The 284,867-nt window shown below is 43.1% G+C and overlaps 8 protein-coding genes and 1 long non-coding RNA gene across 30 annotated transcripts; 5 read left to right on the plus strand and 4 right to left on the minus strand.

Annotated features, from left to right (window-relative positions):
• The first annotated feature begins 1,850 nt into the window (after positions 1 to 1,850).
• Positions 1,851 to 33,488, plus strand: Shcbp1 (SHC binding and spindle associated 1). The gene is made up of 13 exons (XM_027387891.2): positions 1,851 to 2,005; positions 10,975 to 11,142; positions 11,259 to 11,374; positions 12,610 to 12,818; positions 16,745 to 16,837; positions 20,074 to 20,307; positions 20,409 to 20,577; positions 21,053 to 21,173; positions 24,726 to 24,857; positions 27,298 to 27,416; positions 30,406 to 30,492; positions 31,095 to 31,236; positions 33,054 to 33,488. Exons 1-13 carry the CDS (start codon positions 1,903 to 1,905, stop codon positions 33,365 to 33,367), a joined length of 2,007 nt encoding a protein of 668 aa, XP_027243692.1. The 5' UTR covers positions 1,851 to 1,902; the 3' UTR covers positions 33,368 to 33,488.
• A 6,047-nt stretch (positions 33,489 to 39,535) lies between these two features.
• Arsh (arylsulfatase family member H) lies at positions 39,536 to 48,746 on the minus strand. The gene is made up of 11 exons (XM_035453017.1): positions 48,672 to 48,746; positions 47,331 to 47,476; positions 43,819 to 43,968; positions 43,583 to 43,704; positions 43,097 to 43,222; positions 41,991 to 42,414; positions 41,780 to 41,916; positions 41,256 to 41,390; positions 40,890 to 41,052; positions 40,626 to 40,747; positions 39,536 to 39,888 (listed from the first exon to the last, which is right to left on the minus strand). Exons 1-11 carry the CDS (start codon positions 48,744 to 48,746, stop codon positions 39,536 to 39,538), a joined length of 1,953 nt encoding a protein of 650 aa, XP_035308908.1.
• A 190-nt stretch (positions 48,747 to 48,936) lies between these two features.
• On the plus strand, positions 48,937 to 54,403 carry Arsl (arylsulfatase L). The gene is made up of 9 exons (XM_035453018.1): positions 48,937 to 49,184; positions 49,381 to 49,502; positions 50,149 to 50,271; positions 50,452 to 50,878; positions 52,734 to 52,870; positions 52,979 to 53,113; positions 53,303 to 53,465; positions 53,776 to 53,897; positions 54,060 to 54,403. Exons 1-9 carry the CDS (start codon positions 48,937 to 48,939, stop codon positions 54,401 to 54,403), a joined length of 1,821 nt encoding a protein of 606 aa, XP_035308909.1.
• A 28,653-nt stretch (positions 54,404 to 83,056) lies between these two features.
• On the plus strand, positions 83,057 to 114,499 carry Rrn3 (RRN3 homolog, RNA polymerase I transcription factor). Its single transcript, XM_027387893.2, has 18 exons — positions 83,057 to 83,202; positions 84,401 to 84,506; positions 86,907 to 86,963; positions 91,409 to 91,498; positions 91,598 to 91,727; positions 92,237 to 92,296; positions 93,037 to 93,100; positions 94,190 to 94,259; positions 95,005 to 95,103; positions 96,841 to 96,930; positions 99,209 to 99,347; positions 101,065 to 101,195; positions 104,363 to 104,493; positions 105,723 to 105,907; positions 108,968 to 109,076; positions 110,354 to 110,506; positions 110,862 to 110,949; positions 112,983 to 114,499. Exons 1-18 carry the CDS (start codon positions 83,120 to 83,122, stop codon positions 113,163 to 113,165), a joined length of 1,968 nt encoding a protein of 655 aa, XP_027243694.1. The 5' UTR covers positions 83,057 to 83,119; the 3' UTR covers positions 113,166 to 114,499.
• A 4,394-nt stretch (positions 114,500 to 118,893) lies between these two features.
• Positions 118,894 to 123,345, minus strand: LOC118239654. Its single transcript, XR_004772384.1, has 2 exons — positions 121,232 to 123,345; positions 118,894 to 121,088 (listed from the first exon to the last, which is right to left on the minus strand). It is a non-coding gene; the product is annotated as an uncharacterized LOC118239654 (long non-coding RNA).
• On the plus strand, positions 120,272 to 135,343 carry Ntan1 (N-terminal asparagine amidase). 7 transcript variants are annotated; one of them, XM_027387904.2, is made up of 10 exons: positions 120,289 to 120,437; positions 126,275 to 126,377; positions 126,454 to 126,519; positions 126,766 to 126,874; positions 128,457 to 128,530; positions 130,981 to 131,034; positions 131,427 to 131,480; positions 132,221 to 132,318; positions 134,599 to 134,712; positions 135,035 to 135,343. In XM_027387904.2, exons 1-10 carry the CDS (start codon positions 120,357 to 120,359, stop codon positions 135,209 to 135,211), a joined length of 930 nt encoding a protein of 309 aa, XP_027243705.1. In that variant the 5' UTR covers positions 120,289 to 120,356; the 3' UTR covers positions 135,212 to 135,343. The 7 variants fall into 7 exon arrangements, with proteins under 7 accessions (XP_027243704.1, XP_027243706.1, XP_027243708.1 ...); XM_027387902.1 differs by lacking the exon at positions 120,289 to 120,437 and adding an exon at positions 120,487 to 120,505; XM_027387903.1 differs by lacking the exon at positions 134,599 to 134,712 and having other exon boundaries at positions 120,272 to 120,505.
• Positions 134,462 to 197,317, minus strand: Pdxdc1 (pyridoxal dependent decarboxylase domain containing 1). Of its 11 annotated transcripts, none has more exons than XM_027387898.2 (24): positions 197,159 to 197,249; positions 195,176 to 195,299; positions 184,991 to 185,064; positions 184,442 to 184,504; positions 182,182 to 182,262; positions 179,833 to 179,979; positions 178,536 to 178,725; positions 177,508 to 177,576; positions 175,180 to 175,258; positions 164,622 to 164,706; positions 163,590 to 163,638; positions 163,341 to 163,442; positions 161,655 to 161,780; positions 156,277 to 156,327; positions 152,432 to 152,495; positions 151,012 to 151,100; positions 145,504 to 145,609; positions 141,271 to 141,442; positions 140,413 to 140,531; positions 140,013 to 140,134; positions 139,150 to 139,242; positions 138,967 to 139,063; positions 137,917 to 138,021; positions 135,857 to 137,474 (listed from the first exon to the last, which is right to left on the minus strand). In XM_027387898.2, the coding sequence occupies exons 3-24, from the start codon at positions 185,038 to 185,040 to the stop codon at positions 137,218 to 137,220; spliced, it is 2,316 nt and encodes a 771-aa protein (XP_027243699.1). In that variant the 5' UTR covers positions 185,041 to 185,064; positions 195,176 to 195,299; positions 197,159 to 197,249; the 3' UTR covers positions 135,857 to 137,217. The 11 variants fall into 11 exon arrangements, with proteins under 11 accessions (XP_027243701.1, XP_027243699.1, XP_035308658.1 ...); XM_035452767.1 differs by having other exon boundaries at positions 184,442 to 184,507; XM_027387900.2 differs by lacking the exons at positions 135,857 to 137,474; positions 195,176 to 195,299 and adding an exon at positions 134,462 to 134,766 and having other exon boundaries at positions 184,442 to 184,507; positions 197,159 to 197,317.
• Positions 197,318 to 197,396: 79 nt separating this feature from the next.
• Positions 197,397 to 236,865, plus strand: Mpv17l (MPV17 mitochondrial inner membrane protein like). Of its 6 annotated transcripts, none has more exons than XM_035452770.1 (5): positions 225,078 to 225,195; positions 226,112 to 226,238; positions 231,749 to 231,819; positions 236,314 to 236,343; positions 236,511 to 236,865. In XM_035452770.1, exons 3-5 carry the CDS (start codon positions 231,751 to 231,753, stop codon positions 236,682 to 236,684), a joined length of 273 nt encoding a protein of 90 aa, XP_035308661.1. In that variant the 5' UTR covers positions 225,078 to 225,195; positions 226,112 to 226,238; positions 231,749 to 231,750; the 3' UTR covers positions 236,685 to 236,865. The 6 variants fall into 6 exon arrangements, with proteins under 6 accessions (XP_027243711.1, XP_027243714.1, XP_027243710.1 ...); XM_027387911.2 differs by having other exon boundaries at positions 225,146 to 225,195; positions 226,165 to 226,238; XM_027387910.2 differs by lacking the exons at positions 225,078 to 225,195; positions 226,112 to 226,238 and adding an exon at positions 197,397 to 197,698.
• Positions 230,023 to 231,246, minus strand: LOC103163745 (MARCKS-related protein-like; the record flags this gene model as incomplete). Its single annotated transcript, XM_027387742.2, is given in 2 exon segments — positions 230,023 to 230,817; positions 230,820 to 231,246. Coding segments are annotated over 2 exon segments (540 nt in total), but the record flags the coding sequence as incomplete, so codon positions are not given.
• Positions 236,866 to 284,867: the final 48,002 nt, after the last annotated feature.

The following is a 284,867-nucleotide window of genomic DNA, read 5'->3' on the forward strand; positions in this document are numbered from 1 at the left end:
TAATGGCTGAAACATGTATAAATATCACTTTTTTTTTTACTTTTTGTAATGATCCACTGAAGATAGTAATTGAAAACCACACTGATTAAGTCAATTAAAACTTTTAAGCCCTTTTGGAAATGCAAATCAAAATCACTCTGAGATACCACCTTGCACCTGTCAGAATGGCTAGAATAAAAAACACCAATGACAGCTTACACTGGAGAGGATATACAGAAAGGGGAACACTCCTCCATTGAGGATGGGAATGCAAACTTGTACAGCAACTGTGGAAATTAGTATGGAGATTTCTCAGAAAATTAGGGAACAACCTACCTCAATACCCTGCAATACCACTGTTGGGCATATACCCGAAGGAGGCACATTCATACCACAAGGACATTTTCTCAACTATGTTCATAGCAACATTATTTATAATAGCCAGATCTTGGGAACAGCCTAGATTCCCCTCAACTGAAGAATGGATAAAGAAAATGTGGCACATTTACACAAAGGAGTACTACTCAGCAGTAAGAAACAATGGCCTCCTAAAATTCTCAGGCAAATGGACAGAACTAGGAAAAAGCATCCTAAGTGAGGCAGCCCAAAACCAGAAAGACAAATATAGTATGTACTCACTCATAAGTGGATACCAGACATAAAGCAACAGATACCCAGCCTACAATCCATAACCCCAGAGAAGCTAGAACCCTCTTCCAGAAACAGATGGAAGCAGATGCAGAAATCCACAACTAACCGACGGGCCAAGCTCCTGGAGTACAATCGAAGTGAGGGGAGAGCAAAAAAATTAACAAAGGAGTCAAGATCATAATGGGGAAACCCACAGAATCAGCTGACCTGAGCTAGTGAGAGATCACTGACTCAGGTCTGACAAATGGGGAACCTGCATAAGACTGAACTAGACTCCCTTAATATAGGTGACAGTGGTGTTTCTTGGAATATGAGGCCACCAGCAGTGGGTCCAAGATCTAACACTAAAGCGCAAACTGACTTAGTGGAGCCCGTTCTATATGGAGAGATTTCTTGCCCAGCCTAGACACGGGGGTGTAGGGGTGGAGAGATGCTTTGGTCCTGCCTCAACTAGATGATACGGCAGACTTAGTAGACTTCCTAGGGGAGGCCTTACTTTCTCTATTGAGCAGAGGGGAGGGGGGGAGGGGAGGGGATGGGGATGAGGAGGGAGGGGGAACTGGGATTGGTATGTAAAAACTAAATTAATAAAAATAAAACAAACAAACAAAAGAAACCTTTTGAGCCCTTTTTAGTGAAGGCCAGAGCAAAAACAAGCTGGAGCCTCTGGAAAGACTCTTGGTGCCCAAGCTCAGAGATACATACATTTTGAAGACAAAAACCCACTAAGATACACCAAAGTTAGATGAGGGTTAGAGTGACCTTGGAGCATTCATTCTTGACAAAGAATAGTAGTTATTTTAGACATAACTTGCCAATGATTTCAGTTAATACATCTGGACGATGGTCAAGGCCATTGAAATCTTGTATGTATTTCCAAGGCTGCCTGGGCTGAGAACTCTCTAAGCAAACATAAAATGTAGTCAAAACAAGACGGCGTTATCTTCATCATTTCATTTTAATCATCTTTTCTGCTCTGCTCAACATCCGAGCTCCGCGCGCGCGTGCGTGTGTGCGCGCGCGTGCGTGCGTGCGTGCGTGTGTGTGTGTGTGCGTCTAGAGAAATCATTCAAGTTTATATCAACATTCAGCTTCCTTTTGTTTGTTGGATAACCCAGAGACCAGTCCAAGAACTTGGCCCAACACAGTCCGCCTATCCCCTAGGTGGCGCTGAGGCACTGTCAAGGGCGTCTCTGGAAGCCGAAGAGGCCCCTCTGTCCAACGATTGCGTCATCGCGTCTGGGGCCCGGCCGCCGCCCGCGTACTTTTGAAATGGCTGGAGAACTGCCGGGAAGTTCGCTTCTGGAGCCTGGAGTTATGGTTCCAGCGAGCGCCGCCTTGGCAGCCGAGGAGGACCCGGCGTCCCGGCAGGAAGGTGAGCGGCGTAGGAGGGCCGTGCGAGCTTGCACCCATCGCGACCGCCGGCTCGGGAGGGACTGTGGCCACCTTAGGCTCCCCGTCCTCCGGACTCAGCTTCCGGAGAGGAGATCTGGGGAGTTGGATCTGGCCCGGAACCCCGCAAATGGAAAGGACACAGGGAGCTTTGTACTCTTGTTTGTTTGTTGGTTGGTTTCTCGAGACAAAGTTTCTCTGTGTAGCTCTAGCTGTCCTGGAACTCGTTCTATAGACCAGGCTGGTCTCGAACTCACAGAGATCCCTCCTGCCTGCGCCACCAACGCCGGGCTCTTGGTAATCATTTATGTGTTGAGCCAAGATGTTTGTTTTGTTGCTGTTGTTGTTGTTTAACCTACGCCTAAGTGATCATGCGCTAGTTTTCCTTTTTTGGAAAACAAGCTTGAACTCTGACATAAATATCTGTCCCTAGCACTGAGGACAGATGACACGCCCACAGTCTGCAGGGTTCAGTTGGAGTAGAATCCAGTAATATTAGTAACCCAGTCTTTCCAACCCTCTAGTTCTTTGTATCTGGCATGGAAATTCTATTGCCGATTTAATTGTTATTTGCCAGTTTAGGTTCTTGCATGTGCTAGGGAAGTATTCTACATCCCCAATTCTTGTTATGTTGTTGTTGGTTTGTTTTGTTTTGAGGCAGGGTTTCTACATAGCCCTGGGTGACCTGAGACTCACTATGTAGACCAGGCCAGTCCCAAACTCAGACTGATACTTGCCTCTGCTTGCCAAGTACTGGGTGGGGTTAAAGGTCTGCAACACCATGCCCGGCCCTGTTAATTTCTCCCCCTCCCCGTTAATTTCTTAAAGCTAGTTTATATTAACATGTTCAGTTAGAATGTGTAGTGGAATCCATTCTGTTAAAGTGAGAAATCATAGGTGTGGCTTAATTCTGCTTTATGAACAGCCAGAGTTGTTTTTGTACAGTTTACCCCCTTAGAAAACGATCAGTAGTTCTGATGTGGAAAAAAATGCAATAATATGAAAGGGACAACTTTAAAGTGCTGTGAGGAACTAAATTTTTATGCTAACATATATGGAATATGAAAAAGTTGTACTTAGAAGCCATGGGTGGAACCTACCTATGATCCCAGTAACTGAGAGTTAGGAGTAGGAGTGACAGGGAAAAGGGTCATCCTTGAGAGATGTTTGCCAAAGGAGATGTAATGAACAGCACAAAGACCATTTAATGAAGCTATGTAAGGTAATGGAAATCAGCCTTCTTGTGGTAATCATTTCTTAATATATAAAAATAAACATGAATGTTTCCAGTAGATGAATTTATTGTATTTCTTGGAAAATTTTTAGATTATTACATCAAGGACAAATACTTGGCTGGTGTTTACATTTAAACTGTTCTTTCATGTCTGTCTCATAGGAGAAAAATATGAAAATGGTTTCTGTAGCAGTTTCTTTAGTAGTCACTCAGGCATTCCTGTAGTAGCAATTGGATCAGTTTAAATAGCGGCTTTGCTTCTAAAGCATGCAATTTAGATGTGTGTACAATGATGATGGACGTGTGAATGAGAACCCTGGAAAGAAGCTATGTGTGCAAAGGCATATTTAACTTGTATGTGTAAAAGTTTATTGAAGGCATGTGTACAAAAGCTGATTGACTTCAGTGATGTGGAGAAGTTGTGGGCCCTAATTATAGTTTATCTTGGGCTACTTTAAATAATCACTCCTTGCCCACCTCTGTGTCAGATCTAATATCCCATGATTAACAGATAAAGTTAGACCTAACATTCTATGACTAGCAGGTGTAGCAAACAGTATTTTGAATGCATTAACTTAACACACCCTAGTTTCTACCAATCAAAGGGCTAAGAATGCTGTCAGAATTTTTACAGCTGGGAGTTCTGTGCTTGCCTGTAACTTGTCTCTGGTTCCCACCAATGTCTTTGAAAAAGTCTTGATTTATGACTTCTTTTGTTGTTGTTGTTGTCGTCGTTGTTGTTGTTCTGTTACTATAAAAAAAAAAAAGTTAGCAAAAATGCCTCCACATTGGAACATAGAATTTGGGGTAACCTAAAATTGTTGTGGTCACTATGCTGACTAAATTTATGTCAACTTTACACAAGCTAGAATTATCTGAAAGGACTGAACCTCAATTGAGAAAATCCCCATATAAGATCCATCTGTACAACATTTTCTTAATTAGTGATTGATGGGGGAGAGCCCAGCCCATTGTGGATGGTGCTATCCCTGGGCTGGTGGTCCTGGGTTTTCTAAAAAAACAGGCCAAGCAAGTTATGATGATCAAGCCAGTAAGCAGTACCCCTCTATGGCCTCTGCATCAACTCCTGCCTCCAAGTTTCTGCCCTGCTTGAGTTCTTGCCCTCACTGCTTTTGATAATGAACTGTGAGTGAAATAAACCCTTTCCTCTCCAAGTTGCTTTTGGTCATACTGTTTCATCCTAGTGACAATAACCCTAACTAAGACAGTGCTCATATTTGCCTCCAGAACAAACTCTTATCCCTTCTCAATTGATGTTTCTGTGTTGATAGGATGGTTTGGGGTTTTGTTTTGTTTATTTAACCCCCTTTGGCTGTCAGATCACTGTTGGATAGTGTGCAAATTAATGGCATTTTCACAGGTAGGAAAATAATACTCTAATCTCATGTCTTTGAGGAAACAGTGTTTAGCTTCTTCTATGTGAGCTTTTAAATCTGTTTTTGGAGTTGAACTCAACATGACAGCCATAGTATCTGCATTTGGAGAACTTGTCTTTGAATGAAATGGGCCAATTTCACTTGCTAGTAGAAATTTAATTCAAGTTCTGACTTTATTTTGAGATTTACGTCATGTGCACATAAACGTTCCCAATAATTCATGTTTTCCATCTGGTTTTCATAAAATGCATAGCAAAGATAAGATATTCTTCCCATTAAGATCAGTCATTGCAGAGTTGGTCTAGCAGGCCCTGATAGTCTTTGGACTTGAACTTATTCCCATAACTTTGCAAATTCCAAATAGTTAATGACACAAAATTAGTCAAATTCTCTGTTTTTGGATTGATTTAGTGATGCTGTATTTTTATCTCAGGTGGTTTTTATCTTCTTACAGTTTAAACTGTAAATTGCCAAGTTTTTTTTCTGTAATGTATGTAGAAATTCATTGTTTACAGTTTCTGGAAAACCAAATGTTGAAAGCATGGCTATGTTTTAAAAGATAAAAATGCTTCTGAACAATTTTTCACTGCTTAAAATATACAAATGTTGTAGACATTGGTATCAAAATGTTCCAAAATTTCTTTCAGTATCTATTTCTAAAGCTCTTCTCTATTAATTGATTCTTCTTATGAAAACATCAAATAACACAGAATAGTTATCTTGTTCTTCAAATGGAGCTATGGCATTGATTCTTAACATATTACAAAAATTTGTGATGAGTAGGTTATTTCTCTTCAATATGAAATGTATCTTTAGAAATCTGCAATCACCAATGTTAGCTTTGCAGTCTTCAGCTCAATAATCACGTGCTTTAGAAATTTGTCTTGTTCAGTCATGGAAATGCTCTTCATAGAACATACAAGCTGTGAATGGAGAACCATCTAAAGTGGAAAATCAAGAGCAAGACATAGCTGCCCACTCTTTCCATTCTATTCAATATAGTACTTGAAGTTCAGCCAGAACAATAAGACAACTGAAGGAGAACAAGAGGATACAAATTGGAAAGGAAGAAACCGAAGTATTGCTATGTACAAATGATATGATGGTATATGTAAGCAAACCCAAATATCCTACCAGGCAATTCCTACAGCTAATAAACATCTCCAACAAAATGGTGGGATACAAAATTAACTCAAAGAAATCCAGGAAACAAAACTGTTCACAATAGCCACAAATATAAAATATCTTGAGATAACTCTAACCAAGCAAATGAAAGACTTGTATGGTAAAAACTTCAAATCTTTGAAGAAAGAAGTTGAAGAAGAAATCAGAAGATGGAAAGATCTCCCTTACTCATAAATTGGTAAGGTCAATATAGTAAAAATAGCCATCTTACCAAAAGCAATCTACAGATTCAATGCAGTCGCCATCAAAATTCCAACAGAATTCTTAACAGACCTTGGAAGAACAATTTACAACTTCAAATGAAAAAAATAAAAAATTTACGATAGCTAAAAACAATTTTGAATAATAAAAGAACTTCTGGAGGGATCATCACCCCTGATTTCAAGCTGTACTACAGAGCTACAGTAATAAAAGCACATGGTATTGGCATAAAAACAGGCATGTTGAGCAATGGAATCAAGTTGAAAATCCATACATAAATCCACACACCTGTGGACACCTGATTTTTTTTTTTTTATAAAGAAGACAGACACAATGAAAAAGAGAAAGCACCTTAAACAAATGATGCTAGTCTAATTGGATGTCTTCATATAGAATAATGCAAATAGGGGCTGGAGAGATGGCTCAGCAGTTAAGCTCTTCCAGAGGTCCTGATTTCAATTCCCGGCAACCACATGGTGGCTCATAGCCACCTTGAATGAGTCTGGTGCCCTCTGCTGGCATGCAGGCAGAAGACTGTATACATAATAAATAAAATCTTTTAAAAAGGAGGGGGAGGAGGAGGAGGAGGAGGAGGAGGAGGAGGAGGAGGAAGAAGAAGAAGAAGAAGAAGAAGAAGAAGAAGAAGAAGAAGAAGAAGAAGAAGAAGAAGAAGAAGAAGAGTCCCATACCACCCTGTAGAAAACTCAAGTCCAAGTGGATCAAAGACCTCAATATAATTCCACATACAGTGAACCTGACAGAAAAGAAAGTGGGGAATAGCCTTGAATGCTTCCGCACAGGAAGTAGTATAGGCACTAAGATCAACAATTAATAAATGAAACTGAAAAGCTTCTCTAAGGCAAAGGGCATGAACAATAGGACGAAATGGCAGCCTACATAATGAGGAAAGATTTCACCAACTCCACATCTGATAAAGGGCTAATATCCAAAATGTATATTGAACCAAAGAAACTAGACATCAACAAACCAAATGATCCAATTTAAAAATGCAATACAGATCTAAACAGAATTTTCAATATAGGAATCTCAAATGGCTAAGAGACACTTAAATAAATTTTCAATATCCTTAGCCATTAGGGAAATGCAAATTAAAACTACTTTGACATTCCATCTTACACCAGCCAGAATGACTTGGTAAGGATTAAGATACAGAGCAAGGGGAACAGTCCTCCCTGCTGGTGGGAGTGCACACTTATACAACCACTATGGGAATCAATATGGCTTTTCCTCAGAAATGAAATCAATCTGTTTCAAGATCCAAGTATACTATTCTTAAGCATATACCCAAAGGACATTCCCTCCTCCTCCAAAGTCACTTGCTCAACTGTGTTTGTAGTGATTTTTTTTCATAATAGCCAGATACTGGAAACAATCTACACGTCCCTCAACCAAAGAATGGATGAAGAAAATGTGGTACATTTACACAATGGAGTATTACTCAGTTGCTTAAAAATGACATCATGAAATTTGCAGGAAAATGGATGGAACTAGAAAAAAATCATCCTAAGTGAGGTAACTCAGACTCAGAAAGACAAACATGATATGTACTCACGTATAAGTATATAGTAGCTGTTAAATCATAAGTCATCATGATATAATCTACAGACCCATATAGGATAAGTAACAAGGAGGATTCTAAGGGGTGTGGGTGGATCTCCCTGGGAAGGGGAAAGAGTATAGATTTGCAGGTGGACCTGGGACATATGGGAATGGGAACAGGAGGGATCAGATGGTGGTCAGAGTGATAGAGGGAGAGAGTATGGGAAGAGGAGGGCATTTGGGGGGCAGGTATGGAAATCTAGTGCAGTAGAAACTCTCTGGGTTCTGTGATGGTGACCCCAGCAAGTACTCAGGAATGGAAGATACAGAGCCTGAACCCACCATCTTCTGTAACCAGGCAATTTCCATTGATGGGATTGGGATACCAACCCAGCCACAAAACCTTCAACCTACAATCTATCTTGCCTGCAAGATGTACAGAGGCAATGGAGACACAGAACTTGTGGGAATAGACAACCAATGGCTGGTCTAATTTGAGGTCCACAAAATGGAACGCTACCTGGATGACCAAGAACTGGAGGCTGGACAGCCTAGAGACCTAAGATACTGGAAAAAAAATCAATAAAATGATTCCTAATGATATTCTGCTATATTCAGATTTTGGTGCCTAGTCCAATCATCATTAGAGAGGCTTCCTCCAGTAGTTGATGGGAACATATGCAGAGACCCACAGCCAAACATTAGGCTGAGAGAGCCTAAACTGGAGATTTCTATCTGGTCCCTTCCCTTGGAGCTAGGGGAACCCCATGAAAGAAGGGGAAGAAGAATTGTAAAAGCCAGAATGGTTGGGAACACTAAGAGAATAGGCCTACAAAATCAGTAAGCAGGACTCAGGGGCTCACAGAGACTAAAGAGGCAATCATGGAGCCTGCGTGGATCTGCAGTGGGTCCCCTGCAAACATGTTATGGTTGTTAGCTTGGTGTTTTTGGTGGGACTCCTCACAGTGGGAGTGGGATTGTCTCTGTCTCTTTAGCCTATCCTTGGGACCCTTTTCCTCCTACTGGATTGCCTTGCCCAGTCTTGATATGAGGGTTTGTGCCTAGTCTTATTGTAACTTGTTACACTGTGTTTGGAGAAGGAGTGGATCAAGGTGGGGTGGGGGAGGGTGTCCTGGGAGGAATGGAGGGAGGAGAAACTGAGGTTGAGATGTATGAGAGAAGAATAGAGAGAGAGAGAGAGAGAGAGAGAGAGAGAGAGAGAGAGAGAGAGAGAGAGAGAGAGAATTTGTTTTTTTCAGCGATGGGAAAATATTCTTCACAGAAAATATAATCTGCAAGTAAAGAATAGTCTAAAGTAGAAGTGGCATCTAGACTTTCTGGCAGAAAAGGTACCTTCAAGACTGGAGCTGTATCTCAGTTTGATGTAGTACTTGCATAGCATTCATGAGGCCCTGCTTTCTGTCCCCGGTACCATATACAACTGAGCAGAGTGTTACACAGTCTCAGCACTCGGGAGGTAAAAGTAAGAGAGTTAGAGGTTCTAAGTTATCTTCAGTTATAAAGTGAGTCTGAACCCAGCCTGAGCCCCTGAGACCTTGTCTCAAGAGTGTTCCCCACCAACCACCCCCCCCAAAAAACGGGGGGGGGGTGATGGGGGACGTCCTTCTGTGTATGTTTATCTTAATTGGTTGTTAAATAAAGCACTGTTTGGCCAATGAGGCAGCAAGATAGGCGGGACTAGGAGTCTAGGAGGATTCTGGAAAATGTAAAGTCTTGTGATCCAGGCAGGAAGTGACATAGCAGGCAGACTCAGAATATAAGCAGGGACAAGCAGGAATTAATAAGCTATTTTTAAACAAGTATATATATTTCATTAGTGACACTATTGTGAGTTATTAAGAAATGCCCTATTTAATCCTAATTGTAGTAAGCATATTATTTCTATCTTCCCTTTATGGGGTAGGAAACTGATACCCTCTAAGGCTTGTATATTGTTGTTTTTAATTATCTTTGTCATGTTGCTATAAAGAGTCAACATGAAAAAGGCAGCTTTTAGAACGTACACAGTTTCAGATAGTTAGTCGGTGATATGGCAGGAAGCATGGCAGCAGGCAGGCATGGCACTGAGCTTGCTTTCGATCTTAGAGAGAGGAGAGAGAGAGAGAGAGAGAGAGAGAGAGAGAGAGAGAGAGAGAGCTCAAAACCTATCCCCAATGACATACTTCATGCAACAGTGCCACACCTCCTAATCCTTCCTAAATGGACCTCCAATTGGGAACCAAGCATCAGATATATGACTCTATGGGGACCATTCTCATTCAAACCATCCTGTGACCTTTGGGTATACTTTGGTCAATAATTCTGGTGACCTCACAGACAAGGAAATGGAAAGTAGAAAACAAAGGAAAGGGAAGAAAGCCTAGTAAAAATTTTGCATACCTTCCCTGAGACCTCAGGAAAGCACTCTGCCAAGTCTTAACAGCTACCGTAGGCATTATTTATTTAGTAATCACTTTGCCTACAAAAAAAATCTTATTACATAGAATTAGATACGATAGTGTCTAATCATAGTTTATGAAACCTAATTACACATAGCTTATGTCTAAGGTGGTTTGCATTTTCTACTTCTTGCCTTATACAGAGTTACTGAAATTAGAAATCTTATCTAGTTGTCTTAATCAAGTAAACCTTAAGAATTTCATTCTATTTTTTGAAGGACCACTAATAGACTCATAGTGTAGAAAATAAAAAGAGGTCTCAACACTCCTTTTGAGAAGGAGTATAGGAATGCAGTTCCTTTTCCATTACTATTTTTTAGGAATTAATGTAAAATATTCTCCTGGATGTATGTGTGCTTGTGTGGCTTCGTATGTACCGGGTACATGCAACAGCTTGCATAGGCCAGAAGAGGGCATTTGATTGCCTGTGAGCTGCCACATGCATGGGTGCTGGGGATTGAACTCTGGTCCTCTGCAAGAGCAGTGCATGTTTTTAACTGCTGAGCTTAGAGAGTACTGTTTTTGCAGTGAGTGACTTACAATTGCCTGTAACTCCAGGTGCACTCATGTATACATACCCTCACACAGGCTTACACTCATACAAGTACTTAAAAATGAAAATCTTTGAAAATCATAACTATTACCTTTGAAAGAGAACTTGTGTGGCTTCCAAAATCATCACAAATAGTAACAAAAATATCTGAAATTTTCTAAGTGGTTGTTGTTTGAAGTATAATTTAGATTTCAAGACGTCTAAGCTTCAATAACTAGTGACATTTTAGATCATGGGAAGTTAAATAGGGCATTCATCTCCAAAATTCTTATTTTTATTTTGTTTGGATTATCTAAATAGACTTACAATTAGGAAGACTATCTAATAACTAGATAGTTGAGTTTGTATGTTATATTGTTTTAGGTTTATTCCAGGATGCAGATCCATGCAGTGATCATAGTTGCCATACTGAGCCAGATGCTACTGAACAAACTCTTGTGCCAGAAGGAAAAATTATTTTTCCACAGATTATCCAAACAAATGAACTTTTGTTTTATGAAAGATTCAGAGCCTATCAAGATTACATTTTAGGTGAGTAAGTTCTTGTCTTTTTATAATTTTATTTTGTAAATAGATTGTCCTCAGGTTGTCATTTGTTCTGAGAAAATGGATTCAGATGAATGTATATTTCCGATTCTTATTTGCAGCTGACTGTAAGGCCTCTGAGGTAAAGGAATTCACAATCAGCTTCTTGGAAAAAGCCCTTGAGCCATCTGGATGGTGGGCAGTCTGGCACACTAACGTGTTTGAGGTGCTTGTTGAGGTAAGTTGAATTATCTTATGAAAACGTTTGCCAAGCTTTCCTCTATGTTTCTGATTTTGTCCTCCAGGTCCTGAATTGAATTAATGTATTTGTTCTTAATCCTTCTTGGAATCATTGGTCATTTTTAAGGTTATATATGATAGTTTTCATACTACATGGCATCCTCATACATGTGTGACATACTTTGTTCTCATGTGTTGTCCTCCCCACAAATCCCTTCCACATGGTTCCCTCCCTCCCCCAAGTTAGTTTCCAGCATCTGCTTTCTGATCATTGTGTTCCTTTATCCTCTCCATTTTATGCCCCATTAAGATCTTTTCCACCCTTTTCATGATCTCTTTTCTTGTTTCTTTTTTAAAAAATTCAAACTCACAGCTGGTTTTGAAGCTTGTGGAGGCTGTTGGCTTGTGAGGTGGTACTCTGTCTCATCCTCTTTCTAGTGTACACCTCGCTTTCCTTTTGGAGGAGGCTTCTGTTTCCCCTCTAGTTGCTGAAGAACTTGAGTCACCTATCTTTTTTTCAGTACTTTTCGGCTTTGCTTTTTTTTTTTTTTTTTTTTTTTGAGACAGGGTTTCTCCGTGTAGCTTTGGAGCCTATCCTGGCACTCGATCTGGAGACCAGGCTGGCCTCGAACTCACAGAGATCCACCTGCCTCTGCCTCTGCCTCCTGAGTGCTGGGATTAAAGGCATGTGCCACCAACGCCCGGCTTACTTTTTAGCTTTTCTATCGCTGCTTGTTTTAATTAATAGTGCTCTTTATCTTTGAGATATTCTGGTTTTTAAAATTCTGAGGCTTTTTTTCTTCACCGTGTCTCACAGACGCAATTTTTTTCTGCCATCCTACCCAGAAGGCCTCTTGTTTATTTTTCACCTTGATTTTAGGCTGAGAATAAGAGCCAGTTCTCTTTTCTTTTTCCTTAAAAGCCTTTCTAAACCATTTCATACTTTTTAAAAAAAAAAAAAAAGTAGGTTATAAATAGTATTTTATATATGTGTTTCAATTTTGATTCTGAGTATTTTTTTAAGATTTTATTTATTTATGTATACAGTCTTCTGCCTGCATGCCAGCAGAGGGCACCAGATCTCATTCAAGATGTTTATGAGCCAGCATGTGGTTTCTGGGAATTGAACTCAGGACCTCTGGAAGAGCAGTCAGTGCTCTTAACCGCTGAGCCATCTCTCCAGCCCCTTTGATTCTGGGTATTAAAATGAGTAACTGTTATTTTGAATTTCAGGTTACAAACGTGGACTTTTCAGCCCTGAAGGCAGTAGTGAGACTTGCAGAGCCATGCATCTATGAATCTAAGTTGAGCACTTTTACCTTGGCGAACGTGAAGGAGCTTTTGGACCTGAAGGAGTTTCAGCTGCCTCTGCAGGAGTTGTGGGTGGTGTCGGATGGCTCACATGAATCTCACCAGATGGCTCTTGCAATTGAGCATGTCAGGTAGAAAGGGGTGTTGTTAAACCTGACCCTGTGGTCAAAACTGTAAATTACATGAAATAATTCCAGTCCTTTTCTGTCATGATGCTTAGCCCTTAGTCCTTGTAATCCCTAGGAAATGTCTTTACCACTGAACCACACATCCACACCCTAGGAAAATCTTTAAAAATTAAAAACAAAAATCTTAATATCTTAAATTTTCATCTTGTCATCACTTCCAACCCATTGAAAAGAATATGGAATACTTCTTTATCATTCAGATTCTTCAAATGTTGACAAAATATGCAGGAGCCTTACTTTTGTTTTTATGAACTTAGAAACTTTTGTAGGGTGTATTTCTCTGTCCCACCAGCCAGCTTCCAAATAAACGACACTGAGACTTCTTATTAATTATGAAAGCTCTGCTGATAGCTTAAGCTTGTTTGTAACGAGCTCTTATAACTTAAATTTACCCATTTCTATTCATTTATATGCTGTCACGTGGCTCATGGCTTGTTATTTAATCTCCTACCCGTCCTGCTTTCTCTGCATCTGGCTAGCAACTGCCTTCTTCCCAGTGTTCTCTTTGCCCCAAAAATCCTGCCTAGTTGTTGGCCATCTAACTTTTTATTAAACCAAACAGTTATATATCTTCACACAGTGTAAAGAACTATTCCACAACAGTATTTCAGGTCATGAATGCTAAGGCTTGTGGTTGGTACATTTTGAACATAATAGGACAGAAAAAAGGGATAAATGGAAAGAAAATAGATATGGTATATTTCGGTATATGTGTTTTTACTAAAGAAAATTTGTTTTTAGGTGCTTAAAGTAGATATATATTATGAATATCTGTAATTGGACACTAAAATCTGAGTCTAAATTGCCGAGTAAAACAAAACAGTGTATTAGTAATACAAACATTTGTTTTCAAATTCTATACAGTCTATGCAGTCATGCTTGCTAGACTTCTTCTTAGCTTTGTATTTGCCTTTTTAAGGTGGAGAGTAAAAATACCACGTTCCTATGTCAATACAATAGGCCCTGGTTTATACACTAGTAAGCCTTGGTTGTTTAAATAAATTGATTTTCACAAATAAAATTCCAAAGAAGCATACATTTGAAAAGATACTAAGAATAATAAAATTAGGTGCATATCCTTCTAGGAACTGGAAGATTAGATGATGTGATATCAGCCATATTGTTCAATGTTTCAGTCTAAAATGTACTCTGTACTTTCTAAACCTTTATTGGGATAAACTGATTTTACTGAGTTCCCTAACACTCAGACTCACTATGAACAGATTGCCCTTATCAAAACAAGACCAAAAAAAAAAAAAAAAAAAGTAATAAGCACCTGTGTGTGTGTGTGTATATGTGTGTGTGTGTGTGTGTGTGTGTGTGTGTGTGTGTGTGTGTGACTGGAAATGCAGTGATTGCTAAATTAGAATTATGGTGTTCCATGGTTGTTTCTTGGAAAAGTGATATATGAACTTGAATCTGGAAGGTTAACTAGGCAAGGAAGACAGGTGCAGGATGTCAGTGGGATTGAGATATTGAAAGGCCAATACAATCAGAACACAGTCCTAGGAGATGCCAGAGTGGATGTTTTTGTAGAGGTCAGAACGTACAGAGCTTTATCAGTCAGTTAATTGATTCTATAAAAGAACAGTGGAGTGAGCACTGAAGAGTATTTACTATTTGGAAAATTTGATCAGCTTTGTGTTTTAAAAAAAGTTCATTTAGGCTTCTTTTTGTAAAACAAAAGCAGGGAGATGGAATAAGAAGGTTAGTGAAGAGGAGAGCCGAGCATGAGTGCTTGCACTAGAGTGGGGACATTAATAGGACAGGGTGGAAATGGAGAAGTAGAGTGGCTGGAACTTGAGCATCCAGGAAGGTGATGTTTGAGTCCTGTGGGAGGCCGAGGCTCCTAGGTTTCTGCTTTGAAAGAGCAAACTCTGTAAATTGGGAGCATTGTAAATTGGCAGGGGGAGGGATGGAAGGGGAGTGGGGGGAAATGTATAGCTCAATTAAAAAATGGCAAAAAGAAAGTAAACTTTGGAAGAGATGTATAGTGAGTCATACATAAGTATGTGGTACTATGTTGGTATAGATAATTGAGGAAGACATGAAGTTTATTTACCAGGTGGAGACAGTGGGAGGCATTTGACCAACATACTACAAGGGAATTGGAAAGAGTATTGGGAGTTTGCATGTAAGGTATTTAAAGTTTGCAGAAGTGCTTTAAAGATACATGCTAAATATGAGTGCATAGTATGTCTGAGATGTGTTTAAAAATAAATGAGTTGGGTAGAGATGGAAAAGAATTACCTGTGAATTGATAATTTTTGAAGCTGCTATTCATGTTGTCTGTGTTTTCTTTTATCATATATGTTTGAAATTTTTCCATAATATGTTAAAATGTCTGGGGAGTTTTAAAGAAAATATAGGTGTTTTTCTCCCCTCTGAGATTCTGATTTATTGATTTAGATTAAGTTTTGTTGTTGTTGTTTTGTTTTGTTTTTGAGATGGACTCACTATATAACCCTTGCTGACCTGGAACTTAATCTGTAGACCAGGCTGGCTTCAAAAAAGAGATCTACTTGCTTTTGCCTCCCAAGTACTGAGACTAAAGGTATACATCACCACACAACTAGGAAATATAAGTGTTGAAAGTGTACCAGGGGAGTCTCATGTGTAGCCATGGTTGGGATCTAATGCTCTATATAAGTCCCTGCATCATCTCATTCACTGCTTTAATAAACCAATAAATCTTACCAGTAAGTCCTAGATTTATATCTGTTGTTATATCTTATCCCTTGTCTCTGGGAGAAGAAAAAGCTACATTGATCTGCCCACTCATTTGGTTGCCAAATCAGCATCTCACCTGGAATACATTTAAAACAATTTTTATTTAAACCCCAATTTCTTTCTTTGCTACCTAAACAAATGACACTGCCATCTGTCTAGTTACTGATGGTCAATAGATAGTTGTGATGCAATGGAAGGCTTGCCAGGACTGCTGGTGACACACACCTGTAATCTCAGCACTCACAAGACAGGAGGATTAGGGGTTCAAAGCCAGCTTGGAATGCAGTATATAATTCTGTCTCAAAAAACTAAACAGACAAAAACTAGCCCCACTTAAAAAAACAAAAACAGGCTGGGCGTTGGTGGCACACGCCTTTAATCCCAGCACTCGGGAGACAGAGGCAGAGGCAGGCAGATTTCTGTGAGTTCGAGGCCAGCCTGGTCTCCAGATCCAGTGCCAGGATAGGCTCCAAAGCTACACAAAGAAACCCTATCTCAAAAAAAAAAAAAAAAAAAAGCAGTTCACCCTAACAACAGTATTACAGTATTGTAGATAACTTACTTCTTTGAGGGTCTTTATTTTATGGCTCATGAGTGTCAACTTTAGCAAATACCCAACATTGACATATCTTAGAAAATAACCTGTGCTTGATTTGTTGGTTGGTAGGACTGCTTTGATTTCCTCTTTATCTCTTACCTCTCCAGAATTCTGGCTGTAAAAACATAAAAACCTTTAAGATGTATAAAACTCAAATTTTATATCCTATTGTTATGATACAATACCCCAACAAAAGCAACAAAAGAAAGGGTTTCTTTTAGCTTACTGCTACAGGGAGGGATCTAGACCATCATAATAACAAAGGTGGCAGCAGTGTGATGCCATCCCCAAACCTTGTATAGGTAGAATGGAAGCAGAGAAATGTCTGTGAGTACAGCCATGTTAAAACCTTAAAGCCTCGTGCCCAGTGTTTATTTCAGCAAGAGTCCATCCCCTAAACATTTCTGAACTTTCCCAAACATTGCCACCTGCTGGAGACCAAGTGTTCACTCACATGAGCCTATGGGGGACATCTCATATTCAAACCACAACACCCACCTTTTGAGCCAGCAGTTGAATTTGATATTAAGCTTCTTTTCAGGTTTTTCTATAAAAACATTTGGAGGAGTTGGGATGAAGAAGAGGAGGATGAGTACGATTATTTTGTCAGATGTGTTGAACCTCGATTGAGATTGTAAGTATTTATTACTGATGTGGTAGATAAACACACAGGAGCTTCTGATGTACAGATAGTGCAGTCATGACAAGTTATTAAAGAAACCTTGTGGGGAGAAACAGAGAGAGAGAGAGAGAGAGAGAGAGAGAGAGAGAGAGAGAGAGAGAGAGAGAATGTGTGTGTGTGTGTGTGCTTGCGCACGCGCGCGCGCACACACACACACTTGTATTCTGTTTTGTTTTGAGATAGACTCTAGACCAGCTTGGCTTTGAATTTGTGATTGTCCTACCTCATTCTCACTAGTATTGTGATAATAGGCCTGTTCCACTATGCCTGGCTCTATTTATGAACTAAATTTAATTTAAAAGTAGAATTTTAAGAATATGTAGGTTAAAAGCTTGTGAATCTGAATTTTTGGGATCCAGGCCAATTCAAGGCTTCCTCGGATGTCCCAATGAAAAGAAAAAGGGAATAGGGAATACTAGTTCTTTGTCCTTACCCAGGGGTAAACTTGGCAAGATCCCAGTGTAGGGCTGATGCCAGGGCCTTGAAGGAGTTACAGTTTTGGCTCCTGGAAACCTGGCTTTCCCCTCTTAAGGGCTGTGGTTATCAGTCCTAAGGTCGTGTATGAGGATTTCTCTGTTTTCTTTGCCAACATCATCTGATTTAGCTCTCTGCTGACCTTGGCCATTTGGCCCTTCGTAAGCAGTATATAAGATGCTCTGCTTTTTAATAAACTTGCTTGGAATAAGTCATCAGCTTATGAAAGTCCTCCTGGTCCCAGCAGTCTGTCTTTTGTATTTCTCATTCCTCCCCCCTCGACACCTATACATTTGGGACCCTTATTCCTGTGTATTCAGTTCACTGAATAATATTCAACTGAGATAGTACGTTAAGAACCCTGAATATTGTTATGAGACTGAATATTTTCTAAGTTCTGGTTGCTCTTAAGCTGCAATGGTTAATTTTTAAAGATGTGAAGTTTAATTATAGGTAATATCATATGTATCTGGCATATTCGATCTTTACCTGGATAAAAAAATACATTCTGATTTGACAGTCTTGCATGTGCTAACAATGATTAGTTAATATGATATTGTATATTTCACTGGAAAATCTGAGACCTAATAGAGTTTTTTTTTTGTTATGGAGAAGGAACTGTGACACTTGATGGGAAAAGAATGGTATGTTGGAAATGTTAGCAGATGGTAGAGCTGTCAGCAGGCAACATTTAAAAATAATCAAACCACATTGCTTTGATTTTATACTATGTGTGTTTTTCCTTTCTAATTCAAAATAAACTATACCAAAATGTAGGGACCTGAAATATGACAGTTGGTGTATTATTTTCAAACTTTGAAGTATCAGTATAATAAAAAATGTGTAAATTAACATGTTTGCAGAAATGTTAAGAGACTTCTTTTAAAATTTGAACCTGGTCTTCATAGCTTAATCTGATACATTGGTCAGTGATGGTCCCTGGTTTTTTGTTTGGAAAGTGGATTTGCAGATTATCTTTAGATGCATATGGGTTAACTAAAGAATACCAAATCCACACTTTCTATTGTCTTCTAATATTTGTTGTGCTTCTCTTCTGTTTTTATTTAGCTTCATGAATATTTTATGTGTTTGACCCATTCAGTAATAAGTTGTTTAACTTCTATGATTTTATACACTTTCTAGAGTTTTATTTGTGACAATCTTATATTTAAATATTCAGATATGCAACATGGAATTTTAATTTTTCTGTATTTGTTAAGGTTTTTTATTTTGTATTTGAATTTTTGGCATTTTGAGTCAAGGAATGTTTTTTGTTTTGTTTTTTAATCATTCAACTATGTCAGAATTTTTTTTTTTCTGGGTACAATAGTCTGAGTTTGTAATTGTTCTTGGCTCTTCTGGCTTTCAGAGATTCCATTGAGAAATCAGCTGTTACTCTGGTGGGCTTTCATTTATATGTAACTTGTGTCTTCTTCCTTCTAGCTTTTAATATTTTTTTCTTTGTCCTGTATATGTTTTGGCTATGATATGATGTGAGTGTTTAACTTTACAGTTTTGAGTAATTGGTGTTCTTTGTGCTTTCTATCTATGAGTATGTCTTTCCTTAGCTTGGGGAACTTTTCTTCTATGATGTTGTTAAAGATCTGGTCCATGGCATTGCCTTTGAATTCTTCCCCCTACTTCAGTGCCTATAATTTCAAGATTTGATGGTATCTCACATTTCTGGGTATTTTTTTTTTTTAGCCTTTAACTAAAATAATAATTTCTTAGCTTTTTTTTCTTTTTTGTAGAACCTCTGCTGTATCTTAGAGACTTGATATTCTACCTTCTGCTTGATTCATTTTACTTGTGAGACTTTCCCGAGTTCTCCAATTGAAATCTGGAGTTTTTTCATTCCATCTTCATTTTGTCTTGTATTCTTTTAAGTGTTTCTTTTTATTGAATTAAGTGTTCAAATTTCAAATTATCTTTATTCAGCTGTGTATTTGAGTTTCTTGTGCATCACCCAAGTTTTTATTATTGTCCTCTCAGAGATCAATGAAGTGTTTATGTATTTAAAGTTTTTGATAAAGTTTTTGGTTCTTTTAAAGTCTGGGACCTGAGGTTCATCTAGGGTGTTCTCACAAGAGAACACTTCTATAGGACTAGTGGTTTGATAGGATTCATGCTATTTTGGCCTTTCATACTGTTTTTGTTTTTACAATTTGACCTGGGCATGTTGACTTGTTTCTTTGGTTTTATGACTGATGTGCAAATCTGGCCTTCTTTAGATTAGGCCAATGCAGGACATGTGTCCCTAGAACAAAGCCAGATGTAACAGGTAGCTGATCTGTTTAATTGAACCAGGGAAAGGTAGCTCCTAAACTGCAGGTCTATAGCTAGTCTAAGAAAGGAGGCTTACAAATGTTGAGGGTTCATGAACACAGGTCTATGATTAGGATTATGGATTTGCAGATGACGGTGGTGTAAAGGCTAATTAAAGGCCAGGGAAAGGAAATAGATTTACTCAGCAAAGGTGGCTCAATCACAGGCCAACAGATCAAGAACAAAGTTTGTATGTTTGCAGATCGCTGATGGGTAGTGGGAGAAACAGAAAGGTAAGAATTGACCCTGGAATGGTGGCTTGCAGACAAAGAGAGTGCTAAAAATAATGGTAAAATAATCTAAAGTCTTTGGGGACTAACTCAAATCTTAATGATAGGAAAATGTTCTAGAAAAGAAAATGGATTTTCAATTTACTTTTAAACTTTCAGGTATTACGATATACTTGAAGATCGAGTTCCCTCAGGACTTATTGTTGACTACCACAATCTGTTGTCTCAATGTGAAGAGAGTTACAGGAAATTTTTAAATCTGAGAAGTAGTTTGTCAGATTGTCATTCTGATTCTGAGCAAGAAAATATCTCCATGGTGGAAGGGTTAAATTTGTATTCAGAGATTGAACAGTTGAAACAGAAGCTAAAACTCATTGAGAATCCTTTGTTGAGGTATGTGTTCTTGTTGTTCTTAATTATTTAACATAGCTTACTAGCTATCTTAGTGAGAACTGATGGTTCTTAGTTTTTTTTGTTTACTTTCTTTTTTTAAGATATGTTTTTGGTTATCAGAAGAACTCTAATATCCAAGCCAAGGGCCCTCGTGAGAACAGCCAGAAGGTGACCCATGTAGTCTCCTCCACCATGAAGACAGGTCTACTTCGGTCTCTGTTTAGGGACAGGTTTTCTGAGGAGCCTTGCAAAGAAGAAACAGAAATTCAGGTAAAAGTAATTATTGCTCTAAGCGACTGCTTTTATTTTGTTTGTTTGTTTGCTTTGGCTTTTCAAGACAGGGTTTCTCTGTGACTTTGGAGGATGTCCTGGAACTCGCTCTTGTAGACCAGGCTAGCCTCAAACTCACAGAGATCCTCCTGCCTCTGCCTCCCAAGTGCTGGAATTAAAGGCGTGCACCACCACTGCCCAGCAAGGGAATGTGTTTGATTAACTCCAAATTGTCATCAATTCTACAATGTGTGTACAGGAGGTTTCTGGAGTTGGTTTTCTGTGAGGTCCAAATAGTAAGAGCACTGTTCTTTTTCAGTGAAAGCAATGCACAAGTTCATACTGGGCTAAATGCACTATTAAAAAGATGAATAAAAACGAAGCTTGGATTGATTTTCACATGATACATAAAGGTGATTGAAGTAATACCTAAGTGGCTTTGGGAGATGTATATTTATAATATGTTGCTTTCTAGTTCCATAGTGATCTGTTATCTGCTGTAAATGCCTGTCATGAGGGTGACACTGTCATTATTTGCCCTGGCCATTATGTGGTTCATGGTACCTGCTCCATAGCTGACTCCATTGAGTTGGAAGGTGAGTATGGAATATCATAACCAAACTTTGATTCATAATAAGTAAGCAATAAATTAATGATTTCATTAACTTCATGATTCAACCCATCTGATTTCAAGTGCATTGACACCTTAAGGATATTTACATTGTATAAGAAATTAACATTTTAAAAAAAGACTATTAGTGACAAGTATAGGTTCCAGAAGATTGTTAGTTTATAGAAAAGAAGTCTATTTCTAGAACAAAAAGTGTGTGTGTGTGTGTGTGTGTGTGTGTGTGTGTGTGTGTGTGTGAATTTATTTGTTACTTATCTTACAAAGTAGCAAGTTTCCTTATGACGTTTTCATATATGTTTAGTTTTAGTTTACCCACACTACAACCTCTGCCTGTCACTATCTCCTTGCTTCCCTGTCCCTGTTTTAACCTTTAGTCCCCAGTGTCCCCTTTTGCTTACATATCACATGTGTTTTATTATTTCTTGTACCCCTCCCTTCCTGACATATACATATATCACCTCTCATCTAAATACAAATACATAAAATTAGAAACTAAGATACACATATAAGAGAGAAAATGAGGTGTTTATCTTTCTGAATCTGGATTCCCTCATTTAATATTTCTGCTTCCATTTGCCTGTGAATTTCTTACCTTCTTTTTTAGAAATGATTTGTACATAAGTACCACAATATGTGTAATGTGTATGTGTACCACAATTTCATTATCCATTATCATTTGGTGGATAGCTAGTCTCTTTTTTATATATATATTATGAATGGAACAGCAGTAAATATGGATGAACAAGTGTCTCTTTAGTAGATTTAAAGAGTTCTTCGAGTGTATGTCCAGGAGAGGTATAGCAGGGTCATATGTAAGTTGTATTTTTAGCATCTTGAGAAACTTCCACACTGTTTTCCATAGTCCATATTATATTCCCACTAATAATGAATAAGAATTTCTCTTTCAGCCGGGCAGTGGTGGCACATGCCTTTAATCTCAGCACTGTGGAGGGGGGGATTTTCTCTTTTTCCACATCTTCACCAGCACTTGTCATTCATTTTCTTAATGATGGTTGTTCTGACTATGGTGAGATGAAATCTCAGGATTGTTTTAATTTGCATTTCCCTAATAGCTAAGAATGTGAAATACATTAAAGATATTTATTGGCCATTTTCACCTCTTCTTTGACCATTCTCTATTCAATTTCATGGCCTACTGTATCATTGGGTTGCTTGTTTTGTTTTAGTATTTTGAGTTTCTTTTTTAATATCCTATATATTAACCATCTTTTGAATGTATATCTGGGAAATATTTTCTCCCTTTTTAAAGGGTACATTTTCCCTCAATTAACCAGACCCTTTGCCGAGTAGAAGCTTTTTAATTTCATGAGGGCAAAGTTATTGTTTGTTGGTCTTATTTCCTTGAATACATGGAATCATTACCTATGCATAGTTCTTAAAGTATTCCCTGTTATTCCTTTAACACTTTCAGAGTTTTAGGCCTTATGTTTAGATCTTTAATCCATTTAGGATTTTTTTTTTCCAACCAGGATGAGGGGTAAGCGTCTAGTTTCATTCTTCAACATGCATATATGTTTTTCTAAGCACACTTTGTTACAAAAAAAAAAAAAAAAAAAACCTGTCTTTTCTACAATGAATATTTTTGGCATCCTTATCAAAAATCAAGTGGTTTTAGCTGCATGGGTTTTATCCACCAGTACCATACTGTTGTTGGTAAATGGTGATACTTTTTTGTTGTTGTTTTTAACTCATTGTTGCTTTAAGTTTATTAGAACTATTTTTAAAACTTAAAAAAAAATGTTGCTTATTTATTTTCCTTCTCATTTTACAATTTCATATAAATATACTCCATGCTATGATTTTATTCGCCCTCTCATTACCTTCTATCATCTCGCTTCTTTTCCATATGAACCACTCCTTTTTTTTAACGTAGTACCCTAAAGACTACACCATTACAGAAAATGATAACCCCTTCTCTCCAGCAACCATTACCAGTCACTAACTCCTCAGGAAGGAATGAGGTTTCATGAACACCTCATCTACCCTTGATGGAAAGCTGAAGAGCTCAGTCTTGTATAGAGATCCAAAAATGCTGTTTGTTCATGTCTGCAGAGACCATGCCATGTGTGGATGACAGCAGTTCATGACACTCTTTCCAATCTTCTGATTCTTCAATCATTTAATGCCCTGACGCGTGTGATGTTTCCTGAGCCTTGGATGGCAGCTGTTGCAGTGGAGGTTGATATGTCACTTTGCTGTCACGTGTTCTCAGCACTTTGACCAGATGTGTGTCTCCCTCTCTGTGAAGGGTAGCATCATGTTTAGAAAGCAGTTTGACAGCATGATCATTTATGGAGACAGGGGTGGTACGCTCTTCCTTTGGACTAGGTTTCTAGTACTAAGTATGTAATCTATCTGGCAGAGCAGGCCCCACAGTTAGCTGTTAGCAAAAGAGTCATGCTACCACTGTATCAGTGAGCATATTTTGTCTGGCAGGTATGTGTGTGTTATCACATTCGTGTCCTACAGTTGGGTGAGACAGTTGATAAGATTTTTCCCTTAGCACCCTGGATGGCTCTTTCTGGTACTGTGAACCCTGGCCAGCAGAGAGGGAGTCTCCTGCAGGGTTCCATCTCGTTTTCTGTGTATCCTATAACAAAAGTGTGTGACCCTCAAGTTCTGGTGGGTGACCAAGAGCAATGACAATAGCCTATGTTCTTTTTTTAGACTTCTGAGATGTTTCTGGCCAACAAGTCACAGGGCAGTATACCACATCTGGTATTGGACTCTTGTCTAAAATCTCATGACTTCTGTGGCATCATTATCCATACATGAGGGTACTTCCATTTCAAACTTTCTTTAATTTAAATTCTTTTTGGTTTGGGGCATTTAGGGGTTTTTGAGACAGGGTTTCTCTTTGTAGCAGCTCTGGCTGTCCTGGAACTCTCTTTGTAGACCAGGATGGCCTCCAGCTCACTGAGATCCTCCTGCATCTGCCTCCCAAGTGCTGGGATCAAAGGTGTGAGCCGCCACTACCTGGCTAATTTAAATTCTTTAAGTTTTTTTTTGTTTTTGTTTTTGTTTTACTTCATAATGTACTGTTTCTATATGGCTTTTTCATGCTTCCTTGGTTTTGTTGCCCTTTTTCCCATCTTCCCAGTACCCCCATATCTCTGACCAAACCTAGGTCCCTCACCTTCATGTTCCTGTTCACTACCTCCTTCCTTAGTGCTTCCTCTGCGCATGGCGTATTTCTTGCCTCTGTAAATAATTAAATTTTAATTTAAAAAAAAAATCTAAATTTTGAAACTATGCAAGAAAGAAAATATGGGTTTCTCTTTCTGGGCCTAGGTTACTCAGTTTAATACTTAACAGTTCCATTTATTTTCCTGAAAATGTCATCCATTCCTTTCTTATGGCGGTATGGAATTCCATTTACATAAGTGTTTGGTTCTCATTGTCCATTCATCGGCTCTTAGACATGTAGATCATCTTAATCTTTTTGTATGTAAACAGTGCTCTTCACTTTTCTCAAGTGTTTTACTCTCTTCCTTAGGATATGGTCTACCAGATGATATTGTCATAGAAAAGAAGGGCAAAGGAGATACTTTTGTGGATTGCACGGGTATGGATGTTAAAATCTCAAGCATAAAATTTATTCAGCATGATTCTGTAGAAGGAATCTTAAGTAAGTATCTGGATGTTGGGTGTATTATTTGTTTTGAGCTTTGAGAGATAAGTTGACTTTTCATGGAAGATAAAATTTCATGCCACTTGGATGTATAGAGGGCTGGTGAATACTTTATGTGCAACTCATTTACAAGCCCTCATAGTGAAAAATAGCTCAGCTTATTCTTGAAAACGTATTTGTTTCTTTTCTACTAGTGTTTTGTTGTGGTGGTTTGGTTTGGTTTTTGAGACAGACTATCACTCTGAACCTAGCCATCATGACAAAAGGCACCCCTGCCTCTGCCTGCTGAGCCCTAGGTTTGTAGGCATGTCTCACTCCACCTAAACTAGTGTAGCAGTGCTCAAGTGATGGAACCCTTTGGGCATTCTTCCTAGTAGTAAGTAATTAGATTCCTGGGCTCTGAACTCAGGAACGGAGCAGATCAGTTCCCCTGACAGTATGTTCTTATAAGAGTGAACATGCTGCCTCTGTACTCTTCCTTGCTAGTACATGTGCCCTTTCTACATGCAATTCCTTTTCCTTTATGCCTCTCTACATTGTAACATTTCTAAGGAGATTTTATCAGATACCATGCTTTTCTGAGTTTATAGATACTAGAGTTGTGTGTGAGAAAAGACCAAGATATTGGTGTAGTATTTGTTTTACAGGCTATGTATCCACTTGTTTTCAAGGTCCTTTTTTTTTTTCCCAAGGTACCCAGCAAAGCTGTTCATTGATACAATAATAATAAAAGACTATTATATACATTTTTGTAATGAATATGTACTTTTTTGTTTCTTAGTTTCAGTGTGTGTGTGTGTGTGTGTGTGTGTGTGTGTGTGTGTGTGTAGACACCTACCATTCTGTGGCTGGATAGGGGGGTGGGGCAACAGTCAGAAACCAACCTTGTGTGTCAGTCATCATTTTCCACCTTGTTAGAGGCAGGGTCTCTTTGTTGTTAACTGCTGTTTATGTCAGGGTAGCTGGCTTGGAATCTTCTGGGGATTCTCCTGCATCTACCTCTCATCTCATAGGATCACTGGGATTGCCTGTGTGCATTACTGTACCTGGCTAGGTCTTCATGCTGGGCAAGTGCTTTACCCACTGAGCCAGCTGTTTAGTATTATAAATATTGGCTTTAGTCTTTAGAAAATAACTCAAAGTAGGTACTGCTTCATAATTTGAATTTGTAACATTTGTAAGAAAACTTAAATGTTACTCTGAAAAATGTCCTATTATATGATTATGATCTAAACCCTCACAGTTTGTACAAACTTTCTCCCTTTCCATTCCATTTTGGACACATCAGCCATCTTAACCTTCATCATAAACTTTCTAGTTTTCCCCTGTGGGAACATCCAGTCGTGTTATCCTAATACTTATTGAATAAAAATCATGTCATCCTTACACCTATATGACCTCTTTCTGGTTTTCTTCTTGATCTCATGACACATGTGCTTGATTATTGAGAGTAGGCACTGGAAAAGCAAATCTTTATTATCAATGTGTAAAGGAATAATCTACATTAATTAATCTACATTAGCATTAACACGGTGATTTTGAGTTTACTCATCTCAGCAGGAAGCCTGTGGGCTCTAGGACAAGATGTGCACTAATTGTTGACATTTGGAACCACTAAGAGACCATAGTGTCCTTAGAACTTAAGCTTTGTTTCATCACTGCCTCTCGTTTGTAGTGTTTTCATTCACATGTTGTTTGGAAAACTTTAGGTGGATTTTGTTTTAAGGTTACTGTCAACTTGTTGGCTGCTTTCAGCCAAATATCACCTATAACATGTACATAAACACATACATTATGTGGTCAGAGACATGGAATAGTACATAACTTAAAGCTATACATTATCTCATGTTGTAAAAGCTGATTACATGAGAAGTTCAAGGCAAGTAAAGTTAATTACACTGTTATCTTAAAGGCCAGTGTGGTGATTTGAATGAGAATGGCCCCCATTGGCTGTTTGAATGCTTGGTTCCCAGTTGGTGGACTGTTGGGAAGGACTAGGAGGAGTGGTCTTACTGGAGAAGGTGTGTTATTGGCAGTGGACTTTAAGGTCCACATCAGGCTGAGTCTCACTCTTTGCCTGCCTTCTGCCTGATGATCAGGATTTAAAATTCTCTGTCGCCATGCTTCCCACATGATGATAGTGGACTAATCCTCTAAAACTGTTAAGCAAGCCCCCGATTAAATGATTTTCTCTTATTTCTCTAATTTCATGATACAGCAATAGCACAATGACTAAGAACAGCAGATTAACAGTATTGGTTAAGTACACAGTCTTAAATGATCGCAACACATTAACTTGGCTGCAAAGTGCAACAAAAGTCTTTTTTGTGTCAAGATATTTTTATAAATAGTTATCACAACATTAACATTAGCTGTAAACTGTTTCTGATATTGATGTATCACTTAAAGTAGTTGAATGAATATTTTTTGTTGACAGTCATTCACCATGGCAAGACCACACTGGAGAACTGTGTACTGCAATGTGAAACTACAGGCGTCACAGTGCGCACATCAGCAGAGCTTTTCATGAAGAACTCAGATGTCTACGGTGCCAAGGTATTGCTTTGTCTTTGGAAAGAAGTAGTTATTGTGTCTAAGTTTAAAATAACTCAAACAAGTAAGATACCAAGATGTAAGTCTGTTCTTTCTTCAAGGAACTTCAGACATTAATAATCTCCTAGTCATCTAAAATTCTGTTAGTCATTAATCATAAGACCTCTATAGCATTTTATAAACAAGGCACTGGGAGGGAAAATGATTGCCTAACTTTCCCTATGATAACCTTAAGAAGTATAGACCCTTAAGAATACACCCTGGTAGGACAGGAGAGGTGACTCAGTGGTTAAGAGCATATACTGCTCTTGGAGAGGACCCAGGTTCAGTTCCCAGCACCTATATCAGCAGACTAACAACCATTTGAAACTCCTACTCTAGAGGATCTGACACTCTTTTTGTGGACTCTGGTATTTGTACTCATATATGAACACATATATGAGTACACAGACCTACACATACACACGTAAATAATTTTAGAATTCTTTTGTTTTTGTTTTTTGAGACAGGATTTCTCTGTATAGCTTTGGAGCCTATCCTGGCACTCCAGCTCCTTAGACCAGGCTGGCCTTCAACTCACAGAGATCCACTTGAGTGCTGGGATTAAAGGCATGAGCCACCAATGCCTGGCTTAGAACTTTTTTTTTTTAGATTTTATTTATTTATTATGTATACAACATTCTGCTTCCATGTGTATCTGCACACCAGAAGAGGGCACCAGATCTCATAACGAATGGTTGTGAGCCACCATGTGGTTGCTGAGAATTGAACTCAGGACCTCTGGAAGAGCAGCCACTGCTCTTAACCTCTAAGCCATCTCTCCAGCCCCATGGCTTAGAATATTTTTAACAGATCATAACTTTATAAATAATTTTCTAACAATTGAAGCTGTTACTCTAAGTGCTTGAGAATTTCATGCATGAATACATGTGTGCACCTCCCTTACTCTCTAGTGCTTTCCCTCCCAGCCTTGTGTGCTCTTTTTCTAAAGCCTCTGTTCATTTATTGCTGCCTGTATGTGCATGGGCTAGTGATGGCTTCACTGAGAATAAGCCCCCTCCCCCAGGCTTGCCTATTTAAATGCTTGTCTCCAACTAATTATTGAAACAGTGATCGTTTTTGATACCTACATCTTTCAGCAAAATTGTTCAATAAATTTATTGACATAATCAGAAAATCAATTTGTTTAAAATGAAAATGTGTAATAAGCATTAAGTGTGGCATTCTTTACTCTTTGTAATGTACATCTTTATAAGTGAATATGTGTTTATGTGTGATTTTATGTGTATACTAGTGTTTGTCTCTGTAGTGTGTGTGGTGTGCATGTGAGTGTGTGTGTGTGTGTGTAAGGGTATATGTGCTCATGTACTCGTGCATTTTTAAGACAGAGGTTGACATTGAGTCTCTTTCTCAATCACTTTTAGATCATATTTTAAGTAAATTCTCTCACTTTATCTGGAGCTCAGTCTGGCTGGACAATAAAATCCAGTGATCCTCCTATCTGTCCTCCCAGCACTGGAGTTACAGGTTCACACTGTTGTGACTGGTTGTTTATGTGTAAGTTTGGGATCCAAACATTCCATGATTATGTTGCAGGCACTTTAGTAAAGGAACCATTTTTTCAGTTCGATGAATGTGATTTTTCAAAGTGATTAGTTATCAATAGTTCATCATTGAAATATTGCTTGGTGCCTCAATATTTCTTGGTGGCAGTATGGATTAGGAATGCCTAATAAAGGCCAGTAAAATGACTCCATGGTTTAGGTGCTTGTTGCTAAGCCTGAAAGCCTGAATTTGGGTCTGAGAACCAAAATGATAGAAGGGGAGAATTTCCACAAATACACCATGGCATGTACACAGACACGCACACACTAAAGAAATGTAAAAGAAAGAGCTAATAAAAGTTATCTTTAGAACAGTGTATTTTGGGTCAGGCAGTGGTGGCACACACCTTTGATCCCAGCACTTGGGAGGCAGAGGCAGGCGGATCTCTGTGAGTTTGAGGCTAGCCTGATCTAAAAAAAAACAGCAACAGGGGACTGGAGAGATGGCTCAGAGGTTAAGAGCATTGACTGCTCTTCCAGAGTTCCTGAGTTCAATTCTCAGCAACCACATGGTGGCTCACAACCATCTGTTATGAAATATGGTGTCCTCTTCTGGTGTGCCGGGTTATATGCAGGCAGAACACTGTATACATAATAAATAAATAAAAAAAAACCAGCAACAACAAAAAAATATATTTTGTATTTATCTCATCTGAAAGACTAAGAAATGATAGTAATAAACCTTTATAATCCTGTCTTTTTAAATATTTATTTTATTTTCATGTATGTGACTGTTTTGCCTTCTTGTATGTCTGCACCACATGTATTCCTGATGCTCATGGAGGCCAGAAGAAGGTGTCAGATTCCCTGGAACTGGACTTAAAGATGGTTATGAGCTGTGGTTATATATTATTTATGATTTAATAAAGCTTGCCTGAGGGTTTAGAATGCAAAGCTAGCCACAAGCCACTGAGGCTAGGCAGTGGTGGTACACACCTTTAATTCCAGTACTCTGGAGACAGATCTGCTCACACAAAGGTGATCTCAGCACCTGGGATGACACGCCTTTAATTCTAGCACTAGGAAGGTCGAGACAGAAGTGATATGGCTGGGTGGAGAGAGGTAGGTAAAAAAGAAGCAGAGTCAGTCTTAGGCAAATTTGTTTCCAGTCACATTGAAGAGGCAGGAGTCTAGGATTCTGAGGCTTGGTGGGGAGCGGTACAGTTTGGAGATGCAATCCGAGGATGCATTGGTAGAGGTGAGAGCCCTCTAGTGGCTGGCAGCTTTGCTACTCTGATCTTTCAGCTTGAACCCCAATATCTGTCTCTGGGTTTTTATTGTTCATGTTACATGAGCCATCATATGGGTGCTAAGAATTAAAACCTGGGTCCTCTGGAAGATAAGCCCCTACTCTTTACTTTTTAAAGCTGGTACTTCATATTTTATAGGGTGCTGGTATAGAAATATATCCTGGGAGTAAGTGTACCCTGACTGACAACGAGATCCATCACTGCAAGGAAGGGATCCTCATTAAGGTAGGTATTGGCCAAAACATTTTTTCTAAAACTTATAATAATTTCACCTAAAAAGTTATGTATATTTTTCATGTTGTGTTCTGTTATTTTGTTTGGTAAAGTATAAACATTACATAAATTTTGTTTGTTTGTTTCTTAGTGGTTTTGGAGGCTGTCCTGGAACTAGCTAGCCCTTATAGACCAGGCTGGTCTTGAACTCACAGAGATCCACCTGCATCTGCCTCCCCAGTGCTGGGATTAAAGGTGTGCACCACGGCCACATTACATAAATTTTAAGAACACTAATAGTGATTAAAAATCTTCTGATAGCTGGGTGGTTGTGGAGCACACCTTTAATCCAAGCACAAGGGAAGCAGAGGTAGATGGATCTCTGAGTTCCGAGCCAGCCTGCTCTACAGAGTGAGTTCCAGTATCTTCCAATAATCTTTTATCTTTAAATCTGCACAAATGACAGCAACACTTACTTTGAAGTCACTGCTATAACTTACTAACAAGCATAGATTTGTACTTCCATTTTTTTAAATAGTGTGGGGAAAGATAGAGAATTTATGAAACTTGTTTAATATGACAGTTCCTTAACACAATTGTTTTCAATGTCACAGGACTTCCTTGATGAGCATTATGATATTCCCAAAATTTCTATGATAAATAACATCATACATAACAACGAAGGTTATGGTGTTGTTTTGGTGAAGCCTACAATTTTCTGTGATCTACAGGAAAATGCCCAAGATGAAACTGCTGGTATGCTATATTTAGTAATTTAATTAAAATATTTAAATGTACTTATTAATTGAATATAAAATTAGAACTAATTTGCTGTATTTTAGCAATAAGTTCTGGTGACAACTTTAGTTTTTCTTCCTCCTTAAAAATTTTTGGCTGGGAGGCTGGAGAGATGTCTCAGAGGTTAAGAGCACTGGCTGTTCTTCCAGGGGTCCTGAGTTCAATTCCCAGCAACCACATGGTGGCTCACAACCATCTGTAATGAGATCTGGTGCCCTCTTCTAGCCTGCAGGCAAGACACTGTACATGATAGAATGATAGATAGATAGATAGATAGATAGATAGATAGATAGATAGATAGATAGATAGATAGATAGATCTTAAAAAAAAAATTTTTTTTTGGCCAGGCGTTGGTGGCGCACACCTTTAATCCCAGCACTCAGGAGGCAGAGGCAGGCAGATCTCTCAGATTTCTAGACCAGCCTGGTCTACAAGAGCTAGTTCCAGAACAGCCTCCAAAAAGCCATGGAGAAACCCTGCCTCAAAAAACAAAAGAAAAAAAATTTTTTTTCTGGAGGTCTGACAATATAGCTCAACTTGTAGAGTGCTTGTGTAACATACACAGAACTGTAGGTTCAACTTGGGAAGAAGGATCAAGCCTCAAGGTCATATTTAGCCACATGGAGTCAGAGATTACTTTTCAAAACAAAAACATTGAATGTGCTTGGTTATAGAGATATAGAAGCAGAGTCTAAACGTGAAAGAAACTTCCAGATTTGACTCTCTGATGTGTTCATTCAGAGCTCTGGTGTGGTGCAGGATTAGTCCCTTATTTTGTCACCTTGTAAGTGTATAAAGCACTGTGGCTTCTGCAGGTATTTGTGAGGGATGAAAGCTGGAAAAGATTTTATTGGAGTTTACCTTTACTTCTCATGGGTGAAAGTAACTGCCTCCCAGCCACCACCTTTCCTGGCAGTAAAGAAAGTTGAGCACACACAATGGAAATTTGTTTTTTAAATATCAGGCATAAAGAAGTATAAAACTTTGCTGTGGTGACGGAAATTCTGAGGCAGGTTAAAGACTAGGCCTTCTCGGCATCATTCAGGACCTATTCCACTCAGGACACAGCAAGGTAAAATTGAGATGTATGTTGAATAGAATCTTACCTTGAAAGCTCTGATGGAAGAATCTACTTCCTGTTTCTGAGTTCCTCTTCAGCAACCAGCTAGAAAAAAATTACATAGTCTTAATTGCATTGCTTAGTGATAATGCAAAATCTTTTTGTCGTTTAATAATCCTGAGAGTACCTTCTTGAGGATGGGAACAGTGAGGACAGTCCATTAACTGGTAGATTGGGAGTTATTTAAGAAAAGTAGCACTGTTATATTATTCTTTGCATGCTAGCTCCCAATGCAGAGCTTGGCAGATAGTACATGTACAGGAAAATGTCTGTCCAGTGACTGAGATTCCAGGATGAAGAAGGTAAATGAAGTTTAAAATCAGTGACCCTGTTAGTGTCATGAAACTTTGCAAGAAGATTCATTAAGATTCTTTATAGTAAACCCAGGCGTTAGTGGCACATGCCTTTAATCCTAGCACTTGGGAGGCAGAGGCAGGCGGATCTCTGTGAGTTCAAGACCAGCCTGGTCTACAAGAGCTAGTTCCAGGACAGGCTCCAAAACAATACAGAGAAACCCTGTCTCAAAAGATTCTTTATAGTAAAACCCTGTTATGAACTCTTGGCAGAAAATACTTGAGTCTAATAGATTGTGTTAGAAATACCCCTTTGTTGGTTTAGACTGTATATTGAACTTCGTTATAATTTATTTCCACAGGCAACACAACTCAGAAAAATAGAGAGGCGGGTGCCACTGAAGGATTAGATCTGGAAGAAATGCTTCAGTGTGTTGCCAACAAAATGGAGCTTTCTTCCACGGCTGACTTTTCTGAACAAGCTAAGGGGAATTGTGAAATTATAAATGAACTACTTGCTACTTCTATGCAAAAAGGCCGGATGAAGAAACGATTGAGTGAACTTGGAATCATACAAGCTGATGACAACATAATGTCACAGGAGATGTTTATTGAAATCATGGGAAACCAGTTTAAGTGGAATGGCAAAGGGAGTTTTGGCACATTTCTTTACTAGCTACAATGAAACCATAGCTCACAAAATACTGTATTTTGAACATGTCCTAAGAATCATGCTGCTTATGTAGTTTACTTTATTTGCTTCATGGTTGTATATTATATAATATGTGCTTGATTGAGCTTGTGTAAATTGTGTATTTACTTCTATTACATATATTAGATAGAAAGCATTACTTTGTATGAAAGCCACAAAAACATAACAGATGGCTGTAGATGTAACTCAGTAGTAGAGCATTAGTCCAGCATGCCCAATGCCCATACCCCTAGTTCAATACTCAGCATTCCTCCTCACCTCCCTCACAAAAAGAAAGGAAAATAGTGGGAGATTTCGTATCTAGAAAAGTGTGCTTTCTGAAATGCGCAGCTCTCCCATATAGTTTGTTAGTACTTTTTTCTTGTAAATACACTTTAGCATTGAAAGTGGAGGAGAAAGGAGACACAGAATGTGAGAGCAAGCATGCAGTAGATGTCATGTGTACAGTGTTCCTTTGCTTGTTTGAGATAGGATCCCTACCCAGCCATGTCTGTCCAGCAACTCATTGTATAGACCAGGCTGGCCTCGGGCTCTTAGTGATCCACCTGCTTCTGCCTCCTGAGTGCTGGAATTAAAACATGCCACCATACCTAGCTTGGATGGGATACATTTTTATATTGAAATGTCATCAAAACAACTAAATAACATGGTACAGGTATGAAACAAATTATTCAGAGCCAGTATGGAACATAAATGACTAATAAGAAAGCTTTTATTATTGTATTCTAATCATTCTCTTCCCCTCTTCAAACTTCCTGCCCCCTTCCACAACCTTTTCTATTAAGACAGTATCTTTTGTATCTCCGCTTGTTTAAAAACTGTGTAGTCAATAATGTCCATGAGCTTCTGATCCTCCCACCTTTACCTCCCAGATGCTAAGACCACTGACTTTGAATACTATTCCTTGTTTTATGCGATTCTGGAGATTAAACCAAGGGCTTTGTGTGTGCTGGGCAAGCACTCTACCAATCAAAATTCTCAGCCTTCTGGTTGTTTTTCTTAATCAAAATATCAGTAGATACTTATTTTTGTGTCTCATATAAGTTAAAAGGTTATATGTGTCATTAATTTTTGCTTGCTTTTCAAGGGGAGATGTGAACAAATCTCTACTACCCCCAGATAGGGCACTGACAATTGACCAAAGTCATGATTCCATGCAAGTAAGGAGCTAACAGTTGTGTAGGTGACCCAAAAGAGGTACATCACTGCACAGTCCCACCCCATCATGAACAGAAGCTATTTTATGGAGTTCCACCTGCAGTTAATCTACTTCCTGTATATTCTAGCAATACCCCTTTTGCAAAGATCTCTCAGAGCTGTAAGACAGGAGGAAAAGGTATGCAAAATCCTAGGTGAGGGTCAGTTGACTCCACCTCTTGTATTAAAAGAGTGTCAATAGCACCATTACCATTACCCTAGACTTAACATTGCCATAACTATGGAGCAAAAGTCATCTCTGTCTTCTGTTCCATGATTGCTGATCATCATGTCAGCCCTTTCCTTTGCACTCAGCATTTCTTCTTGTCCTTCAGTGTTGTCCCCTGAGCTTTAAAGGGGATGATGTGCTTATAATACTCTTTTGAGCATTGTGCCCCTTGTCATATTAACAATCACATATTGGCATTTAACTAGTTTTGAGTCTTCATATAGTTTTTCTCCATAACCAAAATTGATAGCAGCAGTAATAAGTACATGTTACGATAAATCTTTCTGCCAAAAGCCGCCAAGCCCCACCGCCACGTGTATGCTTTACGCCAGCCACCCACCTGAGTTAGGGCCCACATTAATACACAGAAACTTGTATTAGGTTCAAATGCTGCTTGGCCAATGACTAGGATTCTCATCTGTTAGCTCAGTCTTAATTATCATAAATCTATATATTTTATAAGACTTATAGAGGATGCCTTCTGCTGATGCCCTCTCTTGCCAGTGATTCACATTGCACCTCTGGAGGAGGTGCCAAGGGGGAAATGGACACTTCCTGTTTCTCCTTGCTTAAATATGAGTCTCCTTGCTATGTTACTTCCTGCCTGGATCACCACTTATCTACTACATTTCCCAGAATCCTCTTTGACTCCTAGTCCTGTCTAACTTGCTGTCTGTCTCATTGGCCAAACAGAACTTTAACAATCAATAAGATAAACATACACAGAAGTACTTTCCCCATCAAGTATGCTTAATACCAAATACTTAGAAGGCAGTTATATAGACACGTAACATGTATTAATAGCAGTTGCTGGTTTTTCTTGCCACTTTGCCACCACCGAAGGGAGGAAAAGGGAGTTGTTCTAATGGTCTACACTCATACACATACCATTAAACACATTCACTCACAAAGATACAGACACAGGCTTGACGTTCCAGTTTGAATATATATATATATATATATATATATATGATTTGTTCTTATTTTTTTGTGTGTTTGCCTGTATATACTTACATGCACCCACACATGTAGAACCATGTAGAGGCCAGAAGAGGATAGCAGAAACCCTGTAAAGAGTTATTTGCAGTGGTGACCCTCTATCTAGATGCTGGAAACCAAACTTGTTTTCTCTTCAAGAGTAGCAAGTGGTCTTAACCTCTGAGCCATCTCTAAAGCCCCAAAGTAGAGCCACTTTGAGGAGTCAGTTCCAGATACCAAGCCCAAAGCGAAGGGTGTGCCAGTCTGTAATCTCAGTGTCCTTCATGGTAGAGGGGCTTGAATAAAAATTGCTTCTCACTCCTCTCCTGGCACTGACATTCTGAGATACAGGATTTGAAATTGAGAGATGTAGGTAGGTTGGAGCCGGTAGTAGTCCGGTTTTTTGAGACTAAGTGAGGTAGCAGAATTGTTTGAGGCCAGAAATTCAGGGTCAACCTCAGCAATGTAGTAAGACTCAGGCTCAAGAGCTATATAGATAAACAAATGAAGGAATATGTAATCCCCACCCCTTAGGAGGCTGGGAAAGGAGGGTTATTAGTGGGAGGCTTGCATAGACTACAGTGAGTTGAGAACAATTTAGTCAGTCCCTGCCTCAAAACAAACAGGATTAAGGATGTATCTCAGAGGTGGAGTGCTGCCTAGCATGTGCAGTGCAAGGGCGTGGCTTCTATCCTACCACCATTTTTTCACATGCACACAAGTTTTCTCCTGAATGTTGCATGGCCCAGCATGTGGTCTATGTTAACAGCTAATGTAAACTGAGCTCCTGTGCAGGGTCCATTGTAGTTCGGAGCTATTCAGAGCAGGCAGAGCAATAGGTCTTGCAAAGGACACATCCAGCCTGGCTGTGGTAAGTAGCAGGAAGGAGAACAAGACCTTCCCTCCATGTCCACTCCCTGCAACTTCAGCTTCCTGAGAAAGCTGGGACACTGTGAGAGTCCAACAGCTGTGTGGTAGTTGGAATTTATTTGGCTTTGGTTCCCATAAACTCAGAAAGTGGCATGCTTAGGTGGTGTGGCCTTGCTGGAAGAAGTGTAGTCTTGTAGGAGACTGGATGACAAGTGCCTTTAATCCAGACCTCGAGGCTGGAGGGCACACCTCTAGTCTGGGCCACACCTTCTGTTGGAAGTGTGTCACTGTGGGGGCAGGCTTTGAGGTCTTTTTCTCAAGCTTCACTCGGTGTGATAGTCAAGTTATTGTTGCCTACAGGCGGTAGGACACGACTATTTCTCCAGTACTGGGGTTGGGGTTAGGGTTAGGGTTAGGGTCCCACCACTGAACCAGGACCAGGACAAATAACTGTGGGGCTACCCACGCTTCCCTGAGAGGATTACTTTTGTTTCTTGGTCACTGTGGTTGGAGGGAGGAGGGGTTCTTAAAGACCTGTCTTCCCAAGACCTCACTCCACCTCCAAAGTCAAAAGTGACAGGAGTTTGGTGGCAGGTTTGCACCTTTCCCCTCTGGAACACTGATGGATTGACAGAGGGCCTTCACTGCAGACAAGGCCTCAGCAGCTAGTGAGTGGTGGGCTGGAGTCTGCCACCTCTCTTGGGATGTGGGAAAGGCCTTGGCTTCACTCCTTTCCCCAGAGGCTGAGCAGCCAGGGTCCCTGTGGTCAGACAGAGACAGGAGCCAGCTTTTCTCCCTTGCCCTTCCTGGGATGGTGAATGCTCTGGGCTGAGGCAAGGTCACTTGTATTTTACCCTCAAATGTACCTGGAGGTAAAGGGATCACAGAGGTCCTCCCTCTACCCCCAGGGAGCTCTTGTTCCTCAAGGGCTCTACAGCACTTTTTTTCTTGAGATGAAGTTAGCTCTGCCAATCAACTCCTAACTGGTTGACTGTCATTCATAGTTGATATGTTGGACTAATATGTACTGATGCCCATTTGGGGATAATTTGTCTTATCCTAAACTCAATTTTCTGACCCACTGGGAACTGACACTGACTCTTCACACCTCCTCCTGCCTCCTCTCCTCCCCCTGAATCTTCCCTCACTCCCTTCCCCCATTTCTCAGTTTCTCTCCGCTTTCCTCCTAGCCTTTCCCTGGCTCTTCTCCCTCTGGCCCCTCACCCTCTGCCCACCGCCTCCTCTCCCGCCCCCTCGTGCCCTCCCCTTCCCAGTCCTCTGCTCCTGTGCATCTGATCTCAGAGCATGGAGCACGGAGTTGCAGGTGTGCCCCCTTCCCCAGACACGTGCATGCTAAAGCAACTGCAGTGACTGCACAGCTTGTTCCACCTGACACCCAGAGTGAAGTCCCTCTCAGGACTCCAGGAGGAGCTGGCCCTGCTCCCGAGCACTTTGTTTTTCCTCGGTTTCATTGTTTCATTTTTGTTCATACAACACTTGCCCGAGCAGTGAGGGAGGCAAACATCTAACTTGTGAGTATGTAACCTGAAGACCAAGCCGGCAGTGGATGGATGCCAGACAAGCAGGGTTCCCCCAACTCTTCCTCCTTAGAGACATCCTTGAAGGTCTCACCCTTGATGTAGAAACAGATGCCAAGTATGTGAGGACTTTGAGACTTTGAGAAGCAGAGGTAGAAACGGTAGATGTGGAGGGAAGGGGGTTATGGCAACTTCTTAGGTATAGGGGTTATGGTAGAGATAGGGTTTAAAAGGGTTATGACAGGGTCAGGGTAATAGGGGTGAGGGTGGAGGTGAGGGTCAGGGTCAGAAGTCAGGGTCAGGGTCTGAGAGTAGATGACTTCACAACACCTTTTTTTGGCTCAGTGTTGGAGGCGTGATGACATCATGATGTGGCTCCAAGTTTGTATCTCAACCAGTAATTCTCCTGCCTGGGTCAGAATGGAAGCTCGGGTGGTATTAATAACGTGACAATTCATTCTAATTTATGACGATGTACGTTAACTCACTGTGACGTGATCATTTATGCTAATTTATTATATTGACGCACAGATTCCTCAATCTCTGGGATCTCTTGTTTTCAGGGAAACAGAGGACCTGCTGGGGAAACTGAGGCACGGGCTTCCTGCGACTCCACAAGTAGAGTGGTAACCCACACATTTTGAGGGACGAATGATGGACAGGTAGCACCGCGGGAGGAGCACCCAGGAGGTCAGTGTAAGAGTCAGTGAGCACTCTACAGAGCACTGCAGCTATCAGGGAGAACTGTGTGAGGAGCATGGCCATCACTGGTGCAACATTCAGGGAACACTGCCTGTCGAGCACCCCTGTAGTCAGTGAGCACCCTCTGTGGAGCACAATACTCTCAGCGAGTACTGTGTGAGGACAATCCCTCCTGGAAAGCACTGTGTGGGGATCACCCGGTTGTTAGTGAGCATAGTGTGGGGTGCACGAATTCTCAGGGAGCACCATAGGGGGAGCATCAGGCCATCAGGGAGCATTGTGTGAGGAGCATCTCACCATCATAAGCACACATAGGGAACATCCTGTGGTCAGTGAGCAGTTTGAGGAGCATCCCATAGTCATAGAGCACCATGTGGGGAGCATCAGGCCATCAGTGAGCACCATCTGAGGAGCACTCTGCCATCATGGAGCACCTCATGGGGAGCATCCCATGGATCATTGCATGGGAAACCACTCCTTCATCAGGGAGCACCATGTGGGGAGTACACTACCCTCAGTGAGCACTGTGTGGCAAGCACATCACTGTCATGGAACTCCACATGGGGAGCACTTCACCATCAGGGAGTACTAAGTGGGGAGTGTCGGTGAGAACTACACTCACACATCCTCCCCTGAGCAGCCGCAGAGCGGAAAGGCAGCACCACAACAGGGCTGCAGCCAGGGTTTCCAGAGTGCGTTGAAGGTGGAGAGCTGGCGGGGCGTGGGGGTAATGGTGGCTCGATGCTCCCTCACGGCCGCTGCCATCTTGCCGAGCACCATATCGAACAGCACCTCATTGTCTGGGCTCAGCGGATGTGACTCCGAGGGGTCTCTTGAGATGTCAAAAAGCAGGGGCGGGTCATGGTGGGTGACGTGACCCGAGCAAGCACACACACCGCTACTGTGGCAGGCGTCCGGGCCTTCCCGGGAGACTTTGGGGGTGACGTAATGGGCCTTCCACACAGTGTTGCCTGCACAAGGGAGTAACCACATGACGAGACCCTCCCCCACCCCCATGGATTTCCTTCCATGTGACCCATGACCATCATGGAGGGGACCCAGGGGAACACGCTCAACAGTGGTGGCAGAGGGGCGAAACTAGATGACATGATTGTGACATGAGGATCATCGACTATCCAAAGGTCGAAGGATGGTTATCTCGAGATATTTTCAGAGGCTTCTTCCTCACCCACTTCCTCTCCCTCACTTCCTCATCCTCCTCATTTCTCCCCTCTTCCCCACAATTCAGCTTCCCCATCCCTTCTTCCATTTCCCTCCCTCTTCCTCCTAACTTCCTCTTCCACTTCCTCTCCTCACCACCTCTGCTACCCCTCTCTCTTCCCCTTCACAATTGCTTTCTCTTCCATTTCCCCTTCCTCTTCCATCCTCTTCCTCCCAACTTTCTCTTCCCCTTCCTCTCCTCGCCACTTCTCCTACCCCCCTCCTCTTACCCTTCCACACCTGCTTCCTCTGCCATTTCCACTTCCTATTCCTCTTCCCATTTCCTCCTCATTTCTGCTCCCACTTCCCCGCCTCCTCCTCCACTCCCTCTTCCTTTCCCATTTCCTTCCTCTTCCTACTTCCTGTTTCATCACCTCTGCCTCTCACTTCCTCTAACTCTTCCTCTTCCATTTCCACTTCTTTATTTCCCCTTCCTCTTCTGACTTCCGTTTCCTCTTCACTTCTGCCCAGCCCTATCCCCACTCACAGTCCTTCTGGTGCCACCGGACGCTGTGTAGGAAAACGCCACAGTAGTGGAACAGGAACTCATGGTCTGAGCGGGGCACACGGCCCTCCAGCAGCGGCATCAGATTCTGGCCATCAATCACTCTTCGTGCATGGAAGCAGAAGAGGAAGTTGGGGTGGGGGGTGGCAGGATTTCAGTACAAACCCACCACTTCAATCATTCCTAAGGACACGCCCACAGCCCTCCCTCAGGCTCTGCCCACAATCGGCCCCACCCCCTCAGCACCTGTCCTGGGGGAGGATCCCGCCGCCCACGTGACTTAGGGTGGGGAGCAGGTCCATGAGGCTGGTGGGCTCCTCGATGACCAGTCCTGCCTCCAGCACCGTGGGCCACCGGAAGATACCAGGCACGCGCACTCCACCCTCCCAGCCGCCAGTGCCGCTGCCTCCTGTCACATGACCAGCGTAGGGGTAGGTGAGAGGGCTGACTGCAGGCAGGGTGACTGCAGCCCAGCCCCGGGTCCCGGATTCAAATCTTGTGCCCTACCCCACGTGGAGGGGTGGGAGAGAGGAATACATTGCAGGTGGCCTTTGACTTCCGCACAGAGGCTGGGGTAGGGGACCACAGTGCATTTGGGGAGCCCTCACTCACCCCTGTAGACCCCATTCCAGCCGCCAGCACGGGCCCCATCCTCCTGGGCTTCCAGGCGGCCACCATTGTCCGATGTGAAATAAACCAGGGTCTGATTGGTCAGGCGCTCCCGGTCCAGGGCCGCGAGGACCTTCCCTGGGGGGATGATAGAAGACAGGGCCACGGGTGATGCAGGGGCGTGACCTAGCTTGTGACGGAGGCAAGGGGCGGGGCCTACAATGAGCAAGTGGGGCGGGGCGGGGCGGGGCGAGCCCTGCAGCAACTGCCCTTAGTGCCCACTTAGAGGTGAGAGCACTCTCCCTGTGGACGTTGCTGCGCTGCGGGTCCTGGGGACACGTGGGGTGACATCACATGTGATTGGAAACATCCTAGGGTTCACACATATGTCATTTCCGCCGACGTTAAATGACAATATGATGCCATCACTCAGATCGCGGGATGCGTCATTATTAAATCACACAGTGACGTCACCTGACGACGACGCAGTCATATTTACTTCCCATGCTCGGGCACGTGCTACTCACCCACCATCCAGTCCAGCTCCTCTACATTGTCCCCATATGGCCCGAACTTGCTGTGGCCCACGAAATGCCCGCGCGTAATCAGTGGCGTGTGCACGTGCAGGAAGGACAGGAACAGCAGGAATGGGCCACGCTTATGCCTGCAGGGGAATTCAGGGAGGGTCACATGACCCCTCAGGACACGCCCCCGACCTTCTGCTGGACATGATGTCACCTGTCAATGAAGGCCAGCGCCTCCCTCAGCATCAGCCCTGCTGCGCGGGTCTCCTCGGCGGGCTGTTGGATGACATCATGGTCACGCATGATGACGCAGTTCCACCTGCGCATGAAGCCATAGCTGCTGAACCAGGACAGGAAGAAGACCGCAGCCAGGAAGCCGCAAGCGGCCACGAGCGTCCAGGGGACAGGAAACCAGCGCGCCAGGCGGGGCACCAGCAGCAGGAAGGGTAGGGCGGCCAGCACTGCTGACGTCACCCACAGCTGGACGCGCAGCCAGCGGTGCACTTCCGGCCAGGTGCGGGCGCCGCAGTCCCCCAGCAGCCCCAGCGGCATCCCGTAGAAGAAGTCGAAGCCATGGTTGAGCGGGTGCGCGCAGTGGTCACCTCGGGACGCGCAGCTCATGCCCAGGTGCCATTTCCCTGAATGGGAGGGGCAGGGTGGGGCGGGGTGACGTCACTGGCACAGCATTGTGTTGACCCACACCACCACGCCCCTGCGTCACCCTAGGTGGGACTGTCCTGAGGGCCTTGTGGGCATGTCCCAGTAGGTGAGGGGCACCGGGGACACCGGAAGCCCGCTCCCTGCCGGGCCTCCAGCATGAGTCCACCACCCTGCAGTTGACCACACATGTCACGTGAGCAGCTAACTTCCACCCAGGAAGTGAGAACTAAATTACCCTTTCCCTCCAGGAGGCTTTGTCAGGTGTCAATCACAGGTGTCATCCTGGGCAGGAAGACCCGCCCCCTAAATCCTACCTGGCCACACACACATGATACTCCCCCCACCTATGACCCCTAACCCCTACCTCAACCCCTCTCAGCTATGACCTCTCCTAGCTGCCAACCTCTTCCCCCAGCTATACCCCATCCTGTTCGCTCTCCTCCCGTGACCTGTGACTCCTGACTCCTCACCTTCCCTCAGACCTCCCCTCTATGACTTATGACCCCCTGTCCTCCCCAACCTCTCATGTCTGTGACATGTGAACCCTGACCCCGTCCCTCTGCCCATGACCAGTGACCTCTGTCCCCTCACCTCTCACCCATGACTTCCTCCCCTCCCTAGCCCTCCTCCCCCTCCCTTCTCTGACCCCTGACCCCCGACCTATAAGTCCTGTGCGGTATCCCCGGTGCTGCAGCATCTTGGCGAACGTTGTCTCATTGCTTGGGAGTCCGCCCGATCCGCCCAACCACGTGATGTCACGGTACATGTTGTTGGGTGACGCCATGCCTAGGGTAGCAGAGGTCAGAGAGTCACAGGTTCTCCTGCCAGCAGCTCTCTTAGGACCCCATCATGACGTCGTCGGTACCCTTGGGAGGCTGTGGTGATGTCGGCGCCCCAAGGACAATGGACATTCTCACATCAGCTCCCCCAGGGTCTCCCACTCCGAGGAACTAACAGGGATCACGTGAGGACATGAAGTATATGCACATATATGTAAATTTATGCGCGAGCCAGTTAGCACGTATGACTGAGAAATCAGCCAAGGAGCACAGTCTCTGCAGAGAGAGCAGTTTGGGCAATGGCAGGCACACAGTGCGTGCTGGGTAGGGGGCTGCCCGCGATGACGTCAGATCACACGGTACGCACCTGAGCGCACGGGATAGCGCCCTGTGAGGAAGGCTGCGCGGCTGGGCGTGCACATGGACGCGGCTGCCAGGTGCTGCGTGAGCATCACGCCCTCTCTTGCAAGACGGTCGATGTTCGGGGTGCTGTGGGGTCACAGGGAGGTGGCAACTGCGGGGAGCCGAGTCACTGCCCACAGCACAGCTGCAGACTCGGACTTCTGCAAGATGGCCGCCACCGCTGCGGGTGACTCGGTTTACCTGATGGAGCTGTTCCCGTAGCAGCCTAGGTCCCCCACACCCAGGTCGTCGGCCATGAGCAGCACGATGTTGGGGCGGGAGTTCCGGGTCAGGAACTCGCCACGCGTGTCTGCGAAGGCGAAGCAGAGCGAAAGATACAGCCAGAGGGTCCTGGAGAAGTGGGGAAGGTCCTCAGTGTGGACCCCACCAGACACGCCCACAGCCCTTCCTAACCAATCATCCTTCAGTACACGCCCACAGCCCTCCCGTGTCAATCATCCTCCAGGACATGCCCACAGCCCTCCCAAGTCAATCATCTCCTAGGACACGCCCACATGCAGGTAATGGAGTATCCTCTCACCATGTGTCCTGCATCCTCTGTCCTGGGAAGAAAAACACAAAATCAAATAGAAAACATGTAACTTTGATCACATGTCACCTGCAAGTGACCTAGCAGTGTGGTCATGCTGACGTCACTCAGACTTAGATCAATCGAGGAAACATGGCTGCCCAGAGCGGGGCTTATTTCACACCAGGTGGGAAATATTTCTCAGGTTTACAGGAAATGACAAAACTTCCAATTGTGCCCAATGTGTGACCTGTTTCCCAGCAAGGAACACTAGTCAGAGGTGGGGCCACCTGTAAAGGGTGGAGCCGAGAGGGAGGAAGTTTTGTAATTGTGTGCATTTCCTTCAAAGAGACACAGGTAGTGGTTTCTTCTCTGTATCTACTTCCTGTCCACTGTGATGTCAGCAGCTGGCATCAGCAGTGCTCCCATGATGCCCTGCTCCATGATGGGCAATGTCCTTCTGTATATATGTTTTTCTTGCTAGTTGATGAAGAAAACACTGTTGGCCAGTAGCCAGGCAGAAAGTATAGGCGGGGCTACCTGTCAAGGAGAATTCTGGAGCAAGGACACAGAGAGGAGCTGTCAGGGAGACACCATGCAGCTACTGGGAAGGTAGGCTGCAGCCCAGGCGTTCTCTGGTAAGATAAGGCCATAGATACATAGCAGAGTAGTTATGGGTTAATAATTAAGAGAGAGCTAGCCAGTAAGAAGCCTGAGCCACCGGCCAAAGAGTTTATGATTAATATAAGTCTCCATGTGTTTATTTGGGGCTAAATGGCAGTGGGATCAGGCAGGAAAGAAACTCAGTCTCATGGGGACATGGGAAGAAGACCCTGTGCACACCTGGTGAAGGATGTGGGATAGTCTGGACTAAAACCATTATAACCACTGATTCCTCATTAACACCCACAATGCCACGCGTTCCGAGGCCCAGATGAGTGCATGCATCCTTGCATCAGTCCCTGCTGCTTTGATGGAGAGGACCCACGGCTTCACAAACTCTTCCGGAGGTGGGAGGGGCAGAGTTGTGGGCAGTAATTAATCCTCCTGCGTCTTTGATGTCCCAGGGTTACCCCAGGGTGACCCCCAATCACTTAGACGTGGCTATTATGTCGGACATGGTGAGGGGTCCAGAATCGGCAGGGATCAAGGATAAAGTTCAAAAGGGACTTAGGTGGGGTTAGACAGGGTCAAGCAGAAAACATGGGGTGTGCTGGGCGGGCCTGATGTCACATGAAAACCATGTGACCTTCCATGATCCCCCCACGTAGTCTTGGGAGAATGTGCAGACATATACACAGAAATTTGCGTATTCCTGTCAATCAATTCCACATCATTTCCAGTCATACCCAGATCCCAGCTACCCCTGTCAATCAAATACTCATTTCCCTCATGGCCCTGACCCAAATCACAGCTGTCAATCAAACATGTCCTTTTCCTTCCTGACCTAAACCCGGTCTCAGCTGTCAAACACATCATTTCCCACCACACCGTGGCCAGGACCCTGGTCACAGCTGTCAGTCAAAGGCAAATCATCTCCCATTATGACCAGGACCCCATCACCCCTGTCAGTCAAAGGCAAGTCATCTCCCATCAAGACAGACAGAGAGGGAGGGACAGACAGCTCCTGTCCCCAGTAGACAACACTGAAAACTCCCTCAACAGCACTCACGAGCTTTCCCCAATCCTGGGGTCACCCCTGCTAGGGTCAAGAGTCATAGAGAACCACCCAAGTCCTCTCCCCCTCCCCAGTGTGTGGCAATAAACTGAATAGTCAACCAACAGCACTCACCCTGAGCTCCTGTTGCTGCTCCTGCAAAGGGAAACAGTCCTTCCTGTCGGCAGGGACACTGGTCGGGCCTCATTAGCATATCCAGGGGATCCCTCCTGATTAGCATAATTAACTCTCCCACCGTCCTCATTAGCATAATTAAGTATTCCTTGGATCTCATTACTGGGATTACATATTAATTAGGGCGTCTGGCCTCCACTACCCTCCTTTCAGGGCCGTTTATAGAGTTTTAATGATAACTCAGAAGGAGTGAAGCTGGGGTTGTGCAGAGGTCAAACCACAGGTCTCACAAGGACTCAGAGGCCCACATGTCAATCACCGTCGCAGAGAATTTAGGGCGGGAATTAATGAAGAATAAATGGGAGGGACCTGTGTGTTATGGGAGGGGCCTTGTGCCTGATGGGAGGGGTCTGTGTATTATGGGAGGTGCCTGGTGCAGGCTGGGAGGGACCTGTGTGTTGTGGGAGGGGGCCTTGTATTATGGGAGGAGCCTTGTGTTATAGGAGGGGCCTGTGTGTTATGGGATGGGCCTGTGTGTTATGGGATGGACCTGTGTGTTATGGGAGGGGCCTGTGTGTTATGGGAGGAGCCTGTGTGTTATGGGAGGGGCCTGTGTGTTATGGGAGGGGGCCTTGTATTATGGGAGGGGCCTTGTGTTATGGGAGGGACCTGTGTGTTATGGGAGGGGCCTTGTGTTATGGGAGCGGGTCTTGTATTATGGGAGGAGCCTTGTATTATGGGAGGAGCCTTGTGTTATGGGAGGGGCCTTGTGTTATGGGAGGGGACTGTGTGTTATGGGAGGGGCCTGTGTGTTATGGGATGGGTTCTGTGTGTTATGGGATGGGTTCTGTGTGTTATGGATGGGCCTGTGTGTTATGGGAGGGGCCTGTGTGTTATGGGAGGGGTCTGTGTTATGGAAGGGGTCTGTGTGTTATAGGATGGACCTGTGTGTTATGTGAGGGGGTCTGTGTGTTATGAGATGGGTTCTGTGTGTTATGGGAGGGGTTCTGTGTGTTATGGGAGGGGTTCTGTGTGTTATGGGAGGGGTCTGTGTGTTATGGGAGGGGCCTGTGTGTTATGGGATGGGTTCTGTGTGTTATGGGAGGGGCCTGGTGCATGCTTGGCCATCCCCACACTGTGTGTGCCCACTTGGGCTCCCACACTTGCTGCTACTGTCACAGTGCCACCAAGCTAACTTGTACAGATCTCCTTAAGGAAGTCAGGTGGCCCTGCAGTTCCTGCTGGTCTAACCCCCTGCCCTGTGGTCTAACTCCACCCCTGTAGTTATTTTTGTAGAAACTTACAGCATCCAAAGTCTGAGCGGCCGGGAGGGGCGGAAATTCTCGAACTCAAATTGAATTAAACATGAACCCCTGCTGCCCAGGCACGTACAGGCAGCGGGAAACCGGTTCCAGCCGGATCCACGTCGACCCCGCCCGACGAGACAGACGAGTTACTCCTGGGTGGAGGTGGGGGGACACACGGAGGAGCTGACTAGGAGCAAGGTTATCGGCTGTAACCAGCTGGACGGTGAGTCCCTGTGGGAGGCGGAGGGGCAAGAGGAGGGGGGCTGCGCCTGCCCGCGATCAGGGACCGAGGACAGGCAGCCTGGTCATGGGGGGAAGGCGGGAGGAAGGAGAAAGTTCGCCCTCCCCCACCCTGGGGAAGAAAAGCAAATAAATCAAAGGATCTTTCTGTCCACATGGGAGGTCTGCGTTGGAAACCATCGGATGAAGAAATGTTGGTTGACAAAACATAAGTTATTTTTGCAGAAAAAGTTTGGAGGAGTTGGGAAAACTAAAATTGAATTAAGACGGATGAGAATCAAAAGCTGGATTAGGAAACGAAGTTGAATTAAGAATTTAAAAAATGGAAATGGCATTTTAAAAATAAAATTAAAGATTAAATTTAAAGATAAGAAATCCAAACAAATGAAATTTGGAAGCGCACTGAAACGAAAATTAAAACAGAAATAAAATTAAATTCAAAATTAAAAAATAAAACACTGCTTGTTGGCCGCTGTGTGTCATATATGAAAACGTAAGTCAATAAACAAAGAGCGAAACTTCGTCAAAATCATTATTTCTATAAAGTTTTGACAAAGCAAGACTCTCAAAAATTAAAGTTTTTTTAAGTTTTAGAATATTAAAGATTTTAAATGTTTTTTTAAAAATTAATACTTAATTTTTTCACGACTCCACCAATTTACCATTTATACCCTCAGCCCTGGAACAATTCCAACCTGATTGCAGGACGGAAAATTCTCAGGAATCAAAATATTTCCACATGGCATGTCCAGAGGGGTGGTAATTGGATGATGATATTTATTTTTAAATTCACAATTTCAACTGAAGTTAAAAATGTATGCCTAGCGGCCTTCTCCCATACTGCACAGGCCATTCCTCTCCTAGAATGCACAGACCCTTCCCAGCATGAACTAGGCCTCTCCCAGCATGCACATCTCCCTCCATATTACACAGGCCCCATTCATCACTCATCAGGGGTCCCCTCCCAGAATTCGCAGACCCTTCCTAGAATGCACCAGGCCCTCCGATAATATACACGCCTCTTCCAGCATGAACCAGGCCCATCCCCAAAATACATAGGCCCCTTCCAGCATGAACCAGGCCCCTCTATTTCTGGTGGGCTGTGGGCCTGACCTGAGGGATGACTGACAGGGGAGGGCTGTGGGCCTGTCCTGAGGGATGACTGACAGGGGAAGGCCATTCCCACTGTGGACTGCACTATCACCCAGGCAGGGAGGGGCAGGGACTGCGCGGGCGTCCTTCCTGTCACGTGGTCACTCATCTTGTGTTTACTTCTTGCAGAGATCCTCAGGCCAGAAGCATCATGCCACATTACCCACGTACCTGGTAAGAGAATCTCCTAGAAGTCCCTGTTGTGGAAACTTAATTGATTGACAATTTATAATTACCTGTGAATTAATGCTGCGCACACCCACGGTGGCCAGAATTCGCCACCGGATCCCTGGACCCGCATGTTGCTGCCCAACATGCACTGCAGTGATGACGTCAACGCTCTCTCCTTGGTGATGGGGACAGAAGCTGGAGAGATGACGTGTCACTCGTGTTCCAGGAGCTGCCTTGCCGCCTTACTGGGTGTCTTCCTGGGCCTGGAGCCGGTCCTAGGCCTGGACGCGCCACGGTCTCGGCCCAACTTTCTCCTGCTCCTGGCAGACGACCTGGGCATCGGGGACGTCGGCTGCTATGGCAACAGCACCATCAGGTGAGGAGGGGAAGGCCTGGGGTCCCCATAATGCTCCTTACCAGGATACCCATAATGCATCAGGATATGCAGGCACCCCAGGGAGCATCACCTAGAGGTCAGCTCAGGATTTCCCATGATGCCCAGTGAGACTGACGTCAGGGTTGCATGTGCATGCGTGGGCTCCCACTCCATGCTGCGCTCCCCTCCCCCACAGGACCCCAAACATCGACCGACTGGCAGAAGGTGGCGTGAGGCTCACACAGCACCTGGCAGCCGAGGCCGTGTGCACGCCCAGCAGGGCCGCCTTCCTCACCGGGAGGTACCCCATCCGCACAGGTGAGCAGCCCTGCGTGCCCTGACCGCCCACATCACTGCCCCACTCCACCCGACCTGCTGGTGACGTCACTTCCTCCCTTGGCCCTACCCCTTTGTACCCTCGATGGCTCATGACCTGACTTCCTCCACTAGGCATGAGGGGTAATACTCGGCCCCATCCCTAAGTCCCTCCCACTGACCTACGACTCCAGTCACGGATGAGCCCACCAATGATGTCACTCCCCCACTAGGACCCACCTATGACATCACTCCCCTACTAGGCCCACCTATGACATCACTCCCTCCCACTAGGCCCCACCGATGACGTCACTTTTCCCCCGGGTCTGACTCCTAAATACTTCTACTGACCTCTATGACTTCATCTATGGATGATCCTATTGGTGAGGTCACTTCCTCCCACTAGACCCCACTGTTGGCACCTTTCTGTTATTCCCCCACTGATGACGTCACTTTTTCCGATTATGCCCATCTGATGACATTGCTTCTTCCTTTTAGGCTGCACTCCTAAGTTCCTCTATGAGAGGCAGGGCCAGGGGCATCTGGGAGCTGTGGGAGGCAGGGCCAAATCCTGTGTCCACGTCCTACTGTGTGTTCAGATGCTACTATGTGCTCCATGTCTTCCTGACTCATCCTCCTTCCCGTGTAGGCATGACTTCCGGTAATGGCCACCGCGTCCTCCAGTGGGCAGCAGGTGCGGGCGGCCTTCCCCCCGAGGAGATCACGTTTGCAAAAATCCTGAAGGAGCAAGGCTATGTCACAGGCCTTGTCGGTGAGTTCTCTGGGGTGGGAGGTAGGGGTGACGTCACCTGACTGGGAGTGGGAGGGTGCGGTCATGTGATGTGCAGCGGGTGGTGACGTCACATGAGTTGGAGGGCCGTGGTGATGTCACCTGGCCACCAGCACCTGCCCTGGCCGTCACGCTTTGCGTTTCCTCTCCTTCCCCGCCCAGGGAAGTGGCACCTGGGTCTCAACTGTCACAACACCTCTGACCACTGCCACCACCCACTGAGTCACGGGTTCCAGCACTTCCTGGGGCTGCCACTGGGCATGATGGGGGACTGCGCGGGGGCAGAGCCCTCTGAGAAGCGCATGACACTGCAGTACCGCCTGCACCGGTGCAGCCAGGCGTCGGCGCTTGCGGCGCTCACCCTGGTTGCAGGGAAGCTCATCCGGCTCTTCCATGCGCCGCGGTGGGCGCTGGTCTTCACCCTGGCCGTCGTGGCCGCCGTGTTCGCCGCTGCAGCACGTCACGTGGGTGACTTCATCGTCTATGCCGACTGCTTCCTCATGAGGAACCACACCGTGACCCAGCAGCCCCTGCGCCTCGAGCGGGTCACGGGCCTCATGCTCAGGGAGGCGGAGAGCTTCCTGCAGAGGTGAGTGGTGCGGGGCATGGTGGAAGAGCCCTGACCCTGCCCCTCCCTCCCTCCCTCCCTCCTCTCTCGTTCCCATGGTGCCCTGTGAGGAGTCCAATGTCAAAGTCATATGCCAGGAGAGTGGGTGCCCAGAAGTGACAAGATAGACGTGTCACTCACGTGGACACGATAGACGTGTCACTCACGTGGACACTATAGACGTGTCATTACATGGACACGATAGACATGTCACTCACGTGAACACGATAGACGTGTCACTCACGTGGACACGATAGACTTGACACTACATGGACACGATAGACGTGTCACTACATGGACACGATAGACGTGTTACTCACGTGGACACGATAGACGTGTTACTCACATGGACACGATAGACGTGTCACTCACGTGAACACGATAGACGTGTCACTCACGTGGACACTATAGACGTGTCACTCATGTGGACACTATAGACGTGTCATTACATGGACACGATAGACATGTCACTCACGTGAACACGATAGACGTGTCACTCACGTGGACACGATAGACTTGTCACTACATGGACACGATAGATGTGTCACTACATGGACACGATAGACGTGTTACTCACGTGGACACGATAGACGTGTTACTCACGTGGACACGATAGACGTGTCACTTATGTGAACACGATAGACGTGTCACTCACGTGGACACTATAGACGTGTCACTCATGTGGACACTATAGACGTGTCATTACATGGACACGATAGACATGTCACTCACGTGAACACGATAGACGTGTCACTCACGTGGACACGATAGACTTGTCACTACATGGACACGATAGATGTGTCACTATATGGACACGATAGACGTGTTACTCACGTGGACACGATAGACGTGTCACTCACATGGACACGATAGACATGTCATTACATGGACATTATAGACGTGTCACTCATGTGGACACTATAGACGTGTCATTACATGGACACGATAGACATGTCACTCACGTGAACACAATAGACGCGTCACTCACGTGAACACGATAGACGTGTCACTCACGTGGACACGATAGACATGTCATTACATGGACACTATAGACGTGTCACTACATGGACACTATAGACATGTCATTCACATGGAACAGGCTTAGCTGCGCTGCATACTTGAGTCTGAAATAGACTTATGGGAACCAGATTGGGGGGGGGAGTCAATAACCTGCTTGGTGGAGTCTCCAACCTTCAGCAGCTGAAAAGTAGGCGGAGGCAGGGGCATGGTGGGTTTGAGGATATCCTGGACATAGAGCCATAGACACATAGCGGTATTGATTGGTTGGTAGATTGGCGGATGGAGACTCAGAGCAGAGATCAGCACGTGGATGATTGACGGGTGAGCCATGAGTGGGCAACAGGATGGATGTTGAGGGATTGACTAACAGTTGATATGGAACTGCAGTCACTAATAGATGATAGATCAATGCATACCTGAGATCTACAGGCATGTAAGGATGACTGATGGACGAAGACAGGTGCAGATTAATCGACAGTTACGTGATTGACAGGTGATAGGTACTGATTGATACGGGCATATGATTGACAAATAGATACAGGTGATGGCTGATTGAAAGAAGATCGACAGGTGTAAGTACAGATTCACAGAAACATGACTGACAGGTGACTGGTAGATGACAGACGTCTGATGGACGGACAGAAAGTCGGGACAGAAACCACTGCTGACGTCATCGGGCTCCATGTGGAAGTGACTGAGGCCGAGAGGCAGTGATGTCACTGAGAACAGGAGGGACTGGCAAGGAGCTTCGTGTTTCCCCGTGGGCTGTGACATCTGGGCTCTGCCCATGGTCGCTGATGTCACTGTACCCCCCCAGGAACAAGCATGGCCCCTTCATGCTGCTTGTATCCTTTCTGCACGTGCACACCCCCCTCGTGACTACCAAGGACTTCCAAGGGCGGAGCCAGCACGGGCCGTATGGGGACAATGTGGAGGAGATGGACTGGATGGTGGGTGAGTGGCGGGCACGGCCGCAGGGGACAGTGGGATGGCCCATGGAACCCCCACGTGCCGCTCTCCATGGGCCCACGTGTCCCTGGTCACAAGCGTCCGTCCTCGCAGGGCGGATCCTGGACACCCTGGACCAGGAAGGACTGACGAACAACACGCTCGTGTACTTTGCATCTGACCACGGAGGCTCCCTGGAGTCTCGTGCGGGTCACGTGCAGCTTGGGGGCTGGAACGGGGTGTACAGAGGTGAGCTCGGCACCCCACCCAGGCGCTTAATGCCAGCATTCTCTGCAAGCATCCCTTGGCTAGCGGCCCCATCCCTCCCTCCCAAGGCCCCTCCCTCTATCTCCTCCATTCTCTGCCTGCTTCCTTTTCCCTCCGTCCTTCTGGCTTGACGTCCACTTCCCAGCCTCACTCCCGGCCCATCCCTCACAGGTGGCAAAGGCATGGGTGGCTGGGAGGGCGGCATCCGCGTCCCTGCCATCTTTCGCTGGCCTGGCGTGCTGCCTGAGGGGCAGGTGGTGGATGAGCCCACGAGCATGATGGACGTGTTCCCCACTGTTGTCCTCCTGGGGGGCGGGGCCGAGCCGACCGACAGGTGAGTGATGACCTCACACAGGAAGTGGGCCTGGGTGACAGCTGCTGTCAGGTGAACACAAGGCCAAGCCTTAGGACCGGTGAGCGATGACATCAAACTGACAGCCGCTGTGATGTGGGTGTAGGGTGGGTGAGCAATGACGTCTAACCGGAAATAACCCTTGAGGGGCAGGTGGGGCCGTCACAGGGTGCACTGGCGGGAGACAAGGCTGCAGAGGACTGGAGTGACAGGTGTGAGAGGCTGTAAGGCCTCCATGTTGGCATTGTGGAGCACCTGTTTGATTGACAGCTGATGTGTCACCAACCCCTAGGGTGATTGACGGGAGGAACCTGCTGCCCTTGCTGCGAGGGGAGACCTCGTACTCGGACCACGAGTTCCTGTTGCACTACTGCGAGGTGTTCCTGCACGCTGCACGCTGGGTGCAACGTGACCGTGAGTGCACTCGTAACCCCTCTTCCTAGGCAGGGCGTGGCCCGGGTTAGGCTCCTCCCCATCTGTGTCAATGAAATCATTTTTAGGGGCTGCATGCTATTTACCCTTCCCCTGAATAGACATGCTGCTGCATGTCTCTTCATCACTGTGACTGCCCTGCAGGAGGAAAAGTCTGGAAGGTTCACTTCATGACCCCCAAATTCCACCCAGAAGGGGCAGGAGCCTGCTACGGCCGTGCCGTGTGCCCGTGCTTCGGGGACGTGACGGAACACGACCCGCCTCTGCTCTTTGACCTCTCTACGGACCCGGGTGAGGCCCACCCACTGAAGCCCGACTTGGAGCCCGAGTTCCACGCGGTGGTGGAGAAACTGAGGCAGGAAGCGGTGAAGCAGTGGAGTTCACTGAGCCAGATCTACCAGCAACTGGGCACCATCTACAACATATGGCGTCCGTGGCTGCAGCCAAGTTGTGGGGAGTTCCCGCGCTATGGGTGTGATCTCGAGTGAGTGCGGGGCTTCACATGTCCATCACCTTCAGGATCGGCCATCACGGCCATCACAAAGCGATGTGGATGCTGTTGTGTGGTGTTGCACTTGTGTGGGTGTGACTGTGAAGAGTGAAGGGTGGGGCCTCACCTGTCCACCATAGTCGGAACCGGACATTAAGTACATAACCATGCATTGCTGTTGGGAGTTCCTGTAGATTTCTGCCGGCGGTTTGGTCTGCCTTTTGTGATTGCTACCTTGTCTCTGGTGCCTTCTGTTTGAAGTCTTACTGAGGGTTTTCTAGGGAAGCATAGCCTGTGCAAAACTTGGTTGGGAAAAACCAGGCAAACTGTGGTATTCTTTGACGGAGAATTTGCATTTGTCATTGTCCCTTTGAGAAGCTTAGATGAGCTATTTGGGGATGGGAAATCAACTTGCTAAAGGTGTGTAATCTGGATAACAATAAAAAAGCCCTTCGATAAGGGAGAGGTCTCAGTCTTGAGATGCTGATTCCCCCAGCAGCTATAAGGGCTAAAATCATGCGTAAGGTGTCCCTGTGTCTTCTTTCCATGGACCTGTGTGAAACCACACCCAATCCATAACATTTGCACCCAACATGGCAAAAAGAACAGGGGATTCCGCACACTATTAAGGACTGGACGAAGTTCGCTCTCAGGGTAAGAGGACTCCAAGATTGGCAGGGTCATGGGTAATTTAAATTCCCCATCCCAGGAGCAGCAAAATGTACGGTTGCTAAAACAAGCACTCAGGAGGCAGAAACAGTCAGATTCTTTCTTTCTTCCTTTTTTTTTTTTTTTTTTTTTTTGGTTTTTCAAGACAGGGTTTGGAGGCTGTCCTGGAACTAGCTCTTGTAGACCAGTCTGGTCTTGAATTCACAGATGTCTGCCTGCCTCTGCCTCCCAAGTGCTGGGACTAAAGGTGTGCGCCACCACCTCCCGGCCAGTCAGATTTTCTGAGTGTGAGGCCAACCTGGTCTACAGAATGAGTTCTGAGGCTATACATATAAACCCTGTCTCATAAACACCAAAAAAAAAAAAAAAATCAAAGAAAGATCTACCTTTAATCTGGATCACACCTTTTAGTGAGTTGCCTACACATATAAAGGATATTGAAGAAGGAAGCTCTCTCTCTGCCTGCTTGCCCTAGCTCTGGCTAACAAGTTGATTCCTTTACCAACATTAGAGCCTGCTTCCTTGGAATTTTGGTGTATATGGAGGACCAGCTGAGGTATCTAGCCTCATGAACTGAATAACCAGTGGACTCCAGATTTCTATTGGTAGGCAGCCATTGTTGGACTCCCTGGACCACAGCTTGTAAAACATTCTAACAAATCCGTTTTCTATATATTTGAAGAGATTCATTCTATCAGTCCTGTCTATGTGAAGTAAAGGGTCCAGGAATATGGAAATACAAAAATGTAAGCCCAAACACATTTTGGGAAAAAAAAATACATAAAGTAGGCAGCCACTGCTACCCTTTAAGAATTGCTTTCTGCCTCAAGGACAGACATCTTGGCAGCCACTGTGTACTGAGGTAAACTTTTAACAATTGTCTGCTGCCTCTCTGCTGGGCAGGAACAGCAGATAATGGTAATCTCTAAACTTTGCCTCTATGGGATCCTCAGTGTTGTATCCCCTTAATATTGAACTGTCCTATGCAACTCTACTCTCTGCCTTGCATCCTTTCAGAGACAGCAAAAAAGTGGCTGCATGTAAGAGTAAACGGAGAGGCAGAAGCCTGGCTGGAAGGACATTAGGAAAGCGAACATAGACTGGGTCCTGACTACTAGAGATGAGAATGAAGGAGAGTGTACATGTATGGCCGAGTGTGGCAAGCCGAGAAGCCAGCCCACTAAGCTGAGAGCCACCCGATCCAGTACAAGACATCGAAGACCAGAGACCTCGGTGGACTCAATGCTTAAATCAGAAGGACCAAAAATTAAAATTAATAAAAGTTTAAAAACTTGGGCCCTAAATCTATGCAGAGAAAGGGAACTCCCAATGGTAAAGGGAAAATTTAACTCCTTAAATCAGGAGTGCCATGGCTGGTGCCTGAGCCCCTGCTCTCAGAGAAGGGGAGGTGACTGTCTGATGGGGGAAGTCCTTCTGTGTCTTATTGGTTGATAGATAAATTACTGTTGGCCAATAGGAAAACAAGATAGGTGGGTCTAGGAGTCAAGGAGGATTCTAGGAAAGGCAGATTCACCATGTGAGCCAGGAAGACAGGACGCTTCCGCTGGCGTCTGATAAGTCTTATAAAATATATAAATTTAATAAGACTGAGCTAGCAGATGAGAAATCCTAGTCATTGGCCAAGCAGCATTTGTACCTAATATAATTCTCTGTATGCTACCTGGGATCATAACATGGTGGCGGGTGGAACTTGGGTGACCTGGTGTTAAGTGCCCATGTGGCAGGAAGGCTCTGGCGGCTTGGCGTAAAGACTTATTGTTACAGAATGGTGTCAGAAGGTGACAGAGGAAGCAGAGAACCTGCCACCGCTGCAGCCTGCCCTATGCAGCCTATGGAGCAGCTACCATATGCTCATGCCATCCCATGCTCTTGGGGGTTGGACTCGGCACTCCTAAGACAGCCTGAAGCCAGCCCTCAAGAGTTCTAGAGTTAGGATTCTGGGCACTAATCACACGAGCCGCCTTCCCACGACTAGTCAAGCAGCGGCAGAACCCAGGCAGCTGGCAGTAATGTTACAAACGTCCAAGTAAAGTTCACAAAACTTAAAAAGGGTTTTATCAGCAAAAGAACACAGAAAAGCAAGACTTCTTGGTAGCAGCATTTTCTCGAGTGTTATCTGTTTTGCTAGAGACAAGCAGAGACTCGGTTCCTTTAAAAGAGGTTTTCTGACTCGGCATAAATGGCTTTTTAATTTTCTATTTCTTTTACTTCCTTTTGTTTCTTTTATCCTGAGACAGGATTTCTTTGTGGAAATCTGCCTGCCTCTGCTTTTGGAGTGCTGGGATTAAAGGCATGGGCCACCAACACCTGGCCTTGAAGTCTCAGAGATTCACAGGGATTCTTTAAGAGGCCAGACTAGCTCAGTCGGTAGAACATGAGACTTTTGATGTGGGTTCATGCTCCATGCAGCTGACAGTGGCAGTGACCACATCTCCAAGCCTGCAGCATGCTCCTTGGAAAACAGCAGCCACCACTTTAATTTTGGCGGTGTTGTTTAACAGTTAAAAGACTGGTGGCCAGAAAAAGGTAAAGATTTACAGTAAAGACAGATCCAGATAAAGAAAAAGCTCTAAAGGTTTTCAATGTACTTAAAAACATATGTAGGCTTGTGAGAGAAAAAGAGGAAGAAAAAAAATAGAGTAGCTGGGTGGTGGTGGCACACACCTTTAATCCCAGCACTCAGGAGCCAGGGGCCTATAGAGAGCACATTAACCAGTTTATTATAGGGTGGGAGAGAGACGGGGGGTTGGAGGGAGAAAAACAGAACAGGGCGGGGGGGGGGTAAGAGAGAAGACAGAGAAAGAGAGGTCAACTGCCAGAAAGAGAGAAAGCGGGCAGGGGTCTGTCTTTTAAAGGGGTCCTCTACACCTGAGTGCAGACTTAGTTCCCATGGAACCCTGGGCTGACCAGGGTACTGCCTGGGTGGATTCTGCCAGGTAATGAAAGGGGACCACCTCCCCTTTCGGTAGTCATAACAGCCGAACACGTGCTTGTCTGACCTTGTCCTAGACACTAGAAAGTCAGATGCCTGCCTCGTGACAAGGAACCAATCAGAAGTTAGCTGGTGGTGGTATGCTTTACGACCCTGGGTGTACTTTACGGACAAGCACACAGCAGTGACACACAGAGCATAGCAACCACCCTGGGAGGGCCTATGGGCCATAACAACCAGTTGGCCAATCAACATAGGGAAAGTCCTCCAAGCCTGGAGGCACACCAATCCTGAACATGTGCATACCCCTAGACACTCCCCTTATGCTGCCCTATAAAGATCTGTACGTAGCGGCTTCGAACTGTCTTTGCTAGCCATCCGCCATGGCGGGTGGGTGAAAGACCCGAGCTAACATGGGGTTAGCTCGTTAAAAAAACAATAAAGCCTCATGCAGTTTGCAGCAAGCTCTCGAATCTGCCTGGTGATTGGGGTGACCGCAGTCGTGGCCTGGGACCCCAGATACCTGAGTTTTCTGGGGGTCTAACAGTAACAGGGGCAAGTCAGCATAATGACTGAACCTTTAAATCCCACCTTTACTTATTATTTAAAATGTGGGGTGTTAGACATGGCAGATTAAGGAATAAGGGCCTTGAATTCTCAAGGCTGCTTCCTGATGACGTGGGAAGCATTGACCATCTTTGGGGGACCTGAGAAAGCTGGAATGCTGCCACATCCTAGGGTAGCCGGTTGCTCCATCAAAGCCTAGGATGTATGGAACTCTGGTGCCTCTTTGACCTGGCAAGATGGTGGCAGAGCAGTGGACAAGGTTAAGTTTAGGAAAATTTTTTTTCTTAGGTCCTGTCACTTGAGGGGAAGATTGTAAGATGAAGGAGGGGTTCCCGAGGGATCCCAATATGAGGGAAGGGAGTACTGGGACCAGGGAAAGATTGAATAATATCTGGAGTGAATCTGACCTGTCTGTTTGGATCCAATTCGGCTCCCTGGAACTTTCAAAAGTCCTTTGAGTTTGTGAAAACATAAATTTCAGACATATTAGCAGCATATCCATGTTAGAAGTGACTTGGATGAAAGCATTATGATTATGAACAGTAGCATGAGAAAGAGAGAAATCTGGAACATATTTTATTCTTTTGAATGTCTCAAATCACTTTATCATCTTTAAACCTTAAAATACCCAATCCTGAGATATGTTTTGCTTTAAGCTGGCAAGACTACCAGTCATCAAAAGCATCAGAGTTCTTGAGAGGGATAAAATTTTACCTGAATTAATGATTAAAGAATAACAGTGGCTTGCCAGCAGACTGCATCAACAGCCACCCCTAAGGTCCTTTATCCATGGTTGTGGGCTGTAGCTTAAAGGACACCTGCCTTCTTGCTGATAGCATGTGACCTGTGGAGTAGGGACTACAGGAAGTCTCACCTACCGTTGACCCAAGCAACATAGGGAAAGTTGATTCCATTGTACTCTTGTCCATGGTCCAAAGAGGCCTTTGTAGCAGTTGAGGTGAAGGGCAGGGTTGCTCAGTGGCCAGTGTTGCCATTTTCATGGCTGGAGTTACTTCAGTGCCCACCAGTCTTCTTGAAGGAAATGGGATGGGGCCAGCAGCTGGCCTATATCTCTGTCATAAAAAGCTTTTTTTAATTTTATTTTTTATTTAAGATTTTATTTATTTATTATGTATACAGTCTTCTGCCTGCATTCCAGCGAAGGTCACCAGATCTCATTACAGATGGTTGTGAGCCACCATGTGGTTGCCGGGAATTGAACTCAGGACCTCTGGAAGAACAGTCAGTGCTCTTAACCTCTGAGCCATCTCTCCAGCCCCATAATAAAACATTTTAAATGCCATGTTCTCTAGATCTCTGAGCATTTGAGAGCTGTCTGTTTAGTATCTCAGCAGTCAAAAAAATTTGCCTTTAGTTAGAGAAAAATCCCCTTTTGTAATAAAAAGCTGTACCTTTGTAAATGGCTTACAGGATGGACTGAGTGATATAAATATTTTGTTAATTTGAAATAGACCTTTATGATTTTAGATGTTCATCATCTTAAAGATACACCAGTTAAATTTAAGTTGTATAGAGTTAGCTTTTATTTATTTATTTTTTATTAGTTCTAGTTAGGAAACAAGCTTGTTTCACATGTAAGTCCCTTCTCCCTCTCCCTCCCCTCCCCCCAAACCCTTCCCCCACCCCCAGCCTACCCCCCACCCCATCCACCCACCACTCCCCAGGCAGGGTAGGGCCCTCAACAGGGGCTCTGCAAAGTCCACCAAATCTTCCTGTGCTGGTCCTGGGCCCTTCCCCATGTGTCCAGGGCCAGAGTGTATCCCTTCACGTGGGATGGGCTCTCAAAGTCCCTTCTTGCACCAGGGAAAAATACTAATCCACCACCAGAGGCTCCCTGGAGTGCAGAGGCCTCCTTATTGACATTCATGTTCAGGGGTCTGGATCAGTCTTGTACTGGCCTCCCAGAGGAATTAGCTTTTATTTTAAATATAAAGTTAAATTAGACCTTTATGACTTTAGATGTTTACCATCATTTAAGGATACATAGCAATTTAGAAATATGAGACTTAGCACAATTTAAGTTGCATATAGAATTAGCTAAGTATATAGTTAAATTCAAATCACATGTACAGAGAGGAGCAGAACTGGATAAGAATAAAAGGAGGAACCAGAATGCAATATCTGATCTGTACCTTGTAGCAAACAGACAGGAGATTTAAAGGGACAGAGTAGACTTAAAACAGAGGGGCCTGGAAAGGCACAGTATTCCATAAATGAGTCATGTTTAACAGGGCCAGTAAAAGAAGAAATTAGAGACAAAAAAAAAAAAAAAAGCAAAAAAGATCTGACAGCCAGGTTTGCCAGAGCAAACTGGCTGAAGTGGGCATGCCTACCGGTCACATGGTCAAGATGGTGGCCCCCAGGTTAGCCCACATGGCCAAGATGGTGGCCACCGTAAGCACGTTCTCGACACCCAGCAGAAGTGACTTTTTCTCCACGAGTGAGGCAGAAAGATGTGTCAAACCAACAGGACACCAGAGTCCAAGAAGCACAACATCCAAAAAGACCACCGTAGGTCTGGGAAACAAATGTACCAGTCCATGGACAGTGCTAAGGTACAAAACCCGAAAGACCCCTCGTGGAACCAAAAACCTCAAACCTCATTCGTGTGGAAAAATGAAAAGTAAACATGCTCTCATAGCATCTCAAGTAGACGCTGCCCCAGGCCAGGCCAACGAGAGCTGCTAGCATCTGAACCAAGAAGAAACACAGTAGAAGGGCATCAGAGAAAGAACAAACAGAAGAGTGAGGGACATTCCCAGGTGAAAGAATGTTCCCAGAGAGAGGTAGAAGAACTCCTCTCATTTACCTCTTTTCTGGAAGTAACCGGAAAGGTCCTATAAATGTATTTCCCATGGGTGAGGCCGAAAATGGCACAGATCATTCGTTCTGTCTGAGAGTGCACCTACCAGAAAGCCCGAAAGGGACTCAGCAGTCCAAAACTGAAAAATGGACCCAGTGGTCAAAAGGAGGCTAGCCGCCAAAGGCTGTAAGCCAAAATGCACCACCCTGGACCTGACCCATGGGGAATGTAGGGGTGTCTTACCGGATTGCAGCGAACTGGCAGACAAGTGAGTCTGGACACCTTAGTTTGAAAAGCAGTGAGTTGAAGTGCCACGGACCGCCTCTCGTGGAGACCACTGACCGAGGGAGAACAAGGGAGAAGGCTCAAGGAGAAATCAGGAATCGGCGAGGAGGAAATGACAGACAGACACACTCAATGTAGTTGAATATGCTGCTGCAACTTTACTTCATCTCAAGCAGTGCTTATATACTATTACAATCAGGGAACTTGGCAAGGGGGCTACATCACCAGATCATACAACAGAAAGAAAAAGAACAGCATAATTGTTTATAGATGATCTATTCTAAGCATCAGATTGTGGTCATTGCCCAAGGACATAATCTAAGAGTTCTCCAAAATCTGTCTCATACCATCAACCACGTCTCTACCCATTTCCTGATTCTCAGGACCTAGATATCTTTAGGTCCCAGGGTCTTAGTCTCCTGTAAAACAAGCCTCATAAAATTCTCCTACATCATGAAATCTATCAAATTCTTTCCATAAAGTCACCCAGTATTTTAATGCTGGCTTCATGTTTTCTAATACTTCTTTTCTCTCTTCTTTATTCAATATACACCAGGGCTTTCTAGATCTAGCTAATCTTTCCAGGAAAGGCAAGTCTTTCCAAAGCTGTCTTTTTCCCTCATGATTCACCCATCTATTCCCTAAACTAGCCACTTCAGCAAAGGCTTTGATAAACGGTGGGGCAGAGTTCAGCATGTTCTCAGATGTTCCTTTAACATCAGCGCAGTTTGCTGGCAAGATACAAGAAATACACAGAACAAAAAGACAAGGAAGAAGAGGCTGCAGTGGCACCAAGGACAGCGGCTTCGAGTTGGCTCATCAGGCATCATGATCGCAGCTGATTGCCAGGGAACCGCCTGGGGCTCATCTCCAGGGAGCGCAGACCCCAACCCATCGGCCTTAGCCCACCTTAGTGGCATCTTCTGCTACACCGGCGTGACCGCCGTGGGCGTAGCATTGAAGTTTACAGAGTTCCGGAATCTCAGGATGCCTCAGGCAGAAGGAAAGGTGTGTGTGTGGGGGGGGGGGCGAGAAATGAAAAGTGGATGGTTCGTTCGGATTCTAGGATGCCTGAAAGTTCCCCCACCCCTGGCAGGAGAGGTTCCAGGCAGAGCCTAAACAGAGTTGGGTGTCAAATGTTATTCTTTTGCTTAAATTAGAAAAAAAAAAAAAGGCACAAGATGAGACATGAGAACCAGAGATACATTAACCATAGTTTATCATAGGGTGGGAAAGCGAGAGGGAGAGAAATGGAAGAACAGAGCAGGACAGAGAGTAAGAGAGAAGACACACAGAGAGAGGTCAACCACCGGAAAGAAGAGAGAGAAAGTGGGCAGGGGTTTGTCTTTTAAAGGGGTCCTCTACACCTGCGTGCACACTCAGTTCCCATGGAACCCTGGGCTGACCAGGGTACTGCCTGAGTGGATTCTGCCAGGTAACAGGGCAGGTCAGCGTAATGCCTGAACCTTTCACAAGTGGCCAGACGCAGATTTCGGCATGTTCCTGCCTGGTCCCGCATGGTCCAGCATGGTCCTGCATGGTCTTTGCAATTTCCGGGCCAGCTACCTGCTAAGAGTGACTACTCTGCTGGCTGCATCTGTACAGAGTATTAGGAGCTGTACTGTGTTTTGAAATATCCTTGGGTTTTTTTTTGTTTTTTTATTGTTGTTGTTTTGGGGTTTTTTGTTTGTTTGTTTTTTGTTTTTCTAGACAGGATTTCTCTGTGTAGCTTTGACGCCTATCCTGGCACTCACTCTGGAGACCAGGCTGGCCTCAAACTCACAGAGATCTGCCTGTTTCTGCCTCCCAAGTGCTGGGGTTAAAGGCGTGTGCCACCAACGCCCGGCTTGAAATACCCTTGCAATTGACATCACTGTGAAATGCCAAGTGCCCCTAGTGCTTGTGTTGTCAAATTCAGAGAGCCCTGGTTCCTTTAGTGTCTTCAAGAAGTTCTGCACTTTGAACAGTTAACCTTTAGGTCTATGTATGGAGTTAATTCTGTGGAGCTTTTGAACAGTGTTTCCTGTGTAGAGTAGCATTCTACTACTAAACTGTGATGTAGAAGAGTAGTATTGATGGTATAATGACTTACCAGTTCTTAGGAGACAAAGTCACAAAGTATAACTTAGGGAAGGGAGGGCTGCCTCTCAAATACCCCAAAGATAAGTGGTATGCTAACCAAGACAGTTAGAGATTAGTATGATAAGATGCAAATGTTTATTCTCCAAGATTAACCAGCTTCATTCTCAAAGCAAAGGAGACAACCCTGATTTACAACCAGCAGAAATGCCCATCCATCCATTAAAAAACAGGCCTCCAAATGCTGCTCAAGGGACCATTACAGGGTCACAACTAACATTAAGTCCTGGTGTGCCATGAAGGTATATTAATTCTAGAACAGTGGTATCTCCAGCTTTTGAAAATCGATTTTGAGTCAAGGTCTCCTATGTTGATTGGGGTGGACTGTAGCCTGTCTGTAGCCCCATAAAGCATTGTCCTGACTCAACACCCTAAGCCTTTGATTGCACGTCTGCCATACCACACAGTTCTATTTTGGTTGTGAGCCTAGCCTTTAACGGCTGAGCCATCTCTCCAGCCCACCACACAGTTCTAAAGTGACCAGTTTGAGTCACATAGTGGACTGTCCATTGCAGAACAGGGGAAGGATTTGGGTGTGGAGTCAGACCAGAAGAGGAGAACGGTGTACTGTGTACACTACATGGGGAAACAGACTAGACAATTGCTAGGTCACGGACTGAAGTTGCAGGCAGTGAGCTTCAGGGGCCTCCTTTACAAAGATGGAGTGATGAGGCACGGTGAGTGACTTCCTCTGTAATTTCCCAGCTTGTGTTAATTCCTTCCATGGGAATGAAGAAAGACAGAATAGGTGGGGATGTGATTTAGGGAGGATAGCTTGAACTAAGTATTCAGTTTCCAATTAGGAATTCTCCTATGCAGATATGTACAGTCCTGATTGACACGGTTAAATCAACTGAGAGGTTTGAGAAACAGATGATTGGCTGTAACTCCATGTGTTTGCTTACATCACTCATGAGCTAACATTTTACATGGGACAAAGCCATACAGTCTCTCATTGATGTCATTCTCTCTATCAGGAAAGTGCTATTCCATTTCAAAGTCAGTATAGACAAGTGTTCTTCCAATTATTTTCACCATTTTAAAACATAAATTATTGTATCATTTTTAACACTAATTTTCTTCAAATGCATTACTGCTATTTTTTCTGTTTTTCGATGTTTACCGGTTTAAGAATTTCATTCCGTTTTTTTCTTAAGTGTTGTTAATTTCTATATTTATTTATATCAGTTTATAGCACTGGTTTTCAACCTGGCAGGGGTCACAGCTCCCTTTGGAGGAATCAAATGACCCTATTACATGACTGGCCTAAGACCATTGGAAAGCACAGACATTTATATTACAATTCATAACAGTAGCAAAAATATAGTTATGATATAGCAGAGAAAATAATTTTATAGTGGAGGGTGGGTCACCATATTATGAGGAACTGTATTAAAGGGTAACAGCATTAGAAAGATTGAGAACCACTTGTTTATATCAATGTCTGCTGTAGTTCAGGTTTACCTCACACAGTGTAATTGAGAATTGCTTTGCACACCTAATCCTGCCTCTGCTGCCCAGTGCTGGAAAGACAGTCCTGCAATTCCTTCCAGATGGGCCTGGAGTGGTCTGTGGGAAGGAAAAATACATCAGTGAATGAGTATCCTTCTCTAGATTTCATTGTGAATTTACAAGTGAAGTGGGGCCTGTGTAAGAATTGAGTTCACTGACCAACTTTAAAGCAGGTGCAGTCACAATGGAAAACAGGATGGGCAAAAAAGAGGGTGAAGGCTTTCCTGCTGTGACAGTAGTTGACATTAGCAAGAGTAGTGAGGTAATCGATTTCAGATGATCAATAAATATTCTGACTCACCATTTCTTGGGTCCATAGACCAGGCATTCAAGAATCTGTATAAAGAACTGAAGTTATCATTAAATCAAAGTACTGTAGTTACAGTAGTTCAAGCAAAATAGAAGATCTGGACAAGACTGTGTTTTTCGGGTTTAAGATGTATATCCCCAGAGAAATTATGTGAGTAGTACTTGGTGTGCTCTAATACTGAAGGGATCGACCCTCACCCAGCTCCCTGCTTCAGCAGCCATGACAGGCGGCAGAAAAGACCAAGCAAGATGTAGACTTCTGACTCAGCACATGTTGCTTAGTTTCTGGCCTTCTGACCTTCCAGGAGCTGCCTTAGTCACTAGGACGTCAGATACCCTCCACGGAGCAAGGAACCAATCAGAATTAGCTGGTGGGACTCTGGATGTGCTTTATAGCTCTAGACATGCCTTAGGGTAAAAGTGGTATAACAGTGGCATGCAGAGCACAGCAACCACCCTGGGAGGACCTATAGGCCATACCAACCAGTTGACCAATCAACACAGGACAGGTTGTAATGTGGGAAATTACCAACACGGATCCAGGTAGAAATACAAGGAAATTTAATAGGGAAAAGCCTTACTTACAGAGCAACCTAGCCAGCCAGCAGGGCAGCAGAAGTACAGCAAGCCGAAGATGAAAACGAAAGCGCGGCCGCCACGTAAGCGTCCCCACTCTTAAACTTTCCCTAAGTCACCCTTGCAGGCATGGTCAGGCACACCTGTAGCCAGTCCCTAAGCAGGCGTGGCTTCAACATACCCTACAAGGTTGCCCAAGCCCGGAAGCGCACCAATCCTGAGACTGTTGTAGACCCCTAGACACTGCCCTTGGACGCCCACATAAGTTCCCCACGTCACAGTTCCCCTGGGACCCTTCTCATTCCACCTGCAATGATGAATGGATGAAGGGCCCTGAGTTAAAACACTCAACTAGTTAAAATAAAAGACTCTCTGCTTTTGCATCAGAATAGGTCTCATGGTAATTTGGGGATTCAGAATTTGGGTACAATACAGATCCCTAGTCTCTGGAGCACATGGCCATAAAGCCTGCTTCAGCTTTTTAACTGAATTCCTTGGGATTATGATTATATTATTTCCACTATTTCTTTCCTGCCTCCAATCAACCTCCCCCATAGCCCCTTTCTTGTGTTCTAACGCATAACCTTTTGTTTGTTTGTTTGTTTAACAACAGTTACTGTTTGTGACCTGCGTTTGGTTTCAGGATCTCCCAGCTATGAAGTAAAGGGTTGGCTACATTGGACATTCAGTGTGTAATGGAATGTGTACACATAGGACCCTGTGATTTGGGAGAGGAACAGGAGTGGCTTTGTGAGAGTGGAAGATTTTACTAAACTACAAATTTCCCAGATTGGGGTCTTGTCTAACCATAGTGTGGAAGGGCAAACCAGAGAGGGTTTTTGATCTCTGAGTCATTTGATCCCTGCCCACCCATTAGGGTAACTGCTAATGTCCTGAAGCCCAGATGGTGGTCCTAGCTCATGAGGAAGTCAGGTAATGCTTGGCAATCAGGAGTACCGGTAGGAGGTAGTTCACCAGTCCTTTCCAGGATTCTCCTCTTATTCTGCTATAGAGGGCTATAAGGAGGACCACAGCCATGCCATAGGAAATGTGGGGGCCCCAGACCAGTAAGATCAGGTTGGCTGAGCTGTCAGAGATGCTTGGACTGGAATGGACCATGAGCCAGACTGAGTTTTTGTTGGTCCCTGTGGTGACTTGGGTAGTAGCCCTTGGCCTCTGAGCTTTGCTGCGTGTAGATTGGGGGAGGCTCTGCCATCCTGGCATGGGAGACAATAAGCTTGTAATACCACTGCTTCATACTTCAATTACTATGTAATTGAGGTTTACCTTATGCTGTGTAATTGAGAATTGCTTTGAATACTGAATCCTGCTTCTTTCTGAATGTGTATACTTTCTTTTATAACCAAATCCATTGGTTTACATTTGCAAGAAACTTGCTGTTGAATTTGGCACAGATCTTGGATAGGTCTGTGCTACAGGTGGTAGCCAGGGCTGGTAACCACTGTGCTGTGTCCTTTCAGCTCATGGGCTCCTGTCACTCAGGTCTCATTTAGCAAATCATGGCCTTGAACAAACCGGCCAGTCCGATGGGAGCATTTATTCCAGGAGCCAGGCTTTTGTCTCAGGTCCTCTGCTGAGGAACTCTAAGTTGGTTTGTATGTGCTTGGCTCTGGGCTCCATTGTGGCCTAGTAGAGCGTGGGAGAGCCTGGCTGCCAGGAGCCATGGCACAGGTAACCTTAGACCTACAAGGAGATTTGGGCTGCTTCAGAGATTCTCTTGTAAAAGATTGCCAGCATTTTAAGAACAGCCCATTGTGTTAAAAGAATAGCGGCTTCCAGTTTCAATCTACCCCTTCCTTCCCCCTTAGCTTCCTGATAAGAGAACCCAGGCTTGCACAAATAGAGGTTAGCAAACAAACTTACACAAATAGCTAGTTTATAACAGGCTTACTAAAGTAACTGTTAGCAAAGAGGCTCTTGGAAGATAGCTGATAGCAAAGAAGGTCAGGTTACTTTACAACTCTTTGTCCTGCGACCCCTTCATCCCGCTAACAACCTGCTTTATTTACACCTCTCCGCTTGCCCATCCTATTATCCTGTCTACCTTCAAGGATTCACATACCAAAGACCTCTGTCCCTGACTAACATACCAGGCAAATGACCCCTCCCCTGACAAACCCCCACCCTACCAAGATTTCCTGCTTTACTTGCTATTTAAATAAGGCCTTTGAGAAAAATAAAATTTTGCAGCTTGATCAGAAATCCTGTCTTGCTGTCATTTTCATGTCTCTTGTCCTTATTCATTTCAGGTCCTTTGAGGTTCGGGTTCACATTTCAGCCTTGCTGGCTCGGGCACCTGGCAGCCGCCCATGGTAAGTGAGGGACTGCTGTCTCCAGACAGGAAGAAGTGGCTAGCCATGGTGAGTATGATACAATTGAAGCAATTCCTATTCAGTGCTAAGCCATTTTGCTAGCCTGATTTTTAAGTTTTGTTGTTTTTATTTTTGCTTCTGAAGACAAGGTTTGTCTGACTATCCCTGGCTGTCCTAAAAGTTAGTTGCTTTGTAGAGCAAGTTGTCCTCAAACTTAGAGATTCACCTGACTCTTGCTCCAAATGCTGGGATTAAAGATGGGCCAACATTCCTATATCTATATCTATATCTATATCTATATCTATATCTATATCTATATCTATATCTATATCTATCTATATCTATATCTATATCTATATCTATATCTATATCTATCTATATCTATATCCTTATCTATGATGGGACTAGAATGTAGGGTTTTTTTTAAGATTTTATTTATTTATTATGTATACAACATGCTGCCTCCACATATGCCTGCATGCCAGAAGAGGGCACCAGATCTCATAATGGATGGTTGTGAGCCACCATGTAGTTGCTGGGAATTGAACTCAGGACTTCAGGACCTCTGGAAGAGCAGCCAGTGCTCTTAAGCTCTGAGCCATCTCTCCAGCCCCGAATGTAGGTTTTTGTACATGTCAAAAATATGTTGTTTATCTGTGATTTACCCCCAGCTTGAAATTCGAAATTTGGCAGAGGGTATCATTCTCTTTCCCAGAATGGCAGGATTCATGACATTAGTATTCCTGGGCCTTGTGAGTTATTGGATTACAGGTGTGTAACATTCTTCCTGCTTGTTGTATTTGTTTTTATTTTTTAAAATGAATATGATTCTTTTGCCTGTACACATGGATATGTACCACATGTGTGATGGGTCCTCACAGTAATGAAAAATGGACTTAGATTCCCTGAGCTTGGAAAAATGGATGGTTGTGATCCCCCATGTAAGTACTGGCAATTGAGCCCACCTATATATGCAAGACCATTGAGAGCTCTTAACCACTGAGCCCTTTCTCCTGCCTTGTGTTGATTATTTATGATCAACATTGACACTGCTCGTGTTTTCACCTATCAATTTAGAACTATTTAAACATGCTGTCCCTTTTAGTAAGATTTATTAAACTTACTAAATTTATTAAATTTACAATTTAAACTAGAGCCCTTCACATTTCTGGAAGATGAATACAGAACTGGAGTGAATTCATAAATCTTTGTAGAAACTTCATTTAAAAATCTGAGTTCTACCTATTTTTTTTTTGATCGCTATTTGCAGGGAAGATAGGTTCTTAATATCTACTACTTGCTGTCCTGGAACTGATTGCATAGACTAGACTAGCATTCAACTCAGAGGCAGATATACCTGCCTCTGCCTTCTGAGTGCTGGGATGAATGGCATTAGCCAATACACCCGACTTGCTCAAGACTTTTTGTAGTTAGTAATTGTTCATATAATTTCTCTGTTGTGTACTTGGTGCTGTTGATCTTTTTGCTTGTCTGTTAATAGGCATTTCTCTTGCAAGGTGATATCCCATTCAAAGTGTTCCGAAATGATAGACGTAAACCTCCTATTCAGTTTCCTTTCAAAGTGACTTGATGATTATGTTATAATGTCTGCTTCATAGGATAAGTGCAAGAAGCACTAGAATTATATGACTGTATTTCCAAAGAAGTATACATTTACACTGTTGTCAGTAACATGCTTTTTATTGTGTACATGTTTGCCATATTTTAGGATGCAGTGACCTATAATGATATGCATGTTAACTTCACTTGGGAAGAGTGCGCTTTGCTGGATTCTTCCCAGAAGAATCTCTACAAAGATGTGATGCTAGAGACCTAAAAGCATGTACCTCACTACTATAGGTAATACTGTGAATTTTCCTTCACCTTTTAAAATAAGGGGACAACTTATTGATGCTTCTGTAATTTTGATTGAGAATGAGGAAGAATGAGGTAAATAAATCAGGCATGGTTCTAAGGATCACAGAAGATAGTAACTTAAATTTTGCATAATTTCCAAAAATATATCATATTTTTCTGGTATGGTATGTAGCCTATACTTTAGGCTACAAATGGGGAGATCATAATACTGAAGAACCTTGTCAAAATTCTCAAAGACTTGGAAGGTAAGTTTCATGTGTATGCTGATACACATGTGCCTTTGAAGATACTTTATTGTTTATGGAAGTTTTAAAGAAAAACAACAGTATAAATAATCACAGCCTAAAAGTGCATTAATAATCATTAAATTTTCACAAAACCATATACCTCAATGTCAGGTAAGTGAATTGTTTTTGCAGGTCATTCTTTTAAGAAGTAAGACAACAAATCAATGCCTTAACAGATATCACCACTTGAATCATAGTTCCATCAGAGCTAAGCTGTAGAAGTGCCAATCCATTTAGTTTCATATCACTTATATTACAAAAGGTATACAGATTGAATAGGTGATAAGTGTATGTCTAAAACCTTCTAATAATCAAATAGTCCATACCAAAGCAGGTGTTACTCATATAGTTGTTCTGAATTTGCTAAGTTTAGTGAGATGGGTAGTTAGAGACAAGAGTCAGGGGGTTTCAGAGAAACTTTAATCCATGTACTATATGTCTATGAGGAAGAGAAAGTTAAATTTTGTAAATTCAATGTGGAAACCTTTTATTTGTTATTCTTCCATCATATGTCACCATGGATACAAGCCATATGAGCATAGGGATGTGGAAAGAAGCAATGTACCTTTCTACATCTCAATTAGAAGATATATAGTAGTCCCCATGTTAAGGAGAAATGTTGAATGTGATTCAAGTTTACAAGTAATTGGTTTTACAGCTTCATTGGGAATGCGTCAATAATCTTATACTGCAGAGAGTCCTTTGATTACTAGGACTGTGTAAACACTTCTGTTTGTCCTGGTTCATTCTGCAAATGTAGTATGACTCACAGTATAGAAAATTTATCAATGGAATAAATGAGGAAATGGTCTGAATTCTTCCAGTTCTTTTCAAATATGTGAAAAAATTAATAGAGAAAAAAAGATGCCATAAATGTGGGTCAGGCAATAAAGGCTTTTAACATCACAGGCTTCTTCAAATATTCAAAACAATTTTTAATGAAGGGGAATATGAGTGTAAACAAAGTGATAAAAGCTTAAGATCTGGTTACTCTTTACAATTAGACCAAATTGTAAAATTAATTCCTACTGATATAAAGATTCAACACTGGTATGAATGTCATAAAGCTTTTATGTGTGCTAATTATCCTTGCAGGCATGAAAGAAATCATCCTGGAGAGAAACCTTCTGAATATACACAATGTATTAAAGGCTTTGCAGATCACTTTCATCTTCAATAGCATAAAAGAATTCGTACTGGAGAGAAACCTTCTGACAGTATTCAATATGATGAAGCCTTTGCATGTCACAAGAATCCCCAAACTCATCAAAGAACACATACTAGAGAGAAACCCTATGTGGTAATCAATGTGGTAAAACCTTTGTATGTCAAAGTAGTCTCCATATACATAAAAGTATTTTCATGTATCAGTAATCTTTGAAAACATAAGAAAATACTGCAGAGAAACCCTCTAAATGTATAAAGATGATCAAAGTTTTGCAAATCATGGTAGTCTTTATACAAGAGTAAAACTTTTAGTGTGTAATTAGTACATTAAAGCCATTGTATGTAATAGACTTTGAAGATCCAATAAAACTCATACCAAAGAGTATCTGAATATAAATCATTTGATAAGATCTTTAGCTAATACACATTCAGTTACACAGGACTATTCTGTAGAAAAAATGACAAGTGTCAAAATCTGTTCTAGCATTTTTATGATTTCCCTGTTTATTTTGTTTACACCTGAAAACTCACATGGTCAGAAGGCCTATGAATTTAAATGATAAAGTAACCCTTTTAGATAATGAATCCAGATGTAAAACTTCATAGATGTGTATTGTGCCTTTTCTGTTGCTGTGATTCAACATCATATCTAAGTGAACTTATGAAAGCCATTGATTGCAGAGCAATTCAGGATTACCATGAATGTGGCATGGAATCAAGTGTTAGATAAGGCAACTAAAGTAGGAAGGTAAGAATTCACATTCTAAACCTCCAGCATGAAGCAGAAAGTGTAAAGTGGAAATGGTGTGCAGATATAAACTCTCAGGCCAACCCCTAGTGACATACTTCTTCCACCAGAGCAGCGCTTCCCAAATCTTCCCAAATGATACCACAGACAGAATGGTTGATTTCTCTGACTTCAAGAATACATGCTTGTTTTATTTCACATGAACCAATTCATGATGGAGAAAAACTCTGTAAGCCTTTCGATGCCTCAGCAACTGTGTTACAGGCGTTACAAGAGAAAATACTCATGAATGAACATTAGTTAGGATTTGTTTTAATTTTAAATATGTGATGTCAGTGTGTCCTTGTGTGGGTATGTGCTTGTGCATTCTGGTTCCTGTGAAGGTTAGACCCTTGGAGCTTCTTGTAGCAGGAATTGCTGGAAGTTGTCAGAAAGCTGACCTTAGTCCGGGGAATGAACTTCTATTAAGGGCTCAGTAAATATTTGAAAGATTTTTTCCTATCAGGAAATAGGAACTCATACAAGAGAAAAACCCTATTCATGTAAATGATTTGGTAAAGACTTTGAAAGACCCCAGAAGAGGTACTTTCGTAGAAGGAGACCCGCACCCAGGAATCAGCGAGACCACGAACTTGGATGCAAAAAAGCAAGAGGCTTTATTACACGGGTACCCGGGGCGGCTTAGCTTCTGTTAGGCCAAGCGCCCCGAGCCAAGGAAGAGGGGTCCTTATGTAGAAAAAAGCATAGTACAGAAGCAAAAAGCATAGTTACAGAGATTCTATTGGACAATTTAATGAGGTGCAAAGTTATTTCAAATCAGCACTTTCTCAAGGTCTAGTAGTCAGGCGAAACGGCCTTGGCTTTACTTATCTTTTTCCACGTCCAGATGGCTGACCTTGGGACGGAGCGTTCCCCATCAAGCGGGGGCGCGGGGAGGGGGGGGGAAGGGCGCCCTCTCGCCGCTGCAGGCTCCTCGCTCAGCCCCAGCCCCGGGGCGCGCTGCCAGGCAGGCGTGCCGGGGGCGCGAGCCCCGACAGGGTGAACCGGCTTGGGGGGAGTCGGCGGCCGGGCGCGCACGTACGGGAGTGTCACTGAGTGTGCAAGAGAGAGAGAGAAAGGGCTAAGTCGTTCTGCGCTCATGGGCTGCTGGCTGGTCCCGGCTCGCGTCCTGGGCCCGGCGGGGCCGGCCTCGCGCGGCGGCGGGGAAGTAGAGGCCGGCGGAGGTGGGGATCGGGGATCGGGAAGTGCAGGGGAGGATGCATCCACCGCGCGCCCTGCCAGCCGCCGACCGGAGGAGGAGGCAAACTTAAGAGAAAGAGCTAAGGGGCGGGGGTCTTTCATTCCCCCATTTCTCTTGTAACTGAATGGAATCTTTTATTCAGAGGTCTCTGGATATTCTGGGTCTATTAGAATGTAGGGACCAAATATAAGGATTAAAAATAGAATAACCAGGGGTCCCATGAGAGGGAATATAAGGGTAGTGAACCAGGGGGACTTAGCGAACCATCCTTCGAACCATCCCTGTTGAGACTCAAATAGTTGTTGCCTCTGGTTAAGTCTTTCTCTAAGTTTGGCCATGCTGTCTCTAACTATTCCTGTGTGGTCTGCATAAAAGCAGCATTTTTTCTTGAGGGCAGCACATAGTCCCCCTTCTTGTAGAAATAATAAATCTAGCCCTCGTCTGTTCTGCAGGACTACCTCAGAGAGTGATGTTAAGGATTTCTCGAGTGCACTGACTGACTCTTCTAGGACCTGGATATCTGTGTGCATGGCTTGTTGTAGAAGCTTAAAATGATTAATACCCTGTAAGGCGACTGTACCGGTCCCTATTCCGGCTGCTATGCCCCCCATTGTTACTCCTCCTAATAATAGGGCCACGGTTAAGGACATTGGCTCCCTCTGATGTCGGGTTGATTTCTTTAGTACGCTATAAACATACTCAGGTTGGTGATAGCTTTTACTTTGAGTCTAATTTTAAAGATGGCCCCCTGATCTGGTCCCGACAGGTACCAGCGAAGGCCCCAAGCATATCCCTTCTGCCATTCTGTTGCTTTCTTACCCTCATCCATAAAGGAAATAAGGAGAGGCATAGAGGTGGTACCGGTGGAGCCCTTTTGCCATCCTCTGGTTACCTGAATCTTGTCCCATGAGGATGAAGGCTTCCAGTGAGCATCCCCTGTCGTTTCGAATCCCCATGCAAGGGAGTTCCTTTTGACTTAGCATTTTAACCAGGGAAAATGGACGGCGAAATTTCTTTCCAAACTGCTTCCTGCTGACTTTGGGACGAAGTTAGGGACCCCAGAAGGTTGAAATGCTAGTCAAAAGCAAAAAGGAATTTAGGCAATGGGGAATCCATCAGGGGCTTCTGGTTAGCAGACACTGTTGCAGAGATAGGGGGTGTCCACATCAGCAGACTGGTTCACATCCATAGCAAGTCCAGGGCTCACAGTCTACTTAGAACAGCCTGTAGTCAGCAACTGATACTCAGATGTCTGCCAGAAGCAGAAACCTGTTTAAGACATATTTAAACTAGGAACAGAGGTTAAAACTTATTTACTGAAGCCCACAGTGCAGAAAAAGCAGATATCTGGATATCTGTTCAAACAGCAAGAACATATTTATAACTTTGAGTCTTAGCAAAAACTACAGATTTGGGCTATAAGCATGTACATTTCTCCTCTGTCCAGAGAGCCGGGTATGGATTGGACAGAGGTGCCTTTGGCCTGATGAAAAGCCCTTTAAGTTTGTACTTAGATGACAACCAAAATAAACTTAAAAATTTTGAGCTCATGCCTGAACAGTATATAGTCACTATTTTATCAGTTAACATACCGACTAGTCTATAGTGGATCTGATTGCCTGATGCTGTCAAGCTGACAACCAGTAATATTTCAGAGATCTGAGAAGGGTATATTTTATCCGAATCTACTGAAAAGTGACAGAAGCCAGTCTATATACAGTTAGCCATACCCAAGTTTCTCCATTACTGCTGGAGGCAGGTGTCTCAAAGACCAGTAATCTTCGCCAGGCCTATACTGTGAGAGGTTTTTTCCTCTCTGTGGAAGAGGGACATGGAAAAGACTGACCTTGTTTTGTCTAGGCAAAGGGGTACAATCAATTTTCCAGTGTCCAGCAGCTTTGTCCACAGTCTCGGCCAGGTTCTGGCAGGCGGCAGGTTTCACATCTGAGCATCTCGCTCACTGGTCCAGGTGCGGGAACTGAGGTGCCTCGTAATCTTCTTTGGAGACTTTGGGTCACTGTCAGGATCTGGCAGTCTGTCTGACATTATAAACTTTAAAGATAACAATTTAAATGCCATATTCTGAAGATCTCTGAAGCATTAGAGGTCTGTTTGTCTGTTTTAATTACTTGCCTTAAGCACACATTAAGTATACAGGTGGCTAGGTAAGGTCTTATTTCTGTAAATAATTTTTAGTCTGACTGTAACTGGTTTTAACTTAGTAAGATGTTTGAAACAGCACAGCTGAACTTAAAACTGCATAGAGCTACCTTATATTCCTTAAACAGTAGCTTAACTTCTTTCTTAGGCAGGGTTTTTCTGTGACTTTGGAGCCTGTCCTGGAATTCGATCTGCTGGACCAGGCAGGCCTTGAACTCATAAAGATCCATCTGTCTCTTACTCCCGAGTGCTGGGATTAAAGGCGTGTGTCACCAATGTTCTAAACTTAAGGCGTGTACTACCTACACCCTGAGCTTAAAGGTGTGTGTTACCAACATCCTAAACTTACTTCTAAAACATAAACTGTAATATCTTATAATAGATCAGCATCTTTCATAAAACAAAAACTTTACATTGTCAGGCTTTGCTCAAAAATAATTCTAAATTGAAGCTCTTTAAGTACAAACATTAATAAAAACAAACATTAAAAAAAACTGGTTTTAAAAAGAAATTTAAATTCCCTTAAGGTCTTTCTGTAATATATAGAAGCATTAACATTTTAAATCTTAATTGAAAAACTTGTTTCTAAGATGGTACCTCTAATTTCCATGTGGTCACCTTTAGTCAAGATGGCGGTTTAAGTATTCTTTTTTAACTTTAGCAAAATGGCGACCAGTCAAGTCATGTGACCATTTTGCCATGTGCTGGCTACCGGGAAACAGAACATTTTAAAACAAGTATATATAATTTACTTGAGAAATAAACAGGACTTTTAAAAACAGAATTAGCTTAATATGGTTAAAATTTTAGCTTATATTATTATTTTTTAAAAAATTTATTATTTGTAGACATGAGAAACCATAGCCCAGTTTATATTTTTCTTTGACTTATAACAACCTTTTTTTTTCTGACTTTTAACAACTTTCCTCTGACCTTTTACGACTTGCTTTAACCCTCTATAACTTTCTGTAACAATCTTCTCTGCTATGACTTGCTTTAACTTTCTATAACCTTTTAGTTCATTTCTCTGACTCTCTTAGACATTTTTAGACAAGTTTTCTTTTTTTTTTCCTTTCCCTCTTTATTATTTAAGTTTCTTATATTTTTTTTCATTTCTCAGTCAACATAAAAATTTTATTAAAGTCTTTTTATAGTTCTTAATAACTTTAAGGCCGTTTATATGTCCGGATCAGGCCAGATAAGTTTATACTCTCGAGCTCCATGTGCTCAAGGCAGAGAGACCTGGGGTAGGGGTGCTGCTGGTAACCCCAGACCCTTGGCCAATCCAGGGGTGAGAAAAAGACTCCTGTGGCCCCCCCTGCATACCATGTGTGTGGAGCACAGAAAGACGGGTAGCAGATGGTGGCCTTGTAGCCATATTCCCTACGACCTCTTAGTCGGTGAGCCATTGGTGAAGGGTCAGGTGGGGGAGCCAGGGCCGCCTCCGCCGAGGCGGCGGGGGCTCCTCAGTCAATTCTCCCGGGGGGAGTACCTCAGGTGTCTTCTTTTCTTTTACCTGAAATATAGTTTGGGGGTTAAAGGTACCATCCCTCGGCCAGCCCACGTCAAAGGCTGGCCATTCTGAGGAACAAAGAGTAATCCATTTGCGTTTATGCACATCAACTACAAAACAAAGACCAAACAACACAGAACAGGCTTTCGCAGCGCGGTTTCGACAGAGAGTCGAAAGTAAGATTTGAGAGGGGGTCGAAGAAGGGGGCCTTCCTTCTTCGTCCCCGGTAAGGATTGCAAATCCCTCAAGCCGAGGACCCTCTCCAAAGAGACTGGGAAGATGTCCAGTCATAGATCTCAGCTCAAAAACAAAAGTACAAAGGTGAGCTCTCAGCTCAAAAACAAAAGTACAAAGGTGAGCCCACTAAGGCCTCAATCGCTACCAGGACGTCTCCTGGAGCCGCGGTCGGGAGTCCGAACCCGTCAGTTCCTCCTCGGAGCCGCCAAATACAAATGTATGCAGCTGTGTACTACAAACGCAAGCGCAGTTCATAAGACGGATTCAGACAGACAGACAAGACGAGACAAGACAAGACAAGACAGCGGATCAGCACAACGCTTACCTCCCAAACGTGGGTCGGTGGTCCCTGGGCGGGTCTCGATCCCGGACCGAGCCCCCAAATGAAAGACCCCAGAAGAGGTACTTTCGTAGAAGGAGACCCGCACCCAGGAATCAGCGAGACCACGAACTTGGATGCAAAAAAGCAAGAGGCTTTATTACACGGGTACCCGGGGCGGCTTAGCTTCTGTTAGGCCAAGCGCCCCGAGCCAAGGAAGAGGGGTCCTTATATAGAAAAAAGCACAGTACAGAAGCAAAAAGCATAGTTACAGAGATTCTATTGGACAATTTAATGAGGTGCAAAGTTATTTCAAATCAGCACTTTCTCAAGGTCTAGTAGTCAGGCGAAACGGCCTTGGCTTTACTTATCTTTTTCCACATCCAGATGGCTGACCTTGGGACGGAGCGTTCCCCATCAAGCGGGGGCGCGGGGAGGGGGGTGGGAAGGGCGCCCTCTCGCCGCTGCAGGCTCCTCGCTCAGCCCCAGCCCCGGGGCGCGCTGCCAGGCAGGCGTGCCGGGGGCGCGAGCCCCGACAGGGTGAACCGGCTTGGGGGGAGTCGGCGGCCGGGCGCGCACGTACGGGAGTGTCACTGAGTGTGCAAGAGAGAGAGAGAAAGGGCTAAGTCGTTCTGCGCTCATGGGCTGCTGGCTGGTCCCGGCTCGCGTCCTGGGCCCGGCGGGGCCGGCCTCGCGCGGCGGCGGGGAAATAGAGGCCGGCGGAGGTGGGGATCGGGGATCGGGAAGTGCAGGGGAGGATGCATCCGCCGCGCGCCCCCGCCAGCCGCCGACGGGAGGAGGAGGCAAACTGAAGAGAAAGAGCTAAGGGGCGGGGGGTCTTTCAACTTTAGCCATCACAGTTGTCTTCATTTTCAAGGAAAACACTTGTTTCATCTCTCTTTCAATGTAGTCTTGAAATAAGTAAATTATGAACCAAGTTCACTAAAACATGGATGTGAAGATCACATTGTGGCTATTAGTATTCAGGCATCTGCACAGATCTGTCCTTGGGGTTCTGACAGGCTATGCCCTCAGCTGCAGCCACTAAGAGCATCACGTGTGCATATTCACTATGTTCCCTTTTAAAAGGGACCTGCCTACTTGCCATCCTTCTCTCTCACTCTTTGTGTCTCTCACTCCTCTCTCTCCCCCTCTTCTCTCTCATCTCTCCTTCTGCTCCTGTCTCTGGAGGCTGTTCTCCCCCATTCCTTTCCCCCCTTTTATGATCCCTTTCTCTTATTAAAAAAAAAAAAGCCTTCTGCTTGAACCCTACCAGTCTGTTATGTCTGGCCTGCTTAGCAGCTGCATGACATACTTAGTAAACAATTATAAGTAAAATATGGCTTATTCTCAAGTCAAATATTAGTGCAGGAGCCGGAGAGATGGCTCCATGGCTATGAGTACTTAACTCCTCCTGCAGAGAACCTGGATCCAAGTTCCAGCACCCACATGTTTTTGCATGGTTTCTTTCTCTTGAGATCCGAAGAGTGGCTTCTATCTTGCAACATTTAAGGTAGACTAAAGTGTGCTATATGTGTGGCAGGTCCATTTAGTGGACTTTATTTTGTGGTCCTTGTATTTCTTCCATTGCTTTTGTTCATCTCTTATTGTGCTTTCACTTAGTGAGAGGTATTTTTTTTGCTGCAATGTATAGAAAGTGAAGTTCATCATCTGAGTGGTCCATTTTTATTTAAATATCAGGCTGCAAGTGATCATACTTTTCAAGTAAGGATGTCTGTGAAAGGGTGGTGAAATGTTTGTTACCCAGCCTGGCTTGGATGTCAGTAATTGGTCAGAGGTGCATTTGAACTCATGATCCTCATGCGTCAGTCTTGGAAGTACAAGTCTAAGAGTAGATGATGTAATCCCTACATTTGCTGTTTTATCATCACATTTTGACAATGTTAATGTTAAAATATAGAGAATATATAAACATTTAATACCTCATGTGTGTGTGTGTGTGTGTGTGTGTGTGTGCCAGGAAACATATTCCTCTATATGGAAGAAATGTAATAAGGTAGAATAATAAGCATTCAGCTGTATATTCACCATATACCTTGATGTGTCATGAATATGTATATATTGTTTGAAGTGCCATGCATCTTCAGAACCTCATCAGTTATCTAATTGGCACATCATATTGAAGTATTGCCTTCTAAGGGAATTATCCAGAGATGCAGATAATGTAATGACATTTATTTAAAAAAATATTCTGAAGCTGGGCGGTGGTGGTGTACGCCTTTAATCCCAGCACTTGGGAGGCAGAGGCAGGCAGATCTCCATGAGTTCGAGACCAGCCTGGTCTACAAGAGCTAGTTCCAGGACAGCCTCCAAAGCCACAGAGAGAGACCCTGTCTCGGAAAAAAAATTCTGTTGTGTGTTTATGTAGCATGACTGTTTAAGCCATGATGGATATGTGGAGACTAGAAGACAACTTTGTGGTGTCTACTTTTGTCTTTTTTTTGTTGTTGGTTTTTTGTTTGGTTTGTTTGTTTGTTTGTTTGTTTTTTGAGACAGGGTTTCTCTGTGTGGTGACTCAAGATAAAACCATGTTGTCAGGCAATCCTGAGACAGAAGTCACTCTAAGGCTGGGGCAATCTGACATTTATAAAGAGCTGTAGAGTATGGAGGAATTGTTAAGGAGGGAGCTTTGGGTGTGAAAGTCCAGGGTCAAATGACCAGAAAGCAATGCTTGGGGTGTACCTGAGAACAAGATGGCTCACACTGTGCTCTCTGTATCCACTCACCTGGGGATCAGTGCCCTCCAGGTCTTCCACTCTTTTCTGGTTTTGGCTACTGCATGTAGCTGCCAGTGACAATTCCCTGTGGGCCCCCACTTGGGCCTTAAAGCTTTTCAGTCCTTACCCTGGCAATCCCTGTAACCTACCTTCTTAGTACAAATAAGGACAGTCCAAAGAGACTCTCTTTAGCCTACAACTAGTGAAACAGTAGACCTATAAAATTCTAATTTCCCTGGGAATATCATTGTGGGAAAAGACTTGAGTCTTCTAAATGAGAATGTCTCTATTGAAGAAACATTTACTTCTTATCTGACTACCTTACATGATAAACTCAAACTGAGAATGTTGGGGTGTTTTAGAGATGGGGAAATTGCATTATTTGGTTTCATTAGATTATTTAGTTTTGCATACATTTGTCTTCTATCTAAGCCTGTTAGGACCCCAGGGATGGATTATTTACTGTTTATTTTCTTTATTGTTCCAAATTAGTCAGACTGAATAAATATGTTTTAATTTTTTTTTTTTTTTGGTTTTTCGAGACAGGGTTTCTCTGTGTAGCTTTGGAGCCTATCCTGGCACTCGATCTGGAGACCAGGCTGGCCTTGAACACACAGAGATCTGCCTGCCTCTGCCTCCCGGGTGCTGGGATTAAAGGTGTGCACCACCAACACCTGGCATAGGCTAACAGAATGGATATGAAGACAGAATCCATCCTTCTGCTGTATACAAGAAACACATCTCAACTTCAAAGACAGGCATTACCTCAGAGTAAAGGGTTGGGAAAAGATTTTCCAATCAAACGGGCCCATGAAACAAGCTGGTGTAGCAATCCTAATATCTAACAAATTAGACTTTAAACTAAAAGCAATCAAAAGAGATGAAAAAGGGCATTTCATACTCATCACAGGAAAAGTCCATCAAGACTACCAAGGTTTGGTTCCCAGCATTCATTCAGGACAGATAGCTCACAATGGCTAGTTCCAGGAAATCCCTCTGCTCTGCAGGCATCTTCATGAACATGGTGCATACATACAGACAAGCAGGTACACACAGAAATAAATCTCTTTCTAGAAAAAAAATGGTCTGGGCCTATGGTGATGAACACCTTCAATTTCAGCATTTGGGAGGCAGAGGCAGCAGAATCTCTGTAAGGCTACCTAGGGAGACCCTGTCTCAAAAAAAAAAACAAACAAACAAACAAACAAAAAAACAAAAACCAAGCCAAACCAAAAACCAGAAGAAAAAAAAAAAAGAAAGAAAGCAATGGCTCAGTGGGTAAGAGTACCTGCTGCAGCCAGTTGGTGATGCCCTTTAATCCCAGCACTTGGGAGGCAGAGGCAGGAGGATCTCTGTGAGTTCAAGGCCAGCCAAGGCTGTTACAGAGAAACCCTGTCTAGAAACCCTCCCTGCTCCTGGAGAAAAATTAGCGTGTGTCTAAAATGACGTACAGATAATGCATTTTGTTCGGTCACATCTCTCCACAGTGCAGACTTTGTTTCTTCTGCATGATTGAGGCGTCTGTGTGTACGTGGTTGTTTGCGTGTTCGAGGAGGCCAGCGTGCAATGTGTCTGCCAGGAAGGCTGGGGTGGCTGGTGGGCAGGTGAGTCCCAGTGACCTTCCTTTCTGCATGGCTGGCAGGACTAACACGCTTCTTCCTGGCTAACCCGGTCCTAGCACTCTGATCCTCCCGCATCCACCTGCAGAGGTCAGGGTTCCAGGTGCACGCCCCCCTGCAGATGTCAGGGTTCCAGGTGCACGCTTCCCTGAAGATGTCAGGGTTCCAGGCACACGCCCCCCTGCAGAGGTCAGGGTTTCAGGTGGACGCCCCCCTGCAGAGGCCAGGGTTGTAGGTACACGCCCCCCTGCAGAGGCCAGGGTTGTAGGTGCACGCCCCCTTGCAGAGGTCAAGGTTTCAGGTGCACGCCCCCTGCAGAGGTCAGGGTTGCAGGTACACGCCCCCCTGCAGAGGCTGGAGTTGCAATTACATGCCCCCCTGCAGATGTCAGGGTTGCAGGTACACGGCCCCCTGGCAGGATCCTTTCTGAAGATGGTTCTGAGGACCCCAGCCACTGACTGACCTCGGCTCTCTGTCCCAGCTCGGCGCGGCAGGCGGCCCGCTGCTGACATAGCCGTGGGAGCCAACGTAGCCGTGGGAGCCGTGAAGTACTGCTCGCTGCCTCTCCAGCGCCACTTCCGGGGCGGGCTGTAGGCCGTGGCTTCCGGCGGCTGGCGCCGCGCTTCCGCTGCTCTGACCAGATGGCGGCTCCGCTGCTCCACACGCGCTTGCCGGGAGATGTGGCGGCTGCGGCCCCTGCCACGCTGAGCGCGCCGGGGACTGGGTAGGAACCACGCGGCCTTGTCCTGCGGGTCCCGGGCTCGGGGTGCTGAGGACCGGGTGCTGAGGACTGTGGGGTCGGGGCGTGCCTGCTCGGGCCTTGTGCATCGGAGCCGCGTTTTCCCTCAGCGAGGGCGAAGGCGCCGCACGCACTACCGAGTCTTGTCTGTTCCCTTGTCTTCCACTCACTCTTGGGGCGCCCTTGTGGGACTCTAGGCCTGTGGTCTGCGTCTGTCTTCTTTCCTCCCTTGGCCTAGATGTGGATCGCCTTCCCTGGGCTTTGGGTTTCCGAGTGAATGCTGTCAGTGGTGATAAACTGAATTCTAAAGTTTGTTTTACGTTTTTCTGCAGCAGTGAGCAGTAGACCCAGTTTTAAATGTCCAGCATTTAGTCAGTATAAATCAGTAAGATCAGTATAAAACATTTGGGGTTAACCTTTAGATTTTGAATGGGTCTCTGTTTAAGTGAAGGAAACCTTGTAAAGCACTTAGCATATTGACAGTTGTCTATGAAGTAAGTGTGTGCACTGGGGACAGTAGCTTATCCAGAGACTAACATTCTTGCACTCAGCAGAGTAGGACGGGAAGGGGATAGCAATAAGTGAGTAAGATGGGTTAGGTGTCAGCGCTATGGAGAGCAGCACTGCCGCAGTTCGTGTGGAGAAAGCCTTTGGTATTTGGGCTTCAACCTTGTATATATGTGGGAAGAGTGTTTCTAACAGAGTAACAAGTGAAATGGAACCAGCTTGACAGGTTTGAGGAAGAAAGGACACCGTGCTTTACCGTGAGATCAGAGAGTTAGGCAAGGGCCCCATTAAATGGGATCTTAGAGGATTAATGTGAAAATTTGGAGTCTCTTTCATTTCTCTTCCTTCCCTTTCTCTTTAAAAAATAAAAAATAAAATAAATTTTGAGATAAAATCTCACTATGTGCCTTAGGCTAGCTGGATTCTGCCTTGGCCTCCCAAAGTGTTGGTTTTTCAACATGTGTATTCCCCCATTAGGAATTTGAGTTTGGATTCTTACTCTAAGTGCCATGAGAATACAGTTTTACTGAGTGAAGAACGGATTGGTGGGGTTAACATTGGAAACAGGATGCCGTTTAAGGAACTTTAGCCTCAGCACACAAAATGATGTTGGTTCAGTAATGTCCACTGCTTTTCTCTGTCATGAATTTAATAACTGGTATTCCTGGTTCTTCAGGCTTTCAGATATGCTTGCATTAGAGAGTGATTTCTTCAATTCTTCCCCAAGAAAAACTGTTCGGTTTGGTGGAACTGTGACAGAAGTCTTATTGAAATACAAAAAGGTATGAGGAGATACTCTATGGGTTTTGACTTGGGTTAGTCAGGATACAGTAGATGTTACACTGAAGAGCAGATTACCAAGACCTTGGGCTCCTCCTGAGGTTCCCCCCCAAACAACCACAAACATAGTAAACATAGTAAATGAACTTTATCGACTATGTGTGTGCGTTTATTTAGGTTTCTCAGTGGTGGGGATTGTATCTGGGACCTTGTCCATACTTGGAAAACACTTCGAGTTGAGCTCCTTTAATAGCCTAAAAATAAATTTTACTCTGGGCTTGGTAAGTAGTTAGAGGCAGAGGCAAGTGGATATCTGTGAATTTGAGACCAGCCACGAAGGGATTGTGATCCATAGGTTGAGACCACTGGTCTAAAAAGATGAGAGAACGGAGGGAGGGAAATATTTTAGATACCATAATGAAATAGAATATTTAGTGATACCTATGATATTGTAAGTTTAAAAGTAGTCAAAACAAGATTGTTGAGGTTTTATGCCTTAAAGTGCTGTATATAGTAACTTTGAAAACTTTAGCAAGTGCTAAAATTAAAAATTAGAACAATTTTGTTCACTTATTTTTTAAAATAATTTATTTGTATTTTTTATACATTGGTGTTTTGCCTGCATTTATGTCTGTGTGAGGGTGTTGGATCCCCTGGAACAGGAGCAAACTGTAGACAGTTGTGAGCTGCCATGTAGATGCTGGGACTTGAACCCTGGTGCTAGGAATTGAACCTTGATCCTCTGGAAGAGCAGCCAGTGATTAACTGCTGAGCCACCTCTCCAGCTCCGACTGATTGATTAATTAATTAATTAATTAACTGGGGTTTTATTATTATTATTATGTTTTTGTCTTTTGTTTTTTCGAGATAGGGTTTCTTTGTATTGTTTTGGAGCCTGTCCTGGAACTAGCTCTGTAGACCAGGTTGTCCTCGAACTCATAGAGATCCGACTGCCTCTGCCTCCTGAGTTCTGGGATTAAAGGAGTGTGCCACCAATGCCCAGCTTTTGTTTTGTTTTGAGACAGGGTTTCTCTATGTAGCCTTGGCTTTTTCAAACTCACTCAGTAGACCAGTCTGACCTCAAACTCACAGAGATCCTCCTGCCTCTGCCTCCCAAGTGCTAGGATTAAAAGTGTGCACTACCACCACCTGACACTTATGAGAGGGTCTTGCTGTGTAGCCCTGGCTGATATGTAACTCCAGTCTTCTTGCTTCAAGCATGGAATTATATAATCCTATTAAATAATTTTTTATCTCTTTGAGACAGGTTCTTACTGTATAGCTGTGGCTGGCCCAGAACTGCTTTGTACACTAAGCTAGCCTTGAACTTACAGAGAGCCACCTGCGTTCTTACTGTGCACCCCCATGCCTGGCTCTTAAGGTAACTCTTAAGGAGTTACCTGAGCTTTACTTTAGAAGAATAAATGAGATCTTTGGTTTTGTGTTGGCCAAATGGTTTCCCTAGATCTTATCACTAAAGACAAAACATAAATGGTTGAGTCTTATTCCCATTTATACTATGAATAGATGCTGCTTCAATTCTTGCTGACACGTCATCCCAATGTTGTTATCTCATACTTAGAGAATTCTCATTTGTGTCTGCTGTAGTATTCAAGTGTTCACACTCTGATGTAGTTGAATACGAGTGACCGTTAACTCTTCCCTTGTCTTCTTAGACTTCTGATTCAACAAGTTCCTTGTTGTTAGTTATTTTTCTTTGCAGTATTAAGGATTGAACCTAGGATAAGCCTTCTACCACTGAGCTATAGTTGCAGCCTTTGTGTTTCTTACTTTTTATATTTATCATGGGGTTGCCCAGATGGGTGGCCTTGGATTTGCTTTCTGAATAGTTGGGATTATGGGCATATAAAATGACCATGATTGCCTTTTTTCCCTTCATTTCTTTTTTTTTTTTTTTTCTTTTTCTGTTTTTCTAATACAGGGTTTCTTTGAGTAGCCCTAGCTGTCCTGGAACTCCCTCTGTAGAACAGGCTGGAATTGAACTCAAAGAGATCTGCCTGCCTCTGCCTCCCAAGTGCTGGGATTAAAGGTGTGTGCCACCACCCGTCCCCAAATTGCCTAAATAAGAATTCTTAAAAGTTGTATAGTCCTTGCCAGGTGGTGGTGGCACACGCCTTTGATCCCAGCACTCTGGAGGCAGAGACAGGCGGATCTCTGTGAGTTCAAGGCCAGCCTGGTCTCCAGAGGGAGTTCCAGGACAGCCTCCAAAGCCACAGAGAAACTCTGTCAAAAAGTTGTATAGTCCTAACTTTATTATTGTGAGTGATGAGTAGAAGTTCCACAGGTCCTTTTGCAATTCCATGAGATATCAAGACATAATAAAAATTCTGTTGATATTTAAAGGAAACCATAGTAATTGCACTTTAATTTCTTCTCTTTAGGGTGAGACAAATGACTTAGAGTTGTTGAAGAACCAACTCTCAGACCCTGACATAAAGGTAACTTTAAAAATTGTCTTTATTTCATTTATCACTTTTAATTGTATATTTTTGCATGTGTGCACACCTGTGCATGCTACAGCAAGTGTGAAGGCCAGGGGACAATTTGTGGGAGTTAGCTCTGTCTTTCTACCATGTAGATCTCTAGGATTGACCCCAGGTTGCCATACTTGTACCAAGGGTCCTGGTCTCTTCTCTCAAGCTTGCTTTCTGTGATTCCATCTTACTTAACTCAGTGTTTCTCAGCCAGAAGCAGTTTCCCCTCTGGCAGACATTTAACAATGGCTGGCAACACTTGGTTGTCAGAAATGGGGGAACGGATACTTCCGGCATCTAGTGGTCGGATAACTGGGCTTCCACTGCCCTCTACATACCCTTGGTGACTTAAGGGGGCGGGCTAGAGCGATAGCTAGTGGTTGAGAGCGCTTGATTTTCTTTCAGAGGACTCAGATTCTGTCCCCAGCACCCACATGGCAGCTGACAACCATCTGTAGCTATTTCAGGGGATATGGTGCCCTCTTCTGGACTCTGTAGTCTCTCTTGCATACATGTGGTACATATACATACATGCAGACAAAGCACTCATAACCATAAAATAAAAATAAATCTTAAAAAAAGAGAGAATGAGGGCAGAACCAAGAAGACTCAATGAGTTGAAATCCAACCTGAAATAAGGACTTATTAGCTGTGATTGTTCCTCTTCATGGTCTGCACACCCCCATTCCTCCTGTCTTATTTACATTTAAAGTCAATTTATTACTGCTCAAATGACTTTGACAAAAGTTAACAGTGATCATGTTTTTACCCCCAGTCATTTTTTGTCTTGTTCTTTCTTGAGAGACCGTGTTTCTCTACATAGCCCTAGTTGTTCTGGAACTGACTATATAGACCAGGCTGGCCTCAAATGATGAGTTTCTTTTGTCTCAGCAAACTAAATGCTGGGATTAAAGGTGTGTGCCACCACTCCTGGCCTTCCAGTAATGTCTCACATGATCATCTCAGTGGCATTTGACAGCATACCATTCAGCAATCGACACTGTTGGTCATCCACTTAAAATTTTCATTTCTTTCTGTGTTCTCATTACTTTATTTTGTTCACTTTATTGGTAGGTTCTTTGTTTGTTTGGGTTTTTGATTTGTTTTTTGTTTTTTTTTGTTGTTTTTTTGAGGTAGCTTGTTTGCATGACAAACTCTATAGTCCTGGCTGTCCTGGATTTTGCTCTGTAGACCAGGCTGGCCTTGAACTTAGAGATCCACCTGTCTCTGCCTCCTGAGTACTGGCTACCACTGACCAACCTTTTGATCTGTTCTTAACATTGGTATTGGGTGGGTTTTTTGTTTTGTTTTGTGTGTATGAGTGTTTTTGCTTGCATGCATATGTGTGCATGCCTGGTATTTCTGGAGACCAGAAGCTGTGAGCAGCTGTGTGGGTGCTGGAACCTGAATCCAGGACTTTTGGAAGAGTACTAAGTACTTTTAAGCACTCAGCTACCTCTGCAGCCCAGCCCTCATTTTAGTCAGTAGAGTCTGTGTATGTGATTGCTGCAGGCTTTGCAAACTATCTGTGTCTCAGTAACTCCTAAATGCATGTGTTGTAGCTCCTGTGGACACCAGGCTTGCTTCCTACCTGTTTATTGTGTCTCCCTGTTCATTGTTAATATGCTCTAATATGGCCAGTCAGAGTGATCTCTTCCGCAAACCCCCTTCTCTGCAGCCTTCTATATGCTAAATTGGTTTATTGCTTACCCAATTCTTGATTTAGGGACCTTGTCAACTTTCTGGACTTTCTCACTCTCTGTATCTCTTCATTCATGTTGGAGCCAAACAAAAGAAAACAAAAACCAACTTTGATGTGGGACTTTGTTGGTGTTCGCAAGTGTGAATTCTTTTAGTGACTCTTTATTCTTTAGATCATGCTGAGTTCTGTCTTTTTTCCTATAGATGTTCTCTGGACAGTGGGATCTGACTCATCTTTCCACAGGACATACCTAGGCATGTCATCCCTTACTTAAAACCTTCATGCCTGTAGAAGAGTAGAGACTAACCTTTTGTAGAGCTGCTAACATTCTTTACTATGTTTAGTCTTAAGAGACACTTCATTCCCCGAGTTTGCCACCTGTATGCCTCTGAGTGTCTTTCCTTTAGGACTGGAGACCTTCTTAATACTGTTTGGACATTGGATCTGACAGTATTTATCTCTTCCTTCCCAAGGGTGAGCAAGTTTTTGCACTTACACTTTAGTGCCCTCATCTGTAAAATGGAGATCAGTGGTACCTGCTCTGTGGGGTGGTTGTAAGGAATAAATGAATTAACATATGCTATTGCTACTGCTGTAATAAATAAATAAACTGCTCATTCTCAGATCCTGATGAAAGGTCAGCTGCCTTGAGCTTTCTCTGGTGTTTCCTTCACTGGGCCCCTTTTCCAGATGTCAGCAGATCATCCTAATTATATATCCAGCATGCATGGCCTCTGTGACTCTTTTTTGCTCTCCAGAGTTATCTTCTGGCTGATATATATATATATATATATATATATATATATATATATATATATATATGAGCCATACTGATCCACTTTCAGTTTCTGAAATTGTGCTTCCTCTCTGCAAGAAATATTAATCTCCCTTTAAGAGCACCTGAAGTATTCAAGCTGTCTTGACCTTTACCTTCTTTATGGAGTCCAAAGGGCCAATTTGTGTTGTACTCTTATTTTATGTGAGCAGGTTCTCACACTAAACCTAATGCTGAGGCTAGAAGTCAGAGCTTGTACCTAGCCCTCAGCAGATCCTTTATTATCTTTAACTTGAAACAATGCATTTAGCTGGGCATGATATACGCAACACACCCTTAGTTCCAGTGCAGAGAGGCAAAGTCAGTTACAAGTAGATCTCTGTGAATTTGAGGCCAGCCTGATCTACATAAGGAGTTCCTGGACAGCCGGGCTATATACAGAGACCCAATCTCAAAGCAAACTAACAAAAAGTTGCATATTTGTGTGCTTACTCATGGGTGAGTGAGCGGGATGTCAGATCTTCTAGAGGTAGGATTTGGGGCAGTTGAGAGTTTGACGTAGATGCTGGAAACCTGGAAGTTGAACTTGGGTTCTCTGCTAGAACAGTATGAGCTCTTAACTTCTAAACCATCTCTGCAGCCTTAGCCCCAATTTTCTTTTTTTTAATCACATAATAGTTTTGTGATTTTTGTTGTGCTGGGGATTAAAAACAGGGCCATGTGCATTGCTAAACCAGCACTTGTTTGTTGATTTGCAGATTTTTGGCACAGTAAAGATGGTAGCAGTTGTGTCTGCTTTTTCAGAGTGCTGCGTGTAGTCTGTTTCTACTCAAGGCTCACCGCTGAATCAGCTGGCCCTGACTATGTTCTTGTAGTTGTTAATTTTTCAATGTTGGGGGTTGGGAACTAGGATGTAAGCATGCTGGGAAAGGGCTCTAGTCTAGTCTAGTCTTTGTTTTTTTGGAAATAATGTTTGCTATGCGGTATAGTCTTGTCTCAAACGTGTGATCTTCCTCCCTCTACTTCTGAATGTTGGAGATACAGACAGGTGCCACTGTGCCTAGCAGCTGATTTCCTTTTTTATTAAAAAGTTTCACTTTTAATTTATTATTTGTGTGTGGACACGCATGCAGCAGTGTGCATGTGGAAGTCGAGGACCACTTGTGGACTCACATTTTTAAAAAATTATTGTATGTGTATTTTCCCTAAGTGTGTATCTGGGCACAGTGTACATGCCTGGTACCTAAAGAAGCCAGGGGAAGCCTAGTAGTGGTGGCGTTTGGGAGGCAGAGACAGGCATATTTCTGTGAGCTCCAGGACAGCCTGGTCTGCAGAGGAGTTCCAGGACAGCCAGGGCTACATAGAGAAACCCTGAACTTGAAAAACCAAAAAAAGAAAAAAGGAGCGTGTTGGATCCCCTGGAACTGGAGTTACAGATGGTTGTGAATCACTGTGTAGATGGTGGGACTTGATCCTGTGTCCTCTGGAAAAACAGCCAGTGCTCTTGACTGCTGAGCCAGCTCTCTAGTCCCTGTCCTGGCTTCTTGCCTTCAGTATTCACATGGTTTCTGGTGATCAGACTTAAGTTACCTAGCTTGTTCAGGAAGTGCTAGGCGTCAAATCCAGTGTCTCCCAACACGGTAGGAAAGAACATTGTCACTGTCCTACACTTAGCCCTTTGTTTTAATATGTATATAAGCCAGATCTGTCTAGAACTCAGTACATAGCTCAGACCTTGAACTTACAGCCTCAGCTTCACACATGCTGAGATTACAGGAGTCACACCATGGCCAGCCTCTCTGGCATGTCTTAGCAAAGCATATTTGTTCTCCTGAGTTTAAATATGTTCCTGATAGATGGTTGGTACACAGTATATCCATTCCTTTCCTGTAACCTTAGACAGTTTTTGATTTTTCTTTGTTCTAACTTAAGGATGACCAGATCATTAACTGGCTGCTGGAATTTCGCTCCTCTGTCATGTACTTGACAAAAGACTTTGAGCAACTTATAAACATCATATTGGTAAGTTCACTTGATTTCACTGACTAGCAGACAGTTTAGTACTTTGAAAACAGTATATGTCTCTTACACTTCTGCATCATCTTCCTCTCCCATCTCTAGAGATTGCCTTGGTTGAAGAGAAGCCAGACAGTGGTGGAGGAGTACTTGGCTTTTCTTGGTAATCTTGTGTCAGCACAGACTGTCTTCCTTAGACCATGTCTCAGTATGATTGCTTCTCATTTTGTACCTCGTAAGTAGTAATTCTTTGCTTGTAAAAATGTATTTTCTTCTTCCTCTCCCCTCCCTTTTGCTTTCTCTGCTCTTACCTTCCTTATTCTAAAGACAATAGTTTGTTTGGCTCACAGTTGTGGTCTAAGGTCCTAATGCCATTTTTGCTTTGCCTAATGCCACTCTGCTTTGCCTGCAGAGCCTGTGACGGGATGGCACTGAGTATCATAGGCAGGAAGTATGTCTGTTGATGTGACTTACTTAATTTTAGTTTTTTGGTGTGTGTGCTTTTTCTGCATGTATGTATATGTGCCCTGTGTACAATGCCCAAAGAGGCTGAAGAGGGCGTCAGATCCCTTTGAACTAGAGTTCAAAGACATTTGTGAGCCATCATGTGGGTGTGGCAATCTGCTCCTTTGAAGCCAGTGCTCTTAATCACTAAGCTATCTTTCCAGCCACCCCTGCCTTTAAAATTTTCTATTCCTTGATTTTGCCCATGATAGAATAACAAATTTTCTTTTTCCTTCAAAGCCCGGGTTATCATTAAGGAAGGTGGCATAGATGTTTCAGATTCTGATGATGAAGACGATGGTAAGTGTAAAAAAAAAAAAAAAGCTTTGAAAATGTATCCTAAATGATGTCTCCCCACTCAGGAGACAACAAAATGGTAGCTTTTGGTTTTTTGAGACAGGGAGGGTCTCACTATGTAGCCTGGCTGTCTTGGAGCTCACTATGTAGACCAGGCTGACTTTGAACTCAAGAGAGATCCACTCACCTCTGCCTTTGTGTGCTGAGATTAAAGGCATGTATCACCCACCACACCTGGGTTTATAGTTTTTGGGTCCCCCCCCACACACACATTTATAGTGTGCAGTAACTAAAATAAAGTGTGTTACTAAAATAAATAGTAACCCTTTGTTGGAGACAGGGCCTTATGTATCCTTGAACTAGCCTCAAATTTATGTAGCTGAAAAGGACCTTAATTTGTGATCCTCTTGCCCCTTCTTCCTGAATGCTGGGGTTATAAGAGTGTACTGTCTGTTTGTTTGGTTTGGTTTTTCGAGACAGGATTTCTCTGTGTAACACTGATAGCTGTTCTGGAACTTGCTCTGTAGACCAGGCTGACCTTGAACCCAGAGATCTGCTTCCCTCTGCCTCCCGAGTGCTGGGACTAAAGGTTGTGTACCACCACCTCCTGGCAAACCTTGCAATTCTTACTTCTTTGATCAGTTACTTCTTTGATGAGTTTTAGTTAGAAAGTGTTTAGCTTTAGGAACATGATTTTGCAATTTTTAGTTTTGATGTTTACACTTTCAAATTTTTCCTTATAGATCTTCCTTCAAATTTTGACACATGTCATAGAGCCTTGCAAATAATAACAAGATATGTCCCATCGTGAGTATTTGTTGACTTTGAATTATGATGTTTATTAACAGGTTGGGGCTTAGTTCTAGTAGGTCACCTGCTTGTAATGTGTGCACACAGCTTTGGAAGGAAGAGTAGATGACAGAGTGTTATAGCATCAAAAACTGCATTGTATTGCTATTTCAGTTTTATTGATATCACATGTTGAAAATTGTTTCTGTTTTTTATTCATTATGTTTGTTATTTTAATTTGTATTATTTTATTAATTTATTTAAAGATTTAATTTGTGTGAGTGAAGGCACAGGTGTTGAAGTGTGCCATGGTTCTGGTTAGAGGACATCTATTAGTAGGTTTCATTCTACCACATACCTGTAGCTCAAACTCAGATGCCAGGCCTGGGGGCAAATGTCTTCCCTCTGAGTCACGTGGGGCCTGTTTAACTATTTAACGTAATTAATTTGCACATAGTGCTTCTACCTCAATTTTGTATAGAAGGTGGGGTTTTGCTTTTATCTTCAACAGATGTGATATTCAAATACTTTCACTGAGAACCTGTATGTATACTGCCATATGGATAAAATTCGGTTATCAAAAGGCAGCAGACTTGAGGGTTTCTTTGGCAGTATAGAATATCAGTGATACCTTTATTAACTAAAAATGGAGCTGGGGAAAAGTATTGTATATGTGGAACCGCAACAGTTGGGAAGGTAGAGGCAGGAGGATCAGGCATTCAGGGCTATCCTTGGCTACACACAGTTTGATACTAGTCTGGGCTACATGAGACCCTGCCTTCATCAAAAAATACCAAGTTAGTGATACTTTGCCTCTTTAAATAATATACTTATATATTGATACGTGCTCTTTTTTGTTTTTTTCTGGTACATGTTCTTAAACTAAAGTCTGTTAATCTTTGGTAGAAGAAAAGCCTTCTTTTGACGTGCTGCTACTAATAAAGCTAATAGAGTATTTTTATGTAAGTTGTTTTAGATTTTTTCTCTGAAACTCCTTGATTTGGGCCTTTAATTGCTTGAGGTAGGGTTCCTTTTTTTCCTCTTATATCCTTATTGTTCTTAGAAAGTCCAAGTAACATGGATTGAATTTTTTTTTTTTTCTAATAGGACACCATGGTTTCTAATGCCGATATTGGTAGACAAATTTCCATTTGTGAGAAAATCAGAGAGAACACTGGTAAGAAATTTTTCATGGAAAATTGTTTTGTGACTTTATTTTAGATGTTGTTGTTATTACTATTATTATCATCTTAAAAATACCTTTCTGGATTTTTAAACTCAAGACTCCATTGTGGTGTAGGCCTGTGATCCTGACACTTGGGAGGTTAAGCAAGAGGTCTTTGGCAACTTTGAGGCAAGCCTGAGCTACAGTGTGAGACCACATCTCAAATAAATAAATAAATAAATAAATAGAGAAGGTGAAGAACATCTCTCATATTCTTTTCTTTTTGTTATTATATTTCCTGAAACAGGATCCTAATGTGTGGCTCAGGCTAGCCTCAAGGCCTCCTAAGTGCTGGGATTATAGGTGTGAGCTGCTACTGCTCCTGGTGTCTTGATTCCTTTCCTGAAACATCTTCTGTGTTGAAAACTTACTAGGGAGGCTGCAGATGTAGGTCAGTGGCAGAGTGCTTGCTTAGCATGCATAAGGTCCTGGGTTTGATTCCCACCCCCCCCCCTGAATAAATTAAAGGGGAAACAAAAAGCTAGAGTTTGCAGAGGTATTAATGTATTACTAAGTAGAAATGTTTACTGGGAGTGATTAGATTAATTATACTCAACACATGTAGATTTGAACAGTGTAGTTTCTGAACTAAGAGTCCCTTTTCTATTCATGTATTTAAAGTAAACCTTGTGTAATTGATGTTTTGCTTATCCTGAAATACTGAGCTGAATTGTTCATCTTCTGTCTCATGCTTTAGGAATGTTATGTTCATAACTTACTAAGGATAAGTGTGTATTTTCCAACTTTGAGGCGTGAAATTCTGGAGCTTATTATTGAAAAGTTACTCAAGTTAGATGTAAGTATTGGATCACCTGTATTTTTTCTCTGTTTTCATTTATGGATTATAAATCCATAATCTCAGGGAGTGGCGCTACTAGGAGTTGCAGTTTTGTTGGAGTGGGTATGGCCTTGTTGGAGGAAGTGTGTCACTGTGGGGGTGGGCTTTCATATACTCAGGATACTACACAGTGAGTCAGTTGATTTCCTGTTGCTTACAAGATGTAGCAGTCTCAGCTCTAGCACCACTTCTGCCTACATGCTGCCATGCTCCCTGCCATGATGATAATTGACTGAACCTCTGATTAAATGTTTTCTTTATAAGAGTTGCCATGGTCATGGTGTCTCCTCATAGCAATAGAAAAAATACAAACTAGGACAAATAACAACAGTGGAAAACAGTCTAGTTATTTGCTTCATTCTAGTTATACTGCTTGAACTTCATCTATTTTCTGACAATTGTAAACAGTTTAAGTGTCACATCACACCTGTTAGGTACACTGGTGAAGGGCTTGCCTTACAATGTTTCAACTTCTTTCTATACAACATTCTGCTTCCATGTATATCTGCACAACAGAAGAGGGCACCAGATCTCATAAAGGATGGTTGTGAGCCACCATGTGGTTGCTGGGAATTGAACTCAGGACCTCTGGAAGAGCAGTCAGTGCTCTTAACCTCTGAGCCATTTCTCCAGCCCCTGTTTCAACTTCTTTATGTGGTGTTTTGCACCACCATTATGTTGCAGCACTTTGTGAGATGGTGATGGATCCCTTTAAAATATGTAAAGTAAGCTGGGTGTGGTAGTGCAAACCTTTCATCCCAGCACTCAGGCAGAGGCATCCCTGGGAGTTTGAGGTCAGCCTGGTGCACAGTGAGTTCCAGGACAGTCTGGGCAATGTAGAGAGACCTGTCTAAAAAAACCAAACAACATAGTATGTAGCAGGCTTTCTTTTGGGCCATCAAACAGCTTCCATCATGACACAGAGACTTACTAGTTATGAATTCTCGACCTTAGCTCTTATTTTTCTTTATTTTTTTCAACAATGTTTTCTTTATTTACAAGTTAGAATCAAGAGAAAGAAAAGATAGTCCAGGGGGTCAAATGGAGAGGTGACTAAAATCCCCAGGCCCCAAATGGAGTGGAAGAAAAAGGGAAGAATATAACATAAAAGTCCAGTAAAAAAAAGGAGCTCCCTCTTCTTCCCTCCCCACTCAGGCTGGAGGGAGGACTTAGCTCTAATTTTAATCTGTTTCTCTTCATCTACATTTTGTTTTGGGGCTTTTACTTGTCCATCTCCTCTCTCTCCGCTCCGTCTCCCTCTTCTTTCTTCTAATATATCTTACTTTCCTGCTGTCTGCCTGGCTTGTGGCCCTGGGTATATCGTGTCCCTCTCTTTTTCCCTCTCTCCTCCCCTCTTCCCTTTTGCCTAGATTTCTCCTCCTACTTATTCTCTCTGCCTGCCAGCCCTGCCTATCCCTCTCCTGCCTATCTATTGACTGTTCAGCTTTTTATTAGAACGGGTGCCTTCAGCAGGCAAAGTGAAACAGATGTAACACACCTTTACATAATTACATAATTAATGCAGCACAAACAAATGTAACACACCTTTACACAGTTAAATATTCCACAGCATAAATGTAACACACCTTTGCCTAGTTAAAGTAGTATTTCACAACAATAGTATATACAGTAGATTAATTTTCAGCTACAAATAGCTGCATTTTTAACTGCTTTATTTATGTTTTTATGATATAGGTGAGTGTATCCCGGCAGGATATTGAAGATGCTGAAGAGGCAGCAGCTCAGACTTGTGGGACAGATACCACGGAAGGATTGTTTAATATGGTCAGTACCTCTTTGTTCTGATGTTGATGTTTAAACTTGTTTATTTTTATCTTGTATTTTGATTCTTATCCTTAACAGAAGCATACATTGGAAGTTCACCACTTCAGAGTGTGGAAAAACTCAGCTAATAGCTTAGAGCCTTTCATAGGCTTACTTAAAGCCTTTTCAAGGCTTTGTGTTAAAACAGAACAGTGGAGAGGCTGGAAGGATAGCTGTCCTGGAAAAGTGCTTTCCTTGTCCATATAAGGACCTAAGCTTGACCCCTAGTGCCTAGAGAAAAACGTTGGGTGTGGTAGTATGTGTTCAAGTCCCAGCACTAGTGAGGCACAGACAGGAGGACCCCTGGCACAGTATTTGGACAGTCTAGGGTAATTGTTAGTGAGAGACCCTTTTCTGGAGGTGGACAGCATTCCTGAGGAAGAATAAACCAAGCAACCTGTGGCCTCCACATGCATGTATACGTGTGTCTCCTAACATACTTGTGGCAATACATAAATATGTTACAGAGTTTCCTGCCCGGTTCCAAAGCTGCCCTGGAGCCCCCAAATAAACACACAAGACTTATATTTATATTAATTATAAACTGTTGGCCGTTGGCTTGGACTTCCTATTGCCTAGCTTTGTCTTAATTATTAACCCATTTCTATCAATCTATGTATTGCCATGAGGCTGTGGCTTACCCAGTAATGCACAGCATGGTGTTACTCCTCTGGCAGCCTACATAGTAACTGACTCTTGCAACGTTTCCCAGAATCCTCCTCATCTCCTAGTTCCACCTTTCTTGCTGCCCTATTGGCCAACAGTGTTTTATTCATCAACCAATAAGATAAACATATACAGAAGACCATTCCCCATCAATACATAAATGATATTGTTTAACAAACTTGAGAATACCTCCTTAAATAAGTATGTTGTGGGTTTACAAGCTTGTGATACCTTGCCCAGTGCTGACATGTTATTTACTGACTATAAATAGTTTATGTCCAAGGCTGTAAGATTTATTTTTGGGGAGAAGAGTTTCACTTTTTTTCATTGTTTCTGCAAGTCACAAGCCTCTGTGTGGAAACAGCAAGCAAAATGTGTCCCAGTTTAGTAAGTGTTTTGCCAGTTAGGTACGTTAAAGTATTCACTCCCTAATTGGAATGTGTGATGTGGGCCTGTGGGCCTTGACTGCCCAGAGTTTGAGCTAAATTGAGGTACTCTTGAGGCCAAGCATTAGAGAACAAGAAAATTGGGGTGAAGCTAAGTGAGAGCCTGTTTTCTGGGGTGTAGCAGGAAGTAGCTGTACCTTGAGCAGCTTTCTGGAGTCTGTTCTCTTCTACCATGTAGATTCTGGAGATCAGACTCTGGTCACTAGGATTGGTGGCAAACACCTTTACTCACTGAGGATCCTCTGGCTCTCTGCCTCTTTTGACTCCTTGGCATTGGTTCTGAGGCTGTGATTGGAGAAGCTACAAGTTGTTGGCAGACAGCGCAGCAGCTGGTGACTTGACCCCAGCAATGCAGTTACACAAGTCACCAAGATCAGGATGGGAATGTGCTGTTGGCATAGCCAGTTGTGTTTGGATCTTCTGAGAGTCAAGGCTGGGGATACAGCTTAGTGCTGGCACACATGCTTATGAGCATGAGGGACCAGTCCCAGTATCCCACTCTGCCACCTGTTCTATATCCCAGACCCCCAAATAAAAAAAAGTTAAAAGAGACGGGTGTTTGTTTAAAATTCAAAAAGTGACTTTGAACCACATCTCTGAATGAGAGTCTGGGACAGTGTCTGCATTTACTCTTCTCTTTTAGAAGAAATGATAGCCTAAGCCAGTTTTCCCCAAACTCTCAAGTGACTTTTTGTTTTGTTTTGTTTGTTTGTTTTTTGGTTTTTATTTTTGTTTGTTTGTTTTTGTTGTTTTGGTTTTGGTTTTTCAAGATTGGGTTTCTTGGCCGGGCGTTTGTGGCGCACGCCTTTAATCCCAGCACTCTGGAGGCAGAGGCAGGCGGATCTCTGTGAGTTCGAGGCCAGCCTGGTCTACAGAGCAAGTGCCAGGATAGGCTCCAAAGCTACACAGAGAAACCCTGTCTCGAAAAACCAAAAAAAAAAAAAAAAAGACGGAGTTTCTCTGTGGCTTTGGAGGCTGTCCTGAAACTAGCTCTTGTAGACCAGGCTGGTCTCAAACTCACAGAGATCCGCCTGCCTCTGCCTTCTGATTACTGGGATTAAAGGCATATGCCACCACTGCCCGGCTCTCAGTGACTTTTCATAATGCCAGTTTTCACTTCCTCATAGGATGAAGATGAGGACACTGAACCTGAAAGGAAAGCTGACCTGGATCGGACTAGCCAGATGGCTCACCCCATCGCTGAGCGTCTAGACATCCTGCTCTCCTTGCTTCTGTCCTATATTGAGGATGTCTGCCGTGTAGATGGTAACAACCAGAGTAACCTAGATAGTTGGCCAGTATCTTGAGAATGAGATAAGAAAGGGTCAGACAGATCAACTTCCATGGCAGTGTCACACAGCTTGAAAATGGGGGAAATGGGATTAAGATTCCAGTATTTAACTTCAAAGATGGTTGTGTTTTCACTGATGTGTAATAGAGGGTAATAGATGGAATCTGACCAGCTTTAGAAGAGGTCCCTTGTGTTTGAGATGCTCAAGAAGTTTAAGAATGGTGGTGGCATACGCCTTTAATCCCAGCACTGGGAGGCAGAGGCAGGAGGATCTCTGTGAGTTCGAAGCCAGCCTGGTCTCCAGAGCGAGTGCCAGGATAGGCTCCAAATCTAAACCAAAAAAACAAAAAGAATGGTGTGTTGACCACCTGTATAGTTCCTTGAGAAGCCCTTGCTGGATGCCTTCATTATACCCCGTGTTGAGACTTTTTAACATCACTGAGCAAACTAATCCTCAAGAAACAGCCTAGAGCTTGCATTTCCATGCACTTTGCTGTGGTTTAAGAATGAGTTTACTCCAAAGCCACAGAGAAACCCTGTCTCGAAAAACCAAAAAAAAAAAAAAAAAAGAATGAGTTTATTAGCTGGACATAGTAGCACATGCCTTTAATCCCAGCACTTGGGAGGCAGAGGCAGGTGGATCTCTGAGTTTGAGACCAGCCTGGTCTATAGAACAAGTCTCAGGATAGGTAGGTATACATACAGAAGCTCTGTCTGGAAATAAACAAAATAAAATAATGAGTTTATTCAGTATAGATTTGGAAGTGTGGCATAGTGGTGCTCGTCTGTAATCCCAGAATGTGGGAGGTAGAGGCAGGAAGAGCATGAGTTCAAGATCAGCCTTTACTGCATAATGAATTACAGTTGTCTTGAAAAACAAAAAGAAATGCTGAGTGGTGGTGGTGCACGCCTTTAATCCCAGCACTTGGAAGGCAGAGGCAAGTGGATCTCTTGAGTTCTAGGCCAGCCGGGTCTACAGAGTGAGTTCTAGGACAGCCAGGGCTGTTTCACTGAAACCCTGACTTGAACAACAGTCCCCCACCCCCACCTCTGCCCCCCAAATAGGAAAGATCATTTTTGTTGCTTCACAGCAGTGTGTGATGTACAGGCTTGTTTGCTTATCACTACGGGATTATACCGAATAAAACAGCCTGGAGCCATTGAGATGACTCTGACTGCAGCCCAGCCTAAGTGATCCTAGGACCCTTGTCCAGAAGGTGTATACATACAGAAAGTAAAGCCATTTGTTTAAATACTGTTGTAACCATAGCTTAATGGATAATTTGGGGGTGTTACTTTTGTTTGGGTTTCCCCCCTCAGTGTCATGAATGTTCAGCTCTGGCCCAAATGCTGAATCTGTTTCTCCCCCTCCAAGTTTCTCTGGTTTCTCTGTGACTTTGGAGACTGGCTTTAATCCAGAGTGCTGTGATTAAAGGCGTGCGCCACCACTGCCCGGCTCAAATGCTGATTCTCAATAGTATAGTGTTCCTTTTAAAATACATATTTATGGCCAGGCTCAGCACTGTGGAGGCAGAGGCAGGAGGATCTCTGTGAGTTCAAGTCCAGGCCAGCCTGGTCTACAGAGTGAGTTCCAGGACAACTAGGGCTGTTACACAGAGAAACCCTGTCTTGAAAAAAAAAAAAAACCCTAAAAATGTATTTATGAAATTAAAGTTTGAATTTTCTCTGTAGGTAAGATTGATAACAATAAAACAAAGGATTTATACCGTGACCTGATATCCATCTTTGACAAACTCCTGTTGCCCACACATGCTTCCTGCCATGTACAGTTCTTCATGTTTTTCCTTTGCAGCTTCAAATTGGTAAGTAAAATGGCATGGCCGTAGTGAGAGTGAGTGAGTGAGTGAGTGAGTGAGTGAGTGAGTGAGTGAGTGAATGTGTGATTTATAGGGTCTCATCTAATCCTGGCTAGCCTGGAGTACAGAAATCTGAGTGCCTTTACCTCCCAAGTGCTGGGATTAGAGACATGTACCACCGTGCCCAGCTAAAAGTTTATTATTTTTTTAAAATTGTGAGTACCTATGCATGTTCGTGTGTGGGTATGTGTGAGTACCTGTGACCATAGCATTTAGAAGAGGGCCCCAGTACCTATGCATGTTCGTGTGTGGGTATGTGTGAGTACCTGTGACCATAGCATTTAGAAGAGGGCCCCACGCCAGGCAGTGGTGGTTCACACCTATGTGGATCTCTGAATTGGAGGCCAGCCTGGTCTACAGAATGAGTTCTAGGATAGCCAGAGCTACACAGAAACTCTGCCCAAAAAAACATTTAAAAAAAAAAAAAAAAGCCTCAGATTCCCTGCAGGTGAACTTCCGTATTTTTGTTTGTTTGTTTTGTTTGTTTGTTTGTTTGTGGAGCAGTATGTGCTCCTAATCCCCAGCCTGTTTCTTTAGCCTCTTTTATTACTTTATCCCACAATTTTCCCCTTAAAAACTGGAGTAGCATCAAGTACTGTACAGATACATTGAAGGTGGTATTCTGCCTTTGGTCACTAGATGGTGCCCTTTTCCTTCCTTCTGGTGGTACCGAGAGTCACACCCAGCTCTTACAAGGGAAACAAACTCTACCAACTGGGCTATCCCTGGCCTGCAGACCCCAGAGATATTTGTGGGGCTTTTTGTTTGTTTGTTTTTCCAAGGCAGAGTTTCTTTGTGTAGCCCTGACTGTCTTGAGACTTGCTCTGTAGACCAGTCTGTCCTTGAACTCAGAAATCCAGCTGCTTCTGCCTCCGGAGTGCTAGTATTAAAGACTTTTTGATTTCATGATGTTCCATTACTGTTAGTGCCTTTCCTATCACTGTGCAGTTCAGAAAGTCTTCTCCTGTGCCAATAAGTTCAAGACTATACCCTACTTTCTCTTTTATCAGATTCAAAGTAGCTGTCCTTATGTTAAGGTCCTTGATTCATTTGTAGTTGAGTTTTGTGCAGGGCAATTAATATGAATCTGTTTGCATTCTTCTACATGTAGCCATCCAGTTTGACTTGACTAGTACAATTTGTTGAAGATACTTTTTTCCAATGTATATTTTGGGCTTCTTTGTCAGTCGGTGTGTGAGTTTTTATCTGGATCTTCAGTTTTATTCCAGTGATAAACATTTCTGTTTGTGTGCCATTACCATGCAGTTTTGATTACTATAACTCTGTAGGACCATCTGAGATTGGGGATGGTGACACCTCCAGCACTTCTTTTATTATTCAGGATCACTTTAGCTCTTCTGCATAACCAGTCTTTTTCTGTACCACCAGCTCCCAAATTAATGACATGGAGACTTATTATTATGAAAGCTTGGCTTAGCTTAAGCTTATTTTTAACTAGCTCTTATAACTTAAATTAACCCATTTCTGTTAATCTGCATTTTGTCACATATTGCCCTTCCTGCTTCTTCTGTGTCTCCTTCTGTGCCTAGATTCCTCCTCTTCCTTTCTCTCCCCCAAATCCCGTTTATACCTCATGCCTAGCATCACCCATTCAGCTCTTTATTACACCATTACACCAATCACACAGTGTGCAAATATTTCACAACAACCCTGCTTTTTGTAGAGTGGCTATTTTCACTATAGTAATCATACTGATCCATGAGCATGGGAGATCTTTCCATCTTCTGGTAATTTCTTCAGTGTGCAAAGCTTTTTTTATGTAAGTCTTTCAGTTGCTTAGTTAGACTTAACCCAAGATTTTTTTTTTTTTTTCTCTTTCTGTAATTAAAGGTTTGCACTACACCACCTGGCCTTTTTTTTTTTTTTCTACTACTTTCATGTCTTGAACTGTTTTAATTATTTTATTCCACTGTTTGTGTTTTCACAGACTTCGTTAAGGGATTTATTCATGTCTTTAAGGTTCTTGAACATATTCATAATTGCTGTTTTCAAGTTTTTGTCTTGTGCTTCAGCTGTGTTGCATTTCTCAGGGTCTACCCTAGCAGGGCTACTGGGTTCTGGTGGAGGCGTATTGTCTTGACTGTTAATATTTGTGTTTTACAATGGTGTTTAGCCATCCAGGGTTTGGGATTGATTGAGGAGATTCTTGGTGTTTATATCTGGTCTGGTCTTTGTTGAGTGGGTATTCCATTCCTTGGTTGCTATTGTCCTCTCTGGATCTTAAGGTAGTGATGGCTGTGGGTTGCCTTGTAGTAAGTGCTTCTGGAGGTGGGTGGGTGGGTGGCAGAAAGGAAGGAATAGAGATAGGCTAGGAGAAAAGGCTGAGGGACCTTCAGGAAAGATCTAAGGTGATCCTGTTCACACCTAGAGGTGTGGGGTCCACAGGGAGTTGGAGATATGGTGGGATCAGGGGATCGAAGAAGTAGGGTACATTAAGTTACAAAATTGAAGAGAGACAGAGATGAAAGGGCTAGGTATACCCTGTGTATGGATTCAGAGTTGGAGGTAGAGGGGCTCCTGCAAGCAGGTTGTCACTGAGAGATCTTAATGGAGAGATCTTAATGTGACTCACCTATCCTTTCAGGTATGGCCTCTGGGGGCCTTTGGGATAGAAAGTATTTCTAGGTGTGGGGGCTGACACAAAGGGATGAGGATGGGTTAGAAGGGGGTGGTGTGCTGAGAAGGTCCATAGGGAGAAGGAAAGGTGCATGCATGCCAAGGCATGGCTGGAGTCCCGGAGGAATAGAGATGGAGGGAGGAGAGGCTGTAGCCGGCTGCTACAGGGCTGGGGATGAGCCTGGAGAGACTGTAGTGGGTGACAAAGAGAATGGAAATAGCCTACCTGAGTCCTAGCCCCATGTGGTTCACTGGGTTCCCAGTTATCAGTGTTTCTAGGTAACAGTGTCTAACACAAAGGGATGAGGGGTGATAGGAGAGCTGGGTCTACTAGGGTTTTGCTTTTAAATAAGAACTGTGACCTCTCTATTCCTTATTTAGCAGTATAATTGCATTGTTAGGTAATGCCTTCAGGGTGCTGAAAGCCAGAATAATTTCAGCATTAGACATATCAAGCCAGCAGCCTCTTGTTACAGGGATTTGCAGAAGCATTTTTGGAACATCTTTGGAAAAAGTTGCAGGATCCAAATAACCCCGCCATCATCAGGCAAGCTGCTGCGAATTACATTGGGAGCTTTTTGGCAAGAGCTAAATTTATTCCTCTTATGTAAGTAACCTAATTTTCCAAATGCTTTTTTTAATGTTTTGCTGTAGGGAGATTATAATATTGTCTCAAGTCAAAGAAATAGGTCTTATTTTTTTTATCTGTCTTTGTAAAGCCAGGGGGGGAATCTGTTGACTATAATGCAAGGTGCTTTTATTTCTAAGAAGTGGTTTGAGAAGGACAGGTCTCTATTTGGATAATAGGTACATGAGGCATCTGTTTGTGTTTTGAACCTGAAAGCCTGTCTCTGTTCATGGGTAGCACCGTGTTGTATATTGCTTGATATTTTTTTGTAGGTTTGTTGTTTTTCATTTGCCTTCCAAATTAATTGTGTCTGTTTGGTCTAAACAAAACCCTTTTTAAAGAAATTAGGATGGGATGGAGCTCAGTGGTAAAGCACATTCGACACTTGCAAAGCCCTGGGTCCCACCCCCAGCATTAAGACTCAGGAGACTGGTTTCTTCAGGGACTCCACAAGAGACTGGCACAGATGCTGCTAAGCCATCCCCCAATCAGCTTAGTCTTGTGGTTCCAGTTTCTGAGTCCAGATGGGAAGAAGCATGATCCTTAGCCACAGCACTGTCTGGCTGGGAGCTAAGCCAGGAAGTCTTGGCTGAGTTGGAGCTCAGCTCCATCCCTGAAAGTATTTTTGTCTTTTGTTTTGTTCCATTTTGTTTTTTGAGTCTTGCTCTGGAACCCAGGCTGGCCTCAGCTCCTACCTCCTTCAGTCTTCTAAGGTGGGGAATTACAGGCCTGTGCTCCTGGGCCTCGCTCCTTGGGACATCCCTAAGGCCTCTTGCTCTGCCCAAGTAAGCTCTGCCTCACTGAATTGGAAGGCATTCTTTAGTCCCAGTACTGGGAAAGCAGAGGTAGAGGCTCTCTGTGAGTTCAGGGTCAGTCTGGTCTGCAGAATGAGTTCCAGGACAGTCAATGCTACACAGAGAAACACTGTCTAAAGAAAAAAAAACAAAAACCAAAAAAAAAAAACTGAAAACAATAAACAATTGGAAGGCTTCCCACCTTCTGTCCTTTTCCTTCTGTTTCTCTGCCGATGGGTAAGGTTTTTGGTGCTGGGATGGAACTCAGGACCTCATGTTTGTGAAGCAATTGCTTACCACTGTGCCTGTGGGTCGTAGTTGAGCCTTATATAATGGATAGTGAAAGACAGGTGTGTGTTTCTGTCTCTAGCTTTCTGATGAATCCAGTAACACTGACTTTTCTTCTCTTTGCAGCACCGTAAAGTCATGCCTGGATCTTTTGGTTAACTGGTTGCACATGTATCTTAATAACCAGGATTCAGGAACAAAGGCTTTTTGTGATGTTGCACTCCATGGACCATTTTATTCAGCCTGCCAAGCTGTGTTCTACACTTTCGTTTTTAGACACAAGCAGATTTTGAGTGGAAACTTGAAGGAAGGTCAGTAATGTGGGTTCAGGCTGGGTTTTCTTACTGTCCTTGGACTGTCAGTGCTGTACTGCTTGCTTTGGGTTGATGTTTACTTTTAAATGTGTGAGGGGCTTGATGAGGGTTTGCTGCCACAAGTGCAGCTGTGGCACCATGGCCTGCAAAGGAGCCCATCGTAGACAGGGGCAAGACTCTGCAAAGGAGGCCATTGTAGACAGGGGCAAGACTCTGCAAAGGAGGCCATTGTAGACAGGGGCAAGACTCTGCAAAGGAGGGGGCAATCATAGACAGGGGAAAGACTATACAAAGGAGGCAATCGTAGACAGGGGTAAGACTGGGTTCACTTCAAAAACGAGCAACTTCTATTTTCCCCCACTGCTATTCATGTATTGTTTAGCCAGCTACTAGAGAAACCACTGCAAAGGAGTCAGAGCAAAGGCTATCTCTGATCCCCTCATTAGAGTTATTCCTTCTTCGCTTCTCTGCCCTTGTGGCCTTGTTTTGCCCCAGAAGGACATTCCTCATAGTTCAGTGGTTCTCAACCTTCCAACCTTTAACACGGTTCTTCATGCTGTGGTGATTCCCAACCATAAAATTATTTTTGTTTCTACTTTATAACTGTAATTTTGCTGCTGTTATGAATTGTAATGTAAATATCTGTGTTTTCGATGGTTTTTTTAGAGGGAAGGGTCCTTCAACCCCCAATGGGGTCACAATCACAGGTTGAGAACAAGTGTCTTAGGCTTTATCTCATGCCTGCAGTTTTCTGAAGTCAAGGGGCCATATTTGGGTCAGGGGTTGTGCCTGGAACCCAATAAGTGTACATACATACATACATACATACATACATACATACATACACACACACACACACACACACGCACACACACATACATTTGGGTCAGGGGTTGTGCCTGGAACCCAATAAGTGTACATACACACACACGCACGCACGCACGCACGCACGCACGCACGCACGCACGCACGCACGCACGCACGCACGCACGCACGCACGCACACACACACGCGCGCGCGCGCGCGCTGCATGCTGTGGAGGTCAGAGGACAACTTGCAGGAGGGAGTCAGTGCTCTTCTAATATGTGTATCCTGGGGATCAAACTTGGTTGCCAGATTTGGTGGCCAGCACCTTTATTTGATAAGCCATCTCACTAGCCTTAGGCTAGGAGTCTTTATTAGAGAGGAAATACCTTTTGCAGTCCAGCACATCTATTTCTTTTTAGAACTTATTTTATGTTTATGGGTATTTTACCTGCATGCATGTCTGTGTACCATGTACATGTAGTGACTTCAAAGGCCAGAACTGGATGTCAGATTTTTGTGACTAGTTTTCAACAGTTGTTAGCTACTATGTAGATACTGGGAACTAAACCCTGGTCCTTCCTCTGTAAGAGCAACAGAGATAGGCCACTCAGCCTCCACCATAACTATTTGTAAATTTTAAAATTGTTTTGAGTCATGTTCACACTTGGTAGCCCAAGCTACTTTGGAACTCCTATAGTCCTCTTGCCTTAGTCTCCCAAGGGCTGGGATCACAGGTGTGTGCCATACCTGACTTTGTTTATGTGATCATAAATAAATAAAATAAATAAGTGTCTACATATATATATTAAAATATATAACACATGTAACATCGTATATATTATTATTATGTGTTAGATTTATTAACATTTATTTTATGGAACACGTATGGGAGTTTTGCCTGCATGTATGTCTGTGCACCATGTGTGTGCCTGGTGCCATGGGTGTCAGAAGAGGGCATCAGATACCCTGGAACTGTAGCCACGTACAGTTGTGAGCTGAAGTATGGGTGCTTGAAATTGAGTCCAGATCCTCTGCAAAAACTATAAGTACTCTTAATTACTGGGCCATCTCTCCCACATAGCAAAAATTCCTAAGAAAACAAACATAAAATTGGTCTGTTGGCTGTAGAATAATAAATGTATCTGTATCTTGTTAAAAAAATTTTTTTTTGAGGTGATTCCACAATGGATCCTAGGTTAGCTTCAATTCATAACCCTGTACCCTGGCCTGGACTAGGATTCCATTGTAGGAGGGAATTCATTAGCTTCAAGAGACAGGTTTATATTACTATGGCTGATGGGGAGAGGGAGGAAATACAAACAACAATGAGCACCTGAGGATGGTGCTTGGCTGTGCAGTTATGACATGCAAGTTAGACTGAGTCTGTCGTTGCCTTTTGGGATTCAGCTTCTGTGGTCTCTGTCCTTTGTTATATTCAGTCTGCCCTGAGCTGTTAGGTACTGAGTCCAGCTTGTTATGTGTCATACTTGGTCAGTGTTCTGTTGCTGTGAAGAGACACCATGACCATAGAAAATCTTTTTAAGGGAAACATTTAATTGGAGCTGCTTAGTTTCAGAGGTTCAGTCCATTATCATCATGGCAGGAAGCATGGCAGCGTGCAGGCACACATGGTGCTGGAGATGGAGCTGAGAGTTCTACATCTTGATCCTCAGGCAGCAGGAGGCTCTGAGCCACACAAGGCAAAGCTTGAGCATATGAGACCTCAAAGCCTGCCCTCAGAGTGACACACTTCATCCAGCAAGGCCACATCTCCTAATACTACACTCCCTATGGGTCAAGCATGCAAGCATGAATCTGTGGGGTGTCATACCTATTCTAAGCATTACACCCTGTAACCCTTCATCTGCCAGGAGCTGTGGCTTCTTCAGAAAAGCTGCACCGAATGGCAGCAGTTGGGTTGAACTTCATTCCTGTGTTTCTACAAACAGCTTATAATGTCTTTATTTTGGGGTATGCTGGAGCTCAAGCCCATCCTAAGCACATGCTCTACCAGAGAGCCCATATTTTTTTTTTCTCAATTTTTCAAGACTGTAGCTTTGGAGGCTGTCTTGGAGCTCACTCTGTAGACCAGGCTAGCCTTGGAAACATAGAGATCCACCTGTTTCTGCCTCCAGAGTGCTGGGATTAAAGGTGTGCACTACTACCACCCTGCTAAATTTGTTTTTAAATGTTTAATAATTTGTGCTTTTAAAGATAATCTTAGAGCCCCCCCCTTTCTTTTTATCAAAGGTTTACGATATCTTCAGAGCCTAAACTTTGAGCGTGTTGTGCTGAGCCAGCTGAACCCTCTGAAGATCTGCCTACCATCAGTGGTTAATTTTTTTGCTGCTGTCACAAAGTAAGTCATTCGAGTTTCCTTTATGGACATTTAAAAAGTCAAGGGGGTGGGGGAGACTGTTGTGCTGACTGCCATGTGTGCTCCAGCATTGAGAGTAAATTCCAGTATATTTTTTGATATCAACACACACGAAGAAACCAGTAATGCTGTTCCTTGAAAGAATACTGTGCCGGGCGTAGGTGGCGCATGCCTTTAATCCCAGCACTCGGGAGGCAGAGGCAGGTGGATCTCTGTGAGTTCGAGGCCAGCCTGGTCTACAGAGCAAGTACCAGGATAGGCTCCAAAGCTACACAGAGAAACCCTGTCTCAAAAAACAAACAAACAAACAAAAAAGAATACTACATCTAGCCTTTCTATTCTTCAGCAACACTGGGAGTCAAGCCGACTTTTATCTAGAGTGGCCTAGGCAGTCTGAAATACTGTGTAGCACCTTCACGCTTGGTGCCAGTAGAGAGTGCCCGATCTCGTAAGACTGGAGTCTCAAACAGTTGTGAGCCACCATATGGATACTGGGAATCAAATCTGTGTCTTAGTGCTGAATCGCTGAGTCATTACCTATATTTGCTTTTAAATGGTATGGCTTAGGCTCTCATTCTTAAGTTATATTCACCAGCTCAAATTTAAAAAGTAATCACTTAGCAGTAGATATGCTTGAGGCCCTGGACTTTGCAAAAAAACAAACAAAAAGAAAACTGCTCATCCCTGTCATCTCAGTACTTGGGAGGCTAAGGGCAGAGAGTCAACCGTTTAAAGTCTGTCTCATCAAAGGTATGAATGGGGAAGAAGAGGAACATAGCTGGTGTGTGGTTCATGCCTGTAATCCTAATACTGGTGAGGCTGAGGTTGGAAGATTGCCAAGGCTACAGGATGAGATCCTGTCTCTCAAAACCAGTCAACTCTAGTCAAGTCCTTCATTACAATTCAGAACACGTCCACTGGATCTACTCTTGGTCCCCAATAAACAGTGAATCTTTTTTTTTTTTCCATGAATCCTAATTCCTTTTGAAAACAGAGAACATTTTCCTATTGTGCTGAGCCTTTCACCTTATAACGGTGCTAGCTTCTCATAATACCCATCAATCTCCACCTGATTCGATACTCTGTTTCCTTCCTCCTCAGCAGATATGCAAATACCAGGCTCAGAGTGCTGACCCTAAGTGGTCCTGTTTCTTGTCACCCTCCTTACACTCTGCACTGTCTGCATCACAGTACATCACGACCCACAGGGGTGACCCCAGCAGGGTTTTGCTTCATCTGTTTTGTCGTGTGTCCCACAGCAAGTACCAGCTTGTGTTCTGCTATACCATCATGGAGAGGAACAGTCGTCAGATGCTTCCTGTTATTCGAAGTACAGCTGGTGGAGACTCTGTGCAGACCTGCACCAACCCACTGGATACCTTTTTTCCCTTTGACCCTTGTGTGCTTAAGAGGTAGGTCCTCTCAGTTGTCTCTGAGACATACTTGCTCTTCCCAAGGCTGGGATTGTAGACAGAGTTTTGTCCAGCCTGGTCCCATGCCATTTGGTTCCAAATAAACACACTGAGGCTTATAATGATTATAAACTGTCAGTCACCAAGTGGATCAGAAACAAGTGGGCCTTGAAATATGAGAGATGGAAGATAAATTGCTCACCTGTGTGACTGGGGTTTCAGGACTCACAATTCCCTTGTCAGCAGTTGACCTCACTTCCTGCTCTGGGATGTAAGTCTGAGAATAGAGCTGAGGTATTGATTGGGATGTTTGGCTACATATTAATTTACTTTGGATTGCCATTCTTGTTGGCAGGTCAAAGAAGTTTATTGATCCTATTTATCAGATTTGGGAAGACATGAGTGCTGAAGAGCTACAAGAATTTAAGAAACCTACTAAAAAGGTAAATTTGTGATGGAGGCACTTGGTGAAAGTCTCATGTAGTTACAGACCACAGTAAACCTGGTCCAAGACCAGGTTATGTTTTTGGTAATAGAGAGGATTTGTGGAGTTCTGTTTTATTTATTTCTATCATGGGGGTTTCATGAAGGTCTGGGGCCCTCCCTTCCCCTCACTGAGTGCTGTTTGCCACCATACTAAGTAATTCTTCTTTTGTATATGTTTGTATGTGTGAGTGTGAGATCAGGTGTGTGCATGTGCGTGTAAACCAGAGGTCAGTCTTGGTGTTGGGCCTTAGGGGCTACCTTAGTTTATAAGATGGGGTCTTTGACTGACTTGAGTTTGCCAAGTAGCCTAGTCTGGCCAGGACAGGGAACCTGCCTGTCTCTGCCTTCTCAAGGCCGAGGTTTTACGTGTTCATTGTTTGTTTACTCATTGTTTATCCATTTATTTATTTACTTGCTTATTTAGGTGTTTTGAGGCAGAGTTTCTCTATGTAGGCCTAGTTATCCTGAAACTCCTAAACCAGGCTGTCCTCTAACTCAGATCTTCTTGCCTCTGCCTCTGCCTCCGCCTCCTGAGTGCTGGGATTAAAGGCATGTGTCACCATGCCTGGCTTTATTTTTACTGTTTGTTTGGGTCTTTGGGGGAACAGATTTCTTTGTGTAGCTCTGGGTGTCCAGGAACTCATTCTGAAGATGATGTTGGCCTTAAACTCAAAGAGATCCTCCTGCCTCTGCCTCCTGAGTGCTGGGATTAAAGGCATGTGCCACCACTGCCAGCATCTTACCTGACTTTTAAAACTATAAGTTCTGGGGAGTGAAGACAGACCCTTATGCTTATTTTCTTTTAAATTATCAGGTACTTTCTATAATAACTTTGGGAGGTAAAAAGTTGGTTGGAAATTAGCTTGCAGGCAGTAATGTGGCATAGTGGTAGAGTGCCTGACTAGCATGCTTGAGGCCCTGGGTTCCACCCCAGCACTGCAAAGCTAGGTGTGTCAGTTGACTCATGCCCATTGTCTTATGTACTTGGGAGGTTAAGGCCAGAAAGTCAAGAGTTTTAAGGCCTGTCTGCTTCATAGTGAGACTCTGTCTGGGAGTATACAATGGGGAGCTAAGAAAGAAAAAAAAGCTGAGAATAGCTGCACCTGTAATCCCAGTACTTGGGAGGATTGCTGTGGGGTTCACCACACCATGAGGAACTGTATTAAGGGATCGAGGCATCAGGAAGGTTGGGAACCACTGCTCCGGAGGAAATGAGTGATGTTGCTGTCTGTAGCGTCTGACCCGTACATTCAGCATCACAATGTACTCGTTGAGGTGGGAGCTTTCACTGGCTTGGGACATGCCATTTAGGCTAGACTTGGTGGCTGTTTCTGTTTCCCCAGTGCTGGGATTCTTTTTACTTTGGTTTTGGGCATGGGAGTCTGCTCCCTTTTTATTGACTGAGTTATTTCTCTGGCTCAGGAAAGGAATTAGTAAGCTTTTCATTTAAAAACCCAAAATCTAGGGGTTCTGGAGCGAAGGGTCATCACATCAGTTAAGAGCATTTACTTGGGCTCTTCCAGAGGACCTGGGTTCAATTCCCAGCACCCAAGTAGCAGCTCACAACCACCTATATATAACTCTAGTTCCAGAAGATCATACACACTCTTCTGATCTCCTCAGGCAAAATGCTCATATACATAAAATAAAATAAAAAAATATTAGGCCCAGGTATGGTGGTGTACACCTTTAATCCCAGCACCCAGAAGGATCTCTGTGTTTTCGGCCAGTCTGTTCTACAGAGGGAGTTACAGGACAGTCAGGAATAAATAGAAAAGTCTCAAAAGGCTGAAAAACAAAGAAATCGTGTGTGTTTGTACGTGTGTACACCAAGTCAAAGGACAACTTGTGGGGTTTGGTTCCTTCCTTTTACATGTTGGTCTAAACTCAGGTGGCCAGACTAGATGACAAGCACCTTTACCACCTCAGCAGCCCATGAAGACTTTTCAGACTGTACTGTGAGGTCCTCAACACTCTGTTCTTTACACAGGAGCCTGTGGAAGATGAAGACGATGACTTTTTGAAAGGTGAAGTGCCCCAGATGGATGCAGGAATTGGTCTTACCCCAAGTTCCTTTGACACCCACTTCCGAAGTCCTTCCAGTAGTGTGGGCTCCCCACCTGTACTGTACATGCCAGACCAGTCCCCACTCATCTCAAGGATCTGTGATTGAGCTCTGCTGTGCTCCCCAGAGCCCACAAGCCCCACCACTGGACCCCACATTGGACTAGTCTGTGCCTCTTACGTCCAGCTTCCATGGTGGACTTGGGCCAGTGTCTGAAGGGACCCAGGTTGTGTGTTTGCAGTTTGCTCGCTATGGACAGAAGGGAAGATTGAGTGTCATTTGTACTATTTCACAGTGAACATAGCAGTCAGTGCTGATGCTTGAGTGTTGGCTTAATGTGGGATAGTTACCTGCAGCCTCTTTGATGGAACTGCTGGATGCATACTAGTGTCAGCCATGCCCTAGCAGATGGCCTTTAACAGGTTTCTTTTTAGCAGAACGTCAGTCACGTGACTTTGTTGGTCCTGTTTTGGTAAGAAATCTTCCAGGATCAGTCGTGCTGTGAATACTCAGGACTAGATCCTGTGTACAGTGGCATAATGCTTTCCTTTTGACTAGAATTATATTTGTGATGTATGATAGAGGGAAATGCCAGGTAGGAGTGAAGTGCTGAGAGTTTGGGCTGGCTTCCCCGTGGAACACAAAGGACTGCAGAGGGGCAAAGAAGCCGGGAAGAAAGGGGATTCAGAAAAATAGGAAAAGGCGCTGGTGCAGGAGAGAGGATCTGACATGAACACAGGTGCATCACCTGTACCCCAGACTCATCAGGCGGCCTGGGTGTCTGAAAAGCAATTTAACAACTCACAAACATGGACTCAGTCTGGAGAGCCACTCTCATCATAAACAGCTGGTCCTGCTCCATAGCAGGTATGTGGAGAAGACTTCAGGTGTCCTTCCCTGGGATCCTTACATGTAAACTTTGTAATTGTAAAAATGGCCCTTTAGTATATTTAATTTTTTTTGCCACTTATATTTATTTAAAGGCAAGCAATATTTTCTTGGTCACAGTATTTTTTAATGGAATTTCTCTCAAGGTTTATTATATACTCTTATGTAATGACACTGATGCAGATACCCTCTGGATTTCAGTCTACCTGTTAATGCCTTTTTGGAACAATGAAATTTTTATTGCTTTAAAAAGCTTTCAATACAAGGCAGGCAGATCCTTGAGTTCCAGCCTTAGTGGAAAGTCACTAGGACACCTCAGGGTTCCTTTTTAACTGCCAACAAAGATGCAAAGAAATTGCATCCATAGATGCTGACAGGATGTGAGGTTTGGGAAGTATCTAGAATGTAGAATGTGTGTTCACAAATACTCCTCTTTGCAAAGGGGCTTGAGAAACAAATCCATTGTGAAAAATTAAAGAATGGTGTAGTTCACCTGGAGCTGTCTACTCATGTCAATGAGGGCTTTAATAAAGACCCCCACCATGTTCCCGTGAGTAGTGTGTTTGGATCTTAGCCTCCTGCTATATTAAAAAGGGTGGAATGGTTCAGAAACGAATGGGCAGTGGTTAGGATGTTCCTCATGGTTTGAACAAACCCAAGAAACACTTGAGAGAAATTCTGTGCTCTCTGAGCATATGGTACACCTATAATTTCAGCACTCAGGAGGCTGAAGCAGGAGTATTTTAAGTTAAAGCTAGATATAGATATGTTTTAAAACAGTTAAACATGTATGGAAGAAACTAGTGAAGTCTCCTTGGAAAAAAGAATAACTTTCTTTTTGGTACTGAGGATGCACTCCAGGGTCTTAAACAGGAGCCTCTCCTGAGGTGAGAAGAGTTGGCAAGCATTGCATGGTTTACAGCTGTATCCTTGGGATTGTCTGGGGACTGTAGGGCTCGAATGCTAAGCACACACTCTTCAGCTGCTTTCCTGCACACTTGCTCACGGGATGCATCATGCTTGCCCTCTGCACATTATAGTCACTGTGATCTGGTGCCTCGGCTCAGTCATGTCTCCGTGTCTGGCTTTCCATACCACACACGGGCTGTAAGCTGCAGCCAGTGCTTTGAGCTCATCCACTGCCTACTAAGTTTTTACAGAATGTTCTTTTAAAAACATTTTCACTGCTAGGGATTGATCCTCAAACCCTGCTACAAAAGTGTACTTCCACTGACCTAGCTTCCACACATAGAGTGCAGTTTAGCACTTTCTACCCATCCTTAAGTACTTAACTATTTCATTGTTCAGGAAACTTTCAAATTCCTGTCTTCACATTTGTATGAAACTCTGATCCAAAGCCATAATTAGGCTGGAGGTGGCTGTGGATGACAGCACTTGCTCCTTTAGCAGAAGACAAGCTCTGCCGACAGTCCCTACGTCAAGTGGCTCACAGCTGCCTGTAATGCCAGCTCCACGGATCTCCTAACATGTAAGTCCTAATAAAAACAAAAAAGCCATAATCTCAGTACTTATGAGGCAAAGACAGGACTGTCATGAACTCAAGATTAACCTAAGACTATACAGTGAATTCCAGGCCACTGGAGAGGGAGGACCTATGTTGTGACATTATTCTAGGAGCCAAGCAACTACTATTCTGGGGAGTTCAGCTGAGCCCCTTGCAAATGAATAATCCCAGGTTGGCTTTTTGACTATTTGCATTCTGCCACAGGGGTTGAAAGGGTGGTGAGATGCAGCTGTTCCCTGTACTAGGGGAGGGGTACCTCTTATTCCTTCTGGGTAAAGACTTTCCAGACACAGCTGGTTGTGTCTGGAACACACCCTCACCTAATGCTCTAAGGAAGCCCAAAAATCTCATTCATTTCCCAGAGTGAACTTTATGAAATAATGCTGGGGCCTTGGGTGTCCTGGTTGGTTTTCTATACAAACTTAGAACTGACACAAGCTAAAGTCATCTGGGATCTTCAATTGAGAAAATGCCTCTATCAGATGGCTTGCAGGCAAGTCTATAGGGCATTTTCTTGATTAATGGTTGAAGTAGACGGGCCCAGCTCACAGGGGCAGTACCACCCCTCGGCAGGGGGTCCTGAGTGCTATAAGGAAAGCAAGCTGCACAAGCCAAGGATCCCATGGCCTCAAGTACCTGGCCTGACTTCCCTTCATTAGACTACAACTCTAAACTCCTCCAATCTCAATGTATCAGACCTTTCAAACAATAGATTCCTAAGAAATGGGTGTTTCTCCAGTAATCTTCTGCTGGAAGTAGGAAAAGATGCCAACAAGAAAGGGAACTTGTCTCCAGGAGAGATTTTAGAATTCTAACAACTTGTCAGAGCACAGAATGAAAATTTCAGAAAATGATGGGTTGACACAAAAAGCAGGAATATGGGCGTTGAACACAGCAAGGTGTTGAATGGGAGGACCATTGGTGAGAAATAGAGGAGAAATAAAGAAGACAAAAGCAGTAATAGTTGGGACCCTGGAGTGCTTCCAGAAGCTGATTTATATGCCAAGCAAGTTTATTAAGTGACCCTAAAAATTCCACCAGGGAACTCCTACAACTAATAAATACCTTCAGTAAAGTAGCAGGATCAACTCAAAAAATCAGTAGCCCTCCAATATACAGATGATAAACGGGCTGAGAAAGAAATCAGAGAAACATCACCCTTTACAATAGCTTCAAATAACATAAAATTATCTTGGGGTAACTCTAATCAAACAAGTGAAAGACCTGTATGACAAGAACTTTAAGTCTGAGGAAAGAAATTGAAAAAGACATCAGAAAATGGAAAGATGTCCCATGCTCTTGGATAGGTAGGATTAATATGGTAAAAGTGGCAATCTTACCAAAAGCAATCTACAGATTAAATGCAATACCCATCAACATCCCAGCACAATTCTTCACAGACCTCAAAAGAACAATACTCAACTTCATACAGAAAAACAAAAAACCACGATAGCCAAAAATCCTGTACAATAAAGGAACTTCTGGAGGAATCACCGTACCTGACTTCAAACTATATAGAGATACAGTAATGAAACAGCTTGGTATTGGCATAAAAACATACAGGTGGACCAATGGAATGGAATCGAAGACCATGCTATCAATCCACACACCTATGAACACCTAACTTGATGGAATTAAAATTATACAAGGGAAAAAGAAAGCATCTTCAACAAATGGTGCTGGCATAACTAGATGTTGACATGTAGAAGAATGCAAATACATTCATGTCTATCACCATGCACAAAACTCAGGTCCAAATGGATCAAAGACCTTAACACAAAACCAACCACAATGACCCTCATAAAAGAGAAACTGGGAAGTAGCCTTGAAGGCATTAGTACAGGAGATCACTTCCTAAATAGAACACCAGTAGCACAGACACTGAGAGCAACAATGAGTAAATGGGACCTCCTGAAACAGAGAAGCTTCTGTAAAGCAAAGGACACAGTCAACAAGACAAAACAGCAGCCTACAGAATGGGAAAAGATCTTCACTAACCCCACATCTGATAGATTGTTACAATAAATCTTTCCACCACCTGCTTAAATTCTGCCTGCCACATGTATGGCCAAAATAATACACAGAGACAGATGCTGCTTGGCCAATGACTAGGACTTCTCACCTGTTAGCTCATTCTTAATTATCATAAATCTATATATTTTGTAAGACTTATCTTATTGGATGCTAGTGGCAAGCATCCTGTCTTCCTGGGCTCACATGGTGACTCTGGAGGAAGAGAGAAGGGGGCCCACTTCCTTCTTTCCTTGTTTATGTATGAGTCTCCCTGCTGTGCCATTTCCTGCCTGATCACCACTTTTTTACTAAATTTCCCAGAATCCTCCTTGACTCCTAGTCCCGCCTAACTTGCTGCCTCATTGGCCAAACAGTACTTTATTCAACAATCAATAAGTGAACATACACAGAAGTACATTCCCCATCAACTGATCTCTAAAATATACAAAGAACTCAAGAAACCATGCATCAAAAGTTCAAATAATCCAATAAAAACAAAATTGGGTACAGATTGAAAAAAAAAAACTCTCAACAGAGAAATCTCAAAGGCCCGAAAGACACTTAAGGAAATCCTCAACATCCTTAGCCATCAGAGACATGCAAATCAAAGCAACTCTGAGACACCATATTACACCTGTCAGAATGGCCAAGATCAAAAACTGATGACAGCCTATGCTGGAGAGGATATGGAGTAAGGGGAATACTCCTCCATTGCTGGTGGGAGTACAAACTTGTACAGCTACTGTGGAAATCAGTATGGAGGTTTCTGAGAAAATTGGGAATCAGCCTACAAAGACCCAGCAATACCACTTTTGGACATATACCAAAAGGATGCACACTCACACCACAAGGACATCTCAGCTATGCTCATAGCAGGATTATTTGTGATAGCCAGAACTTGGAATCAATCTAGATTCCTCTCAACCGAAGAATGGATAGGGAAAATGTGGTGCAATTTACACAATAGAGTACTACTCAACAGTAAAAAAAAAACAATGACGTCTTTGAATTTGCAAGCAAATGGACAAAACTAGAAAAAGCCATCCAGAGTGAGGTAATCCAGGCCCAGAAAGACAAATATAATATGTACTCACTCATAAGTGGATATTAAACATAAAAGCAAAGGATAACCAGACTACAGTCCACAACCCCAGAGATGCTATGTAACAAAGAAGGCCCTAAGAGAAACATACATAGATCCACCTAGGAAGTGGGAAAAGACAAGATCTCCTGAGTAAATTGGGAACATGGGGGGCAGGGGGAGAGTAGATGGGGAGAAGGGAAGGGGAATAAGGAAGAATGAAAAGCTCAATTTTTAAAAAGTACAGTATCATATATACTATTTGCAGGGGGAAAAGGCTAAGGTCAGCTGAGAGCTAAGTCAGGCAAATTGACAAAAAGAACACAGGATACAGCAAACACAGCTTTAGGACTGACAACCATAGCCCAGGGAGAAGAGTCAGGTTTCCAGAAACACCAGACACTGGCTTCAGTGTGAGGGAGGCTTTGTCAAGTCTGTTTCTGGACAAGCACACAGAAATAACCTCTGTCTTTTCGTTAAGGCCTCTTAGAAAGTCTTGGTTTGGTGTGTCTAAGCATCACAGCTGTGATACGTATCCTGGCAGTCTGGAGCCAAGAAATAACACCACAAAGTCAATACCACCACACCTCCCCAATGTTCCCTAGGGGAAGGTTTCCTCAGTGAAAGTGTTACAGTTCTGTGTGGTTGACTTGAGCTAAAGAAGGTCCTCACCCAAACATTAAGAGATTTATTGGGAGGGAAGAATCCAGAAGGATGGCTGTCTCTGCCAGAGTGTCAAAAGGCAGCTCCCAACTGAACAGGTACAGTAGGGCTTCTTAGGGGCAGTTTTTCCAGGGTGAGGAATTTCAAGTTGGTAACTGGTCAGATTTCAATCATTGAACTCAGACAAGCTCAGAGATTGGGTGGAATCCATGCTCAGGATTTGTCTAGTTTTGTGTTCAGGGATTAGTGGGTTTTCCTGTTCCGGGATTGGTTGGTTTTTGTATTGAGTTGGTCAGCAGCAAGGGTATGTTTCTTTGGCTGGCCCCTAGAATCTGGCTCTCCACAATGGGTGAATGGTCTGCTTAGATGTGCATATCCTTTCCCTTCTATTTAAACTTTGACCTCACGAAGATGGACTTGAGGTGTTAACTGGCCCTCTTTGTCCTTCTTCCCAATGTGACCATATTGAATATGGTCTTTCTGCTTCCCACTTTTAGTTAGGCTCTTTAATATCAGTTGGCTTATTGGGAGCAGGCGACTGGACCTGACTTGGGGTACAGGTTGTGACCCCCAAGTTCAATAAACAGACCTTATTCCTGTGTTTTGGGACCTTCCGGTGGTCAACTACTTTGTAAAAGCTATGTAATTTATGTAACGCTGGGAGTGCAGGCTGAGGAAGACACCACGGGCAGGCTGAAAACCCTGTCTTAGCCAGAACTTGACTTTACCTGCATCTTTTTCAGCCCTACCTGAGAATGTCAGGGCGATGGCTTTGGCTTGGGGTCACACAAAACAGTTTACATTTAGATCCACGGTTTAGAGGTGGGTGACTGGACTGGCGGGCTTTTCTGCTGAGAGCGGTGAAGGGCCAGGAGGAAACGCAGAGGCGGGGACGCCCAGCCTCGGTGACGACATCTCCCAGCGTCCGCAGCGAAAGACGGCCTCCGACAAGGTGCCTACAGGCGGGACTGCATCTCCCGTGATGCCTTGCGGCCTCCTCGTAGCTTCGATTCCCTCGTCCCGGCAGTCCCCGCGGCGGGTTGGGGCGTGCCCTCCAAGATGGGCGGGTCAGGGCAGGGCGGGGAAGGGCGGGGCGGGCGCCTACCTCGGCCTGGCAGCGGCTTAGGCAATGCCGCTGCTGGTGGACGGGCGGCGAGTACGGCTGCCCCGCTCCGCTGCCGAGCTGGTCCGAGAGCACCCGTCGCTGGAGGTGAGCGGACCCAGGCCCGCGGGGCGGGTGGGGTCCCGGGGGATCGTCGGAGACGGGGCCCAGAGAGGGTAGGTGACTTACCTAAGGTCGCCCAGCACGCAGCGCGAGGACACCGGGGGCTCCGCACGTCGGGGCGCTCGAGCGGCTCACCGCGTCCCACAGCCCGACCGCGGACAGGGGCGGGAGGGGCCCAGGCCTCTGCGAGCACACTCGGGCGGGTCCAACGCGGCGCGGGGCGCCTGGTGGTTCGTAGTCAGAAGGGTGGGTCTCGGTTGGGAGGCGCTGGGTCCGGGAGGACTGCGCCCTCTCTGCAGGACGGATGGGCTTTTGTCTTCTTTCCTTGCGGGGACTCCAGGAAGAGGGCTCACAGCGAAGGCCGGTGCTGGCCAAGGGCCCCGCATGCCCGTCTGGTTGGTGTCAGCCCGCCCAGGGATCTCACACAGTGCGGTCCAGGAAGGGGCCAGTCCGCTTTCACTCGGGGAGGCGAAGCCCAAGAGCCAGGGGCTAGGGAAGGCAGCCTAGACGTTTCCTCTGAGCCGCCGTGGGGGTTGTGGTCCCGTCTGCTTGCTTGCTTGCTTGCTTGCTTGCTTGCTTGCTTGCTTGCTCCGATTTCCCCTGGAGCCGATGGGTAAATGAATGGACCCCGGAGAACTGTGGAGCAAGGAGACTGTGACCGTTACCTTGAATCTCAAGACTTGGGCACTGCACACCTTTCCTTGCTGTGGCACCGTCACTGGGTCGGTGAAGCCAGGAGTAATATATGAGTATTGATGACAAAGAAAAGTTTCACCCACCTCAAGGATTTAGGGGAGGTACTCTTCCCTGTGTCTGTTTGGAAACTTCTGGTTTCGGTGGCCACTACGGCGTGAGAAGGCAGAGATGAGGGGATGTGGGGCGGTGCCCCCGGAAGCGAGGATTTTGGTCTGTTTGGGGAGACACAGTCCTGAAAGGGCTGCAGAGTGAAGAGGTGCCTTTCAGAGCAGGCAAGAAAGGGGTGGCAGGGATGCGAGTGGCCACCAGTGAGGACAGAGAGGGCCAGGGGAGTAGGCTGCAGTCTGGACTGCATCCCCAGTGGTGCGGGAAAGTTGTTCCGTTTCTTTGGGATGGTGTGTGCTCTGTAGACGGAAGTAGAAAGTCGTGTCTTTGCTCACAGCCATTCTTCTCATGGTTTTGGTGACTCCTCACAAGTGTTTTTTTGTTTTGGGGACAGGGGCTCTCTACATTCTACATTTCCTGTGGCTGTCCTGGAACTTGATATGTAGACCAGGCTGCCCACAAACTCAGAGAGCGCCACCTACCTCTGCTTCCCTGGCTTCTTGCTCCGCCCCTCCCCCTCCCTCCTTCCGTGATCTTACTGTGTAGCCCTGGCTGGCCTGGAACTCTGTAGGCCTACCTCCAGCTCTGAGTTCCTTCCTCTGCCTCCCAAATGCTGGGATTAAAGGTGTGCACACCACCCTGTATATTACCTATGTATGTATGTACACATATGTGTGGTTACATGTGTGTGCACAGGGAGGCCAGAAGGCAGCATCAAGTGTCTTCATCTCCACTCAGTGCAATTCCTCCGAGGCAGGGTCACTTCCTGAAGATGCTGAGTTCATCTTGTCATCACCCTCCTCAGAGCTGCAGCTACAGGCATGTGTGCGAATCCTGCACCTAACCTCTCGTAGATTTCTCAGCAAACAGTTTGAACTACTGACCATCTCTGTAGCATCTTGTCTCTGTCCCCCAGCCCCTTTTTTGAGACAGATAGGCAGGCTGATCTTGAACTCTCAGAGATCTGCCTGTCTCTGCTTCACGAGTGCTGGGATAAAAGTGTGTGCCACCACTACCTGGATGTCTTAGTTATTTTTGATACAGTTTCACTGTATAGCCCAGGCCGGCCTTTCATACACTAATGCCTTAGCCTTGAAAGTGCTGGGATTGCAGCTATAAACTACCATGCCTGGCTTATTTCCTGTGTGTCTGTCTTTCTTTTGGTGGTGGTGGGGTTTGAGGTTTTTTTTCTTTGTGTAGCCCTGGCTGTCCTGGAACTCACTCTGAAGATCAGGCTGGCCTTGAACACAGAGAGCTGCCTCCCCCAGTGCTGGGATTAAAGGCATTCGCCACCATGCCGTTATCCTGTGTGAGTTTCATGTATTTTGTGAGTGCATAACACCAGCAAGTAATAAGCCTGATTAGTATCTTGCCTCCACCTTCATCCTTTTTGTAGCAACCATAGTCTGAACATTTTAAATGGAAGACACCAGAACACTAACTGATACTGTTCTCCTCCCCCCCCCCCCCATTTTGAAAGAAGGTCTCACTTTAGCTCAGGCTGATTGCCAACTCATGATCTTCGAGGCCTTCCAGGCTGGGACCACAGGCATGTGCCACCATGCTGCCTAAAAAGTGTGAAATACCTGCCATCATAGATGTTACTAGGGCAATCCCATACTGTTACTGTTAATCTCCTTCTCATTTACTCACCAGCATGCCTAGGTTTAACACTTTCTGGTTTCAGGCACTCATGGGCGGCCACAGTGGAACTGGCCCCACACTGTGCCCAACAAGATGAGTACTTTTACTCTTATTTTCTAATTTGAGGGCTGTGAGGGTCAGACACACAGTGTGGTAGTTTGAGTGAGAATGGCCCCACAAGTTCAGATGTGTGACACTTGGCCTCTAGTTAGTAGAACTATTTAGGAAAGATTAGGTGTGGCATACTGGAGGAGGTGTGTCACTTTTCACATTTCAAAAGCCCATGTCAGGCCCAGGATACAAAGCTCTCAGCTACTGCCCCAGCTCAATGCCTGCTTGCTTCCTGCCGTGGTCTAACCCTAAACACAGAAAACTCTAACAGCAGACATTAAGGAGCAGTGCACTGGGCCACTCAAGATTACTGACTCCAAGTTTTTCACTATTGTCAATTAAGTTAAATGCTTTTTTTTTTTTTTTTTTTTAAATAAGAGTTGCATTGGCATGGTGTCTCTTTACAGCGATAGAATAGTGACTAAGTGTTATGGGAGATTTTTCTTGACCAGGCCAGTCCCACTGCCCTGGAGCCTTCTAATCCTGCCTATCTTCCTGCCTTATTGGCCAACAGTGATTTATTTATCAACCAATAAGAGAAAAATATACAGAAGGACATCCCCCATCAAAACAGTGTGACCGTCCCAGGTCCCATGCTTAGAAGTCAAAACCAGAACTCTGCTTTCTTCCCCCCACTTTGGATGTCGTGTAATTCAGTACAGCAGCCACTTGCAGCATGGGGCACCCCTGTAGGTGCTAATGGTCAGGAGGCAGAAGTAGGACTTTGGGGGACTTGAATAGATCTTGGGCTACACAGTATGTTCCAGGGTAGACAATAGTGAGAAACTTGGAGTCAGTAATCTTGAGTGGCCCAGTGCACTGGTCCTTAGTATCTGCTGTTAGAGTTTTCAGTACTGCATGGGGTGGAACCCAGGACATCCCACTTCACACTCCCACCACTGAGTCACACCCAGACTTCTGCTAGTGGCTTGGTAGACACCTCATGCTTCACAGTGCAGCTGCTGGAGGAGAAGGGTAAGAGGTATAGGCTGGTCCCTAACGTTGTAGATAAGGATTCTTTTCTTCCTGGTCCTATGGTGGGACAGAGTGCTGGGCCACATGCTAGACAAGGGCCTGCTTCCGAGATACTCCTAGCCCCCATCTCTTTAGGTGGTCAGAAAAGTAAGAGGAACAATAATACTTTATAACAGTGAATTACATTAATTAAACTTGCGTGTCACCTATCACATTTTATTGGAATGCAGCCGCATCCATGTACAACTCTGGCTGTTTTCACCAAATAGTGGCAGAGATCCTTTGGCTTATTATGTAGTCATTCTGAGAGGAAAGTTTGCTGACCCCCAGCAAAGAAAGCAGCACCATTCACACGCCTTGGGAAAGGAAGTTAAGGGACTGAGGATACATGAATTACACACCGAGAGATATGAGACACTGCCACAACTGGGCCACTACTATTTTAGGAAGTATGTCATGGGGAGCTTGGCTCAGTGGATGACACTCCTGCTGGAGAAGCACGGGGACCCAAGCACAGATCCCAGGACCCACACAAAAGGCTTTAGGGTGCTTATGTAGTCCCAGTGCTGAGGGGTGGAGCACTGTGGCTCCCAGGTGCTGGGTGGCAGCTTCAGGTTCAGTGAGACCCTGCCTCAAAACATCAAGGTATTGCTGTCCAGACAGCACATAAGGTAAAGGCACTTGCTGCCAAGCCTGATGACCCGAGTTCAGTCTCTGGAACATACATGGAGGAGGAAAAAACTATAAGGGTTGCCTTCTGGCCGCCACATGCAAGCCATGTGTGTAGCACCACATGCATTCATACACAAAATGAAAGAAAAAAACAAGGTAGAGTTAACAGGAGTGCATATGACATTGGCCTCTGGCTTCCAGCTGTATACACATGTACACCTCATATGTACACACCTCTCACACATGCACGTTTCTCAGTCATGCACACCTTACACTCCTGTACTACGCATCTGCATCTCTTTGTTTCTCTCATGTACTCAAAAGTGATGAGGTGAGTCTGCATTTAGGAACAGCTTTTACCAAGTGGGAGAAGAGGCAGGCTAGTGGTTGTCTTGTGCTTCGGTGTTTCTGGTTACCTTTGCTTTCATTTCTTGTGTTAGCCTTGAAATAGTAACTTGTTCTCACACACCACTTTGCTCTTTGGTGGTGGACCAGTTGTGAACATGGTAAAAATCTGCCTTAATTCCTCCCCAAAGGAGGTTAGGAAAGGAACTGGAAAGAGGGGGCAAGTGTCTGGCATGTCACCTGGCTGGGGTGTGATGAATATGAGATTGGAGGGATTCTTGATTTACTCCAGGTTATACAACAAACCATGTTGCCTCACCAGCCTGACTTAGTGGTTTACAGCAGTTTAATTTATATCTTTTTCTTTCCTGTGCCTCACCCCTATCTTGCTGGAGATTGAATTCTGGACCCAGAATCTCCTAGTTCAGTTCTTAAATTGAGGGGCATGTCCTGTTTTAATTATCTCCTAGCATCCGGGCAGTGGGAATTCACTAAAAGAAGATACTGCCTAATTAGTTAGGTTGATCATTAAGTTTATCAGGTTTCTTGGATTTTATTAAGTAATTAGACACAAACTTACATTAGCACCAGGTGCGAGAAATGGTAAGAAGTTGATGTAAGAGCGAAGCAGGTGTATGTACATGGACACAATGATTATGCTTGCTTACTGGGGAATTTGTTGCAAGTTGGAAGGAAGGTAGAGTTCATTTTAGTAGTGCGTCAACCCCCCACCTCTACCCCAGGGTGCCAAGGCTGCTCTAAGCCTCCTGAGTGCTGGGATTGTCAGCATGTCAGCACTACAGGTGTTTCCTTCCATGTGCAGCCAGCTTTGCCTTTGAGACAGCCTTCCTCTAGCTTGTGCCTCCAGTGTTGGGACTGTAAGCATGAACCGCCCACCTGCCTCTTTCTTATACTTGTGAAACAGTGATGCACACCTGTAATCCCAGCACTCGTGAAATAGGAGACTGGACAGTTTAAGGACAGCCTGAACTACTTTGTCTCAAAATAAGGTCAAGTCTCAGACCCTTGAACTATGTATGATACAGGATTGGGCGTCTCCCTCCCAGGCACTGGGATCCTGAGTCATAATGTAGTTCCTCCTAGTCAGAGGGATGTTCCTGCTGTCTTTCTCCATCAGCCTTCGGTAGCCAGGACAGCATAGTTCACACATGCCTGCCTGCTTCCCACTTCTGAGTATACATTGGCTCTTTCCGCCTCTCTAGTTCAAGCCTCACTAATTCACACAACTATTTTATTCTGTTTCAATTAAACAGGAAAGAGCCAGACTTCTCAGAGGTCAGTCTGTTCAACAAGTGGGACCCCAGGGCCTTCTGTATGTTCAGCAAAGAGAGCTTGCAGTGACCACCCCAAAGGATGGTAGGTTAGGAAGCAGTGCCTTGGGTCTTATCCCAAAGCCTACTGGCTGTTTTATGCTATTTCTTTTTTTAAACAGGCTCCATCTCCATTCTGGGTTCTGATGATGCCACTACTTGTCACATTGTGGTCCTGAGGCATACAGGTATGATGACAAGAGATGAAGGAAACTGTTAAACTATCCCAACCATGTGGGACCCCTGATTTTCTTAGTTGAGTTTCCTAGAGTAGAATTGGAAGCCATGTCTTGTCTGCATGGACTCTCCCTGGTGCACTGGTCAGATGGGTTAGCTGGGCAGCACGGACCCTTTCAGTTGTCTTACAGGGTGTTTAAAGATGAGGTGGTCTATTGGGAATACAAGAACTAAGTCATTCGACCCTTGTTCTCCAGGTAATGGGGCAACCTGCCTCACACATTGTGATGGAACTGACACCAAAGCTGAAGTCCCCTTGATAATGAGTGCCATAAAATCCTTTTCTGATCACACTGAGTGTGGAAGGTAAGTACCATACTGCTGTTCTGTGGACACTGTGGGGATGCTATACACCTTGAGCATGGGTGGTGTCCACACGTGGGTGGATGGAGTCACGGAGGGAAAGCCAGTACTGGACTCTTTGTTGGACAGGGCATCACTATGTAGTCTGGCCTCAAACTCATGATCTGCTTGCCTCGGACTCCCTAGTGCTTGGATGAGGGGATGAGACAACATGGTAGGCTTCTATGCTGAATTTTAAATGGAGTTTGATTTTCAACTTGTGCAAAGTTGGGATCTTCAAATCGTAGATACTAATTTTTTGTGGCCCAGACAGAGGGTGTTTTTATGAGCAGCCACTTGTTTTGGGTTGGCAGTGACCGTGCCACAATTCAGCGGCCAAGAGTTTGAGCATGGGTGTAGGGTATGAACCAGCCCAGACCAGCTGTGTCTCAGCATTATCTTTACCCCTTGACACATGGTCGTGTACCAGAGTCACACAGCTAGTTCAGTTCTGGCCTGCGACTGAGGGCAGGCTGTCACTTGTTCACATAACTGGCCCACTTGCTGCTGTTATTACACTTGGCTCTTATTTTCTTGGTAGCCTTTGAAGGAACTAGTACAGGTGCTTAGAATCTCATGAACACTTGCTCAGCTTTATTTGTGCAATAGATCAGTTTAAAAGAGAGAGGGGTTAAGGTATGTATGTACACATCTTTAATTCCAATATGGGGAGGTGGAGGCAGAGACAGAAGGATCTCTTAGTTTGAGGCCAGTCTGGTCTACATAGTGAATTCCAGGCCAACCTTGTCTCAAAAAATAACCTGAATTAAAACTTTGTGTGTGTGTAAGTGTGTATGCTAGGAGTTCAACTCTGGGCTTTGCATGTGCTAAGAGTGCGGGTTAGCACTGAGCCCTTTTTAAAAACTTAAATCTCCAGGCTGGGTCTGTGTCATAGGCTGGTTAGCTTCACAGGTTTTGACTTGTGTGATTGCAAAATGTCTTTTCCTTTTTGCCTTGGCCCAGACTAGTTGCATAGGTTCTCAGAACACAGGTTTTAGCTATTCCTGGTCTGCTTGCAGACAACTATCAGGGTCAATCTGGCATAGTGGTGGCAAAGCCACAGTGGTCACAGCCCTTCCTGCTGTTTAACGTTTCTGGTTTTTGAACTTGTTACCGCCCTGCTGTGTGCATATACATTAGGATTGTCCTAGGGAGGGGCTCCAGCATGTGAAACTTCCCAGACTGACACAGCTCTATCCTGCTTGTCTGGTAGAAAATGCCACACTGTGGTTGGTTCCTAGGTGTGATGGGATGAGAGCACCACGAGCTCTCAATTACTGGTCAAAGCCCAGATCCTTCTCAGTGGAGATGCTGAGACGTTGGGGAGTGTTCCATGTAGGCGGCCAGGTACCACTGAACTGAGGGCCCTGGGTGAGATCCTCATAGCCTTGTTGCTGGCCTTGGCAGCCTTACATGCACCCTACCCTACCCACAGGTTTTTAACTGCATGCTGTGGGAGTCTGTGGGAACCAGGAACTGAGTATCCATGAAAGCAGCACCCAGCCATGTCTCGCCCTGACTCTGATCACTAACCCTCTCTTGGCAGGCTGGAAGTGCACCTTGTGGGAGGCTTCAGTGATGATAGGCAGCTGTCACAGAAACTTACTCATCAGCTTCTTAGTAAGTCTGCCACCCCCTCCAATACCATACCTAGTTTTGTTTGGTATAAAGGTGACATCAAACACCAGAGAGGTAGAGGCAGACAGATCTCTCATTTAAAGGCCAGCCTGGTTTACAGAGTGAGTTCCAGGATAGCTAGGACTACACAGAGAAACCCTGCCTTGATAAATAAATAAATAAATAAATAAATAAATAAATAAATAAATAAATAATAAAAAAGCTCTCTAGCAGCCAGATGAGGCAGAGGCAGGAGGATCATGAGTCTGAGACCAGCTTGGTATACACAGTGAAAATCTATCTCAAGCCAAAACAAAGTCTAGCACCTGGGAATGAGCTCCATGCTGCTGCATGTGGATGGAACTGTATAGACAGAGTGCAGCATGGAGCTCATTCCCAGGTGCTGATGGCATGAGAACAAGGTTTTCCTCCCATTTTGATAAGTCCATGCTGTTGAAGCCCAGGCTGGCTGTGGCCTCATGACCGTTCTGCCTCAGCTGAGTGATAATTACAAACAAGTAATTTTGGAGCAGCAAGTTGTGAATTCTTGGTGAGTACATACTTTGAGCTACGTTCACAAAATGAACATAGCACTGTTAGCCTTTTCTCCTAAGTCAGAAGAGACAAACATGGTGTATATTGTGAAATAGGTATATGCTAATGTTATGCCTACACCAGAGCAGCCTGCCAGCAAGGAAACTGGCACTGTGGCTTCACCCTTCTAGAGGTTTATGTCCTTGGACTCAGTTATTCCCTTTCTTGGAATCCATTCTAAGAATGTCATCTAAGGTTGGGCAGAGAGGCTAACAAGGTTGCTTACTGGGTAAAGGCATTTCCCACCAAGCCTGATCAGAGTTTGGACTTTGGGACCCACATGATGGAAGGAGAAATTTGACTTTTGTAAGTTTCTCTGATCTCCCCATGTGCTTTTCGTTTCATGCCAATGCATGCACATGCATACACAAGTAAGAAAATGTAAAAACACAAAACAAAAACCCCGAACCTCACACAGCAATTCTGACCAGTATGAGCAACTCAGAAGTTCTGACATCAAATACTCAAGTGTCCTGAAGAGTTACAAAGCTTCTAGAAGCCATTACCTACTGAACCAGGTCTGGAGCTCTATGCTTGCAGCTCAACACTTGGGAGGAGACTGAGGCAGAGGGTTAGTTGTTCCTAGCCAGCCTGAGCTACATAGTGAGGCCAACAAAAACTGCATGACAAAACCACTTGTGAAAGTTCGGTGTGATGGCACACACCTTTAATCCCAGCACTGAGTTCAGAGCAGCCTGGTGTACATAGTGAGACCCTGCCTCAAACAAACCTTACTAAGAAGTGTTAATTGCATGGGGAAAACCTATATCTAACAAAAGCAACTGGGCATAAGATTATATGGTGTGACTGGACCATCTTTGTCTCTGTTATGAGCTCAGCCATGCACAGAAACTAAAGGCTACCTACAGTGGGATGATGGGCATTCAGAACCTACTCTCTTCTGCTCCCTTGTCCAAAAACATTCACAAAATTTTTGCTCTGGTGTCTGGAGAAATGGCTCAGTGGTTAAGAGCACTGGCTGCTCTTCCTCCAGAGGACCCAGGTTCAATTCCCAGCACCTACATGGTTGCTCACAACTGTCTGTAACTCCCAGTTGCAGGGGATCCTGTAATCATCATTCATATAGCACATTACAATGCAGGCAAAACATCTACACACACACACACACACACACACACACACACACACACACACACACACACACCTCATTTTGATCTAATAGACTCGAGAAGAGTTGGTCTCCTCTTAGGACTCCACCTGATGTGGGTGCTGGGACCTGAACCCAGTTCCTCTGCAAGAGCAGAGTAAGTGTTTTTAACCACTGAGTCATCTCTCCAGCCCCCGTGAGGCTTTTCATATTCATATTAGCCTATATTAATTACACATAACAACAGATTTCATTTTCTTTTTCATCTAAGTGCATGCTAGCGCTTAGGGCACACATGTACCATATAGCTTGAGTATATTAGTCAGGATAACTTGTGGGAGTGGGTTTTCTTTTCTTCCACATGTGGGTCTCACAGATTGAATACAAGTGCCTCTAAAGATTGGGTCTTCTTGCTGGCCTAACCTCTATCTTCACCCCCCGCCTCCCCCACCACCCTTGCACTTTTTTTGAGACAGGCTCTCATGTAGCACAGACTGGCCTTGGACTTGAATGTGCTACCATGGCTGTTTCTGTAGTGCTAGGGGTTAAATCGGTAGCCTCGAGTGTGCTAGAGCATGCTAGGCAATTACATAGAGCATGCTAGTTAGTTACAGGATCAGCTGAGCTTCAGACCCAGATTCTAACAGAACATTTCCATGCATATATGTAATGTATGTTGATCATATTCACAAACCCATTACTCATTCTTGGACACTTTTTTTTGACATCAATTTTGAAATTCTAATTGTAGGTGAATTTGACAAACAAGATGATGACATTCACTTAGTGACATTATGTGTGACAGGTGAGTTCTGCTCTTTCATCAAGAAAGGGGTATAAGGGTTCAGGAAGGTTTTATCTATCCGCTTGCAACTTCTACCATCAGGATAGGAAGTATAGGAGACACTCCAAAGAGACTGTTTCCTCTGGATGACTTGTGTCCACTATTCCTTTCTCAACACCAGGTCCTACTCAACTAATGATGTTCATGCTGCCCTGCAAAGGCCCTGCTGCCTGCTTCCTAGGCTGTCAGAGGCCCCTCTGTGCTCTTGGGAGGGGAGAGTGCTGGGGAGCTGCCCTTGTGTGGCAGAGCTGGCAAAGCAGGACCTACTAATGGCCCACCTGTGGCTCTGTATTGAGTTTTTCCTTCAATGGAACAAGAACTGTTTAGTGCTTATACTTTCCTTCATTTCTTAGAATTAAATGACCGGGAAGAAAATGAAAACCACTTTCCAATCATTTATGGCATCGGTAAGTAGTGTTTGTATTAGAGGGAGGGCTACATGGATGTGGGTTAAAGTAGGCTGTCACAGAGTAAAGATCCCAGTAGGCAGTCATCCCATCTGTACTACTATTGGTGGGTTTGGATCCTTGCTCCTATAGATTTACTGTGAAACCCTTGGGCAAGGGGCCTGACTTGACTACCCTTTAGCTGTGTGAGGCTGTTAAGCCCTAACTGTAATGTTATGGAGAGAAACAGCCAGGGTACAGCATAGGTTATGCCCACACCACACCTACTCCTGCAGCTTAGTGTCACATGGGTGGGTGGTCTGGCATGCATTTCTCTAGCCAGTGCTCATGGGGAAGGTGAATGAAGATCCCACAACCCAAGTGCAGAACTGTCAAACTAAAGGAAGCCTGGGTGCTCCTCTTTCCAGTCCTGAGGCTAGCAAATTGCTGAGGGCTTTTGGTCGGTCCATGTTTAGCTATGTAAGTGATGAGGACACAGGCATGTCTTTATTTTCTGTCAATTTGCATAGCTCTAAAATAAGCTGAAAATCCAGCCTTACACTAGTGTTTGTGGTCACAGCAAAGCATTGAAACCACACGCCTTGATTGTCCAGAGTGCCTCTGGGGCTGTTCGTCCTCCTAGGCTGCTACAGAGGCTGTCATCACCTCAGTCTTTGTTTCTGGTTCCTATGTGTGGTGGTGAAAATGTGAAGTCTGTTTTGGATCTTTGCCAATTTAGAGTCACTCTCTGTCCCTTCCAGCTGTCAACATTAAGACTGCAGAGATTTACAGAGCCTCCTTTCAAGATCATGGTCCAGAAGAACAGCTTCGTGCTGCCAGAGCTTTAGCAGGAGGCCCGGTGAGTAGGAGCTCATCTTTGTGGGATGGGTAAAGACAGAACCCAATAGCCTCAAGTTTTTAGAATGGATGAAAGTTGTAGCTACCTCCTTACCAGGACCCAGCCCAATTCCTTAAGGGTTAGAGGAAGAAAGAGTGAGTTTAGGTTCTAAGTGCCAGATACTAGTTCTCTACCTGAAAGATGGAGGAGGTGGTAAGAATCTAGATCTATGGACAAAGGGGAACTCTTCCCATTAACCTTCCCATAGAGAGGACTGCAGAGAAGGGGAGTGACAGGACCCTGTATCATCTACACTTAGAACTAGTCACCAAAGAGTAGTTTGTGAGTTATTCCAAAAGATGATTAATAAGTCAGTTTAAAAGTTTAATTTTCTAGCTGGGCAGTGATGTCATACACCTTTAATCCCAGCACTCGGGAGGCTGAGACAAGTGGATCTCTGTGAGTTCAAGGCCAGCCTGATCTACAAATTGAGTACCAGGACAGCTAGGGCTACACAGAGAAACCCTGTTTTGACTTGAATTTCCTTAGGGCACTGTATTATCCCTTATTGTTTTGGTAGTGCCAGGATGGAACAGAGGCATACACTAGCAAAGTGCTCTGCCGCTGAACACTCCTAGTCTAGGTCCTTTTTCTTTTCAGACAAGACCCTGTTATATAACCTAGCTTCAACATTTGCCAGGACTGGGATTACACAAGCATACAACTGTGTCCGGGTCTCTAGATAGAATTTTTTCTTTGTTTTTCAAGACAGGGTTTCTTCCTGGCTGTCCTGGAACGCTCTCTGTAGACCATGCTGGCCTCAAACTCAGAGATCCACCTGCCACTGCTTCCCCAGTGCCGGGATAAAAGTGTGCGCCACCACCACCCAGCTTCTAGGATGTTTGTGAGCCTGGTATGGTGGCACACATGTTTAATTCAAGCACTCAGGAGACAGGTATATCGCTCACTGTGAGGTACAGGCCAGCCTGGGCCAAATAGGACCTGGGGAGATGGCTCAGTAGTGCTTGCTGTATAAGCATGACCCACAGCACCAACTTAGGAAGCTGGTATGCTGGGCATGCTTCCAGGCCTAGTGCGGGGGGAGAGCTGAGTCTGTACCTTCAGCTTTAGGGGAGACCCGGTCTCAGGTTACAAAAGCAACTGAAGACACAGGCTCGGTATGGACATCTGGCCTCACATATGTGCCAGCACCCCACACCACAGCAAGCCCAGAAATCTGCTTGTTTGTACAACACTAACATTTCAGTAAGATCATGTCTGGAGTTAAGAGATCTGTTTTCCCAGGTTTTTACCATTTTTAGGAGTCCTGCATCAACCTCTATCAACTACCATGACCAACTTTTCTTCTTTTCTCTTTTGAGACTGAAGGTCACATTGCAGCCAGGCTGTCCTGGAACTTACTTTAGGCTTCTTTTTGTTATTTAGTTAATAGAATATATTTCAGACTGAGTACCCCCTCTCAAAGCTGAAAATTACTGCTAGCATAATTTGGGAATTCAAGGAATGGGTCTATTGGTAAATCTACTTCTACTGAGCCAGGGTGGTGCACACATCCCTGTGACCCCACACTGGGAGGTGCGGCAGAAAGATGAGTTCAAACATCCATTGAGTTATGTATTGAGTTCATGGCCAGCCTGGGCTACAGGAGACCCTCTCAAAAACAAAACCAGGTGAGGCATGGTGCTCTACACTTTTAAGGTAAGCAGATCTTTCAGCGTGTGATGCCAGCCAGGTCTACCACAGCCTGTCTCAAAAGAAACAAACAACAAAAAGAAACCCAAAAAACCACAAACCTTTCTTATATGCTTTCTGTGAGATGAGGTCTCACTGTCATCTAGGCTGTCCTGGAACCCAAGGTGATTTTCGTGGCTCAGCCTTTTGAGTGTTGGACAGCAGGTGTAAGCCATCATACTCGGGGACCAGCACTGTGAGCTGTTTATGTTACATGATGACCAGTTGCTTGGGGTAGGAGGTGGTATTTGTGCAGCCATGAGGAGTACAGGCTTTAGTCAGACCAGTCTGTCTTTGAGGCACTGCTGATGTACTGGACATGTGACCTTCCCCTTGGAAGGTCAGCATGCTGTCTTCTTGTAGGCTTGCTGTCGAAACTAAACACAGCAATACACAGGACCAAACAGGGAAGGAATTTGGTGGTGGCAGCTTTGTTATTATGGGAGGTCAACATTTGCAGTTTATCAGCTAAGGGGACAGCCTTGGAACTAGATTACAGCAGTGGTAGGGCAGTGTCCTTACAGCCTGTCATGGAAATGGTTCTTTTAGATGATTAGCATTTATGATGCAAAGACAGAACAACTTCGAATAGGCCCGTATTCCTGGACGCCATTTCCACATGTGGATTTCTGGTTGCAGCAAGATGACAAGCAAATACTAGAGGTGAGAATTTACAGGTTGGCTAAATCTTAAATCTCTGGACCCTGGTTTCCCCATCTGTAAGAAAAAAAAGGTTTAGACCATCTAATAGCGGCTCCTCCTTCGGTGGGTGAGACGGATGTTCTGCTGCCATTGGCAGTGGGGGTTAGTAGAGTAGTGTACAGGTGAGATAGCAAGCAACGAAATGTGTGTGACTCAACAGATGTTCAGTAGCACTGAGACTAGCCTGGTAAATGTATGCAGCCCAGAGCTACTCTGACATTGTCACCAGGGGTGGGAGGCATACAGCCTGGCCCTCTCATGCCCACTGTCTTGTCTTTTTCAGAACCTTTCTACTTCTCCTCTGGCTGAGCCCCCCCACTTTGTTGAACATATTAGATCTACCTTGATGTTTTTAAAAAGATTCCCATCTCCAGCAAATATACTGTTTCCTGGAAATAAAGCTCTTCTCTACAAAAAAAATGAAGATGGTTTATGGGAAAAGATCTCTCCAGGGAACTAACATCAAAGTTACCAAAGAACACAACTTTTTGATCTGATAGAGACCATTGGTGGTTTGGAATCTACATCTGCACAGTTTTACTTCTTCCTTGCTTACGGTCTTTCAAAATAAAGTCTTATTTTGGCAAAGGCATTTGTTTAGATGATTTTTTTTGCTTCACTATAAAATAAACTTTTCGCCAGTCTTGAGGGACAGAGGAGAAACCATTGGGCGCGCTGGTGTGAAAGCAGTGACTTCAGAAAGGGGTCAGTCAGGAAAAACTGCCTATTCAAAAATTACTCCTAGAAACTTCCCATCAGCCGGCCATGGTGGCACACGCCTTTAATCCTAGCACTCAGAAGGCAGAGGCAGGCGGATCTTTGACTTCAAGGCCAGCCTGGTCCACAGAGCTAGTTCCAGGACAGCCAGGGCCATTACACAGAGAAACCCTGTCTTGGAAAAGAAACTTCCTATCAAAAGTTCTCTAGGCAACGGTAAAAGGTTCAGGAAGAAACAGTTGAGTTTATTACCTTCAGTGTGACTCAGAAGCTCCTCAATTCAATTGCAACCCCACAAAGCCAGAGATATTTTTTTACACATGATGCTACTAAGTTGTTTTTTAAGGAACTTTTATGTTAACTGATGAAAAGTAAGATTTACACTGAGTTCATGGTTAGCAATTTCAAGAGCCTTTATTTAAGCCAACATCAGATAGTGTCTCAAGGTAAAATTCTGTTGCAGCAAAACCAGGTAGCAATTCCAAATGTATAAAAACATTTAAAAATCAATCTACTAAAGGTGATAATTTACCCATTTCCCATGTCACCTGCTATACTTCATTGCATCAAATAAACAGGGAAGACTATTTAATCATTTGCACCCAAAAAATGGAAAGATTGCATTTTGACAAGTGGCAACTGTCAAAAAAAATCACATCAAATCAGTATAATTAGAGGCTTAATGTGTATAACTAAGGCTTCCAACACTACAGTCCACAGGCCTGCCATCTTAGCATCTTCCATTGTTTGACTTTTTAGGGACTAAAAAGGCACGGGGTGGGGCATCTTAGGTACTGCAGGGATGCAGTACCCGGGAAATAGAAATGGATGAGAATTAGGCAGCTAGCTCTGACTTGTTATCCTACAAGAGGCAACTTCTCTGGTTCTGCCCTAAGCTGGGCCCAGGGTGAGAAGAAAAGCTGCAGCCACGTCATGAAAAGCAGGTCAAAGGCTTGCTGTTCCAGCCTTTACCGTGCTACACAGCAGACACAGACCCTTCATGGTGGCCTTCAGAGGGCTTTCTGTCTAAATAGACACAAGCACAGGGCACATTGGGCACCAACTTAAAAGCATTACCAGTGTTTAAAAATATACTTAAATATGGTCAGGAAGAGATCTTATAGTTAGTTACTATTAACTGATGAGTCCTTAAATGTTACAAAGAATGTATAAAGGAGAAAAGGTGCAGCAGGGGACGGTCCTCATGCCACAGCTCCTGTGTACACAGTCTTTACTTAGGCTTCAGAGAAAGCAGCAGTGGGTTCTGATACTTAGGTCCTACTGAAACCCATTTTCTGATGCCAACCAGTAAGAGGCACCTACCACAACTTGACAGAGCTACAGACCTGATAAGACAAGCATGGAGGAAAACCCGGAGAGTCACTGTGTGCAACCTTATCATGTTTAGATTCAGAGAGATGAGAGACAACAGTATTTCAAGTGGAAGGTGCCTGAAATTCACATACTCTCAGTACAAAGTGTTTATACTGCAGGAAGAAAGGGTATGTCTAGGTTGGGCAGGCCAAAATAGTCAACTGTTGGTGGTTCTACTTATACATAAAATAACTGCCAACCCCCCACCCCCAGAAAACCTGGTTTTCCAGCATGTATGTGTGCAAAACTCCCAGTTTAGCACAAATGACAGAAATTTCTATCATATGAGCATGTGGCACAGTTCACATTTTCAATAAAACTTCATCTTCCCTGAATCAAGAGTCAATACAGGCTCAAGCCCAGTATTACTGAGCTTTATCTTAAACGCTCCAACCCCTCTACCTGTGGGTGGTCATCTTCTGGATGCTGGGCCTTGTTCTGCAGGGCTTCTGTCTGTGTGGCTGTGGGGGCAGAAGCCCTGGGGGCCTGCTCAGGGCAGTGGGCCTCTAGGTTGCTGTGTTCTAGCCCACTGGACAGCTGTTCCACCTTTTCGAGGTCTTCAATGTGGCTGACTGAGCTGGTCTCACTCACAGCATCCGAGCCTCTTAGGGACCTTTTAAAAGGCTTCTGGCCTAGAGAGACAAGATGAACTAACTATGCTGAGACAGGTGGGGACATCCTGTAACAAAAGCACTGTGGTCCTACATGGCCATTGATTTGGCAGGAATGCTGGAATTCTGGCTTATATCTTAGAGGTGAGGTAAGAACTAAAGAACACTGTGACACTAAAATGTTCCCCAAGCCACTGCTTCTGTGGTACCCTAACGGAAGTGAGTACCTCAATTAAAGCAATGCTTGCCTTTGGAGTGCCATGGAGGCATTTCGTTGGAGCTAAATCTCAGGTGCCTGAATGGCTGTTTCAGTGAAGGGAATGGAATTTTGGATTAAAGAAAGGAGCCTAAGGAACAACAAATAAGGAACCTCAGAAGCATGTATGAGTCTATTTCCTAAGAGGAATAAAATTGGTTTTCTTACTCTCTTAATGAAGGTGAACTGTGGGGAGGTTTAACTCACCTGGAAGTCTCTGTTTGCTTCGAGTGCCTGAGGGTGTGGGAGGCGGTGTCACTCCCGTTCCTTGTACTTTGTGGACGTAAGTGTATTCTGTGGACTCCAGAGAGCCTGTCCGGAAAGGAAAAGAGTGGCAGGAGCTCCCGACACAGCTATCCTGAGATGTCACTTGCCCTCAGTTGGCTCTGTGTCTTAACCAGCTCCATCAGCCACTTAGCTTCCCACTGACTCAACTGGAGCATACCCACCCTGCATGCAGTTGCTCACATCTCTCCCTGAGCTCCTCAGCTCCTAGGAATGTTCCATCAATGTGTGCAATGTGCTGGGACCCACACCCAGCTGCAAAATGTAATCGAGCAACAAGCAGATGCTACAGTTAAAGGCTGAGGTCTGACAGATAAAATGTTCCTTGTTTGTGGTGTTTTCAAACAAAATCTCAAACCCTGATCCTCCAGTGTCATCTTCCTAAATGCTGGGATTCTATCTTTCTGCCACCATACCAAGAAACTCTAATGATATCCTTGGCTATCATGAAAATCTAGCTATTACTTTCTGGAGAAGGGACAAAAGAAGGAACATCAAGTTTTGAGAGTATTTCTTTGGCAGGACAGGAAAGGAGTCACAGCCATTGGTATTTCCCAGCAAGCTGGCAACACAGCCAGTCACTGGTTTAAAATAAATACTGTGTGCTACAGTCTTTAGGTTCCTGTTTCAGAGGGAGCTCTATCCTGCACAGAATACTCAGGAGGACTGCAGGAAACAATAGTCCTTATGCCATTGTCCATGGTGAGCTGTCCCCAGATGTGGGCCAGTTGGACAGGCATGCCCTTGTTCCAAGGAAGAGCAATGTGCATGCTGTAGAGTAGCTGCTTGCTTTCTCGCTGTTTCAGCAGGGTCTGGGGAAAATGACATGGCAGTAGGGGCAGAATGCCTCATTTCAGATTCCTGGCAGAGAATCTAGGGAGGTATAAAAGCATGAAGGGTACTAGGCGGTAAAGGCATTTGGTCAAAACTTTGAAGTAACAGATCTAGGCATAGGTCAGTCGGAAGTCCTACCTGCTGTTAAGTTAAAACTTCTTCCCTTTTGTGAAGCTTGGACTGGAGAAAACCAATTCAGCACGGACCCTACTACCGGGATCTGCCGCAACACTCCCTGCAAAACATAACCCTTGTTCAGGATAACCTGCTGAGCCTGCTCTGCCAGGATACCAGCCTGGAAAACTCCAACAGTAACCCTACCTCTTCCAGAAGTCTTTCCTCATTTGCCTTCTGTAGTTGAACCTGGGCCTCCTGAATTCCCTTCCGAACTACTTCTGTCATGTTCTCTAGAAGCTGAAAAACCAAGGAAGATACTGTTTGTGTACGCCTCTTGCCCAGGGCCTAGAACTACTTACACAATCAACAGCATTGGTGACATTTTCCCATTAAGTATGTCAGTAGATGGAATTCTGCACTGAAATATTTGAGCAAAAGTTAAACAGAAAATTAAACAGAAGATGAAAGCTCATGCAGGGCCAAGCAGATAGAACTTGTTGCCTGGCCTTATTTGCCAAAGAAGAGAAATAAGTAGTTATATTCTGAATGATAAGTAAGCACTGTTAAATGTTGAAAGAAAGAAGTTATAGCTAGGAAAAGCCTAGGAAAACCCAAAGTCTAACCAACAGTGAACACATCCAGCTTCTTGGCCTCTTTTCAAACCTCCTCATCCCCTTCCTATCCCAAATTGACCCTTGGCACATGCTTCTCTGTCAGGCAAGGGTAGGTTGGAGTCTGACCTCTAGCCTGGTAGCCTGGTCTTCCATATTACCTAACCAACAGGAAAGTCTGTTTCTGGTGGTGTGGCCCTTATCAGGAATGCCTGTGTTGTTTGTCCTTAGGACACAGCTCCTTTTAGGAAGTCTGACCTCAGTGTATTGCAGATGTGAGCAAGTCCACCAAAGCTCAGCTGCCTAAGCCACAGCATTTGCTACATTGCTTGGTTGGACATGGCTCTTCCCCTACACTGCCTGGCTTAAGACCTAGCTCTCAGGAAAGCAACATTTGGGAAAGAATAAAGTGAACAGATATTCCCCAGGTATAGAACACGGATTAGTCTTACAGACCCTTGAGTTTTCCTCAATTTCCCGGGCTGTGACAGCAATGGTCTCCACTAGTTCAGAAACATCCACATCATCACTTGCCATGCCAATGTAAATGCAGCTCTTCATGCTTTTGTACTCAGGGCCTGGGGGAAGAAACAGGGCTAGGCTGGCTCCCAAGTCCTCAGGACAGTGGGAGGCCCAGACCCATCTGTTCTGACTATGAGACTGAGACTATATCCAAGGGGCCTCCTCCCCAGGAAGAGGTAGAAGCCCCTGATAAAGGAAAGGAAGGCTCAACAGCTGTAGAGGGAGTGAGACCTTACTTTGAGCTCCTCCCCTCTGCGGGCAATGAAAAGCATCTTCCTTAACCCCGTTCAACATGGTCTACTTAAAGTTCACAGTGACTTAGAATAGTTCTTACCCATTTTAAATATGAGGTCAGATTCCAGTTCATTTAACTTTTTCAGAAGTCCAGTGTGTATTTTCTCCCCCTCTGGATCAGATTTCAAACTGCTGTTATCATCATTAGCATGCTCATATCTAAAACATCAGAGCACAGTAACACATCTAAGATTGAGCATCTCTTCAGTCAGGGCTGTAGGTGCAGTATAAACTCCCAGAAATGGGCACAGATGTGGAGTCACCTTTCAATAACGTTATAAGCCTCAGTTTGTGGTCCAGGAAAACAAGAGTCTGGGGTCTTTTATTTACAAGGAAGAAGGAAAAATGAGAGGAAAGGAAGATGACCCAGAAGACTGTGAGGCCAGTGCAGCTCTCTCCCTGGGAACTATTGGATTAAAGTCTCTTTATTTCCAAGCACAGCCGGGTGAAACACAGGCCAAAGCTAGGTTAAGAACCCAGCCAGCGCAGCCAGAACAAAGAGAGCGCGCGGTCCCTCGTGCCGCCCTTTAAGAAGTCCCTTTTACGTCATCCCGGCTTTCCTTCACCCCGCCCTTATGGGCGAGTCCCCAGGTCCACCTGGTACCTGCCCCAGGACTATTGGGCGGGGCTAGGGTTACTCCCTACAGGGAACCAGGCTTACTCTGGAAAACTCTGTATACCCCTCCCATAAGTAACCAATTGTTTACTTTGTGTCTGCCCTGGGCACTTGTGAATTAGCACAAGCAGATGGCACACATTGACCCCTTACTCAAGCCCAATGGTGGGCCAAACTATCTGTCTATGTTAGGCCTTTGTAAACACTCCATAACATCTCAGTGAGTTCTTGGATATGTAAGCATCAGGACCCACTTGTCTTTGTGAAAGTAGTCCTCCATACCTGACAACCCCGATTCCAGGCCAGGTGGGGTCATCAACATAGAGGAGGCTTGCTGTCCCCTCTACCTCCTGTCTGAACTCTTCTCGAAGCTGTAGTGTACACGTCAAAACCGGCAGTTTGCTTTGGATGCAGGTGATGAGTTGATCCACATCCTCTCCTCGAGTTCCTAACCCTGAAAAAATCCACAAAATGTTTGAGAGATGCTTGAGGAAGGACTTGGTGGTGGGGTAGGGGAGGGTACCAACAAGGTCAAACGTCAAAGTTCTTAGTATTAGCTGAAAAAAAAATATATATATTTTTTGGAGACATGATTTCTCTGTGTAGCCCTGACTGCCTTGGAACTCCGTCTGTGGACGAGGCTGGCCTTGAATTCAGAGATCCACCTGCCTCTACCTCCTGAGTGCTGAGATAAGGGGTGTGCCACCACCACCACCTAGCTTGGGACTCATCCTATAGTTGAGGCTGGCCTTTAACTCATGCAGTCCTCCTGCCCCAACTTCCAAAGTGTTAGAATTATGGGCATGAGCTACTATCCCTGACCTAAATGTTTTTTAAGTTGCTCCACGTAACTACAGAAGAATCGGGTTACAAAAACTAACACACTTGGGGCTGGGGCAATAGTTCCCTGGTACAAGCGAGAGGCCCAGGGCTTGAATCCCCATGGATCCTAACACAGAAAGCTGTTGTGTCACGGTGTCATGGCACACACCTCTAACCACAGACTGGGGAGGTGGAGACTGGAGGATCCTTGGAGCTCCCTGGCCAGCTCAGTGAGCTTCCAGGGTTAGGCAAGACACTGTCATAAACAATATAAGGTGGACACAGATAAAAGGCACCTGATGCCAACCCCTGGCCTCCACGTGCACACATACACATACCACATACATGAACACATTTTTAAAAATCAGGTAACAAGCCGGGTGGTGGTGGCATACGCCTTTAATCCCAGTACTCGGGAGGCAGAGGCAGGCGGATCTCTGTGAGTTCAAGGCCAGCCTGGTCTTCAGAGTGAGTGCCAGGATAGGCTCCAAAGCTACACAGAGAAACCCTGTCTCGAAAAACCAAAATCGGGTAACAAAAAGGACCCTAAGAGAGACATACATACATTTTCCGCCTAGGAAGGAGAAAAAGACAAGATCTCCTAAGTAAATTGGGAGTGTGGGGACAGGAGGAGGTAGAAGAGGAGAGGGGAGGAGGAAAGGGAAGTGGAGAAAATTGAATAGCTCAATCAAAAAAAAAAAAAAAAAAAAAGTCAGGCTGACAGGACTCAGTGGTAAAGGTGTTTGCCATCAAGCCTGGCAACCTAACCTTGGTTCCCAGGATCCACAAGGGTAGTAAGAGAGAACCAAGTCCCAACAAGTCTTCTGAGTTCCACATACATGTGCCCTTTCCACACAATAAAAAATAATGAATACATAACAATTTAACTGTTGCTGCTCCAGGGGACACAGCTGTTTTGTATATTTAATTCACAGTAGAACTCTCTACCTAGAAGCCATTTTCTCACAGAAGGATTGACTCAGGTTACACATATCCTGTCATGGGCTGAAACAAAAAGGCAGATTCCTGATTTATATGCAAATATTAATGGAAGGGAATGTTTTGGTGGATTTGTATCTGGGACATCAGAGGGCAGTGAGACGGTACCAGCACCATATGAGATACACTGAGTCATGTCAAGTCAGCGTTAGAGGCCTCAGGAACTCAGAGGTGAGGGAGTCTTGGCAGTTCACTCTTCCTCCTTCAGGCTCACAGATGCTGCCTAGATGTTCTTTGCCAGCCTCCAGCACTATTTTCAGGGCTGGGGTGGAGGCCATCAGCAAGCTCCAAAATGGCCTTTCCTTTGAAGGACAAATTTTCTTATTTTGATGAGCTTGAGAAAATATCTTTGTAAAAACATTGAACATCTCATGAAAAACCACCAAAAAGATTCTTAAATTGTTTTAAATCTTATTATAAAAAGCATAACCAATTTTTTCACTTTCTCACCAACTGCATCTTTTTAAAGTTAATATATAAGAAAGGGCATTAGTGGCACATGCCTTTAATCCCAGCACTTGGGAGGCAGAGGCAGGCGGATCTCAGTTTGAGGCCAGTGTGGTCTACAAAGCAAATTCCAGGACAGTCAGGGCTACACGGAGAAATTCTGTCTTGAAAAATAAGAAGAAAAGAAAGGTGTGGTGACTCATGCCCTGCTGTATTCAGGAGACTGAGGCAGGAGGATCAAGTGTTTAAGGTCAGCCTAGGTTACACAGCAAGACCCTGTCTCTAATAAAATAAGGGTTGGTAAAACGGTACTGTGAGTGAAGGCACTTGCTGACATGTAATAACTGAGTTTGATTCCTAGAATTCACATGTTAAGAGGAAACTGACATCCTAAAACTGTCCTTTGATTTCCATATGTGTAATGCGCATACTACACCCCCCCCAAATAAATACAAAATTTAAAAGTCATACATATACTAGGGGGTGCACACCTTTAATTCCAGCACTTAGGAGGCAGAAGCAGGCAGATCTCTGTGAGTTCAAAGCCAATGTGGTTTACTCAGTGTCTCAGGCCTGTCAAAGGTACAAAGTGAGACCCTGTCTCCAACTCTATATATTTACAGGGTATGGTGGGCTATGTTGACACATACATACGTGAATGGTCCAATCTAGGAAAAATGGGGAAAGCCTGCCTCTTTTCAAATAGTTACCATTTTTTTTGTGTGAAAAGACCAGAGCCTTTTCTAGTAGCTTTTTAGAGCATTACCATAAAAACAGAACAAAGAGCTTATTTTCTCCTGCTTACCTGTTGTTTTATTAGTGACCGAGAGGGCATATCCCCACCTTCTGTTTTCAGACTTCAACTGCACTGCTGTCTGCAATGTCTAAAAACAGAGGCTCTACTCTATTAGTCCCCAGGGTAACTGGGGATCCTCATTCACACCCCCCCGTGTGAATGCCTAAGAACTTCTGGAGGGTTGACTACACAAGCATCTCTATCTCATCTCTCTCCTCTCTCCTCTCTCTCCCCCCCCCCTCTCTCCCTCTTTCTCTTTTTGAGACAGGGTTTCTCTGTGTAACAGAGACATCCCTGGCTATCCTAGAACTCACTCTTGTAGACCAGGCTAACCTTCTCAGTGATCCACCTGCCTCTGCCTTCCAAGTGCTAGGATTAAAGGTGTGCACCACTGCCATGCTGCCTTATACATTTGTATCTTTAATTATGTGTATTAAAAAACACACTGCAAGCCGGGAGTTGGTGACGCGCACCTTTAATCCCAGCACTCAGTAGACATAGGCAGGCGGATCCTCTGTGAGTTCAAGGCCAGCCTGGTGAGTGCCAGGATAGGTTCCAAAGCTACACAGAGAAACCCTGTCTGAAAAAACAAAAACAAACAAAACAAAACAAAACAAAAACCCCACATTGTAACCTTAAATATATACTATTAAAGATGTAATTAAGCATAAATAAAGGCATGTCTAGGTTCTATTCCAAACACAGTGTCAAAATGCTGGTGGTGACCCGGCTACTGAAAGGTTTGATTGTTTGGGGAAGAAGGGGTTCTGTTATTGAAGGCATTTTATATATTTGATTATGATTTCCTCTCTCCCAATTCCTCCCAGGTCCTTTCACCTCCTTACCTACACAACTTTGTTTTCTCTTTCAAAGCAAACAAAAAAATGAGAGGGGAAAAAAAAATCCAAAACAAACAAGAAACACACCACCCCACCTAAACCTAAAATTGAAACAAACAAAAGACCCATAAGGGAGGGAAAAAGGCAAAACAAAGCAGAAGGAAACAAAAAAGTTCACAAAAATCCCACTGAGTTAGTTTTGTGTTGGCCACCTTCTCCCTGGCACTTTCCCTTGCCAGCAGGTATTTAATTGCAGACTGCTTTTTTTTGTTGGAGAGACAAGGGACAGGGATACCCTGTTCTCCTCCCTTCTCAGTGTGGGACCCTATCAGCCTTGAACCTGTGCAGGTCTTGTGTGTGCTGCCACAGTCTAAGTGCTAAAAGGTTTGAAAGCTACACAGGTTACTCAGATGCGAGGAGGAACCAAAATAGAAAACCCAGAGTCACAGGAAATCAACACACAGAACTGAGTGGCTCCAGATGTCGCACTCTTTCTGAGAAGTTATGCTGAAACCTAAATTTGGCCCAAAGAAAAGCTCCTTCAAAGGGAGATGCTGCAAACTCCAGGAGAGCAGGAGGACATAAGGGAGACCCATCATCTGACTGCCTTACCTGCTGCCGTCATCAAAGGGCTGAACCGCACACAGGTGCCATCTACCTCCAAGTCCATGACAGTGAGACCACACATAGGCACCAGCTGTTTCAGTTGTTCCCCTAGCTGCAGGGAAAAGGACAGAGAACATTCCTGCAACAGGGGACTTCAATATCTTTACCACATACCCTCATAACCTCACCAAGACTAAAGTGGCTCCTGGAGATAGTTTCCCTTATTCTTTAGGGCATCTTTCAATACTTCATAGCAATTTCTTGTTTCCAGCCCTAAAAACAGACCTTGCCTAAGAGACACTGCCCCCCCCTTTCCAATGAACAGTACATTTTATGTTATTCCAAATACAAATTCACTTTAGAAAAACATGCAATACAGTTAAAACAAAATATGAAATAAAAATGACTTACTATCTTAACACTGACTACTGACGTCTGATATATTTCCCAGGGTCTTCTCTGTTTTTGTAGCAAAACAGGGCATTCTACACACTTTAGGAACCTACTCTTCTTTTATGTGTATGCAAGCACACATTTGTGTGTGTACATAGCTATGTGGAGACCAGAGATCAATGCTGGACTCTTCCTCAGTCATTCTCCACCTTACTTTTTTTTTATTATAATTTTTTATTTAAATTAAAAACAATCTTATTTTACATACCAATCCCAGTTCCCTCTTCCTCCCATCCTCCCATGCCCCCACCAACCTCCCATCCCACCCTGCATCCACTCCCCAGGGAGAGTGAGACCTCCCATGGGAGATCATCAAAGTCTATTTGGGGCAGGGCCTAGGCCCTCCCATGTATTTAGGCTGAGGAAGTATCCCTCCATAGAGAATGGGCTCCCAAAGTCTATTCGTGCAGCAGGGATAAACACTGGTTCCACTGCTGGAGGCCCCAAAGACTGTCCAGGCCTCCCAACTGACACCCACAATCAGGGGCCCTGGTTTGGTCCTATGCTGGTTTCCTAGCTGTCAGTCTGGGGTCCATGTGCCTCCACTTGCTCAGGTCAGCTGTTTCTGGGTTTCCCTAGCATGGTCTTGACCCCTTTGCTCATCACTCCTCCCTCTCTACAACTGGATTCCAGGAGTTTGCCTCAGTGTTTAGCTATGGGTGTCTGCTTCTGCTTCCATCAGCTACTGGATGAAGGCTCTAGGATGGCATTTAAGGTAGCCTCTCCACTATTGCTTAGGGTCCTAGTTGGGGTCATCCTTGTGGATCCCTGGACATTTCCCTAGGGCCAGATTTCTCTTTAGACCTATAATGGCCCCCTCTATTAAGGTGTCTCTTTTCTTTCTCTCATTCTCCTTCCTGATCCCTCATGTTCTCCTCCCCCCTCCCCTTCCTACTACCCCCCTCTCCCAAATTGCTCAGGAGATCTTGTCCCTTTCCCCTCCCCTTCTCTGGGGGACCATGTATGTCTCTCTTAGGGTCCTCCTTGTTTCCTAGCTTCTCTGGGGTTTGTGGATTATAGGCTGGTGATCCTTTGTTCTATGTCTCATATCCACTTTTGAGTGAGTACATCCCATGTCTCCATCTTATTTTTGAGACAGGGCCTCTCCTCACTGAAATTGTAGCTTATCGATTTGTTTAAACTGTCTGGTCAATGAACCCGCTGAACCACCTGTCTTTGCCTCTCTAGTGTTAGACTGTAGGCATTCTGCCATGCATACCTAGCTATTTTTTTTACATGGTTCCTGGAGAGTTGAACTGGGGTATTCATGCTTGTACTGCAAGTACTTTACCATATAGAGCCACCTACCCAGCCCCAATAACCTGCATTTTTCCCCATCTAATTTGTGCTGATCATGTTCCATCTGTTTAAAATATTTTTCTAAGTGGTGTACCGTCATGGGGCTCTGATATCCCTCTACAGCCTCAGAAAGCAGAAAAAAAGAAAAAAGAAAAGAAAAGAAAAGAAAAAAAAAGCATACAGTTCCTTTAACAGACACTGCTGTTCAGCCAGCAGCACTAAATAGAAACAGAAATGGTAAGCTAAGTAAAAAAACCGCTTGCAGCAACTCAGGTATTGGCTTCCAAACTAGAAAGATTTAATGCAGTTCTCAGTCATGAATCTCCCACCAGGATGCAAGCTTTAGGCTTGTCTTTCAAGACCCAACCCAAGAGTGGGCGGGGCAGCCTATAGAGCTGCTCCTGGAGGACCCTGGTGTAGTAGCTGAACAATTTAAAGTTTGCTCATGAAATCACACAAGGCTAAAAGATAATCAGTAAAGGGGGTCCAGACAGAAAAACAAAAACTAAATAGGTTCCAGTGTGTTTTAAAATGTGGTAGGCTTAAGAAAAAGAAAATGACAGTCATAGAAAGAAATAGTTTAAAAATAATAAAGTACAAGTAATATAAAGGAAAAAAGCCACATAAAGATGGGAAATGCACAGGGAACCTGGATCCTGTATGCTATTGTGTTGATTTTTAATTTTTTGATTGTTGAAAAGCAAGGGCAGCTGTTAAGAGACCTGGAATTGAAAGAGGACTGTGGAAATAAACCAGCCTAGACATTTTAAGAATGCTTTAACTTAAAAAAAAAAAAATTTTGTCAAATAGAAATCAAAAACGCTTTGAATAAGTGATTTTGTTTCCTGTGGAAACAAAAGGCTGTGGATTCCTTCCAGGTTGATATGGATCTGGTCTGATCAGGGGAGAGCGACTGAAACTGGACAGGTGATATCTATCAACTAAGATTCTAGCTAGTCTTCCCAGGACTTGGTCATTATTTCAAAATTTCCTCAGGGACCCCTGGGGATGTCTTCACCCACAGCCAGCAGGAAATGGTATGGAAAGGACTGTAACCACATTCCCAAGAGATTTTAAAAGGGTGTGGTGGTCTTTGGTTATTTTGTAGGTTATAGATGTTTGTTATTATTTAGGGGTCTATAGGATAAAAACAACTATTAACCTCAGATATTTTGTACTGGCATGGATTTTTGTATATGGATACAAATTCAAAGCCAATTTTGTTACTCTGTATGTTTCTACTCTTGTTTAAAGGATTTTTGTGTATTAATACAAATGTAAGGTTATTTTAGTTACAACATATTGTGTATATGTTTCTGCTCTTGTTTAAGGTATTGTACCTACAAAGTTCACTTAAACATGTAAGGTAAAATTCCAGTTTTGAAAGCTATTATTATGAACAATTTAGGTAATCAAGAAACACAGGTTAGTAGTCATTTATAGCAATCATATTTGTAGATATTTTAGGTAGATGGTCTTCAAACCTTTCAAAGACCCATTGAACATAGCATATAAAATGTTTTATTAATTTAGGGCTTTTCGAGACAATGAGACACATCTGTTCTGGCGGCATGATTTACTTGAGAAATGATGGGCATCGAAGAAACTCCTATGGAGTGTGCTTTCATTGTGGCCAGGCTAGCCACTGGGCAAAGAAACTGCTCTTGCCTTTATTTACAGTGTGCTGTATGCAAACAGGATATGCAGGACCCACAGGCAAGTAACCACTGAACTTTGCCTGAACAAGTCAGGATGGTCCCTTCAGGGTTCCTGCTTCCCAGAAAAACCGCCAGGCATTCTGCAGGACACACAGGGAAGTGACAACTGTCAATATAGGCAGGACAGTCTTTTAAATTTCCTGCTTCATTGAAAGGCTGGCTAGATATTAGGGCCTGTGGACTGAAGATGGATGCCCCAGCATTGCAGAGCAACTTTGGGTGGCTGTCCAGGCAGTCAGATATCTTTGTCATTTTTAGAGTTTCTGGAAGTCATTTGCAGTGCATTTTTTGATAACTTAAATAATATTATGTCCTTCTGGTGCCTATGATGGCATTGAAGACTAAATAGTTGTAGTTGCAGTTTTCCTTAGATATGATAGAAAGTTAAATAAAAAATTTTGGATTTACTAAGATAGGATTATGGAGTATTTTCTTTTAATTTGCCAGATACAAATGAACTGGAACTCATTACATTGTGAATGTAGTCTTTACTTGATAATTGTTCTTACTGTGTACAGTCTCATTATGTTAAAGTTAAAAACCTTTCATTTCTTTTTATCCAGACAAAAAGGGATAAATGTGATAGAATATTATTTTAAGGTGTGTGACATGTTTATGCTGCATTTGTTTAACTCATTGAAGCTGTGATTCTTTGCTTGTCTAAAACACCTGATGGTCTAATAAGGAGCTGAACGGTCAATAGTGAGGCAGGAACAAGTATAGGCGGGGCTGGCAGGCAGAGAGTCTAAGTAGAAAGAGAACTGAGAAAAGGGAGGAACAAGAGAACAAGGAGAGGAGGATGTCAGGGGCCAGCCACCCAGTCATCCATCTACACAGCCATCCACAGAGTAAGATTTACAGAAGTAAGAGAAAGATGAAAGCCCAGAGGGTAGACAGGTTAATTTAAGAAAAGTTGGCTAGAAACAAGCCAAACTAAGGCTGGGCATTCATAAATAAGACTCCATATGTGGTTCATTTGGGAGCTGGGTGTCAGGCCCCCCAAAAGAGAAAAAACTTCTTACTCCATGTCTACAGGTTTATAATAGCTTCTTTGAATGGCACAGCAAGCATGTATTATTTATTTACCAGAGTCCAGGAAATGATGCTGCTGTGAACATCTGGGATGGTCTGAAAGGAACCGGCCCCCAAAGGGAGTGGCACTATTATAAGATGTGGGCCTTTTATATATATTAGGTGTGGTCTTGTTAAGGTGTGCCACTGTGGAGCTGGCTTTTTGAGGTCTCATATATGCTTAAGCCATGCCCAGTGAGACAGACCACTTCCTGTTGCCTGCAAGATGTAGGACTCTCAGCTACTATTCCAGCACCATGTCTGCTGGCATGCTGTCATTCTCCCAGTTGCTATGCTCCCTGTCATGATGGCAATGGACTAAACCTTTAAAATGTTTTCCTTTATTAAGAATTGCCATGGTCATGGTGTCTCTTTACAGCAACAAAAACCCTAACTAAGACAACATCTTTACCCTATTGAGAACACTTGAAGTCTAAAATATAGAGGTACTACATGTAAGTGTCCAAACAGCTGCTAGAGCAGAATGCTGGCCCACTTTGCCTGGCTGCCATGGGTGCTCAGGGGACACCTGTGCATTCTGATGCATTTTGTGTGTTTGTTTTTTCTTTGAGACAAGTTCTTACTATGTAGCCCTGGCTGTCCTGGAACTCACTCTGTAGACCAGGCTGGCCTCAAACTCACAGAGACCCACCTGCCTCTGTCTCTGGAATGCTGGGATTAAAGACATGTGCTACCACACTCAGCTTTAGGCACTCTCTTGTTGCCCAAAGCAGAGGTCCTGAAGTTGAGGCTTTCTTTAGATGCTGCTTTAGCCTTGCACAGCAATCAGGAAATGGTCACAGGAGACTGTGTATGAGCTGCTTATCTGATTGAGAAGAGAACAACTGTGGTCTCTCTGTAGGAGGCACCTTCCTTTGGCTATGACTAACCACAAATGACCATATAACAGCAAGTGTGAGGCCAGGTGACAGTGCTCCAGAAATAAAGAAGAGAAGATAGCAGCCATCTTTACCCATCGGTTCAGTGCATCACAGGGATCTCTCTCCCGACCAATAGCTGCAGGTGCCACGTTGGATACTGGGACAGCTTTAAAGGCTGGATCTGAGGCCAAACACAGAAGGGATTAATTTCCAGAAACAAGGCTACAGGAAACATTACAACTCAATTCCACTTCATGTAGGTGCTAATGTGAGTCCTAAAAGAACAGCATCATATATTTGTGGAATCAAAATATCTGAGAGGTTAAGGTCCTACACTTTTTTGATGAACTAAGTGACTTCTCAGTAGATTTTTAGAATAGGATGCTTCCCCACCCCACTCTGGTTTCCCAAGACAGGGTTTCACTGTATAACCCTGGATGTCCTAGAATTTGCTCCATAGACCAGGCTGGCCTTGAACTCACAGAGATCTGCCTGCCTCTGCCTCTGAGTGCTGTCTAAAAACCTGTACTACCACTGCCCAGCTTAGAAAAGAATTCTTAATTTTCTTTCTTTTCTCTCTTTTCTTTTTTTAAAATTTGCTTTTAACACCGGTCTAGTGGTGCACAGCTATAATCTCAGCCTTTGATAAAGCTGAGGTCAGAGGATTGTTAAGAGTTCAAGGCCAGCCTAGGCCCCAGGGGACAATTAGGTCTCAAAAGGAAAAAAAAAAAAAAAAGAATAGCCAGGTGGTGGCTTTAATTCCAGCACTTGGGAGGCAGAGGCAGGCAGATCATTGTGAATCTGAGACTAAACCTACTTTATATAGCAAGTTCCAGGCCAGTCAGAATGAGAAGGGGGTGGGGTGGAGGAGGAGAAAGAGAGCAGTGAGGATCTATCCTCCTTAAGCAAAATACTTGAGAATTAAGGGCTAAGAATTTAACAGGAGAATAGGAGGGTTAAAGTCCCACACTTTCCCCTCATCATGTAACTCATAAAAATATCCCTAGAAATACAATTCTTTATTTCCATTTTCTAAGAAATTACTCTTGCCAGGTGGTGGTGGCACACAACTTTAATCCCAGTCTCTGGGAGAAGAGGCAGGCAGATCTCTGTGAGTTTGAGGCAAGCTTGGTCTACAGAGCTAGTTCCAGGACAACCAAGGCTACACAGAGAAACCCTGTTTCAAAAACAAAAAACAAAAGAACAAACATAAAACCACTCTCCTTAGAGGAATTCTAAGAAAAAACCAAAGCAAATCTTGAAAAGTTGACAACTAGTCTGCTAAGCACTGTGTGGTCTAGCTGGCTCAGCACAGGCTATGTGGTGGGCATTTGGGAGTCCTTTGTTTGGTCATAGGGATTTAACACTAGCATGCTTGTGAAAACTGTTAAACTTTTCCAAAATGACTGAAGATGTTTAGCAATAAAAGCATATAGACTACTTACTTGATTTCATATAATATTAAATTTAAAGCCTGAAACACAAATACAATTTTTTTTTTTAATCACCTACCTGAACCTGGTAATTCTTGGAAAAATCTGAACACCACTACTGGAGAACTGAGCTCATCTTCCACCTGCAAAAAGGGAAATTGGCTATTACAGTATGAGGTGGTATCTTTGGAAAAACAGTCAGAAATGCTGCTTGTACACAGGAATGTTAAAAAGCTCAAAGGCTCTAACTGGCCATTTGAAAGGAAAATGAAATTGAAGGTTTCTTACTCTCTTGACCCAACAATCCCTACAAAATCATGCAAACCAGCAGCCTTTAAAAAAAATGTATAGGAATGTTTTGCCCGCATATATGTGTGTGAACCACGTTTGTGCCTGGCACCCACAGAGGCCAAAAGAAGATATTGGATCCCTCGTAGTAACTCTAATTACAGATGGTTGTGAGCCACTGTGTAGGTGCTGAGAATCAAATCTGGGTCTTCTACAAGAGCAGCAAAGTGTTCCTAACTGGAGAGTCATCTCTCTCCAGCCTAAATCAGGAACCTTTTATACTCAGGGATTTTTTTTTTTTTTTTTTTTTAGGCATTGCTTTTAGAACAGGGCTCAAGTCTTCCGGCAATGCACATACCAGCAGTCTAAAATATACTGGTGCATTGTAAGCCAAGTAACTCAATGTTATTTCCCACTTGATGACAATGCTCACTGCATTACAATTACAATGACATAAACCAACCATCAGGCTTTACCATACAACCATGATACATACCAAGCAGCAACAGCTGGCAGGCTCTGTGGTATTTTGTTGGATAAAGCTTTGGGGATGCTTTCTTTCAACATTTAACAGCTGTAATCTATCATTGTAGTCATGAATCCTGTTTTGAATTATGCTATGGCTGATAACTCACTTAGTAGGACCACAACAGGAAGTGTTAACTCACAGATAGGCTCCCTCACTATGTAGTGCTGGCTGGCTTGGAACTCAATATATACACCCCTGGCCTTGAATTTATAGAACAATCTTCTTTGGTCTCCCAGGTGCTGGTATTAAAGGTGTGTACCACTAAGCCTGGCTCTAACACTTTAAGGAGGTGTGTGGAGGAGATTCTGATCTGGTAAGATTTATATTTAAATTTTCTAATTATTTATTAAGCTGGTTCTTATATTAAAATGCTTTTAATCTGCCATCTCTAACTTTCACATAAATAAAATTACTAATGCCTTTAAGAGAGTAAGGACTTATTGTTTAAGTAGAATGGGGCAAGTTCCACAGGAAGAAAAAAAACTAAAAAGGTGGCAAAATAACCTCCTCATCTTTTGAGGTTAGGCAGAATGATCCAGTCTACAAAGTGTGTGTGTATAATCATGTAATTATATAATATATAATCATGTAATTATAATATATAGATATAAAAATCAGTTTCCTTTCTTCCTTTGAACTGTGATCTCAGTGTCAATGCACACAAGAAATACCGTGCAAAGGTATATACAGACATGCAAGATTCTACCAACATAATACACTTGAGTTATCTAATTCTAAATTCTGAAGTATTACATTAAGCCAAATTAAATCCAAAAAGTTTAAACCATTTCTGGGTTCAAAACAAAATGAATCTAAAAACAAGTGTAAACAGAAGCAGCTTCGAAAGCTGGACGTGGTGGCGAAGTCAGGAGGCAGAGGCAGGCAGATCCCTGAGGCTACACAAGAAAACCCTGTCTCAAAAAACCCAAAGACGACAACAACAGTGCAGCAGCAGCAGCAGCAGCAGCAGCTGTAAAGATAATCTAAATTGCATGGACAGGGAGCATAAGTGGTTGTGAACCTTTTCTTTCATTGTTGAGGTCCTATATTTTAATGCCCATCTGGTGGATGGCAAATTGACACAAAGCTTCTGCAGGAAAAGAAATAACTATAATATTAATATATATGTATATATATGCATATATATATACACACACATACACACACATACATACATACATACATAGAGAAAGAGAGAAAGAGAGGGAGAGAAGGAGGGAGAGAGAGAGAGAGAGAGAGAGAGAGAGAGAGAGAGAGACAGAGACAGAGAGCGCCTGAGTAAAAATAAGTTCAATGAAGAAGAAAACTCCCAGGGAATCAAGTGATGTATGTCCTATGTATGTGATCTCCAGGTGCTGAGGGGAAGGCTTCTTGAAGAGGAGACGTTTGAAGCGAGACCTGAAAACTCACAACCCAGTAGGAGAAGAAATGAGGAGCAGTGAGTGTCTCCACGAAGAGGCAGCAGAACAGGTAGTGGGTATTATGTGTTAGGACTGTTGGTTTTAGGCAGCCCACTAGTAGCTGTGACAGTTGGTGACTGACACGCTACTTACTATGTCTTTTGTTGATTGCTGATCACATATCCTCCACTGAAGGAAGCAGCCATTGAAAGCAGGGCTGTCGAAAGGGTTGCTGGACTCAGTGTAGCTTTGCAAAGACACTCCAAGAGAACTGACGGTTAAGAGGGGACATGGGAGAGCCTGAGTGGGCTCAGCAAGGGAAAGGAAAACCACATGGGCTTAGTACTGCCTCAATTCCTAACAAGCTCATTCTAGTCCACTTTGAATCTTATCTGCAGGCAGAGGTGTCCAACCAATGTACTTTCATTTGACAGCTAAGATGATAGAACAAGACGTTAAGAAAATAACTCAGGGGGTGGAGAGGTGGCTCAATGGTTACGAGCACTGGCTTCTTCTAGAGGTCTTAGGTTCAATTCCCAGTACCCACATGGTGACTCACAACTCTCTGTGACTCTGTTTCAGGGAATCCAGTGCTTTCTCCTGGCCTCTACACACATGGTAAGAAGACATACTTGCAAATAAAACATCCATATATATAAAATAAAAACAAAGAATCTTATGAAAATAAGAAAATGACTCAGTGTCACAGGGTCTGCTAAGAGCAAAACTCAAGTCTCCTGACTTGGAATCATCCCCTTTGCTCCTCCAATGACCTACTATCCTCTTCCAAGTTTCCTCTCAACTGAATGCAGCAAGCTGACAGGCTTCAGAATGCAATACAGAGTACCCTCCCCTCTCCCCAATACTGACTTCTTCCTTGCAACCTATTCTAAACAAAAGTGATTATAATAATCTGGAACCCAAATAAACTCAAGGACCAACTTTGAAATAAACCCTTGTTTTGCAAAAGTGCCAAAGTGCTCACACTTGGTGAGCACATTTAAATAAAAACATGACCTATTTATTTCCTTAAATTCTGAAATACCATGAAGCAAAATGTCAAAAGCTGCCCTCCTGGATTGATACTTTTAGTTGTTAGTCCTGCTAAGTGTCTGTCTCCTTGTGAGTTACTACTTGAGGGAGCAAAGATCCCAAAAGACAAGACCTGGGACATTTCTTTTTCCTCAGAAAGCAGCCCAGAGTGTTCTGAGACAGTCATCAACGAGGGTGGGTGACCTCAAAGGGTGACCTTGGAAGGAGAAGTCAAAGGGGTCACCTAAGATCTTTGTGCAATTCTAGAGTTTAAAAGAATTATAGGTATTTAAAATCCAAATATTGTTTGGCACAGATTTCTTAATTTCACACTAACTATATATTTAGGTCATAAACATATGCGTGATTCCCTCCTAAGACTGTTCATTGGAACTGTCACAACTCAAATGAAATGTTATCACACTTGGGGAAAACCATTTTCTTTACTGGAGCTAAAAAAACTTAATGCAAAAGCAGAGAAAATTACATACTGCTGGCGATGGTGGCACATGCCTTTAGTCCCAGCACTCTGGAGGCAGAGGCAGGTGGATCTCTGTGAGTTTGAGGCCAGCCTGGTCCACAGAGAGAGTTCCAGAACAGCTAGGGCTGTTACACAGAGAAACCCTGTCTTGAACCACCCTCCCCTCCAAAAAGAAAGAAAATTATATACTATACCAAGATTTTGATGTGGTCCACTTTTTTCAAACTTTCTTGCAACCGTTGACTCTACAAATAACAACATAAAAAGTATACAACCTTTTTAGACTGACATATTAACAGATTTCACGAGGGTCTTTGCAATAAGTAAATAAGCACTTCAGGCAGACAAAGGCATCTGTAACTTGGTGATTCCAATTTTTACAACTCTACATCTGTATATATTTTTTCAATTTTTCACATGTAGGGCTAGCAAGTGAAGGCATATAGCATGCCAAGCCATGAGAATGGATACAATTACCATTACTATATAGTCTCAAGCCAATAACCCTGATATGAGAACCATTATAGTTCCTAACTCAGGGAGTAGAGGAACATGAATTCAGCAGACATTCGAGTATTGGATGTTGCCCCTCAAGGAACCCCACTTGAAATGTGTTCTATCAATGAAACCTATATTCTAGTAAAATTGTGGAGATCATATGAAATAATGCAAAACTCTTCATGCTGTTTGGTATGGAGTAGATGCTCAATAGCTGCCACACACGATGCAAGAGGAGATAGGAGGAGGAGAGGGGAATCACAAGAGACAGCTTTCTTTTATTATGAATGCATGGCACAGTATGGACTAGAAGGCATGAACATGAAGACACGCACACCTGCTAATGCCCCACAGTTTCACAGGTATCCTGGCCTGGTGAGTAAACAGCAGGTTGTCATTCAAACCCTCATGACCACTGAAGATTAGCTACAGTTTGGGTTGTAGGAAGTTTCCAGAGCTGTGGTAACCTAAAGGTAGTTAATGTCATCATTATTTTCCTGCACTCCTAAAGCCAATTCCATGGGGAATTGAACTTCTCCCATGAGTACTCAAACCTTCCCCTAATTTGACTAAGTTGCTACGGTAATAAAGGCTTATATTTCCTAAGAACTATATCACGATATGAGCTAACAGAATCATGAAAACTTTTTTTTTTACAATGGATATTTTTTTATTTGAATTAGAAACAAGATTGTTTTACATGACAATCCCAGTTCCCTCTGCCTCCCCTACCACCCCTCCCCCAACTAAAACCCTACCTATCACATAGCCTTTCTGCTCCCCAGGGAGGGTGAGGGCTTCCATAGGGTGTCATCAGTCTATCATATCCTCTGGGATAGGGCCTAGGCCCACCCCCGTGTGTCTTGGCTCAGAGAATATTCCTGTATGTAGAATGGGCTCCCAAAGTCCACACCTATGCTAGGGATAAGTACTGAAATACTACAAGAGGTCCCGTAGATTTCCGAGGTTTCCTCACTGAAACCCATGTTCCTGGGGTATGGATCAGTCCCATGCTGGTTTCCCAGCTATCATCTGGGGACCAAGAGCTCCCCGATGTTCAGGTCAGCTGTTTCTGTGGGTTTCACCAGCCTGGTCTGGACCCCTTTGCTCTTCACTCGTCCAAAAATACCTTGGGGTAACACTAACCAAAAAAGTGAAAGACTTGTACCGTAAGAATTTTGAGTCTCTAAAGAAAGAAGTTAAAGAAGATACCAGAAAATGGAAAGATCTCCCAAGCTCTTGGATAGGTAGGATCAACATAGTAAAAATGGCAATCTTGCCAAAAGCAATCTACTGATTCAATGCAATCCCCATCAAAATCCCAACACAATTCTTCACAGACCTTGAAAGAACAATTCTCAACTTTATATGGAGAAACAAAAGACCCAGGATAGCCAAAACAACCCTGTACAATAAAGAAACTTCTGGAGGCATCACCATCCCTGACTTCAAGCTCTATTACAGAGCTATAGTCCTGAAAACAGCTTGGTATTGGCAAAAAAAATAGACAGGTAGATCAACGGAATCAAATTGAGAACCCTGATATTAACCCACACACCTATGAACACCTGATTTTTGACAAACAATCTAAATTTATACGATGGAATAAAGAGAACATCTTCAACAAATGGTGCTGGCATAACTGGATGCTGGCATGTAGAAGTCTGCAGATAGATCCAAGTCTATCACCATGCACAAAACTTAAGTCAAAATGGATCAAAGACCTCAACAGAAATCCAGCCACACTGAACCTATTAGAAGACAAAGTGGGAAATACCCTCGAATTAATTGGTACAGGAAACCGCTTCCTGAAATTTTATACCAGTAGCACAGACACTAAGATCAACAATTGATAAATGGGACTTCCTGAAACTGAGACGCTTCTGTAAGGCAAAGGACACAGTCAGCAAGACAAAACAGCAGCCCACAGAATGGGAAAAGATCTTCACCAACCCATCATCTGACAGAGGGCTGATCTCCAAAATATACAAAGAACTCAAGAAGCTAGTCTCCAAAACACCAAACAACCCAATTAAAAAGTGGGGTTCAGAACTAAATAGACAATTCTCAATAGAGGAATCTAAAATGGCTGAAAGACACATAAGAAAGTGTTCAACATCCTTAGCCATCAGGGAAATGCAAATCAAAACAACTGTGAGATACCATCTTCCTCCTGTCAGAATTGCCAAAAGTAAAAACACCAATGACAGTTTATGCTGGAGAGGATGTGGAGAAAGGGGAACACTCCTCCACTGCTGGTGGGAGGGCCAACCTGTACAGACACTTTGGAAATCAGTATGGCCACTCCTCAAGAAAATGAAAACACTTTTTAAAAATGCTTTTTATAAGCTGGGCATTGGCAGCACAAGCCTTTAATCCCAGTACTCGGGAGGCAGAGGCAGGTGGATCTCTGTGAGTTCGAGGTCAGCCTGGTCTCCAGAGTGAGTGCCGCCAGGATAGGCTCCAAAGCTACACAGAGAAACCCTGTCTAGAAAAACAAAAAAAACAAAACAAAACAAAACAAAAAGCTTTTTATAACCATAAATCTTGAAATTACTTTTTAATATAAAAAAGAATGAATCTACAAACCAAAAAAAAATGAAATACTAATTTTTTTTTAAGTATAAAAACAACAGGAGAAAGTGCCAATATCCTGGGTATAGGGAGAAACAGTGGAGTATTTGTTTGAGGGTACTGAGACTGAACCCAGGGCCTTGCACATACCAAGTGTGTGCTCTACCACTGGCCTACAACCACAGCCCAAGAATATATTTAAAACAAAGATTTAAACCTATATGAATAATCTATGTGACCAGATACTACTTAATAGTTTAATGCAGATTACTTAAGTCCTTATAAGTAAATTATTATTGCATATCACATTGAGAAATTAAAGGTCTCAAAAGATGGCATCATGCTTTTAAATTGACACAGGGATCAATGTTCACACCACACAAATATGACTGTTTTCCCTTTTTAACATCGCTTCTCATGTAATCCAAAATGTCTTCAAACTCACTATGTAGTGAGGCTGGTCTTGATCTCCTCCTTGATCTTCCTGTCCCCACCTCACGAAAGCTGGGATTACAGTCATGAATGGCCATACTCAAACCCAATCTCTTTTTCCTGCTGCCAAAGTTGGCCTTGAACACCTAGCCTTCCTGCCTCTGCCTGCTTCTTGAGTGTTTGGGAAACAGGCCTGAGCTTCCATACCTAAATTTTTTGTTTTTTAAAGGGTAAGGTCCTTAATATGTGTGTCTGTCCAAAATTGCTATACCGAAACCCAATATCCTAAACAATGATATTCTTATGAAAGTGGTTAGTACATGATGGCTCAAGCATCATGCACTAAAATGGATTCATTAAAAAAGACTTGTGAACATGCTTATACAAAGAGGATGAAGGGATGACGGCTGGCAGTGGGGGGCACACCATTAATACCACTAGAGAGGCAGAGGTAAGGCAGATCTCTATGAGTTTGAGGCCAGCCTGGTCTATAAGAGTTTCAGGGCATCCATAGCTGTTAACAGAGAAAGTTTCGGGAAAACAAAACAAAACAAAACAAAATGAAAAAGCAAACAAAAAAGAAGGGAGTGCATTCCCTGTTTCCAGGTGAGAATACATACATGGTACCCTCTAAGGCCTTCACCAGACACCGAATCTACTGACATTTGACCTCAGTTTTGAGCATCTACAAATATAAGCAACATGACTCACAAATTACCCAGTCCAAGGTATTTTGTTATAGCAGCCAAACAGATGACATTCACCTATAACAAAATTTATGTTTTTCATCCTTAGAATACCTCTAATGCAGAGAGATTTGTCCCCAGAGCCTTACAAACAGGAAACAAACTACTATATTAAAAATATTAGTACCTGGGAGATGAAGAGATGGCCCTGCAGTAAGAACACTGGCTACTCTCCCACAGCACCCAGGTTCAACTTCCATTACCCAAATGATGGCTCACAACCATGAAATTCCAGTTCCAGGGGATCCAATGCCCTCCTCTGGTCTCAGGGCACCAGGCATGCACATGGTACGCAGACACATATGCAAACAAAATAATCATACACATAAAATAAAATAAATCTTAAAAAAAATAGCCATGCCTTCTAGCAGAGTTTAGAGCTATTGGTACTGAGAGCTGCTGGGAGAGAGCGAGCTCCCTTTCTTTAGGGTGTGGCTCTGGTATGTCTAACCTGGTCTGTGAATGGACCAGGAATGCATATACACAAGAGGCACCTAGTTTGTTTGCTGATGAGATGGTACACCACGGTGCCAAGATACTGGACAGACAGACCAAAAGTAAGATTTCCTTGTCTCTGCTTCTGTGGAGGGGCCTCTGTAACTCTCTAATGTTCAGGTTTCTACTCACACACACAAAAGAGTATACTGGCAGTGCTAAATGGGACTTGATAGGTAAAACAAAAACAAAAACAGACAAAGTAAGGTGGGTATGGAATGGAATGGGATTTACAAAAGTTAGGAGAGGGGAGTAAAACTACAATATATGAAATTCTAAAACCATTAATAAAAATACACACAAAAAATAACACATACTGAATTTTATTTTTCTCCTTTCTTTTTTTAAGTTTTATTTATCTTTTTGTTTTAAGACAAGGTCTCTTTATGCAGTCCTGGCTTTCCTGGAACTTGCTATAGAGGAATAGGCTGGCCTCAAACTCAAGAGATCCTTCTACCTCTGCTTCCCCAAATACTGGGATTAAAGGTGTGGGCCACTATACCAGGCTTCTACATTGAATTTTCAATTTCTATACTCCCTCTCCCTGGAAGGCCAGTCAGTCAACAGCAGTATTTATGCACCTTCTCTCTTTCTGGAAGTCATCTTGTGACACTTTTCATCTGCAAATAATATTGGCCAATGCCACCAGTCTCTCCCAGAACCCCTAAGAAACATGCATATACACAAGAGGCACCTAGTTTGTTTGTTGATGAGATGGTACACCACGGTGCCAAGATACTGGACAGACAGACCAAAAGTAAGATTTCCCTGTCTCTGCTTCTGTGGAGGAGCCTCTGTAACTCTCTAATGTTCAGGTTTCTACTCACCAGCTGACAGGCGTGCTTTATTCTTTCCACAATGCCATCAAGTCCCAAGTATTGTAAAGATAACCACAGCGGCAGGGCTCGGAGTTTGTCTGCAGGCTTATTTGATGTAAGACCAGCTACTAGAGTCTAAAAGAGACAAGACAGGTGCACTGACCAGGGCTGCTGGAATGTCAGTACTGACGAGCTACTCTTCACTGCACACTAGGAAGGTATCAAATGCCATGCTGGAGACTTGGCTCTGGCCTTTCAACAACCAGCACCCTAGGTGAGTGAGCTCAGAGCCCCAGGTGTGCTCAAGGGGTCACAAGTGAAGAGAGGCAGAACTACTCCAGCTGAGAATCCAGATGAGGCATGTTCTAGAGCCACGCTTCTTAGCCACTCAGGAGGCAGCCTCTTGACGGGTTACTATGAGCATCTTTGAAATGGTTGGCCATTTTCAACTAAGCAAGAAATCAACTGTTAGAGCAGTAATGACTAAACATTTACTTTGCATGTACCTATCGCTAACACATCTGCCAAAAAAACACAATTTAGGGTTTAAACTGAACTATTATGTTACAACATGTACAGGAAAATATGCGTCAGGGGTCTTAAATGGTAATTCTACTTTTGGGAATCTAATCTCTGGAAATAATCTAATATGTAAAAGGATGCTTGTCTTATAAACAAAAAGTTGGCAACACCCTAAAAGCTCACAAATGACCATTTTTAAGGAAATTGTGATCAAGCAACAGAAAGAAAATCATAGACATAAAATGCCACACACAAAAATAATCTTTCATATATACAAGGAAATACAGGGCATACCTGAAAATATTTAAAGTGTGGCTTCCTGAGCTGAGAAGATGGTGTTCATGTGAGTTTGATTACTAGACCCAAGGGAAAGTGGAGGGAGAAACTTTACAAAGACACCCTCTGACCGCCACATGTGTGCTACCACATGTGGACTTCCTCGCCGCCACCCTCAAATGTTTTTTTTTTAAAGTATGGATTCGATTTTCTTTCTTTTCTTTATTCTTTCTTTCTCTCTTTCTTTCTCCTTTCTCTCTTTCGCTCTTCTTTCTCTTCTTTCTTTCTCTCTTTCTTTCTCTCTTTCTTTCTTTCTTTCTTTCAACACACAGAGCCTATGTATCCTAGGTTGGCCTTGAACTCCTGATCCTCTAGTCAACCTCCCAAGTGCTAGAATAACAGCAGGCACATTCTACTACACCTATTTTATGTGGTGCTGAGCATGGAATCCAGAGCTTCAAGTATGCTAGGCAAGCAGTCTACCAATGGAGCTCCAGGTCCAGCAATTGTTTTTTGTTTTTATTTTTGACACAGGGTCTCACTGTGTAGCCTAAGCTATCTTAGAACTTGCTATGTAATCCAAGATAGCCTTAAGCTTGAGATTTTATTGCCTTAACCTTCTGAGTACTAGGATTACAGGTATGTGCTACTATGCCCACTTTAAAAAAAAAAAAAAAGGCAATGGAGAATATGGGCAACAAGGTACAATATATATGTATCAAAATGCCATAATGAAACCCATTATTTTGTACATTTGCAAGAAAAAGTAATTTAAAAAGGCAACAGATGTAGAATTAAGAACAGAAGTAGAATTAAGAAAAAATCCTTTATTTCTCTATATTCTATCCCAGAAGGCAATTATGAATACCATTCATTCCCTAGTGACAGTCAGCTCACCAAGGCAGGATCATCATGTTTGTAGAGTGTCACTGCAGGAATGGCTGGCAAACCTAGCCACGGGCCAGGAGTCAGTGTCATGCTATCACATTTGGTTGCAGCCTACCAAAAAAAGAGCTTTGTTCATTAGGTGACCAGAGGACACAAAACACAGTCCCTCCTGTAGTCATGAAAACTATGAAAAGCCAGCATGGACTGAACAGACTAAGCTCCTTATCACCACCAATATTCAATAAACCAACAACATACCAGCACAGACGAGGAGACATAACCTAGAGCCAATGTTGCCAGATTCACACTGGAAGAAAAAGGACCAGTCTAAGAACAAATTAGTTAATGTTACTTATTCCCTAAGTAGGTACTCTACAAGAAAGAACCAATTGTGTTGTCATGATATGTGAACTTCTTCACCGATGTCTTTTGTTTCACTAGCATTTATTAAAGAGAAAGATGGGAACTACAGAAATGCTAATGAAAGCTTCAAAATAGACTTTTAATACCAAAAAAAACCAAACAAACAAACAAAAAACATGCTTTAGGGGCTGTCCCTGCTTAGTTAGGACAATGGCCACTCCTCCTCAATCACTGTTCTTTTCGTAGACATGATAAAAGAACTCGTAACTTGGATGATGAAGTCACATGGGCATCTGGCTGCCTTGTACCTGCCCCTCCTTTCCCTAAAGACACCCCAGGGGCCTTATGTCAAACCACCCTATCACCTTTGCTAAACTATAAGCTCAGGTGGAGTCATTTACCCACTTCAGTGGTTTCCAAAACACCTCAACTATCAGAGGAACTCACAGAACATGAAGCTGGAATGGGAGCTAGGATTTCTTTTTTCTTTTTGGTTTTTGCAATACAGGGTTTCTCTATGGCTTTGGAGGCTGCCCTGGAACTAGCTCTTGTAAACCAGGCTGGCCTCGAACTCACAGAGATCTGCCTGCCTCTGCCTGGAAGCTAGGATTTCTGCAGTTACTTTTTTTTTTTTTTTTTTACCATAATAGGAAATGTCTCTCCATGAGCCAAAACATAGGAAATCAAGTCAAGTGACCATGATTAGGAGAGAAGTGGAGGGGAATATATGGAATTCTTAAAGCCAGTCCTAATACTGGTCATTTCAGTTGCACAAAGAAATAAAATCTCTTTTTGCTTTAGCTGGTTTTGATAATTTTGTCATCTGCAATGCAGGCTTTTAATGATAAATATCAGTTTGAGTTTGGTCTGGGTGTCCACTCTCCATGAGGACCAACATGGAACTGACCAATCTTACAGTGTACTTACCCTTCCACATGAAGCCAGATGCCATATTGCTCACAGAGCTCCTTCAAACGTCCAATCTTGTCCGTATGTCCAACTGCTGCAGTTCCTATAATAAACAGGAGATTTAAAAGCAACCCAGTACCTTCTGAATCTTTACAGTGAGAGAGTTTTCCTACAGAGTTACATAGCATCTCCACAGGATTGAAACAGCAGTATATTCCTACCTTGAAATCTTTCTTGTGGGATGACTTAAAATCAACACTTGCAAGTTGGTTTGTGTAGAATGTGCCTCCTTCTTTATAAGTATCTAATTTTGTACTGAAATTGTGTACTGGATTTTTAAATCACTAGACCTGTTGGGTCATAGGAAATTGCCAAGTCTGCCACTTGGGACTGTGGGACTGTCAATTTAAGCCTGCATTCTATAAACACTTTCTTTATAAACCTCAAAGCTTTGTCCACAAGCATTTTTTTTTTTTAATGTTCTTTATGGAGCCTGTCGACTGTCTTCTTTTTTTCCCCTTAAGATTAATTTATTATACAGTATTCTGTATCCCTGCAGGCCAGAAAAGGGCACCAGATTTCATTACAGATGGTTGTAAGCCACCATGCAATTGCTGGGAATTGAACTCAGGATCTCTGGAAGAGCAGTGAGTGCTCAACCTCTGAGCCAACTCTCCAGGCCTGTCCATAAGCATTTTTAACTATTTCCTCTTTCAGATTATGTCTCATCAATGTGAATTATTTTATTCTCACTACTCTAAGTATAGTATATTTGTTGACATTGTTCAAGATATCCTTTCTCATTTTTTATCTCTACATCCTGAATTATTTTGATATAGGTGTCTCCTTTATAAAAACAATATGTAATATGAGTTTGAGTTTTTACCACATAGGTTCTTTGTTATTATAAAACATGTATTTTGAAGAACACTTAAACATATATCAAAGACTTGGAGCTCACCCCTCAGTAATTTGCACTGTAGACTTTGCTGAGCATACCCCTTTTTCAGATAGGACTCAAGTAAACCATAGAGTCATGTATTCCTCCAAATGCCCTGAATTTTCATTTAATAAAATCCCAACTAGTAAGAACCTCTTTATCCTCACCATGGCCTTAACAAACCCATCTAAAAAAAAAAAAAAAAAAGGTAATGTTGGCTGGCAGTGTGGCTGAGTTGGTAGAATGTTTGCCTAGCACATAGAGAACTTAAGTCAGATCCCCAGTGTTACATAAAGCAGGCATAGCGACACATGCTTGTAATCCTAGCACTAAGACCAAAAGTTCAAGGTCATCCTTGGCTACCTGTGTAAAAGACCAGCATAAAATACATGAGATTTTTATCTCAAAAAGGGGGAAAGGGAAACTGGGGAGATGGTTAGGTAAAGTTCCTGTCCACAAGCATGAAGATCTGAGTTCAAAACCCAGATCTCATGTGAAAAGCCATGCATGATGGTAGCACTATTTGTATTCCTAGTGGGAGGCAGAGATAGGTAGACCCTTGAGTCTGGCCAGCCAGGCAGCCTAGCATTACCTGGCAAGCTCCAGGCCAGCAAGAAACCCTTTCTAAATAAAGACTGTGCCCAAGGCACACCACCCAACAAAACCCCTCCAACACAAGGTCTTCCTATGTAGCCCTGGCTAGAACTCAGTAACTCAAATTACTGTGGGATTAAAGGTGTGTAACACTATGCTTGACATATCCCAAACTTCAAAAATCTTTTAATTTCAAAATCTTTTAATTTTTTTTTTTAATTTGGTTCTGTCTGTTGAGACAGGGTGTCTCTATGTAGCTTGTACATTAGGCATTGCTATGTACTTGCTATATACACCAGGTCTCCAGTACCAGAATTATAGTCATGTATACCACACATTTAGTTACTGAATTAAACAAGACTTGGCTGTAATACTTCTATCCACATGAAAGTACAGAGCCAAGTTTAGTGACTGGGTCACTATCAGAGTATTTTCATATGTTTTGGTAATATGTGTTTTGGGGGCATGTATTCAGGGAAGAAAATGGCTCACAAGAAAAAATGGGAGGTCACTCAGTCACATGCTAATGCAATCTCTATTCTATAAAGTGACTGAATATGAATCAATTTGTGCTTTTTAAATATATATAGTAAGGTGAGTCAAGCAGAAAGCAACAATTTTCCAATGGCAATACGGTGGATATTTAAGTGTTTTCTTTTTGTAGACAAACAGCCTGATTAAAATAGAATTCATCTGAAACAAACCATTCAAATAAATTTATAGTTCAGTAAATATAGTTACATATATATAGTGTATAACTAACATCACAATCATTACTGTTTCTCTTACCTTAAAAGCTCTCCTATCACTTGGCCACCCTACACCCTCTACTTGAGATGAGTATGGTTTCCCTCCATCCCCTTCCTGGAGCTTCCTGGGTCTGTTCCACATAGAGTGGACCACCCCAGCAGCCAGGACTATCTAGAGTCTGCCCACATTGCAGTCTTGGCTCCCCCTACATCCTCCATTTGAGATGAATGAGGGGCCAACTCAGGCCCAACTCCAGCCTATCCACTCCTTGGAACTTCCTGGGTCTGCTCCCGCATGTAGTGGACTGCCCTGGCAGCCCGGTCTATCCAGAGTCAGCCCGAATCAGAATCTTGGCCCCCCCTACGCCCTCTGCATGAGGAGAATACCAGGAGAGGCTGGATCATCCAGAGTTGCCGACATCCAACTCTTAGGCCACCTACACTCACTGGGAGACAAGAGGAGAGGAAGAGACCACACCTGCACCCACTGGAAGAAGGGATGGGAAGACAACAGTATAAGAACACAGTCAACAACAGAAACATCAATATGAAGCCACCAGGGTATAGAGACTCCACACCAGCAAGACGTGAACACCCCAACACAGATGAAGCAGAAGAGAACAACCATGAAGATGATACAGACCCTCAAAGAAGAAATGAGAAAATCCCTTAAAGAAATGGAAGAAAAACAAACAAAAAATTCAAGAAATGGAGAAAAAGACAAACCAAAAATTGCAAGAAACAATTCAAACAGTGCAAGGTTCGAAAGCTGAAATAGAAACAATAAAAAAAAAGTCGGGCGTTGGTAGCGCACACCTTTAATCCCAGCACTCGGGAGGCAGAGGCAGGCGGATCTCTGTGAGTTCGAGGCCAGCCTGGTCTCCAGAGCGAGTGCCAGAATAGGCTCCAAAGCTACACAGAGAAACCCTGTCTTGAAAAACCAAAAAAAAAAAAAAAAAAAAAAAAACAAAAAACAAAAAAAAAACCACAGTCTGAGGGAATGATGGAAATAGAAAAGCTGGGTACATGATCAAGAACTGCAGATGCAAGTATAACCAGCAGAATATAAGAGATGGAAGAGAGACTCTCAGGTGTTGAAGATACACTAAAAAAAATTAGATTCATTGACCAAAGAAAATTTTAAGTCCAAATCCCTAACACAAAATATCCAGGAAATATGGGACACTGTGAAAAGACCAAACCTAAGAATAATAGGTATAGAAGGTGAAGAAACCCACCTCAAAGGTATAGAAAACATATTCAACAAAATCATGAAGAAAACTCTCCCAACCTGAAGAAAGACATGCCAATGAAAGTACAAGAAGCTTACAGAACACCAAATAGAGTAGACCACAAAAAAAAGTCCCCTCGCCACATAATAATCAAAACATCAAATATACAGAATAAAAAAAGAAGATTAAGAGCAGCAAAGTAAAAAGGCCAAGTAACATATAAAGGCAAACCTATCAGAATTACACCTGACTTCTCCATGGAAACTCTGAAAGCCAGAAGGTCCTGGATAGATATTCTACCAACACTAAGAGACCTCGGATGCCAGCCCAGACTACTATACCCAGAAAAGCTTTCAATCACTATAGATGGAGAAAACAAGATATTCCATGACAAAACCAGATTTAAACAAAATACATATCCACTAATCCAGCCCTACAGAAAGTTCTGGAAGGAAAATTCCAACCCAAGGAAGTTAACTACACCCAGAAAAACATATGCAATAGATAATCCCTCTTTACCAAGAGCCAAAAAAAAAAAAGGGGTGGGGGGAGGGGGTGGGGAATCCACACACAATTACCACCAACAACAACAAATTCAAAACAAACGGGAACTAATAATCAATGGTCATCAATATGAATGGTCTTAACTCCCCTGTAAAAAGACACAGGCTAACAGAATGGATACGAAGACAGAATCCATCCTTCTGCTGCATACAAGAAACACATCTCAACTTCAAAGACAGACGGTACCTCAGAGTAAAGGGTTGGGAAAAGATTTTCCAATCAAATGGACCCAAGAAACAAGCTGGTGTAACAATCCTAATATCTAACAAATTAGACTTCAAACTAAAATCAATCAAAAGGGATGAAGAAGGTCATTTCATACTCATCACAGGAAAAATCCATCAAGATGAAGACTCAATTCTGAACAACTATCTATGCCCCAAATACAAAGGCATCCACATTCATAAAAGAAACATTACTAAACCTCAAATTACTGGAGCTGGAAAGATGGCTCAGAGGTTAAGAGTGCTGATTTCTCTTCCAAAGGTCCTGAGTTCAATTCCCAACAACCACATGGTGGCTTAAAACCATCTGTAGTAAGATCTGGTGTCCTCTTCTGGCATGCAAGCATACATGCAGGCAGAACACTTATACATGATAAATAAATAAAATCTTAAAGAAAACCCCTCAAATCACACATAAAACCTCACACACTTATAATGGGAGACTTCAATATCCCATTATCACCACTAGACAAAACCATCAGACAGAAACTTAACAAAGAATCAAAGGAACTAATAGAAGTTATGACCCAATGGATTAACAGACATTTATAGAACATTCCATCCAAACACAAAAGAATATACCTTCTTCTCAGTGCAACACAGAACCTTCTCTAAAATCGACCACATACTTGGCAACATAGCAAACCTCAACATACAAAAAAATTGGAATAACTCCCTGTATCTTATTGGACATAAGGGATCACGAAAACTAAGTCAGGGGAAGAAGAGAGGAGAGCAAGAAAAGAGATTCCTTAATAGAGGGAGCCAGTATAGGTTTAGAGAGAGGTCTGGCACTAGAGAAATGTTCAGAGATCCACAAAGATGACCCCAACTAAGAATCTAGGCAGTAGTGGAGAGGCAGCCTTGGATGCCCTTCCCCTATAATGAGATTGATAACTACCTTTATTGCCACCCTAGAGTCTTCATCCAGTAGCCGATGGAAGCAGAAGCAGAGACCTACAGCTAAGCAATGAGCCATACTCCTGGAATCCAGTTGTAGACAGGGAGAAGAGATGAGCAAAGGAGACAAGATCGCGCTAGAGAAACCCACAGCAACAGCTGACCTGACCTAGTGAGAACATACGGACCCCAGTCATAAAGCTGGGGAACCAGCATTGGAACAAACCAAACCTTCTGAATGTGGGTTCCAGTTAGGAGGCCAGGGCAGTCTATGGGACCTCTAACAGTGGAGCCAGTATTTATCCCTAGCACATTAATGGACTTCAGGAGCCCATTCCCTATGGAGGGATACTATTTTAGCCCAGATATACAGAGGAGGGTCTAGGCCCTCCCCCAAATGATGTGACAGACTTTGCTGATTCCCCCATGGAAGGCCTCACTGTTCTTAGGGAGTCGGTGGGGAGTAGGTTAGGAAGGGTTAGTAGGGTACATAGGAGGATGGGAGGGATAGGGAAGGGGGGATAGATGTGTAAAATGATTGTTTCTAAATAAAACAAAGGAGAAATTTAAAAAAAAAAGCTCCCCCGCCAGGTGTTGGTGGAACATGCCTTTAATCCCAGCACTCAGGAGGCAGAGGCAGGCAGATCTCTGTGAGATCGAGGCCAGCCTGGTCTCCAGAGCAAGTGCCAGGATAGGCTCCAAAGCTACACAGAGAAACCCTGTCTCAAAAAAAACAACAAAAAAAGCAGCTCCCCATCTTCACTGTAGCCACTCTCTTCCCTAACTCATGACCCAATAATCCTCACTTGTTCCTGCCACTCAAGTCTTGTCTTCCCTAAGGTGTCAAATCAATGCACCATGTTGTATGCAACCCTTTGTACATCAGCATGCCTCTGAGGTGTGCATCAACACTCTCTACTTATTGATTAGTATTTCACTATAGGCATATGATCCAATCTGCTTATCCATTCACCATGTGAAGAACACTCAAGTTATCTCATTAATGAACAAATACATGCATGGAAATTTTTGTGTGAGGAGATCCTTTCATTTTTCCTTGATAAACCCCAGTAGTGGGATGAGTGGATCACAAGGATTTGCATTTGGCACACTGAGAAACAGAACAGCTGCAATATTTTGTATTTCAACATTGTGTAACAAACAGTTTCCTCTGAGATTGAAACATTCCACCCTTCAGGGAAGCTCCTTAAGCAGAAAGGTAAAACTCAAATAGCTTCAGGAAGTCCCTGAAACTGACCTAGATTCACTAGGCCCCTCCCTGCTAGGGTAAGCAGTAAAAGCTGAAGAGTCCCTCTCAGAAGAGCAGAGCCAAGCTGCAAAGAAGACTCAGACAAGCAAAACAGCAAAGACGACTTTGAGACCAGACCAGTTGCCTGGAAGAGGGGTAGCTCAACTGAGGCACCTGGAAAGGACTCTCTTGTGATGTTCACATTACATTTAAAGTTTAGAGTTACTATGCTTGAGAGACCAAAAACCAAAGCATGCCTCTAACACATAAATCCCTAACTTGTACAGATTGTACCCTAGCAGCCCATGTCCTTTTTTCCCCCAGACACTGAAGACTATTCTTAAATTCACTGATCTCTTAACATTTGCTGTTCTTGCAAATTGATAGGTCATAAGGCTGATTTTGTAATCAAACTTGCTTACTCTGCTCAAAAGGAAGACAACTGCAAGACATACATGTTAACATAAGACCCTGCCTATACTTAGGCAGAATACCTGTAATCCTGTGGGTTTGTCTTTATAAACCCTGGGCCGATATGGCTAGCTGCTGCATCTGAAGAGAGCTCTTGGCTGAAGTCCTGATGCTGTGAGCATCCAGCATAAGTGTATTTTTTTTTTTTTTTTGAAACAGGGATTCTCTGTGTAGCTTTGCTGTCTTGGAACTTGATCTTTACACCAGGCTGGCCCCAACTCAACAGACATCCACCTGCTTTTGCCTCCTGAGTGCTGAGATTAAAGGTGTGCACCACCACCATTCCCCAGGACCAGTATTTAATAAGGCCTCTTCTTATTAAAATTTATCCATGATCATTGTGAATCTGAGTGACCCAGACCCATAACAACTCCAACCTATTGAGCTGCCTGCAGATTGTGCAGTGTGTTCCAGGTTCTCAGCCTTCTGAGCTGTTACCATGCTGGGATGGGCTTTGCTGATACAGCTGTCCTTGAGTCATTTCTGCTCCTGTAACTAACCGTAATAAAACATCAAGTTGGATTTAATGACATTTGCACTTTAGTCTGTAGTGGCATCCCTATCTGGGGTGAACAGACATGTGTGCTGTGTCTCCCCAGGAAAACTTTTGTCACACAGCAGCACACCAGGAATGTATGTGGCTGCTTGATCCCTATCAATATTAGGCACTTTTGCCCCAGCAGTGGGACCATAAATAAATAAATACATAAATGAATGAATAAATAAATAAATGAATAACTAAATAAGAGGTGGAGCCAGGGTCTGAGGCATAGCAGACAAACATTTCATCACTATACTATTACATCTTGAGTTCTCACTATGGTTTTACTTTATTATTTTATTTTATATTTTTGAGACTGCCTAGTCCAAAACTCACTATAAAGCTTTAGACAACCCTGAACTTCAAACTTCTTGCCCACACCTCCAGGATGCTGGAATTACAGACATGTGCTGCCCACATTTGGTTCACTTAAACTTAAGTGTCAAACCCAGAGCTCTGAACATACTAACAAGCACTCTACCAACTGAACTACTGCATCCCAGACCTTATTGTGGCTTCTCCATTTAGCCCAGACAGACCTTGACTGTTGATCCTCAGGCATTAGCCTCTGAAGTGCTGGGATTACAAACTATGATTTAAGTGTGTACCAAATATGCAGCTGAGCTGTACTGTTCCAATACTACTGATATTAAACATCTTTTCAAGTGCTTATATGCCCTTTGGTAAAGTATCCATCCAAATGTTGTTCATTTTAAAGCTGTCTGTCACCTTACTGTAATGGGGCCCAATACCTTAGCACAACTGACCCCATAATGAAAGTGCCATTTAGGCTGTAAAACTCAGCACACAGACAGCACCACCTGCCAAAACGAAAACAAAGACCTAATCCATCAAAGTCCATACGTTCTGGGAAAGTCTCAAAGTCTACTAACCTTGCCTTTTAGCTCCTGTAGTTCTGCTTCTGGCTAACTATTCTTGTTAACTGAAGTATGCCAACCCAGAACATGGTTTTTATGCTTAAATGCTCCCCGAGAAAGGCTCAACTACACTGGGATCCTGAACACCCAGTGTAGCTAATAAAGACTTTCTATTGGTTTAAACCCATGTCCCAGCAGTCTTCTCTGGTGAATGCCCCACAACACTTACTACTGAATTACAACATAACTTTACAAATTTTAGATATAAGTTACTTGCCAGAAAGAAGTGTTCTGAAATACTTTTCCCAGCCTATCGCTTGCTTTTCATTTGTTTTGTTTTGTTTTTGTTTTTCATACAGGGTTGTTCTGTGCAACAGCCTTGGCTGTCCTAGATCTTGCTTTGTAGACCAGATTGGCCTGGAACTCAAAGAGATCCACCCACCTCTGCCTCCTGAGTGCAGTGCTGGGATTAAAGGCATAAGTCCCAATGCTGCTTTTCATTTCTTAATAGGGCTTTTTGTTTTTGCTTGTTTGAGACAGAGTATTATGTAGCTGTCCCGGAACTTGCTATGTAAACCAGACCAGCCTTAAACACACAAAAGAGATCCACCGGCCTCTGTACCTCCAGTGCTGGAATTAAAAGCGTGAGCCACCACAGCAGCTCAAAAGTTCTTCTCAAACAGAAAATGCTTCTTGTTGCTGGGGGCTGAATCCAGGGCCCTGTACTTGCTAAGCACAAGTCAAGTTTTTCATTATTTTTTGGTTTTGTTTGTTTTGAGGCAAGACCTTGCTATGTAGCCTTGGCTGTCCTGGAACTTGCTATACAGAGATCGTGACAGGGCTTGTTTAGGAGAAATGACTCAGAGACAGAGCCTACAGTACATTTGGGCCCTCTTAAACTCTTTTCAGGGATATGCTATACTTTTCAGTACAAGATATTACACATATTCTTGTTAAATATTCTCATGAGGTTTTCTTAAATTTCTTTATTAGTCTGTGTATAGACATGTGAGCTGAATATGTTTGTTGGGATGGGGGCATATACATGCTACGGCACCAATGTGGAAGACAGGATAACTTTGTGCAGTTGGTGCTCTTTCCACCTTTCTGTGGGTTTAAAGAATTGAACTCTGGTTGTCAGGTATATTGGCTGTTTTTGTATGTCAACTTGATACAAGTTAGAGTCATCAGAGGAAGGAGCCTCAGCTGAGGAAATGCCTCGATGAGATCCAGCTGTAAGGCATTTTCTCAATTAGTGATCAATGGGGGAGGGCCCTGCCCATGGTGGGTGTTGCCATCCCTGGGATGCTGGTCCTGGGTTCTATAAGAAGGTGAGCTGAACAAGCTGGGGAAAGCAGGCCTTACAGTAAGCAGCTCCCCTCCATGGTGTCTATATCAACTTGTATGTCCAGGTTCCTGCCCCCAACATGCCCTTTGGTCATAGAAAGCATAACTAAGACATCAGGTATGCATCATCAGGCAGAAAGCACCTTTCCCTGCTAAGTCATATTGCTGCCCCATTTTTATCCTTTTTGATGCTATTATAAAAGACATTTTAAATTCAATTTCTTATTTATTACATATATTTTATGTGTATGTGTGGGCACACATGCCACAGAGTGCAATGAAGTCAGAAGAAAACTTGCAGGACTCTGTTCTCTCTTTTCACCATGAGATGTGACAATCATCTTTATCCACTGAGCCATCTTGCTTGCCTTAAATTTAATTTCTAATTGTTTATTGCTAAACAGAAATATAGAAACCTTTCCAGGTTCACAAATCAGTTCCAGAAGTTTTTTTTTTTCCTTAAGATTGCCACTCCTGGGACTGGAGAGATGGCTCAGAGGTTAAGAACGCTGGCTGCTCTTTTAAAGGTCCTGAGTTCAATTCCCAGAAACCACATGGTGGCTCACAACCATCTGCAATGAGATCTGGTGCCCTCTTCTGGAGTGTAGGCATACATGCAGACAGAACACTGTATACATGATAGATAGAGAGAGAGAGAGAGAGAGAGAGAGAGAGAGAGAGAGAGAGAGAGTGCCACTCCTTGATGGGTCCTGGTGTCTTACTTCTTTAACATCAGCCCTTACAAGGCCAAGGCAGGATTCCTATAGATTCCAGGCCAGCCTGGGCTATAGAAATGAGACTCCATCTTGACAAAACACCATAAACAAGACCCTGTCTCTTAGGCCAAGTACTCAGTGCCCTCATACATAGTAGGTTAGGATACCTACCAGCACTTGCAACAAGCAGCAAGGGCAGTCTTCCTTTTTCTATGTCATCTTTGATCAGTTTCTCAAGAAAGGCAATATCCTAGGACCAACAAACAAACCACAGAAATGTGAGCCAATCAGTATACAAGGTATACACTGAAAAATTACAACTTTGTGTGCAGGGTGTACACATGCACACATGTATGGATACTAGAGCACAGATGTGCTTGGAGACCAAGGGTCCACCTCAGAGCTCTTTGTCAAGAGCCATTCAACTTATTTTTGAGACAGGCTCTCTCACTGACCTGGGGCTTGCTGATGAGACCAGACAGGTTAAACAGCAAGGCACATGGATTAACCTGACTCCACCTCCCCAGCAATAGGATCACAAGCATGAGCCACTATGCTTCTTGTTGTTGTTTTGACAGTGTCTTACCATATTACTCCAGCTGGCCTAAAACTTGCTATGTAGACCAGGCTGGCTTTGAACTCATGGAGATCCCCCTGTTCTGCTACTCGAGTGCTGGGATTAAAAACATGTGCCACCCCACCCAGCTGAAGTCCCTATTTTTTAAAACCCACAAGTGAATTTTTTATTTTTTTAATGTGAGTTCTGGGGACTGAATTTAGGTCCTCATGTCTTCTCAGGAAGTACTTTACCAATTAAACCATTTCCCTACCCACCAGGCAGGCTCACGTAGCTCAGGCTGGCCTTGAAGTCCTCATTTTGCTTCCAACTCCTCATGGTGTGTACCATGTTTGCTTTTATGTGGTACTGTGGCTCAAATCCATGACTCTATGAATAATGCTTGGAAGCACTCTAACCTAAGTTAATGCCCAGTGAAATACGAATTATACAAGCACAGATGTCTCAAAAATTAATAACTTTTTCATGTTAGCTAACTATTTACTCTTGAATTTCAGACTTAAAATATTAAAATCTATTCAATCATATATATATATATATACATATATATATATATAATTTTTAAGCTACTATATGCTATGCTACCTGGACAAAATACATATTAGAAGCACTCAAAAAACATTAGTTTTTTTGTGATTTAGAAAATTTAGAGTTCTGAACTCCTTTTTTATTTGAGGCAGGGTTTCATAGTATAGCCTTGTTGGCCTGGAACTTGCTATGTGGAAATTTACCTGCCTTTGACTTACCAGTGCTGTGATTAAAGGTATAGTGCCACCACACCTAGCCTGAATCCCTCTGTTTAAAAGACTACTCCTATAATATGAGTAAATGTTTAATTGAATGACATTTAAAACCTTTCCAAGAAGAGACTTTTACCTTTTTTTGGTATCATTGAGTGATTTATTTTTCTTTTATTATTAATATTAAAGATTCCACAGTATTCCTCCTATAGAAAGTTCATAATATTCAAAGTTTTATTCTTAACAACTTTGCTTTCCATAATCATAGACAATAAAATCAGTTTTCCTTATAGACTAGCTATAAAAATTGAGATCAAAGGTAAAACTATACATATATAAGACGAATACTTTCTCATTCCCATAGAAATAGACAAGAAAACTATTTTGAAAATAGAAACACAGAATCTTACAGTTAATTCCTTTTCTTCTGTCTTCAGTATCAAGATATTTATCTATTGCATGTGTAAAAAATTACAACAACTCAACCCTTACATTGAAGGACTTCATTTCAAAATCTGTCTATTCACATAGTAGGAAGACCACACTTCTGAAGCCAGCTTGGGCTTCCCAGGAAGACAGACCTCAGCAAATCAAAAAATAAAAGAAGATAGTAGTGATGACTAGCTAAAACTCTGAGCTTGGAAAAGTTTCTCATGCTCAATTAGGATGAACGACGATGAAAGGGCTGGGAGAGCACATCCTCAGCATACAGGGGCCCAAGACCAAACGCCCCTCCAGCCACCCCCAAAAAAGCAGACTATGGGAAGACTGAAGTGATGGGGACATCCTGCTGTATATATGTTTCTCCTCTAGACTGATGAATAAAACACTGATTGGCCAGTAGCCAGGCAGAAAGATAGGCGGGGCTACCAGATGAATGAGGCAGAGAGAGAGGCGACAAGGAGACATCATGTAGCCGAGGAGGGAGTAACAGGTCTGGACCCTTTTCCGGTAAGATAAGACCATGTGGAAATACTTAGATTAATAGAAATGAGTTAATTAAGAGAGAGCTAGCTAATAAGAAGCCTGAGCCATCAGCCAAACAGTTTATAATTAATATGTCTCTGTGTGCTTCTTTGGGGCTAATCAGCTATGGAACCAGGCTGGAAAGAAACTCAAGCTACAAAATGAAGCAACAATGCAATTCTACATTACCATAGAAGCCCCAAACCAACAACTCACCATCTGATGCTGGGATCCAAACATAGTGTTACAGGGCACACGACACAAGCAGGACACAGGTAAGCCAAGCTGCAAGAAGAAACACATTGTTTACTTATGACTGTGAGAGACTGAGCAACGAAGACAAGACACAAATTATTCTTTAAAAGCAGAAATCTCAAAGAGGCATATCGGAATATATCTGTTATTACTGAGGCTGGCGATCACATGTGTGAAGTCTGCCTGGGCTACACAGTGAGACCACTACCTTTAAGATTTAAACAAACAAACAAAACAAAGCTGGGTGGTGGAGTTTGAGATCAGTCTGATGTATAGAGATCTGCCTGCCTCTGACTCCTGAGTGCTGGGATTAAAGTAGTGCACCACCACTGCCCAGGTAATAACATTTATTTTGAGATACAGCAACACCATGTAGTCTAGGCTGGTGAAATTTCTTTTCTTTTTTTCTCTCTCTCTCTCTTTTTTTTCTGTTGGTGGGAGCATATGCCACAGTAGTCAGAGGACAACTTTACTTTACATACTTTACATAAGTCTCTGGGGATTCAAACTGTAGTCCTTACCCTTGTGTAGCAAGCGCTTTACCTTTAAGTCATCTCCCCAGTCCCATACATACTATTTTACATTTATTTGTGTGTTATGTGTGTGTGCCTACACATTTGTATTTGCATTACATTTATGCAGGTTTCCATAGAGACCAGAGAGGGCATCACATGCCCTGGAATTGCTGTTACAGGTGATTGTGAACATCTCAATATGGCTGTCTCAAACCAAATACCAGGCAGGAGTAGTCATCGACTTGTAATTTTAGTCCTGGAAGGCAGAGACAGGGAATCTGCAGAGCAAGCTCTGGACCTGACTAAGAGACCCTGACTCAATGAATAAGAAGAAAGAATATTTGAGGATGACTCCTGACATCAACCCTGGTCCTCCATGAACACATATGTACCTTCTGACACAAACATAAAAATATGCACACATATACACATGGAAAAACCCACCACTCCACCGCCACCTGTTTTTTACATTACCTGATTACAAAGGTATTGGCCCAGGCCCGGTCTAGCAGCAGCACTAAGATATATGACAGGCTTTTTGTTATATAACACATCAAATCCATCCACTACAAAGTCTTCATAGCGAGAATGAATGGCAAGCCTACAGATTTTAGCAAGTCCTTCCCTCTCTTCTTCATGGAAATAAGCACATCCATTTTCATACCTATTAAGAGATCTCATATGTTAATGTACTCTTTTTAATTTTTAAAAAGATTTTTTGCTTTTACTTTGTGTGTTTGCCTACATGTATGTGTGCACATACTATTTCTAGTTAATTCTCATTTTTTTCACCAGTATAAAATTATGAAAGCAATTCTTTTCTCATAGACAGTAATCCTATGCAAGGCAGAGGGGACACAGTGAGGAACTCCTTTCATTTTCAATATCTGGTTGCTGGCAGTAGATGCAGGTTATAAGGAGAGAAGCAAAAAACGCTGCATCCACAACTAACTCCAGAAACAAAATGAGCAGAAACAATGGAAACAAAGACTAAAGTCCCCAGAAATAAAGAGCCTGAAGACAACAGCTCTCACTTGTTCCATGTTAATGCCAGTGCTACAGGCCGTCAGCACTAAGATATCTGAAATAAAGTAGCATTAACGTGCTCATTTAATTCTCAGATGAAATAGCTATTTATGCTCTCCCCACTTAATACAAGACAAAACCTATGCATGGAGAGGTGAAGCAACCCTTCCAAAGGAGAGTCATATGCATATGAAGCACCACAAAGCATTCCTCACAATCCATGTCTGATTCTGATTCACCTTTACCAGGAATTAAAAACCTTAAGGATGGCTGGAGAGGTAGCTGGTAAGTTAAGAGTACTGGTGGCTCTTCCAGAGAATCTGGGTTTGGTTCCCAGCACTCACATGGCAGCTCACAACCACCTGTGTAACTCTAGTTTCAGGGAATTTGATACTCTCTTTTGGACCCCCTGAGCACTGTACACATAAGGTACATATGGACACATGCAGTAAAAATACTCATACATGTTTAAAAAAGAAAAGAAAAAAAAAAAAAGGAGAGCAGGGTGTTGTGCTGTACGCCTTTAATCCCAGCACTTGGGAAGAAGCAGTAGACAGATCTGGAGTCTGAGGCCACCTTGGTCTACATAGCAAGTTCCAGGTCAGCCATGCTACATAGAGACCTTGTCACAAATAAACAAGTAAGCCTAAAATTAAACAAACGCATCCCTCATAATGTCTTTACCAGTAAATAAATGAATCCTTAACAAACAACTGGAACAAAACCCAGCTCATAACATCTTTACCTGAAAATCCGGCGTAGCCATAAAGTAGTGTCTGAAAGTATCCTGGTAGTCAGTTTTCTCAACTTCTCCTTGTCCAGAGTTGAAATATAAGCACCCAGACTATGACCCAACAAAGCCATGTGACCTTGTTCTCCAATATTCTGGATTCTGCCAATCAAAATCATTAGCGTATTAAGAACTGATTATCACCAAAGCATAGAAAAGGAGATAAAGTTTAAACAGTGTTTCACAGAAATTTGGCAGACTTTCAATTCATTTCATGTCCTGCAGAGAAATTCAGAAAAAAATGCATATGAGGTGTTGAAAATTTGGGGAAAAATACTTTTAAAATTGAATCCTAAAAGATAAATATCCTTCTCTTTACTGATAATGCTTTACTGATAAACTGTTCTTAAATTCTCTTAAAATGTAGTTAAATATCAGCCTTAAGAGCTTGGGAGGAGGGCTGAAGAGATGGCTCAGAAGTTTAAGAGCACTAGCTATTCTTGCAGAGGACCCAGGCTCTGTTTCCAGCACTCACATGGTAGATCACAACCATCTGTAATTCCTGTCCCAATGGATCCAACAAACTCTTCTAGCTTCCAAAGGCATCAGGCGTACAAGTGGTGCACAGACATACATGCAGGCAAAACATCCATACACAAAAAAAATGATGATGATGATGATGAATTGCAAGGTAAGGGCAAGTAGCTCAGTTATAGGGTGCTACCCCTACATGGACACCCACACATATATCATACATTCACACACACACAGATACATACTTTAAGTCTTCTAAAAAGTCTGTTTCTTTAACAACTTCTAAAAAAGGTTCTGAGGCTTGAACTTGAGATCCTGCCCATGCAAGGCAAGTGGTCTACCACTGAACTACACCCCCAGTATCAATAAAAGTCTTAAACCAAATAAAAGACATAATCTAATTCATAAGAAAAATATTATGCTGAAATACCTCACCTTATATTTCTCACTCACTTATCAAAGATCCTTAAGTGTGCTAACACCACTGCAGCAAAGGTGTGGGGAAAGTATTCTCACACACTGCTGGTGAGCCTCTGAACTGGCTTATCTCCTGGGAGCATTGGGGTCTATGAAATTCAAAATACACACATGCATTATCTGACCCAGCATCCTAATTCTATGACTTACTCCCCAAACACACTGCCACTGCAAGAAATGACATATGCTTAAAGTTATGGCTACAGCAATGTTTGTATCAGTAAAATAGGAACATGAGTCAAATTCTATTCATGTATTCAAAGTAAAATAAAGTTTCTCTTAATGAGAAAGTTCCTTGTATGGCATGCAATGAACTCCAAGTACTAACTGAAAAATAATCAGGACACAGAGATAGTGTGCCTGGATGGGGTGTGTATGGATTTTTGCTTGTACATATAAACACATAAAATACCTGTGGACATCGTCTATGGCCATGAAAGAGAACCAGGTAGGGAGGCCTCTGTGTGTGTGTGTGTGTGTGTGTGTGTGTGTGTGTGTGTGTGTGTTAGTACTGGGAATTGAACTCAGGGCACATATATGCTACCACAGCCTAGAAAACTATTTTTGTATACCCTTTCTTATCTTTTCTCAATTTTATTCTGCTTTGTTTTGAGTCTTGCTATATAGTCCACAATAGCTTTAAGCTTGTGACACCCCTGCTTATTATGACTCCAGAATGCTAGGATTACAGGTATATACTACCATGCCTAGTTTATCTTCTGCCTTTTGAACAAAGAAACTATATTACTGATAACAAAAAATTGAAGACAAAATGAAAATATATTTATTTAAATATACTACACAGATGAATAAATAAAGCAAAAGGTGATTCACAGACAATGAAGGTTAATCAATTTAATGGTAGTAATTCTTAGCAAGCTAAAGAAAAAATAGAAAAAGCACATGGCATTTCAGTCCTAATACCATAAAAATGCGGGATCTACTTTTAGAATATAAAGATGTCAATTTTTTTGTTTGTTTGTTTTCAAGACAAGATTTCTCTGGCTATTCTTGAACTCACAGAGATCCAGCCTACCTTCTAAGTGCTTGGATTAAAGTCATGCATCATCACTGTCTGGCTTCAATATAACTTTTAATGAAATTATTACTCAATGTAATTTCTTCCTTGAGCCACTCATGAGAACAGAATCACAGACTTTTTTTTTTTTTTCTTTTTGAGACGTTTCTGTGTAGCCCTGACTGTCCTATAACTGGCTCTGTAGACCAGGCTGGCCTAGAACTCAAGAGATCCACCTGCCTCTGCTTCCCAAGTGCTGGGATTAAAGGTATGTGCCATCACTGCCCAGCCAAGAACAAACTTTCAAAGATAAACTGCTAACACTCCTCCATTACCGGGTGCTCTGAGGCTCCTCATCTTCGTCTCCATGCATCAGATTTTGAACTAACTGGAGGATGCTCACCATATCTTGTCCACTGCAGAACAAAAAGGGTTAGGTGGTTGGAAAGAATACATATGCCCCTCCCCTCCCAACCATTTCTCTCATTGAAACTAGCTTAAAACTGGTTTTTGTTCCTGTTCTTTTTAAACATTTGGCAGCTAGCTCCAAGACAAAGAATGTTTAGAGACAGTTTGTACATTTTCAAAGCATTCAAATCATATAACTTTACTTATTCTTTGACCCTAGCTGTATTTCTTTAATGGACCATTTCATTCCTGAAAGCAGAGAATATTTAGTAAGTATAAGAGCCAATCTTTGTAAGATGCTAGAAGGCTATAAAATTTTTATTAAATTCTCTTTTAACAAGATTCTGGAGTCCTATTCACTTGAACAACCACCTTAAACATGTAATCATTTATTTCCAAGTCTTATCCAAGCTGGAGGATTTGAGATCTGCTTAGAGTGTGAGCAGATACTAAATAGAGTATAAGTAGACAGACTGACTTCTATCCAAGATATGCTATTAACTCGTTGTATAAGATGGAAACAGGAGAAAAATGTCAATGACTAAAACAGTATGAAATGGCAAGGTAATTTATGGTGCATAAAATGTAAAAATACTCTATTAATAGAATATTATTTTTTTTAAAAAGAAGCATTGGAGGGATATAGTAGGGAGTGGTAGAGAGTTTGCCTAGCTTTGAACTCTTCTAGGTTCAATCCCTAAGACCACAAAAATAGTACTAAAAATAAAAAAAGCATCATCAAAACAGTGCTCCAATATCCCCCAAGGTGCCTTCTAAAATGAAATGCTCTGATCCTTTAGCACTGCAGAGGGAAGGAGGGAAGGGTAAAAAGCTGAAGCTCACTTGGCTGCTATCCTATGACCTTGAGTGAGAGAGCCAAAGGAGTTGAGCCCAAGCATTATAGAATGGAGAGAAGATAATCAGACGGTGCCTGTAAAGCACTTATAAGCTTCAAATACTAGACATTAGCATTATTAAATGTAGATAATAATATATTAAGTACTCCTGACCACTGTTAACAATGTTTTTAATGTGCTGCCAGTCTGAGAATTCCAGATGCTCTTGGGAGCTCTAGAAAAACTTTTGTGTAATTTGGAGAATAAACAAGTCCTTGTCCCTTCACACCTGAGATAGGAGGAGACAGGATCTACTTCCTATTCTAAGAGGTGAGAGCTCTACAGACTTCAAATCAGCAGGATTCATGCTATAAGCAGAACGACTGAAAACATTAGTATCTGGGAGTGTCAGACATGGTATTTGCTGTATGGTGTGACATTTCCTTAATGCTTTCTTTTGCAATCATGTACAACTTATATTCAGGTCAAAGAACAATTCAAGGGAGTTGTACTATTGACCTAAGTACAGTTTCCTGTTATAAAAGAAGAATTATTTGTCCCAAGGAAGTTGGGCTGGGGCTTTAATTGGAGATTGACTGCTAGCATCCTATGAAAATGACAGCCAGCTACTTCTTTTTCACTAGTAGTTCAAACCACAAGGACTTGATAAACATGCATTGATTGCAAACAAATTAATCATTCCAGCAATGATTAAAGCTGACATTTTCCTTTCATTTACTATATTATGGTTTTTTCATCTTGTTTTGTTTTTGAGACAAGATCTCTTTGTGTAGTCCTGGAACTCCCTATGTAGACAAGGCTGGCCTTGAACTTAGATCTGCCTGCCTGTCTTCTGGGTGCTGGGATTAAAGGTATATACCACTATGCCTGGTTCACTTAATATATCATTTTCTTATAAACTGTATCAAATTAAAGTATCTCTCACAATAAAACTCAGTCTAACAATAGAGATTACAGGTTTCAAGAATGAACTAGTTTGCTATCCCAGTTATAGTTATGAATTCACAAATGGCTTTTGATCATAGGTTATAGTTATGAAAGGGGGGCCAGGCATAGTGGGACATGCCTAAAATCTAGTACTCAGAAGGTTGAGGCCAGAAGATTGCCACTAGTTGAAGGCAAGCCAACGAACAAAAACAGTTCTGAAAGAGAACAAAGCTGGTAAGCTCACTATTATCATCAACCAGCCAGTTTTCTAATGTTCTACTAAGTACCTACTTAATTATCTTGGTACTCATTCAAAGTAAACTTGTGAGAAAATAACGGTTATATTTTGGGTTAAGAAAAATGCACATTCTAACTAAAGGTACCGATCTTCATTGCCACCTACCTGCCCTGGAGTGGCCCTGGAATGTCCTCTGATACTGGCTTCTTTCCGTTTTCCTCCTCTGTTCTTCTGGGTTACAAGAAAAAAAAAAGTGACTGCATGCTTTAACCAATCAAGTTTCTAACATACGAACATGCAAACGTGATTTTACTTAAAATATATAGTGACTGAAGATTTTAAACACATTAATTTCATCTTCCTAGACCCCAGATATACTTAAGTTTCAGGAAAATAATGTAAAACAACCACTTCAACCAACTCGTTGGTCAGTTGATAGCTTATGTGACTGAATCTATACTAAGAAGTATTTTAACATTCAAATCAATGTATTCCATAAACAAAATTCTGAAGTGGCAGAACTGAAAAGTCCTTCCCAAAACTTTAAAATCCTTTCATTGCAAAGCACCTTCTAATTCAATACCTGTAGCTTTAAAGTTAGCAGAATCTGACATCCTAAAGATGGAAATATCTGTAACAGGAAGAAACCAGAACCACCAGATTCAGAACTGGCTGGACACACTCAGCAGGGCAGTTTCTATCCTACATGCTCACCTCTGACTGCTCTCCAGCATCCGCATTGCCTCCTTCAAGTTTTTTCCCATTTCAGCTAATGTAAGGTCTGCTATCTAGGAAATAAACCAAAATGGGCAAAATTTTAACATTTCTCTATTACTACTTTTTGTTTATTCTAAAAACAATCTTTTTCTGTAGCCTAGACTATCCCGGAACTCATGGCAATTCTCTTGCCTCAGCCCCTCTAGTGCCAGGATTTCTCTTGCCTCAGCCCCTCTAGTGCCAGGATTAAAGGCATGAGCTACCATATCTGACTTGGTCTATTACCTCTACTACATAATTCATTCAGAAAAACCAAATACAAGTCCACTTCCCTTGGATTTACTATAAAATGTATAGATATATTGTAACGGACAAAAGTATAGCATACAAAGTAATAGTCTCCCAGCCCTACCCTCTTAGTGGGACCCATTTTCATCTTATTTACCCCTCTGTAGCTCACTTTACAGTAAATATTGCCCCAGGCGACAAGCTAGCTTCATTCCTCTAGTAGTTACATCTTACTCCATTTGTTAAATATACCACATATAATTTAAATAGTCCTAAGTTAATAAACCCTGAAGTCATTCAAATTTTCTATCTAAAGAGACAAAAAACAACAAAAAAAGACAATATAGTAGTATGCTACTCATTTTTAACCATTGCAGTATGCTAAAAATCTTACTCTTTTCCTTTCTATAAGATCTTGGGGTCTGTGAATGTTGTATTATGTGGCAAAGTCTTTGTAAATGTGATTAGGATAAAGATCTTGAAATAGTTGAAACTTTTACTATCTAGATGAATCCAAAATAAAATATATCTTCTTTATGATAAAGGCAGAAAGAAACACATGTATGCACATGCATACAAAGATTACATGAAAAGTGAGCAGAAAAAACTTTGAAGATGCTGGCTTTAAAAACTAATGACATAGCCCTATGAACCACAATGACGAGCAACATGGTGCTAACCCTAAGGGTGCAACAGTGGCAATCATACATGATGGTAACCAACAGCTGTCTAATTAGACATCTTAACAGGAAGGAAATCATGTCTGCTGCTAGAAATCTGGCTAGCCAACCATCAGGGGCTGGGAGATCACGGATCTTAGAGGAGAACCTACTGCTGCCACCTTACTAAAGCTGCATTCTAAATATCCCACAGATACCTTATAGCTCAAAGATATCCCATAGCTTCTATCCCTCATCAAAGAAAGGACACATTAGAGAAAAACAAAGGGAACAAGTGATGTGGGTTGCCCAGGCCTAACTGATCATCTATGAACAACTCCTACACATAAGATTCAGGGAGCATGGACGAAAGGGGTGCCAGAGGATCAGGAAAGTTGTTGTGAGACTGTGTCGCCTAAAAATAACAGGGAAGCTTCACTCATGATATCACAACAATATGGCTTCCTACACAAGACCTGAAGAAGCACAACAGCAACAGACATGCTGAATCTTATAGGGCCACCCACACATAAAAAGAACTACAGGCAACTAAGGAATCCTGAGAGCACAAGAAATAGTTCTCCCCAGGGATGAGCCCCTAATTGGTTATCTACTACCAAGTGGTCAGCTCTGAAATCACAAACATACAAATTACACTATTTAGAGCAGGTTGTATAGGGGAAATGGGGAAAATGATGCAAATATATTTCAACTTAACAGTAATAAATAATAAAAACAAACAAACAAAACAACCCCTTCCCAAAGTACTCCAAACCAAATCAAACAACCAACCAACCAAAAACCCTGGAACTCAAAATCAGTCTTCCTCTTTTTCCTCCTCCCTCCCTTCCCATTTTTTCTTCCTTCCACACCCTTTTCCTACCCTCACCCCACCCTGATTTTCAGGGGAGAGTTTCTGTCTACATTACCCAGGCTGGTATCACAACTTTCAATCCTACTTCAGTCCCTCAGAGTAACTAGAAACAGGCATGCACCACCATGTTGAGCTTCACTTCATATATATTACACTACTAAGTTTGTGATTTGTTCCAGCAGCCACATGAAACTAATCTGTCCACAAGCCAGAAGATAATGGCTCTGTCTAGAAAAAACTGGTCTAAGTGGTGGCCTCTAGAACATGGAAGTGGGAAGACAAGCCTTGGTCAGAGGGGCATTTCTGTTTGTTCCCTTCTGTTCCTTTTGGATTGTTTGCCATTTGTGTACATTTATCTCCCTCCAAAAAGAAATGAAACAAGTGTTTTTAATTCTCAAAATTTAATTTTTTAAAAATATGCTTTATGGCAATTAAAATTTTTTAATTAAAATACAATTACATAACCTTGCCACTACCCCACTTCTCCCTATCCCCCTAAAATTTAAGGTCTCTTTTTCCTTTATTATTGTTACATGTATATTCAAATAAATATATAAATTTAACCTGCTGAGTCAAAGATTTATTTTATTATTTAGTCATGTGTGTATATATATATATACATATATATATATATATATGTATATATATATATATGTTATGTGCATATGGGTGCCCAGAGTCCAGAATAGGGAATTAAATCCCCAGAACTGGAGTTAAACGTAGCTGTAAGGCACATGATGTGGGTGCTGGGAACTGAACTCAGGTCCTCACTCCCTCTCTCCAACCCCAAATTATTAATTCTTATAGAATTAAAACATTCAAGGGCTTAAGGTTCGATGCCTTTCAGTACTGGACATCAGACTCCTTTCTCTCTATAAAATGCAGCACAATAATTTTTTCTATTATTGCACTGGAACAAATCTTTTTAGCTAACAGCAAACAAAAAGTCATAATCAGTGATATGACTCTGCGGGTAAAGGAACTTGTCACCAAGTCTGACAGCCTGAGTTCAAGCTCAGGGATCCATAAGGTGGAAAAGAATATTAACACTAAGTCATTCTCTCACTACACATGTGAACCTAGCTCAGTCTCTCTCTTTTGCCTGTTTTTGTTTATACGCTTTTTTGAGACAGTCCTATGCTTCATAGTGTGTGTGTGTGTGTGTGTATGTGTGTGTGTGTGCATGCAAGAATGTAGAAGAGGCTACAAGTCAACATAAAGTGTCTTTCACTTTTATCTTTTGAGTAAGGATCTCTCAGATGAACCTAGAGCTTCATGAACCTACACGAATAAAGAGTTAAATTAAAACCAAGTGTAGAGGTGAATGATCCCTTGGAGGGTGGAGGTAGGAGGATCAACTGTTCAAAGCCAACCTCATCTACGTATGGAGTTCCAAGTCAGCCTGGTCTACATGAAACTTCCAACTCAAAACACAACAAAAAAGAATGCAATTGAGTTGAATGTTGTGGATGCTTGTAATCCCAACATTCACCAGGCTGAGGCAGAATTCAACTGCTATGAATTTGAGGCCATGGGTTTGATCGTCAGTATTACAGAAACTGAGTGAAGTGATACACAGCTTGGTCTCAGCACTTGGCAGGTAAAGGCAGTAGGATAAAAAATGTAAGGCCATCCTTGGCTAAACAATTAGTTTAAGGCCAGCCTGAAATAAACCAGGCCCTGTCTAAAAAAAAAAAAAAAAAAATGCAAACAGCCCAGAAATTGTGCAAAGATGCCTACAGAAGGGGACTATTTTATGATATTAAGGAGAAAACAGTATTTTCTACAGCCCATTCTTAAGAAAAAGGTTATAATTTCATTTTTGCTTTAACAGCAAGCATTGGGGCTGCCACAGAATAAGTAGGATGATCCTTAATAATTACTGAGTTGCTTTTAATCAGCAGGCATTATGCTAATTAACTACCTTACACACATTACCTCCCACATAACTAAAGTTTACTTTTAATGATCACTTTTTTCTGGGGAGAGGGGATCTCTTTCTCTCTCTCTCTCTCTCTCTCTCTCTCTCTATATATATATATATATATATATATATATATATGATATCTATATATCCTAGAACTTACTATGCAGACCAAACTGGCTGGCCTCAAACTCAGAGATCCTCCTGACTCTGTCTCCTGAGTGCTGGAATTAAAAGGCCTGTGCCACACCTGGCTGGTGATCATCTTTTTAATTCATATTTTCCTCAGAAACTCTCCATTCAGAGAAATTTTTCATTCTACAATGTTACATCTAGTTAGGAACAAACAAAATACAGCTAGTGAGATGGTTCATTGGGTAAAGGCATTTGCCACCAAGCCTGTGGCAGGGGTACTTTAAGAGTATTAATAATTAAACCAGGAAAAAAGGTGTAGACTGGGATGGTCCTAGGCAAACCAGGATGTAGTCACCCTACCTGTAACTAAATGTTTACTTCGGATCTTAAACCTTATTCCTTCTAGCAAAGGTAGGAAAATTACATGGTGGTGCTGGTTTATGAGCTGTAAGGGAAATGGAAGAGCATACACTACAAGGCAGCACACCTGCAGTGTGTCACTGGTTCTCACAAATCCTACAAAAGATTTACTTTCCTGCCTTCATCTTTCTTTGTGTTTGCCATGAGATATGTAAGCCCGGTGGCTTACCACCCCAGAACCCATGTAAAGGTGGAAGGAGAGAATCAACTCCACAAAGTTGTTCTCTGGCCTCCAAATACATACTGTGGCATGAGTGTTCACCTATGCATATTGCATAAATAATTTAAAAATAAATGTGCCTGAGTAAAATAACCTGATTAAATGTCTGAGATCTACATGTAACATAAAAATAGAAGGGGTCCAGCAAGTGAGGGGTAGGGAACACAGGGAAGGACAAGTGGGTAAAGGGGAAAAGAACGAAGTATAAGGACAAATATTTATGAAAATGTCACAAGGAAACCCAATACTGTTTATAACTGATTTAAAAAATTTATTTATTTATTGGGCTGGAGTGATGGCTCAGCCGTTAAAGGCTAGGCTAACAACCAAAAAATTTATTTATATGTATGCGTGTGCCTGTGTGTCTGTATGTGTACCTCGTGAGTGCAGGAGCCTATGGAAATCAGAAGGTGTTGGAACCCCTGGAAACGGAGTTAAAGGCAGCTGTGAGCTGCCATGTGGGTGCTGGGAATGGAACCCAGGTTCTCTGCTGAGCAGCAAGTGCTCTTAACTGCTGAACCATCTCTTCAGCCTCTGTGTATACTTACTTCTAAAATAAAAAACCAGGACCTGTGATGGTGTACACCTATGATCTGGGGACTTAGAAGGCTGATGTAGGAGGATCAAGTTCAAGGCTAGTCTCTGCTGGGCTTTATGAAACTCTGTCTCACATAATAAAACAGGATTATCAAGATGGCCAAATGGTAAAGGTACCCGCTCTGCATGCCTGACAGCTGCCTGACTTTGAACCTCAGAACCCACACTGTGGAAATAAAGGGCCACCCCACACAAGCTATCCTCTGACCTATACAGGCATGCCAAGTAACTCTTCCTATGTTTGAATGTGTCTGTGAGGACATGAAGACATACTATAATTATTCATTCATAAAAATGATAATTTCCAATTTCAAAGCAATAATATAATTGCTGACAAGGTGTGACTACTAGCATTTAACCTTGCAAATTCATGAGCAGGCAAAGAATGTAAAAGAGCAAAACATGCAAAAAAGTGAAAAAAATCTGTAAAGCTAAAGAAGCAACAATATTAATACCATTACACACCAAGCATTGGTCACAGATAGTAGTGCATGGAGGTACAAGAAAAGCATCAGTGGTGGCTTGAGTGACATGTGCCCCATAGTCTAGGGCACTGGAATATTTTTGGTCCCCACTTGATAGCCCTACTGGGGAGCCCATTAAGAGGTACGGCCATGCTGAAGGAAGTATACATTGGGGACAAGATCTGAGGCCTTAAAGTATCCTGCATCCCTAGTTGACTATTTCCTGTGTACTCTCAGCTTCCAGCTCCAGCTGCTGTGACTGCCATTATGGGTCCTAACCCTCTGGAGTTATAAGCCCCAAATAAAAGAAGTTGTCCTTGTCATGGTGTTTTATCATAGCAACAAAAAAGTAACTAATAAAGCATCCAAATCACCATCGGAGATACACAGAAATTAAGACATTCAAGTCTAAATTACACACACAGACACACAGACACACAGACACACAGACACACAGACACACAGACACACACACACACACACACACACACACACACACACACAGATCCCCCACCCCCTAGAAACCAGATTCTAAAAACCATCACTTAGACATTATGTCATGAATACTACCTTCCAAACAGTACACCAAGAAAAAAATACCACACAGCAGGAAAGCATTATTTCTAAGTTCCTATTTATCTGGAATCACACTGGCACACCAGTAACAACAACAACAAGCCCACACAAAAACAATTTTAAAAAACAATTTCAAAAATATCCCAAATACCCTCTTCTTCAAAACTCCTTACTGGCCATCATCTTCACTTCTTTACTATTTTCTACTACTCCTTCTTACACAATGATTTCTTTAAAAATGTACACCTAGTAGCCTATTGTGATGTGCGTTCCTGTAATATCAGCACATGGAAGGTTGGAAAAGAGTTTGAAGCCCACTTGGACTACACTGCAAGATCTCATCTCAAAAAATAAACCGAAGTAAACATGTTGCCCTTCATTATACCATAACCCCCACAGAGATCGCATCTTATTCACCTCTTCAGCACTCAGCACTGGATTCTCACCTTCAACTAATAAGAATGTACAAATCAAAACAGATTTCTGCATTAAGTGAAAACATACAACATTCAATCTAGGCTATAATGTAATTCACAATGCTAACTATAACATCAGGACTGGGGGTGGAAGGAGAGTACCAAAAGCTCTGCCACAAACACCTCCACAATCCAGAATAAATCAGAACTGCCAAGGCCACACACATGCTTCTTTACTTGTTGAGACAAGTCCTATGTAGCCCTGGTAATCCTGGAACTCACTATGTAGACCAGGCTGGCCTCAAGCTCACAAGAAATCCACCTGCCTCTGTCATCTGAGTGCTGGGATTAAAGGCGTGTGCCACCATGCCCAGCCAAGGCCACACATTTTTAGGAGCAGAACTCTAAAATAGCAAAACCCCTCTGTCTCCTTTGATACCCAGCAATGGGTAATCATTTACTCCCATAGCTACCAGGCACCTGTATACAAAATCCTCACTTTGAATGAGAGCTAAAATGCTAGCCCATCATATCTACACAGAAATCCCTCTACACTATGTGAAAGAGTGCCACAGTACACACAGAAATCAATCATTTTAAACTTGCCTCATTGGGATTCTTGTGCTTTAAAGAAATTTTTTTAAAGGTTTGTTATTTTTAGTTATGTGTATATGTGTAAGGCTGTGCAAATTTAAGAATACCACATGCATATAGGTACCTTTGAAAGCCAGTGAGTGTCAGTCAGATCTCCTAGAACTGAGTTACAGGCCGTTGTGAGCCACATTACATGAGTGCTGAGAGCCAAACCCAGGCCTTCTACAAAGGCAGCAGTCACTCCTAAGCACTAAGCCTTCTCTCTAGCCCCTTTCTCATGCTTTTTAAAGGCAGACATAAAAGTTCTGGCCATCCTTGTCATACTGCTTTTGTTCCTCTTTATAAAGCTTCTGACAGTAAAATAATTTGTCTTTTCAAATCAGACTCAAAAGAGAAATGTTTAGTTTAGGGTAAGGACTAAAACAGAAAACAAAGTACCCACAAGTCCTCAGTACCACACAAAGCTAGGTGTGATGACACGTTTGTAGGCCCAGCACTCAGGAGGTGAAGACAGAACATGAGTTCAGGGTAATCCTTGGCTACACAGTGATATCCTGTCTCAAAGACAAAACCTAACAAGCAACAGTGGGCTTAGGTTAAAAAACAGAGTTGAAGTTGCCTCTTCGAGAGATAAGCAGTTAATTAAACCACCCAGCTCTACTATATTGGTGATTGAAAGGGCCTAACCCTGCGCTGCTCTGTATGGCAGCCATATACCGTATGTGGCTGTTGAGCACTAAAAATATGTTTAATACACTAAGGAAATGAATTGTGAATCCTGCTTGATTTCAGTCCATCTAGATTTAAGTTGCCAAGTGGATTCCCTAACTGAACAGCAGCTCTGAGTTGTCAGTTAATGATTCCCAACCACAGGCAATTCCACCCACCCCATCTAGAGCCATTTTTAATTGTCACAGCTGGGAGGGTACTGCTAGAACCTAGTGGATAGAGGCCAGGGATTCTGTTTAACATGCTGTACTGCAGTGAACCTCCCACACGTCAGAATCACTTGACACAAATATCAGCAGTTGAGAAGCTTGAGAAACTGTCCTGAGTCTGCTCAAGGGTGGAGTTAAAGCAAACACAAAACAAACTGCAGCACACCTTGTCTAAATAGAATATCCAGGAAGAATGACATTTTTCATTCAACATGGAAAGGTTTAAAGCAGCAAGATAATAGTGAAAAGTGAAGGTGGTGAATAAACGAATATGGTCTCTCACACTTCCTGTGCTAGTACTGACTTGAATATTAACATATTAAAATTATTATCTAGGACCTTTTTTTTGGTCTTTCAATTATTTTACTTTTTATGTTGTGTACATGTGTGTGCCTGTATGCATGCCGTGTCTGTGCAAGTACTTTCTGAAGCCAGAAGAGGGTGTCAGATCGCCTGCAGCTGTAGTTATAGGTGATCAAAAGTCATCTTGGATCCTCTGAGAGAGCAGTACACACCCCTAACTACTACACTAGCTCTCCAGCTCCAGAGCCTAGTTTCTTGAATGTAGAACACAGTAAGGTGCTAAGACAACTACCCACTTAAAATTTTTTTTCAGATGTATTTTACATGTTATGGGTGTTCTGCCTGCATGCTTATCTGTGCACCACTTACAAGCCTGGCCAGAAGAGGGTGCTGGATTCCAAGAAGGTGGAGGTACAGACAACTGTGAGTCCCCCATATGGGTGCTAGGAATCGAACCTATGTTAAGATCAACAGTGCTCTTAACCACTAAACCATCTTTCCAGGCCCCTAACCCCTTTTATTTGGCAGATTTACTTATAAAGAACTATTCTCAGAGGAACTTCAGTTGTTCCCAGTCCTTTTTTTCTACTCAGTTTGAATTCCTTGTCTCTTCAATTAGCCTATCTGGTATGGAGCCATCACTCATTTCAGATACCACTGTGAAAGAAAACCAAATGAAGGGGACTGCCCTGTCAGATTTGCAACTTTGCATATTACCTCAAGAAAAAGCAGGGATACAGAGTTATAGTTTGATCAAAGGACATGTATGGAATGTTTCTACTGAGTGATGATCACACATTACATCGTAAAGCAGTGGTCCTCTTTTCTTTCTCTCTTTTCCTTTCTCTCTCCCTTCCTTCCTTCCTTTCCTTCCTTTCTTTCTCTCCTTCCTTCCTTCCTTCCTTCCTTCCTTCCTTCCTTTCCTTTCCTTTCCTTTCTTTGAGACAAAGTTTCTCTGTGTAGCCCTTGCTGGCCTCGAACTCACAGAGATTCGCCTGCCTCTGCCTCCCGAATGCTGGGATTAAAGGTGTGCAACACCACTGGCCGGCTGAGCAGATGTCCCTAATGCTGCAGCCCTTTAATACAGTTCCCTCACGTTGTGGTGACCTCCAACCATAAAATTATTTCACTGGTACTTCATAATTGTAATTGTGTTACTGTTATAAATTGTAATGTAAATATCTGATATGCAGGATACATGATATTCTACTCCTGTAGGGTCACAACCCACAGGCTGAGAACCACTGTCATAGGGGCTGTGATATTGAAGTTTCAGATGATATATATCAAATAACATTGTGGTTTCTGTGGCTCTATAAATTATGCATGGATCAGATGAAGCAGGATCATTCAGGAACTACTCAAATAGCTCTCAAATTTTTATTAGAAATGTAGAATCTAATTAGCTTATTCCTCAAAGAAACAGGAACAACCGACATAATTCAATGTTTCACTTTAATCCAAACAATTTTTCAGAACACTGTCATTTAATTCTTATTACATCAAAGCTTTCCTGTCCGTTTATCATTAACAGAAATTATTCATTATTATCTGAAGTGTTCTATTACTTCATAGAATATAAAAATAAGAGCTCTAGCTTGTTTTCCTCCAAGACAAGGTTTCTCTGTGTAGTCCTGGCTGTCCTAGAACTCAGTCTATAGACCAAGCTGGCTTTGAAGTCATAGAGATCTGCCTGTTTCTTTCTCCCCAGTACTTCGACTATAGGCGTGCACCACCACCACTCTCTGAGCCCTAATTTTAAAACAAAACTTACATTTATAATTTTCACACTAGCCTAAGGCAGCGACTTCCGAGCCCACATATTCTGAATTCCTCAAAGTTCAGTGCAATTTAAGTTCCATCCCTTTAGCATGCTGGAGTTGCAGGACCTCTTCGATCTTCTTTGGAAGGTTTAAAATATTTTATCATCAGTTAATACTCAAGAAAATACCATTTACAGTAGGATTCCTACCCACTTTTAGTTTTCAGATATTCTCAGAAGGTCATCTCAGTTCTTTCAGGTTTCTAATGGAATGACATAAATCCTTATTAAAAAATGAGAAGAAACACAGGACATTTTTAGCAGTATTTTGCATTCTACTACTGTAGTTACACACATGATCTCAACTACTGTAGTTACACACATGATCTCAACTGGTTTTCTCAGCTTCTCCATTTCGGATACTTCTGATATTTGGAACTGTCCTGTGCAACAGAATATTCAACAGCATTTGGGTTCTTCCTTCCTACTGGTCCCAGCAGTACCTCTCTTGTGACATTCTAGTCTAAAACAGCTCCAGAAACTGCCAAATGTCCCTTGGGGAACAAACTTAACCTAGAGTTGAGAATCCCCACTTTTGAGTGAACCAAGAAAAAAAAAACAAACAAACATATCTTCTTCCTTGATCGATTTCCACCCAAGTTATGCTAAATAGCTGAGAAGCAAGATATGCCTCTGTGTGCACACGAAGACATCTGGCTCAATTTCTACAATTACTACCTTCAACTCCCCAGTGACAAGTAAACACAACTACAACAGCTGCTTCTTTGAAAAAGGAATTCCAAGCCATGTATGATGGCACAGTCCTGTAATCCCAGCAGTTTTCTTGGGGGGGGGGGGAGGTAGGAGAATCATTTTTTAAGTTTGAGACCAGCCCAGTCTATAGTGAGTTACAGACTAGCCAGGATTACTTCACAAGATGGGGAGGGATAGGGTGGGGGGAGAACGCACGGGGGTGGGGGGAGAAACAGAGAGAGGGGAGAGAGGAAGGGACAGAGGCAAAGAAGTGTGGTCGTGGTGGTGGTGGTGGTGGTGGTGTAAAAACTAGGTTTACATCACATCAGATAAGCAAATTCTCAAGAAGGGACAGAGAGAAAAAGGCTTCGAGGGCAGAGTGTTAGGCACTGAAGGCAGGGTCCGTGAAGAAACCGAAGCACCTGTTCTCATTTGCCCATCCTCCCAAAGTGGGAACAATTAGAATCCATTCAACACACCAGAGCAGTCAGCCAGGTCCATCAAGTGGCTGTTGCCCCAAGGGGTAAACCGGGTAAGACGCAAGGTCCCGTGGGCTTGAGGTCGGCCTGAAGGTTCTCAGAAAGAGGAGCCCAAGACGTTGCAAGACCAGCTGGGACCGTCCTCTACCCCAAATAAACTCACCATCTATGGAATGCCCACCCCTTTCTGGATCCCAGGGGTTCTAGCCGCAGACAACAGCGTCGGAATCAGGTGAGGAACTTGTTAAACTCAACAAACTGAGTCCCCGCCCACCACAGCTTAAGACTAGAGGCTGCAAACCCATTTTGTGTGTGTGTGTGTGGTGTGTGATGGGATCGAGATAGGGCTCCTCTGTGTAGTTTTGGAGCCTGTTCTGGAACTCGCTCTGCATTTTTTTTTTTTTAACCAAGGTCCCCAGGTGATTCCCACTCCCGCCAAAGTTCCTAATTTGTCTCCTAACTTGGAAAGCACTGTGGCTTTGCAGTGAGCTCCGTGACAACTGGGGCTTCTTGCCGTACGCTGCCGGGGCCCACGCCGATCGCTGTCATCCCCACAGGGCTAGCGCCGGTTCAGGCCCAGCCCCAAGCCGAGCGAGCCGAGCCTCCGCGAAGCCAAGGCTCGGCTCCAACAGCGTCGGGCTCACCTCCCTGAGCCACTCGGCCCGTGACGTCGCCAGGCCCGGGCTGGAAGCCCTCCTCCGGCGAGGCTCCGCAGCCTCACCCTGGCCCCCTCTCCCACCGGGAAACAGCCGCCCCTACCGACCTTCTCCAGTGGCGCGTCCATGGCTGAGGCGTCCGGCGATGTGTCCGCCGTGCCGGGCGCTACTTCCGCCTCCCGCGGCCCGAAGCGGTTTCCACGCTGGCAGCGCTGACGTCCCCCGCGCCCGCCCGCCCGTAGCCGGCGGGGCGGAGAGGAGGAGGAGCTGCCCGCGGCGCGGCCGCCAGGGACCCTGCGGCTTGGGGAAGCTGGGCGGGGCGAGATCCGGCGGGCCGGGCTGGGCGAGGCCTTCCTGGGCTTCCGTAGTCGGGCGTCACGCCGGCCGGTCCTAACGCCGCCGGGCGGGGGTGGCCTAGCCTATGGGGCGGTCCAGAATCAGCCTTGCCGGAAGCCCGTCGCGACCATCGAGGCAGATCTATGATGACAACCTCACTGTGTCACACGCTAGGTAGAAACAGTAGCAACTCGCCGGGACTTCCAGAGTCAGGCTTCCGAGTTCGCACCCGTCAGGAATGGAGGAGTCCATTTACCTCGGAAGCCCACCCCCGCGCGCACGCGCAGGGCGACGGGCGCGGCGCGCTCCAGGTATTTTGTGAGGTTGAGCGGCGGGTTCTGGAGTGACTGTTGGGAGCGGGGGTCGGTCGGAGCCGGGTATGTTTCTGTCAGATCTCCCCGCACTAGTGCAGACGGAAACGAAGCTGACACCGCTGGTCTGGCGCCCTCCCTCGTGTCACAATGACGGCTTGTCGTGCGATGGGTAGTAATAATGGTGACGGTAGGTCTGTCGCCTCTCCGCTTCCTATCACGCCGGCCTTTTGATGTGGAGTTCGCCGTGCCATCTCCCCTCTCTCCCGCTAGGTGCGGGTGGTACGTTTTGAGAGAGGAGCAGCGGGCATGATTTGTGTTCCTGCCTCTCCGGCCGGAATACTGATGACGATACTAAAAGCCACAAAGCTGCCCCTACCCTCTCCTTTTTTTTATGCGTCGCCTCTCAAGCCTTGGGCCCTTGACAGTGCAGTGATTGGTTAGTCTGCTCGAGGTCTTTACTTTGCATTTGATAGTTTGGTCTGCTTGTGTTAATAAAAGTATTTCCTAGCAAAGGAAGTCATATGTATTGCTTTAGAGTGGGGAAACCAGTGACTCGACAAAGAACCGTAAAAAAAAAAAGAAAAAGAAAAAGAAAAAAAGAAAGAAAGAAAAGGAATGATGAAATGATACCCCATCAAAGACTGAAAACTGAATATGCCCCTGCTTGAGTAAAACACGTGTTATGAGGTTTTCCAACCATTTAGAAAAGTCGAAAGAAAATTGCAGTGAGCCATCATGTGTGCCCACTAGCTAGATTACCAGTTACCATTTTCTGATACTTGTTTTGATCACATATGTACTCAGATAGCCATCCATCAATATGTGTTGATATAGTGCACTTCAGTATTATTAAAAGACTCAACTTTTAGGCAGAGGTGCAAGGATCGCCTCCCAAGAGTTGGAGGCCAGTCTACGATACATATAGAATTCCAAACCAGTCATAGCTACTTAATGACAACCCTGTCTCCAAACAAAACAGAACTAAGGGGCCAGCTAGAAAAGGTGGCAGCAACTGACTACCCGAGTTTGTTCCCTGGAACCTATATGATGGATGGGAAGAACCAGCTTATCTCATGCAAGTTGTCCTCTGACTTGCATGTGCCTGTCCACACACTCACTTAATATTAAAAACAACAAAAACTCTTGAAAAAAAAAAGAAAAAAAAAACCAGCTCACTGGCTATAACAATACCTAACTAAGGAGGTAAGGCCTCTGCCACTAGCCTGGACTTGAATTTGATCCCTGGGACTCACATGGTGGAAAGAAAACCAGCTGTGGAGTTGTCCTCTGACCTCAGTCTTTGAACAGTGGCACACACACACACAGGAACTCACGAAATAAAGATGCAATAAAGATTTTAAAAAAGAAGCTCATGAGTGTAAAGTTACTTCCAGGTATATGTGGATTGTTTTAAAAAATAGATTCAAGCCATGTGTGGCAGTAGCATACGCCTTTAATCCCAACACATGGGAGGCAGAAGCAGGGGGATCTCTGAGTTCCAGGCCTGCCTGGTCTACATAAAGAAACTGTATCTCAAAGAACAACACAACAAAAAAAAAATAGATTGAACCTCTGCTGACATATGACTTCTGTATGGTGAGCTTTTGCATCATTAGTATTGAGATAGGTTCTCACTATTCTGGCTATTCATTGTGTAGACCAACCTGCTTTAAACTTGAATCAGTCCTCTTACCTCCCACGAGCTAGGATTATAGGTGTGAGCCATTACACTGAAATAAGACTTTCTTAAGGGCTGGAGAGAGTGCTCAGCAGTTAGCAGCACCTAACTGCTTCCAGAGGACCAGGGTTCAATTCCCAGCACTCAGACATTGTATCTCCAATCCCAGGGGAATCTAATGCCCTCTTCTGGTCTCCACTATGTACTGCACACATGTGGTGCACATACATGCAGGCAAAACACCCATACACATAAAAATAAAAATGCTAAAGAGATTCTTCTTGAACAGGAAACCATGAAAGAGGTGAGGTATGTAGTTCTTTTTCTTTTTCCTTTAAACCATCGATATTTAAAATCAGCCAGCAACATACATGGGTGATTAATTATTCACTACAGAAATGTAAAAATGGTACAAGATAGCTCAGTGGGCCTGGGGCCAAGACCGATGAGCCACATTATGGAAGGAGAGAACTGACTCCCTAAAGTTGTCCTCTGACCTCCATACTCACTTAAGAACCCACACACAGAAAACACAAATCAAGTAAATACATATAAACCAAGGTTCTTTTAAAATGTTAACTCTGAGGGAAGTACATGATGAATAAAGATAAAATACAGGTAAAAGAAATGAGTTATCAGTCACGCATATTTTTTCATGTCTTTTCCTAGCATGCTCCAGGCTGGAGTAGTAGAATTGTGATCTTGATTTAGAGTGAGGGTTTGTTTAAAAAAAACAGCACCACCACCAACAAAAAACAAAAAACAAAAAAAGCTTGGTGAAGGGGTGCATGCTTATAATCCCAGCATTGGGCTGGTAGAAACCAGAGAGGATCAGGGGTTTGAGGCCATCTTAACTGCATGTGAGTTCTGGGAAGCCTGTTTCTTTACAAACATACAGCATGTCTATGTGTATAATTTTGTGTCAATGCAATGGCAATTTAATTCTTGGTTTGATTTGATTTTGTTTGACAGAGTGTTAAGAGCCCAGAACTTTGTCTGCATTTTAACAATAAAGCATGGGGGTTGTTTTTGTTTCTTGTTTGTTTCTTTAAAAATTGTATTAGCTTCTAAGGAAACAAGCTAAGACATAAGCACTCTCAGGGTTGCAACCTCTAGGTTACTGCTGTCATCCCTAAAATTGTTCAGTATTATTTTTTTTTTGAAGAGACAGATAATCAAGATCCCTTAACAACTAAGTAATGACAGAGGGCTGGAGGGTTAATATACCCTTGAGGTAAAAACTGTAAAGGAATACTGCTGGACTTGCAAACTGAAGACCAGTTACTTCTTGTGATCCTTATGAAAAGATACCCAGAAAAAACAATTGCTAGATCAATAGCTGCATACCACATAGCAGGAGATGTGCTAATCTGCTCCAGTAAGGACACCACAGCCTGCCTGCTTTCATATTCTCTTTCATTTGAGGGTTCTAAATTTTATATAGACACAAAAAATCATATATGCACATATACCATGAATGTAGAAGTGAAAGTGTCTAGGGAACAAAGTACAATAGTAAGTGGGGGAAAGGAAGCAAGGGTACAGAGGGGCCCCACAGACTTGTCTACAAGTGACCTAATGGAGGTGATTTCTCAGTTAAGGGTCCCTTTTCCCAGATGACACAAATGCAGACCTGTGGATCAATGGAGTAGAATAGAAGACCCAGTCTTAAGTTCAGGTGGCTACAGCCATCTGATACTTGGTAAAGATTCCAAAAATACACACTTTTAAACAAATGCTGTTGGGGAATCTGGATGTCCATACGGAGAAGAATGAAATTAGACCCATATGTAACACCCTGCACAAAAAACCAACTCCAAATGAACCAAGTATCAGTGTAAAGCCTTAAATATTGGAACTGCTAGAAGAAAATGGAGGCTTTAATCTACAGGAAAGGACTTTCTGAATAGGACCGACCCATTTTCTCAGGTATTAAGGTCAACAGTCGGTCATCATAAAACTAAAAGACTTTAGTACAGACTTTCTAAATAAGATATTGGTTCTGAATTGATGGTGATTCCATGAGACCCCCAAGAAACATTGTGTCTTTCCTGTTTAAGTAGGGGCTTATGGGGGCCATGTGATTAATGGAGTTTTGGTTGAAGTCTGACTCATCATGGGTCCAATGGGTCCTGGAATTCATCCTCTGGTTATTATCCAGTTCCAGAATGTATAATGAGGATAGACATACAAGTTGGCAGAATTCCTACATTGGTTTCCTGACCTGTGGAGTGAGGGCTGTTATGGTTGGAAAGGCCAAATGGAAACCTTGAAGTTGCCTCTGCCAAGGCAAATAGTGAACCAAAACCAATAACGCATCCCTTGAGGAAGTGAGGAAAGTGCCATCATCAAGGACTTTAAAGAGGCAGGGGTAGTGGTTCCCACATCTCTCTTCAGCTCTCCTATCTGGCCAGTGTGGAAGACAGATGGATAGTGGAGAATGACAGGTGACAATTGAAGACTTAAACAAGTCATGGCTGATTGAAGATGCTGCATCAGATGTAGTGTCTTTACTTGAGCAGATTAACACATCTCCTAATATGTGGTATGCAGCTCTTGATCTAGCAATTGCTTCTCCTGGGTATCTGTTCATAAGGAAGTCTATCAGAATACCTTTACAGTTTTATATTAAGGGTATATTAACCCCCCAGCCCTCTATGATTACGTAGGTTTTTGTTTGTTTTTTGTTTTTTGACAGGGTTTGGAGGCTGACCTGAAACTAGCTCTTGTAGACCGGGCTGGTCTGGAAATCACAGAGATCTGCCTGCCTGTGCCTTCCAGGTGCTGGGATTAGAGGCATGTGCCACTACTGCCCAACCATTGCTTGCTTAGTTTTTAAGGGATCTTGATTATCTGTCTCTTCCAAAAAAAATCATACTATATTGATGACATTATGCCTATTGGACCAGGGGAGCAGGAGGTAACAATCACTGTGGACTTATTGGAAAGGCATATGTGCATCAGAGGATGGGAAATTAAACAAAATTCAGGAACCTTATGTGGATCTCCACATCATATTCCTCTCGTCATTACATTACTCTGGCTGGTATACCAAGTAACTCGGAAAAGCTGCTTAGCTTTGTGTGGCATCTGCAAGAGGAGAAGGCTCTTCAACATGTTCGGACTGCTGTGCAGGCTGCTCTACCACTTGGGCCATATGATCCAGCGGCAAACTGGGACTTCTGAGACATCCAGTCTCATAGGCTAAACAATTAACCAATCCTTGGTTTTTCTGTCAGTAGACAGACATTATTGGATTATGCAGATGACAGTAAACCATTATTCCATATGTGTGTATGTGTGTGAGTGAGTGTGTATGTGTTTGAGTGTGTGTGTGTGTGTGTGTGTGTGTGTGTGTGTATGTATGTGCACGTGTGCCTGTGTGTGCAAGTGTGTGTTCATTCTATCAGATTTGTCCCTTAGAAAGTCCCAATACATAAAGTCAAATGAAGAGGAAGCCCACAGTATGAGGAGAGTCTTTGCCAGCTCTACATCCAATAGAGTATTAATAACCAGAATATACAAAGAACTCAAAAAAAACCCCAAAGAATCAAAAAATGACACTTAAAAAAGTAAAAAAAAAAAAAAAAACCCTCAAATGACAGTTAAAAATGGTTATGGGTCTGAACAGAGTTTATGAAAGAAGAAATAAAAATGACCAATAAATATCTTTAGAAGTGTTCAATATCTTTAGCAATCAGTCAGAATGGTTAAGATCAGGAAAAAGCTGACAACAGATGCTTGTGAAAATAAAGGAAAAGGAACCCTCACTCACTGTTGGCAAACTGCAAACTACTGCAGCCACTCTGAAAATCAGTGTGGAGAGTTTTCAAAAGTCTAAAAATTAGATCTACCATAGGAACCAACTATACCGCCCTTTGGCATATACCTAAAAGACTCAATGTCCTACTCTAGAGATAACTACTTGGCCATAGTCATTACTACTCTGTTCACAATAACTAGGACACAAAATCAGCCCAGATGTTTATCAGCTGATGATTGGATGGTGAAAATGTAAAACACTTGCAAAAGGATACTCATCTGTGAAGAAGAGTGGAGTTTATAGGTAAGTGGATCTTTGGGGCCTGACACACCTGCATGCTGGGAAATGAACTCGGGACCTCTGAAAGAGCAACCAGAGCTCTTAACTACTGAGCCATCTCTCCAGCCCTTATTCTGTTGTTTGTTTGTTTGTTTGTTTGTTTTTTGAGGAGGGGTGGTTTATATAGCCCAGACTGGTCTTGGCTTCCCTATGTGACTTGAGGTTGACTTTGAGCTCCAGATTCCCCTCCCTCAATCTCCCAAGTGGTGGAATTATGGATGTGTAGCATTATGCCCAAGTTTTCTAAGATTATTTTAAAATGCCCTGCTACATGATTTTTGGACAAAAGAATGGGGTCTGGGTGGAGATATGATATTTTGAACTTCCCAAAAGACCATCTGTCCCAGGGGATGAAATACCCTTACAAAAGTTTATTTTAGCTTAGAATTCCAGATTGCAATCTGTAACTGTAGAGAAGTTAGGGAGCAGGAACTTGGAGCAACTAGTCACATCAAATTCTCAGTCAAGAGAAGAGAGAGGGGGCTAGAGAGGTGGCTCACTAGTTAAGAGCACTTGTTGCTCTTTCAGAAGATCTGAGTTTGATTCCCAGAACCCACAAGGTGGTTCACAACCATCCATAACCCCAGTTCCAGGAAATACAGAAGGCATGTGATACACATACAAGCACACTTACAAAACATTCATACACATAAAGTAAGATAAATCTAAATATTTTTAAGAGAACAGAGAAAATGAATGCATGCATGCCTGTGTGTGGTTCTCTTTCTCTACTCTTAAACAGTCCAGGACCCAAACACAGGAATGTTCCAACCAGAGTAGGCAGGCCTTCTCACTTCAATTAATGTAATTAGGATAATGCCTCACAGATGTGCCCATAAGCCAACCTGATCTAGACAGTTCTTCACTGAGATTAAATTGTGGAAAGTTGACTGTTAAAACCATCACACTAATAGAGGAGGACTTTATTTGGTAAAGAACAAATACACAATGCCTACAATGAATGAGGATGCACTTCTATAATCCCATCTCTTAGGAGACTGAGACAAGAGAACCAGAAATTCAAGGCCATCTTCAGCTACATGAGTTCAAGACTATCCTGAGGGTTAGAGAGATGGCTCAGTGGTTAGGAGTAATGACTGGTCTTCCTTGAGGTCCTGAGTTCAATTCTCAGCAATCACCTGATGGCTCACAACCATCTGTAATGAGATCTGGTGCCCTCTTCTGACCTGAAGGGATACATGCATACAGAATAATAAATAAATCTTTTTAATTTAAATTATTTAATTACTACTCATATTTACATATCCATCCCCCCATTCCCTCACCCTCCCATCCTCCCATGTTCCCCACCAACCCCTCCAACCCATCCCCAAACTCCTCCCCAGGGATAATGAGGCCCTCCACCAGGGACCTTCAAAGTCTGTCATATCGTTTGGGGGAGGGCCGAGGCTCTCCTTGCTGTATCTGGGTTGCAATAGTATCCCTCCATAGGGAATGGGCTCCCAAAGTTCATTTGTGCTCTAGGGTTAAAGACTGGCTCCACTGTTAGAGATCCCATAGACTGTCTTGGCCTCCTAGCTGGCACCCACATACAGAGGGCTTGGTTCGGTACAATGCTGTTTCCGTAGCTTTATGACTAGGGTCTCCATGCTCTCACTTGATCAGGTCGACTGTTTCTGCTGGTTTCTGCAGCACTGTCTTGGCTTCTTTGCTCATCCCTCCTCCCTCTCCACAATTGGATTCCAGGGATATGGTTCAGTGCTCAGCTGTGGGTGCCTGTTTCTGCTTCGAACAGCTACTGGATGAAGGCTCTAGAAATGGTAACCAAGGTACACACCAATCTCATTATAGGGGAAGGGCATCAATGGCATTGTCTCCACCACTGCTTGGATTCTTAGTTGGGGTCATCCCTGTGGATCCCCTAACATTTCCCCTGTGCCAGATCTCTCTCCATACCTGTACTGTCTCCCTCTATCAAGGCATCTCCTTTCTTGCCCTCCTCTATTCCTCCCCTCTCTCAGAACTCTTGTTCTCCTCCCCACCTTCCCCTTCTTCCCTTCCCACCTCCTTCGTCTCCACCCACGGCCCATGATTCCACTTTCTTCAGGGGTTCTCATCCCTCTCCTTTTCTTCGAGGTACAATGCAATCTTCTCTTGGGGTACTTCCTGATTCCTAGCTCCTCTGGCAATGTGGATTATAGACACGTAATCCTTTGCTCTATGTCTAAAAATCAAAAATGAGTGAGTACATACAATGTTTATCTTTTTGTGACTGGGTTACCTCACTCAGGATGGTTTCTTCTAGTTCCATCCATTTTCCTGCAAATTTCAAGGTTCCATTGTTTTTTTTTTTCTCCGTTGTGTAAATGTAACACATTTTCTCTATCCATTCTTCAGTTGAGGGGCATCTAGGCTGCTTCCAGTTTCTGACTATTACAAATAGTGCTGCTATGAACGGCGAAATTCTTTTCCAAACTGCTTCCTGCTGACTTTGGGACGAAGTTAGGGACCCCAGAAGGTTGAAATGCTAGTCAAAAGCAAAAAGGAATTTAGGCAATGGGGAATCCATCAGGGGCTTCTGGTTAGCAGACACTGTTGCAGAGATAGGGGGTGTCCACATCAGCAGACTGGTTCACATCCATAGCAAGTCCAGGGCTCGCAGTCTACTTAGAACAGCCTGTAGTCAGCAACTGGTACTCAGATGTCTGTCAGAAGCAGAAACCTGTTTAAGACATATTTAAACTGGGAACAGAGGTTAAAATTTATTTACTGAAGCCCACAGTGTAGAAAAAGCAGATATCTGGATATCTGTTCAAACAGCAAGAACATATTTAAAACTTTGAGTCCTAGCAAAAACTACAGATTTGGGCTATAAGCATGTACATTTCTCCTCTGTCCAGAGAGCCGGGTATGGATTGGACAGAGGTGCCTTTGGCCTGATGAAAAGCCCTTTAAGTTTGTACTTAGATGACAACCAAAATAAACTTAAAAACCTTGAGCTTGTGCCTGAACAGTAGATAGTCATTATTTTATCAGCTAACATACTGACTAGTCTATAGTGGATCTGACTGTCTGATGCTGTCAAGCTGACAACCAGTAATATTTCAGAGATCTGAGAAGGGTATATTTTATCCGAATCTACTAAAAAGTGACAGAAGCCAGTTAGAAGCAAGTCCATATACAGTTAGCCAAACCCAAGTTTCTCCATTACCGTTGGAGGCAGCTGTCTCAAAGAACAGCAATCTTCGCCAGGCCTATATTGTGAGAGTTTTTTTTTTTTTTTCCTCTCTGTGGAAGAGGGACATGGAAAAGACTGACCTTGTTTTGTCTAGGCAAAGGGGTACAATCAATTTTCCAGTGTCCAGCAGCTTGGTCCACAGTCTCGGCCAGGTTCTGGCAGGCGGCAGGTTTCACATCTGAGCATCTCGCTCACTGGTCCAGGTGCGGGAACTGAGGTGCCTCGTAATCTTTTTTTTTTTTTTTTTGGAGACTTTGGGTCACTGTCAGGATCTGGCAGTCTGTCTGACATTATAAACTTTAAAGATAACAATTTAAATGCCATATTCTGAAGATCTCTGAAGCATTAGAGGTCTGTTTGTCTGTTTTAATTACTTGCCTTAAGCACACATTAAGTATACAGGTGGCTAGGTAAGGTCTTATTTCTGTAAATAATTTTTAGTCTGACTGTAACTGGTTTTAACTTAGTAAGATGTTTGAAACAGCACAGCTGAACTTAAAACTGCATAGAGCTACCTTATATTCCTTAAACAGTAGCTTAACTTCTTTCTTAGGCAGGGTTTTTCTGTGACTTTGGAGCCTGTCCTGGAATTCGATCTGCCGGACCAGGCAGGCCTTGAACTCATAAAGATCCATCTGCCTCTTACTCCCGAGTGGTGGGACTAAAGGCGTGTGTCATCAATGTTCTAAACTTAAGGCGTGTGCTACCTACACCCTGAGCTTAAAGGTGTGTGTTACCAACATCCTAAACTTATTTCTAAAATATAAACTGTAATATCTTATAATAGATCAGCATCTTTCATAAAACAAAAACTTTACATTGTCAGGCTTTGCTCAAAAATAATTCTAAATTGAAGCTCTTTAAGTACAAACATTAATAAAAACAAACATTAAAAAAATGGTTTTTTTTTTAAAAGAAATTTAAATTCCCTTAAGATCTTTCTGTAATATATAGAAGCATTAACATTTTAAATCTTAATTGAAAAACTTGTTTCTAAGATGGTATCTCTAATTTCCATGCGGTCATCTTTAGTCAAGATGGTGGTTTAAGTATTCTTTTTTTAATTTTAGCAAAATGGCGACCAGTCAAGTCATGTGACCATTTTGCCATGTGCTGGCTACCGGGAAACAGAACATTTTAAAACAAGTATATATAATTTATTTGAGAAATAAACAGTACCTTTTAAAACAGAATTAGCTTAATATGGTTAAACATGAGAAACCATAGCATAGTTTATATTTTTCTCTGACTTATAACAACCCTTTTTTTTTCTGACTTTTAACAACCTTTTTTTTCTGACCTTTTACAACTTGCTTTAACCCTCTATTATTTTCTGTAACAATCTTCTCTGCTATGACTTGCTTTAACCCTCTATAACCTTTTAGTTCATTTCTCTGACTCTCTTAGACATTTTTAGACAAGTTTTTCTTTTTATTATTTAAGTCTCCTACATTTTTCCTCTCATTTCTCAGTCAACATAAAAATTTTGTCAAAGTCCCCTTTTCATGAAGTATAGCAAAAAGCACATTGATCCCTGTCTGGGTCGCTGGTGGCCTGCCCTGGATCTTCCGGATCATAGGGAGTATATATCCTATATGCTTCTTTTAGTCTCTCTGGAAAAGCGGCGGGCGGTTAGAGGGGGAAAGGAAGGGGGGCCCTTGGGGTGTAGGAAAGGACGTATCCAGGGGGGAGGGTCCTGAACCAAGGCCTCCCAAGTGACTATGTATGCCACCTGGTCGGGATGCCCATGTGGTCCAGGATCCATAGTCTTTTCTTTTACCTGAAATATAGTTTGGGGGTTAAAGGTATCATCCCGGGGCCAGCCCATGTCAAAGGCTGGCCATTCTGAGGAACAAAGAGCAATCCATTTGCGTTTATGTACATCAACTACAAAACAAAGACCAAACAACACAGAACAGGCTTTCGCAGCGCGGTTTCGACAGAGAGTCGAAAGTAAAACTCCAGAAAACAAATGAGCCCAATGAGGCTCCAAACGCTAAGGCATCTACCCTAGCCAGAAAACAAATGAGCTCACTGAGGCTCCAAACGCTACCAGGACGTCTCCTGGAGCCGCGGCCGGGAGTTCCTCCTCGGAGCCGCCAAATACAATTGTACGCAGCTGGGTACTACAAACGCAGGCGCAGTTCATAAGACAGATTCAGACAGACAGACAAGACGAGACAAGACAAAAGACAAGACAGCGGATCCGCACAATGCTTACCTCCCAGACGTGGGTCGGTGGTCCCTGGGCGGGTCTCGATCCCGGACGAGCCCCCAAATGAAAGACCCGCGAAGAGGTACTTTCGTAGAAGGAGACCCGCACCCAGGAATCAGCGAAACCACGAACTTTGGATGCAAAAAGCAAGAGGCTTTATTGGTGGCGCGAGTACCCGGGGCCTTAGCTTCTGTTAGGCCAAGCCCCGAGCCCCGGAAGGGGGGTCCTTTTATAGGGGAAAAAGGCACAGTAGTAGTCAGGCGAAACGGCCTTTATCTTCTGCCACGTCCAGATGGCTGACCTTGGGACGGAGCGATCCGGTGGGGGCCGGGGCCGGCCTTGCGCGGCGGCGGGGAAGTGAGAGCCGGCAGCTGTGGGGATCAAGGGTCGGGGAGTGCAGGGGAGGATGTATTCCCCACGCGCTCCGCCAGCTGCCGACCGGAGGAGGAGGCAAACTTAAAAGAAAAAGCTAAGGGCGGGGGTCTTTCAGTTGAACATGTGTCCTTATTGTATGAATGTGCATTCTTTGGGTATATGCCCGAGAGAGGAATTGCTGGATCTTGAGGTAGACTGATTCCCATTTTCCTGAGAAAACACCATACTGATTTCCAAAGTGGTTGTACAAGTTTGCACTCCCACCAGCAATGGAGGAGTGTTCCTCTTTCTCCACATCCTCTCCAGCATAGACTGTCATTGGTGTTATTGATTTTAGCCATTCTGATAGGAGTAAGATGGTATCTCAGAGTGGTTTTGAGCTGCATTTCCCTGATGGCTAAGGATGTTGAGCACTTTCTCAAGTGTCCTTCAGCCATTTTAGATTCCTCTGTTGAGAATTCTCTATTTAGTTCTGCACTCCACTTTTTAATTGCATTGTTTGATGTTTTGGTGGCTAGCTTCTTTAGTTCATTGTATATTTTGATGATCAGCCCTTTGCCAGATGTGGGGTTGGTGAATATCTTTTCCCATTTTGTGGGATGGTGTTTTGTCTTGCTGACTGTGTCCTTTTCCTTACAGAAGTTTCTCAGTTTCAGAAGGTCCCATTTATTAATTGTCAATCTCAATGTTTGTGTTACTGGTGTTATGTTCAGAAAGCAGTCTCCTGTACCAAATTGTTCGAGGGTGCCACCTACCTTCTAGGAGGTTCAGTGTGGCTGAATTTATGTTGAGGTCCTTGATCCATTGGGATTTAAGTTTTGTGCATGGTGATAGATATGGATCTATCTGCAATCTTCTACATATCCGAATCCAGTTATGCCAGCACCATTTGTTGAAGATGCTTTCTTTTTTCCATTGTATAACTTTAGCTTCTTTGTCAAAAAGCAGGTGTTCGTAGGTGTGTGGGTTAATATCAGGGGTTTTCAATTCAATTCCATTGGTCATCCTGTCTATTTTTGTGCCAATACCAAGCTGTTTTCAGGACTATAGCTCTGTAATAGAGCTTGAAGTCAGGGATGGTGATGCCTCCAGAAATTCCTCTATTGTACAGGGATGTTTTGGCTATCCTGGCAATTTCGGAACCAGGCAGGAATTCCCATAGCACTTGAGAGTGTTTCATGCTAAACTCTCATAAACTTTGTCCTCTACAATATGTGTCTCGCTGAATTCACTCAGCTGAATCTGACAGCAATCACTAGGACTAGGGAAGAGAAGAGAGCAGAGAGCACACTTCTGGTAACAAGATGACTTATTATCGGGCAAGAGTAAGTGGAAGAATTTATGGCCAGAACAGAGAGAAAGGAAAGATGAGAGTTTCTATGATCTGTCTTGGGAAAGAGAAATTCTAGTCTGTATGGTCTGCCTCAGCAGTGGAGTTAGGAGGTAGGAACTGTGGTCAGACATTATAAACCAGGGATGGTAGCTCACATCTATAACTCTACCACTTAGGAGTCTGAGACAGGAGGACTCCTGTGAGTTTGAGGCCAGGCTGGGCTGCATACTAAGCCAAACTTGGGTACATGAGACCCTATCTAATAAAACATAAACACTCATGCATGCACACACAAGCTAAAAAAACAAACAAATAAATCTAGGGTTGGGGAGATGATTCTGCAGTTAAGAGCACAGACTGCTTTCTCAGAGGACTTGGGCTTGATTCCTATCACCTACCCAACGGCTAACAGCCATCTACAGCTCTAGTTCCAGGGGAATCTAATGCCCTTTTCTGGCCTCTGTGGGCCATACATGAAAGTGGTACACATACATAGAGGCAAAACAAAGCTTAGGTTTAAAAATTAAGGAGTTAGAGAGATGGCTCTGAAGTTAAAAGAGCTTGATGAACTTTCCGAAGACCAAAGTTCGGATTCCAGAACTCACCGTGGCAGCTCACAGACAACTGTGATGCCTTCTTCTGGCCTTGGTGAACACTCACATCATGCACATACAGGCACATACACATAAACAATAAAGTAAACCTTTTTGTAAAATCCAGTAAAAAATATATTCTCTGGTTTACGGATTTCTCCTCAAGAATTCCCTGTTGTGAATGAAGAGGTAAGGTGGTTTTCTGAGGCATACTCTTATATTTAGGGCTGAAGGAGGAGTGCCAATCTGGTAAAACTCATGGTTGCAAACATTCTGGCCCTAAGCAAGCCCAGCCCATTTGTTGATTTTAACGTCCATGTTTGATGTCTTCAGGGGAACACATATCTTTTCTTCAGGTAGTTTTGTCTTGATCAGTGATGAAGCTTCCTGACTCCCAGGGAAGGTACACTAGACCAGAAGGTAAGGGTCTCCCTTTCCTTCCTACTCCTCCTAACTCTATACCTTTCTATCCTGCCTTGGAGCCTGCACGCAACTGCTTGTCAAATCCAGCCTGTCCTGCTCACAGTGTGACATGTCAAGCTGAAACTACAGGTTTTGCAGAAAGCACCTAGGAGGCTTGAAGCTCTAGGATCCATGCCTGCCCAGTGAAAAGAACACTTGATTCACAAGGTAGCCCAGTGTTAGAAGACCACAGACTCAGATGTAAGTGTTCATTGATCCACATAGGATAAAGATGCAGGACAGTGGAAGGCGTGGAAAAGGGTGATTGGAGGCAGGAAAGAGTGAAGGGTCTGTGGTTTCAGCATAGGTAATCAACAGGACTCTTCATGATTTATGTTCAGAAAGCATGAGGAGCTGGGCTTTGAGCCCCAACACCCAGGTAAAATCAGTGTCAGACAGCATACACCCCAGCCCTGGAGGTATGGGGCGGGGATAGAGATCACAGCAGCTAGCTGACCTACCATCTAGCTAGTCATAGCCTCTAGGCTTCATAGGAGAGCTTGTCTCAAAAAAAAAAGGTGGAAGCCAGGCATGGTGGTACAAACCTTTATTCCCAGCCCTTAGGAGGAAAAGGCAAGATGTCCTGAGTTTCAGGTCAGTCTGGTCTACATAGGGAGCTTCAGACCAGCCAACCCTACATTTTGAGACTCTTTGTCTCAAAAACAAAACCAACAACAACAAAACTAAGGTAGAGGGTGATAGAGGAAGACATTTGACATCAGCCTCTGGCCTCCCATGAACGTAGGCAAGCTTGTCCTCACTCATGCACATATGTAACAAACAAGCACACACGAAAGGTGGAGGAAGATGGCATCCTTGTCATGTTCTGAGGGCTTTCAATGCTCTAATTGGTGTATTGTTAAGTATGGATTGGGATTCAAGGGTTCCACCTTGGATTGGCAGGTCCTGGTGTCCCTGAACAGAGAGTCGGGCTGATGTCATGCATTAAGTGAGAGAAGCAATTTCGAGAGTGGGAAATAGACCAAGGTTGGAAAGGCCAGAGGCTCAATGACAGATGCTGGACCACGACAGTCATGATTCTCTACATAGTACCTGCTTTTCCTCATTTGTACATTGTGACTTTTCCTTTTTATTTAAAAAAAAAACTTTATTATTTTGGTTGGGGGGTGGTATGGGTGCCAGTGTGGAAGTTCATCATGTGTGCTCCACCTAGGAGGCAAGTGTCTTTACCCCTGAGCAATCTTGCCAGCCTCTACCTAGGGTTTTTCTTGCACAAGCTCTGCCCCTCACATACTGCCCTTGGTCAGGGTTCCCAGTATTTTTCTCTGACATATACTAAAATTCTTCTTGTCTTTCTCCCTCCCTGGTCTTTTTTCACAAAGAGTCACTCTTAGGACACACTTGAATAGGCCCCAACCAAAAGTGTGGTGGTTTCAGTTGGTTTGAGATGGACAAAGGTGGCCTCTAGGTTCTTAAAGCAATTTAGGCAGCCATTGCCACCTGGGCCCACATCGGAGGCTTGTCTGTAGCAAGGCCAGCAGGAGTGTTTTGCAGGGGTATAGCTCACGATAGAGCATCTGGGTCAGGGGTACCTGTACTGCTAGGCTTTGGGACTTATGTGATGGCTACAAGTGGATCTGGAGAGCTCATTCAGCTCTCTTGAGGGGTGACCTTTGGTCTCGATGACTTTGGGGCACAGTAGTCTTTCTATTGTCAGTGCAGATTTCAAGATTAGCAAAAGAGGTTATGTCTTAGACACTGTGGCCCAGTGGGTGGTTTTCTTAAACTCCAATTCATTTAAACAAAATGAAGTAATAACAGCATCATTGTAATCATCTAAATGTATTTTTAATGTTATCCAAGGTTGTAAATTGAAGTTCTGTTCCCACATCAATACTTACTTCTCACTGAGAGTTCGTAAGAAACTCCCTTTTACATTTCAGTGGGTCTCTGTGATCCCAACCATCCTCTACCCCCGAAGGAGCTTAATGGCAGATGAATGTGTCCCTTTATTACTTCCAGAGGCCTCTGAAAGCACAGATTATAGAGCACCATGTAACGAAGCCATTGATCTTGAAATATCTTCAGTTTGAAAGTCAGATGAGTCTTCTAACATTTATTTCCTTGATGAATTGTCTTTAACTACTGAATTTTTTAATGGCTTTTAATCAGAGGCAAGTTTCCCGTGACACATGCATGTCCACCAGAGACATCTGAATATGTGCTTCCCTTTCTTCCAGCTCCCATCAAATCAAATAGGCTGACCTGCTTGGTAAAGACCGCCCTGGATGTTGGCAGATGTCTGTATTTCCAGGTAGTTACCAATCCCTGAATTTGCTGGTTGTGTATGGCCAGTGATGAATCAATGCAAGGAACTGGCATACATATTAGATTCCCCACAAACATTCATCCTGTTCCTCTAGGGTTTGCCAGATTTACCAAAAGAGATTAAAAAAATACAATGTATCCAGTTAATGTTACATTTTGGACACAAACAAAGAGAAGAAACATTTAGTGTAAATATGCCCCAGATATTTCTTGAGGTATTTCTAATGACAAAAATTATTTGATATTGAAAGTTAACTTGACAACCTCAATTTTATCTGACAACCAATCCCTCTTCCACATTGCAGTCCCCACTATTCCTTTCTAAGAACTGAATTTTGGGGAGAGGAGAGATGGCTCACTCAATGAAATGCCTGCAGCTTACATATGAGGAGGTAAGTTCAGATCTCTATCACCCACAATAAAAGCTGGGCACAGTGAAGCACATCTGTAGCTCCAGGGCTTGAGACAGAGGGACAGGAGGACCCTCAGGCCTCACTGTCCAGATAGTGTTATCCTTTTGCTTAAATTAGAAATGAAGAAGAGGCTCAAGATGAGACATGATACTAAGAGACATATTAACCAGTTTATTATAGGCCCGGCAGAGTAGAGAGACTGAGAGAGAAGAGGAACAGGGTTAATGGCTGACTGCCATGGCTGGTCTCGAGAGAAAGAGGCAGAGAGAGTGTAAGAGAAGAGGCAGAGAGAAGAGAAGAGGGGCCGAGAGAGTGTAAATGGGCAGGGGTCTGTCTTTTAAAGGGGTCCTCTACACCTGCGTGCAGACTTAGTTCCCATGGAACCCTGGGCTGACCAGGGTTCCCACCTTTACTTACTATTAAAAAGGTGGAAAGTTAGGCATGGCAGATTAAGGAATAAGGGCATCAAATTCTCAAGATTGCTCCCTGCTGACGTGGGGGGCGTTGACCATCTTTGGGGGACCTGAGAAGGTTGGGGTGCTGCCACGTGCTGGGGTAGCTGGTTGTTTCGTTGCAGTCCAGGCTGTATGGAACTCCCTGGCGCCTCTTAGACCTGGAAAGATGTTGGTAGAGCAGAGGACAAGGTTAAGTTTAGAAAAAAATTTTTTTCTTAGGTCCTGGCACTTGAGGGGAAGATTGTAAGATGAGGGAAGGGTTCCCGAGGGTCCCAACATGAGGGAAGGGAGTCCTGGGACCAGGGAAAGACTGAATAATATTTATTTGGAATGAATCTGACCTGTTTGTTTGGATCCAATTCAGCTCCCTGGAACTTACAAGAATCCTTAGAGTTTATGGAAACATAAGTATTAGATACATTAGCAGCATATTCTCTTCTCTCTGCCTCTTCTCTATGCTCTCTCTGCCTCTTTCTTTCGAGACCAGCCATGGAAGTCAGCCATTAACCCTGTTCCTCTTCTCTCTCAGTCTCTCTACTCTGCCAGGCCTATAATAAACTGGTTAATATGTCTCTTAGTTTCATGCCTCATCTTGTGCCCCTTTTCTTTAATTTCTAATTTAAGCAAAAGAATAACAGATAGCCTAGATGAATAGATGAGTTCCTGGTTCAATGAGAGATTTAGTCTCCAAAAGTAAGGTGGAAGGTGCCTGCTGTGCTCACCTTCATATGATCATGGACATACAAGTGCACATACATACAAGTACACATACACACACCTCCCAGAGAGCTGAATTTTGCTTTCTAATTTTTTGTTAGCGAATTTGGTTAAGAGAACTATGTGGGAGTAATTAGGAGAAATTTCTACCTTTTATCACAAATCACAACAATTTGCACCAATTTAGGCAGACTACATCCAATCAGGGGCAAGTGTACTTCCTGCCTGTATGCTTCCCACCCATATGTGAAGAACACATCTGGTGCACATGGGTCAAAAAAAACTTGTTTTGGGGAGTGAAAAACATCTCCCATAAACAACAGCATTCAACATTTCAGGAACTATCTGTCTTTGGGCAAGGGGTTTGCAGATCAGAGGCATTTTTGTTTCATGGATTTCTAAGTCATAGTAATTAAAACTTAAAATGTAACTTTGGCTCTCACAGCTTAATGGCTTGCTCCCCTTGGCTTTTCCAGCCTGCTTTCATACAGAACCCAGACCACAAGCCCAGCAATAGCCCCACTCACAATGGGTTGGATAATCTTCTATCAATTGCTAAGAAAATGCCTACAGCCCAGTCTTGTGGAGGCATTTTCTCAATAGGGGTTCTCTCCTCTCAGATATGTCAAGTTGACATAAAATTAGCAAATACAATTGACCCCTTATCAAACTTGAAACACAACACTTTTGTTTGTTTTTGTTTTTCTGAGACAGGGTTTCTCTTTGGAACCCTGGCTGTCCTTGAACTTGATCTACAGACCAGGCTGGCCTAGATATATGCCACCACCACAGAGTTGACACATAACACTTTTTAAGACATAACTGTTTCTTTTTTTGGTCCATCAAGATCTCAGTTTAATGATTATCACAAATAAAAACATATTATTTACAAACTTAAAAGCATCACAGTCTTTACTAATTCAAACACTTTAAAAGTTCAGTCTCTGTAAAAATCCAAAATCTATAAAAAAAAATCAAAGTCTCATCAGGCAGTGGTGGTGCATGCCTTTAACCCCAGCACTGGGGAGGCAGAGGTAGGAGGATCTCTGAGTTTGAGGCTAGCCTGGTCTACAGAGTGAGTTCCAAAACATCCAGAGCTACACAGAGAAACCTGTAGACAGATTTTTCTTTGGGCCGCCAGCTCACAAAGAATAACACAGAGACTTATTATTAATTATGAAAGCTTGGCTGTAGTTTAGGCTTGGACCATAAACTTTTTTTTAAAAAAAGATATATTTATTTATTATGTATACAGTGTTTTGTCTGCATGTGCCCCTGCACTCCAGAAGAGGGCACTAGATCCCATTATAGGTGGTTGTGTGCCACGATGTAGGTGCTGGAAATTGAACTCAGGACCTCTAAAAGAGCAGCCAGTGCTCTTAACCTCTGAGCCATCTCTCCAACCCCATGACCACTAGCTCTTACAGCTTAAATTTGTCCATTTATTTTAATCTACATCTGTTGTGTGTATCATTACCTTATCTCTCCATACTGCTCATGCTGCTTTCTCTTCATCTGTCTGACAACCCTGCCTTTTTTCTTCTCTAGTCCTCTCTGTCTCCAGAAGTCCTGCCTAACCTCTTGGCCATTCAGCTCTTAATTAAACCAGTCACAATGACACATCTTCACACAGTGTAAAGGAATAGTCTGTAACAGAAACCCTGTCTTGAAAAACAAAACAAAACAAACAAACAGACAAACAAAAATTCAAAGTCTCTCAACTGTGGGCACCTATGAAATAAAAAAAAGTTAAATCCTCTCTCTCTCTCTCTCTCTCTCTCTCTCTCTCTCTCTCTCTCTCTCTCTCTCTCTCTCTCTCTCTCTCAAGACAGAGTTTCTCTATGTAGCCTTGGCTGTCCTGTAACTCACCCTGTAGACCAGGCTGGTCTCAAACTCAGATATCCCCTTGCCTCTGCCTCCCCAGTTCTGGAATTAAAGGTGTACATGACCGCTGCCTGGCTGTTAAATACTTTATTATTTAAAGAGGGAAGAACTTAGACACAGTCACAATCTGAACAAAACCACATTCCAACAGTGTAAATAACTAAATGTTCAGTATCTGAGATTCGCTCAGGATGTTCTGGTCTTCACCAAGGGGCTTGGGTTAACTCTCTAGCGCCACCCTCTGCAGTACACACAGTGTATATTCTAAGCTCGGGCAGGTTCCACTCCACAAATTCTACTGTTTTTGGTGTTCATCCCCAAAATGCTAGGGTCTTCTACTGCAACTGGGCTTTCACCAACAGCCTCTCTTGGGCTCTCTTCATAGTGCAAAGCCTCAACTTTTTTCCTTGACCCCTTCAGTTCTGGGGCTTCCACAGCTACTCCTGCTGCACCTTCACCAATGGCCTCTCCCTGGGTTCTCACCCTGTGCCAAAACTCAGGGTTCTCCATGACCCTTTAACGCCATCAAAGCCAATACCACCTGGAAGACGTACACATGATCAAGTTTGGCTGCCAGCTCAAAGTTCAGCCTTGGCCACCTCTGAACACAGCTTGCATGTGCTGACTCCAACACCTCAATGATGCTGATGCTTCAGCTCCAGCTGACCAGCATCCATTGTCCCAGCAAAACAAAGGTTTTACTTCAACGGTTCTGGTTGTTTGTTAATCAAAGCTGCTTCTTCAGCTCCAGTTGCCTAGACACTGCAGATTTCTCACACAAATGGCCTGGCAGAGTCTTTGCTTCCCTCTGAAACTCCACAAACCAGGCCTCCATCATCTGCATGGCTTTCAACACTCCTTTTTTTTTTGTTTGTTTGGTTTTTGAGACAGAGTTTCTCTGTATTGCTTTGGAGGCTGTCCTAGAACTCGCTCTGTAAACCAGACTGGCGTCGAACTTGCAGAGATCCGCCTGCCTCTGCCTCCCAAGTGCTGGGATCAAAGGCTTGCACCAGCAACACCCGGCTAGCTTTCAACACTCTTATCTTCAAATCTCCAACAGAAAATACCACTGGGCTCTCAACACTCAACGGTTTTTCTAGCCCAATGTCCCAACGTCCCTAAAAAATCCTTTCCAAAGCAACATAATTAAGTCTGTCACAGCAACACCCCACTCCTGGTACCAATTTGTCTTAATTTGTGTTGCTATGATGAAACACCATAAAGTTAGTGTGCTGCACTTATTGAGAAATGGGGAATGCAATTTCAGCTAACATGATTAATTTCTATTGAGACCAGAGAAGACCCAAGAAAGAGGAATATAGTGGGCTGAATAAAGATATCTTAGTCCCCTTTAAGTGTGTTACTCACATTACAAAAATATTTATCATGTAGCCCAGGCTGGCCTTGAAAATTTTATACCACCAAGAATAACCTTGAATTTCAAATCCTCCTGCTTTAAACTCCCAGGTGTTGAAATGAACAAGTGCTGAGATTACAGACCCTGGGGATGGAACTTAAAAGCAACAGATTTGCTTTAAATCACTCAATTATTATTTGTAAATTTTTATAGCCAAGATCAGAAAATTTTATGTCCTGGGTATTTTTATGTCAACTTGACACAAGTTAGTCATATGAAAGGAGAGAACCTCAATTGAGAAAATTCCTCCATAAGATCCAGCTGTAAGACATTTTCTGAGTGATTGATGGTGGAGAGCTCAGCCAATTCTGGGTAGTGCCAACCCTGGGCAGGTGATTCTGGGTTCTATAAGAAAACAGGCTGAGCAGGCCATGAGGAGCAAGCCAGTAAGCAGAACCATTCTTTGTATATTTTGGAGATGAGTCTTCTGTCAGATGTGGGATTGGTAAAGATCTTTTCCCATTCTGTAGGCTGCTGTTTTGTTTTGTTGATCATGTCCTTTGCTTTACAGAAGCTTCTCAGTTTCAGGAGGTCTATTTTACTCATTGTTGCTCTCTGTGTCTGTATTACTGGTGTAATAGGAAGTGATCTCCTGTGTCAATGCTTCAAGGCTACTTCCCACTTTCTCTTCTATGAGGTTCACTGTGATTGTTTTGTGTTGAGGTCTTTGATCCATTTAGACTTGAATTTTGTGCATGGGGTAGATATGGATGTATTTGCATTCTTCTACATGTCAACATCCAGTTATGTCAGCACCATTTGTTGAAGAAGCTTTCTTTTTTATATTTTATAATTTTAGCTTCTTTGTCAAAAATTAGGTGTTCATAGATGTGTGGATTGATAGCAAGATCTTCAATTCGATTCAATAGGTCCATCTCTCTGTTTATATGCCAATACTAAGCTGTTTTCATTACTGTAGCTCTATAGTAGTTTGAAGTCACATATGGTGATGCCTCCAGAAGTTCCTTTATTGAACAGGACCTTTTTTGTCTATTGTGGGTTTTTTGCTTTTCTGTATGAAGTTTAGTATTGTTCTTTCCAGGTCTGTGAAGAATTGTGCTGGGATTTTGATGGGACTACATTGAATCTGTAGATTGCTTTTGGTAAGACTGCCATTTTTACTGTGTTAATCTTATCTATCCAAGAGCATGGGAGATTTTTCCATTTTCTAACGTCTTCTTTCTTCAAAGACTTAAAGTTCTTATTATACAGGCCTTTCATTTGTTTGATTAGAGTAACCCCAAGATATTTTATATTTGTAGCTATTGTAAAGGGTGTTGTTTCTCTGATTTCTTTCTCAGCCTGTTTAACATTTGTATATAGGAGGACTACTGATTTTTTTTTTTTAGTTAATCTTGTATCCTGCTGCATTACTGAAGGTGTTTATCAGTTGTAGTAGTTCTCTGGTAGAATTTTTGGGGTCACTTACTTATACTATCATATTATCGACTACAGCAAAAGTTTGACTTCTTCCTTTCCAATTTGTATCCCCTTGATCTTTTGTTGTCTTATTGCTTTAGCTAGAACTTGTATTACTATATTGAATAGATATGGAGAGAGTGGAGCCCTCTTGTCTTGTTCCTGATTTCAGTGGGCTTGCTTTGAGTTTCTCTCCATTTAGTTTGATGTTGGCCATTGGCTTGCTGCATATTCCCTTTATTATATTTGGTATGTTCCTTGTATTCCTGCTCTCTCCAAGACCTTTATCATGAAGGGGTGTTGAATTTTATCAAAGGCTTTTTCAGCATCTAATGAGATGATCATATTTTTTTCTTTCAGTTTGTTTATATGGTGAATTACATTGACAGAATTGTGTATTTGAACCATCCCTGCATCTCTGGGATGAATCCCACTTGGTCATGGTGGATACTTTTCTGACTCACTTTGCCAGTATTTTATTGAGTATATTTGCATTGATGTTCACGAGGGAGATTGGTCTGTAGTTCTCTGTCTTAATTGTGTCTTTGTGTGGCTTGGGTACCAAGGTAATTGTAGCCTCATAAAAAGAGTTTGGCACTGCTCATTCTGTTTCTTTTGTGTGGAACAATTTCAGGAGTATTGGCATTAGTTCTTTGAAATTCTGGCAGAATTCTGGCCCTGGGTTTTTTTTTTTTTTTTTTTTTTGGTTGGGAGACTTTGATGATTGTTTCTATTTCCATAGGGCTTATAGGTCTATTTAATTTGTTTATCTGGTCTTGAGTTAACTTTGGTATGTGGTACTTATCTAGAAAATTGTCCATTTTCTTTAAATTTTCCAATTTTGTGAAGTACAGGTTTTTGAAGTATGACCTGATGATTCTCTGGATTTCCTCAGTGTCTGTTGCTATGTCCCCCTTTTCATTCCTGATTTTGTTAATTTGAATATTCTCTCTCTGCCTTTTGGTTGGTATGGATAAAGGCTTGTCTATCTTGTTGATTTTCTTGAAGAACCAAGTCTTTGTCTTATTGATTCTTTGTATTGTTTTTTTTTTTTACTTCCATTTTATTGATTTCAGCCTTAATTTATTTCTAGCTGTCTACTCCTGCTGGGTGAGTTTGCTTCTTTTAGTTCTAGATCATTCAGTTGTTGTGATAATCCACTAGTGTAGGATTTCTCAACCTTCTTCATGCAGGCATTTAGTGCGATGAACTTTCCTCTTGGCACTGCTTTCATTGTGTCCCATAACTTAAGGTATACTGTGTTGTCATTTTCATTGAAGTTAAGGAAGTCTAATTTCTTTGTTTATTTCTTCCTTCACCTAGTGGTGATTCTGTTGACCATAATGGGACTAAACCTCTGAAACTGTAAGCCAGCCCCAATTAAATGTTTTCCTTTATAAGAGTTGCTGTGGTGGATGGCGTGCGTCTCTTTACATCAATAGAAACCCAAATTAAGAAATTCCCCAACTTGCTTTTTGGTCTTGGTGTTTCATCACACAATAGAAACCATAATTGGAACAGGTATAAGCAATAAACAGATATGCTGCTGAGCTAAAAGCTTGCCTAGATGGGGGAAACCTGACAGCTTCACTTGGGACCAGTGGCAGAACAATGAGAGCCCTAGAAACTGGTATGTGGGCAGTATGGAAAGTCAAAGCACACAGACACTGGCACAGTCTCAGGAGCTGAAGAGGAAAGATTAATTCCTTTGTGTTCACTGTGATAATAATATTGCCGATTGGTCCAGTAGAAACATATTTTTCTTACAGTTCAGGGAGCTAGAAGGCCAAGGTCAAGTCTAGCTCTATTCTGACTCTTTTCTTTGGCTTATAGACACAGACTACTACCTTTCCTTTCAGTTTCCCTCTCCTTCCTTTTTAGTTTTTACTCCTCCACATCTCTGTCTGTGTCTTTCTTTCTGTGTGTATGTATACACAAGTGCACATGGCATGGCATGCGGGAAGGTCATAAGACAATTTGTAGGAATCAAACTCCTCCTTCCACCATGTGTGTTCTGGAAATTGAAGTAAAGTTTCTTTACCCCTCTGCCCTCTTGCTGCCATTTTGTTTTTTAAAGTCATAGTCTATATAGTCCAGGCTGGCCTCAAACTCACTCACTGTGTAGTTGGTACTAATCTTGAACTCTTGACCCTTATGCCTCCACCTCTCAAGTGCTAGGAATATAAGCAAGGGCGCCACAACCAGTCCAAATAGCCAGCCACTTTCTTTTTTCGTTTTTGTTTTGCAATACAGGGTTTCTCTGTAGTTTTGCAGGCTATCCTAGAACTCGTTCAGTAGGCCAAGCTGGTATTAAACTCACCTGTCTCTGCCTCCCAAGTGCTGGGATTAAAGGTGTGTGCCACCAACGCCCATCGGCCAGCCACCTTCTTACCATGTCCTCACCCTTAGTTTTTCTTCTGTGTGAATCCACAATGGTTTCTGTCACTGAGTCCATTCCCTCTTTTGAAGACACAATACAGATTGTATTGCCTACCTTATAGACTCATTGTAACTGGGTCACTTCTTTAAGGTCTTTGTCTCCAAATACAGTCACATTCTGAAGTACCAAGAGTTAGGGCTTCAATGTATAAATCAGGGTAGGAGGTCATTCAGCTTATAAAAAAAATGACTTATAATTAGGGACAGTCTTTGAGAGAACTGGTCTATGGTTCAGATTGGGACCAAAGTAAAACAACAGTACAGAAGCTCAGCATTGGTTGTTGGATGAGAGAAAGGGACTTTCTGGCACCAGCTTAAGTAAGGTTGGCATGTAAATGGGTAACTATTACATCAGCTCTTATTTCCTTGTTTTGATAATTGTACTATGGTTATGCAAGATGTCAACACTTGGGGGAGGATTGAGTAAAGAGTATAAAGTGTCTGGGCATTGTGACACAAGCCTGTAACCTTAGTTCTTAGGGGGCAGAAACAGGAGGATTAGGAAGTTGACACTAGACTAGGCTACATGAGCTCTGGACTCAAACAAAACAAAACAAATGAACAAGAGTATATGAGAATTCTTTGCATTTTTTGTTTTCTTGCTCGTTTTTTCAGATGGGGTCTTATTATACAGCCTAGGGTGGCCCTAAACTCTGGGCAGTCTGCCTCAGCAGCTCTCTCTCCAAGTGCAGGGATGACAAGACTACCATCACATTCAGCTTCCTTTGTATAATTCTGCTGCATTTTTTCCTAAGTCTGGAATTATTTCAAAATTATAACACTGGGTTGTTGAGAGGATTTAGTAGATGAAGGCACTTGCCTCCAAGCCTGACTAACTGAATGCAATCCCCAGGACTTACCAAGTGGAAGGAGAGAACTGACCTCCGCCACTCAAGGGCCCAGGTTAAATTCCCAGCACCCGCATGGCAGCTGATCATGGTGTGTAACTCTGTGGGCACCTGGAGTGATATTGATGTGCAGACAAAACACCCATACACATAAAATAAAAATAAATCATAAAAAATAAATATAAGAAAATATCCTTTAAAAGGTACTAGAGTTTTTTTTTTTTAAAGAGAGAAAAATTAAACATGGGGAACAAACAGAAGACAGAGAGGGGAGATACTGGATGAGAGAGGCTGAGTATCATGGGAGGAGGGAAAGGCAGGAAAAGGCATGGGGAAAATGAGTTGCACAAAGTCAGGACTTCTATCTGTTGCCCAAACGCCCATCCAGCCTTGCTTTTGGAATGGGTACCATGGGTGTCCAAGCATGTTTTGGGGTGACAGGGGTCACTGAGACACAAGCTGAAATGGGGAGGGTAATCGATGTATCATCCAGCGCTATTTCATTCATGAAAGACCTCAGCCTGACCTCTGACATCTGGCCGATAGTGACATAAAAAGCAATGTATTGTGTGGTTAAAAGAATGAAGTCTCTGAATGCAAGCATCTCAAGTACATGGCACTTTGGTAGCTGAGCTAGCTTTCTTTCCTCAGTTTTATTGCAATAGTGGGGAATTGAAGCCGGGGCCTTCTGCATGCTAGGTAATCACTGCTACAGAGCTTCACATCAGCCACCTCCCCCCCTTTAGAAATAGGATTCACGGATCACAAAATTTACCACTTTCCGTTGGACCCCGTGACACAAACCTGTAATCCCAGAATTTGGGAGGTGTAAGCAGGAGGATGGGAGTTCAAAGTCATCCTATAGACCAGGCTGGTCTCAAACGCACCGAGATCCGTCTGCCTCTGCCTCACGAGTGCTGGGATCCAAGGCGTGCGCCACCACCGCCCGGCTTGAGACCCTGTTTCAAACAAACAAACAAACAAACAAACAAACCCTGATCCTAAAGTGTAGGAGCCACTGTTTTTTTGTGTTTTTTGTTTTGTTTTGTTTTTTCAATATTCACAAAGCCGTGAGGTTATCTTCAATGCCCGGTAACAGCCACTGTTCTTAAAATGCCCGGCCTTTAGGAACCACAGATCTGCTTTCTGAGTACCTCTCCGCCTTCTGGAGATTTCTTGGAAATTGTCCGAACCCGGTGGACTCCGCACATCTCAGAGGCTCCGCCCTCCCAGTGGCCAGCCATCACGGGATTGGGCGTGCGGGTTGGGTGTGCACAGTGGACTCCAATCGCTTTGGCGCCTGCGGCTAAGTCAGGTGTGCAGGCGTGGAAGGCATCCCAGCGAGTATGGCGAGCTGGTGGCGTGTGTTTCCACGCGCAGCACGGCGCTACCCGTGGCCCACCAACGTGCTGCTCTACGCCGGCCTCTTTTCGGCGGGTGATGCGCTGCAGCAGCGGCTGCGGGGAGGCCCGGCCGACTGGCACCAGACGCGGCGTGTGGCCACTCTAGCCGTCACCTTCCATGGCAACTTCAACTACGTGTGGCTGCGGCTTCTGGAGCGCGCGCTGCCCGGGCGCGCGCCGCGCACGGTCCTGGCCAAGGTGCTGTGCGATCAGACTGTCGGTGGGCCGATTGCCCTCTCTGCCTTCTACGTCGGTGAGGGGCCGAGGCGGGGCTGAGTCTGGGATTGGAGTACTGGAGGCCCGGCAGGAGCCTTGGGGGCTAAGCGGGAGTGGTGGTGGGGATCTGGGGGCCGCAGAGACCGGAGATCTGAAGCTACTGGGGTTGAGGCAGGAGGTGACAAGTCTGCGGCCAGGGAACCAGGGCTGGAAGGAAGCCTTGAAACAGCGACAGGAGGTCTGGACATTGGGGGACTTCAGGTTTCCGTGAGGAAGAACTTGGGGGCTGCTGGCCGGCGAACTGGAGATTTAGTATGCCAGGGATTTAAGGGGTTGGTGTCAGAGCTGAGAGGTTAAAGTTGGCGGTGTTCAGGATAGGGTGTCGGGGTCTGTTTTCCTTCAGAAAAGGGCACATCCAAGAGACCCTGGCTTAATCGCCTAGCAGCTGCATCCCTGGGCTCCACCTATTCTGAAAAGAGCCACACCTGAGGCTCTGCAGCCACTTCATCTACCAAAAATGAGGGGATTGGTGACTCTGGGGACAGAGTGAGTGGAACCTGATATTACAGAAAGTCATAAGTCCAGGGCCTTAGTCTTGCTTGGCAACAAGAGTTCCCTGGGGTTGGGGGTCACGCAGAGAATGGGAGGGACTCGTGTACCTGAGAAGGAGCTCTCTTCACGCTGGGCTGGATGGCCTGGCCTTGGTCTGGTTTACTGAAAACAAAAGGTCCCAAGGTTTCTCTCCTTACCAATTTCTATACCCTCGAAGGCAGGGGCACCTGGAGAGTTTTCTCCAGGGACTGGACCTACCCTTGGCACTGGGGATAGTAGACCACCAACAATTGAGTCTAAAGCCTCTGGCCTCAAGCTCTGTCAAACTATAAATAGATTCCTATTTATAGTTCAGTTGAACTATATCCCCAGTGTTTAGATTGTTTTTAATTCTGAGACAGGGACTCACTAAGTTTCTCAGTCTGGCCTTGAACTTGTGATTCTCCCGCGTCAGTCTCCCTAATTGCTGTGATGACAAGTCTGATCCACCTGGCCCAGTCTGTTAATGTCTTCCGAAACTGGCGGAAGGTAAGCAAACCCGGTTAAAAGGAACTCCCACTCCTGTGGGAGGTATTTTAGGGGAAATGTATTCACTTCCTTTTCTTCTATAGCCCACAGGAAGACCTGATGACCTATTACACTCTCAGCTAATGCCATGCTAAGAAACTCAGTGAAGTCAGAATAGATAAGCAGAGAGCTAGAGCCTTCTGATTTATGTGTCCAAGCGGTGTGCCTTGTTCTCTGTTGTGGTCTCCCAGCTACCTTTGCAAATGGATCCCTATACTTACTACAGCTTGGTGCAGTGGTGAAGGGGTTAAGGATCAGGACCTGCGACTTGACAGGGTAGATTCCTATTTAATCTTTGAGCTACCACAATACTAAGGTAGATACTCTTACAATTCCCATGTTGTAGAACGAGGAAACAGGCGTTTGGGGTTTGGAAGTTCACTGGAAGACAGCATAACCCAGGCTTTCAGCCATGCTCTTCATCTTGATGTTGCTATTGTTATATTTTATAAATGAGAGTAAAGAGAAGAATCCAAAATTACATTTAACTAGTTTTTCTTGCTATCACAGGATCTTGGGTTATATTTTAATCTAAGGTTTTATTCAAAGAAAGATGTATCAGGGAGTTTTCTGCATATATTGTGAAGAATGTCATTAACATTTTATATTGAGTCAATTTACCAAGATTAACAGTGTTTATCACTTCTAGAATTCATACTTATACCACCACATAAGTGACTAACAGAACATCTTATAAATTCCCCACATATTTTCTAGAAATTGGGCTTACCACTCACTAAAATTCTGCTATATTTACTCATAACCCTGCTATGTTACTTATATTTTATGATAATTATGTAATATAATTGAACTGCAAAGTAGAACTGGATAAGAGTATGCTTTTTATAAAATTTAACGTAAGTAATTTAGAAAGGCTTAGTAAGAAAAAGTATAACTGTGAGAAACTGAACCACAACAAATTATTTAACTGATTTGAATTATCAGATTCTTAATCCAAATTAGAAAAATATGTCATATACTTTTGAAAAATATTTTATTAAGAAATAAAACAAACACTTATGATAGTAGTAAAATTGCACAGGAAACTGATAACTGTATTAATGTGCAAGAGCTTTAGAATTCATAAATAATATCAGTGCAGCTCTCTTCTTCAAGGCTTCTTCACTAGCCTGGGTTATTTTCACCCAAGCAAATTTAATTTTTTCAACCAGTTCTTCAAAAGGTGGCTCAAATCCTTATGTACCTTTTAAATGACTGAAATGTTTGCATTTCCAATGGAACAAAGCTAATATTGTGAAGTTTTACCCAAGGTTTTATTCAGCTTACCCTTTCTTCACAATTGTTTGGAAGAAGAATCTACCAGAGTTAAGACATGCACACGTATGTGAATTCTGAGCTTCTCCTTTAAAGTTTTTACACACACACACACAAATGCATTATTTTCAATTATTCTATGAATATTCTAGTAGCTTTCTTTATAGACTTCATTTTATATAAATTTTATTTTCCTCTCACATATTTCATCCCAACAAGTTGCCCCTCCCTTCCCTCCTTCTGGTGCTCCCAGCTCCCACCTACCTTCTCGTTCAGATCCACTCCTCCCATGTTTCCCTTCAGAAAAGTGCAAGTCTCCCAGGGATAACAAGAGAACATATCATAACAAGTTAAAGTAAGACTAAGCACATACCCTCATATTAAGGTGGCATGAATTAATCCAATCGGATGAAAAATGTCCCAAGATTAGGCAAAAGGTCAGGCATAGACTCTTTGTGGCCTGGGCCTCAAGTTGGACCAGTAATCAGTTGGCCACTCCCACAAGTTCTGAGTCATCTTTGCTCCAGAGCATCTTACAGGCAGGACAAATTGTAGGTTAAAGACTTTGTGGTTAGGTTGGTGTCCAGTCCCTCCACTTGAGGCCTTTCCTGGTTACAGTAGATTTCCAGTCAGACACCATACTCCTGTTACTAGTGGTCTTTGGTAGGGGCACCCTCATATTTTCGAGGGAGTTTCCATTGCACTGGGTTACTACCTCTCCCAGGAATGCAAGTTTTCAGTCATCTCTCTCAGATGCCACTGAGCATCTTGTACCTTATCCCTCCTGTTCCCCATCCTCACTCTCCCCCGTTCCACCCTAGAAATCTATTCTATTTCTCCTTCCCTGGTGTCCCTTCTTGTGCCCTCTTTGTTACTTATTCTTTTTATATAAATTTTATTTTAGTTATAAAAAATCTTATTTTAATATGAATCCAAGTTCCCTCTCCCTCCCATCCTTCAATGCCCCCCACCAACCCCCAGCCCATCCCTCTTCTGCCTTATAGAAAGGGCAAAACCTTCTATGGGGGATCATCAAAATGTGTCATATCATTTTAGGACAGGACCTAAGCACTCCCCTGTGTATCTAGGTTGAGAGAGCCCCTTTATGGGAATGGGCTCCTGAAGTCTGTTCCAGTGCCAGAGGCCCTATAGACCTGTTCAATCCAACTCCATCTGGTTCAGACCAGTTCATTCTGGTTCAGACCTGTTCAATCCTGTTCTGACTGGTTCAGACCTGTTCTATCTAGTTCAATCCTGCTCCATCCAGTTCAGACCTGTCCAATCCAGTTCAGACTGGTTCAATCTGGTTCAGACCTGTTTATCATCAAAGGAAGTAGAACAGGGAGGCAGAAGCTGATACAGAGACCATGGAGGGGTACTGCTTACTGACTTGCTCCTATGGCTTGCTCAACCTGCTTTCTTGTAGAACCCAAGATTATGTGGCTAGGGATGGTGCCACCTACTATGGGATGGACCCTCCCCAATCACTAATCAAGAAAAAGCCTCACAGCTGCATCTCACGGAGGCATTTTCTCAGCTGAAGGTCCCTCCTCTCAGATGACCACAGGTTGTGTGAAGCTGACAGAAAACCAGCCAGCACACTGGCATTACTAACAGGGCCCCACACTCATAATTCCATTTAACTTTAATTACTTCCCCCAAAGATCCCACCAGCAAATACACCGTGGGAGGCTAGGGATGGGGCAGAGGCAACAGCCCTTAGAAGAATACGGTTCAGCTCATAACTCTTTCCTTGCCATCCATCGTGAATCAATTCTCATAGGAAATTTCCCATTCCTTAGCTCCTGTTGAACCAGAACGTCTTTGCTGATGAGTTCATTCTCATGGTTCCCTCCTCGGATTGCCCCAACTATATTTGCTCTTTTAAATAATGCCCTGATTTCTACTGAGTAGAAAAATGTAGAGCAAATGATCATGTTGGCAGCTGGAGATAGCATTCCCACACTGAGCCAATGAGATGCTCCTGGAATCCAGTTGTGGAGAGGGATGATGATGAGCAAAGGAGCCAAGACTGTGCTGGAGAAATCAGCAGAAACAGTTGACCTGACCTAGTGAGAGCATGGAGGCCCAAGCCCTCTGAATGTGAGTGCAAGTTAGGAGGCCAGGGCAGTCTATGGGACCTCTGACAGTCTTTATCCCTAGAGCATAAATGGACTTCGGGAGCCCATGCCCTATGGAGGGTTACTATTGCGGCCCAGATAAAAGAAAGAGGACCTAGGCCCTACCCCAAATGATGTGAGGGACTTTGATGGTCCCCGTGGAGGGCCTCACTATCCTTGGGGTGTGGGTGGTGGGTGGGTTGGGGCGATTGGTGGGGAGCATGGGAGTAAAAAAAACAAAAACAAAAAACAAAACAAAAAAACCCGCTGTAACTTTTTTTTTTTAAAGGGACAACATTTATTCCTTTTCCAAATGTTACAGTAAATCCAGGTGGAAGAGAATGGTTTTAGCAGTTAGAAAAAAAAAAATACAAATCTTGGGTTTGGCCATTAAAAGTTATTTACAACGATGGGAGAAAAAAAAGACAACAAAAAGTTGTTTCACATTACAGACCTCCTTCCCGCCCTGAAGCCTAACACTTGCTTGTCAAGTCAGAGAGATTCGGTTGATTCACAAGCTGGAGGTTTGAACTTGAGTAAGACGTTTATAAAACTCAGACAGGGGCAATGTCCTCCCCAGTCCAGGTGCCACTAGGCACAGCACAAGAGACTAAAAACTCAACAGGGGAAAGGCTGGACACTCAGGGTTTGGGAGTATAAGCCCCCCACTTCTGGCTCAGGGGTTTCGGAAGTAGAATAAACAAAACGTACTTGGAAAAGAATTGGGAGGAAAGCCAGCAATTGCCTTCTGCAGGGGTGGGGCCTGGATAGGAGGTAGGGACAGGAGCATTTCACATCACTAACCTAACTTGGGAAACCATAAGGGACCGTCTTCAACTGGCCTTAAGAGTAAGACCAGATGGCTGATGGGAGAATCCACAGGAGGGAGAGAGGGATCGTGGCTGGGAAGGGGCAACAAGCCCCTTCCTTTCTGGGCACAGGAAGGCAGCCAGGGCACCAGGTCCAGGCAGTGACCTCACAAGGACAGCACAGTTTTTGCAGCTTAGAGATCACCCACCTGCCCCCACCCAGCTACTCATTCTGCTCAGCGCTGGCCGATGCAGGGCCACTCTCGGGCCCCGAGGGAGTGGATGGCTCTGCAGCCTGGGGCCCTGCCTCCTCTTCCGTGTCTCCTCCCTTGGAACAGCACTAGCCTCTGCCCTCTTGGCCTGGGGCTCTTGGCTTTCAGGGGTGGCAGCGACCTTCCCTTCTTGGGCAGTGCCCTAGTCGCTGCAGGCGCTGATCTCCCCCTGCTCATGCTCTTCCTCTGTTGGTGAGGAGGCTGAGGAATTGCCCCCACCCTCCTTGCGATTTCTCTTGAAGGACAGGCCACTCAATTTGAAAGGCTTCTTGAAAGAGAATTTCTTCTTCTTCTTGGGGGTCTCCTTGGGGGCGACCTCCCCCTTGGCCTCAGCTTCCTGGCTAGCGGGCGCTGGCTCCATGGCATCGCCAGTAGCCCCAGCTGCCTCATCTGTTCCGTTCACGGGTGGTGACTCCCCTTCACCCTTGGGGGTTAAGTCTCCATTGCTTTTCACGTGGTCATTCTCCTGTCCGTTGGCCCTCGGCGGCGGCGGTCACGTTGAGCCTTGGAACTCTGGCTGCCCATGGTGGGGGTCTGCTAGGGGCGCCCTGAGCCATCCAGCGCTGGCGCCGCAGGGGACGCTGTAACTTTTATATATGGTTTTTCTCATTTCCTACTTGGTGTTCCTTTAATATTCAGTTTTATTTATTGATTTTATTTGTTTATTTATTTTTATATTTTGTTTTTTGAGACAAGGTTTCTCTGTGGAGTTGGAGGCTGTCTTGGCACTCGCTCTGTAGACCAGGATGGCCTCAAACTCACAGAGATTCACCTGCCTCTGCCTCCCAAGTACTGGGGTTAAAGGCGTGCACCACCAACGTCAGCTAACATTGAGTTTTAAAATAGATATTCTTGTTTTCCTGTTGGGTCAAACAGCAACATGAATGATTGGAATTGGATGTGCCTGGATGCTGTTGGGATGAGAAACTTGAACACACTGTTATACAGTAACCTTTCTACTTCTAAAAACCCTTCTGTTGGGTTCCGGTAAATAGGTATGAGCATTCTACATGGAAAGGATGACATATTTTTGGACCTGAAGCAGAAATTCTGGAATACATATAAGGTAAGACTTGCTTTTGAAAATGTAATTATATCTTTTAAAAATATTTTAGACACTAAGGAACACTTACTTTAGGGGCTGTTGAGAAGGCCCAGTGGGTAAGGGATTTGCTTCCAAGGCTAAGGAAGTTGGATCCCTGGGATTTACACGTTGGTAGGAGAGAACTGACTCTCACAGTTGTTCCTGAACTCCACATACTTTCTATGGCCTGACTGCACATGTGCATGAGTGTACTCATGTGTGAGCACACAGACAGACAGACAGACACACACACATACTCTCTCTCTCTCTCTCTCTCTCTCTCTCTCTCTCTCTCTCTCTCTCTCTCTCGGTGATTTTTAAGAAGGAACATTTTAATACAACTTTTTTCCCCCCACTAAAGATTGAACCTATGCCCAATGCCAGGCACTGAGTTCCATGCCTGTTGCCTGTTTTGAAACCCTAATTGGCCTTAAATTCTTTTTTCCCTTTGGTTTTTCGAGACAGGGTTTCTCTGTATTGGTTTGGAGGCTGTCCTGGAACTCTCTAGACCAGGCTGGCCTCAAACGCACAGAGATCCATCTGCCTCTGCCTCCCAGGCCTTAAATTCTTGATCATCCTGCCTCGACCTTCCAAGAGCTGAGATTATAGACACATGCCATCAGGTGTGGATGTCAGAGGACAAATTATGGGAGATGTCTCCTTCCATTCTGTGGATTCCAAAGGTTGAACTCAGGTCATCAGACTTAAGAACAGTTCTTCTACCCACTGAGTCCTCTTGCTAGTCCACCTAGCTTTTTTTTTTTTTTTAGTCTCTTCTTTCCCTCTTCCCCTTCCCCCTCTTTCCTTCTTTTCTTTGTTTTATCTTTCCTCCCTCCTCCTTTTTCTTTCCTTCTCTCCTTCCCTCCCTCCCTCATTTCTTTCTTTCTTGAACCATGGTCTTTATAAGTTGACCAGAGTGGCATCCAGTTCACTGTAGTTCAGACAGGCCTTGAACTTTTGCTCCTTGTGGGACCCTCAGCCTCTTGAGAAGCTGGGATTACAGGCTTATGTCATTAGGATGGGCTTAAAACAACTGCGATTAAATCAGGCTTACAGTGTGCTTGATCTGAGAATCCAATATTTTGAAAAAGAGCCTTCTTAATTTTGTTACATTTTGTTTTATTTTGAAAGTGAACATCTTGTGGTGTTGCCCAAACTGGAGTACAATTTTAGGGTTCAAGCAGCCCAAGTAGTTGAGACTGTAGTGTACCAAATTAATTCTAGCTCAAATAAGTTGGGGAAGATAGATTCAAGGAGGCTCAGGGATGAGAAAAAATACTATCACTATATTCAGGCGGGTGTTCATGATGAATTCTGACTTCATTAGATTTATTCCTATTAGCAATCACAATTTATTTTTTAGGTTTCCAAACCTTTTTGCAGAACAGGAATTGTAGGCTGTAGGTCAGCAAGGAATCCTTCCCACTGTCAATGCATCCAGGCATGTGCTTTGTTGAATTTTTGTGCCCTTCTCAATGTCACAAAGGTGTTTCTAGAGAAGGATACTGTTTCCTCCAGCTGTATTCTCTATTCAGTACAAGGCATATGTTGCTGTTGAACAAACATTACTGATGCATTCAGTGAGAATTTATTGTCTTTAGGCCTGGCAAAGTCAGTGACATTTCTCAGCTCTGATCCGGCAGTAGTTTGACTCAATTAATAATAACAATCAGATAGACAAATTTTCAGGATTCCAGAATATTTCTCTAGTATCTTCCTTAGTCCCCTATCCAGACCAATGCTAGAAGTGTTTATTTAGTGGGAGGGGAAAGGGAGTTCTCAGTTTAAAAACACAAAAATCATGTTGAGCTATCACCTGCGCTGTCTCCAGAATTTTCTGCTGTATGGTTCTGAGTCATTTGATGACTGAGGGCATAAGGGACATTTGAAGCCACAGAACCCCCTGAATCCGTATAGTTAGAGACATTTCCTGCAAGGATGGGGTTTGGAACTCTTGCTACTTCTCTTGGGGTAGAAGGTGTGTCCCCACAGATACTTTGGAATGTGACTTCCTGGTCCTTTGTTTTACAATGGTGAGTGACATTTCCCATTGTATCAGATTCAAGAGAGATGCACACATATGGCATTTTTATTAATTTATCTTTTTATTGGTTGTTTATTTTGAAACATGGTCTCACTGTGTAGCCCAATCTGGCCCAAACCTAGCCTGTACTCAAGGCTGGTCCCCAAATGTACAGTAATCCTCCTGCCTCAGCCTCCTGAGTGCTGAGATTATAAGCGTTATAGGCCACCACACTGTGTTGTACATCTGATGTTAGAAAGAACAGGAAGCAGGGTTGGAAGTACAGGTCATTAGTAATCTCTCTTGGTACTGCCTTGGGTGCAGAGTCCTGGGGAATCTTGGCACATCTTATGTTTTCTTCCCTTTTCAGGTCTGGAATCAGGTCCAGGTCCTCACACATGTTAAGCGAGTAACATATTACTCCCTACCTACCCAAGTGATACCTCTATTATTATTATTATTATTATTATTATTATTATTATTATTATTGAAACAAGGGCTTATGTAATTAAGGCTGTCCTTGAGTTCTTTATGTAGCCGAGGATGACCTTCTGTGCTGGAATTTGAACCCAGAGATTTGTGAATGCCAAGCAAACACTCTACCAACTGAGCTATATTCTCAGCCCTATTTTTGGCAGTGCTAGAGAATGACCTTGGGCCTCAAGCATGCTAGACATACACGCTACCACCGACATATGCCTGGCTCTTTTTACCATTCATTTTTTGAAGAAAAAAAAAGGGGGGGGTCTCACTAAGTTGCCTAGGCAGACTTGGAACTTGCCATCCTCCCGCTTAAGTCTCCCAGGTAGCTGGGATCACACAATGTCCCGAGTAGCCTGTGCCTCTTCCCCTCCATTCTCTTTTCCCTTCCCTTCCCCCTTCCTTCTGCTTCTCTTTTTTTCCCTGCAGAGCTGGGGCTAGAATTCAGGGCCTTGTGCGTGCTAGACACCTGTGCCACATCTTAGCCTCTGCACTGTTTCTAATTCTGCCTGGGCTGCCCTGCTGTGCTGGGTGTTGGGTGTTGAGTCTTCCCAGCACTGGTGTTTACCAGGTGACACTTAGCACTGTACTGTGAGCAAGGGCTTGATCTTCTGTCCCAGCCACTTTTTCATGTACTCATGTTGGTATGTACTCTGGGTTTTTTTTTTTTTTCTTCCAGTGGTTTATAATCATTGCTGTGTTTAATTATTTTTGGTGCTCTCAAACATTCCAGTTTCGGTCAGTGGGAGGTCCTTCAAGCTGATTTCTGTAGCTTCCTCTGTCTTACACACACACACACACACACACACACACACACACACACACACCCTACCAAGTGCTAGGATTAAAGACTCACCATCACTCCTGGCTTATGTATATAGTTTTAAAAATTAATTATTGAAGTGTGGTGGCTCAGACTTATAACCCCAGTACTCAGGAGGCTGAGGCAGGAGGACAGCCATGAGTTTGAGACCAAAGTGAGCTACAGAGCAAAACCCAGTTACAAAAGCAAATACATAAAAAAAAAAAAAAAAGATTTTTAGGGCTGGCGAGATGGCTCAAAGGTTAAGAGCACTGACTGCTCTTCCAGAGGTCCTGAGTTCAATTCCCAGCAACCACATGGTGGCTCACAATCATCTGTAATGAGATCTGGTGCCTTCTTCTGGTGTGCAGATATACATGGAAGCAGAATGTTGTATACATAATAAATAAATAAAATCTTTAAAAGATGATTTTAAAAATTAAGAGGTTGGCAAGATGGCTCAGTGGGTAAAGGGCTTGCCACCAGGTCTGAGGACCTGAGTTCAGTCTCCAAGATTCCTGCAAGTATCTTCTGACCTACACACACACACACACACACACACACACACACACACACACACACTAAATGTAAGAAGAAATTTGTAATGTCAGCTAATCTTGTCTGTACCAAGAGATAGTTGTTCCATAAAGAACCGTTTGGGTAAGTCAGGTGTGGTGGTGCACACCTTTAGCCCCAGCAGTGGGACAGGTGGATCTCTATGAATTCTAAGCCAGCTTGGTAAATAGAGTGGACAAAACTCCAGGCCAACCAATGACACATAATGAGACCCTATTTCAAAAAAAGTTTTTTGGAATATACTTTGAAGAATTCACTGATAAAACATATCATATATTATATGCTGATACTCAGAAATTATATAAATATGTGTGATTATTTTTAAAGTACCCATTACTTCCAGAATCTCTGCCAGACTTTTCATTCTGCACCTATGACTATAACTAACAAATGGTGTACTGACATACAAGATGTGCCCTCAAGTCTCTACCTGCTCTACTCTCAAGGCATCAAGTCTTCATTTAATTAGCTCAGATTACAACCCAGTCCTAGCCTGGCATCCTATGTGCCTGGCACTTCTTAGTCTCTTATAGAGTGAACTATGTCTTTGCTTTGTAAATAGACAACATTCTAATGAGGGTTTTCTTTATTCCAGAGTGGTCTGATGTACTGGCCTTTTGTGCAGGTGAGTGCCAAGCTGTAAAGAATCTGGGGCTGGGACTTGGCTCAGTGGTAGAGCATTTGCCTCACATGTGCTGGGCCCTGAGTTTTGTCCCTAGCATGGAATAAAAACAAAACCCAAAAGAAACTCTGTTACTTGTCCATTCTTAGCAGACTCTCTCTGCATTGCAGCTGACCAACTTCAGCCTTGTCCCTGTGCACTGGAGAACAGCTTACACGGGACTGTGTGGTTTCCTCTGGGCCACCTTCCTATGCTTTTCACAGCAGAGCGGCGATGGCACAGTGAAGTCCATGTTCATCTTCTTTCTCAGGAAGGAGGCAGGTGACAGGCCACCAGAGAAGTGAGGAGTCCAGGACTCTCTTCAAGACTCAGTTTTGTTCCTCCGTTGCTCTCAATCACCTGCAGCAGGCCTGCTTCACCAACCAGTTATTATCAGCTCCATCACGAAGAATTACTTATTCCGTAGACCCACTGCTTTGAAACTATCGATGATTTTTTTAACCATATGCAAACCTTTCCCATTCATTCCAGTCTGAAAGTCTTATTTCCCTGAAGTTTTCACGTCTCTAATGCTTGGTTAAAATGACAACAGTGACAGGTGACATTTTGAAGTTATTAATATTTCTATTCTAATATTATCAGGCCAGTTAAACTAAAAAAAAAAAAAAAAAAAAAAAAAAAAAAAAAAAAAAAAAAAAAAAAAAAAAAAAACTCCAGTTTTGATTGTTTAGATTTCTAGCCTAAACTCTCAGGCTATTTCCTACATACTTTGGGATCAAACTGGCTTTTGTCCTTATAGTAAGTTTCTATCTGTATAGAATTCAGTCAAGAAGATCAAATAATCAGCCTCCCCAAATACCCTATAATAGTTTGTTATTACACCAGCACTAAAATTCCATAAGCAGGCTAGGCGTTGGTGGCGCACGCCTTTAATCCCAGCACTCAGGAGGCAGAGGCAGGCGGATCTCTGTGAGTTCGAGGCCAGCCTGGTCTCCAGATTGAGTGCCAGGATAGGTTCCAAAGCTACACAGAGAAACCCTATCTCCAAAAAAAAAAAAATTCCATAAGCAGATGTTTTTATCTTCAAAAGAGAATAGTGTTGGATATCTTCTGTATATCTTTTTTCTTTTCTTTTTAAGATAGGGTCTTTCTGTCTTTCTTTGTGTAGCTCAGGCTGCCCTGGAACTCACTATGTAGCCCAGGCTGGGCTTCAAGCTTCCAAGTGCTGAGATTACAGGCATGAGCCATCATGTCTTACTCTTCTACTTTTATATTGTACCATCCAACTACAGTGCTCTTTAATTGATGCCTTCTGGCTTCGAGAAGATACAGTTGACCAAAGCACTCTAGTTCCTACATTGTGAAATAAAATATTTGGTTGCTGAAAGAATTATATTAAATGAAAATTCTAGAAAACTAATCATTTCCTTCCTCTCTAAGGAAGAGCTCTAGTCCATACTGTACCAGTGTACACAGTTTGCAATAATCCTCCTGCCTCTGCTTCCAAATGCTGGGAGTACAGACGTGAGCCACCCTGCCTGGCTGTGTGTGTGTGTGTGTGTGTGTGTGTGTGTGTGTGTGTGTGTGTGTGTGTGTGGTGCTAAGGATAGAACCCATTGCACATGCCACGGTATTGCACCTGTCAGGCAAGTGCTCTGTCACCAGCTGCACCCCAGGATGCTGACAATATTCTTTTGCAGTTCAGCGCTTTAAAATTCAGTATCTTTATACTTTAAAGTGGACACAAGAAACATTAGTCAGTCTTTCACATTTACTTAGTTTGTCTAATCTCAGCCAGTCACTGTCAGGTTTCAAAATTATCTAAATAAGCAGGTATGCAGGTGTGTGCCATCTTGTTGGGATGGAGGAGGATCACTTCAGCCCATGAGTTCTAGTCTGCACTGAACAAAACAGCAAGTACCTTTCTCATAACCACAAAAACAAAAATTTAAACTATGATTGCCTCAAGAAATTTCAGCAATCTCACCTAAAAATTGCCCCCATGGTTCTGTTGCTTCTATAGGCATACTTGACAAATTTCAAGATGTGAAACCCTGAATTCTGAGTTTATCTTGAGAATGTATATTTAAAGTCATTTTTAGAATTCATACTTGAATTTCTAAGTGTGTAATTTATATGTTTTGTAATGTGTTTGTATGAATTATGAGCATGTATTTTCTAAGTGTCCAAGTTATTGGAATGTAATAGATATTAATGTGTTTCATATCAGGGCAGCAGTAAGAACATTTCTTGAGTGTATACTTTTGAAAGTTGGGTGACTGAGCACTACCTGTAATCTTAGTGCTCAGTAGGTAAAACCTGGGATCCCTGAGGCAAGATAGTTTTAGTTTGAACAGCAGAATGGCATCAATGAGCTCAGGGTTCAGCAGCAGATATTGCATCAGTACGATGGTTTGGATGAGAATGACCCACATAGGCTCATAGATTTGAATGCTTAAACGTCAGGGAGTGGCGCTATTTGAAAGGATTAGGAGGCGTGGCCTTGTTGGAGTAGGTGTGGTCTTGTGGAAGAAGTGTAACTGGAGGTGGGATATGGGGTTTCTGAAGCCCCAATGTCTCTCTCTCTCTTCCTGTTGCCTGTGGATCCAGATGTACAACTCTCAGCTACTTCTTCAGCACCATGTGTGCCTGAATGCCACCATGCTTCTCACCACGATGATGAAGGGAGCAGGCCTTGGCCTGAGTACTGCCATTTTGAGCTCAGGCTCTGTTTTACCTGCAGGGTGAAATAAAGCTCAGGTTCCCAAGTCCTAAGGGAACTGAGAACCTTCCAATGGCTGAGCAACCTCCTCCCTAAGCCATATTTTGCATCTTTAGAACCCTAGAAACATTGTGGTTGTTCCTAACACCAGAAGTAACAAATGAATCTGATCAGTTGGGCTGAATGGCTCCCATTCTATACTGATTGACAATGATGGAACATTCAAGGAAGCCCCTAATCTCTAAATCCTGATTGGTGAAAATTGTAACTGTAACTTGCCAACAAATGTTTGAGATTTTTGTGCTTATAAACATCACTTCTGACCCTACTTGGGGCTGTCAGGAGAAACAAGGCTCCTGAGTCCTTGTCCTGCAGCCCTGATCAATCATTGACCTGCTTATGTAGTGATTTAATAAAATCTTCAGAACCCATAAGTGTCTCTCACCTTCCTCTTGGCTAGATGTAATAACTGACTAAACCTCTGAAACTGCAAGCCAGCCCCAATTAATTTCTTTCCTTTATAAGAGTTGCAGTGTTCATGGTGTCTTTCCACAGCAGTAGAACACTGACTAAGACACTCAGTAACATGGAGAGAGATCAAAGAAAGATAACATTGTGTCAACCTCTGGCCCCCATGTGCATATACATACATGTGAACATCCATACACACGCATGCACGCTATCTTCATACACAAAGATGATGATGTACCTGACCTTTGGCTCTGACACAACACACGATGCATACAAATGTTAAGAATTTATAATATTTGTAATATGTGTAAATATACAGATAGAGAATGTACTTAGGGGTTTGGGATGTAGCTCAGTGACCCAGTTCTTGCCCAGGGATTATTCAAAGGAGAAAAAGGAAAGAAGAAAGGATGGAGGGAGGCAGGGAGAGAGTGAGGAAGGGCTAACATAACATTCCTGGCCATTCCTCAGCATTGCAAAAATACAGTTCTTCTGTACAGTATCTTTGTAATTAGAAGCCATATAGAATTAGTATGTTATTGGTCATTTTCACTTGAGGGAAAACTAACAAGTTACTTACTGTCTTACCTATATCATAGTGTGGTGACCATTTGAGAGCTGCTGAAGATGTTTGTATGAACTGAGTTTAAGAGCTTGTTTTAGTGTTTCCGTGTTTTTCTCAATATGTGTTTAGTGGGTGGTTTAGAGAGTAGTATCTGCCCACAGCAGAGCCAGTGAAATTTGCCAGTTAGGGATTTGTATGTTCTTAAGGGAAATTTAATTACTACCTGATCTGTAGGTGAAGAAATCATTTAGTGACTAAAAGAAATTAGAGATACTTGGCTGGTATGGCAGCTCATCTCTTGTAACAACAGGGAGGCACAGGCAGGATGACCAGGAGTTCAAGGTCATCTTCAGCAAGTTAGGGCCAGCTTGGATTACCTGGGTCCCTGTCTGAAAGACAAGGCAAAACCAAAACAAAAGCCAATTAAGAAAAGAAAAAAGAAAAGAAAAGCAGGGCCTGGAGAAATGGTTCATTGGTTCATGCAGAGGATGGCAATGGGGTTGGTTCTTGGACCCCACATAGCAGCTCACAACCTCCTGGAACCCCAGTTCCAGGGGATCCAACACCCTCGGCTCCTCAGGCACCAAACGTGCACTCAACACACTCATGCAGCTAAAATAAAAATATATACTTTTTTATTTATGAGAAAGAGGTCAGGTGTGCAGGTCAGATCTCTGAGTTCAAGGTCAGCCTGGACTCTCACCACACTAACTTTGGTTTTAATGATTTGAGGAGGGAATTTTTCCCCCATTTCCTTTACATTAAAGCCTAGCGTTAAAGAAAATTAACTTCTGCCTTTGGAGTGTATCTAAATAGAGCCTTTACATTAACTATGTGACTGCACTGGACCAAATTAAATGTATCTCTTCTATAGACCTAGATGACCCAAGGTTCAGTTCCTAAGCCATAAGCCCGTCTGGCTGCCTTGATTGCTGTTTTCCTTTTAAAGACCAGCATCCTTCAGGATTCATTTGAAGTCACTGAAAAAAATTACTATTTTTTTTCTACATGGGCAATTTAAGCTCATTTGAATTTTATGTACATTTCTGCAGTGTTTGCCAAAAACACATTATGTCTAGAACATGCTTAACATATCTGGGAGGCAGTTTTCATTGGCAATTGGATTCCTTGTTGTTGCTTTTTTTAAAAAAAATTCTTCTAACTCTACTCTTTTGGTGTTTGGGGGCCCACCCACCCAGCTCTCAAATAAATCACACCAAGGTTTATTCTTTATTATGAATGCCTGGCCTTAGCTTGGCTTATTTCAAGTCAGATTTTCTTAACTTAAATAACCCTATCTGCCTTTTGCCTCTGGGCTTTTATCTTTATCTTATATACCTTCCTTTGCTTCTTACTCTGTGGCTTGCTATGTAGCTGAGTAGCTGTCCCCTAGAGTCCTCCTCTCCTCCTTTTGCTTCTTGATCTTTTCCTCTGAGATTTCTACTCCCATTTATTCTCTCTGTGTGTCAGCCCAGCATTTCCTTTCTGCTGCCTTGCTATTGGCCGCTCAGCTCTTTATTAGACTAATCAGGTGTTTTAGACAGGCAAAGTAATACAGCTTCACAGAGTTAAACAAATGCAACATAAAAGAATGCAACACATCTTTGCACGTTAAAATATGTTCCACAGCATAGACAAATGTAACACATCTTTAACTAATATTCTACAACAGTTCATCTTCTGAGAGTTAAAAAACTAAAGGGTTTCTGTTACTGAATTGTTTTTAGGCAGGCTCTGATGCTGTTCAGGCTTCTCTTGAAACTATGTAGCAAAGATTCTGCTACTTCTGTTTCCCAAGTATCGGAATTTATGGGCATATCTTAGAATCTGAAGGGACCAAATTGTCACAAATGTGACTGAAACTATGGAAAATCTTTCTTTTAACATAATCAGCAGCCTATAAACAAAAGAGGTAAATCTGAAATTTAAAGATAACAATGTAGGAAAACACCAATCTCTGGAGTCCCTATGTTCTACACTGATGCAAACAATCAGGTCAGATAGGATATAAATCAGGAGATATAAATAAAATGGTTGCCATCTCATGGTGCTTATGGATTTTACAGAACCTCTCAATATAGTTATTGACTCTCAATATGCAGAGAGAGTCGTCTTACACATTAAAACTGCTAAATTTGTTCCTGATGATACAGAACTAATTTCATTATTTATACAATTGCAAGAAATAATCAAGAATAGACTCATATATATATATATATATATTATATATATATATATCATCAGATCCCATACTGCCAGGCCCTCTAGTACAAGGCAATAATGAAATTGATTGATTAGTAATAGGAAGGATGCTGGAGGCCTTGGAATTTCATAAAAAACACCATGTAAATAGCAAAAATTTAAAAAAGGATTTTTCTATCACTTGACAACAAGCCAAGGAAATATTTTAAAAATGTCCTACTGTAGGGGGAAATGCTGGCCATACCCACTTGAGGGCTGGCCCAGGTGAAGCTGTCCATGCCCACTTGGGGGCTGGCACAAGTGACGTTTACCACACACACTTGGATGTGGTCAGAGCGACTTAGCAAGACTTTAAATATGAGGGTCCACGCATGTGGCTCTCTCTGTTCCCTCACCCGCCTGGTTGTACAGGACTGACTCCATCGCATGAGTACTTCCTAATAAACCATCTGCTCATCAAACTAGCTCTGACTCCATTGCAATCCCATTCATTGCATTTCACATTATCCTTCTATAACCAAACGCCTTTACCAGCAGGTAGTAACCCTAAAGGGGTTACTACATAGAAATGAAATTTGGTTCATACATAGAAATGAAATTTGGCAAATGGATGTGTTTCCCTTTACAGAATTTGGAAAATTAAAATATGTTCACCATACAATAGACACATTTTCAGGATTTCAATGGGCAATTGCTCTGAGCTCTAAAAAGGCTGATTCTGTTATCACATACCTATTAGAGGTAATGGCTATTATGGGTATACCTGCACAAATAAAAACTGACAATGCTCCAGCATATATCTCCAGCAAATTGAAACAGTTTTTTAAATATTATAATATAAAGCATATTACTGTTATACCTTACAATCCTACAGGACAGGCAGTCATGAGAGATCTAATCACACTTTAAAGGAAATGCTCTATAAACAGGTAGGGGGAACAAAGACCCCCCCAAAAAAAACAGATTGCATAATGCTTTACTAACCTTGAACTTTCTTAATGCTAATGAGAAAGGAAAAACAACAGCAGAAAGACATAGAACAATAGAAAAAATTCTGAGCTAAATCAGATGGTGTAATTCAAGGATGTATTGGCTTCAGTATGGAAACCAGGATATGTGTTACCTTGGGGTAGGGGTTTCGCCTTTGTTTTCTACAGAAGAAAAGCTTTGGATACCATCAAAGTTAATAAAGATCTGATTTGAACAGGAGAAACCTCTTGATGAGGAGAAATGAGAGTTCATCCGCCAAGGTGTATCCCACGGGTTGTATGGAAACCTTACAAAGGCAGGGGGAGTATTCTGTTCTTGTCTTTACCGAAAAACAGAAAACACCCATCTTCAAGAAGCCAAAAGATATCAGATGTGGTTTCCAAAAAGAACCATTGAACAAAGAAGAATCTGACTTAATGGTACCAATATCTTTTTTATTTTTTTATTTTTCGAGACAGGGTTTCTCTGTGGCTTTGGAGGCTGTCCTGGAACTAGCTCATGTAGACCAGGCTGATGGTACCAATATCTATTCATGGTAAAAATCCTTATACCAAACTTATGTCTCCTTACTTCCCAGGACAGTCACATAAAAAAATCAATGCTAGCTTTGGAGTCGGATTTGGCTTTCCCTCTCTAAACTCAAACATGTTGTTAAAATAATATTCAGAGTCTCTGTCTCATATCAAGAAGCCAGTTGGTATAAGAAAACAAAATCTAGGGGCTATTATGTAGGGAACACTGTAACCATGCCTTCTAGGGGCTGGCTACAGGTATGCCTGATCACGCCTGCAAGCAGCTACTGAAAGTTACCTTTTGATCGACACATGAACCCCATGATACATGAGCCCCCCCCCCATTACACACACATTCACATAATAACAACTTAAATTAAAAATCCTTGTGAGGATAAAGGTGCTTGCCAAGTTTGAATGATGTCTTGATTTTGATTTCTGAGATCCACATGGTAGAAGGAGAGAAGTCACAGGTTGACTTCAGATTTCCACCCAGGAGCAAACACACCAATAATGACAATAAATAAAAAGAAAACATCCTTTGGGGGATCATGTCACTTGTTCTTCTTCCCATGTCTACTTGGGACCAGAAAACCTCTATTTCCTAAAGATAGACATTCAGCTAAGCAGCTAGGTGATTTCCCCCAAACAAGAGAACTAATTGACTACTTTTCCTTTTCAGGTATAAATGTTTGGAGTGGGCTTACTATGGGTTCTGTAAATGCTGGGGACTGAGACTTAGTCTCTGTTAAATGACAGCCCTTTGGGGGTTGAGATTCTCATCGTGTTTGATGATGGTTTTTAGCAAGGGACTGAGTGTGGCTGATTTTCTCTGCCACAGACAAACACTTGGTTAAGTCTCTGCCGTGTTTGAATATTGCCACTTCAGTACCACGATGAACACTTCTACCTGTCCACTCTATAACACCTGTAATGATGAGTGTCTTATTCCTCTCTTTCCTATTTTGTATGAAAGAGTGAAGTGTAAGTAACATTAAGCAACATTACTTGCTTCACTTTTTAGTTTAAATTTTCCTTGTAGAATATGTATCTTAAATTTTGACATTGTATCAGGGCAGTGGTGGCACACACCTTTAATCCCAGCACTCTGGTGGTAGAGATAAGTGGATCTCTGTGAGTTTGAGGCCATCCTGGAGTACAGAGAGAGTTCCAGGACAGCCAGAGCTGTTACAGAGGGAAATCCTGTTTTGAAAAACAAAACAAAAAAAAATTGACATCGTATGACTTAGTAGGTATGAAAAAGTACATGGATCTGAATGAAGCGTGGCAAGTAACTGACTGTTTTGTGTTATTGGTGATGCTTATTCTGGAAAAAAATTGAAGGATAATGACATTTACATTCTGTAATCTTTCCTAATGGTTCTTATTGAAAATACAAGACATAGGTCTTTTTATACTAAGATACAGTTGGTTTCATTTTTTCATTGCTTAATGGTTTCTTTCAAATGCATTCTGTTCTGTACATATAACCACACAGCTGAACCATGTGGATTAAAGTCATTCTTAAGTGACTTCTTTCTTAAAATTAATTAATTAATTAGTTTTTCATTTAAATCAGAAACAATCTTATTTTCTATATCAATCCCAGTTCCCTCTCCCTCCCATTCTCCCATGCCTCCCACCAACCCCCATCCCATCCCTCTTCTGCTCCATAGAAAGGGTGAGGCCTTCTATGGGGACTGTCAACGTCTGTCACATCATTTGGGGCAGGGCCTAGGCCCTCCCCTGTGTGTCTAGGCTGAGAGAGTATCCCTCTCTGGGGAATGGACTCCCAATGTCCATTCATACACTAGGTATCAATGCTGTTCCATTACCAGGGCCCCCAAAGACTTCCCAGGCCTCCTAACTGACACCCACATTCTCAGGGGGCCTGGTTCCATCCTATGCTGGTTTCTAAGCTGTCAGTCTGAGATCCATGAGCTACCCCTTGTTCAGGACAGCTGTTTTTGTGGGTTTCCTTAACATGGTTTAAATGACTTCTTATTCTTAAAAAAGTTATTTATTTTTTTGTTGTTTGGGAGAGGGTCTCTCTATATAGACACGACTATCCTGGAACTCACTATGTATACCAGGCTGGCCTCAAACTCAGTGATCCACCTGCCTCTGCCTCCTGAGTGCTGGTATTAAAGGTGTGTTTCACTATGCCCACCACCCATTCTTTTTTAATGTTTCATTTTTTAAACGTGTGTGTGTGTGTGTGTGTGTGTGTGTGTGTGTGTGTGTGTGTATGTGTATATGTGTTTGTGCTTGTATGTATCTATGTGTGTGTGCATATGTGTGTGTGTATGTGTATATGTGTTTGTGCTTGTATGTATCTATGTGTGTGTGCATATGTGTGTGTGTATGTTTATATTTGTGTGTGTGTGTGTGTGTGTGTGTGTGTGTGTGTGTGTGTGTTTGCACATAGATGACACAGATGCACATGTAGAAGTCAGAGGACAACTTGTCAGAGTCCGTTCTCTCTTTCCACCATGTGGATTCTGGCCATCAGGCCGGGAGGCAAGCCATCTGTCTCAAATTAGTTTTTTAATTAATTATTATTATTGTTGTGGATGCATGACTGGTGGAGCCACTCATAGTGTCATGGCATGCATGAGGATGTAAGAGGACAACTTTCTTCCATCTTTATGTGGGTTTCAGGGATGAAACTAAAGTCATGAGGTGGAGGGGGAGCTGGAGAAATGGCTCAGTAGTTAAGAGCACTGGCTGCTCTTTTAGAGGACCTGACACCTTCTTGTGGACTCTGAGGGTACCAGGTATGCATGCTTTTCACAGACATGCAAAGCACATGACATAAGTAAGTACATACTATGGTTTGTTGGGGCTGGAAAGCTGGCTTAGGTCAAGAGCTTCTGCTGCTCTTCCACAGGGTCGGAATTTAGTTCCCAACATTCATACCACGCAGCTCACAGCTATCTGTTTTTGCTTTTGTTCAAGACAGGGTTTCTCTGTATAACATCTCTGGCTATTTTGGTACTCACTTTGTAGACCAGGCTGCCCTGGAGATCCACCTACCTTTGCCTTCCTAGTGCTAGGATTAAAGGCGTGTGTGACCACTGCCCATCGCTCACAACCATTTACAACTCCAGCTCCAGAGGATCTGGAACCCATTTCTGGACTTCATGGGCGCGTGCACTCAGTTTCAAAAACCCACAGATGGACACACATAATTTGAAAAATAAAATATTCTTAAAAGACACAAGACTTGTGCAGCAAGTACCTTTTGTGGGATATTATATGGCACTGTGAAACCCAAGACTGTGTTAATTAAATAAAATCAACCTTGGGTTAGGAGGCAAAGCCAGCAACTAGTTGACAGAAAGTAACCATAGCGAGTCAGAGGGAGTCTAGAACACAGATTGAGAAATGCACAGGAAGTAGTAAGGAGGGACTTTGAGTGTGGTGGTCTTCTTTGGTTTGGCATGGTGGAAGGATGCTTTCTCTCTGAGATGCCAGCGAAGGAGGAAGTTCAGCTAGTTGCTCCCCAACCTCTCCGGGCTACCAGGTTTTCACCCCAGCCTCTGACTCCCAAGTCTTTATTGGCAAATAGAACCATAGAGATTTAGTTAAACACTACATTTGTTGGCAGCATCAAGAGGTGGTTCTGGTAGGACTTATGTATCCTTCCAGGCCTCAGCCTGAGCGGCAGAGCAACGGTGGCAAAGCTACAGTCAGTAGCTGAAACAGCAGTAGATTTAGGTGTAGCTACTGTGCCAATGATAAAACAGCATTTTGGCATTCCATTCGGCACGACCATATGGACGGAGACATCACAGCAGCCAACCTCCTGGGCCTCTCCACAAGCACGACAGTCACCTGCCATTCGAGAGGACTTTAAGCTTGTTCCACATGACTCAGAATTAACCTTCTTATTTATCCAGTTATAACAAATACTCAGAAATAGAAATCATCCATTGTATGAAACACATACCAAACCACATACAGGCCTACCAGGCCCTCTAGTACAGGTAATGATGAAATTGATCAGCTAGTAATAGAAAATGTGCTAGAAGCCTCGGAATTTAATAAAAAAAAAACCCCACCATATTAATAGCAAAGGTTTGAAGAAATATTTTCCATCTCTTGGCAACAAGCCAAGGAAATTATAAGGACATGTCCTACTGTTCTTTGCATAAACAAACTCCACTGCCTGCAGGAAGTGACCCAAAAGGTACTCTAAGAAATGAAATTTGGTAAATGGGTATGTTTCATTTTGCAGAGTTTGTGAAATTAAAGTATGGGCACCATACCATCCATACATATTCAGGATTTCAATGGACAAATGCTTTAAGTTCTAAAAAGGCTGACTCTGTAATTACACATTTATTACAAGTTATGGCCAGCATGGGGATACCTGTACAAGTTAAGACTAACAATGATCCAGCATATGTCTCTAGTAAATGAAAAAGTTTTTTGCTTATTACAACACAAAGCATATTACAGGTATACCATACAATCCTACAGGGCAAGAAGTTATAGAAAAATCTATTTGTGCTTTAAAAGATATGCTTAATAAACAGAAAGGGATAATAAAGACCTTCAGAGGTAGATTATACAATGCTTTATTGACTTTAAAGGCTACACAACAAGAATGATAGGGACACAGAAACCCCCAACCCCTGGATGCATAACATGATCCTGTACCATCCCTAGGAGCAATCAAATTCCTCTAGACCTCGAGGGTGTGCCCACGAGAACAGCCTATGCAGTGATGTGATTAGGGAATGCTGGACTCCATGATGACAAGGGTGAAGACCAGGTCTGTGATGAAAGCTGTCTAAAGTGCTTGAACAGAGTCTCACAATATTGCTTCTATAATGATTCATTTTACAGATGAGGAAATCAAGCACAAAGGGGATTCATGTCTTGCCCGGGGTCAGCTATCCTGAGGTGCAAGAACCAAGATGGGAAGCAAGGCAATCTAACCCTTGCTTGACATGTGGCATGGGGAGACACTGGGTAGTAGAAAAACTGCTGAATTAAATCAGCCTATGTATTTTAAAGATGTGTTGATCTCAGAATGAAAACCAGGATATGTGTTATGTAGGGGAGGAAGTTTTTCATTTGTTTCCACAGGAGAAGAAAAGCTATGGATACCATCACGATTATAAAGATTAGATTCAAACAAGAGAGACCTCATGATTAAGAGAGGAGATAGTTCATCAAACAGAGTGGCCATTCAACCCAAACTAGCTTATAAAGACTAACAAATGCCTTTCAATTGATCAGGCATAAAAAATAATATTTTTGAATGATAATTTACCAAAGGCACAATTGCCTTACTGGCATGAAAGGAAAAAGGGATTTTCTTAAACCACATCTTAATTCCATATTAGAATCTAGATGACTATAGATTGCCATGTGGCCCATACCATCTTAGACATCAGCTTTTGAGCTTTCTTCTTAAATAAAAAGGATATTTTTGTTGTTTGGTATTAAAATCCCAGCTAAGAGATTTTAAATGTTTTAAGTAAATTCAAAGGGTTATTCAAGCTTGCTTTCTAAATATCTGGGAATTGACCTTGGGTCCGCTGCAAAAGCAGCAAGTGCTCTTAACCTCTAAGCCTTCTCTCCAGCCACAATAAAAATAAATCTTAAAATATAACAAAATGTTCCTAGTCTACCAGTAAAGGTTCTTGTAGACTTAAGCTATCTGTTTTAATTCCCACCCCTTGTCTGTAAAGGAAAACGAGGGCTGATGAGATGACTCAGAATTGCAGCCAGGCTTGACAGCCCCAGGAGTCACTGGGTAGGAGGAGAAAACCAACTCCTGCAAGGTGTTCTCTCTGACCTTCACACATTACGAGGCATATGAGTGTACTTGTGCATGTGCTACACAGGCACACAAAAGAAAATGCAGTTTTTATAAAAATGAGACCAGGTGTGGGAGCACAAGCCTATGAGCCCAGGATTTTGGAAGTCAAGGCAGGAGGATCAGGTCAAAGTCATCCTTGAACACACAGCGAGTTTGAGACCAGCCTGGGCTTCAGGAGACCTTATCTGAAAGAAAGAAAGAGAGAAAGAAAGAAAGAAAGAAAGAAAGAAAGAAAGAAAGAAAGAAAGAAAGAAAGAGGAAGAAAGGAAGAAAGGAAGAAAAAAGAAAGAGAGGCAATCTCTTGATGCCTGAGTTGAATGCCAGGGAAAGTAATATTTAAAGGCTTAAAAAAGCAATGTGAAGTACTAAATTAATAGACTGAAAAAAAAGATATAAACCCAGCATGCAGAAAAAAATCATCTGTCAAATTTCTGAAGACTATTCTTGCTCTCTCAGGATAAATGATACCAAAGAGAACCAAGATCTCCGGCTTCTGACGAATAATAATTTCTGAGCCTAGACAGCAGAGCATGTTCTGTGATGATGTGCAGGTTTTCAGACATAGCTAATGATGGAAAGTTTATTGAGACTTCCAGAAAGTTTTAAAGAGCTGTATATACATTAGAATTATTTCACAATTGTCCTGCAGCAATTACACCTGAGCAGTCTGGGCTACCTAATAAAATCCAGTACAGTCAGGGATACTTAGAAAGACCCTGTCTCAAAAAAAAAAAAAATAAAAGGGGAGAGAGAGAGAAAGAGAGAGAGAGAGAGAGAGAGAGAGAGAGAGAGAGAGAGAGAGAGAGAGAGAGACTTGTCTGGTGTGGTGGCACACAACTGGAATCCCTAGACTAGAGGTGGAGGCAGATATGCACTGATTATAGGCTAGCCTGTGCTCTTTGGTACTCTCAAAAATGCAAAACCCGAGCTGGGCATGGAGGCACACACCTTTAACTGCAGTACTGGGGTGCCAGAAGCAGGCAGATCTCTGTGAGTTTGAGGCCAGCCTGGTCTACATAATGAGTTCCAGGACAGCCAGGGCTACAGACAGCAGAGAGATACTATTTTTTTAAAAAGAATTTTTATGTCTTATACATAGTTTATTTAGTTGGGCAGGGGTGTTACTAGGTAGTACAAAACTTGGTTAGGCAAATGTGAGAACCCGTGTTCCCTCCTTAGCACCGTCAAAGGGAAAAAAAGTAAGTTACAAGAGGAGGGTTCTGGGAAGTGAGGAGTGTGCAAAACAGAATACACCTGGGCTCAGTGGCAGAGGGAGGCCACGAGTTCAGCTCCCAGCACATGAGACAAGTCTTCTGAGGCAAACCATAGAGACAGATGTGAACAGCCCTGATCAACAGTTTATCATCCCTATTCCATGTAGGCCACTTCCTTGTGCCATCAGAGCATATGGCACTCGATCCCTTGCCCCCTGCTAGGATCTTGCTTCCCTTTATGTGTGGATCAAATCTTTTGTTGTTGCTGTTGCTAGGGTTTCATCTTCTCCAGCTCAGGGGGAGGCCTGAGGCTTGCTGCATTTCAGTGTTGGTTCCAAAGGCTTTCTCTTCCCTCTTCCAGAGTTAAAGAAACAGGGCCACCTGCACCAGAGAATACAGTGGGATGAGCCAGATCTAGGCTCTAGATGAATGTGTCTTGTGGAAAATGTACAGGCAACAAGGGCTGTTAGGTAGCTCCGTGATGTGCACTGTGGCTGGTGTTCCCTCAGCTGCTGACCTGGATGGATTTTGAACTATGACCTGTGCTTGTAGCACTTTAGTGACTGCCATGCTGAAACCTAATAGCCATATAGTGTAATAGAGCCCTGTCGCTCGGTACCTCTGGGTTCTTTGGGTGTCATTCCTTCAGCTAATGAATTCCCAAAGCCTCTTTTAAAATCCCGAAGCTGACAGTTGTCTGACTTCTGGGTTATCTGCACCACCCCTCTTTTTGTTGACTATCTTATTTCCCCAGAGCTGTCAGAAGCTATCTGTATGATGAGTGGTGGAGAGTAATTCTGGTTAAGATACTCACTTTAGGGCTGGGGAGAGAGTAATTCCAGCCATGGAAGGTGGAGGGAGAGGGATGCTCCGAGCCTCATGTGCAGCAAGAAAGCCATGTCATCAAGCTCAGGGTTTGACTGAGAGACTCTGCCTCAGTGAGCAAAGAAGATTCTTGACATCAACTTCAGGCCTCCACATACACACCTACACATGTGTACGGGACTCCACATATACTTGTTCACATACATGCCAAAACATGCATATATACACCACACACAAAAATGGAAAAAAGATACTTCTGTAATAATGTCAATCATTGATTCATTAGACACATATTGAGTTATGTTCCCTGCATTTTAAAGTTGATTTTCTTTCTTTCTTCGACCCTCCACCAATTCCCTACTTTGAGACAAGGTCTAATGTAGCTCTCTCAAACTCATTATGCAGCCATGGGTAGGTATCCTTAGATTCATCCCCTGAGTGCTGAGATTATAGGCATGTTCCACCATGCCCAGTTCATGAAATACTAGGATTGAGCCCAGGGCTTCATGCATGTTAGGCAGACACTCCTACCAACTGATCTGTATCCCTAGCCTCTAAAGTTGGTTTTCAAATACCAGCCCCAAGTTAACCTTAATGGGTAGAAATTCAGTTGTCATCATGAGATAATTTCTCAGAGTACTTTTTGACTAGAGATAAACTGTGGAAGAGAAAGTGAGTGGGCTACAAATAGAGTTAGTGTTAGCTAATCAACTGCTGGCCCTGTTATGGTGGAAGCTTTGCCCCAACCCCTGGCATCCATATACCCAAAGAGTCTAAAATGTTATGGTGAAGGTTCCACCCAAGCCCACCTCCCCCATCTCCCTCCAAACCCTGCTGCATCTCAGAAAGCCTGCAAAAGATGGCTCCTCCCCCAGAGATGCTTAAGACCACTCCCACAGGGTATTTAAACTGCCCCCTAGAAAACAGACTAGTGGTTTTTCTGGTCTCCCTATCCTGTCTCCTCTTTGGGGGGCTGAAAGGCCACCGGGAAGCACTGTATCCATTAAACGTGGTTTTTTTCTAATTTGGTTTGACATGGATTGCTGTATCGGTTGGTAGGAAGGCTTATCAGGGTGTAGAAACTTTTCAGGCCCCACCCTCATAATCAGCAGCTTGTAAGACTAGAATTGCAGGACTCTACCAGTCAGAAGATAGGATCTAGTCCCCTCTTTTGCCCTGCAAGAGATGACATCCCTAATTGCCAGGAAGGCAATATACTGATAACTATCTAAACCTAGATCCAGAAGGCCTACACCCTGTGAAATTACAGTTTAGCAAAGGCTTTCTGATAAAAACAAAAACAAACAAACAAACAAACAAAAAACCAAAAAAAGACATTCTACTTCTTCTTCTGTAGGAATTGGTCTAAACAGGCCTGTCAATCACACAGACAGGAACACAACATTCAGGGAAGCTGTCTGTCTCAGAGACTTTAAAATAGTATAAAACCTGGGGCTGAGGAGATAGCCACCGGTATTTGCTGTGCAAGCGTGAGGACCTCAGTTCAAATCCCTAGTCCCCAGGTAAAAAGCAAGATGTGGCCACTCCATAAGCCCAACACTGTGGGATGCTGAGACAGAAGGATTACTGGGGTTTGCTGTCTGCTAGCCTATTTCCAGGTTCAGTAAAAGATACATATGTACTCACGCCACACACACACACACACACACACACACACACACACACACACACACACACCAACAACAACAATAACAAAACCCTGTTATAAAACCTGTCTGAAATGTAGGCCAGCATGATGGTCCCTTTGATATTGCTCACTGAAGTTGCCGGACTCAAAAAATAGAAATATGGGAAGCCCAGTAAAATATGCTACAGATAATCAATAGGTTTTTTTTTTTTTGCTATAGATTATCATTATTGTGCCTGTTTTAGAATTATTTATTTAGTTATTTGCATGTGATAGGATGAATGAATACGTGCTTGTAAGAAGGTCAGAGACTGCCGGGATCTGGCCTGTATCAGTCCCAGGATACAGAGGCCAGCTGAACAGCCCCGGGTCCATCCCTGAGTGGGAGAGTGTGGATCAGGAAACTCCTAGCTACCCTGCAGCGTTAAGGATGAGACAGACACATCTTGTCAACTCAGGAGGGCTCTCAGTCCATCTAGAAACTGGAGTTCACAGTTTATTCAAGCATCCTCTTAAATAGCTTTCCAACAGTGGGGGTGATCACAAAAGACATCTATTATCATGTATAAAGCTGGTATCAAATATTTCCTTTAATCCTAGAGGCACCCCTAAAACTGCACGTCTTCACCAGCCTCTCACCAGTCCCTAGGCACATATACAAGTCCTCAGAACAGGTGTGGGCCCACCCTGGACCTAGGTCTGTTGTTATGCAACCTAGGAGACGTTCTCCACTGAGGCCGAGCCATCTGGTGGTAACCAGCCACCATCTAAAAGACTGTGAGATTCGAGCTCCTGGGATAGAGCTTGAGGCCTGTATCTAAAATACCATAATTGATATTGTTGGGCCCTGACAAGGTACAGAGCTGGTTTTCTCTTCTGCCATGTGTATTCTGAGGATCAAGCTCAGGTTGGCAGGCTTGGCAGCAGGCATTTTGCCACAATTGATTTTGGTTCTTGATTTGGCGCATCTGGAAGAGGGAACCTCAATCCATGAATTGCCTCCATCAGATTGGCCTGTGGGCATGTTGATGGGAGGTGTATTTTCTTGATGGCTATGTAGGACGGCCCAGAGCACTGTGGGTGGCACCATCCTTAGGCAAGAAAGTAGCTGAAGTGAGCCCAGGAGCAAGCAAGCTTTGGTCCTCCTTGGTTTCTGCTTCAAGTTCTTGCCCAGAGATCCTGTGTTGGCTTCTCTCAATGACGGAGTATAGCCTGTAAGCTAAGCTAAATAAATCCTTTCCTTCTGATAAGTATTTTGAAAATCCCTGATTGTATGTTTCTCCACTGATGCAATTAACCAAATTCAGCCTAATTAATAAGACCAGGTTTGATAAACAGAGGGAAGTGACTCTTGGAAAGGCAGCAGAGAAGTCACATGGCAGGTCTAGAGTCCAGGTCTTAAGTACGCTGTAGGCTTGGTCTTGAGCATTTCAGGGGGAGGAGCTGCCTCTTGGTGGGCTTTCTGAGGGTGGAGTTTGGAGAGGGAGGAGACAGAGCTGAGGTGGAGCTTGCAACTAAACATCTGGGCAGGGTCTGGAATGGGGGAGTGAGATGGGAGTGAAGATTCCCAACATCCTCCCAAGTTGCTTTTGATTGTGGTATTTTACTACAGCAATAGGAAAACAAACTAGAACATGCTCTCCACCACTAAGTCATGACCTAAAATAACCTGATGTTAGCCAGTCAGGGATTTTTCCATTGCTCTGCCTTTTCCTGGTCCCTGCCTTACTATGTGAGTTTAAGGTGAGGCATCTTCTCTTTGTTCCAAGTTTCTTCAGTCTTACTCTGTCTACAAAACCAATTTCTCCTACTCAGCCCATCAGAACGCTTACCCTGTTCTATAGAAAAGTTCCCTGATGCAAGAGTTGAAAATAAAACCAATTATGACTTTAGACTAGATTCTGTGATTTTTATCCTTTGATGGACAAAGAATAAAACCAACCAGACAACAACTGTAACAATAAGTTTTTCCGGCCAAGCTGCCACATGGGCGCTTTTCAACAGGCTGCCCAAGTTCCACCTGCCGCCACGTTAAAATCCCAAATAACACACAGAGACTTATTTTAGGTACAAATGCTGCTTGGCCAATGACTAGGATTTCTCATCTGCTAGCTAAGTCTTAATTATCATAAATCTATATATTTTATAAGACTTATCTTATCGGATGACAGCAGAAGCGTCCTGTCTTCCCAGGCTCACATGGTAACTCTGCACTTTCTCCTACCTTTCCCAGAATCCTCCTTGACTCCTAGTCCTACCTATCTTGTTTTCCTATTGGCCAATAGTACTTTATTTATCAACCAATAATACACACAGAAGGACCTCCCCCATCATCTCCTCTTTTCTGTCTAAATAAAAAGAAGGGTAACTTATCTTTTATAATAACTGAAGAAAACTATAACCATAACTATCTGTCTTCAACTCCATCAAAGACCACTGAAGGAATATATATATACGAATCTCTTTTTAAAGAAAAAAGGAGGAATAGGCTATAGAAATGAATACTTTGTATTGGTATGGATTTTCATAAATTTAAGGTCAATCTTGTGATGTTCATAATTTCATACAGGTTATATAGTCACCTATAATTGTCACAACATACAGTTAGGTTAGTTAGGTTTTCTAGATATACAGAGATGAATTTGAGATGTATAGATATTCTTCAAACCTTTCAAAGACCTACAGAATATATGTCATTTAAATAGCTTAGGGTTTTTCTTGACAGTGAGACACAACTGCTCCTGGCACACCAATTATGCCAGAAAGGAGGATGGGCATCAAAAAAAAAAAAAACCAAACTCAATATGGAGTTTGCCTTCAATATGGCAAGATTAGCCATTTGGGCAAGAAACTGCTTTTGCCTGGACTGTTTGTTGCTGCTGCAGAAACCTAAGAGGGGCCATTTGCAGTTATCTCCCCTCCCTGCCTGAGATCTTTTCCTGGTGGATGTTGTAAGCCAGGTTGTGGGGTCAGGTTCTTACATAGTGCTGGGTTTTTTTTTTTTTTTTTTTTTGCCCTTTTTCTCTAGAATGGCTCTGGTTTGCCCTTTCAATTAGAAAGGGAAGGGGGAGGAGATAAAGTGGGGTGAGAGACAGAGACAGAGGAAGAGAGAGAAGACGGGGGCAGGAAAAATCCTGTCTGTCCCTTCAGAGGAACAGCAGGAAAGAGAATAGAGTGGGTGGGGTTTTTCTTTCCAAGGTTTTTTGCACCTGTGTGCAGACTAGTGACATAGCAGCCTTGGAACCCTGAGCTGACCAGGGCACTCCCTGAGTGCATTCTGCCAGGTGACAGGGGCAGGCCAACATAATACCTGAGTCCTTACAAATGGGAATTAACACATCATTTTAAACTATGGGCATGAGCCAGAGAGATGGCCCAACAGTAAGTGGGCTTGCATCTAATCCTGATGATCAGAGTTTGGTCCCCAGAACTTACATGGTGGAAGGAAAGAATGGATTGAAAGTTGTTCTATGACCTCTGCTATGGGCTAGAAAGAAAGAAATTAAGAAAGAAAGATAAGTTCAGAAAAAAGCTATATTCAAAGTGGTTGAGACAAGGGAAGCTTTTTTGTTTCGTTGCTGGAAATCAAATTGAGGTACATGCCAGGCAAATGCTCTGTCACTGAGTGAAGCCTCAACTCCAAGGGGGAAGCATTAACCACAAACAATGATCCTTGGTAGATGATTCTTTTTGAAATTTTATTTTGCAATGATGTGTGTTAAGTTTTTGCTTAAATTAGAAGGTCGAGAGATGGACACGAGCTATAGAGGGCACATTAACCAGTTTATTATAGGGCTGGAGAGCTAGAGGGGGAGAGAGAGAAATGGAAGAACAGAGAAGGGCAGAGAGTAAGTAAAGAGAGGAGGAGGAGAGAGTAAGTGGGTAGGGGTCTGTCTTTTAAAGGGGTCCTTTACACCTGCATGCAGACTTAGTTCCTATGGAACCCTGAACTGACCAGGGTACTGCCTGAGTGGTTTCTTCTAGGTAACAGGGGCAGGCCAGCATAATGCCTGAACCTTTCAATGTGTGTATGTGTGTGCACGTGTGTGTGCACGTGTGTGTGTGTGTGTGTGTGTGTGTGTGTGTGTGTGTGTGTGTGTGTTTTTGCCTGTGAAGCTGCTTGACATGGGGCCAGGGAACTGAACTCTGATCCTCTGCAGGAACAGTCACTACCTTTTAATGTCTGAGTTCTCTTCAGCCATGGCTCATGATCCTCAATAAAGATGGTGTCAGTGTGAGGTTGAACAGGCAGCTTCTGAGCACATGTTTACATTACTATTTTGCTTTTTTTCCTTTGGGGGATTTATTTTATTTGTGTGTATGTGTGTTTATATGTGGGAGTATGTGCCATGTGTGTAGTGCCCATGAGGCCACTAGTGTAGAGGCCATGAGGCCACGAGGATGCCAGATTCCCTGGAGCTGGAATTTCAGGTGCTTGATGTCAGTGATGAAATGCAAACTCATATCCCCTGCAAGAACAGCAACTACTGTTAACTGCTGAGCCCTTACTTTTCTTTCCTGAAACAGCATCTCACACTGTAGCCCAGGCTGGCCTTGAGATCCAGGGCAATCCTCCTCCCTTAGCCCCTGATCAACTGGAATCATAGGCAGATGCCCCTATACCTGGCAGAATTACTTTTTGTATAAGGTATGATGCCTTCTTTGACATTCTGTGGCCTTTGAAGTCTTTTGTTACTACTGAGACAGAACAGGGGACACAGAAGGGAAAGGCACCTCATACTCAGGAGCCTGATGGGAGCTGCTCAGAAGCTCAGAGCTACCAAGTGCAGCAAGATTAGCAGCATTTGTTATGATGATTGCCAACACAGAGACAACATTCCTTTCATATAGTCATATTGCAAACAAGAAAGTTAAAACAGCAATGAGTCATGCTTAAGATACAGAATTTCAAACACACACCAACTTATGACTCATAGTTTTACCTTAATGGTTGGAAATCCTATCCGAGGCATCTAAGGGACCTCTCTATGACCTAATTTACTAGGGGGAAAAAGAGGATGCCTAGAAACTTTTTGAGGGGCTGGAGAGATGGCTCAGTGGTAAGAGCTCCTCTTGTAATTATAGAGGACCAGGATGGGAGTTCAGTTTTCAGTAACCAGAGCAGAAGGCTCACAACCATCTCTAACTCCAGCCCTGAGGAACTGATGTCGTCTTCTGACTCCCATGGGCAAATGTACACGTGTGCACACAGACATCCATACATTAAAAAAGAGAAACCTTTACAAATGTACCTGTAGAAGCCACTAAAATTGTGTATATGGCTACTGTAAAGATACTTGATTCAGCTCGCTCTTGAGAAACCCACCCTAGAGTGTGTACTGTCTTTTCCCTAAGATTCTCTGCTCTGGTGTATCTTTTGAGTAAACTCTGACTCTGCTTCATGTCAACTCCACCAGAAATTCTGTGAAATTCTCCTGAACGACCATGAAACCAATTATCTAGACTTATTGGGATGAAGGTCTGCAAATCATCTCTCAGGTGACTCTACAGAACTGGATCTCTGGCCCCACCCCTGCCACTGCCCACACAGAAGAAGGCTTCCTTTTGTCTTCCTAGGTTCATCATTATTATTTTCTATTAGGTTAGGATTAACACAGGCAACTCCATTTTGATAATGATGACGTTCCCATGAGTCTGTTTGATACTTTCTGTATACTGCGGGTGTCTACACTTGGGGCAGACAGATGGAACCCAGCCCCTCAGTTGTGGAATCTGACATTTCCTATGGTATATGGTGTAGCCACTGAAATTGCTCATAGAATCCCAGGTTGTGTTCACTGGGGAAAGCCTTGATATCTTGGTAAATTCTGTAAACATCCACTCAGAGGAGAGCTCTGAACTGTGCATATGACTAAAGAGAAAAGGATTGGTTTTCCTTCAGAATCCAATGCTGAATTAAATGTCAAGGAGGAAGAACTAAGGAATCTACAGAGGGAAATATGGCCACACAGACCATTGCAAAGCTAGATTCAGCTGAGCAATGAAGACAAAGTTTTGGTATTACCCTCCCCCAAGAAGGGTGGCCACTATGCTGTGTCCAATTCCTCTCCAACAGGAACAATTTTGCAGAGGAAAGAAATGAGAGACAAGGACCCTGGAAGTGAAGAACCTGCTGGGGTGGGAAGGGCACACACATCTGCTGCAGTAGGTTTTGGTTTGGGCTTTTTTGTTAACACAACAGAAAGCCTTGCTATCTAGCCCAGGTGTAAGTCATCCTGTAAATCCCATGCCCAAGGACCAGGTAATTTCATGGAATACTGGGAGTTTCAGGTTTTGGAAAATAACAAAGCCACATGGGAAATACAGTGGCCATACAGTTTTGTCCTTTTTGTTTGTTTGTTTTGTTTTTTTTTTGGTTTTGTTTTGTTTTTCGAGACAGGGTTTCTCTGTCCTGGCACTCACTCTGTAGACCAGGCTGGCCTAGAACTCACAGAGATCCACCTGCCTCTGCCTCCCGAGTGCTGGGATTATGGACATATGCCACCAATGCCAGGTTTATAGTTTTGTCCTTTAAAAGGCCCTAGAACACGCTACTCATTGCCACTCACTGGGAACACAGGCATTGCTCTGGCCAGAGTCCATGCTGGTCAGTACTTAATTAAAGCTTGCTTCAAATTTGGCTCAAAATTGTATAACTGATTTTTCTCTTGCTAATCTCAGATTGCATTTGGAAGCCCCCATGAGATGAGAAAGACAATTTCACCCTAAATTCTATGTCTAGGCTCTTCACTCTGGCTCCAGGGACCTCCCACCGTGAACGGTGATGGTCTAAAAGGAGACAACAAGCATTGCTGGTAAGTCATGGAAGGCTTTTTAACTTCCTCTAACACTTTTATTCTGGTTTCAGGATTCTGGTTCTGGAGTACCCCAATCTGTGGATGGGGAGGACTTGATGAGGTCTATACACTCCCATTCAGGGCAAAGAGAGACATCCCACTAGTCTCTGGTTAATTCTGGTTACTTGGAGAGTTCAGCCAGAGCCACCTGTTTCTCTCTTTACCTGCCTTGGAGCCTTGAGGTTCCAGCACCTAGGCTAAGTATAGAGGCATTCCACAACACCCGGCGCCAAGCTGAGGGTTTAGAAAAGCCCAGTGTGGATCCAGGAGCCAAGGAGGACTTGAAGAGGCCCAGCCTCCAGTGGATTCCTAGCATCAGGGTTGTACAAGAAGGCTCTAAGGAAGTCTCTCTTGGTCAGACTTGTGGCCCTCTGAAGCAGAGGATTCCAATTGTTAAGTGTTGTTTTGGCTCTATGTCCTTTCTTGTGTCTGTACATGTTGTTATATGTTCTGACTTGGGGCTGGAGGACAGCTTTGAAAAACCTGGGGCCCCCATACAGAAGCCCTGCTGCAGCCCGCAGTGCCCATGGGGAACTGTATTCAGCAGCAGCCATTATCCCCTGGCACCCCAAATTTATATAACTGGAGGAGGCAGGGAAAGTTTTGTCTGTTTTGTAATGTGTGAATGTATGGTGGCCACCGTGTGTCTCTTGTTGGGAACCCGGTGCTGTCACAACTCACCTTCGAAATGCAGAGCCAGCAGCCAGCAGCTGCCAAATGTGATACTCTACCCTTTAAAGGGTTCTCTATATCATCGGCTAGACTCAAATTCATAATCTTTTTGCATCAGCATCCCAAGTGTTAGGTTAACAGTGCTCATTCTCCAATTGTGGGGTTTGGATCAGTGCCCACACAGAAAGCCCAGCACCCCTGAAAACGTCCATGAATTCAGGCAAGGGAGAGAGATGAGAGGATTGCAGGGCTTTTTTTTTTTTTTTTTTTTTTTTTTTTTTTGTCTGTTTCAGCTTTAGCTGAGAAAACACAAGCCCAAGTTTCAAGGAGAGATCCTGCCTGAAAGGAATAGGTGGAGAGTGATAGAGGAGGCTATCGGCCACAGAACCTTCCCGCAAGCACAAACACACCAACACAGATAGATACACACCCCACCATATATGCAAGCACAAACACTCACACTGACACAGATACACATGCAAATAAAGTAAACCTTTTAAAAGAAGAAGAAGAAGAAGAAAAAGGACTAAAATGCCACAGTAAAAATTGATAATACTTTGTTAGACCCCCCAGAAAACTCAGGTATCCAGGGTCCCAGGCCATGACCCCGAGGTCACCCCAATCACCAGGCAGATTCGAGAGCTTGCTGAAAACTGCATGAGGCTTTATTTTTTAACGAGCTAACCCCATGTTAGCTCGGGTCTTTTGTCCACCCACCATGGCAGTTGGCTACAAAAGACAGCTCCTAGGGGCTCCCGAGAGATCTTGTAGGGCAGCGTAAGGGGATTGTCTAGGGGTACCCACAGGCTCACGATTGGTGTGCCTCCAGGCTTGGAGGGCTTACCCTGTGTTGATTGGCCAACTGGTTGTTATGGCCCATAGCCCCTCCCAGGGTGGTTGCTATGCTCTGTGCATCATTGCTGTGTGCTTGTCCATAAAGTACACCCAGGGTTGTAAAGCATAGAGCCACCAGCTGACTTCTGATTGGTTCCTTGCCACGAGGCAGGCATCTGACCTCTAGTGACTAAGACAAGGTCATAGCGAGCACGTGTTACTGTCATGGCTGCCGAAATGGGGGGCTGGTCCCTTCAACTTAATCATTATCTTGTCCAATTTGTTGATGTAGATCACAGATGAGGTAAGTTCCAGGAGTAAAGTAAAAATGTAGATGTTGTGTTTGTGATGTTCGTTCTTGTTTCACAGAATTTATTATGGTCAGACCAGACTTTCAGACCTTGTTTACCTTTTTTTTTTCTAGACTCTAGATGTTCTACACAGACATTTATTCAGTGGTCAAGTTGGCAAATTTTGTAGCAGGTATTATCAAAGGGTAATAATACAACAATTTAGTTAACCCAAGTAAATTAGTTTTCTTTTCAATTTTAGAACTGGGTGGGTAGTACTTTGTGTTTGTAAATGAAGTAAATGTTCTGATGGTCCAAGCAGAGGTTGTTTTTAGACAGGGAAGGGTTTGAAGGAAAGAAAGGGGGATGCACTAAAGTACATACTAGGCAAGCATTTACTACTGAGCTACATCTTCAGTCCCAGTATGGCATTTTTTTTAAATACAATTTTTTAATGTGCCTTGGTGTTTTGCCTGCTTGTATGTCTGTATAAAGGTGTCACAAACCTTTGGAACTGGAGTGACCAGTTGTGAGCTGCCATGTGGGCGCTGGAAATTAAACGGGAGTCCTCTGGGAGAGCAGTCAGTGCTCAGAACTGCTAAGTCATCTCTCCAGCCCCCCAGTCTGGCATTTTAAATCAACTTTCTTTTGTGAAGTGGGGAGACAAAATAGTAGGAAAATAAAAGATTAGTTATTTCAGACTCCTTCCTTATGTTAGGATTAGGACCAGGAACTTTCATTGTCATGCTAATGTACCTCTCTAATCCTCATTTCCAGGAAGATGAGGTAAACAGTTTCATTTCAGCCAGGTGATTTGACCCTTTAGTACAAGTGGCTCCATTTTGATTTCAGCCAGAAGCTTAATCCAGAACAATGGACTCTGTTATTTGTATTTAATTGCATAGATAATGGAGCACTTGTTAAGAGACAGTTAAAAAGCCAGTCTAGAAATAAAATAGATGAAATACCAGTTTGGACTAAAATATTTATTGAATAAATAAAGAACAAGCTCCTTGGTATTAGTTGAGGAAATGGATGGCTGAGGCTTCTGGGCCCTTCTGAGAATTGCAGCAAAGAACGACCTGTCTTTCATTTCGGAGCAAATATTTACCCCTAGTATGAATGTGTAGCCAGAGCCATAGAACTCAGGAGGAGCATCTGTCTGGTCTGATGAAAAGCAAACATGCCCAAATACATTACTTTTGGAGAATGAGCCTCTTAAAACTAGGCTTCCATTTCAGGCAGGCGATTCTGCTCATACTGACTGAATGCCGTCAGGTCGTGAATCTTCCCTTATATAGACTAAGGCAGCAGGTGTGAGCCACATACACGGCTGTGCTATGCGAGGTGTGAGACTGGAAGAGGTGTGAGGATAAGCATGTGCTATTCTGGATATCACTTGGTGCTGGCGAAGGGAGCTCCCAGGACCCAGAAAAAACAAAACAAAAACAAAAAAACAAAAAAGCAAAAACCAAACCAAAACAAAAAGCAAGCAATTGCACATTCAACAATGACCTAGGTGTGAGTGCTTCTATTTTCTGTATTACATATGTTTTTATGTTTAAAATGAAGGAATTTCTGTGATATTTTAGATTAGTAGCTGCAAACTAATAGTTTACAGGATACTTTTTATGATATCCAAAGCATTTGAAGATTTATGAGAATTTTATATCAAAACCTTTAAAAACATGTATTGGTGTGTGTGTGTGTGTGTGTGTGTGTGTGTGTGTGTGTGTGTGTGTGAGTGTGTACATGCATGTCCACATGCATGCTGCTGCATGTGGAGGTCAGAGGATAAATTGTGAGAGTCGGTCTCTTTTTTCTACCCTGTGAGTTTCAGGGATTAAACTCAGGTTGTATTTGTAGCAGTGACCTTTATCTACTGAGCCATTTCATCTGTTATGTACATGCTCATTGATCCCTACTTTGTCTTTTACCTATATAATCCCAAAATTTCTGTTAGTACCTTAAAGATAGATAGACCTGCTGTTTGATGCAGTGGCCACCGCAAGTAGATCCCTTCTCTGCCCTCACCCCATTGGGCTATTGTGGTCAGGCCTGGTCTGTTGGGACCCAAAGAATGAGATCACTCTGGCTATGACTCTGTCAACTATGTGAATTTGTGGTATCCCATAAAATGGGAAGATAGCCAAGTAAGGTGGTACACACCTACAATTCTAGTAGCACTTGGGAGGTGGAGGCAGCAGGGTCAGAAGTTCAAAGTTATCCTCAGCTCCATGGTGTGCTCAGGGCCAGACTGGCCTACATGAGACCTAGTCTCAAAAAATAAAATAAATGCTAAGGCTGTATAAACAGATGACATGACTATTCCATGATATAGTTAAGGGGAAGATTTTTTTATTGTAGATATGAAAGAGAGAACAGCCAGAGGCATCTGGAAGAGTTCAGAAAGGAGTAGACTGGACATGGCCAGAAGACTGGACCTGGCCATGAGAGAATCAGGAACAGAGGAGAGAGAGAGAGAGAGAGAGAGAGAGAGAGAGAGAGAGAGAGAGAGAGACTTAGAGAGAGGGAAAGATAGAGAGTACATGTTGTAAAATAATTTTTTTTGTACACTGTGAAGATGTGTTGCTTTTATTAGTTTAATAAAAAAAAAAAACCTAAATGGCCAATAGCTAGTCAGGGAGAGGTTAGGTGGTACTTTCTGACAGAAAGAGAGCTCACTGAAATAAAGGAGGGTGGAGTCACCAGCCAGACCCAGAAGAAGACGGATGTGTGCAAGATGAGGTAACAAGTCATGAATCATTTGGCAGCAAATGAATGAATAGAAATTGGTTAATTTTAAGAGCTAGTTAGTAACAAGCCTAAGCTATCTGTTACTGAATGTTTTCTTGTCCCACCAGGTCCCACAGTTTCATCCCCAAATGAATACACAGAGACTTACATTAATTATAAATTTGTTGGCTGATAACTAGGGCTTCTGTTACTGGCTAGTCTTAATTATTAACCCATTTCTATTCATCTGTGTATTTCCATGAGGTCTAGGCTTACCGAAGAATGTCCAGATCTTCTATGCCTTTGTTGACTACATGTCAACTGTCTTCCAGATTTCCCAGAAATCTACTCATTCTAGTCCCACCTATCTTCCTGCCTCATTGGCCAAACAGTGTTTTATTCATCAACCAATAAGAGAAACATATACAGAAGGACATCCTCTATCAGCTATCCCCTGGTCATTTATAATTAATAGTAAGTCTCTTTGTGGTTATTTGGGAGTTTGCTGGTGAAACAGAAAAGTCTGTCTACAAGCACACATATCAAAAATAGCAGTAGAATGAGTAGCTGTGGGGAAGGGAGTCCATGGGCTGGAGAGAGTTTAGGGTAGGGGAGGCGGTGAGAAGGTCTAGAATGGACTTTGAAATGTATAACAGATACTTATGATTTTGAGGGAGTCTGGAGGCTAGGATGGGATTTGATATGCTAACAGACAGCACAGGTAGTCATTTGTTTATTTGGCCAGTGATAAGGGAAAAACTTCCCTTTGGTAGAGGGGAACCAGTTTCACAACCTCTTGAGGAATGCTGGCTTTTATCTGACCACCTGAAATCCTCCTATAGTCCAGATTAAGCCCATTTCTGGATATTTAGACTGCCTTTTGGAATTTGGGGAAGTAGAGTTTCCTTTGAACCTGAAAAAGGCAGCAGTGTTCTATTAAGCTTTAGTTCACCACAGATTTTACTTCCTGTTGTCTTACAATACATTCATCTCTAGGATGTATCTACAGGCAATACTATACTGTGACATTGACCAAATCACCACACATGAATGATAAGCTTATCTGATAATGAATGGAAATAACAATTTGTGCTTTCCTAATAGAATAGGGATGGGTGGCACAGCTCAATGGCAAAGTGTTAACTAACTCTTCATAAGGCCCTGGGTTCAAGCCCCGGTGCATGCACATACATGCAAAAGAAGTGATGCAGTACCATGACAGTGCTCCTTGGACCTGCCTGCTGGTGACATTAGGTGTTCATTGGTTAAAGGTGGTCAGATTCCATATTGCTTACTGTGTCGCTCAATGTGTTAATAGCGGCAATGGCAACATTTGACATGGAAAAACATGATTCAGCTCTTGTCTTCCACTTCTACTGATACATGTTTTCCATTTGAGTCAGCATTACTGAGAAGCAGAGGCTGTCAGAATTCACGGCTCTTATAGTAACTACATTGTAAATGTTGAGTAGTGAAGAATTTTCCCCAGCACCGATTACATATGTAGGTCACACATCAGCTGAGTTTAGCATTCTGTGATCCATGTGCAGCTGCTGTAGAGTCAGAGGGAGATATGCAACAGCCCATTCTCAGTTGTGCAAGCAGGGCTGAGGTACAATGAGTAGTTAATACTCAATCAGGCTGATGTGTCGTCGTAGCATGGTAATCCAGTCTTTCCCTTGCAAAGTCCCTGGGCTTTACACAAGGAGATCTCTTCTCCCATTCAAGTTTTAGCCAGTCCCTGCCCTATTAGCTTCTAAGATCAGACAAGATTGCCATGGTCAGGGTAGTTTGGTTGTAGACAGGAAATCTTTTCTAATAAGAAGTATGGTTCTTAGACAAGTATCATTAGTGCCATGTCCTCTAGTTATAGGATCTTGTACAAAAAGCCAAACTTTTCTTTCTTTTTTCTTCCTTTCTTTCTTTCTTTCTTTTTTGGTTTTCTAAGACAGGGTTTCTTTGTGTAACTTCTCTGGCTGTCCTAGAACTCACTTTGTAGACCAGGCTGGCCTCAAACTCACAGAGACCCACCTGCCTCTGCCTCCCAACTACTGGTATTGCCAAGGCTGGTCTTGAACTATTGATCTTCCTGTCTCCACCTCTTAAGTGCTGGGATTATAGGCTTTCAGCACCACACATTGCTTGAAGCTAGACTTTTCAATCTTTACATAAGTCAGGATTAAATGTGAGAGCTTGCCGACTGCAGAGATCTCTCGATGGGTAAAGCACTTGCCACACAAGCATAAGGACCTGAGTTTGAATCCATAGAACTCACGTGAAAGCCAGGCATACTTTCATGCAATGTAATCCCAGAGCAGAGACAGCAGAATCCTAGGAGGCTCCCAAGCTGACCTGATGGCATAGGGACCATGCCTCCAACAAGGTGGAAGGTACAGACCTATACTGAGGTTGTCCTTTGTCTTCAGTGGCACAGGTGCTGTCCCCCTAATACCTCTCCCATCTCCCCAACACCCTCTGCACCCCATCTCTCTCACACACACAAATAAATAAAACATGAAAGCCTATACAGATGTCTGTGGGACCAGTCACTGTTGGTGTTCACAGAAGACCAGGAAGCCAGCTGTAAACTGTGTGATGTTTGTCTATAGCCAAACACATCTCCCAGACACCTCACATCACCAGCAGCTTACGTGTAGTGCCCAGTACAGTACTGATGCATGCAAGTAGTTATACTGCCAGGTCCTAAGGCAACTGAGTTCTGGTCCTGAGACGGGGAAGGGGCAATAACACAAAGAATTGTCTGACCACCAGATGAGTTTCACACTGTAGCAAGTGTGGAATAGCTTAAGACCTCTTATTTATACTTCAAAACCAAGCATGTTTTTTCCACCCTCCAGGATCAACCTCTGGAAAAGACAATATATTTTCCCCTGACTTTTACATCAAAACAACTTTTAAACCAGAACCAATGATCAGTATTTTGGGAGCTTGGCTAAATATCAAGCCAGGCACACCCAGTTCTTACAAAGCTAAAAGTTGATAAACAAGAATATCATTCATAACTTAACAAAGAATAGTTACAGAAATAGGAGTGATCTGCCATAAGCTACTTGCATACAGCTAGCTTGTATTTCTCCAAACGTTCCCTTGTCCTATAAAAGACATGCCTATGCCTCTCTATTAAGGGCAACTTTGTTTTGTTTGTTTGTTTGTTTGTTTGTTTTGTTTTGTTTTTTTGAGACAGGGTTTCTCTGTGTCGCTTTGGAGCCTATTCTGGCACTCTCTCTGGAGACCTGGCCTCTAACTCACAGAGATCCACCTGCCTCTGCCTCCCAAGTGCTGGGATTAAAGGCATGAGCCACCAACGCCCGGCTAAGGGCAACTTTGATAAGGCACTCTTTTCCATCTTAATGTTTATGCACCCCCCATTAGGAGATGTAATTAATGTCTCTTTTGTTGCTTCCTTATATGTGCCCATTAATCTTTTATTGCTTCCGATCCTGTCCTCACCAAATCAGAAAAGTTCCCAGGGTCCAGTACTCCAGCTGATATTTCCAGATAAGAAACCTGAGAAGCATCAGTTCCCAAAGAATTTTTAGGGGAAAATATTGGAGAGAAAAAATGGGGTTTCCAGGAATGACCGCATCTGTCCCAGGTGTGACTGACAAAGTCAAACTATAAACCTCCAAAAGAATAATCACCATTGTGAAAGGGAATAGAGCATGCAAGCCTCGTGGTCCCAGCAGTCTTCTGTGCTGTCCTGAAGTCTGCTCGTCCTTGCTGAGTAAGAGACTGTCTCCACAGGTTTTGGAGATCTGCTGGACAAGCAGTCATATGCTGATCCAAAATTAGGCCACTCAGCTCCCAACAATGCTATATTGTTTAAGGAATAATAAAAAGTTTGTACATGTTCAGACTAATGCAAATTTCTGTTTTGTGGTGCTGAGGCTTGAACACAGGACTTTGTCTATGGTAGGTGTGCTGGCTGGTCTTATGTCAACTTGACATAAGGTAGAGTTACCTGAAAGGAGGGAAGTTCAATTGAGAAGATGGCTTCATAAGATCTAGCTATAAAGCATTTTCTTAATTAGTGATTGATGGGGGAGGGCCCAATTCACTGTAGGTGGTGTGGTCTCTGGACTCTTGGTCCTGAGTTCTATAAGAAAGCAGGTCGAGTAAGCCACGGGGAGCAAGCCAGTAAGCAGCACCCTCCATGGCCTCTGCATCAGCTCCTGCCTCCAGGTTCCTGCCCTGTTTGAGTTCCTGTCCTCACTGATTTTGGTGATGAACTGTTATTTGGAATTGTGAGTGAAATAAACCCTTTCCTCCCCAAATTGCTTTGGTTATTCATGGTGCTTTATTGAAGCAATTTAACCCAAATTAAGACAGTAAGCAAGCACTTGACTGCTGAGCTACATTCCCAGCTCCAGAAATAATTTAAAACTTTTCCTCATCCTATGTTAGTTGAATACAGAAATCAACTGTACCTTTTAAACAGAGTGGTCCTTAAGGTCCACGAAAAAGAATCTTTTTCCTGTGTGGTAAGGAGTACTCGGTCATTTTCCCAGAGGACAAAATAATTTTAAGGGAGGAGGAAGGAACATATTTTATTCTCTTCCCCTCCACATAACATCTGAATGGCTGCAAATTACAGCAGAACCCTTAAACATGTACTAGAATGTGCTCCAATCTTAAATTAACCCCTGCCTATAATTTACCTCTGTTGATTTGTTTATCTTATTAATTCTGTGGAGCAAGATGGCCTATGTTTTTGTATTTACTTCCATGATGTAGTCCTCTTTGGAGATGGGTTGTTAAAAAAAAATCTCCATACTTTCACAACTTAAAATCTTAAAACAAATTTTTTATGTATTTATTTATTTAGTTTGTGGGGCAGGAACACTAGTGTTCCATGGAGCATCTATGGAGGTCAGAGTTTAACTTTGAGGAGTCTGTTCTCTCTTTCCATAACGTGGGTCCTGGGGATACGTGTGCCTTTCAGGTTTGGCCACATTGCCAGTCCCTTGCAATTTTTAATTTCATCATTTCATTCAGTGGCATTAATTCAACAAATAATTTAAGCCATCAGTGCCCTAAGAACTGTGGTATACATGACAGGAATCTGAGGTTAGTGAGCACTAGCCCTGCTCTCAGTGCCCCATGGTCTAGCAGACATAGGATAATTGCTGTCAGCGCCCTTCACAGGCCCATTCATTGTGGACGAGGCTGGCACCATGTCTTGACATGATGTAATCACTAGAGTGTGGGAAAATTCCAGCACCCACTACTCCATCCTGTTCCAAAAGATCTCAGTTCCTGATTAGGAAATCCTACCAGAAGGCAACTCTTCTGGCATGAAGGAGTGGGTAATGTGACTGCCAATAAGCTAATTAGTGTATGCCACACTCCTGATTGGGCTAGCAGTGGTCACGTGACCTCCATATGTCCAATTAGAGTGATTCTTTGAATTTTTGCTTGGGAAACTTAACAGGCTGCCTCTCCTTTCTAGTTGGTGACAAGGGTGGGGTTTAATATGGATGTGGGGTGTGATAGTGTGGATATTTTTGCCATGCAAGGTATGGAAAGAAGAGGAAAGTGTGGGAAGAATCAGAGAGAATGAGATGATTTCATGGCTGTGGGCCAGCAAATACCCAGACTGAAAGTGTGTGTGTGTGTGTGTGTGTGTGTGTGTGTGTGTGTGTGTGTGTGTGTGTGAGTGAGTGTGTGTGTGAGTGTACGCGCTTATGGGTATCCACAGAGACCAGAAGGAGGCACTAGATCCCCAGAAGCTGTACTACAGGCAGCTGTGATTAACTTGAGGTGGGTGCTAGGAACCAAACTCTAGTCCCATGGAAAATGGACAAATGATCTCAAAAGGCTATGTTTAAGCCAATGAGGCAGGCAAAGAAACTTTCAGTATAATGTTGGTTTAATTTGTGGAACCTACATAAACATAGATGAAGAACTAACCCTACAACATTATCCCTTAACATCCAGATGCCCATGTACATATTATCCACACACACACATAATGATAAATAAAAATTAAAACCAAATTCCCCCAAAGCTAGATTCTATAGAGAATGGTGGCATGTAACTATAATCTTAGCATTCTGAGGTAGAGGCAGGAAAATCAGAAGTTCAAGATCAAGATCATCCTTAGCTATGTGACCATTTGGAGGCCAGCTGAGGCCACATGAAGCTTCATTTCAAAAGAAAGTGTTCCTCTTAAAACAAACATGCACTGTAAAGATTTTGCAGATACATTCCATTATCCTTTTTTACAATTGGCAGGTGCTATAGCAGCTCTATAATGTCTGGTCAGTGAGTCATATCACCTTATAATCTGTTTTGCCCATCCCATCCTTTGATTCCAAGGCCTTTGGTTGCTCCAGGCCACCACTGTTTCTTATGCAGAGCCCTGCTCAGAATGGTACATGAGCCATGGCCTCAGCATCACTGGGTGTATCTCAGACTGTCCAGATCAGAAAGCTGATTTAATTTTGTTTTCTGACATGGACTATTGTTATGCAACCCATGCTGACCTCAGACTAACAATCCTTCTGCTTTAGCCTTGGTGTGCTGTTTTCATCTTAAAATCCTGGGGCTGGAGAGCTGGTTCAGTGTTTAAGAACACAAACTGCCCATGGCAGACAGTTCACAAGTGCTTGTTACTCTAGCACCAGGATATCAATTTTTTTTTTTTTTGCCTCCATGGGCACCTAAACTCACATGCACAGTCCAACCCCATCTCATACATACCACTATGTAAGGACTCAGGCATTATGCTGGCCTTCCCCTGTCACCTGGCAGAATGCATTCAGGCAGTACCCTGGTCAGTCTAGGGTTCCATGATTATATAGTCGGCATGCAGGTACAAAGGACCCCTTTAAAAGAAAGACCCCCCATAGAAAGCAAAGGAGTAGACCAGCTGCAACATGCACACACCCTGCACACACTCTCACTGGCTGATGCTTCTCTCAGCTCCCTCCTGCAGCATCCTTTGTCTATAGCCAAGGCTCAGAAATTTCCTGTCTCTAAGCCGTCGCCACCTTCTTCTTCTTCTTCTTCTTCTTCTTCTTCTTCTTCTTCTTCTTCTTCTTCTTCTTCTTCTTCTTCTTCTTCTTCTTCTTCTTCTTCTTCTTCTTCCTCTTCCTCTTCCTCTTCCTCTTCTCTTTCTTCCTCTTCTTCTGCCTCTTCTTCTCTTCCTCCTCCTCCTCCTCCTCCTCCTCCTCTCCTCCTCCTCCTCCTCCTCCTCTTCCTTTGTTTGTTTTTTGAGACAGGGTTTCTCTGTGTAGCTTTGGAACTTATCTCTGAACTCACAGAGATCTGCCTGCCCCTGCCTCCCTAGTGCTGGGACTAAAGGCATGTGCCACCACCACCCAGCCCTCAAAGCCTTTGTTCTCAGCTTACTGGATTCAGTTTTACAGAGATTCAGGTGTCTTGTAGGTATGAGAGGCATTAGACTGTTGTTTTATGCTGTCCTACTTGAATTAAAATCTGGTTCTGGAGATGAGGTATGGCTCCACCTCCTCTAGACCCAAGCATGCTTGTTAAAAGGTTTCCTCCAAAATCTCTGTTGTGTATCAGGCGACCTACTTGATTATGTGACAGAGAAAGGAGAGCGAAACAAAATAAAGGGACAGACTATTCCCAATGGGGACTATTGCTACTCATCTCATACCCTTTTTGTTTTGGTTTAACTCTAAAAATTTTGCTAAGGTACACATTTTATCTCAAAATTTGTAAAACTATTGTGTAAAGTTTCTGTACTTCAAGAGTTGTAAGCATATTGGGTCTGATTAAAACCCTGTAAAATCTGCAACAAAAAGGTTAATTTAAAACTTGTAACACCCAGGAGTAATGGTTAAAAATCTATACACAGGTAAACTTAAAGGAAACATGTGACTTGCTGCCACCTTAGCTGCTGTCCCCCAACCGGGATGGAGATAGCCATGTGGCTGACAGCTGTCTTTACTAGGGTTGGAAAGGATGGACTTTGCCATGTGACCTCACTCCCATCCTGATAAAAGTGACCACATGACATAAGCCATCCAAGGAAAAACAACTCCTCCTAGTTGTGAGGCTCGAACCAGAGGATTCTTCTGCTATTTTTGATCACACTAATGGGCCTCAGCCCACAGTCCCATCTCTTCCTCTCCAGACTCTGGTTTCCCTTTCTGCCTTCTCAACAACTGGCTGTCCACCCAGTCAGGATTGAGGCAATCTCTGACCAGGACCCTGAATGGAATGACAATACCCCACGGGCATCAATGCTAAGGATTAGTTTGTAACTTGCCTCCTGACTGGTCTTCAAAGGTCACCAGTAAAGAGGTAAACTGTGGAAAAATCGAAGAGATCGTCCAGGACAAACCCAATAAACCATCTCAATTCCTAGAACTCCTCATAAAGACCCTCTTAAAATATACCAAGCTTGATCCAGATACCCCAGATGAAAAGCCACTCTTGATGACCTACTTCTCCCAGTTTCCTTGATATTAGGGCCAAACTTAAACATCTAGAGAAAGGACCCTGACTCCACAGGCAGAAGTCTTACCTGTGGCCTTTCAGGTATACCATGGGAGAAATGAAAAAGCCCCAAAACAAAATACCTGATGCTAGCGAAGGTCTTTAGATTGGCCATAGCAACTGCCCAGGCCACCTGGCCTCCCAAAGCCCAAAAATCTCTAGGGCCCTGTTTCAAAGGCAGTCAGGGGAAGGGGAGGGTCACTGAGCCCAGACCTCATCCCTCATAAACCACCTAGACCAGGTCCAAGGTGCCATCAAGAAGGGCATTAGGCCAGGCTGTGGTGGCACATGCCTTTAATCCCAGCACCAGGAGGCAGCAGCAGGTGGATCACTGTGAGTTCACGGTCAGCCTGGTCTACAGAGTGAGCCAGGACTGTTATACAGAAAAACCCTGCCTGGAAAAACAAAAAGAAAAAAGAAAAGAAAGGGGGGGCTGCTTTAGGGTGTTGACTACACCCATTCTGTGGCATGGGGACATGAAATCTAGATGACCCTTTAGCAGATCTAGATCTGGCCATGGATGACTGAGGGGCCTGGGAGCCAGGCTCCCTTGGCCCAACCACTGTCATCTCACACTGGGAACCTCATGTAGACATCAAAATAATAGGTTGTAGTACGATAAATAAAAGACCCAGAGATGGATATTGGGGTTCCAGCTTTAAGCTGAAGAACAGAAAAGCAAAGCAGCTGGCCACTAGCTCTCACCTCTACCTCAGCTCAGACCAAAAGGAGATTCTCAAATTTCTCCTGGCTTCACTGCTCCTCAGACTCACTCAGACTGCTAAGCTCTCCTCAACATGGCTAGAGTCTCTATGCTTTCCTATCTTCAGTGTGGCTGGGGAATGCCTCTAACTTTTATACCTCTCAAATCCTGGGATTAAAGGTGTGAGCTCTGATTCACTCTCCAATAGTTCAGGATGGTCTTGGACTCAGAGATCCATCTGCCTTTCTCCTGAGTTCTGGGATTAAAAGTGTGTGTCACCACTGTCTAGCTTCTATAGCTTGTGGCTGACTTTGCTTCCTGAATCCTCAGCCAAGCTTTAATAAATCATAAATAATAAAATCACCACACAGGGTTCTTTCCTTCTGCACACCAAGGCCACCTATTTAGTCCTGATGGAGTTTTAGGGACCCCTATTGTTGGAGTAGGGTGATGACTTTAAGAGCCTCATCAAACCCCGCCAAATATATCACCCAGGCTCTATACTCATTCTCTCTCCATAGTCTCAGGGGAATTAAGCCTCTTATCTCTGACCTTTTAAAAATCTCCCACACCCCTTGTGTTGCCCGATAACTGGGCACACTCCCTGCAACACCCTTCAGTGCCCACCATGTGTGCAATTCTTCTTACTAAAACACTTGTCCAGCGATTTTCTCCTCTACCTGCTCTAACCACTTGTCTCTCCCCTTCTACTGGGTGTTACTACAGAGCTCCCTGCTTTGTTTACTTTTACTACAAAAGCTACAAAGGTGTGCCAGGATAGTTTTCCCCTCTGAGCTATAGCTGTAGCCTGGCTCCTGATGGTCAGGATACTTTCCTTCACAGCTATAGGTATCCAGGATACTTGCCCTTTACAGTTATAGGTATAACCTGGTGTCTGACAGTAAAGATACCTTTCCCTTCAGAGCTCTAACAAATACAGGTATAGCCTGGCTTCTAATATATGGAATTGGAAACTACCCTTCTTAACCCCCCTTTTTCCTGCTTTTTAAAATTCTGTTGGTTGCACCCTGCCTTATAAACTTCTTGTCTGAGTTTCTTCAACAACAGAACAAAGAGATTCCTTTTTTTTAAAAAAAATTAAATTAAAAACAAGCTTGTTTTACATGTCAATCCCAGTTCCATTTCCCTCCCCTCCTCCCCTGCCCCACACCAACCCCCTGTCGTATCTCCTTTCTGCTCCCCAGGGAGGGTGAGGCCTTCCATGGGGATCTTCAAAGTCTGTCATATCATTTGGAGCAGGGCCTAGTCCCTCCCCCATGTGTCTAGACTGGGAGAGTATCCCTCTATATAGAGTAGGCTCCCAAAGTCCATTTGTGTACTAGGGATAAATACTGATCCACTTCCAGAGGCCCCATAGATTGCCCAGGCCTCCTAACTGACACCTGCATTCAGGGAGCCTGGTTCCATCCTATGCTGGTTTCCCAGCTATCAGTCCATGAGCAACCCCTTGTTCAGGTCAGCTGTTTCTGTGGTTTTCTCCAGCCTGGTCTTGACCACTTTGCTCATCACTTCTCCCTCTCTGCAACTGGATTCCAGAGTTCAGCTCAGTGTTTAGCTGTGGGTGTCTGCTTCTGCTTCCATCAGCTACTGGATGAAGGCTCTAAGATTGCATATAAGGTAGTCTTCAATCTCATTATCTTATCGGGGAAGGACATTTGAAGTAGCCTCTCCACTATTGCTTAAATTGTTAGTTGTGGTCATCCTTGTAGATCTCTGGACATTTCCCTGGTGCCAGATTTCTCTTTAAACCTATAATGGCTCCCTCTATTATGGTATCTCTTATCTTGCTCTGCTCTATTCTTCCCCCGACTCAATCTTCCTGCTCATATCCTCCTCTCCCCTCCTCTTCTCCCCTCTCTTTCTTCTAACTCCCTCTCCCCTCCCTCCATGCTCCCAATTTGCTCAGGAGATCTTGTCCCTTTCCCCTTCTCCGGGAGACCATGTTTGTCTCTTCAAAGAGATTTCTAACCAGGTGTTGACATCCTGGCTTCTCCCTCTCCCCAGGTTCTGGGCAACCTGGCCCTGTTTCTGCTCCTGACTCCTCTCCTCCTGCCCCATGGTTTCTCCTCAGCACCTGCCTGTCACTCCATGCCAGCCCTCTCCTGGGCTTGTGCCTTCTCCTTAGGGAAACTTTCCTGGTTGCGGGGCCTCTCTAATCCTTGGGCTCTCCCCAACCCAGGATCGCTTTTCTCTGGACTACCTTCCCTCATCCCGGGATCCATCTTTGACAGGTGATCTCAATCCTCACTGACAGATCAAAGGCTGTCAAAGGTTGCATGACTGCATAAGGACTCTGCATGCAGAAACCATGTGGAACTGGGGCTACCACGCAGAGGTGGGCCAATGGCAGCTCCATGACTCCAGTTTCAATGGCCCCAACTGCTGAGACTCATTCTAAACTGCCTATATATGAAAGCACCTCCTGCCTGTTCTCTCTCTTTTTCCATTTCTACTTTAATCAGTTAACACCCACCCCTCCCTTTGCTTCCTTTCCCAATAAACTCCATGTAGGTTTGTTGAGTTTGGTGGATCGTGTTTCATTGCCCAAAGCTGCAGCAAAGAACAACACCAGACTTTTAAGCAGTTACCATTACACGATTACCAGCTCCTAGCTATGGAGCCAGAGACCTGAAGCACCTGGTTACATCCTGACGATGAAGATCAAGATCGCCCAAAGAACCTTGACACTGTGATTCAACAAGAATTAGTCTAATAATAACATTGCCCCCTTCCTTTGACCTGATTGTTTATCAATAATGAACAAAAAGGGGGAGAATGTAAGCCAAATAAAACTCTTGGTAAGGTTTGTTGTGTGGTGTGACTTTGTGGTATCCAGCTGCCTGGATGCCTTTCCTTCTGAGCTGCAAGGCTTCCAGGAGTTTCCACATCCTTTTGGACAGTCTCCAAAGCTCCTAGTCTAGGAAGGAAACATGACTATTTTCTATCTGTTCAAACTCACCACTCACTGATCCCTGACCTTATATTGCAGCCACACTGTGGTTGAGCACATGGACCTTAATGTCATACAGACTTGAGCTATATACTCAGAATCAGTTATGATATGACTCTAGAGATGTCCCTAAACCTCACTGGGATATCACTAAATGTCACTGAGTTCATGTCTTCATCTGTTAAAACAAATGGAGGAAGAAGGGGAAATTATCTCATAGGTTTGACAAGCTCTAAATGTGACAGCCTTTTTTCATTGGCCTTCCTAAGTCATCATAGTCCCACATGCCTCTATACCTGCTGTCCCAGCTTCCAAAGACTTTCCAATCTTCCCCAGATTACCTCTTATTCATTCCTCAAAATCTGCCTCAGATGCTACTTCCTCCAAGAAGTCAGTGCTCCTCGCTGTCACAAAGGTCTTTGCTTACTAAGCTGGGAAGTCAATGTTAATAATCATATTAATAAATGAAGCCAGTTCATAAACAGAACCTAGCAAATGACAGCATCCTGGGGGAGATGACTATGAAAAAGATGTACTTAGAAGAGGGCTGGGAATGTAGCTCAATAAGGAGAGGTCTCACCTAGTATGTCCAAAGTCTTGGCTTAGTCCCCAGCATTGCATTAACCAGGCATAGTGGTGGATGCCTGTAAATTTTTTTATTGAGCTATACATTTTCCCCACCCCCTTCCCTCCTCCCCTCTTCCCTTCCACCTCCCCTCCCCGCCCCACCATGCTCCCGATTTACTCAGGAGATCTTGTCTTTTTCTCCTTCCTAGACAGATCCATGTATGTCTCTCGTAGGGTCCTCTTTGTTACTTAGATTATCTGGGGTTGTAGGCTGGTTGTCCTTTGCTTTATGTCTAATGAGTGAGCAAACATTATATTTGTCTTTCTGGATCTGGGTTATCTCACTCTGGATGGCTTTTTTTTTTTTTTTTTGCATCCATTTTGCAAGCATTTGCTTGCAAATTTCAAGATGTCATTCTTTTTTTTACCACTGAGTACTACTCCATTGTGTAAATGTACCACATTTTCCTTATCCGTTCTTTGGTTGAGGGACATCTAGGTTGATTCCAGTTTCTGGCTATTACAAATAGTGCTGCTATGAACACAGTTGAGCAAATATCCTTATGGTGTGAGTGTTCATTCTTTGGGTATATGCCTAAAAGTGGTATTTCTGGGTCTTAAGGTAGATTGAGTCCCAGTTTTCTGAGAAACTGCCAAACTGATTTCCACAGCAACTATACAAATTTGCACTCCCACCAGTAATGGAAGAGTGTTCCCCTTACTCCATATCCTCTCCAGCATAAGCTGTCACCAGAGTTTTTGATCTTGTCCATTCTGACAGGTGTAAGATGGCATCTCAGAGTTGTTTTGATTTGCATTTTCCTGATGACTAACTATGTTGAGCATATCCTTAAGTGTCTTTCAGCATGTGGGTAATTCTAACACTCAGGAGGCAAGAGGATCAGAAGCTCAAGATCTTCCTCATCAACATGAGGTGGGCTTCTTGAGACCCTCCTAGCTCAATAACAACAGCAACAACAAAAATGCTTCTCTGTTCTTTCTTATGAGGATTTCACAGTGCGGGTTTCCTAGACTATGGTTTTGAGGCTTTCATGTGTCTCATCATCACGAGGGGTCTGTTCAAAGAATCATGGGAAACACAGGGCTACAGAAAACTGGACAATGCCTCAAGATTCCAAGATGTTTCTGTCCCTAAAAGAGTTCCAGGAGACAGATGTATCAGCTCCTGAATGCACAACTTCTGAATAGTGTTTCCCAGGAAACCAGCAAAGTATCCAGCACAGAATAATATTTGTGGAAAGACTGCATGTAGCTAAAGATCACAGGGTCTTGGGGGAAAGAATGTGAGCTTGATTTGGTTCAGTGGGAGTAGGAGGTAAGGGGAGATTACAGGTCAGTAAAAGTGAATGTACCTAGAAGAGTCAACATGATCTGAGGGCCAACATAATACTTCTCTCAATAACTCACTAAAACAAAGCTGTGATAGAAAATACAAATTATATCCTACAGATGCTCACATGTGTGTCTACATGTGTATGTATGTGTCGTACACATACCTTCTACACATATTATCAGATTCTCTCTTTCTTCCAAGACAGGGTTTCTCTTTGTAGCCCTGGCTGTCCTGGAACTCGCTCTGTAGACAAGGCTGCATAGCAAGAATTCTAGTAGGTCTTAATAATAAAAACACAGAGTCAGACATCAGGGTAAACACTGAAAGGTCAGAGAAGTAAAGGAGCCAGCCACAAGAGAGACCTCTTACCTTTACTAAATCCTCAGACCAAAGGGGTGATCCTGTCCCTACAAATCCTCAATCTGAAAGTCCTGTCTTCTCCTGCTGTATATTCCTCTCTCCACCCAGCCATATCATTCCTGTCTCCACCTCTCTAGTGCTGGGATTAAAGGTGTGAACCACCACTGTCTGGCTCTGTTTGACTTTTAGACTGGATCAATCTCATGTAGCCCAGGGTGGCCTTGAACTCACAGAGTTCTGCTTGCCTCTGCCCCACAAGTGCTGGAATTAAAGGCGCATGTTTTCAATATGATGTAGCACATGCTACTGCTCTGCTGTTATGTAAGGTTGTGAGATAATGCACCATCTTATTTAGTTCTCATGACAGTGATATATATATATATATATATATATATATCACATATATATGAATATATATATTCACATACACACACACATACACACACACACACACACACACACACACACACACGGTAGTAGTCTCTAACTATGTAGCCCTGGATAGCCTAGAACTCTCAATTGTAGAGCACTCTGTCCTCAAATTCATAGAAATCTGCCTGTTTCTGTCTCTTGAGTGTCAGAATTAGAGGCATGCACCATCATGTCCAGACTTATTTATTTATTTTTGACAGGCTATCTAGTCTGCCTGGCCTTAGACTCTCTAAGTAGCAGGAACTTAACACCTGCTTCACTTTCTAGACACTTGGGTTATAGTCATGAACCATCATCTGGTCTATGCAGGGCTTGAAGTTGAACTTAGGGCCTGTTGCATGCCAGGCAAGTTCTCTACCAAATGAGCCACATCCCCAGTCCAAGACATTAGAATTTTTAAAGATAAAGAAAATAAAACATAGGAGCCGGGGAGATGGCTTACTCATGTACTGTGCAAGCACACCATTCTGAATTTGGATCTCAACATCCATGTAAAAAGCTGAGTATGGGGTGTGCCTGTACCCGCAGTGTTGAGGAGATGGAGAAAAGACAGTCCCAGGGCTTTCTGGCTTTATAAATTAGTGAACTCTAGGATTGGTGTGAGAGCCTATTTTAAAAGAAAATAAGTTGGACAGAAGACTCAGCAGTTAAGAGCACTAATGTCTCTTGCAGAGGACCTGGGTTCTATTCCTAGCATCCACATGGTGATTCAAAACCGTCCAAACTTCAGTTTGGGGGCATCTTCTGACTCCTCCCTCACCAGACACCCATGTGGAGCACATACATACATGTAAGCAAAACGTTTACACACAAAATAATTTATTAAACAGATAAGGTACAGCATTTGAAGAAGAGACCCAGTATCAATCTCTGGCCTGCACATACGTGTGCACATACACATGCACAGATGTGCACACAAATACATATCCATACATATGCCACAAACCAGAGAGAAATTTAGAACTGGGCATGGCAGCACATGCCTGCAATCCAAGTACCAGGAACCTGAGGCAGGAAGGTGAAGATTCTGAGGCCAGCCTATGGTACAGGTTTATATTCTCTCTCTCTCTCTCTCTCTCTCTCTCTCTCTCTCTCGTTCTCTCTCTCTCTGTGTGTGTGTGTGTGTGTGTGTGTGTGTGTGTGTGTGTGTGTGTGTGTGTTTTGTGTGTGATCCCCCCTCCACCCCATCCCCTACACAAGCAGCATGGAGAAATTAAAACTTAGAGAAATAGCAACACATCATACAGGGTACCACAGATGGCAGGTGGCAGGATCGGGGCCCCATCCAACCCAGTATTCCATATTTCAAAGCCCATATTTTTGGAAACCATGCTGCTCTGATAAGCTCCATTTGAAACCATCAACATGCTGCTGATAAAGTTTCAAATGACCAGGATGACGCTGCGTTATTCCCTTCTCAATCAACTGAGATGACAGTTGTGAAAGTGTCTCCTGCTGGCCCCTCCTGGCCTGGCTCCCAGTAATCATCCCTTGTCCCTCTGAGTCCTTGGCTTTCCCAACAGAGTTGAGGCAACTAGCCAGGTCCAGGAGCTGGTAGAAGAGTGCCTCACTCTGCACAGGTGGCCATGAAAGCCAGTTATGGAACTTGAAGCATTATTGCCCAATGCTGATGGGAACAGACTGGCTTGGCCACACTGCTGCCGTGGTAGCCTGGTTCTCCGGGATCACAGATTCTGTGTTCCTCACACAGTGTTAGACGCCAACTCCATTCATTTTTAAAATGATAGAGCAACGTCTTCTCAGCATAGATGTTTGGGAAATGCAGAAAATTGAAAGAGGAAAGTTTTTCCTCTTATCTCAACTTTAGAAACAACCATTGGTAACATTTTTCTAGGTTTACTTCATGCACAATAAACATGATTTAGTCAAGTGTGGTCATACATGCCTGAAAACACAGCACTGGAGAGGTAGAGACAGGAGAATCAGGAGTTCAAGGTCATTCTCAGGTACACAGTGATGTTGAGACCATGGGACTATAGGAGACCGTATTTCAAAACAAAACAAAATTTAGGGCTGAGCATTCAATGGCCACAGGCTTCCAACAGCTATAACACCTCCTGTAAGTTCAAAGAACATTAAAGAAGAGGGAGAAGAAATGTAAGAGCTGGAAATGCCACTTTTTGATCATGACAGGGCCACTTTGAACATCTCATAGCAGTTGTTACCTGCACAAGACTGGCTCTGCTGAGCTGTCTGTCAAGATGGCTAGGTGGGCAAAGGTGCTTGCCACCAAGACTGGAGATCTAAGTTTAATTGTAGGCTCCCACATGATAGAAGGAGAACACCAACTCCTGAAAGTTGTCCTCTGACATTCACACAAGCACACACACACACACACACACACACACACACACACACACACACACACACTAATGTAGTGATAAAAAAAAATGGCCTTGTCCACAATCCTGGCTGGGGAAGGGTTTCACGGTGCGTTATTGGATCCATGTTAAACAATTGGCTACTGAAAGATCCTAGAAGGGACAGTCATTGTCTCCAGTTGTGTCATGCTGGTGAACCCACCAAACTCCGACTGATAGTTCCACACTCATACCTACTAGTTAAACTCAGTGAGTCACAAGATAAAACAGAAGGGCATGAATGTGGAGACAGAATTCAGGACAGTCACGGGGTGGTCAGCGTATCCAGAATGCATTTCATATGTGTATAAAATGTCATAGAACAAATTGCATTAATAAAAAGAACAAGAAAAATCAGTTTTATGATTATAAAAGTAATACATATTTTTAACCCTGATTCACATATTACCTCATAGGAACATTAGAGACTACAAACAAAACACTTGTTATCATCCACATTTATAGGTAACTATTATCAATATTTCACTACATGTCATCCCCCCCCCAGTGATGTAAGAAGATATGTAAACATGTAAAGTGGGGATCATTACTGTTTGAGGTGACACATACCCATAATCTCAGAACTCAGGAGGCAGAGGAACTCCTCAAGTTCAAGGTAATCCTTAGATATCTAGCGAGTTTGAGGTCAGCTAGAGCTGCACAGACTCTGTCTCAAAATTTAAAAAATGGTTTTCATTTAATTTTTATCATTACTAGTCTATACAATAGCAGAATTGAAATCACAATGTACATTTAATGTTAACCAAGATCAAGAACAAAGAGGCCCTGATTATACAACCCTAACATCCCAGCTGCTGTGGAGGCTGAGGCAAGACGGTCAAAAGTTCTAGATTTTTCTGGGATACACAGTGAGTCCAAAACCAACCTGGGCTACATAGTAAAAATGCTAAAGAAAGGAAGGAAGGAAAGAAAAGTGAAGGAAGGAAGGAAAGAAAAAGAATAGAAAAAACACAATAAGATATTAGTTGATGGGTCACAAAACTGAAAATTAAGCATTACTGAGCATATGGAGGAATTGTACATTTGCATATTCCTTGCAGAAAAGTAGAAATGCTTTAGCAGTTTCTAAAAAAGCTAAACACAGGATTACCAGATGGTCTGACAATTCTACTTGTAGGTAATATATCACAAAGAAAATAAACAGTTACTCAAGTAATTGTTTATATGCAAGGCTCATACTGGAACTAGTCACAGTAGCTAAAAAGCAGGAACACTATCTATCGATGGCTGAATGGATAAATGAATTGTGACATACCTATACAAAGAGATACTATTCAGTCATGAAAACAGATAAGCACATGCTTCAATGTGGATGAACTTCAAAAAGAGTGTGGTAAATGAAGACAGATAGACATAGAAGTCGACATGCAATGGTGCCATTCCCATGAAATGTTCAGAATAGGTAATTCTTAGGGGAAGAGAGCAGGGGTGGTTGCTAGGAGCTGGAGGAGGTGTAATTACAGCTTTCTGGGTATGGAGTCTCCCTAAAGGGTGGTGAAAGTGCTTTAGAATTAGATAAAGAGCTCAACAATGGTGTCTCCTCCACCCAGCCCCAAGGCGCACCCTGTTGCAAGATATTTGATTACACTGTGTAAAGATGTGTCACTGTGATTGGTTTGATAAAAAGCTAAAAGTCAGGGAGAATAGGTGGGACTTCAAGGCAAAGAGAGGAACTGGGAATGAATCTAGGCACACAAAGGAGATGCCAGGAGACAGACACAGAGCAAGTCAGAGGTACAGAATGAAAGAAAGGTAAGAAGCCATGTGGTAGAATGTAGATTTAAAAATGCGTGTTAATTTAAGAGCTAGTTAGAAATAAGCCGAAGCTATAGGCCGAGCTTTCATTATTTGGGAGCTGGCTGCCACAACACCCCCATCAAAATATCCTTTCCTTGTAAAGTACCAAAAGCATCCCTTCATAGTATCTTACCATCTTTTTCAATTGTGTTTTTCTTAGGATTTGTGTGTGCTTGTATGCATGTGTGCACGTGTGTGTGTGTGTGTGTGTGTGTGTGTGTGTGTGTGTGTGTGTACATATGCATGTGTGAGATGGGAGGCTTTCAGTTTCTTTTTAGCTAGGCAGCTATCTCACCATGCTTGGAGAAGCACAACTTGTAACATTGCTGTAAGAGTGTAATCAAATACCTCACAACACATAGCCTCTGTCATATAACAAGATTCTAAATATATGCACCTTTATTTGGGGCTTACAATTTTCTTCCTCTATTGTCAGGCTTTATTTATTTATTCTTGTCTTGTTGTGTTGTAGGTTTTATCCCCTCCATAAAAATATGTAATTTTGTATGTTTTTGTTTTGCTTAGTTAGATCCGTGACCTTGATTCTAATGGTAAGCATATACTCTAATCCTTTCCTATGCCCTCAGCACCTGTAGTGTTCAGTTCTTTGTTGCTCTTGTTTCTTTCTGGTTTTGTTTGTTTGTTTGTTTGTTTGTTTGTTTTTAAGTCAAGGTCACATGTAGCCCAGCTGGTCCTGAATCCTGACCCTCCTGTTTCTACCCACCAGGTGCTACCATGCTGGGATCTTTCTGGTTTTCTGTTTTTGTTTTTTCTTGAGACAGGGTTTCTCTGTGTACCCTAGCTCTCCTGGAACTCCCTCTGTAGACCAGGCTGGCCTCAAACTCAGAGATCCACCTGCTGTCTCTGCATCCAAATACTGGGATTAAAGGTATGTGACACCATGCCAGTGACTTGGTTCATTTTATAAAAAATTATTTTTATTTACATCTATGACTCTGTGTATCTACACTTATGTGTCCATGTGAATGCATGCACACATGGGTGAAGGTCTTTTTAGAGGTCAGAAGATGGCATTAAATCCCATGGAGTTATAGTTACAGGATGTTGTAACCCACT

This window comes from Cricetulus griseus (assembly GCF_003668045.3).
Source record: "Cricetulus griseus strain 17A/GY chromosome 1 unlocalized genomic scaffold, alternate assembly CriGri-PICRH-1.0 chr1_1, whole genome shotgun sequence".
Classification (NCBI taxonomy): Eukaryota; Metazoa; Chordata; class Mammalia; order Rodentia; family Cricetidae; genus Cricetulus; species Cricetulus griseus.

Bases quoted from the DNA above. Each gene is read 5' to 3' on its own strand.
- Ntan1 (XM_027387903.1), top strand. From the start codon at position 120,287: ATGGGCGGGTCAGGGCAGGGCGGGGAAGGGCGGGGCGGGCGCCTACCT. The intron at 120,506-126,274 runs GTAGGTGACTTA...TCAATTAAACAG, and splicing joins GGAGACGGGGCCCAGAGAGG to GAAAGAGCCAGACTTCTCAG. The intron at 131,481-132,220 runs GTAAGTAGTGTT...TGTCCCTTCCAG, and splicing joins TCCAATCATTTATGGCATCG to CTGTCAACATTAAGACTGCA.
- Rrn3 (XM_027387893.2), top strand. From the start codon at position 83,120: ATGGCGGCTCCGCTGCTCCACACGCGCTTGCCGGGAGATGTGGCGGCT. The intron at 95,104-96,840 runs GTAAGTATTGGA...TTTATGATATAG, and splicing joins AAAAGTTACTCAAGTTAGAT to GTGAGTGTATCCCGGCAGGA. The intron at 110,950-112,982 runs GTAAATTTGTGA...TTCTTTACACAG, and splicing joins TTAAGAAACCTACTAAAAAG to GAGCCTGTGGAAGATGAAGA.
- Pdxdc1 (XM_027387894.2), bottom strand. From the start codon at position 197,179: ATGGACGCGCCACTGGAGAAG. The intron at 156,328-161,654 runs GTGAGTAGAAAC...TGTTATTTGTAG, and splicing joins TAAAGCACGCCTGTCAGCTG to AGTCAACGGTTGCAAGAAAG. The intron at 139,064-139,149 runs GTAGGGTTACTG...TATGTTTTGCAG, and splicing joins AGGAAAGACTTCTGGAAGAG to GGAGTGTTGCGGCAGATCCC.
- Mpv17l (XM_027387909.2), top strand. From the start codon at position 224,886: ATGGCGAGCTGGTGGCGTGTGTTTCCACGCGCAGCACGGCGCTACCCG. The intron at 231,820-236,313 runs GTAAGACTTGCT...TCTTTATTCCAG, and splicing joins AATTCTGGAATACATATAAG to AGTGGTCTGATGTACTGGCC. The intron at 236,344-236,510 runs GTGAGTGCCAAG...TCTGCATTGCAG, and splicing joins TGTACTGGCCTTTTGTGCAG to CTGACCAACTTCAGCCTTGT.
- Arsh (XM_035453017.1), bottom strand. From the start codon at position 48,746: ATGAGTGACCACGTGACAGGAAGGACGCCCGCGCAGTCCCTGCCCCTC. The intron at 43,223-43,582 runs GTGCGTACCGTG...CTGCTACCCTAG, and splicing joins GCGCTATCCCGTGCGCTCAG to GCATGGCGTCACCCAACAAC. The intron at 39,889-40,625 runs GTGAGTGGGGAT...TCCCTTGTGCAG, and splicing joins CCGGTGGCACCAGAAGGACT to GCAACACTGTGTGGAAGGCC.
- Shcbp1 (XM_027387891.2), top strand. From the start codon at position 1,903: ATGGCTGGAGAACTGCCGGGAAGTTCGCTTCTGGAGCCTGGAGTTATG. The intron at 11,375-12,609 runs GTAAGTTGAATT...TTTGAATTTCAG, and splicing joins TGTTTGAGGTGCTTGTTGAG to GTTACAAACGTGGACTTTTC. The intron at 16,838-20,073 runs GTAAGTATTTAT...TTAAACTTTCAG, and splicing joins GTTGAACCTCGATTGAGATT to GTATTACGATATACTTGAAG.
- Arsl (XM_035453018.1), top strand. From the start codon at position 48,937: ATGTTGCTGCCCAACATGCACTGCAGTGATGACGTCAACGCTCTCTCC. The intron at 49,185-49,380 runs GTGAGGAGGGGA...CCTCCCCCACAG, and splicing joins TATGGCAACAGCACCATCAG to GACCCCAAACATCGACCGAC. The intron at 49,503-50,148 runs GTGAGCAGCCCT...CTTCCCGTGTAG, and splicing joins GAGGTACCCCATCCGCACAG to GCATGACTTCCGGTAATGGC.